The 261322-nt window shown below is 40.8% G+C and overlaps 1 protein-coding gene and 1 long non-coding RNA gene across 4 annotated transcripts; one reads left to right on the top strand and one right to left on the bottom strand.

Annotated features, from left to right (window-relative positions):
- Positions 1 to 94122: 94122 nt before the first annotated feature.
- On the top strand, positions 94123 to 257639 carry MBP (myelin basic protein). 3 transcript variants are annotated; one of them, XM_074944736.1, is made up of 9 exons: positions 94123 to 94362; positions 131553 to 131628; positions 170838 to 170934; positions 223427 to 223857; positions 247924 to 248028; positions 249368 to 249403; positions 250080 to 250112; positions 253381 to 253506; positions 255693 to 257639. In XM_074944736.1, exons 2-9 carry the CDS (start codon positions 131578 to 131580, stop codon positions 255747 to 255749), a joined length of 936 nt encoding a protein of 311 aa, XP_074800837.1. In that variant the 5' UTR covers positions 94123 to 94362; positions 131553 to 131577; the 3' UTR covers positions 255750 to 257639. The 3 variants fall into 3 exon arrangements, with proteins under 3 accessions (XP_074800837.1, XP_074800838.1, XP_074800839.1); XM_074944737.1 differs by lacking the exon at positions 250080 to 250112 and having other exon boundaries at positions 94206 to 94362; XM_074944738.1 differs by lacking the exons at positions 94123 to 94362; positions 131553 to 131628; positions 170838 to 170934 and adding an exon at positions 223313 to 223346.
- LOC141982542 (uncharacterized) lies at positions 225667 to 248590 on the bottom strand. Its single transcript, XR_012638115.1, has 3 exons — positions 248529 to 248590; positions 228775 to 228889; positions 225667 to 225954 (listed from the first exon to the last, which is right to left on the bottom strand). It is a non-coding gene; the product is annotated as an uncharacterized LOC141982542 (long non-coding RNA).
- Positions 257640 to 261322: the final 3683 nt, after the last annotated feature.

Here is a 261322-nt window from a genome sequence, read left to right as displayed (position 1 = left end):
GGGTACTTGTTTGATTTTTTGTATATAATTTATCATCATATTGACATGTTTTTAAATGACCATCAAAACACAGTAGAATACATTTGTGCATCTGTAACAGACTCCAGAGCAGACATTTTGAAAAGTGTCCATTATATATCAATTACTTTGGAAATATTAGAAATTGTGGGATCCAAAATTAATGTTATAGGGCCCAATATAGATTTTCTTAACATTGTTGATGTATATATTTATCGGTCTGAATCCCTTCATATGCTGTGATGCAAGAAGTATTTTTGATTAGCACTAACATTTTGCACTTAAATCATATCTTGCAGCCTGTTACCATTCTCTAAAATATTATTAATTAAATACTGGATCTATTGAAGTCAATAGCAACATTCCTGTTGATTTCACCCTATATTTCTGAAATGTAATTCATTTGTGCTGTTCTTTCCTTTTTGGCTCGTTACTCTTAATAGGTGTTATATTTTGAGTAATATAGCCTGGATTATAGATACAGACCAAATAATACAATATTGTTTAACAGATGGAAATAACCAGGAAGAATAAATCCAGGAACAAAATCGGTTTTATGTGACGACAACCTGGACATTTCATTTGTGGTATTGGATAGAAGTGTTGGCACTAATACAGTTTCCTAGGTGATGTATAGCCAGATTTGCAACTCAGACACTGCTTTTCATGTGCACATGCATAGTATTTGTCAGCCTGCAAAACAGTACCCAAAATGTCTACCAGATAATATAATTATGTTGTAATTTTGCTATCTTGATTAGTAGTGCATTAGTAGACTAGAAGTGCATACTCTTTCCATTTAAAAACCCAATGCTGCCAAAATACTCACTTACAGGATTAGGTTCTTAAATCAGGAAGGAAAAGCAGATATTACCAACTTGTAATTTTCAGATGGTTAGAACCATTTTGTTCCCCCAAATTTGATAAAGCTCATGATCCTTGTGAAGGATTACACACCATGTTTGGCATTTTAGTTCACAATTTTGTATTATAGTTGCCCAAGTGCAATAAATAAACTGAACAATTTCAAACAATGGAAAACATTTTTTCACATGCACAGTAAGCTGTTTAGTTTACTTCCTTCAAAGACTCCAGAAAGATTCACTTTTGTGCACAGAAAAAGCATGGCAAAATTTAGCCCCTAAATAAAGATTCCAAGAATTCCATACAAATAATTATGTTATTTAATATATTTTATTAATGATCTGGAAAAGCAGGGGAACAATGAGGTGGCAAAATTCAGGCTCTGATTAAAAAAAAACACTTAAAGCACATACTAAAGTTCATCCCTTAAGGACTTGAGGATATCTCTTAAGCACATACGTAGGAACTTTCTTGAATAGGGATGCTTTTCTGAATCAGGATTTTAAAGAAAATTCCAAATGTTTCAGATGAGCCAAAACTAGCTGTCTGTGAAGAAATTCAGAGAGAACAAAGCTAGGTGCATGTACAAGATCATGACAGTGAAATTCAGTCAGCAGAATTTGTGGCCACGCTCCACAGCGTATTCTGTTCTGTGAAATGAAATAAATGTGCACCCCACAACAGAATGATCAGGAAGAAATCTGAGATGAAAACTTCAATGAGATTTTCTTCCCTTCCATACACTCACTCAGGTTTTCTCATAAGAGGCTCTGATGGGTGCACCATTACTCTTTTATACAAGGCCTGTAATAAAACACTTCAGATACTTTAGTCAAAATCTAGCTTATGAAAGAGGCTGAATTCAATTATGGTTTAAAGTTAATTACCCAACAAATTAATTTTTAAATACCCATCTGTTACTTTCTAGAGGTGATTTAGTATTATATAATAAAAGTATAATATTGTATAATCTAAAATACTTTTCCCCATTGCAATACATTTATAATTAGCAATAATTCTTCTACTTAGAACAAGGCAACCATAACTATACATATGTATGTGTTTATACACACCTCAGATACTTTTTTCCTTCTATAGGATTTTTATCCAAGCATCTCAGAGTTTTTTTAGAGACAAATTTATTAAACATGGCAATAAACATGAGGTAGGTAAGTATAGTTTTTACCATTATATTGAATGAAGAATAAAATGGGTAAAGGGTGGATGGAAGAGTCCCTCAAAGATGGCATTTCAGCAAAACCTGCCCCTTATGTATAACTTCATTACTATAGAAAGGATGAAACCAGATTTAGGGCTCAGTCCTGTAAAGTGAACTCTTGCGCCAGTCCAGCAACAACTTAAGAACATGTTTAACTGTAAGCATGTGAGTAGTCCAATTGGTTTCCCATACCATTGAGGGATGAACCCTTTGTTCATTATGCTTGTATTAGTAAATGACAGTTTTTATTATTACAAAAGCATTCCCTAGGTTGTTGAATTTTGTGTACGGAGGTTGAAAATAGATTGACTTTCAAGATTAACCTTGTTTCTTTTAATTCTGTGATACAAGATAGTAGATAACAATTAAAGAATCTATGGTTAATTGTTTTTACTTCGTTAACTTCCTGAAGTAGAAACCCCTATTTATCATTCAGAAGCTAAATCAAAAATGTATAATCCACTTTTAACTCACATGCTGGAAGATTATTAGCATGGGAAAATCCACATATTTGGAGATGTGAACGACCCTACCGCTGGTATTCTTAGGAAGACTATAACACTGTGGTCATAGATGTCAGTGCAATAAAGTTTCATTTTAACTCCATGATTGAGAGATATTGCTAATAAACTGTCTGAGTTTATTGCTAGTTTTACTAACATTTAGAAAAGAAATAAACATCCATCCCTATTCCCTTGAGAGAGACTACCATTTTGCTGCAGATTAAATGCCTAACTCTTTAGTCTGATTTCTAAATATCAACTGTGGAATAGAAGCTGAACGTAGCTTGAATGCAGAGGACTGACTTTATTGTTAAACATGTTCAGTATGGTAGTGCATAAGGACCTGGCAAGAATGGAGCCTTATTGTGTTAGCCACTGTACAGACAGAGTCATAGACAGTCCCTGCCCCAAGGAGCTTACAGTCTAAATAGACAAGACAGACGTGAGATGGGGGGAGGGGTAGAACACACAACCAGAGTGAACAATGGATGGTAGCAAATAGCATGATAGTGCCACAGTTTGTGGGGGAGCGAAGGGGAGTAACTTAAGAGGGGATAAGCTAAATAGAAAGGGAAGGGACGAGGTGATGAGAGGGACAGGACAGGGGAGAAGAGGGTAATACCAGTACAGGTCAGAGAAAGTCCAGTCAAAACTGTAGAAAGTTCTCTGAATGTCCAGAGGTCTCTGCTTTGGCTTCCTCTTCCCCTACCAGCTGGAATCTCTGTCTGGCTCCTCTCTGCATTTTTCCCCTCAAGGCACATAGCAGGAGAGAGATGAGGTACCACATGCATCCAACGAAGTGGGTATTCACCCACAAAAGCTTATGCTCCAATAAGTCTGTTAGTCTATAAGGTGCCACAAGACTCTTTGCCGCTTTTACAGATCCAGACTAACATGGCTACCCTTCTGGTACTTGACACCTGGGTCCTACTGTCCCCAAAGCATGTGCGTGGTCTCTCCTGCATAAGTCTGGGTGCTGGAGGGAGGTGTCCTTGCCTGGGCCTTATTTTGCCCCCTCCCCTGCTTTCTCTGCTTGTGCTTGTACCAGCTGAAGTCATTGGCTTGCTCCTCTCTGCAGGGTTGTTGCTTTTTTTAAGTTATGGTTTACAGTGCTGTAGTTTCTCTTGTTCCAGGCACTCTGGGCTAAGTACCTCCCAGTGAAGTATATGAAAATAATCTGTGTTGTATTTCAAAAGAATATTTTAATATGCAAAATTGAATGTTCATTACCTGAACATTTACACAGATGTCATATAGCACACAGCATTTATTCATGACAAAATTTGTGTGAATAAATTACCTTTTCTAGTAATATATTCTAATGTTTGGTAGTTGTTTAAAAATATTAGTTTTTTTTAATATTTGACACTATTAAACTACAGTATGCTTTTCAGAGTTGAACCTAACAGAGTTTTTCCTGGGTGAAGAAACCTAACTGTGTTTCATTCCCCATCCCAACTTCACTCCCCCCAAAAACGAGAGAGAGAAAAAAGAAAGCAAAAAAATTCCTTAAATTGGCTGAATTAAGAGGGTTTTTTTTAATGAATGCTAGCAATACATCAAGGGCATAATATAGTACACTCTACAGAAACCAGGACAGCGCAACTTAAACCCTCGGAGGTGTGCAAGCTGCAGAGGCCACGGACACTGAATGATCCAGCTATAGAGCCAGAGGACTAATCCACCTCCTAGACTCCTAATAAAAAGAAAAGGAGTACTTGTGGCACCTTAGAGACTAACCAGTTTATTTGAGCATAATAAAAGCTACATGCCAGGGAGTGAGGAGGAGGCAGAGAGAAAGGAAAGCTCATGTGAAGTGAGCTCCCTATCTTCTATCCCCTTTTTATGCTTCTAAGGGAGAACAGAAACATGAGCAAGAAATAGTACATGAGGAAATTTGGAAAAATCCCAGCTACTATATTTGGGAGTAAAATAATCTGGAATATGGATATTCAGTGGAAAGGAAAAACCTGGAAAACAGAAATGTACCAGACGACCAAACGACACCAGATAGCAAACTAGACATAAATTGGAATGGTGATATGGTAGCAAAAACCACCACTACCACCTTCAACAACAACAAAAGCCATTTTGGCCTCCACGTGATGAGACATCACAACCCAAAGTGTGGGATAATTATCTCTTTTCATATGGCTTCTGTTATGATTGCTCCTGGAATACTGACCTCAGTCTACCCTAACGCCCCCTGTTGACTAAGATAAAATAAATAAAAAACATGTAGTGAACAAAAAAAAATCAACCAAAAAAAAAAAAGCAGAGGTTAGTTTTTACCATGAAAATGAAGAAAGCCCAAAACTCCATGAAGTCTGATAGAGATTCTGCTATTACTATTAATTTTACATGGCAGACACTTGGATACTACAGTGGTTGGGCAGCAGTATAAAACCCTAAGATGGATAGGTAGGGCCTACCAAATTCACAGCCATGAAAAACATGTCACGGACTGTGAAATCTGATCTCCCCCTGTGAAATCTGGTCTTTTGTGTACTTTTACCCTATACTATACAGATTTCACAGGAGAGACCAGCGTTTCTCAAATTGGGCATCCTGACCCAAAAGGGAGCTGCAGGGGGGTCGCAAGGTTATTTTAGGGTTATTTTAGGTTATTTTATCCCTTACAGACCATTTGCAATTTACTGTAAAATTTTAATTTGTTGTAAAGGTAGCTGAGACTTTTTTCCTCTGGGACAGTCACTGGATATCTCCAAAGTTTCAATCTAATGCCATGAAATAGATAGATTTGTTGGTGGTATTTCTGATCTCTGCCTGCAACTCAGAAAAACATAGGTCCCCAGAAAAACAAAAGGGTCAATTCAGAATTCCAGGTGTCTCATTTGCATAGTGTGATACAGCATGGCCAGAGGGCAGCAGGAAAGTGGGTTTTTTTGTTGTTTTTTTTTTGAAGCAGAAAAGAATTTTATTTTCATAACACTTACAAAGAATCAGCAAAAAGGATAAAGCAAAACTATGCAACAAAACAAAAGCAAACGCAAGGTATAACACAGCAGCCTTCAGGAGGGAGAAGTGTTCAGGCTAGCCTGGGCCCAGAGCGGGGGGGCTTCCTCGACACTCGTGGTCTTCCACCCTCCTGAGTTACCTGGTGGACTAGAGCAGGGGGGCTTCCTTGACACTCATGGTCTTCCACCCCCTCGAGTTACCTAGTACCATGCCCAGTGTCACCGATTATTCTTCTCCTGAGAGTGCCCGACAAGATGGGCACGGCTGCGAGGTGGGCGGTTTGGGGGTGGGGGGGGATGTATACCACGTGTGATAGGACCCCTCCTAGGTGACAGTAATGATGGTATCCACAGCGGCAACGGTTGGGGCTGGGGTCTCTCGCTCTTCCCCCCAATCAAAGGGTCAGACGGAGGGAACCGGACGGGGTCACCAAGCAGAGAACCTCGGACAGCGCCCACCGCTCCTCGAAGGCGTCAAGGGAGTCGGTGGACGCCGCCCAGAGGAACTCCGCCCGGATACGTGAACGTACTGATGATCGGAAAAGCAGGAAAGTGTTAGAAGGGAGCCTTATTCCCTGTAGAGGGAAGAAAGTTTGCTATAGACTAATTAAAGCACCTGAAGCCAATTAAAGCACTTGAAGCCAATTAGAGCACCTGAAGCGAGTCACCTGATAAAAAACCCCTGCTTCAATCAGACAAGAAGAGGAGTTGAAACAGAGTGGATTGGTGTTGGAGCAGAGAGCAGTTTGGAGGAGTTGAAGCAGAGTGGATTGGTGTTGGAGTAGAGAGCGGTTTGGAGGAGTTGAAGCAGAGAGCAGTTTGGAGGAGTTGAAGCAGAGTGGATTGGTGTTGGAGCAGAGAGCAGTTTGGAGGAGTTGAAGCAGAGTGGATTGGTGTTGGAGCAGAGAGCAGTTTGGAGGAGTTGAAGCAGAGTGGATTGGTGTTGGAGCAGAGAGCAGTTTGGAGGAGTTGAAGCAGAGTGGATTGGTGTTGGAGCAGAGAGCAGTTTGGAGGAGTTGAAGCAGAGTGGATTGGTGTTGGAGTAGAGAGCAGTTTGGAGAGTTGAAGCAGAGTGGATTGGTGTTGGAGCAGAGAGCAGTTTGGAGGAGTTGAAGCAGAGTGGATTGGTGTTGGAGCAGAGAGCAGTTTGGAGGAGTTGAAGCAGAGTGGATTGGTGTTGGAGCAGAGAGCAGTTTGGTGGAGTTGAAGCAGAGTGGATTGGTGTTGGAGCAGAGAGCAGTTTGGTGGAGTTGAAGCAGAGTGGATTGGTGTTGGAGCAGAGAGCAGTTTGGAGGGAAGCAGAGGAGAGTTTGGAGAAGTGCTGCGGTGAGCTAAGAAGACCAAGACCCTAGGTAAAGGGACACTTGGTTTGTGCAGAGGGAGGGCAGGAAGCCCCACAAGCTGAAGGGCAGGAGAGGCAAGTAGCCCAGGGGAAGGAACCGCTAGTTCAAGCAGTTTACCGCTATCCCTAGGGCCCCTGGGCTGGGACCCAGAGTAGAGGGTGGGCCTGGGTCCCTCCCTCTCTACTCCCCTCCTCTAGGACACCAGTGGGGCAGTTAATACCCCAGTTCAGGGGCAAGAAACGGTGGCCTGAACCCCACCCTCACCCCCAAGAAGAGAAAGCGTGAGACCCATCATAGTAGTGCCGGCAATTTGCCACAATAGTGAGGAAGGAGATTTGGCCACAGCTAGTCAGACTTGCTAGTGCTAGCACACACAGGTGTAAAACCACAGCTCCGGTGGCAGCAAGGAACCTTGAGCTGGTGGCAAGATTCATCCATAAGAAGGTTGGAGGTTCCTATCAGACACTATCAAGAAGCTCTGGAAGTGGGAGCAGCTGTAGGATGGTGCTGAATCCGTACAGTCACCAGCTGTCCTAGTCATGACTTCATCTCAGCCAGCACTGACCAATATTTACATTGCATTGCACCTTTACCCCAGCACAAGAGAAGCTGTGACTGCTTTGTGTAACAACAACCTCCTATGGAAGATACTTTACCCTAGGGCAAACTAGTGTGGACTCAAAAGAGAATCTAGCTCACTTTAAAAAGTAATCACACATCACCAAAGACTATTTCTGATGTTGCAATCAGTTACAAATGTGGAAAGAAAACAGATTCTTATTTTATTAATAGAAAAACTGAACAGTTATTAAATAAAGCTAATACAGTTTCTGGTATTATGCAAGGATTGTGGAATGTTCTTGAAAGCTCCAGTTTGACAGGAATCTTGATTACAGACGATGTATTTCATTTAAAAAATGAAAATCTTAAAAAAAAAAAAACCCTCAAAAAACCCACATTGCTTCCAAATATTTCACAAGAAAAGCAAACATTTTGGTTTACCATAAAATAATGACCATTGCCAGAACATATAAACAATGTGTGCTTAACCTGTTTTGCAAGAAAGAAGTTCTGGCATTTATAGGGAAACTAAAGAATCCACTTATGGACATTGGTCTTCTAACATTTCCTTAAAGAAAGTTTCTGCCTAATAGCTGACAGTTTAGAATTCAGAGCATTTTTTTTCCAGTTTTGTTTGTGATTGAATGAGAAAGGTGAGAAACTCACATTTCAGAAATGTGATGATGCTCAGCATTTTCTTTTACCCAATATTCAAGCAGTAGTGAAGCTCTGTGATGGTGGGAAGAGGCTCTCTATAGCCCATAAGAACAGTAACATTCAGGGGGAAATGTACATTTAATACAGATATAGATTATTCCAATGGTTGAGGAACAGCCTATTTCAATAGTTATGATTACTCTTGTATTCAGACATTCAGCTACCACAGTGATGGGTTCTGGAATTAGAGCAATAGATAGTTGGTTACTGTATTTTCTTCAGGGTTGCTGAGGTATTGACTTTTCTATTTAACTAATATTTTGATTTTTATTGTGAGACAATACAAAAATTATGTTTTCCCATCGTTGACTTCCTTGTTGGTTGCTTCGCTTGTCTTCTTTCTCTTTCCCTAAGATTTCTGAAACTGAAGAACTATTAACTGTGGTATGTAACCTTAAATCAGCCTCTGTACCAGATGCCTAGAGGATAGCTAATATAACAATGATCTTTTAAAAAAGCTCCAGCGGTGATCCTGGCAATTATAGACTGGTAATCCTAACTTCAGTACTAGGCAGATTGGTTGGAACTATGATAAAAAACAGAATTATTAGACACATAGATTAACACAATATGTTGGGGAAGAGTCAACACAACCTCTGTAAAGGAAAATCATGCTTCACCAATCTATTAGAATTCTATGAGGGAGTCAACAAATGTGGAGAAGGTGAACCAGGTGATATAACTTTCAGGACTTTCAGAAAGCCTTTCAAAAAGTCCAATACCAAAGGCTCTTAAGCAAAGTAAGAAGTAATGGGATAAGAGAGAAGGTCCTCTTGAGGACCAGAAACTGGTTAAAAGATAGGAAACAAAGGGTAGGAAAAAATGGTCAGTTTTCACAATGGAGCAAAGTAAATAGCAGGGTCCTCTAGGGATCTGTAGTGCAACAATAATGGGACTGTACTATTCAACATATTCGTAAATGATCTGGAAAAGAGGTGAACTGTGAGGTGGCAAAATTTGCAGATGATACAAAATTATGCAAGATAGTTAACTCTCAAACTGACTGAGAAGAGTTACAAAGGGATCTCACTAAACTGGGTGTCTGGGAGACAAAATGGCAGATGAAATTCAATGTTGATAAATACAAAGTAATGCACATTGGAAAATATAATCCCAAGAATACATACAAAATGATGGGGTCTAATTTGGCTGTTACCACTCAAGAAGGAGACCTTGGAATCATTGTGGATAGTTCTTGTGCAGCAGCAGTCAAAAAAGTTAACAGAATGTTAGGAACCTTTAGGAAAGGGATAGATAATAAGACAGAAAATATCATAATGCCTCTATATTAATCTATGGTACGCCCACACCTTCAATACTGCTTGCAGTTCTGGTTACTCCATCTCAAGAAAGATATATTAGAACGGGAAAAGGTACATAGAAGGGCAACACAAATCTTCGATATGAGGAGAGATTAAAAAGACAGTTTAGAAAAGATTAAGGGGGGTTATGATGCATAACGTTAGCGCCCTCTTAGCCAAGATGGTGTCTGCTCTGCAGGCAGCTCTGGCCAAGAGAAGGTGTGCACAGGAAAGCAACAGGGAATGATCCTTCTACCCCAGGGACACCTGCTCCAAACCCCCAGAGTGAACACACACACCGGAAGAGAACAATGAATATAGAAAAGGGAAATATTTATTTACAGAGGGATGAGAGGAGAAATACAACAGGGGGAAATATAAGGGGAGTGATAAAACAGGGTTACATTCGACATGAGGGCCCACGGGCCCAGTGGTACCACAGTCTGAAAGGGCAGACACCAAGCAATGTGTCTGCACACAGAGTTCGGGAGTCCTGGGCAACGTTCCAGTCCAGTGGTGAGTCTTGGGTGCTCCTGGTCATCTTCGGCACCAGTACACTTCCCTCAACAAACCCCTCCGGTGCCCTTTTCTGTCATTCTCTGCAAACACACACAAAGTGACAACCTCCCCACTTAATTAGCTAAAAGCATCCCTCCTTATTCCCAATGCAAAGTCACAAGCCCCAGTACTCACAGCTCCATACAGCTCGGGGCAGCCATGATACTGGGTCCGGATCTAATTTGTCCTTCTCGGGTGATTCCTCCCTGCTGCAGTGCTTCTCCTGGCTCCTGTCCTGGGTGGTCCCCGATTGGCCATTCTGTCCCTCCCTGACTTCACGCAGGTTCTTGGCTGCTTCACTCTATACTGCAGCCCTTCTGTCTGTAGCTCCAGACACACACTCTGTCCCTCTACTCTCTCTCTCTCTCTCCCCCTCCCCGCAACAGCACTTCCTCCTTCTGGAACAATCAGCACTTCCCCCCAGCCAGGAAAAAGATGTAAAGGGATGCTCTCTAAACCCGAAGGGGGTTATAAAATCTATAAAATTTATAAAATCATGAAGGGTGTGGAGAAAGTGAATAAGGAAGTGTTATTTATCCCTTCACATAACACAAGAACCAGGGATCACCCAGTGAAAGCAATGGGCAGCAGGTTTAAAACTAAAATAAAGAAGTACCTTTTCACACAATGCACAGTCAACCTGTAGAAATCATTGCCATGGGATGTTGTGAAGGCCAAAAGTATATCTGGGTTCAAAAAAGAATTAGGTAAGTTCACAGGGGATAGGTCCATTGAATGGCTATTAGCCAAGATGGTCAAGGACACAATCCCATGCACCGGATGTCCCTAAATCTTTGACTGCCAGAAGCTGGGACTGAACAAGAGGGAATGGATCACTCAATATTTGCCCTGTTCTTTTCATTCTCTCTGAAGCATCTAGCACTGGCCACTGTCTGAAGATAGGTCATTGGGCTAGATGGACTATTGGTCTGACCCACTATGGCCATTCTTATATTCTTTCTTCAACTTTTCTGAATATTTTTTGAAGCAAGTCTTTTAAAATTTGTAAGCCTTTAAGGATCAACCTGCAAGGTGTTGAGCATTTCTGAGAGGTGCTAAGCACCCTCAATTTCAGCTGATTTCAATGGAAGACAGGGTGTTCAGCACCTCTTAGGATTCCTCAGGACATCACAGGATCAGGCCCTTATGGAACAGAGTATGTATAACTTAGGTGTTGTGTTTCTATTTGTCTAAAAATATTCAATTCTTTGAGACTTATAGGAAGCAGAACTTGTAAATCCGCATGGCTCTGTTTGACCTAGTTGAAACTATGCCAATTTACACCAGCTAAGGAGCTGGATCATAACTTTTTGTGGGTTATGGAATTTTTTGAATATATGTTTACATTTCCCTTTAGGGATCTGATAGAATTATAGTGTCTTGAATTTAAGCAACTTCGTTTTGTCACAGCAACTGGTGTTCAATATTTCAGTGTTTCTGAAGGCATAATTAAAATAATAAAAAGAACAGGGAAAAAAAGAGGCTGAGGAAATCTAGTAGTAAAAATAACTCCCACAGACTTAATTTTATTTTATTTATGAGAATATGCTCGGTGTATATTTGTTTCTAGTTAAAGATTTTCTTGCTGAGAAAAAAACATGTGAATAGTGCATGAGGGATTTATCTCCTTTTCTTGTTGAAAATCACATTAATGCACCGTAAACCAATTTTCCAATGAACGGCTTAATTCCTCTTCTGAAATATGCACCGTTAATATCCTTACCACAGTCATAAAGTATTAAGCATTGACTGAGGACATAGATGCAACATTTTTTAAACTTCTAATGCAGATGTTAATAGACTGTGTTAACTGTGTACAATTTGTTGTTTATTGATTTCACCTTTGTTCCATGTTCTTCAGCTGCAAAAAGACAAAGGACAAAATTCTTATCTCAGTTACTGTATCTGGAGTAGTTCCAGTGATATCTTGAGTGGAACTTATCCATATTTATGCTGATGGAACTAAGACCAGAATTTGGACCAAGGGTTTCAGTGCCACAGGATTACACTACATTTTTTCTTATTATTTTATAACATTATCTTATCTTATTTTACAATAAGACTTCCCTAGTAGGAGAGGTTTTTTTCAATACAATAGGAATAGAGTATCGCATCCAAAGGGGTGTAATATTAAATAGTAATGATGAATACGAATGGTCTTATTACCAACCTTGTCTTGAGAATAAATCTACCCTATGCTATTATGGCATTACCATTCCTAGCAAAAACTTCAGGAAGAACTTTAATGCTTTATATATGACTAATTATGATACAGAATACAATTGGTTTAACTTAATGTTTGCATTAATTTGGCCTCGACATATAACAGGTGCTAATCCAATGTAAAAGACCAAGGATCTAGATTCTCAGCTGGTGTAAATTGACTTAGTTCCATTGCCTTCATGGTAGCGAATGCCAAATTGTCGTAAGTGGAGGCTTTCCTGTAGAATGTTTCTATATACAAACAGTACACTACACTGCCTGTTCTCTTCAATGGGAAAGTAAAAATTAGAGCTGGTTGGAACATTTTCAGTTAAATGAAATGTCATTGAAATATGCTGTTTTGTCTAAGCCAAAATATTTCTTGAAGACGTATTAGTTTCAACTAAGTTTTCATCAAGAAGATAGGTTTTTTTGTTTTTTTGAGAGCGAGAGAGAGAGCGTGAGTGCCTTTCAATTTGGGAAGTGGGGGGTGGATGGAGGCTGATGGTTAGGGCACTGGCCTAGGATATGGGAGACCCAGGGGACCTGAATCTGTGTCTCCCACACCTTAAGTGAGAGCCCCGACTACCACTGCCCCCTTGCCCACGCACAACACCTCCTCTAAGTTGAACAGCTCAGGTTTTGATCTGAAAACAGACATTTTGACACAATTCTGTTTTTGTTAAAATGTTGGAGAGGTTTTGTTTTCCTTACAAAGCAGAACAAAATCCAATTTCAAAACTTGGAAAGTTGCTGCAAACAAAATTGTCATCCTCTGCTCAGCTCCAGTAATAATGTGGATGGATGTTTAGAAAGTATGTAACACAGAAAAATGTAACATACAAAAATTACAATAAGCTCAACAGGGAACTCATTTCAGAAAATTTCAGGAGAGGAGCATAATTGTTTCAGCATCCCTGCCTCTGTTTCCGCCTCGTCACTGAGGCCATGGCTGCTCGTGCGAGGTTAACCAGCCAGCCAGATCCCAGATGGGGTCAGGGAGGTGGCAGGCCAGCCACATCCTGCGGAGGGAAGTGGGTAGGCTGGGGGTGGCTGGGATCAGGGCTTGGCTCACTCCACGCTCAGCTCCAGGCTAGGATGCCACTGCTGCTTCCTGTCAGGCTGGTGGGGTGAGGGGGTTGGCATTGATAATGCGGAGAGTAGGAGCTCCAACCCTGGCCCACCCCACAAGAGCCCCCACATATCCGGGGCAGACACTACAGTTTCAGCTAGCATGGAGCTATGAAAGATTGGGGTAAATGCCACCCCTGGAGCTCAGGAAGTCTGTAAGCCTGCTCTGCTTAATGATCCGCTCAGAGAACTCTCAAACCTGATTTGTTTTTTACTTGAAATATAAATTTGTACTCTCTTCTCGAAGCCCACACATGCACTTTTGACTACATTTATGTATCAGGAGTAGAAATTGCACATCTGCAAAATTTCTATTTTGACCTTATCTTCTCAAATGATTATACATTGTGGTGCTTGGCATTTGCCTGCAAGGGCTGCTGCAGTTAGATATTCCATCGGTCCATTATAATTGTGTTCAAAATTTGGCAATGAGAATTTTCTCCCTCTTAATACTTGGACAAGCATGTGGCTCCAAAAGCTAGAAAGGTTATCACTTTTTATCAATAATACAGGCATTTTGAGGATACAACCAAATTGTATGCTATAGCGTACTTTGATCATTTAAATAAACACCCCTTAACTATTCCCTTGAAGCAACCCCATACTCCAAGACTGGTTAGGACCTGAAGGTTGTTCCCTTAAAATCTGTGCATGCATTTTAATCCGGAGGTCAGGATTTCAGCAACGAATGATCAGTACAATTGAAACATAATGAGATTTTCCAAAAACGACCTGGGGATTCTCTGAATGCTGAAAAAAGAAAGAAAGCTGTGCAGCCACCTTCTCAGTCTGCGTCACGCAGTGTGTGCATGGAGCTTTTTCATGAGTACGATCCGCGGCACGCGTAAGCATGAGTAGCTGCAGTTGTGTTTTGTGTTCCCTGCATTCATGGGTTGAAAAAAGAACTTCAGAGGAATCTTCATTTATAAACCCTCCAGGCTAAGTAAACAATTTTGAAGGCCAACATGAAACTGCGAGTGCCCTCACACAGTGATGGACAGCAAGGACAAAACAGCTATTTAATTGTTTGCTATGCCCAAATTGTGCTCCTACAGCAGAAGGGTAGCTTTGTTCTTTTCTAACTGAAATTTTGCAGATTATTTGTTTATAATGAGAAATAGGTCCTTCCAATACAGTGCTTCCACTGTGAAAAAATGTTAAAGTGGCAAATTAAGTAGTACAGTTTTTAACCACTTTTGTTAAGAACCTTATTATACTTTCAGAATTATCATACAGAAATGTGAACAGAAATTGGAATCTGTGTTTTCAGTTAGAGCTAAACTAGCTGTCTCCTGAAAACTAATTTAAGAAAGTTGTCATTTTGCAATGCAAGCCTCTGAAGAGTGACAGTTTTAGGCATAGCATAGGGTTAAGATTTAAGGTGGCACATCAACATAAATTTGGCCTCAATGGCAAATGACTACCTATCTGTCTAGATATTTATACTCTGCAGTGTTGCGTAGCCATTTACACAGCATATATCTGGTCAATTTAGAGAGCAGGAGTGTCAAGCATATGGCCTGTGGGCTGGATATGACTTGCATTATGCATTTAAGTGGCCTGCATGAAATTTCAGATCATGCAGAATTTAAATTTTCATTTAATTAAAAGTAAGTTTCTAGCCATTATGGCTGCCAAGGTACGCTTCTACAGCACGAACCAAGCGTAAACTAATGTCATGAAGTCTGTCTTACTCTGCAAACAGCCTGAAACAATGACTGAGGTGTGAACTCCCCAGTCCCCTACTAATCTCATTAGAGTGTCAGCTCAAAAGCCCACTGTTGACACTGAAGTGTCAACATTAACTATTCCATTGCCGATCATTTTAGCCAGTGGAAGAGGAAAGGGAGTGGGAGTCAAATGCGCAAGGGTGGGAACTGGGAGTTACTGCAGTGAAGGAAATGCAAAGGGAAGAACAGAGAAGAGGGAGAGAAACAGAGAAAGGCACATGAAGAAGGAAGAGAAACAATGGGTAGAAGTAATGGAGAAGGATATGTATTGAGTGACATTGATCTGACAATAAGTTACTGATTAAATATAAGTTTAGTTGCAGGGAGGCCACAATCACACCTCAACCTCTGTGCATTGACATCAGTGGAAGATCCACTGTGGATTGAGGGCACTATGAAGTCCTGAATTTATATCCCGGCCATCGGACCATAATATAATTTAGAAACCACCCATCTTCAGAATGAGTTTGACACCTTTGGTACAGACACTGTATAAAAATACCGATTTATCCTTGCAACAGTCTGTCTGTGTCAAGAGCTTGCAAAGGAGAACCTACTAGTAGTAGTCATTTTTCTTCTCAATAAAGCTCTCGGTACAGTCAGATATTTTTATCAGGCTTAGCTTCCTTAAACAAATAGTAACTGGTGAAGCCTTTTCTAAGTAATAGATCCACACTGAGCCATCAGCTTCAAATAATTTTAGGACTCCAACATGAAACACCCTCATGCTAGCTTGCAAATTCACCTGGTACCAGGAGAGGATCCACACCCACCTTATAGATAGAGACTGCCAGTCAGCAATGAAGGAGAATTACAGTCCATTCAAATCCTACCAAATTAATCCCTGTTATCAAATATAAAGTTACAGGAAACAAACACCACCACCCACGGTAGCATTGTTTCCCAAATGACCTCATTCTCTGGTGACTTTAGCTACCTCTCTCTGGGGAAGAAGTGAAGAAGAAGTGAAGAAGAGGTAATTCTGCAGAGCTTTATGATCCCTGTGTGTGGGTTTTTCTCTAGGAGGTTATTCTCCAGACCAGTAGAAATTAGAGCAAGTGGGATTAGGGAGAAAACACACACACACACACACACAGAGCCAATTCTCCATATGATAAAATGATCAATAGTTCTACTTAGAGTGAACACATTTCCTTATTTATTCCACACCAGCTCACTGTGGGATGAATGCACTACAGTCTTAGAACAGTTATCACAATACCTTATCTTGGATTTTGAGTCACTCTTTATTTTTTCTCCTGTTCATCGGAATGTGAAAAATTACAAGATTTACAAGTGAGAGAGAAGAAATAAAACAGTAAGCCGTAGCTTTTATACTTAATTAAGTTAAGATTCTTAATTAAATCAGCAACATATTTAAACCTTGTGTTCCTTGTTTTAAATTGGATGAAGAACAGATGCAGAAACAGAGAATTCAACAATGACTAGGAAAGAAATACCCTTGTTGCAGAGCGCCACCACAAGGCCTGTGTACCACTTAAGTTGCTCAGCTCATGTATACCTTCAAAATACTTTTCACTACACTACACAACTAATTTAGCCAAGCACATATGTTCTTATTAGTTCAGCCAAAAAAAAAACGCATGCAAAATGCATTTTGTATGTACAACATGTGATTTTCAAATGGTCATAACTTAATCAAATCACTTGAAAGTGCCTCTTGTGAATGAGAGATGAGGTGGTGAGGTAATACATTATCTTTTATTGGACCAACTTCTGTTGGTGAAAGAGACAAGCTTTTGAGCTACACAGAGCTCTTCTTTAGGTCTAGGGAAAGTCTGTTTCTATGTGATATATCACCAGTCTACCTCCAACCATTGTGACTGTAAAATTGTTGGGATAAGCATTGTACATTTTTGTTATAGTAGGAAAATTATGTTTTCCTCATTGACCACATACTCAAAAATCATTTTTTTCATAGATTCATAGCGTTTAAGGCCAGAAGGCACCATTACATCTAGTCTGACCTTCTGTGTACCACAAGCCATTACATTTCACCCAGTTAATCCCATTCTTGTGTTTGACTAAAGCCTAAATGTCTTTAGTGTATATGTATACCTCAAACCTTCCTCAAAATTTACCAATAATGACAAATGTTAATGCATAAGATAAATTTTTTAGAATTATATTGGAAACCATTATGCAGACTTAACTACACTAGTCTCTGACAAAATACATATACATATATCTCACCATTTCTATCCACTTAGTGGGAGTTTTGCCTGGGTAGGAATTGATATTCTGGCCCTTAAATATTTCTTCATTGGAATTATTGACCTAGATGACCTATATAAGGCATTAGCACATATTATACGACCTTAACATGCTGTATCATCTAGCTTTCACTCTCCACTCTCATTTTTCAGTTTTAAATCAGGAAACATATTATGATGAAAGTAAAATAAAGAAAACCAGACTACACTAGGCTGAGGTCTTAATTTCATCCTTTATTTTCATCTGATGCATCATTTCCTAATTATTTTAACCGTAAAGTAACCCCAGCAAAATTTCAATCCCTGGCACTCAAGATCTAATACCTTGTCCATACAATGACCATCCTTAAGCAAAAAGGAATGTTTTTGTTCAGTTAACCACCAGAGGGAGCGTCAATAGTCCTGTGAATCAAAAGAAAAATGGTGAAAGTGACAAAGAAAAAAATATCAAAAAAGCTTTGGGCCTTATTCTGCCAACTCTTTCCTATATCAGTAGTCTTTACTCGCACAGATATTCCCACTGATTTCAGTAGTGAGATTTGTATACCTGAAGACTATTCATATGAGTAAGGGTTTTCCAGATCAGAGTCTAAAGTAGGGCTTCTGAGTTTAAACAATTTTTATTCATTACTTCAAAGAAAGGGCTTGATTTTTATACATTTATGTATATATGTATATAAAAGTTAGGAATTAATTATTGTCATTATTATTTTCTGTATCAAAGATATTCCTTAAAAGAAGTTAAGTAGATTTGCTAATTTGTAGATATGGAAAAATAAGCAGCAGTAAAATCTTTATTACATATTTAATTTCCCCTCCCAACCTGCACCCTCCTCCAACTTTAAAACTGTGAATGAGGTAGTAAATCAGGCCCTTGTTTTGAAGTAATTAAAAGACATTTTTTTAACTCAGTAGCCCTACATATATATATATAACCAGAGTAAAGTTAAATATTTATCTAAGGCATTTGGAAATTTTTTGGATGATCAATCTATTAAATAAAGACAGATAACAACAAATTTATTAAATGACAGTCTGTGTTACTCTGAAAATGGGAGTGAGTCTATATTTCTTGGAAAATATAAAATAGCTCACCTTTATGATCAAAAGACATCAAATCTGAAAACTCAAAAAGTACTTTTGTCTTTTTTTATCAATGAAAAACTCCATAAGGGTAACTGGAGATATTAAAGGAGCATAGTGTCAGGAAGTGTATATAATAACTTTAAACTTACTGACATGATAAAATGTTATATGATAAATGAGCATGCGATTATGTCTTTCAGGTATATCGCTGTGTTGGGTGAGGTGTGGAGCCGCACGAACCCAGGGGGAGCTCACAGAAGGATTCTGCCCATATGAACTCCTTAGGATGCAAGAAGAACTCACCTGCTAGTACACCCCCTATAGGAAGTGAAGCTTGTTCACCTGCATGCATAGCTCACTCTCCTAGTCATTGCGTAGTGGGTGTAAGGTCATGGCCACACCTCTTCCCCATTGGTGGGAACAGACTCTGGAGTTGGAGACTTTTATTGTGTCTTTGCTGCACAGGGACACAAATGGTTGGTGCTTCTTAAACTTCCTCCTCCTTCTCTCCCTTGTGCATCAATGGAACAGCAGGGAACAGTCTGACCCTAAATATCTTATCCCTGCTTTAAATGCAAAGCTCAGTTCAACATTAACTGTAGAGGCACAATTGGTGCCTCCATAATTAACTAAGGGCAAATATTTTCTAAACCTTTTAATAAAACTTTAATCTCCCACTTACCTTTACCACTGTGAGCCTCAGGGCTCTCAAAATCAAACAATCCACCTAATAGTGTCTTCCTTGGGATATTAATGATGCTACTCCCAGAATCTAGATCTTTCTTCCATTCTCTGGTAACCAAGCCATCAAAAAGCAGCTTCTTCCTCTACAAGGTTGAAACAGAACTAAAAGCTACGGATCAAGTGGATAGTGAATTAATAAAACAATTTTCCAAGGCTATTTTGTTTGTCTAGTATACTGTGTTAATACAAATGTGTTCCCTGTCTAAGGTTTTCATCGTTAAGCTCCTTAAATCGAACTGCCAGAGCTTTCAATAGTCCTCTTCTTGAAATTAAGAAAATGACTCTTTTTTTTACAAAAGCCCTTTTGACAGGACTTTCAGGAAATATCACTAATAGAGATGTGTTGGCAAATGGAGATTCACTGCAGTGACTCACAGAAGGAGAATTATTATTCCATGTGGCCCTCGTGGTAATTTGCATTTGAGAGCCCTGATCTAGACCGTCACTGGCAGATGTCTGTCTAACCTGTTCTTAAAAATCTCCAGTAATGGGGATTCCACAGCTTCCCTTGAAAGCCTATGCCAGAACTTTTAACTACCCTTATTTGTCAAGGTCATTTTGAATTTTAATCCTGTTAGAAAGTGTTTCCTAATATCTAATCTAAATCTCCCTTTCTGCAGATTAAGCCCATTTCTTGTCTGACCTTCAGTGCATATAGTGAACAATTGATCACTGTCCTCATTATAACAGCCCTTAACATGTCTGAAGACTGTTAAGAGGTCCCCCCTTGGTCTTCTTTTCTCAAGACTAACCATGCCCAGTTTTTTAACCTTTTCTCATAGCCCAGCTTTTTTAAAACTTATCATTTTTGTTGCTCTCCTCTGGTCTCTCTTTAATTTGTCCACATCTTTCCACAGTGTGGCACTCAGAACTGGACACAGTACTCCAGCTGAGGCCTGACCAGTGCTGAGTAGAGCAGGACAACTACCTCCAGTGTCATACATAGGGCACACCTATTACTACATCTAAGGATGATTTGCCTTTTTTTCAACTGCATCACAATAATAAATAATGATAGCACATCCTCAGCATGCTTCTCCCCACCCCTTTCACTGAAGGCTATGGGGTAGGAATGAGCATTGTCAACTCTGTATCAGCTGGGAGACTCTTCTATGCCAGGAGTAACCTGTCAGGACCTATGATTGAATTTGGCTCCACTTTGTACCACTCAATGGCATAAAAGAGCAGGGCAGGGCAAAGAATGTGCCCAACACCTTAACACTGCCCTCTGGTGTGGTGTTATAGCTTTTACTTATGTAATCACTTAGACTTTTTCAAAACATGTATATGGAGTATATGCATAGTTAAGATAATTGCTAACTGTGTAATTAAAACTGTATCAAAAGTTTTATGTGCAAAAGTTGTGCCTGTAATCTTTATGTTCACATTTCTTGAGTCTTTAGTCTACTTATATTTTCAACCTTAATGTAATACTAGCATAATTGTTTTATTGATTATAACTATATCAGAAAGGGGAATATCTGAGACAACTTGCTTTTAAAGGGAGGTTCTAGGCATTTGATTATGATCCTTCTAGTTAACAGGACATCAAACCAATACTAATAATGTTATCACGGTAATTTTAGATAAGCAGCAGAAAATCTACCACAAGAATGTTTTAAGATTTATGAGTTGATGCTTTGGCATGCTGATAGCATTTCAAAAGCTGAGTAATGCACAATAATACACAACCTTTAATGAGGTTGCATAATATGAGGAATGTGCTTGCAGTTTATCAGAGATGATTGAACTTGGTCCTTCTCATGGATATGAATTGTTTTTTATGCAGTACCATTCTTCTCAATTCCCACAGTTTGAATGAATGTTTACATCTAACCCTCTCGAGACCCACAGTAAATCTTCTATATCGACATTATTTTATGTCATATCTCCTTTGTTGTCTTTGGCAATTACTCTTTGAATGATACTGAAAGCAAAGAAAGTATAAATAAAACCCAGGAAATTCCAAGGAAGCAACAGAGCATTTGTTTGCCCAAACCCTAATTTTTTGCATTATGTGACAATCTCTGTTTCTGCAATTGTTTTATTATACAAAAAGATCCATTTCTAAAGACCTAAAAATGTAGGGGCAAAAAGAGAGATACTAACTTCCTTTGAAGAAATTTCCTGCCACAACCTGCCACTTTCTGTAAGAATGAGGTAAAGAAAACAGTAAGACACTCCTGTTTGTTGTGCTTCCTCCTGATGACTAGACACTATGGAAATGGGTGCTAGAAAGACACACTTACTTCACATCCTAGTCCTATCCTATATTACACAAGCATATATAGGACATGACTTGTAAAGGAAAGGGGATGACCGATTCCTGATCTTAGACTAAATGTATTGTCAAGTAGGAAAAAGGGCAAACCTTAAGAGAATCTGCATTAAAGGTGGAGAAGATAATATATTATTTACTTATTTTATTATATCCCCTGTTTTTTTGATCCCAGAATAGAGTCCCATGGCCCAGGTTACACAGTGGATTGGTCTGCTACTCTTTTAATCTTTGCAGGCTTGTTTTTAAATCAATTCTAGACTTTGTTACTAACGTACATTATTTTGATGGGCTGACCCTAGTGTTAGTATTTGACATAAGTCCACATCTCAAAACCACATTGTAGGAGAAGAAGGATGTCCTACTGGCTAGGGCCATAGCCTAGCCCTCAAGAAGGCTGGGTTCAAGTCCTTGCTCTGGTATGGGTTTCCTATATGATGATAAGGAAGGCACTTATCTCTATGTGCAATAACACCACTTTCCTAACTCCCTGGTAAGGCTAAATACAGTAAACTTTGTGAGGTGCTCAGAAACTATGAGAGCAATATAAGTAAATAAAATTAGGCACTTTCTCTTTCTAGACAAGTCTCAGACTGCAATAACAGATGTGTTGCAAATTGGTTCTCTGCTCATGTTTATGAGCTCTTATTTCACACACACACACACAAAAGCAGTTTCTCTCATCCATATTTACAAAGTAGAAGTGAATAATAAAAAGATGTCTGGACACCATATTTCAATTGCAGAGAGCTCTGTGTAAGCTTGGAAGCTTGTCTCTCTCACCAACAGATGTTGGTACAATAAAAGACATTACCTCATCCAGCTTTTTCAGCATTTTGACCTTCTCAATTTCCTCTGTTTCAGTCATTCCAGAACCTATTCTGGGAATTTTTTTAATTCTAATTGAGTAAGAAAGATTCTCTCCCCTCCAGCCACACACACACCCTTTAACACTACAGTACAGAGGAAGTTGTTCATAAGATTTACAAAACAAAGGTATCTGTGATCATACAGGTTGGAATCCCTTCAGATTTTTTTGAGGACTATGAATGAATGGCCAAATAGGCATAAAAAAGTTCTAAACTCTGTTGTACAGTTCGACCCTGATCCTGCAAACACTTATGCACCTGCTTAACTTTATGACCATGAGTAACCCCATTGATTTCAACAGTACAATTCAGAGTAGTACAGTGAGGCATGTGCATATGTGTTTGCAGGATCAGGGCTTTGGAAACCATTTCATTAGCGCACTCCCCCATCACAGCCACTAGCAAGTCCTCAGTCTGAATAGTTTTTAGTTCTCATCTTATTTTCCTTTGAAATTCTTTAAACTTTTCTGTACAAGTATCTCTCCATTGTTAAATAAGTTTCCTTTCAAGCAGTACACTTTTATCACTAACATGCCAAATCTCTGGCCCAGGTGTGGGGGTGGAGGTTAGGAGGACAGGAGGGGGGAATTAGTCCTTGACCACAGAGAAAGATTTGTAAAGGAAAAGCTCTTGTGTAGCTTGGAAGAGAAAAGGCCACTATTAGCCCTCTCATATGTCAAATCTTGGCTGACCTGTGACATCAGCTCTTAAAGATGAGAGCATTAGCTGTCATTAGTGTACGTTTCAGCCTACTGACACTACCTCCTACCTGAAATAAAAAATATACAACATGGAAGTACAATATTTAAAGAAGAAGCAAGAGAGACCAAGGAACAACTTACTTTGACTGTGCCCCTTGAGTGCCTTTCAGAAAAAAGAAAATTCTAGGGTTGACTTAGGAATACATTCTGGTGAACATTTATGCCCATGCAAGTCTCTCTGTGGGATCAGTTGTTCAGTAAAATCCTGAAATATCAATATGAACTAGCAATGGAACAAACTTCTCCATATTCAGACTAAACTCAAGGACCATAAGTATTGCAGAACACACTGCTGAAACAGTGGGCCAAATTCACTGCCAATGAAAGTGGGTAAAACCCCACACAAGTTAGTGCAGCAACACCCATTTACATCAGCAGCGAAACTGGCCCTATGTCTAAGAGTGATGTGAAAGATTTTGCATGTAAAAGAAATGTGTTCACTTGGACTTTTTGCCCATGTTGCAAAAAGGCAATGGGCTCAATTTTGCACCATTAAAGTCACTAGTAGTTTTCCCATCAGTTTGAATAGGAGAAAAATCATTACCTTTTGACGTGAATGCTTATGGTTTTCACACCTGGTGAAAATTAAACTTGAGTCCAAGTAGATAAGTTCCAATTGCCCTGACATATTTTTGCTGGCTGATTTTGTACCCATGGGATTTGCAATCTTCATACTCAAACTCAGGACAGGATGATAAAGGGAGAGATGGTGTCTTGGGAAACAGTATCTTGGAAAAACATCTATGAACTGTTTTAGAGCAGTTTTCCTGTTAAGTGACAAAGATCTGCAGTTGTTTATATGTTTCGGTTTTGGACACAGAAATTTAAAAAATGTGTCTTTGGGATTTTGTTGTTCTAATTGCTAAATTAATCAGAGGAAAGCAAATCTACCTGCCTTCTGAACAAAATATTTCTCATTCCAGTAACTCACCTGCTCCCCCACTCTGGTGATGTGCCACTTATTTCTCCTGCTAGTTCAAAGCTTAAAGTGGCTGAGCTGTAAGAAGAACACAAGTCACCCATTAAGGGCAAGGGTTCTGAACAATATTAATTTTAGGGACTGGATCAACAATTAGATTTAGAGAGTCAAAGCCAGTCCTGTTGCACATGCTAGTTCATTAGGGACCCACTCCTGCAAGACACAGCACCTTCTGTGAGGTGTCGCACACCCTCATTTCCCATTAAGATAATGTACCTAATTAGGGCCATAGACAGAGACTGTACTTTGAAAGACAGGAGTAATGTGCACAATTAGAATTAGAAGAATTTGCCACAGTTGGCAGAAGGAATTTTAAGTATCAAGTCACATAAGTGATAAGGCAACAATGACTTGATTATGATTATGGCCATCAGGCCTTTTTATTATAGCATGAAGCCTTTTTTAGTGCAGTATGAGGTCAAGAAGGCCTATATGAGTTGTGGTTAATGTAAAATTTTAAGCTAGTTATTTCAAATATGTTCAGATAATGGGCCAAATTCTGCTCTCGGTTAGACCAGTGTTATTCTGCTTATTTCAGTGCCAAACCGGGCCCTAAAACTTATGTTTGTAACATTTGTTCTCATCATAAACTCTACAAAACACTACAGCGGAATTAAGGGGAAACTACAACTGTGGCTACCAAATCTGTTTTAGACACTTCATGAATAAGGCCAGATAAAATTACTGCTAACAGGCTGACAAATACCCAGCTGATTAATGAATATCAGAGCTTAGGAATCTCCTGATTTTATGCATATATATCTCAGTGGGTCCTTGAATTATTGGATAACGCAAAATTAAATGATACTGAACCGTCAGGTTCAGGTCAGAGTATACAAATACACAGTGAATAAAGTGACATTGGTTAATTCATTACTTTTATTCAATCTGTTCTCCTTCATAGTCATTTCAAAGGCTTCCTCTACATCTATTCCTGATGCTTTACTTATTATTTTCCTTCCATGAAAGTCATCGTAGTGTGCCAAATTCAGCTCTGGTGAAACTGAACTCAAATCTATTGAACTCAATGGGTTTATACCCACCAAAACCAGGGCTCAATTTAGTCATATAACTTTAGGCTAAATGTTATATCCAAAAATCCATGCACATACAAAATTATTACTACCAAATAAATATAAACTGTTCAAACTTTTCCATAGTAAATTGGCTGCTAGTAAACTGGTCATTGTGTTTATTTAAAAGGTTACTATTTCTTTGAGTGATAGTCTGTTAGGTGGGCAAATAGTGGGCTAAGCACAGAAAAGAACCAGGATGAAGTCTGCAGTGTAAGGGATAAAACTTCCTTTAACAAAGGCATATAATGGATCTTAAATACCTTGGGATAATGCACTGCACTCTAAAGGTATGGGACCAAATTCAGCCTGGCTTTGAGCGCACTTGAATTGGGGTCCGGCCTCAATTCTGCTAAACTCTTAAGCATCTGATTAACTCCATCCCTGTTAAGCACACCACCTAAGCACATGCTTAACTTTAACGGGTCTCAAGCACATGCTTAAGTATTTTGCTGAATTACAGACTAAATGTGGTTCCTTAGGATGACACTGACGCATTTTACCTTAGCTGTCAAGTAGAGTTTAATGACAACAGCTTCTGGTTCTGTGTCTCTACATAACCGGTACAATTTTGGACAAATCCAGTACAAAGTTAGTGACTTAATCAGGAAAAGTTTAAAACTGAACACAGTATTTATTACTCTGAGTAACCCCATTGACACCAATGGGGCTACTTGGGGTAATAAGCTATGCTCATTGGTGGATCTGCCCTTAAATTTTCTTCACTGAGAAGGACCAAAAATATCCCAGAAATCTGAAGGTAAAGGAGCACTTCCACAAGTGCTCTGTAACTTGCATCACATCCAGGTTGATGACCCTATTATGTGATGCCTATAGAAAATTCAGGCAATTGTTATGGTCCATTGTATCCTTTTTACAGCAAAGGCAGATTCACAACACTAATCTTCAAAGATTTAAAATGACAGTTTAGAAGAGAATTCATGAGAAAAACAGATTTGAGCAATGCTTTTCTAGAGTGCCCCTATTAATCATCACAGCCAAAATTCACTTAGGCTCCAAGGCTAAAGAAGTTTATTTCAGTGGGAAATGATGCTTAGCTTTTCTCTATCGCTGAGAACATTTACTGCATTATTAAAAGTCAGTAGTCTTTTATATTTTATTTCATTATGTAAAGTATAAAGAGATAACAATGATTCCAGACACTTTGCAATACAAATCCACAATGGTTAACAATAAAATCAATCCATGTCTGAAAATTAATAATGGGCTGCTGTGACTTGAGTAAAGTAGGGTCAGTGGAAAAAAGAACCCAAGAAGTTATATATTCTTCCCTCATCCCTTTGCCCCAACATATAAATCATGTTTACAGATAACAATCTTAACTGATGGTGAACTCAATTAAATTAAGCTATATTAGTCTTGCCAGCTGTACACTCCAGACAGGCATAATCTAGCTGATTTAGATATGGAAAGTAGTAACCTCAGTGTAGTTAAGCTGCCATTGTAATGGACAATTTTAGCCTTTCACCTTTTGGACTGATCCATTTCTGTACACACTTACAATATCTGAACCTCAAATGACAGATGGATACAATGACTCTCTGCCTCAACCTTGAATCTTCTGATCTTCTAAATTTCATTACTGAGAGAGAAAGGTGGGGAGCGGGGTAGTGGGGGGGGAAGGGTTGTGTGTGTTCTGGTCAGGAAATTGAAGTGTCTGGATAGTAATTGTTTAGAATATATTAGGTAAAATGACAGAAGAATACACTCCTTTGAAATGATAATAAGTGTTGTAGCCAGTAGAGAACACAAATTAATATTAAAGCAATCTTTTTTAAAAAAATCAAAGGAATCAGCAGCAAAAGAGTTGTGCACTGCATAACTATGTGTCTGAACAACCATAACCAGAAAGCATTCACTGAGTGAGAACTTCAAGTGATTCCTTGTTTTATACTGCAAGTACTCACCAGCCTCTAAATAACAATGTCATAACACCCTGAATGGAATGTGTTTAAAAGTGATCAGAAACAGACTCTTCATAGCAATATCACTCATTCAGTATTCTAGTTGCCATAAGAGTAGCAAAAGGCTACCAACTAAATCTGATCATTGTTTTCTCCTTGAATTGACTGGTTACAAAACGCTTATAAGTTATGGAGATCATTTGTGTAAGGATTCCTTGTTTAAAAACAAAGCAAACTCTGCATCTTTTTTACTTTAGTTTTAAAAATTGGGGACTATTTTGAACAACAATTTGACCAAAACACAGAGTACAGTTTGGTGATTCCCAGGATCTATTTATGTCATTCTGTCTTCTGCAAAATTATTTTGCAATCTTCATCCAACTCTAAAGTTACTCAAACATTCTTCATTGTTGTTCAGTTCTGTTCTTATCCAACAGAATGACATAATCACTAACAACATATTCCATTCTTCAATTCTTATTTTTGTAAGTAGTTACAAGTCACAGTAGTTCCACTGATGCTAATGGATAGAGCTGGTAAGAAAACAAAATATTTTTTGCAAACATTTCAAAGGAAATTTCCATTTTTCAAAAATTTCATTTGTTATATTAATAGGAATAAGATTTAGTCACATGAGAAAGGGTTTCAGGATCTGTTCCTCTGTTTAATTTCCTTCATGTAAATCAGCCAGTAAGAACATCGTGGCAGGATGAAGCTTCCAAGTATTTCTCATTATTTGGTTTTCATACAATACAGTGAAATAATCTCTGAAAGACAGAGGGAAAGGAACTTCTGTGAAGTCATATGGCCAAATTCTGCCCTAACTTATATACCTTGTGTAACACAGTTAATGTTTTAATGAGGTTGTACATTACTGAAGAATTTCCCATCATGTCAGCAAGGGGGAATAAATCAAAGTGAAGATTATTTAGGGGTTTTCTACACGGTGAGGTAATGCACTCTGCAGGGGTGTGTTATCTAAAGTGCACTAACATTTTGTCCATTAATTGGTCTGTGTAGGCCCTGCTGGATCACCTTAATGTAGTGCTGTTTGCAACAGTGCTACCATAAAGCATAGTAGGGAACGTTTAATGTGCAGCAGCAGGGTCTACACAGACCATTTAATGTGTAACATGCTAGTGCACTTTAAAAATTGCAAGACCTTCATTCCCCCACCATGTAGACAAGCCCTTTGTGAAGTCACAATGCCATCTGAGAGATATTATTTAACTCTGTTCTTAGCAGTAAAAATAAATTTTCTACAGTGAGGAAATCAATTCAACTGATCAAGAAAAATCCGACAGTTGCAGAATCCCAGAAACCACATAAACCCTAATAGCATATTCCAGTAGCGCCCACTGTATTGAAAATAATCAACTTCAGTGAAAAGCAGAAAAGAAGCTACAAGGCTATGAGACTAGAAAAATGTGCTCATCCTATGTTAAAAACAAATTTTACACAATATTTTTTATTTAGGAACTATACGAGGTCAATTTTATTATAAGGATATATTGGAAATACTGATTATAAACATCATGGCATTTGTGTGAGGTATAATTTTTGCAAAAGCAATAAAAATTAAAATGTTTTTCTTTAGGTCTCAGTGTCAGAAGCACAACTGACTCCCAGCCTGGTTGCTAGGCAACCCAGCAAGCTCAGCTAGGCCCTATGAGCCTTCTCCAAACCCTCATGCCTCCTACTGGGGAAGGGAGCCTGCAGCCTGCTACTTGAGCCTTGCAGAGGCTACACAGCCTGCAGCTGCATTTGCCCTGCTCCTGCTTCCAGTCTTTACTCCAGCCCAGCTCCCAGTCCTGACTCAGGTTCCAACCTTTGACTTGATTGATTGATGTCCTAATCCTGACCCCAGTTCTGGCCTGTCACTTGGCTCCTTGACAACAAATCCAGCTTCACTCTCAGCCTGGTGCTTGGCTCCTGGATCTGCGCTCATCACTATCCCAAACTTCCACTGCAAACACCAGATGCCGTCCTGCTCCAGCCACTAGGTCGGATGCCCAAGTTCCAGCAGGTTATAATAGATTCTAAAGCCGTAAGGGACCAGTGTGATCGTATAATCAGACCTGTATAATCGTGTATAACACAGGCCATATGACTTCCCAAAAATAATTTCCTTGGAAATAGAGCATATCTTTTAAAGTTCAAGCAATACTGTGGAATGGAGGCGGAATTAGAAGAGAGATTTTCTTAATAATCAAGATGGAAAAAGTAGTCTTGAGTGCAGTTGTTCTTTAAGGAATGTGCCCTCTGAGACTTCCACAAGACTGAGCCAAGGGTGAGAGTCTAGTGTAATTTACCCCTATCATTCACCTTTCAGAGCTTCAGAAGGTTCTGAAAAAAGGATAGGAATATCATTTTCTATGGCTTGTTTTACAGTTGAAAACAGCAGAATGAAAATCAATCAAAACGGAAATTCATGTGTCGTGTTTTGTTCAAGCAGAAAATTGTTAAATATCCACATATTACCAGATATCTACCTGTATATTATACATTGCCTGTATTTACTCCTAAATAGCTTTGCAAGCGCATGAGGCCAGAGATTTGATTTCTGCTCAGAGCTCAACCATTAAAATAACAATTTGCAGAAACCATGCCCCCTCCCCCTCTTTTTGCAACGGTGCTATCTGCTGGAATCAAAATTCTGCTTTCAGTTACATCAGCACAATACCTATTAAAGTCAATGAGCGTTGAACCTATATAACTGAGAGCAGAATTTGAACAAAGATATTATTTAAATGATTTTTTTTCTTCCCTGCATAATTTTCTCTGATTGGGAAGGATCTTTAGTTCACCCTCAAATTGTCTTCAGTTTCTGGCCTGAAAGTGGAGTAGGTCCTCCACGGTTGTGGAGGTAAAATATCAATTTCAGCCTGCGCCTATCTTGATAATTATTTTGTCCACTCTAGCTTGTTTATCATAATTACACAGCATTAAAATGCTTATCCTGATCTCTTCTATTGCTTACTGTTACTTCTTTCCGCTCCTCTCTTCAGATAGTCTATATCTTAAAGTTAATATTCACTTTGACTGTTCAAAGAACTTCTTATTTAATTCAAGGCTCTTACAGACTCTTAAATTAGCAGTCTTAGTGTGTTATGTTAACTTTTTAAAAGCTGTGGTACTACACACTGCTATTTTTCTCTGGGTGGCTATGTAAGCAGGTACTATTCTCACTCCACTTCTAACATAGTTTACACAAAATGGATCTGGCTCAAGCTTTCCCCTTTTAAGGGTTGGCTTTACCTTTAACTTAAATAACAACAAAACAAACATAACCCTCAGCCGATGCTTGGTTGCTCTCTTAGGGTTTTCCCTGCAGTACCCAACTGTCTCTGCCCCTTCTTCCTGCCAGGTCAGAGCTAATAGGTCCTGCCAGGTCTGGCTGCATAGGTGATTCAGCAAAAATAACTCCATCTCTTTGCAGAGTTCAGAGCTTCATTTTAGAAGCCTATCAACACTGAAGAATCACAGAAGAGATTGGAAAAACAAGCTGGTCTGTGCTGCCTTGAGGTTAGACCATCATCTGGTTTATTACAAAACTGTTACATTTAAAGCCCAGTCCTACAAACACATACTGCTGTCTACCCATTGTGAATAGAACTGACTTTCCATAGTCCTTACTACTCACAGTTGGAAGAAAGCATAATGCCTGGTAGTGAGTGAATGCAGGATCAGGTGCTTAGAATGGAAACTTCTTGGATTAGGCATCATGTTGTCCTCTATAATTTACAGCTCCATGCTCAGGGTTGACATTTAACAAGTTATTACTAGGGCTGTTGATTAATCGCAGTTAACTCACATGATTAACTCAAAAAATAATTGCAATTAAACAAATTAATCATGATTAATTGCACTGTTAAATAATAGAATACCGATTGAAATTTATTAAATGTTTTTGGATGTTTTTCTACATTTTCAAGTATACTGATTTCTATTACAACGCAGCATACAAAGTGTACAGTGCCCACTTTATATTATTTTTATTACAAATATTTGCACTGTAAAAATGACAAACAAAAGAAATAGTATTTTTCAATTCACGTCAGACAAGTACTGTAGCGCAATCTCTTTATCGTGAAAGTGTAATTTACAAATGTAGATTTTTTTGTTACATTGCACTCAAAAACAAAACAATGTAAAACTTTAGCGCCTACAAGTCCACTCAGTCCTACTTCTTGTTTGGCCAAGACAGACAAGTTTGTTTACATTTACGGGAGATACTGCTGCCTGCTTCTTATTTACAATGTCACCTGAAAGTGAGAACAGATGTTCACATGGCACTTTTGTAGGTGGCATTGCAAGGTATTTACATGCCAGATATTGCAAACATTCATATGCCCCTTCATGCTTCAGCCACCATTCCAGAGGACATGTTTCCATGCTGATGATGCTCGTTAAAAAAATAATGCATTAATTAAATTTATGACTGACCTCCTTGAGGGAGAATTGTATTTCTCCTGTTCTGTTTTACCCTCGTTCTGCCATATATTTCATGTTATAGTAGTCTTGGATGATGACCCAGCACATGTTTGTTTTAAGAACACTTTCACTGCAGATTTGACAAAACACAAGGAAAGTACCAATGTGAGATTTTTAAAAATAGTTGCAGCACTCGACCCAAGGTTTAAGAATATGAAGAGCTGTCCAAAATCTTTCTGCTGGTGGTATCAGATTCAGATGATGAAAATGAACGTGCATTGGTCCACTCTGCTTTGGATCGTTATTGAGCAGAACCCATCATCAGCATGGACGCATGTCCTCCGGAGTGGTGGTTGAAGCATGAAGGGACATATGAATCTTTAGCACAGCTGGCACGTAAATATCTTGCAACACCGGCTACACCAGTGCCGTGGGAATGCCTGTTCTCACTTTCAGGTGACATTGTAAACAAGAAGTGGGCAGCATTATCTCCTGCAAATTGTAACCAAACTTGTTTGTCTGAGCAATTGGCTGAAGTGGGACTGAGTGGACTTGTAGGCGCTAAAGTTTTACATTGTTTTATTTTTAATGCAGGTTTTTTTTTACATAATTCTATATTTGTAAGTTCAACTTTCATGATGAAGAGTTTGCATTACAGTACTTGTATTAGGTGAATTGAAAAATACTATTTATTTTGTTTTTTTACAGTGCAAATATTTGTAATAAAAATAAATATAAAGTGAGCACTGTACACTTTGTATTCTTTGTTGTAATTGAAATCAATATATTTGAAAATGTAGAAAACAACCAAAAATATTTAAATAAATGGTATTCTATTATTGTTTCAGTGCAATTAATTGAGATTATTTTTTTTATCGTGATTACTTTCTTTAATTGCTTAACAGCCCTAGTTATTACTAATAATAATATACTAAAATATGTTAAATGTAGATAATTGATTTTACTATACATCCCTAATTGGCTGGGAGCCTAGGGCCTCATCCAAAGCCCACTGAAATCAATGGGAATCCATCTAATTACTTCACTGGGCTCTGAATCATAGTTACCTGAGAAACAGTCTATCTCCCTGTGCAATATTGCTGCAATTGAGGTCCACAGAGGGCTCAAGCTGGATGCCCTCATTTTAAAATGAAGAGAGCTACTGGCAATGTGTTCTCCATGAATTCTCAGCTTTGGAATTATTTGCCTTACTTTTCATCCACTGGATTTGATAGCCTTCTTAGCCCATTGTAACTTCATTTTTTTCCCCTGGGAATTTGGGACTGGGCATGCTGCAGTCAGAGTGGTTTTATTGTGCCTGCTACAGAAGGGTTTTTATTACTATGTCTGCTAGTGTGTATTGATTTCTTAAAGTGAGATGACCAGGCTGTTTATATCATATTTTGAACAATCATCTCTGTTTCTTTGTTTATCACTGCCAGGACTCAAATGCATTGGGCATATCCCCTCACCTTTTAAGTTCCTTTTGAAAACCATGCTGTCTCACTTCTGCCATGCTGCCTAAAATGAATTTTGTTGATTAGTATTGAAAATTTCTCTTGTTCCCTTTCCCTGACCACTGTCTACTTGTCTGTTTGTCCTTCCTTAACTGTGAACTCCTATGAATAGGAACCATCTCTTCTGGAATCTCTGAATCTCTGAAAAGAGCTTGACATGTTGTAGATGTAGATGACCACAACTAAATAATAACACTGTGAACATTAAACTGCGTTAGGTTGGGTGTTTATTGATTTATATATTGGAATTATCCGTAATTAATACATTTGATTCTTTATACTCTCAGTTTAGGCATGTGATTGAGGCATGAAGTATTCCATTCTGGGTCAGGGCAAGAAGGGGTTAATGGTCTGCTCAAGGGACAGTTCTTCCACTTCTTATTTACACTTACGTAGTTCTTTTGTGGGTAGTCCCATTCAGTTCAATGGGTGCTACTTCATGTTAGCAACAGTTGCACACCTGAGGATTATGGAATCAGTACTGGAGTTCAGTTTATTATTTTTGTGTATTTTTGAAATAGAAAAGGATTCCAGAGGATGTGTTTTGCCAGGGTAATGTCATCTATAGATTGATGCTATCAGCTTTATTCACAACACAGGGGGAAACGATTGTTTGACAATGACAAAAGACCCACATCAGAAATGACCCATATGTTTAAATTTTGATCAAAAGATAATAGCAATGGAGAATAAATGACAACTTAAAAAGAATTTGTTTCTTTTGAGACCCAAATTTTCAATAAACCTCTAAACACTTACCAGGGCACATGCTTCAGAGTAACAGCCGTGTTAGTCTGTATTCGCAAAAAGAAAAGGAGTACTTGTGGCACCTTAGAGACTAACCAATTTATTTGAGCATAAGCTTTCGTGAGCTACAGCTCACTTCATCGGATGCATACTGTGGAAAATACAGAAGATGTTTTTATCATGAAAAAATGGGTGTTTATCACTACAAAAGGTTTTCTCTCCCGCCACCCCACTCTTTAGATAAGCTATTACCAACAGGAGAGCGGGTTTGTTTGGGGGGGTGGGGGGGGAGAAAACGTGGATTTGTGCTGGAAATGGCCCACCTTGATTATCATACACATTTGTAGGGAGAGTGATCACTTTACATAAGCTATTACCAGCAGGAGAGTGGGGTGGGGGGAGAGAAAACCTTTTGTAGTGATAAACACCCATTTTTTCATGATTTGTGTGTATAAAAACATCTTCTGTATTTTCCACAGTATGCATCCGATGAAGTGAGCTGTAGCTCACGGATGCTTATGCTCAAATAAATTGGTTAGTCTCTAAGGTGCCACAAGTCCTCCAGGCAGCATGCATCTACTGGGCATTTTCTGCATTCTAATCCTCACACTGTCAGTACAAAACCCAACTTGTGCATGTCCCACAAGCATTACAGTTACATTTTCTTTCAGGGGCAAATTGATAATTTGGCCTTTAGAATTTCACAAAATAAACTTCATGTCTCATGGTACATAGAAATCAACAAAACAATCAGATATGAAGGGCTCCTTAGAGCTTTCACTTTTCTCCCTAACTTGATACTTATGACATTTCTAGGCCTGGCAAGAAGTCCCATAGGGTGACTTCACAATATTTCCCTATGCAGATACCCACATCAGTGTAAAATTTGCCCGGGTCAGTGACTGGACCAGTTTGTGGAATTTGAATGTTTTAACTTCTTTGGCAGCTTTGTTAGTCATCTATCTATACTCTCTGGTGTTTTAAGCTGCACGGTCCTGGTTTTGTCTGGTATTATTGTGGATGCATGGAGGATGCCATTTTGCAGACTGTGCTGCTCTGCCCATGCTGGTGTGGGTACTTGGTGCTCTGCAACATGGTGTCCTCAGTGCAGTGTGAGGTCACACCAATGGGGGTGTGGTCACACAGGCAAGGGTGGGCTCATGCCATTCTGGAAGCCCTGTATTTTGGGGGTGCCTCGGCGGCCTAACTACTTTAAGGAAACATGACAAAACCACTCTAAGAAATGTAAGTTTCTTCACTCAGAAAAGTTATCATCTTGACTGAGTATCCTTGTATACATTCAACACATGCACCGTAATTTTTCATGGAGTTTTGCACTTATAACTCAACTGAGAAGATACCGTATATCTTAAAAGACCTGAGCAGAAGCATAACTATTGAATTTCTTCTTTACTTAGTGCCACTGAGATTAAAATGAAATGAAGAATGGAAAGCTTCCTTGACATGAAATGAAAATCTCTGTGGAAGTTGAAGTTAGTAAGTGTGACTATATTTTACAAAGCCATCCTGGAGAAACCTCTGTAATCCACTCTGAATTAAACCAGTATTAGATAAATCCCTATCCTGTGCCTGTGATGGGCTTCGCCCGCCACTTTCTGGATCCCAATAAGACCAGCCCCAAAAGGGTTAACTGTGCTTTGCAGGCTAAGGAAGCCCCGCCTCTCCGACTCTGCTGGGCATGCTCAGCCTGGAGGCAGAGCATAAAAGGAAGCAGCCCAACTCACTCTGGGCAGGCTGCTGAAGGGGGAGGATAGAGACTGCAGGCTCTCTCCAGGCTCCTACCACAGAGCCACGGCACACAGAGTTCCAGATGGTGGACTCCAGGCTGCCTGATGAGCCTGGAGAAGAGACCACACCAGCAGGAGCTATGCCACCTGAGGACCCCAGAGACCAGGGAGAAAGTGTAGGAGCAGCCCAGGGACTGTATACTCTTCTCTGGTGAGTGAACCGGGGAAATAGCGTGTTTCAGGAAGATCCCTGCTGACTTGGTGGTGAGCACGACCACAAGAGCTCTGGACTGGGACTCAGAGGAGCAGGGTGGGCCCAAATCTCCCTACCCAGGGTGCCACACCCCTCTAATTAGCACCCCAATTCTGCAATGGGCCAATAGCCTGCACAGTCCCACAGAGGTGGGCTACTCTATTGACTCTGGCCTCTGGCTGGTGCTGCCCTAAGAGGAAGGGCCACTTATTGACTCTAACCATTACGCCATGCTGCCCTAAGAGGAAGGGCTGCTTTATTGACTCTGGCCATTAGGCCGTACTACCACATTTGATAGTCAGGGTCATGAACGAGGGACTTAACAGGCTGCTATACAGTTTTTTTTTCTCCTTCTCCTCACCGTACATGATCTGGCACCCGTGACGGGGTGTACCTATCCCGTGACAAAGCCCCACACTGCAATATCCCATAGCTCAGTAGTTAGAGCATTTTCCTAAGTGGTGGGAGACCCCTGTTCAACCCCTAACTCTTTTTGGGTATCGAGGCCTCGGGGCCTGCTCTGATACCAAGCAACAAGTCCCACAGAAAACCAGTAAGATGCAATTTAACCAAATATACAGAAACTCTTGTTTCTGAGACAACAGTGGCTTGTTTTGTCTTTGATGTTCTCTGTGGTGTCTTAAATTTTCATAGAAAATGTGAATTAAATAACCTTTATAATGTCCAAGTAGCACTCTTGCAGTACTACATTGAGTTGAGAAATGTCAAGTACATGAGGTATGCAGAGACAAAAGCAGTGGCAACATTGTCTCTCTAAATTTTCAAGAAAGGAAATTGCTACTGTAGATGAATTATCTTTGTTGATAAGAGCAAAGGCCAAACAGTGACAAGAGCAAAGAATTTATGAAGCTCACAGGTTACAAGTTTTCTGTTTATGATTGTAGTAATCTGTTCTCGCGTATTGTCCTTTATTCAGTCTTATTTGTATCTTTGCAGACCTTTAGCATTTTGATTTCTTGTTACAAAGTTTTCAATCTTTGAGATGTTAATTTAAAAAAATCCCCAGTCTCAACACAGTAGTCAGTGGAATAATGGGAGTTAATTCAAAATTTTTAATATAGTTAGAAAATTTAATACTTTCACGCCAGCAGAAACAAAGAAATTCCTATCAGCATTTCAAATGAAAAATTACAATAAGGGATATTTCGCTCTGCATCTTCAGTTTTCAGACTTATAAGGCAAGTAGTGGGGTGGGGGGTTAACACAAGTTAAGAGAGAGTCCTTTAAATGAAATACAATCATGACTTGTTGTGTACTCAGATGGAAACCATTCTTCAAAGCACAATGATCATTTAATGCCTCTCTCCTCCTGATAAAAATTAGTAGCCCTTTTGGTGTTGGTCTTGTGACCATATGTAATTGTGTGAATGTTACTTCTTTCCCTCTCCTTAGGAAACAAAGTAATCTGGAAGTCCTGACTTTAAATGAGTTCTGTACCTGCCTTATTAGAAAGGAAGCATGGTCTACTGAACTGAGCACAGGATGGTGAGCCAGTAACTCCTATGTTTTGTTCTGGGGACTTTGGCACGTCACTTGAACTCTCTGTGCCAAATCCTGCTCTGATTATTCCTAGAAGTAGTTGCAATGAAATCATGGGGATTGTTTACATGAGTAAGGAAAATAAGACTTAACCTCTGTCTCATTTCCCCCACTGTGAAATGAGGATAATAATTTTTAACAGAGGTGGTATTAGGTTTAATTATTTAGTAACACTTAGCATTCATAGCACTGTATTGTTGGTTGTTCTGTGAATATTCTGCTTTTGCAGAATTAGTGTGCTTCAACTTGTGGGCTCCACATTAGGCAACGCATGGTTGAATTCTGAGGGAAGTTACAGCACTGTAGATATAGAGCTTTGGACAGGCTACGAGGCTCAGGATTGGGCCCATAGTAATTATCCTGCTTATTTTTTGAGCATGTGGTAAGTGCTATCATCTTTGAGACCACATTGCTTCCTTTACTTGCTCGTTTCATCCATCCTTCCCTATGCAGCATTTCTGTTTGTCTCTTTGCAGGATGGTGCAAAGCTGTTCAAAGGTTTGCCTTTGCAATTTAACTCGTTTCCAAGCAAACACACCAAGCTTTTCCACAGCGTTTCACAAAGCATTGTTTAAAAGAAGTCAAGTGAATTCAAATGTTCTTGAAGCACAAAGGCTACAATATATTTTCAGAGTATGTTATCACACAGAAGAATGATATGTTCTCTCATTAATATAACCATATTGTTTCTGGTAAGAGATACAATACTAACCACTTCCTTTGGTTAAAGGTTCTGTAGAATTGAACATGAATGAAACCAACAGGATTCTATAGAAGTTACTCCTAAGTATAGAACTCAAAGATATAGAATTCTTTAAATCTTTTAAAACAACCTACAGCATTCAAAGGCAGAGTTATTAGGGTCTGAGCTAGCTCAACTAAAGTCAAAGAGGGTCGGAGCAAGACATAAGTTTCTCTTAAATTATACAGGATGGCTTAAAAATTCTGTAGACAGGATCACATTGCATGTGTCTTCTGTACATCAGTATACCAAGCTTAACATGCTTGAACCAAATACATTAACTTTCTTTGTGGATGGTCTTAATCCTAAAGAATGGACAAATGTAATGGTAAAAAAATTGACAGCTGTCATGGGGCAAGGCTCCTCTCCTGCTTTCTTCCTCACAGAAACAGCACAGACTCCAGTGGTTGTGCCTCCACTGTATTCTTTTATTTTAAGTTCCTGCTACCATGTCCACAACAATCCCCATTCAACAGTCTAGTTACAGTGCCAACAGCACTTTTTGGCCCTCTCCCCGGGACCTGAGTGGCTCTCCCTTGAGCCCACCATGTTACTGAGCTCAACTAGCCCTAGTCCCGTTTCTTCTCATCCATCACGCGTGCGCTTGCTTGCTTGCTTGCTTGCTCTATCTCTCTCTCGCTCTCATATGATCCTGGCACATCCTTCCTGCCTCTTTATCAGCCTTGGGCTGATGGGGTAATTGGGTCCTTGGACCATCCAGCAGGCCAGCTTGATTGTCTAATTGTCCCCATCAGCTTTCTCAAGGGGAACTAGTTAACATCAGAGTGATCACACTGCAGGCTCACCTGTTTGCACCCTGCATTCTGTCACAACAGCACAAAACTTAATAGTATGTGCAGTATAGAGGAAGTGTGTAGGGTATATAAGCCAATTTACCTAAAATCTATAAGCACTAGATAGCATATCACAAGACTTACAAGTGCTAGTGAAATAGTGCTGTCTATTTCTCAAAACCATCAGATATTTGTATTGGGCTGAATTTGAGATTGACTGTGATGAGTTGCATTGGTAAATGAACAGCATTTAAGTATGAAGCTAGCTGAGGGACTGGGTATATAGAATCAGGGAACAGAAAACTTTCAGCCTCTATGCTAGTGGTTCTCACATTTTTCATATTATCAGCCATTTCTTAAGATATTGATTATCTTCCTGAAACACACCACAACACACCAATTCTATCAGGCACCAACGTGGGAGCTACTAGAGTGATTGGTTATATGGGGAAAATGTCAACCCTGTATTAAGGCAAGATAAAAAAAACTTTTTTTAATTTCTCTCGTTAAATGGCCTCAAACATTTACCAGACATAAAAACAGCTCATCCACATTTAATGGGGTGGTGATGGTTTCTTTCCCCTTTTTGCTATTTGATTTCCCCCTTCAACAAAAGCTTTCTTGTCATTGTTGAGTGGGTGAGTAGAACATTTGCAAGGCTTTTTTTTCTGCAACACCCATTTTGTACCTCTATTTGTTCTCCCAAGGTGTATAACATTATATTTATTAGAAGTGAATCTCCTGTTTCTTGATGGCCCTCTGCTCTAAACTCTCCAGGTCTCTTTACAGTTTGAATCTGTTCTTTGTAATTCCTTAAGTGTTGGTGTCATTACCAGGCTTAATTTACAACAAAACAAGTCATGATGGGACCATAAAGGTGAGTTACTTTAAGGTGTTTGTTTGGTTAAACAGGTTTTTGAAAGTGGAAAGCCTAAGAATCTTAGACTGAGCTGTAAGTAGGAATCAGTAGCACTGTGATAGAACACCATCAATCATGAAAGCTATGTATGTGAGCCACAGCTCGAAAACAAAGGGGTATGGTTATCCTTATGTCAGTGTGTGGACTGGTGCAAAGACTGAGAGGAGGCAGTTTATGCTTCCTGAATTTTGTGGCTGAGGGAGCTAGTTCATCCCCTAGTACTGGCCCCTTGCTGCTTGTGCTCCTTGCTGCTGTGGCCCATGCCAGAGCCTTGCTGCAACAAGGGTCTTGGAGTCATGGGGAATTTCCAGGGTGAAGGGCTGCCCCAGTCTCCCAGAATGCCACCAGCACTGTGGGCTGCTGTGGAGGCAGTGTAGAGGGCCCCCATGCTGGTGATATTCATCTAGAAAGCCTTAACCTGCCCTACAGCATTCCCTGTGCTGTAGGGCAACTATGTATCTGACCTCATTACTCTACATCATATTGGTTTATAATCTCCACTTTATGCTATTAGTGATCAAAAGTCATTTCCATCTGATGCCCGCATGGCATCCTGCCTGAAAGAGATTTGTGGTCACAGCAAAGTTCCTCATTGTTAAGTGTCACAAAACCCACCAAGGATTTAACAAGAATGTCTCCCTCTAGCTCTGAGTTAAGTCAAATAAACAAAGCTTAACCTGTCATCATCCCGCTAGTACCTGTTCTTTGAACAGACAGAGGATTCCAGATTCCAGTGTGGTCAGCCCCAAATCTTTAGTCAGCACTGAATTCACTTTTCATTTTTTTAAGAGGCTACAAGTAATATGAATATTTTCAAGGCTTGGATTTTCTCCACAGCACAAAGCTGAATATATGAATAGTAAATTGTTTTTTATTCTCAGGGCTCAAACTGAGTCACTATAGCACTTATACCATTCTGGCACATCTTCATAGATTAAGGCCAAAAAGGAGCCATCATACTAACTTATCTTGACCTTGTTTAACACAGACCATAGAACTCTACTCTATTTTCTGCACTGAGCCTAGTATCTTGTGGTTGAACTAGTGGTTGAACTAGAGTATCTCTTAGGAAAACAAGAAGTCTCAATTTAATGACTCCAAGTGATGGAGACTCTACCACATCCCTAGGTGAATTGTTCCCACTACCTTATTGTTAAAAACATGCACCTCATTTCCAATTTGAATTTTTCTAGCTTCAGCTTCCTGATGTTAAACTTTGTTATGCCTTTTGTCTGCTACATTAAATAGTCCTCTAGAATTTAATTTGTGAGAACAGAACACACCAGCTGCAGCTATACCAACTCTGAGAGACTTTCTACAGCTAAAATCTTCTGCTCAGCATTTGGCCCATGTAGCCACATTAGAGCCGTCTGGAAAATGGAATTTTCTTTCCAAGAAAAATGTCAATTTAAAAAAACTGTCCCAATTTGGGAAAAGTCAAAAACTTGACCTTTTTTGAGGGAAGGAAAAATTAATTTTCTAATTTTGGGAGAACTGAAATGGAAATTGTTTGGCTGCCTGGTGGACAGTCTGGGGAGCTCAGGGAGTCAGTGAGCTGGACAGCCTGGGAGCTGGCTTATCAGGGAGCCCAAGGAACCTGGGAGCTGACCAGGCAGACTCCTGGCAAACTTGGGGAGATGCCCAGCTAGGGAGCCGGCTGTCTGGCTGCCTAGGAAGCCCCAGCAGCCTGCCAAGCAAGGAGCTGGGCAGCATGAGGAACCTGGGAACCCACCAGGAAATGATCTGGGGAGCCCAGACAACTTGAAAGCCTACCAGGCAGGCAGCTGGGGATCTCAGCTTCTCCTGAAGCCTGCCATGCAGGAGCCTGGGAGCTGGGCAGTCCCAAAAGCCTGGCAGCCCACCACATGGCTAGCTGGTGAGTGGGCTGGCAGAAAACCAAACAGAGGCAGGCTGGTTGAAAGTATTGGTGGAATTGACACATTCCTATTGGAAAATGTTAGACCCGCAAGCCACAAGGCTGCTCTGTGGCACATACTCTAACTCAAAGGCTGTGGTAGGCTCTGTGGCCCCTAACATAGTTCCCTGAATGCATGGAAAACAAGAGGATCAGTACAATGATAGGTTTCAGAGTAACAGCCGTGTTAGTCTGTATTCGCAAAAAGAAAAGGAGTACTTGTGGCACCTTAGAGACTAACCAATTTATTTGAGCATAAGCTTTCGTGAGCTACAGCTCACTTCATCGTATGCATCCGATGAAGTGAGCTGTAGCTCACGAAAGCTTATGCTCAAATTGGTTAGTCTCTAAGGTGCCACAAGTACAATGATAGATTCCTTGTCCCTGCTCCTATGTGACATCCTTATGTTCTGCCCATCCCTTGTGCAATAGAACTACATTGTTTCTGCTGTCTGAGGAACCTATGTATCTATCTAGATGGGGGCTGGATTTTAGTCTAAATCCATAGGAGATGTCCTTATCTCACACTGTTCCAGCGACACAAGACCTAGGGGTGCCCATAGGACTTAAAAAGGAATAGGTATGTTGGAAGTCTATAAAGAATCTGCAGTGTAAAGTCCATTTCCCACAATGGCCAGCAGGATTGTATGGCCATAAAGAATCCACCTGGAGAGAATGGAGGTCTAGGAGTCAAAGGAGGGAGAGTAATGTTGGTTGCAAGAGGGTAATACTGGAATGTTTTTTTTAGCCAAATGAAACACTGAATATTCTCATTTTCTTAAAATTAAATTATCATACTAAATGACTTTGACTAATGATCTGTGTGGTCTGAAAGAACTGTAAGCACAGCTTGGAGCCTGCTGTATGCTGTTTTTCAATATAAATGTTCTAAAATATAACCTTCCACTCTGCAGAATGTCACCAGGAACATCTGCACATCTTCAATTCCCTCTAATCTGATTACATTTATGACAGCTCTAAATGGTCTGCCCTTAAACTCAGTGTTTTATAGTGACAAAGTTTCTTTCTTGACAAATACAATTCCTGAACAAGGAAGGAGATCTGGTTTCACATTTGATCATTCCTCTGCTGGAGAAATACTCTAGCAGAATGACAGCAGTAACTTTGTCATCAGAGCATTATTCTGTGGAGCAGCATGTTAAGAGCCAATTTAAGAACAAATAAAAGCAATTCAATATTCTTTAAAATAAGAGGATGGGGAGGCTTCTGACTCTCCCAAATTTTACATGATTCTTGGGGTAGTATATGTTTTGCTGAAAGCCCCAGCTCTTGGAGTCATGTGATTATGTGAGACTCTCAGCCTTTTTTTAGTAAGTTCCTAGCCCTTGTGGTTGCAGAGAGAAGTCTGAAAACAAGAACACTAAAGGCTCAAAATCCAGAAGGGCAAATAAAAATGCCTATATTTTATTTGTAAAAAATCTCATGAGTTTTATAACAGGGTAGTCTCTCATCCTTGAAGGGTAATGAGGACTTAAGCTAGCCAACTCCTGTTCTGGGTCATAATTCTTCAATGGCCCAGGAGTTCTGGAGCAGATGAGGGCCTAGGGAATGGCAGAGGTAGATGCTGGGGAGAGGGGAAGTGGTCCCAGCATAATAGAGAAAGCTGGGTTATTGTTTCTTTAAGAGCCTGGGACCAGGAGTTTTGTAGGGTAAGGTGGGGCAAGATTTCCCTTTCTCTCAGACAGCCAGGACGTGGTCAGGGAAAGAGGGCTGTATGTAATCTGCCTCTTCCCTCTTCTCATAAGGCAGGACATGGGCTGGGAGAGGTCAATAGGTCCCCCACCTAAGGGAGAAAGGACTGAGATGGTGAGACCCAGCCTCCAATTTGTGGCAGAAGGTTGGAAGACTCCCAGCAGAGATGTCTGGGAGGAAAGGACTTTTGTTATGAGAGTTGTTTTGCCTTCTGTTTGTGTGAAAGACTTTGCTGTCAGTCCAGGTGGAACTGAATGAGGGTAATTTTAAAGGGCCTTGCTGGGAGAAGTTGGCCAGAAGCAGAGCACGGCCCCACAAAGGAAGGCTGTAGGATCCCTTGCCCAGAAGGAAGAGGTTTGGAGGACCAAAAGAAACTGTTTGTAAAGACTCATAAATGAGACACACCCAACACCACAAAGGAAATGCTGTTTTAAGTACTCTGGACTGTGACAAGTTATTGGGAGACTCAGGAGGGAACTAAGGGAGGGGCACCTGCAGGACCACCCATGGCCACTGAGGGCATGATCTGGAGGTGGCCTGTAACAATTTTCAAGACAATCTCATGATTTCAGGGGATGGGGGCTGACTCCTGATTTTTGAACACTTAGGGTTGGCAATACTGTAATGATAAAAATAACAATAGTAATAAAGAAGCTACTGATGCCATGGGATAGCATATGAGCCTCTTACTTCTGAAAAGCTAGCTTCAGAATCTGACCTTCTACAAGTGATGGGTGAGTTTGATGGCATGTAAGTCCCCACACAGTTTGACACACCAATCACTCTCTCTAGCGAGACCCAAGACCTGGAACTGTAATGGTATCACACAGGGGTCAGATGGTGAGCTACAATAAGTGGAGGTTTTCTCCACCCTCTGCTGACGGGTGAAATATAGATTGTCCAGCTCTCCATGAGAAATAATTAAGGTTTTTATACCATGCCCATCGTGGTGGTATCTGATTGTCCCTTTTTCTTTCACGCTTTAACCAGAACTGATATGTTGTCATTGTACTTATGTTCATCTCATGGTATTAAGACTTGAGCATTTCATACCTCTCAAAGCTCTTGTTTCAGGCTGGGTGTAGAATCAAGCAGAAGTCACTGCATTGGTTTCCATTTGATTTGCATTTTGAAGGTTTTCCTTTCAATCTCAAGGAGCTGTAATTTTATTTATTTGAGATGCAGCCACCAGGAACAACTGACAGCTTACCACACGGCCCCTTTCAGCCTCTGGTGTGGCAATGCATATCCATTTTGTGGTACATTGGCAAAGACAAATGGTAGTTTGTAGAGTGCCTAGTTCAAGCAAATGATATTAGTCCATTACTTTCATGTCTGAATTAATTCACCATTTAGAATAAAGGATTTAAAGTTTAGAAAATTAATTTTTCCTCTGTAGCAGACATCTCCAATTACTGCTTCAGTCTTGTAATGTTACTTCAGGACCCAATCTTTCTCAGATTAGAGTAAACTTCAATATTGTTATTGAAGCAGGTTCTCAGCTGGGCCCCAGAAGCACTTGACATAGCGGCAGCGGCAGGGCAAGGAATCATGTGCATCTCATCCTGGCCTCCCAGTGTTGGAGCCAGTTCTGTGCTGGATGTGCCCTGCCATAGTTTAGAATAGTGGTTTACAAAATGGAAGAAAAACTGTCCTATGACCCACTATACCTCACAATCCTTTGGGAGAGCAAAGGACTGTGTGATTTGGGTCATAAGACAATTTTTTGGCCCTGGTAGAGGTTTAAAATTTGAAAGTGAGAGACAGATGGTGGTCTTGGAATGGGAGTAGGACTGGTTGACAACAGGCACCAGGAGCCATTCTGGCAGCCAGGTAACAGAGGGCCTCAGTCTTTTCTCCCAATCATACTCAATGAGCCAGGGTCTCCACACCACCCAAGAATGCCTCTGTATTGAGGAAATCCTTTACCATCCAGGTTGGATGGGCTTAACACTTTTTCTAGCACAAATCTTGAGAGAGAAATACAGAATTTATGGTGAATTCACAAATTAATTTAGAATGGAAAATGGAGTAACTTAAATGGCATAGACTATTGTAATGAATTAGTGTTTTGTGTGCTCCCTTTGTGGGTAGACTCAGGAATTTGCTTAACTGTAGAAAACTGTAATGGAGACTCCTTTATCTGCCATGTGCTTCTGGAGCAGAAGGAATTTGGTTGATCAGAGCACACAAGTAAATGAGGACAGAGGGAAAGATGGATTTAAGTGTTAGGGTTTGATTTAGATTACTGATGAGATGTCATAACACAGGTTCAATCAGTTCATTAATCAACGCTTATTAGTGATGGGGGAGCTACAGGACTCCAGGCATAACACCCTGTACCAGCACCCAAAACCCCTCCTAGGTGGAGTCCTGTGACCACACAGGAGGGGAACAGAGAGCCCAAAGCTGTTCCTGAAGGCCAGCATGTATCCAGCCCTCAAACCCTGTGCAGGAGATGCCACCATTTGTCCCGTGTGGACTGTTTTCTGCAGCCATTACCCTCTTACATGGGGAGGGTGTCCTCTCTTTTCCAGGGGATGGGGAGATCGAGGCCAAGGAAATGGGATCATATGCAATAAAGTTTTAATGTTCTTCGGGAAGTCTGATCCATTCTGTTTTTCATTCACAGTTCCTTTTTAAAAAAAAATTCAGAGTTTTGCTACCTTTACTCTTTTCACTAAATGTTATTTTTGTTTACTAATGTGTGGACCCTTTTGTTTGGGCTGGATGAAAGGGTAATTTTTTTTTGTTCAGCTTTGGGTCCCACCAGTGGGTGCTTCAACTCACATAATTTGGAGCTTATGCTCAAATTTGTTAGTCTCTAAGGTGCCACAAGTACTCCTTTTCTTTTTGCAAATACAGACTAACACAGCTGCTACTCTGAAACATAACTTGGGTTGTAGTTGTCTGATGATAAATTCCAGTGTGGGGTGGTTGGTGACAACTAGAAGTGTGCAGTCAGAGGGGGTTTTATTCTGTATTGAAGCAGGTTGTCTTGGGGCATTTGGGTGGCTTGTTCCATGATGTGTTGAGGGTTATAGATGGTGAGACCTCTGGGAATGATGACTTGTTTGCTTCCTGGGCAAATGCAAGAATGTTACTTCCTATTTCTTCATGTTGTGGAGTTTCCATTTCAGGTGGCTAAATTTGATATCTTCCATTGTTGCATTGTTGTATGTATACACTGCATAGGGTAAGCCAGAGACTTTAAAAAGTGAAATGTGCATGGAAATAACATAACTTTATTAACTGGGGAAGAAAAAGAAAAGAGAGGATAAAGTTCCCCATGGGTGTTTGACAACACCGAGAACAACAGTAAAGTAACCGTGCCACCACATTCTGAACAACACTAAAATGGCCCTTTCTCAAACCTGGCACCCACCCCAAAACCCATGACCATTTTGAATCCTGGGGCTACTCACAGTTAACTGCTGGAAAGTGCCCTTGTCTCTGCACACAATCAGTGTCCAGAAATGAGTTGTAAAAGTCCCTTCCAATGGCTCCATCAACTGTTCTCAAGGTCCTTCAAACACTGAATAATTGACCGCAAACTGCAGTCTGACTACCAGTTGTGCACCTTAAGGTAAAATGAAAGAACAATAAATGCCATTTAACTGGGCAGATACCTTCTGATTTGTGAGTGTTATGCAGAGGGTATTATATCTGAGGAGGTGCCCAGTCTCAATTACCCATAATGGAATTATTACCAAAATGACTATCTCAAGACCATTGGCAGGAGGGGAACTAAACTGTGTACTGAAACACAAATGAGTGGGAACGTTCCCTAGTGTATTTTTATAGCAGCTGCATAGGGTGTAGCACTTTACTTGGGACCAGGCTGATGTCACCCTCTGCCTGCTGTTCCAAGACGTAAGCACAAGTTGAATCCTGGCTTTCCCTGGGCTTCTGTGGTTTAGCACCAATATGAATGTTCACTGGATCAGGTTCTCTGTAAAGGCTTTGAGAGCCATGCTGTCCTAATCTTTCCTACAGTACTTGCCTTTAGACTCACAAATGTTATAAAGGCCACAGCATGCCACAATAATGCAGATGGCACTGGCCACACTGGCATCCAACCGGGTGCATGGGTGTCACCAATGAGCCTTCAGCTGTCCAAAGACATACTCCACTATCATCCTCCAGCTCCCTAGTTAGAAGCTGAATTCCTGATTTGCTGGGTTGTGGATGTCAGAGTAGGGTTTCATTAGCCAGGTAGGAACAGGTATGTGGGGTCCCCCAGAATAACCATGGGCACAGATAAATAAAACATGTCATAGAAAAACATGTCATTTCTAGGGAATAGTCTATTCCTCTCCCGTCAAGTACAGTCCTAGTCACTTCAGCACCCTGACATTGTGAACCTTTTCTGTGTCTCCGACATTCGTGTTCATGAGCCTTCCTTTGTGATCCACTAAGCCTGGAAGAACGAGTGAGTAGTAACCTTTTCAAGGGATGTACTCCTTTTGGTGGGCAAAGCATGGGGCTGTGACTGTCATCAATGGTTCCCATGCAGTAACCCCATTCTCTGGAATCCTTCTATCATGCCTGGAATGTAGGCAATGGCAACCACCCAAGGATAAATGAAAGTAGTGATAGCGTCAGAAACCTGCACCACCATGTGTCCAACAGTGGACTTCCCCACCCCAAAGCGGTTTGCAACTGACCATTAGCTGTCTAGTTTTGTCAGCTTCCAGAGGGGAGTAACCACCCACTTCTGCACTGGTATTGGTCTATTGCAGTGGCTCTTAATCTTTCCAGACTACTGTACCCTTTTCAAGGGTCTGATTTGTCTTGCATACCCCCAAGTTTCATCTCACTTAAAAACTACTTGCTTACAAAATGAGATATGAAAAGACAAAAGTGTCACAGCACATAATACTGGAAAATTGCTTACTTTCTCATTTTTACCATATAGATCTAAAATAAATCAATTGGAATATAAATAATGTACTCGGTGTATAGTAAATAGAGCTCTATAAACAAGTCATTGTTCGTATGAAATTTTAGTTTATACTGACTTTGCTAGTGCTTTTTAGGTAGCCTGTTGTAAAATTAGGCAAATATCTAGATGAGTTGGTGTACCCCTGGAAGACCTCTCCGTACCCCCAGGTTGAGAAACACTGGTCTATGGAACCAGGTGTTTTGCCCTGCAGTTCTGCAGACACTGGTCATCATACCAAGCTTCCAGAATGATGTGATCCCACTACACTGTGCTGATTCTCCTGGTTCAGAAGTAGTGGTTCACCTGGGGACATACAGTCACAAAACTGGCAGTCTCCTCATCTGAGTCATGGGGTGACAGTGGATCAGTCACTGTCCCCATCACCTATCTTGAGCTTCTGAGAAAGATCCGAGTCCATTTAGCCAAGATTCTCACCAGTCGCATACTGCATAACACAAGGAGGAGCAGAAACACACAAGTCAGTTGATCCATGTCTTTTGTCAAGTTGGGCAGCAGAGAGGGGTGAGCAGGAACTTCCATTGGCAAATATGTGGAGGCAGCATACAGTACCAATACCACACTGCAAGGAAGTTCCTAGAGTATCTCCTGTGATGCACAGAACCCTGAGATACAGCCCCTGGAATATAAACACCAAATATGCATACTAAAAGTGGTAGTGTGGATGTGGATATGCAGCTTATACCAGTGTCCAGCACAGCACATGTGGACATCAGCACTGGTATGGGGTACATGTATGGGTACGTACCCAAGTATATGTGCCAGGGTAAATGTAGCCATAGCCTTTTCAGTTCTGCTACTAAACTAAATGTGCTGGGTAGTCCTAGTCCTCCAGGTTCCAAAGAGGACCTTTGTGATCAGGAAATTCTCTGTCCCGGTTGCATTACAAGGGGAAGTGATATTGAACAAGGCAGTGACATACAAAGGTTCTAGGGAAACCTTAGGTCAAGGGAAATTCTTCCCTCAGGTAAAGAGAGGATGAAAGGGGACAGCAGCTTCTTACTTAAGTCTGAGTCACTGTTTGTATGCTGGCAGCTTGGAGCATTGCTTCCATATTTATTGGGGAGATAATGGGGTTTGATTATGAGAGAGGCACACAGGAAATCAAGCCTCTACAAACTGTTGTGTTTCTTTATCTGATTAACCAACCCAATGGGTATGGGGTGGCCTTTGCTGTCTGGCCTAAAAAAAAGCTATTGACTTTTTATTGTAATCTAAACAGTAAATGTGAAAGCCTCTTTAACAAGAAGAGTTTACTCTTCTCTTAGGAAAACACTCTAGTGTAACAGGAGGTGACTAAAAGCAGGTTCTGTCCACAGGTGACAGATACTGCATGGGTTATTCTTTACAATAGGTGTTCTAATGTGATGAGTGACTATATTACACTGTTAAGAAATATCATTGAATTGACCTGTGTGTCTTGTATGACTGCTCTTTGGATTTTGATGCAATTAAAATTTAGTCTCTGAATTAAAAGGCCCTCAAGCAATTAAATCCTTTGTAATTAGAGAAACTGGTCAAAGTCTGGATATGCTGCCCATCGAGGCAGACTGCCACAGCACAGTCAGACCAGGATGGCCTCATTATGTACAGTGAATTTTATCAGCTTTTGGTTGTATTTTCTGCTATATATAATCTGAAGAATACTATATGTATCTTTTCTGGAAAGCTGATTCTCATGTAAATCACATGCAAATTCAAAAGTAATATGTACCCAACACCACAGGAGTCTTGATTCACTTGCTTAAAGCTAAGCATGTGCTTTGGTCTCATCGACTTCAGTGGCACTTATGCCCACACTTAAAGTTACAATTATTTATCTACCCAAGCAGCATGAGCAGATTGGCTACATAAAAACGGCATCTTCTTATCCACCATTCTCAGAAGCAGAACTGCACTTCACACACTAGAGAGCCTAGGAGTCTGTCTAGACTAGGGAATTTTGCACTGATATAATTGCACCAATGCAAATCCCTACAGTAGACACTTGGCACCAGTGCAAAATGGATCTCGCACAGATGCAGCTTACCCAATAACACAGTTTACATTGGTGTAACTGAGAGGAGTATCTGGCTCTGTTTGCAGAAAGAGCGGGCGGCAAGTAAACAAGTTAAGTAACCATTCTCAGAACTCTGAAAACACCAGACCACTGATGACATAATCAATACAGTATTACTAATGCAAAATCGAAAACGTTTTTAAAAGTTAGCTTACATTGTCACAACCTATGCCACCATGGACTTCTCAGATGTAACACTGCACACCATGGCTACTCAGAAGTTCATGGCTGCAGCAGCAGGCATTAAAAACACACTCCTGTTCCAAAAGCACAAGCCTCAGCACCTTAAACTAAAAGATAATTTCCTTTAACTGTTAGCAATATGGAGTCTATGCCACATAGAGGAGCAGTTCTAATTCCATCCAGTATAGGGCAGTGGACACACAAATAACAACATAATTACAATACCACAGTGCAGTTGAAAAAACTGGCAATGTTTGCCACATTTAAAAGGATAAAATTGGCAGTAATTATGGATGACTCGGTTAGTGCCATCTATAGTTACGGTTATCCAACACTTCCCATTACAACCTTAATTCTGTCATTTCCCAACTTGAGTCCTTGGCTTTGAAACCTTAACATTCTTTTAATAGTTTTGTAATAAGTATATTTTTTATGAAACTCTGAAGTGTTTTTAAAGTGAGGGATTTGATCAGACGTTAGGAGCAGCCAGTTTGAAACATGAGGGCCATATTCTCTCATTAGTTAACAATACACAATCATTGTTATAAACAAAAACTCCGAATATTCTAAATGCGGCATTATTTTTTTTAGACAGCTACTTGTCTCCTACAAAAGGTACGCTGTGCTACTCAGATTATCCCACACATAGATGAAATAGGATTCTGAGTGAGTTGCCCTCAGTTCTACTTTGAAAACAATCTTTCAATGGTTGTTTTTACTTCAAACTGACTTTTTTGTGTTATAATGTAGTTTTTAAATTAGTTTAACCCTGAGATTTGTACTGCTGCATATAAATGGTAAACAAAGTACTCCAATGAATGGTAAGACTTCATGTCTTTTTGGATGCAAGGTAAACAAGATTTCAATCAAAGTAAAAATTATTACAGTATGCATAATACAGTTCAACCAGAGATAGGCTCAAGGTAGGAGGCTGAAATCAACATCTAAACTCTCCAAATATGTTCTGGTTCCCACTCATCTGATTGCATTACTGGGTGACTGGTGCTTGCCTTGGGTGTATTGTGAGGAATTAGACCAGAATTTGCAATTCTTCGGCCACCCAAGAATTGCAAAACAGTACCAGCCCTTCCATTGCTTATTGCTCTTCTTCATCACCAATTTTAACTTTTTCATGGAAGGGGTTTGGTGAGAAGAGGTTGAGACAGATTAATGCAACATAACTTTCCTCTAATAGTTTTTCTCCTTTTATCAACATCTATTTTCATAATGGAAAGCAGCACTTTTTATATATTTACTTTGAATATATTTTTTTTCTAATCTTCTTTCTCCTTTCCTCCTCTCTCTTTCATAATGATCCTTTGGACTATCTTCTTCTGACTACCCCCAAGAGCTCACCTACCCTTTCATCAGCACTTTATGGTTCAAGTACTTCTAACTCACTTTTTTTATTATAACACATAAATTTGGAAGTGTGAATCTGTGGAGAGTCATTTGCAAGATAGTGAAGTTGAATGTTATAGTTCAGATTCCTTTGCCACTTAGATGTGACAGCAATAACTACAGTATGTTTCACATGAATCAAAATTTAAAAGCTTGGTAGTGACAACAGGTCACGAAAGGCATCTCCTAACAGCTGTGTCAGTTTTTTCCCTCATGTTTACTCAGCGTACTTATTCAGCCAGTTACCAAGAGTTCAGCATAAACAAAATGAGGAATAGAAGTTAAGAGGGAGATTATTATTGTTCTATACAGTCCTGAAGGTGTAGCCCTGCCACAAAGCCACTGCTATGGGCTATTATGACCAAATGGAATTCACTTTTAAGGATATTACCTGTGACATGTTCTATCTCCATAGGCTTGATTAGTGAAGGCTATAACCAGCTCTTGGAGAAAAGACTGACATGACTTCTGATCCTTTTATGCCACAGAGTCCTCTTCTTTGTTATGGGTCTGTTGTTTTCTTGCACTGGGGGACCAACTCCTACAATGGATAATGAATGTAATGCCTGAAACCTCTGGCAATTAAGCCATATTAAACATTATCTCTGTGTGAGGGTGGCAAGAATCTGAGGCCTCATGAGGTGTTCAAAACAAAAATCCAAGTTATTATATCTCAGAATAAGGCAATCAGGATTGCTAGATCTGGTTGCAGGCAATTTTCTATTTGCAGTATGTTACTCACAAGTTCTTCATTTATTCAGAACTTGTGCAACCCAGAAGACTGTTTATAAATTAGGAAATTGAATGTAATTCTACATTGTTAAAAAATCATGATAATAGTTCATGTTCCTCAGAAATACCAGTGGCCTTTTCACCGCTGTGTTTGATGCTGGTATAGCTCCAGTTACATCAGTGTAAAACTGAAGTAATCATGGATCAGACCAATTAAAACCTGATCTGTTTGAAATATTCCTTTTAATGTGACAGCAGGGGTTCTAACGTGCTTAAAAAAATCTATAATAACCACTTAGTTTCTGTTTAGAATCAAATAATTCTCATTCTTTTGTATCTATAAGAAACTCTTGCCAAAATCCATTTAAATCCATAGATGAAAAAATGATTTCATTTCTAATCATAATCATTAAAGGCGACACTGAATTTTAGAACCATCTGATAGACAGAACACCCACCACAACTCGTAAGAGGTTATAATGCTGGTGGCTTAGCCAGCCAGCCTGTAAAATATAAATTAAACAGCAATTATTTTCTAAAAATCAGAACGTGTTTTATATTGTGGCTGGTTTGTTTTTTTTTTTAGTAATCCACTAAACACTTTCAAAACACAGCAATTTAAAAATAAAGCATGCACAAACCATGAATAAAGCTGATTAAAAGGTAGTCAGTTTGTAAACCTTAAGGCTTATAAAGCAACATTAGGAGTTTTACTTTACCTTTCTCTCTGCTTTGTATATTGGCCATTGAATTTGGTTTTTACTACTAATAACCTTCAAAATCACAAACATGTACCCAGCGGTGTAACAGATAAATGTTATACAACTTAATTGGTTACTAAAATCCAAGCTCTGAAATGTAGACATCAAAATACAGTATGCCAGGTGCTTATTTCCTTTGCTGGGATAAAGAGGAGGACAAATATTACATATCTGGATCTACATTAGTTACACAAGGAGGGTGTATCTAATTAAAAAGAGATGACAGAATGTGATGAACAAATTCAAATGGAAAGTATGTCTAATGTACAGTTTTGTAATAATTAAAGGTCTCAATATCTGCTTACTGAAGCAGGGACAAATATATTCACTCTAAGACCACTAGAGTCTGACTGGAAAATGACTAGTTAACAGTTCTGAGAGCTCTACATTTCTTTGGGGCCAGCAATGGCAGATGGGTCTGGCTGGTAGGCACAGTCAGTGGATAAGAAATAGTTTTTAAATAACTACAGGAATCCAAGCCAAGTGGTAACAGCAAGCCAGGGGCCTCTTATGAACACAGAATCTCACAAAAAGAGATACTAAGCTGAAGTTCAAGTGTGATTGAATCCCGTACAAAGCAAAGTCCAAGCCCTGCCTCAGCCACTCCTTCTCTTGAGAATTCTCTGAACCAACTGGATGAGGGTTGCAAGATGTCTGTCAGCAGGTAATCAAAAAAATGACCACAGTATATATGTCTTTTGGTTCTCAAAAGAAGTGTGGGGAGCTGAAATTGACTACCAGCTGTGGTCTGACCTGCATTCTCCTCAAAGGAGTTAAAATATTACTAATCTGAGCAGTGAATCCTTCTCTCATTAGGCCTGACAAATCTTCCACGGACTGGAAAAGTAGATCAAATTGAAAAGCAGATATCTGTGTGTGTATGTATGTATGTATGTATACATACATACATACATGGACAACAAGAATATTGAGTTAGGATATTACTAACTATGTTTGGAAGATTTCATGCTGTGATATTAACCAGGGTACAATCTGGACTGATAACTGTGTACCCACAATTCTCCAGTCTGGGGTTCCTTTTACACTGCTTCGCTGTGACAGCAGCCAGTCCTGGTCTGCTCACACACAGCCTCCAGCAGGTAAATTACTCCCAGCTATGCTGTGAGAGTGCTTTGACCAGCCACTCTTGAATTACTCTGCAGAGCAACACCAGCAAATTCCAAATCCCAGGCTTTCCCCCCAGAAAAATGTGTTTTGTACTGCCCAGCCCTCTCCTGGACAATACAAGCACATATAAAATGTGTCAGTTTATTAATAGAAAATGATATGCACAAATCACTTTATCTCACATGGAGTTGCCCAAACACTTCAATCCAACCACACTGGTTTAGATAAAACAATAAAACAAGTTTATTAACTATAGAAAGATAGATTTTAAGTGATTACAAGTAATGAGGCATAAAAGTCAGAATTGGTTACAAAGAAATAAAAGATAAAACACAACTAATACCTAACTTAACAAGCTAAGTGAATTCAAAGCAGAAATCTCTCTCACTACATCCATCAGCAGTCTTACTAGCTGAATTCCTTTCAGACAGGATCCCTCCCTCAGTTCAAAGCTGTTTCTTTGTTCCTCAGGTGATATAGCAGCTGTGGGTAGAGAGAAAGGGAGGAATGACCTGGGATATCTGTTCCCCATTTTTATACTTTTTTCTCTTCTTTGAGAACCATCTCCAGCTGTGGTTCAGGATACAAAGTCTCAGGGGGATGGGAACCTCCAGCTGTTTCTTTACCAAAATGTAAATTTCTCACTCACTCCCTTTTTTCATACCAAAGAATGGCCACTTAACCAGGTGATGGTCTATTTGATTTCTTTGACACCTGGCTGAGGTGTCAGTTTGCCTTTCATCTCAGAAGAACTGGTTAATGGCTGCTTCCCCAGATTTGGAATATGTCTTAGTAACATCATACAATAGAATATTATGCACATCTTATACACAATATAATATGTTGCCACACATTTTACCAGGACAATAACAATAACAAATCATGAGTTTTCAATGATACTTTACAGGGCATAATTTGTACAAAATTTATTATAGTCTTGAACATAGAGATACAGACCCTCACACATGCTTCAGCATATAAACCAACTTCTAACTATCAAGCATTAGAATTAAACTTTCATAAAGGGCAGGTTATCCCACATTTGTCTACCGTGGGGTTTCTTGCATGTTCCACGGAAGCATTTGGAGCTGGGCCACTGTTGGGGACAGGATACTGGACTAAATGGACCTTAGGTGGATTCAGTATGGCAATTCCTAAATCAAGACACAGTTTATACCGTGGAATCCTTCTCAGACTTTCCTTTCCTTTCCTGTCAGGGGAACAGCACTGGCTGAAGTGCTAGGATGAGCAAGAGGGCTGCAGGGAGCTCCTTAATAAGCTCTGACTCTCTCAGTTCCCTCAATACTGTTGTGGTCTTCCCCTTTGTTCTGTACACTCACCCAACCCCCTCTTTCACTAGCTTATTCCAGGAGGAAAGGAAGGAGCAACTGGCTGCAAAATTGAATGTTTCCTCTTTCAGTGAACACTACTAGTGGAAGGGGGGGTGACCCTCCTTAGATGAACTTTGACTCTATGATGAGTCTCACAGGAGTAAGTCATAACAAGAAATCATGGAATTAATATGATGTGTTAAGTACCATTCCTCTTTCACTTTCTTTTTTTGTTCCATCATTTCTTACCTTTGTACTGTCCAGTTAGATCATAAGTTCTGTGAGGCAGGGACCTTATCCTCATATTGATCTCTATATAAAACCAAATGCATGCTAAACATATTAAATACATTAGACTAGGTTGCACCACAATGACAACATTTTTATCAACTTTATTCATGGTTTGTGTGTGCTTTATTTTAAACTGCTGTGTTTAGAAAATCTTCAAGTAACAGGTTACTTTAAAAAAAAAACCCAAAACCCACAATATAAAACAATTTCTGATTGGGTTTTTTTTTTTTTTTTTGGAAAATAATTGCTGTTTAATTTATTTTTTACAGGCTGGCTGGGTAAACCACCAGCATAACCTCTCACCAGCTGTGCTGCGGGTTCTGTCTTTCAGATGGTGCTACAATTCAGTCTTGCCTTTAATGATTATGATTAAAAATGAAATCATTTTTCATCCTTGGATTTAAATGGATATTGGCAAAAGTTTCTTATGGCACAACCGTAAAATTCTGTGATGATCATATTTGAACGACTGCAGCTGCTGGTATGTATTTAGGTAAGCACATAACTAAAGCGAGCCATGAGTGTATTTGGAGCCAAAGACTGAAACATCCGTGTGGAAATTAATTGTCCTCTCCTGAGTAATATTCTCTTTCCAGTGCGATAGAGCAGAGCTACGTGGCCTCAAGGGCAACAATGAATGACCATCATCTTAGAGTCAATTAGTCTGTGCCACTGGAAAATATTTGGGGTTTTAGAACATTTTACACTCCAGCATGTGAATATCTGCCATTTTGTCAAAGGAAGTGGATGAAAACTTGTGCTTTGTGTGTGGTGCTGGTTCTGGAGTCTGTACGTGAGGTCATGAGTTGTCAAAATGTCTATTGCTTAGAGTCCTCTTACTACCTGCCAACTTTCACATTTTGTTTTTTTTTTTTCCCTTTCCTGGGGGGAGGGGGGTGTTATGCTGCTCCTGGAATCACATCCTGTAACAGCGGGGGAAGCTGAATACTAAATAAAACTTGGGGACCAGGTGCAATTAAGAAATGAGCAATGGAACAAAACTTCCAAATCTAAAATTGTGTGGGGAAGTTTCAGATTTGAAGCACCAAGTTTTGTTTGTTTCCAGTTTGGATCCAAAACCACAGGGAGTAGGTGCCCACTTACTCTCCAGTTCAGTAGGAAGGGGGAAGAAGTTCTCATTCTTCCTCTGACAGCATACTTACAGCCTCCGTCCTATGTCCAAGGATGAGGATTTGCCCCAACTTCTCTTCCAGCGAAAGGACGTCACTCTGAGTAGGAACAAGCCCCATAACACCTAACTAAAAAGATCTTCAATGACATAAAACGATTGGCCTAACACGTCCACCAACAGCAGCACCACTATTCACTTATAGGAGAAAGTCAATGGCCACAGAGATGCTTTTGTGCAGGTGGGTGCTCTGTAGCTTTTAAGGTTGGAAACATGGAATAGCAGGAGGGACAAGGTTTCATCTCCCAACCCTGCAGAAAACACTTTGGATCCAAACTTCCCCAAAGTCAGAGGATTTAAAGCTGAAGTTTTGTTTCAGGCCATCTCTAGTTACATTCTTATTGAAATAAGATGTGGATTTTACTCATAGCTGTGCTACTGACTTGCTGTGTGAAGATGGGCAAGACATTTCACCTCTCTGTGCCAGTTTTCTCCTCCCATTCTTTAAGAACATAAGAACGGCCATACTGGGTCAGACCAAAGGTCCATCCAGCCCAGTATCCTGTCTTCTGATGGTGGCCAGTGCCAGGTGCCCCAGAGGGAATGAACCGAACAGGTCATCATCAAGTGATCCATCCCCTGTTGCCCATTCCCCTTTGTCTTATCTACTGTTTCGGGCAGGGCTGTCTATTACTATTTGTTTGTACAGTGCCTAACACAGTGGATGAGCTGATCTTGGCTCTGGCTGTAAGCATTACTGTAAAACAAATACAATAATAAATGTAGGCACAGATAGTAATTTTACAATGATTTTTTCCATAATGTTTGCAGGACAATGAGGTGACAAGGAAAAAAAAGGCTTATGTTCTTGTTTCTGAACAGCAAGCCTAACGATATTAAACCAACATTTTAAAGAAAGCAGAGTAGATGAAAGGAAGGCTAGGAGGATAGAAGTGTACTTTCAGACTGTGGATTTATGTGATACAGAACAATAATGAAGGGTTAATGTCAGCCACATGCAGAGATTTCCCCATGTCAGTTTTGATTGAAATTGTAAGGTTTTTCCTTTTTACAAATCTCAAACTGCACTGCAGATTTTTGTTGTTATGCTTTCCAGGAAGCAGAAATCTCCTGGGGGCCGGGAAGGGGAATATGCCAAGAGCAACACAATTTAATGCCTTAGGTTTAGTCCTGCTGCATTGTGGGAAGATGCTCCATGAATCAGTATACCTGCAACAACTATTCACTGCCCTCTGCCATAGCTAGCATTTCAAAATCACTAGGTGTTGCTGAGCCTCTTAAGAAGATTTCTTTTAAAAACTCTTCTTTCCGCTATTAAAGCAATGGAAGCCAATAATGATGTTAACAGCGTCTGGGCCATGAAACATAGCATTTGAAAAACCTGCAGAGAATGAGTATTTTCCAGGAGAGACATGAAACTGAAATTGGCTATGTAAAGGTAGCTTCAGTAAGGTGAGTAATAATAATAAAAAATCCCTTTCTATCAAGTTAAATAGAAATGCTGGAGACTCAAGCTCCATGTAAAAAAAGTCTAGCTTCTTGCTATTTGAGAGAGTTGAAAGAGCAAAGACAATTGAAGGGAACTTTTGGGATAACTCTGCAACTACTGGAAAGTGGCCTTGACCTTTTTTTATTAAGTGTGCAGATACCATGTTCTCTCTCAAGTGAAATGGTTGAAATAACACCTGAAATTGATTCCTGAGGTAGGAAAATAGTGTATGCTAAGTAGAGCTGAATGAATAATTGAAAGCAAATAACTTACATGATGACTTTAACCTCATTTTCTTTTCAAGTAGTGTCCATGCACAGATCACTGCCTCAAATCTTTGTTTAAATTTAATAAACAATTTTTAACACAATTCATTCATTTTAAACAGTTTGCTATAATCAGTTTGATTCAAAATTCAGGCTGTTGCTTATTGGTGATTCGTCAGATAAGGCAATGATATTGTTTCTGTTGCCTGATTGGTTTAGCATAAAACATACTGCTCTGATTCTGCAAAGCATGTATGTGCATGTTCAACTTTAACCATGTTGTTAAATTACACTTTAGTCCCTGGCATTTAAGCACATGTTTAAGTGCTTGGCTGAATGAAGACAGGCTTAAGAACTTGCTGAAGTGCTTTGGTGGATTGGGGCCACAACTAGAAGGAAGTCATAAAGAAGCCAATAAGCTTTCGAATCCCTCAAGGAAAGACAGCTGTTTAGGGACTGTCATGGTTAGAAATTTTTAGAAAATTTTATTTTTAGAAAATTTCAAGCCTTGCCTGAGGCATCATTCCGAGAAGAATTAAGCGACTCTTGGATCTATTGGCTGGTCATGCTGTTTAATTTTCTCTTGTCTCTTGTCACAGTCAGACAACATAGATTCAAATGCATGAGCATTTCCAGTAGCGAATTGTGAGGTTGGATCTTTTGCCAGCATGATGAATTGTGCTTTGCGCCAGAGCTCTGACAAGGCGTCCGGAATCTTGTCCCTTTGCTGCATCAAGCAGTGTCTGCTTGTCTATAAAATACACCAACACTAGTGAGAGTGATTGTTGATGAGTATTTTAAATTACCCATCTGAGAACTAGAGCATACAAACTTAAACTATGCTTTACACAAATAGAAAATCACAACCATTGATGTGCTTATGGAAAGTGTATACAAAATGGAGGGAAGAATGGCTGAAACTATTTTTTAAATTTGGGTGAACACTCAGAAAATATTTGCAGTATCTGCCCAGCTCTACTGCTGGCTGTGGTATTTGCTTGTTCCTGGGATAGAGATCAAATTTTAGTTATTTTGTGGGGCAGTGGAGATGCAGAACAAACAATGTAGTTTAACGATAGGTTGATATTTCCACTCCTCACTTGGCTCATGCATCAGAGAAAGCAATGTCTGGATGGTAGACTTCTGACACAGTCTAATTGCTAGGGGATGCATCATCAAAAATTACAGATGGTCAAGTTTTTTTGTCAAATGTTTTTGTCTGAGGAAAACACCATTTTGACAAAAATGAAAAATTACTATTTAGGTGAAATTTTTACTAAAAATTTCAAAACATGCTAGTTATGATACAGAAAACACTTTTGCTGCTTTCTCTTCCCTCCCATCTCTGTTCTGGTTTCAACCCCAGCCATATCCCCGCCCCCTGGCCCTGCACCTGGCCCCATTCCCTGGTCCCGTCCCCAGCCTTGGTATGGCTCCCCACCCAGCCCTGCATCAGTCCCCAGCATTGGCCGCTGACTGCGGCCCCCGCTCCCAGCCCCACCCCTAGCTGTGACCCTAGCCTCGGCCTCCTTACCCCTGTCCCCATCCCCTCCCTCCCCCAGAACCTGAGTGCAGACAGGGGTAAAGGGGGGCATGACCCTCAAAAGTTTGGGGACTGCTGTCATAGGGACTGAAATACTCCTCTTAGAGATCAGGGACTAAAGGCTTAACCTTGGAAGGTACAAAGTGTCTTCCGCTCCCATTGTATAACTTCAACAGGAAGTGTTTTTCCAGAAACATTTTTCTTCACCCAGCATTGACAGTTTGTAGTGACGTGCACAAGACCTGCAAAGAATGACTTAAACTGTTTTATTCCAAATGATGGAAAACAAACTAATGACTAATAGCTGTGAAAATAAAACACTCTGAATTTTGTCAAAAGAGAGTAGATGCTTTAGCATCCTTGTAAATTAGATTGTATTGGAGATACCAAGTTGTGACAGAATAGCAATAGGTAGTCATCTGTTTAAAAATGATGCATCATTTTCAAACAAGATTTGCATGAACTAGTATAATCCCACAGCATGAGAAACTAATGTATACAAAAATAAAGACTTACTCTGATATTAAAATAAAGGCATTACCATTGCACCTTGGATCCCCAGTCATGGTGCAGGACCCCATTCTGCTGGGTGCTGTACAAACAGAACAAACAGTTCCTGTCCCAAAGAGTTTACAATCCAAGTAAAGCAAGACAGATAGGTAGATGGGGAAGTACAAGGAAAAAAATGAGACAATATTGGTCTGGATGAGAGACAGTAGTGTCAGTGGCCTAACTGGTGGCTGGGACACTTGCAAGCAACTTGACAAGAGTTTTCAAGGAGGATAATAAGGGAGTTGTTTATGGGGAGAGTTGAAGGTGCACATCGTCCCAAAGGGTCAAGGCCACAGGTTAGTATTTGTGGGCATCATGATAAGTGTTTGCTTTTTAATGATCATCACTATTTTGTTTTCAAATTGAGCATTTCATATAAGCTGTTTGGGGATATTTGATTTAAAATCTTCCCTTCCCTTCTTTTTGCCCACCTTAACTTTTGCTTGCTTTAATCTTTTATGTAATTTTGTTCAACACAGGAAACTCATGTACATACATTTATGTACAAGAGATTTTGATTGTAAGGGGTATAATATACGTTCCTTAAGTGGGGGGCGGGGGGAATAAAATAGGGGAGGGGTGTCAGTTGTCAGCCTGTATTTCCAGTGATATAAAATGTAACCTAGTTTGATTTGAGTTAGGGGAGCAGGTTATTGCTGTCAGAAAAATTATTATTGTTCCCCAATAGGTCTTTCTACAATAAGTTCTAATATTCTGCATTCTACAAAATGTCCTCTTCTTTGTCCTCACCATTGTCTCATGCTGTGGGATCCTGACAATTCATGCACAATTTTTGCATAATCTACATTTTTAATAAGAACATGACAACTGCCTGCTCTTCTGGCACAGGCTGGTGCCTGCAGTGCAAACTAATTCACGATAGCATAGGAACAAAAATTCTTTCTGAACAAAGTTCACATTGTTTTGTTTTACACCTATTTGGTTGTTTTTTCCCACCACGTGGAATAAAATATCTTTCTTTGCTCATCCTTTAAAAAATATTCCTTGTGCATTTAATTGCAAACTGCCTATATTGTATGAAGAAAAATTGTCCAGAATAATGTTTCTTCATTTTTTTTTATGGTTTATAAACTCTGACTTTAAGGTCAGAAGGGACTATCATGATTATCTAGTCTGACCTCCACAGAACTTCACCCACCCACTCCAATAATAGTCCGATAACCTCTGGCTGAGTTACTGAAGTCCTCAAATCATGATTTAAAGACTCCAAGTTACAGAGAATCAACCACTTACACTAGTTTAAACCTGCAAGTGACCCGTAAAACATGCTGCAGAGGAAGGTAAAAAATACCCAAGGTCTCTGCCAGTCTGACCCAGGGGTAAAATTCCTTCCCAACTTCATATATGGTGATCAGTTAGACCCTGAGCAGGTGGGCAAGACCCAGCAGCCAGACACCTGGGAAAGAATTCTCTGTAGTAACTCAGAGTCCTCCCCATCTGGTGTGCCATCACCAGCTATTGGAGATATTTGCTGCTAGCAGTCTCAGATCAGCTACATGCTATTGTAGGTAGTCCCATCATACCGTCCCCTCCATAAACTTATCAAGCTCAGTCTTGAAGCCAGTTAGGTCCTCCCATGCTGACAGAGCACAGACGAATGCATGGAGCAGACAATGTCAGAGTGCAGGAAAGCACAAAATGACCAGGAGGAGAGGTGATGGGCTGAAGAGAGGACTGAAGCTGAAAGGTGGCGGCAGGGTGATGAGAGGAGGCAGGATTCAGTGCTGAGGCTGCTGGAGGATCAAACTAATATGCTCCAGCATATGGCTGAGCTGCAGGAAAGGCAGCTGGATCATAGACCGCTGCTACAGCCCCTGTGTAACCAACCACCCTCCTCCCCAAGTTCCATAGCCTCCTCACCCAGGCACCCAAGAACGCGGTGCGGGGGGCTCTGGCCACCCAGTCACTCCACCCCAGAGGATTTCCCAAGCAACAGAAGGCTGGCATTCAATAACTTTTAAACTTTTAAAGTGCTGTGTGGCCTTGTCCTTCCCTCCTCCACCACCCCTCCTGGTGCTTCTCTCCTCCACCACCCCTCCTGGGCTACCTGGGTAGTTATCCCCCTATCTGTGTGATAAATTAATAAAGAATGCATGAATGTGAAGCAACAATGACTTCATTGCATCTGCAAGCGGTGATCGAAGGGAGGAGGGGAGGGTGGTTAGCTTATAGGGAAGTAGAGTGAACCAAGGGGTGGGGGGTTTCATCAAGGAGAAACAAACAGAACTTTCCTACTGTAGCCTGTCCAGTCATGAAACTGGTTTTCAAAGCTTCTCTGATGCGCACTGCGCCCTCCTGTGCTCTTCTAATCGCCCTGGTGTCTGGCTGTGTGTAACCAGCAGCCAGGCAATTTGCCTCAACCTCCCACCCTGCCATAAACATCTCCCCCTTACTCTCACAGATATTGTGGAGCACACAGCAAGCAGCAATAACAGTGGGAATGTTGGTTGCGCTGAGGTCTAACCTAGTCAGCAAACAGCACCAGCGAGCTTTTAAACACCCAAAGGCACATTCCACCACCATTCTGCACTTGCTCAGCCTGTAGTTGAACTGCTTCTTACTACTGTCCAGGCTGCCTGTGTATGGTTTCATGAGCCATGGGAGCAAGGAGTAGGTTGGGTCCCCAAGGATAACTATTGGCATTTCAACATCCCCAATGGTAATTTTCTGGTCTGGGAAGTAAGTCCCTTCTGGCAACTGCTTGAACAGCCCTGAGTTCCTAAAGATACGAGCATCATGCACCTTTCCCAGCCATCCCACATTACGTTAATGTTGGTGAAACGTCCCTTGTGATCCACCAGTGCTTGCAGCACTATTGAAAAGTACCCCTTGCGGTTTATGTACTCGCCAGCTTGGTGCTCCGGTGCCAAGATAGGGATATGGGTTCCGTCTATGGCCCCACCACAGTTAGGGAATCCCACTGCAGCAAAGCCATCCACTATGACCTGCACATTTCCCAGGGTCACTACCCTTGATATCAGCAGATCTTTGCTTGCATTGGCTACTTGCATCACAGCAGCCCCCACAGTAGATTTGCCCACTCCAAATTGATTCCCGACTGACCGGTAGCTGTCTGGCATTGCAAGCTTCCACAGGGCTATTGCCACTCACTTCTCAACTGTGAGGGCTGCTCTCATCTTGGTATTCTTGCACCTCAGGGCAGGGGAAAGCGAGTCACAAAGTTCCATGAAAGTGCCCTTATGCATGCGAAAGTTTTGCAGCCACTGGGAATCGTCCCAAACCTGCAACACTATGCGGTCCCACCAGTCTGTGCTTGTTTCCCGAGCCCAGAATCGGCATTCCACCGCATGAACCTGCCCCATTAGCACCATGATGCCCACATTGCCAGGGCCCATGCTTTGAGAGACGTCTGTGTCCATGTCCTCATCACTCTAGTCACCGTGCTGACATTGCCTACTCTCCCGGTTTCACTTTGCCAGGTTCTGGTGCTGCATATACTGCTGGATAATGCGTGTGGTGTTTAATGTGCTCCTAATTGCCAAAGTGATCTGAGCGGGCTCCATGCTTGCTGTGGTATGGCATCTGCACAGAAAAAAGGCGCGTAACGATTGTCTGCCGTTGCTCTGACAGAGGGAGGGGCAACTGACGACATGGCTAATAGGGTTGGCTTATAGAGAATTAAAATCAACAAAGGGGGTGGCTTTGCGAGAAACAGAATGTCCCCTTCAAGGATAGAACTCAAAACTTCAAGGATAGAACTCAAAACTGGGTTTAGCAGGCCGTTGATTTCACGGAGGGAGGGAGGAGAAAATGAATACAAAACAAATCTGGTCTATTTCTTGTTTTGATCCACTCCATCTATCTTTTACATCTTTGACTGGCAGCAGACGGTGCAGTAGGACTGCAAGCCATCCACATCTCCTGCCTGCTCGGCAGAAGATGGTGCAATAGGACTGCTAGCTAAAATCGACCTTACTAGGTCAAATTTGGGGTAGTGCAGACGCAATTCAACGGTATTGGCCTCTGGGAGCTCTCCCAGAGTGCTCCAATGTGACCGCTCTGGACAGCACTTTGAACTCTGATGCACTAGCCAGGTACACAGGAAAAGCCCCGGGAAGTTTTGAATTTCATTTCCTGTTTGGTCAGCGTGGCGCGCTTAGCAGCACAGGTGACCATGCAGTCCCCCTAGAATCGCAAACGAGCTCCAGCATGGACCAAAAGGGAGACACTGGATCTGATTGCTGTATGGGGAGAAGAATCTGTACAGGCCAAACTCCGATCAAAAGGAAGAAATGCTAATATATATATATGCCAAAATCACACAGGGCATGGTGGAGAGAGGCTACAACAGGAACACACAGCAGTGCCGCTTGAAAATTAAGGAGCTCAAGCAAGCCTACTAAAAGACAAAGGAAACAAATGGTCGCTCCAGGTCAGAGCCCCACACATGCCGCTTCTATGATCAGCTGCATGGCATTCTAGGGGGGACCCTACCACTACCCCACTCTGTCTGTGGACACCTGCAAGAGGGGAGTCTCACGCAACAGGGAGGAGGATTTTGTGGATGAGGAAGAGGAGGAGAATGCGCAGCAGGCAAGCCGTGAATCCATTCTCCCCGGCAGCCAGGACCTTTTCATCACCCTGCAGCCAATAACCTCCCAAGGCGGGATCCCCAACCCTGAAACCAGAGAAGGCACCTCTGGTGAGTGCACATTTGTAACAACAGTACAGGGTTTAAAAGCAATAGTGTGTAATGTTTGATTTGCCCTGAAGAATTGGGATGCCTTTGCGGCCAGTACAGCTACTGGAAAAGTCTGTTAACGTGTCTGGGAATGGAGCAGGAATCCTCCAGGGACATCTCCATGAAGCTCTCCTGGAGGTACACTGAAAGCCTTTGCAGAAGGTTTATAGGGAGGGCTGGCTTATTTCGTCCTCCATGGTAGGACACTTTTACCATGCCAAGCCAGTAGCAAGTAGTCTGGAATCATTGCAGCACAAAGCATGGCAGCGAATGGTCCTGGGTTTTGGTCGCATTCAAGCAACATTCGGTCTTTATCTTTCTGTATTAGCCTCAGGAGAGTGATATCATTCATGGTCACCTGGTTGAAATAGGGGAATTTTTGTAAGGGAACAGTAAAAGGACCCCATTCATGCTGGGTTGTTTGCACTTGGCTAAAAGGGATCATACCGGAGAATAGCCACGCCACAGGGGGAGGGGTGAAGGGATGATCTCAGAGAATAGCCATGCAGTGGGGTGGGGAGAGGTGTGTGCTGCACATCCACCCGAAAACTGCAGCCCCTCCTTTTAAATGTGAAACCCAACCGTCATTGCTTGCTATGGGAAAGGATGGCACTGAAGTTTGAAACCATTGCCACATGTTATGAAGTTGGAAGAAGCCAACCCTGCATACCAAAAGGCTTACCATGGCTTACCAAAAGGCTTACCAAAACTGAATTCTGTTGCCCAGCCATGTGTGATGTGTCACCATACCGGCAGGTGCTCAATATAAAAGGCAAAATGCGACCTTATACCTAAAGTACATGTGCTGTCTGCTGTGAATTGCTTGATTCACTGTGAGTCTCCCTTTTGTTCTCAGAAATGTATCATCTTAAATTTTACTCTCCATTTTTATCTCCCCCCAGGTGCAAATGTTTCTATGCTCCCCCTATCATCTCCGTCCCTGAGGTTATCGCAGATTAAAAGGTGAAAAAAATGCACTCGCAATGACATGTTTTCCGAGCTCATGCAGGGCTCCCACACTGATAGGGCAAAGCTTAATGCATGAGGCATTCAGTGGCAGAGGCCAGGAAAGCATTAAGTGAGCATGAAGAGCAGAGGCAGGAGGCGATGCTGAGGCTAATGGGGGAGCAAACAAACATGATGAAGCATCTGTTGGAGCTGCAGGAAAGCCAACAGAAACACAGACCCCTGCTCCACCCATTGTATAACCGCCTGCCCTCCTCCCCAGGTTTCATATCCTCCTCACCCAGAGGCCCAAGAACGCGGCAGGGAGGCTCCGGGCACCCAGCCACTCCACTCCAGAGGATGGCCCAAGCAACAGAAGGCTATTATTCAAACAGTTTTGATTTATAGTGTGGCTACAATAAGCAGTGTGGCCTTGTCCTTCCCTCCTCCCGCACCTCACCCCACTCAGGCTACCTTGTCAGTTATCTCACTTTTTATTTAATTAATAAAGAAAGAATGCATGGTTTCAAAACAATAGTTACTTTATTTCCTTTGCCAGCTGTGATCGAAGGGGGGAGGGTGGTTTGCTTACAGGGAATTAAAATCAAAAAGCTGAGAAGGTGAGCTGAGAAGGCTCCATGCTTGCCATGGTATGGCATCTGCATGGGTAACCCAGGAAAAAAGGCACAAAATGATTGTCTGCCGTTGCTTTCACGAAGGGAGGGAGGGAGGGGCGACTGACAACATGTACCCAAAACCACCCTCGACAATGTTTTTGCCCCATTAGGCATTGGGAGCTTAACCCAGAATTCCAATGGGCAGCGGAGGCTGCGGGAACTGTGGGATATCTACCCACAGTGCACCACTCCGTAAGTTGATGCTAGCCACAGTATTGAGGACACACTCCGCCGACTTAATGTGCTTAGTGGGGACATACACAATCGACTGTATAAAATAGATTTCTAAAAATCGACGTTTATAAAATTGACCTAATTTTGTAGTGTAGACATACCCTTAGAGACTAACAAATTTATTTGGGCATAAGCTTTCATGGGCTTCAACACACTTCATCAGATGCATTTTCCAACCAGTTGTACATGCACCTTACAGTAGGTTTGTCTAGGCTATATTTGTGTGGTATGTTTATGAGAAGATCATGTGAAACAGTATCAAAAGCCTTACTAAAGTTGAGATATATCACATCTACTGATTCCCCGCTATCCACAAGGCTTATTACCCTGTCAAAGAAGGATATTAGTTTGGTTTGACACAATTTGTTCTTGACAAATCCATATTGACTGTTACTTATCACCTTATTTTCTTCTAGGTGCTTACAAATTGATTGATTGTTTGCTCCATTATCATTCCACAAATGCAGATAGAAAAGTAACATCTGGAAAAATAAACTTTCACACACAATAAGGGGACTCTCAAATACGATAAGGAAGGTTATATTACTTCTGAATTTGGAACTGGTGTGACCACTACTGGAATACTATGTCCAATACTGGTGTCCACACTTCAGTAACAATATTGATAAACCGGAGAGCATTCAGTTAAAACAGAATGATTAAAGTTTTGGAAAACAACCTGGATGGGGTCAGGGATCAACTGTAGGCCAGGGTCAGGGGGAGAAACAGATCAGATGGAGAGGTGGGGACAGGACTGGGACTGGATGGGTAAGGATACTGGGATGGACAGTATGGAGCACTGAGACTTCTCCTTGCTGGGTAAAGAGAATGGGAGTGGGATATGAAGTCTGAGGAGCGGAAACTGGGACTTGGTAGGTGAGGAAAATGGAACTGGGGCAAGGATCTGGGCATGGGGAAGAGATAGGAGTGGGACAAGGACAGGTTAGGGGAGGGCAGAAGGGGGTCATGCTTGAGGTGAATAGGCAGAAGAATGTGTGCCTCCTAAAGCACACTCCCCTCCAGAATCCAGCAGGTACTCATGGTTCCTGAGTCTCACCATTCATCCGCTGTCAGCAAATACCTGTGAAATCCTCTGGCAAAGTGCCACATACCCATTTAGTGCTGGTCCCTATAGAGGAGGACAACCTACTATTGCTATCAGTTATTCTGTTAGCTTCATGAGGAAATTCTGTCTTCTGAGCGGGGTTTGAATAGTGAACAGTAAAAAATGCTTGAGGCCATTTATTGGACAAAGAAGATAATTCAAAATATTGAACAGCCACTCATTAAATGAGCACCATCCATTCTGTGCACTGACTGAGGCAGGGGCCCTGTGAAAAAAATATCACATGATGATGTAGTTAAAGATTTAAAGACTGATGTAATTAAATATGACAAAGCAACTTTAATTCTGTAACTTTTGAATGCTTTACCTGGTGATTTTAATAATATTATTTTAATGTAGGTTATTTTCTGTGTGTAATATATACCTTAACGTACCACAGGGAAAACAGATATTTCTCAAAAGTCGAGTACTTTCTTATCTTAAGACAGTAACAGGAGACAAAAACTCTTCCCCACTATCACCAGCTTCAATAAAGAACCATTACTCCTGCACTTTTCCTGTAATGTGCATGTTCGTGTAGAGGCACAGTAGAGTATCCAGGGGAATTTTTGGGGTGTGGGGGTGGAAGGAGATATAGTTAGGTCCTGAGCCAATATGCAGATATACTGCCATCAGTAATTGCAAGATGTTCCTTGGGTAAAACTCGCTGCTGGCAACATGCCACCATCCCTACTGCATTAGCTCCCTTTAGGGGTGTAAGAACCTAAATGCGAAGGTAGGTTTGAGTCTTTACTGTGTAGTGACCTCCTCTGTTGTGGATTGTATTTGCACCTTCACCCAGACATGGTGCCCACTGGGGCTGTCCTTGGCATTTTTGCAATCGACCCCTAAAATGAGCAGAGGGATGTAACTTTTGCTGGGGGGTGAGGGGGATGGGCTGAATGAAGGTGAAATGAGCTGGGGAAGGGATCTGCGGTTGTATGTGTGCTGGCAAGTGGGAGGGAAGGTGTGAGGGGGGAGGGAATTTGTGAAATTAGCAAGGAGGATGGTGATTTTTGAAGGTGAGGGTATCTGGGTCCCAAAACTTGCGGGGGAGACCTCAGAATTGGGCGTTCTGTGGCCAGAAAGCAAAACTACTTCAGTCGTGCCTTTCTGATACATGGAGGTTGGATAAATGCTGTCATGTCATATCTCATGAATACCTGAACTTTGAAATGGCAAAGTTGGCTTATTCAGACCTATATTTGATCTAGGGTAAGATTTTCAGTAGTGCCTACGGGAGTTAGGAGCCCAGCTTTCATAGATTTTCAATGGGAGTGGGGCAACTAGCTTGATTTAACCATTTGAGTATTGGGCCTACATAGGAACATCTGGATAGTCCATTGGACCTCATAGGGTCTGGCAGAGCCCCAGACCCTGGGAATATGTTAAGAGAAGTGAAGAAAGCAATTACTTTAGTGGGGAGGGGATTATAATAGATTTCTAGTGAACTCTGTTATGTTTTGTTATAATTATTTTTACTTTCATTTTTACACTTAGTCTTTTATTTATGTTAAATTTCCCACAGTTAGCTTCCCAGATACAAAACTTGAAGCACTTACCACATGGTAGTGCCACTCACCTCTTTGCCTCTCTGAAATTGGGATTGACTCCAGCGTGAAGTGTGTGTTGCTGGTACAATGCCACACACACACTAATTGCTGCCAAGTAACAGTCTCCTTTTATTTGGCTACTGTACAAATTATAGCTAGTCTGAGTCAGTGCACAGCAGTTGCTAAGCAGTGGTCACCTGCAGGGCGGGATTAACATATAGACAAACTAGGCACATGCCCAGTGCCCAAATGCATGTGGATGACCCCAAAATCATAGGCCAGAATCCTTCTCCTCTGCCATCACCCTGCTGCGGGGGTCCTGATACCCCACAGCAGGACCCTTTGCCCCAGCACCATAATCCCAACCTTGTACAGAGAGGAGGCCTCTGGGTTAGGGGGGGAAGAGGTTGGCCTCTGAGAGTGAGCCCACCCTCCAGAGCTGAGCCTGGCTCCCTGTTCCAGGTGTTGCAACCTGGAGCAGTGGGTCACAACGCCACTCAGGTTTGACAGAGGAGTAACCAGGCCAAACCTGTGTGGTTCTGTGACCTCACATAGCAGGTTGCAATTAGGGTTGCCAGCTTCCTACTTGCACAAAACCGAACATCCCTTCCCTGTCCCCTACCCCGCCCCTCCTCCGAGGCCCTGCCCCGTGCCTTCTCCGAGGCCCCGCCCCCTGCTCACTCCATCCCCCCCACACCCCGGTCACTCGCTCTCCCCACCATCACTCACTCGCTCAGGGTGATGCAGGCTCAGGTGTTCGGGTGTGGGAGGGTGTGAGGAATCCGGCTGGGGGTGCAGGCTCCGGGGTGGGGCCAGAAATGAGGAGTTCAGGCTACAGGCGGGGACTCCGGGCTGAGGCAGTGGGTTGGAATGTTAGAGGCGGTTAGGGCTCCGGCTGGGGGTTCGGGCTGTGGGGTGGGACCAGGGAGGAGGGGATTGGAGTGCAGGGGGCACTGGGCTGGGGGGGTGGAGACGAGGGGTTTGGACTATGAAAGGGGGCTCTGGGCTGAGGCAGTGAGTTGGGGTGTGGGAGGGGGTACAGGCTCTGGGCTGGGGGTGCAGGTTCTGGGGTGGGGCCAGAAATGAGGGGTTCAGGGTCTGGGCTGGAGTTTGAGGGGGTGAGGGCTCCGGCTGGGGGGTGCCTGGAAGCAAGAGCAACGCATGGAGCCCCTCCCCCCCGCCCTCCTCCAGGCCGCAGGGACATGGTTCCGGTCGCTTCACGGAGCGGCGTGGGGCTCGCAGTGCCATGGGGTAGGCAGAAGGGCGGGGGGCGCACGGGAGCTTGGTGGGCCGCATGAAAGAACCCCGCGGGCCGCGTGTTTGAGACCCCTGATCTAGACCATCCCTGACAAGTGACTGTCTAACCCGGTAATCCGCTGGTGGGCTGCGAGACTGTTTACATGGACCGTCTGCAGGCATGGCTGCCCACAGCTCCCAGTGGCCTCAGTTCGCTGTTCCTGGCCAATAGGAGCTGTGGGAAGCGGCGGCCAGCACGTCTCTGGCTTACTCTGACGTGCCACATGCGGCCCTCGGGCTGCAGGTTGCCCACCACTGGTCTAACCTGTTCTTAAAAACCTCCAATGATGGAGATTCCACAACCTCCCTAGGCAATTTATCCCAGTGCTTAACCACCCTGACAGGAAGTTTTTCCGAATGTCCAACCTAAACCGTCCTCCTGCATTTTAAGACCATTGCTTCCTGTCCTGTCCTCAGAGGTTAAGGAGAATCATTTTTCTCTCTCTTCCTTGTAACATTTATTCTAAAAGCTGGTTTTTTTAAATCCCTCCAGTGTACAAGCACTAGGTCAGAAAATGAGGTGAAGTAATATAACCTACCTGTAAAGCTTGAGCCCAGCCGCAAAATCTGATTTTTATTGTTGTTGGGAAAAAAATCTCATTTCAATTAGAAAATCTAAAAACATTTCTAACAAGTTGATATGGCAGCAGGGGTACTAAGGCATCCTGGGGTATATTTATTTTCATTGCCTCTGTTTTTCCCTTATTGTGACAGCTTTCAGTGGCAATAAAGCAGGGCCTTGTGGATTTCTGTCCACACAGTCACTGTATCTTTTGTTCCCTTAGCAACTGGAGAAAACGTAATATAATCCTGCCTCAGATAAAAAGAATATACTTCACTTAGTTTAAAACTGGAGTGAACACAGATGAAATTCTCCCATAAAAATAAATTACACAGCATCTTTTGCTTTCTGTTTTCTAGCTACATTAGTTTCAAACAGTGTTCAATTGTGAGGTATGTGACCAAGAATAATATGTGGGGAAAGTTTGAGTCCTGGTAGAATTTCATTCTATGCATCTAAAATTGTGCTCCATCCAAGAAAATAACAGTATTTTATAGTGTCCCTAGTTCTAATATCATTTCAAGATCTTTCATGTCTTGCACTGTAAAGCTCCATTTTGGTGGCCTTGATAAAGTTGCTCTGACCAGAAATTTGACATGCATGGTCTTGGTCTAAAAGTACACTTTAAAAAAGGATTGACAAGCGAAATATCTAGCCTTTTTTTAAGTTGCAGGTGTGTAAAACTAATCCATTTTGTTCTTTTATAGTGGTCACCAGCTAATGACTGCTGTAGTTATTGTTGCTAGAAGAGTTTCTGTTCGGTCAGGTTTTCAGTTGTCCATAATTTCTGAAAATGTATTGGTTTAGTTTTAAGGTGAATTTTTTTTTTTAATTTGGACAAAACACTTCTGCTTTATTTGAGTATGAGGAAAGTGAAACATATACTTTTTCCATTATAAGATATTACCATAAGAAAGTCCACCTCTTTGCTCTTTCTTCAAAGACCTTTATCTCTTTCACATACATAGTCTTCTACCCACCACTGGGGATCCTGGAGTTTGTCTGGCTCGGACTGCACTGGGTCTCTGTGGGTGTCCTGAGCATTCCCTTTGGGGGAAGGCAGATTGGGTCTGGGCTGCATCTGCAGCCAGGACCACACTTTTCATCTTCAGGCTGTGCAAAGACTTTGTTAAAGTGCAGGCAGTCTGGCATGGAGCATGCTGGCACACTCCTTCCTTTGCCGCCTCTGAGGTCTCCAATGTGACTGGCAGCACTTTTATCTCCACACAAGATGTCTCACCTGAGGCCTCTCTGAGCTGCAGGTCGTTTACCAGGACCTCCTCAGGAGCTGACAGCTAGTCTCAGTGACTCAATGACCTCTGTAGCAGCTCCTGAGGGAGAGAACCTCCTTGTAGAACCTAAATGCGAAGTTTGAGGTGATGGAGTCCCCCTTGGTGCACCAAAGGTTGGTCCCGGCACCACAGACTCTGAGACCTCCTGGAATATGATCAGCGGGACTGAGTAGACCCTACATTGTTTGGCCAGTACATGGGGTTGTCCACTATACATGTCTTCCATTGTGTGAAGGCACTGTGGCGGTTCAATGACAAGATGGAACACAGCTTTTTGCAAGCAAGCGAGCTGGTCTGCTGACGGGCTGCTGCCTGTCAGCTTTTCACCTTCCCTTTTATTATATCTCTCCCCCCTGCGCATTACATACTTCCACCACAAAAAGACACAACAAAGAAATATATGACTTTGATTAATATTCTTATTTACCAGCCTCTATCTACTACAATCCTAGTTCTCAGGCCTTGAGCACAGGCCAAGGAAGCTTCCCACGGTTACTGTCCTTTAATTGACTTCCCATGGTTCATGTCTGGTCCTTGTCCTTGGATAGAGCAATGTGTGCATTGCTCCTACACAACAGTCAGGGTGTGCCCTGACTGTTTCCAGGTGGATGAACTAAACATGAACCCTTCAAGGCACTCTTTGTTCCTGCTGTGATGCTGGCAGACAAGATCATGCAGGGTATTTTCAGGCCAATTCACTTGTGTATTAGTATAGATCAAAGTGATTGCTGAAGGTAGAAGAGTGTATTTGGTGTTTTGACTTCATAAAACTAATGGGACATTACATGCATTGTTTTCTCTTATCTATATCTTGTTATGATGCAGCAGCAAACATTTACCTTGCGTATACGCCTGTAACTAAATAACCCATCAAAGAAGCCTTGCGGAATGCTAATGAAAGACCTTTTCTGTTAAAGTGCTAATTTCAATGCAAATGTCCATTGTCTGTGATCACCAGAGGTCAGAGCTCAAAGTGCATTTCTCACTCACCATCATCAAAGGAAAAGCTCACTGGGTAGAGACTGTTTGGACTCTGACAGGGAAGTGTGCCATATGCAAAGCAGAAATCCCCAGAGACAATGTGAAAAGACTTTTGGGAAACTGGCAGTTTATTACATCACTATCACCATTTGGAGTTACAAACTGTGATTCACCTGTGTGTATATTTTACCTTTTCTAACCTCTCAGCAACTCTCATTTCCTTTTCTTTACTCCAAACCTTTAGTTTGTTTACTGTAGAATTGGCTGTCACCATTGCTTTGGTTTAAGATCCAGAGTACCTATTGATCTGGGGTAAGTGACTGGAGTCTTGGGACTGGGAGCAACCTGATGTGATGTGATTTTTCATTCAAGTAACCTTTCATCACAAAGTTCAGTTTGTCTGAGTGGCAAGATAGACTGGTGAGTCTAAGGAGCCTGTCTGTGCCTTCATGGTAAGTTTAGTATAGTGACACAGGAGTTCACATTTGTTACTGGTTTGGTGAAATCTAATTACAGAACACACTAGGAGTTTGGGGTGTCTACCCTGTTTTTTGACAGTCCCCTGAGGTAGGTATTCACAGTTGTGAGCCACTCCAGACAGCATGACACCTGGTTCTCTCATTTTCCTCAATCAGGCCCTGCAGGAGGATGCGCCCTGCCCACCCTTTACCCCGGCCCTCCAGAACTCGCCCTAGCCACACCACCAAGCCTCCCTGGCCACCCCAAACATGTCACCTGAGCCAGCTGCACAAAATCCAGTTGGGCCCACCTCTGAACTGCGCCCATAGAACATCTGAATGTGCTCATGTGTCACACCATCTACTTCTTCACCCTCATGTTCTTCCCTGACACCAAGTGGCAGGACCTGTTAACACCTGAGGAAGGCAATGAATCCTGGTGGCCCAGTCTGTACTCCACTCTGGTTCCACAGCCCACCTGGGATATTAGTTGGTGGCTCCTCCATGGAGCTGTGAACACGGGCATGTACCTGGCATAATTCATGAACACCCACAAGATCTGTCCCTTTTGTTGTGAGAAGAACACCCAGATGCACATCATACTTTCTGGCTGCATTTCTCTCAGGACCTCCTTGTTTATGCATACCCCCTCCATGACCTACAGAGGTGTGGGACTTCCTTGTCAACCTCCTCCTGGCACTGGCCAAGATGGTCATCCATCAGTCCACAAGGAGAACACTGGAAAGGCTATTAACTGTGACTGTGAAGCCTATTTCTGCTTCCTTGTTCAGTCACATCTCCAGGCAGATCTCCTCTGGGCAGCGTCCAATGACTCTCTAGACACCCTGAAGGAGCAATGGGTGGTGTCTGTGATTCTCTGTTTGGTGTTCCCTTCCGCTTCCTTGGTTTTCAACCTTTGACCTCATTCCCAATGCTGTTTTTTTTCCTTTGTTCCCTGTGCCTGACTCAGTGATTCCTCCCCTTAGTTGAGGGTAAGGGCCTTTAGGTTTGGACTGGCCTGTCTGTTTCCAGTACTTCAGATGGCTGCAGAAGATTGTGTGCACTATCGGGAAATCCTACCCTACTATTTATATAAACAACATGTTTTGGCTTGACCTCCCTCGCTCTACTGACCCTTTGGGACTGGTCCTGCTTTGATCAAGGTTTATGAGAGCTCTGTCATTAGGCCACACCTAATGAGAAATGCTGGGCCTGAGACAGGTATATTGTTAGGGTGACCAAGTGTCCAGTTTTGGACGGGAACACCCGGTCAAAAAGGGATCCTGGAGACTCCGCTCAACACCGCTGACTGGGCTGTTGACTGTCCAGTTGGCAGCGCCACTGTGCCGCACAGCAAGGCTGGCAGGCTTCCTGCTAGCTGCTGCACTGTGTGGCTCCCGGGTTGTGAAGCAAACGGCATGTCCAGCTCCTAACCTTAGGGGCAGCCCAGGGGGGTCTGCATGCTGCCCCGCCCGCAGGCGCAGCTCCTATTGGCTGGGTCAGGGCAGGGGAGGAACTAGTGTGAGCGTGACTCACAAGCGCTCAGCAGGCGGCTGTTGAGGGGTCGCATGGTGCGCGTCTCTTCCACTGCTGCCCGGCCCTCTTCTCCTTGCATGGCTGGGCTCAAGCTGCAGTGCGTGCCCTGCGGCAAACCGCGGTCTGTCTGTCACCCCATTGCCGGCACCCAGGAGTTCGAGGTATGTGTATCCCTGTCTCTGAGTGCTGGCAATGGGGCTGCACCCTCATCCCCCTCAATGCATACCTCCCCGTCCCACACCCCTGCACCCCCATTCCCCCAGTCATTGCACCCCTCCCCGTCCCAAGCCCCACTCCCCCATCCCCCTCACTGTATCCGTCCCCCATCCCATCCTGTCTTGTCCTCCACACTTACCCATCCCAGCCCTGTACCCCTTAAAGCGCTCTCCCACCCATCCTCTCCATCTCCCAGAGCTGCTACCCCCATGTCCCTCACCCCCCCCAACAGCCCTGCCATTCACCTCCATACAACTGCTGCACTCCCATTATATCCCTATATGCCCCTGTGCCCCCCACATCCTCATGCACCTGTAGTCTTCTGCCTCCCCCCTGCATCCCCATCCACCCCACATACCCCCCACACACCTGCCTCTCTCCTTCACTGCCCCCTTTCACCCCACCCTGCTCTCTTCCTTGGCCTCTTTCCCTCCCCATCCTCTCCCCTTCATCTTTTCCCCTCCATCCCACCTGCCTCTCTTCCCAGCTGGGTGATTTAGGCAGCCCCTGGAAAAGTGTATGAAAAAGTGTCTCTCTGTAGGCACGTGTGTGCATGCATGCATTGTATGTGTGTAAGAGACTGTGTGTCTTTGTGTAGGGAGGTGTGTGTAGTGCCACATGTGTGTATACCTGTGTGAATAAAATTTGCAGCCTAACTCTTTGCCTTTTATTCCTTTTGCTGGCTTGTGCACAAAAAAATTGATGACATAAAATATGTGTGTATTCATTCCATAACAAGTTTTTAAAAGAGAAGGGAACTCTAAAAGAAATGTATTATTTCTTAAAAAGTGAATATTTTTGACTTGTAATTGCAGCAGAGCCAATGTGTTATACATTTCTCCCCACCTTTGTCTAGCTACATTATAAACTCTTTGTTGCAGACTCTCTCTTTTTATATGTATGTCCAGCATCTACCACCCTGGAGCCCTGATCTTATTTGGGGTCTCTAGGCACTAAACAACAATTGTAATATTAAATAATGTGGAAGTATATGTGTTAGTGCATGCTAGATGTGTACACACGAATACACGTGTGTATCTGCATGTAGGTGTGGGAGTCAGTTTCTACAGATTTATTTATATAGGTATCTGAACAGGTGCACATTTCTGTGGTTGTGCTCTATGGATTTGTATTTGGGCTTCAGGAGTTGGCCTTTAATGGACCCATTGTAGCTGTTATAATGTATAATTCCACACATAAAATTACAATAACTTTAGTGAACAAAAAACATGGAGCAGGTTACAAAAAATATGAAGAGGGGAGGGAAAGAATCATGAAAACCTTTGTGAAATTTCATTTTTTTAAAAATTACCTTTTTTGACTGTTTTGCTACCAGCTCTAGCGCCCTGTAACAAATAAAACCTGAACTTAGCATAATACATCTGTCGAAACAATAAATATGCCTGTTTGGACCTTGCAGTGAAAATGAACACATGAGAGAGGGTGGGGGACAGCAAGTGACAGAGGGAGTGGGGATGGAGTGAGCGGGGGTGGGGCCTTAGGAAGGGGCAGGGCAATGGGTGGGGCACAGGTGTTTAGTTTTCTGGAATTCGAAAGTTAGCAACCCTATATATTGTAGTGAAATTTACTTACCTGTATAAAGTCTGAGTATTTGGACTCTACATAGATGGAAGTTGGGACAATGAAGTTCTCACCCACCCCTCCATCCCAGGACCTGAGGTGTCATGCAGTAGCCCTCTTCCTCCTCCCTTGATCCCGCCCTAATCTATAGCTGCTATTTTTGTCTTGAATAGTGGCTACAGCCCCTTTGCACTGACTGCATGACGTTCTGATGCCATTGTATCCATTCCAACACAGATCTGTGGCTCAAACCCAGATTACCCGGGCCAAACTCCAAACTCAGCTTCTGTGCCAGCTCTAAATAGCCTAGTATAGAGAGCAGTTTCACAATATGGAGAGTATATACAAGCATTCCTGTGTGGCTATTCACTTGGCCAGCCCCACTAATATACCCTATGGAGTGTTAAGTGGGATGGAGGGCCTCGCATCTGCTCTCTGCACCTGTGTGGATTTCTCCCATAGAGATTCCATGACTTGTAGAAATGAACTCTCAGAGATGTAGTAACATATTGCAAATGGATCTATAGGTAGGCAGAAGTTCCTCTGGCAGAGGGTTGAGTAAGGACTGTTATCTAATATTTATATTGTAGTATACTGCTAGAATTGTACAAACATATGATAAATGATAGTCCCTGCCCCAAAGGGTTTACAATCTAAAGTCAAGAAGTAACAGGTGCATAACAGAAACAAGTGGGGGGAGGATGGAGGTAATTAGCTCCTGGATGTTTTGGCTCCTGGCCCAATACTTCCTCTTAATTTTTGTGTCCCTCCTACTCTCTCCAACTCTATCTGCCTTACCAATCATACACTCACTTTAAATGAATTATTCATTTGTAGAAAAAGTAAACAGAAGTCTATAGGCATTTCAAGCTCCCTTTCATAATCGTTCACTTGCAAGTGATCCTAGAAATCCATCTGCCATGAAAAAATGTGGAATTTGCGTTTTTACAGAGAATCTGACAGGGCTCCCACTATCAGACTTCATTTTAATTGCAGAAAAACATGGATTTGTATGGGTTTTTTTCATCAGAGAATTTTGGTTTTTTATGATGGAAAATTAGGATTCTTGCTTATCAAGCATACTTTCTCCATGGATGAAGTGCTAGTGAAAAGCAAAAGCAAAAATACAGTAATGGGCTCAGTGCAATTTAAACACATCAGACATTTTTTGACATTTCCCATTTAATTAGTGTTTGTATTAGAAACAGCAAGGGAGCACTGATAACTGATTGGAAAGTCACTGGGATTCTTTTAAACAGGAGTTTGGCAGGCAGTTCCCAGTGATCTGTTAGAATATCTTGTTAGCTGATCAGTTTTACAAAAAATCTCTATCTGGATTGTCAGAGGCAACAATTATTAAAGGCAAAGAAATACAAAATAGAGAATCAGGATGTGAAAATCAACCACATTCTTCTTGAGGGGCCTGCACAACTAAAGCCTCTTGCTGTAGGTGCTTTTGATCTTTTCCAACAAACAGGATGCTGTCGATGTCACAGAAATTAAAGGTCTTAGCTTGAAAGACGACTACGATTTTAAGATAAAAACACTGATGTAAATACATTTCACACCGAAATTCTTGTTTGGTCACAATTAAGTCTTTTCTATTGCACTAGATACTAGGGCTGAGATCTTTATATATCAGTATTTTATGCCCAGCAATGGGTCAGTGGTGATATTAGACATTCTTTGTCCGATTGCCATTTCTTTTGTTTCATCTGTCACAGCTTTCGTCCAATAGGGACTCATTAACATATGCTGTTTACTGGAAATAAGATTTTCTTTCAGATCCCTAACTGCTGAGTCATTTTAACTTTGATCACAAAGTCATAGTTCTTTACATGTACATTTATTCCTTAAATACATATATATTGCAAGTTCTAGCAAGATTTTCTGCAGACAGGGCTAGCTGCTTCTCTGATGTCTTTCTGATCTGAGGCTTACGTTGGTATAACTCAGAGGTGGGCAAACTACGGACCGTGGGCCACATCTGGCCCATGGGACCCTCCTGCCCGGCCCCTGAGATTCTGGCCCTGGAGGTGAGCCCCCAGCCCCTCCCTTGCTGTTCCCCCTCCCCCGCAGCCTCAGCTCACTGTGCTGCGCCATGGTGTGGCTGGCTCCAGCCGGGCGGCATGGCTGCCAGTCCTGGTGCTCTGGGCGGTACGGCTGTAGAGCCACCAGCCACTGGTGCTCCAGGCAGTGCAGTAAGTGGGCAGGGAGCAGGGGGCGTTGGATAGAGGGCAGGGGAGTTTGGGGTGGTGGTCAGGGGGTAGGGGTGTGGATAGGGAATGGGGTGGTCAAAGGGCGGGGAACAGGGGGGTTTAATGGGGGCAGGAGTCCCCGGGGGGCAGTCAGGAAGGAGAGGGGGGTTGGATGGGGTGGCAGGGAGCAGTCAAGGGCAGGGGTTCAGGGGGTGGTCAGGGAGAAGGGGTGGTTAGATGGGGCAGGGGTCCCGGGGGAGCAGTCAGGAAGAGAGAGGGTGGGGTGGTGGGGGGCAGGCAGGAGTCCTGGGAGGGCCATCAAGGGACAGGGAACAGGGCGGTTTGGATGGAGCAGGAGTCCTGGGGGGGCCGTCAGGGGGTGAGAAGCAGTGGGGGTCGGATGGGGGCAGAGGCCGGGCCACGCCTGGCTTTTTGGGGAGGCATAGCCTCCCCTAACCGGCCTTCAATACAATTTCGGAAACCCGATATGGCCCTCACGCCAAAAAGTTTGCCCACCCCTGGTATAACTTATGTCATTCAGGGGCATGAATAAGGGTGCCTGGCCCCTTTCAGGAGATTCTGGGCCCAATTTACCACCAAGGGCTTCTGTAAGGTGAAGGAGCACATCTCTACTGCCTAGGTGACTGAGTGGCAGCTAATTGACTAACCAGCACCTGGGCCTGATGAAATGCTACAAGAGGTCAGTTGAATGAAGGTACTGTCTGCATATCTCTCCAATTCTAGGGGAGAAAGGACTGAGTTGGGAAAAGGGACATGTTAGGCTAAGTTGGCTGAAGTCCTTATCTGGCCTAAGTTATAGCCCAGCTCCAAGTGATGAGTTGTGGGCTCCTGATCCAAAGAGAGAGAGTGAGTGATCATTTACAACCCAGCCTCAGGAGGTGATCTATCATACTCCTGCATCTGAGGATAAGCCTAAGTGAACCCTTATACAGACCCCCAAAAGGGCTGGGACTTGATGGGCTAAAGAAGAGACTTCTTGTATCCTGTAATAAGAGTTAATAACTCAGACCTCCACAAAAAGGGAGTATCTGAAGTACTACAGTCCAAATAAAGAGGGGAGGATTGAAAGCAGTATACCTAGAAGGCCACATGAGGGTATGCTCCAGGGTGGTGGCTTACCACAAGTCTATCTTACCTAAAGCCCCACCATCCTGTGATGGTGGCCTAGCTTCTCCAGCAGATACTCTTAGTAGGGTCTCAGTATCTTTTTCTGGTTCCCCTGAACAACTACCCTGTCTTGATAGTTCCTTTTTAAACCCAGCAGTAACTGACTCTTGTTCTTCTCTGTTCCTGGGCTTTGATCCTTTGTGTGAAAACCAGTCCTGTAGGCTCAGTAAAAGATTAAGCCAGTGACTTTGACATTGTCCATTAACAATGCTCAAGTGTTTGCTGAGGAGCAGCTTATCTTATGCTATTCTTTTCCTTCCTGCCTGTTTTTCCAGACAGACCCTTGTTCGGTTAAACCAATATATTCCTACAGAGAACACTGATAATCAGGCCAACGTAGTATTCACAAAAATATTAGAGAGCATCTCCAAACCCATGACAGGTCTCTATATAATAATTCTGTGTAAAGAGTTTCCTTCAGTATTTTTGGTCTGTGCCATCATTTTGTCATTTAATCATCTTTTACTATATCAACATAAATACCTGTTGGTCCAACCTGCTTTCAAGATTAATTGCATCTGTATATTCCACTCTGTTTAATGAAGATAGGAAACCTTGCCAGCTGTGTGAATTTGCATTTAAGGTATCTAAGAGATCTGTAAGTACCAGTTTGTCAGTTCAGGCTTTTATAATGCTGTGTATGGAGCCATCCTCTATTTAGTGAACTTGACCAAAGACATCTGTCTGGTCTCCTTTTCTCTCACAGCAATGGAGGCTGGTAGTGGCCCAAAGATTCTTTCTTTCTTTCTAGCTTCTATACACTCACTGAAGCACCAGTAGTTATTGGCTTCCAGTAACAAGCTCTAAAGAGTGCTGTAATAGCAAGTCTTTTGGAGGCAATGGTCACTGTGTGAAATTCAATGCTAGGCCCACCATGCCACTTAAGCCTCACATAGGTGCTGGTAGGAATAAATGTGTGCTGATGTGTCTATAGACTTCCTACAAGCTACAAAAATGGTCTCCAAATGGGTACATCATAAGTGCAGATTAGAGGGGACTTCAGCTGTTATTGCAGTACATTGATGTGCCTCTCTGTACAGCAGCGCTGACCTGTTTACATGGGTGAGCTTCACCTCTCCCAATTCTTCCCACTTATCACCCCCCCCCCCCATATAAAGCTTGATCACTTGGGCTACATGTGGGTGCAATAGACTACACCCTCTGTGAACAATGGGGCAAAATAGCTTTTGTGGTGGTTGGTATCCGGACAGTAGAGCCTTAGGCCTTGTCTACACTACCACTTATGCCAGCAAAACGTATCTTGCTCAGGGGGAGTGTTTTGTTTTTTGGGTTTTTTTTTTTCACATCCCTGAGCAACAAGTTTTGCTGGCATAAGTGGTAGTGTGCACAGCACTATGTCAATGGGAGAGCCTTCTCCTGTTGGTGTAGAGCAGCTACATGAGTGATCATGCAGCTGCATTGGTACAGCTGTGCCACTGTAAGCTCTCTAGTGTAGACATAGCCTTGATTTCCACTGCTTTGCCCTGGTATAATCATTAACTGCAAAGTGAATGCAAAGGTGTAAAACATTGTCATCTGAAGGGGCATCTGTTTTGTTACAGGTGTAAATGAGATGCAACAGAGCACTGGGGCTCAGGAGAGCTGGGTTCTATTCCTGACTCAGCCATTGGCCTGCTGAGTGACCTAGGGCAAGTCCCTTCTCTTCTCTGTGCCCCCATTTCCACATCTGTAAAATGTGGATGATAATAGTGACCTCCTTTGTGAAGTGCTTTGAGATCTTCTGATGAAAAGCACAATAGAAGAGCTAGGAGTATTATCCTGCAGTCCATGGGCAGAAAAACTTCCTACTGAAATCAGTAGTAATTTTGCCTGCTTAAGAATATCCAGATTGGGCCCAGGTATGCCCCTATGATCACTTCAAGGGGACTGAGCGCTCTCCTGTCTAGTTTCTATCTATCAAATGTCAAAGATGTTAGCGTATGAAGTCAGCCCTATTGTGTTACAGGGAATGGATTTCTTCAGTCAGTGAACTCACCTAGAATAATTCCGTAGCACAATTGCTAGCTATGACTCTTACAAGTATATCCCAGACTGCAAATGACTAGGACCTTTCTAGTGACAGTGCTGTGTGACACAAACACTGCAGTAAAGGACAACTTAGATTTCAGACAGGAGCCAAATCTAGAGAAGACTAAATGACCAGGAGACTAATGCCTAGTTATCAAGTTTCCAAACAAAGAAGGCACTTAAGGAAGTAAATGCTAGGTACTAATGTTCTGTGATTTTTCTATCAAAGGCAAAGATAAAACAGAGTTAAGTTGTATGGTGTGGGCTGACACCCCACTCTTAAATCCCACCACTGAAACAGGAAGCACTGGAGTGTGTTAAATCTTTACTTAGGTACCTAAACAAGTGATCTGCTCTTCAAAGGTGTAGAGTACCTACAGCTGTCCAGGAGCTGTGGCTGCTCAGCATCGCTGAAAATCTACTATATTAAGGCACAAATTTCAAATCAAGCAAAACACTAATTAAAGTGATCCTCTTGCAACTGGCAGTTTTGCCTGAATAAGGATTTCAGGACTGGGCCTTTAATCTCTCTATGATATTGGAATCTATTAGGTAGCACCGCAATGATCACAAAAATAGGCATAATTTTTATGAAATACTTCCACAACCCTTCAAACTTTGAACAGACTAGGCCCTTTGCTAACCAGCTCACCACAGGGCCTGATGTTGATCTCTCTCACCAGTGTAAAACAGAGGTGTTACCATGGCAGTCCATGCAGTTGCATGCATCAGTGTAAAACTGATGTGAGATCACAATCGGGCCTGTACAGTTTTCCTTGTATGTAGAGCCTGATATTCTTGGTCTGACATGGATAGTCATTCAGAGTTGCTTACTATGGGGCTGCACATCAAGATGTTTTTCAGCTCTTTAAACTGAAAAGTTATTCCTTGGTCTAAAATCAGTTATATGCTGATGAGTTTTAATTTATTCTTTGAGTTTGTATGACATGTAATTGGTCATGATGAGGCTTTGATAGCTGAAATATTCTGTTTCAAAATGAGCCTCCTCTATAGTGTCCTACAGAAGGACTGGGTCAACTATTTCTTGCTGTTAGTAGTTAATCATCCATTCTAGTATATATACCTGTATATGCAACTTCCACTCTCCTTCCATTCCCCACTCCACTTTCTCAGATTTGCACAAAGAAACACTTTGTACTTTAACTGTCTAGTAGAGACTACTGAAGCTTATTAAGGATACCAATTTTTAATTTATCACAGTCTGTTTAATATTTTCAATAATTCAGATCCAGACACTTACTATGGTCCATGAAACTGAGGGTACAAATGCTATTTTTAATAACCTATAAATATCAATATGCTGTTTTGCATGAGATAGGAAGGAAACAGGAGGAAATTATCTTGTCTTGTAGACCAGATACACAGAACATGGATGGCTGGCTGAACATGTATGCTGCCTTTTCAGACTGTGACCTTGGAAGGACGGACAGCATTAGCAGGACTATACAGGACACGGTTACAACATATTGATTCAGTCCTGCAAACACTTAGAGGTGAGTAACTTTAGAATGGGAGTAGCAGTGATGCCTATAGGGCCACTTCCATGACTGCATAAGTGATTTCAGGATCATAGAAATGTAGAGCTGCAAGAGACATCAAGAAGTCATTAAGTCTAACCCCCTGTGTTATGGAGGACCAAGCAAACCTAGACCATCTTTGACAGGTGTTTGTTCAGCCTGTTCTTAAAAGCCTTGGATGATGGGGATTTCACAACCTCCCTTGGAAGCCTATTCCAGAGCTTAACTACCCTTATAGTTAGAAAGTTTTCTCTAATATGTAACCTAAATTTCCCTTGCTGCAGATTAAGCCCCTTACTACTTGTCTTACTCTTAGTGGACATAGAGAACAATTGATCACAGTCCTCTTTATAGCAGCCCTTAACATATTTGAAGACGTATCATGTCCCCCCTCAGTTGTCTTTTTCTCTAAACATGCCCAGTTTTTTAAAATCTTTCTCCATAGGTCAGGTTTTCTAAATCTTATCATTTTTGTTGCTCTCCTCTAGACTCTCTCCAATGTGTCCACATTTTTCCTAAAGTGTGGTGCCCAGATTTGGTTATAGTGGCACTGGTGAGGCCTCAGGTAGACTAAGTAGAATGGGACAATTACCTCCTGTGTCTTACATATGACAATCCTGTTAATACATCCCAGAATATTAGCCTTTTTTGCAGGTGCATCATATTGTTCACTCTCGTTCAATTTGTGATCCTCAATAATCCCCACATCCTTTTCAGTGGTACTACCACCTGGCCAGTTATTCCCCATTTTGTACTTATGCATTTGATTTTTTTTCCTTCAGAAGTGAAGTACTTTGTACTTCATTGGATTTCACCTTGTTGACTTCTGACCAATTCTCCAGTTTGTCAAGGCCTTTGGAGAACAAAATTAGAATTCAAAAAGTGCTTGCAACCCCTCCCAGCTTGGTGTCATCTGCACATTTTATAAGCATATTCTCTACTCAATTATCCAAGTCATTAATGAAAATATTGAATAGTACCAGACTCAGGACTGGCCCCTACAGATCTCACAAAATACACTCAGTTTCACAGATAACTACAGAGTAGGGTTTTTCAACCAGCTGTGCACCCACCTACTAACTTTATCTAGACCATGTTTCCCTAATTTGCTTATGAGACTGTCATGTGGGACTGTCAAAAGCCTTACTAAAATCAAAACACATCACACTGACTGCCCCCCCCGCCTCCAATCCACTAGGTCAGTAACCCTGTCAAAGAAGGAAATTAGGTTGGTTTGGCATGATTTGTTTGTGACAAAATCATAATGGCTCTTCCTTATAACCTTCTTATCCTCCAGGTGCTTACAAACTGATTTAATATTTTTTCCTCTATCTGTCCAGGTATAGAAGTTAGGCTAACTGGTCTATAACTCCTTGGGTCCTCTTTGTTTCCCTTGTTAGATAGGTATCATGTGTGCCCATCTTTTGGGACCCCCCCTGTTCTCCAGGGGTTCTAAAGATAACTGCTAACAGTTCCAAGATTGCTTCAGCTAGTTCCATAAGTACCCTAGGATATATTCAAGTCAGCAGGTTCTGGTTCAACCTATCTAAACCGTCTTTAACATGTTCTTTCCCTATTTTGGCTTGCATTCCTGGCCCTTTGTTAATGTTAATGGTGTTGAGTATCTGGAGGCCATTAACCTTTTCAGTGAAGACTAAGCAAAATAGGTATTCAACACCTCAGCTTTCTTGATATGTTAGCCGTCCTTCCCTGCTAAATGGAGAACCTACACCTTCCTTCATCTTTTTCTTCCTCTTAACATATTTAAAGAATTTTTTCGTATAGCCTTTTATGTCCCTTTCTAGGTCTAACTCATTTTGTACTTTAGACTTTGATTTTGTTCCTGCATGCTTGTGCTATTCTTTTTTGGTTTTTGTTGTACTCCTTAGAAATATCTCCAGGTTTCTGCTTTCTGTAGCAGCCTATCTCCACCTTGCAGAGCAGCCAGTTATCCTTCCTCATCTGTTGGTGTCGTAGTCACTTGTAGTTGGCTAGCATCCTTCATCACAGATGTCTGCATGTGCATCCTTTTGATGAAGTCATTGTGCTCCTGGATCCTATGCAAATGAACCATCTCCTCCTGCTGCTCTTACTTGTTTCCTGAGTGACTCCACCAACAGACCTCACACCTCATGGTTCCTTTTGCCTGGCTTTTGTTGGTGGGGAAATGCAGGCCGTGTTCCCACCAAGACCAAGCCTGGGTGGAAGCCTCCCAGGGTCAGGATGCCAGTCTGGCAGGGGACACCATAGCTGCAGACAGATGATGGACTGTGACTGGTGGTGGTGACATGCTATTTTTCTCGCATGCCAGGCTCTCCCTTGTAGAGCACCTGCAAGTTAAGGAGACACCCACCCCTATCCCCCTCAGCTGGCAACTCCCTTACTCTCTCCGCTACCTTTCTTACCAGCACTGGAAGCCTGCATGTTTTTTATAGCCTGGGCCCCACACAGTTAGAATGGGTGGCTCAATGTCCCTTATTCAGCCACCTCTAACCACTGGCCTATCCAATCACAAGCAGCATTGCTCTCATTTCAAAAGAACCCCTACTAGAAAGCAGTCGCTAACATACCTAACTGCAGGGCAACCTAGCCCAGACAGTCAGCAACCAAGTCTAGATTCCAACCAACACCGCATCCAACCCAGATTCCTACCAAGTGTCATGGCAAGTTTTCTGCATAGCACAGCAAGTGCTCCTCTTTTGCCCCACGAAGTTAATCCATAGCATTATGTGCCTTATCAACCAGCTAGTATTGGGTCCTAAACTTTTTATTTTTTGTATCATCCATACAAAAACTGCACAATGCTGTGAAAGGAAAGTGGAGAGATGTCTAGGCCACAAACTGAGGGGGAGGTTCAGCATAATAATAGCTGTTGGTATTGCTGCACATAATGCAGTTTTGAAACTCTGAATACAAGGAGAATTTTCAACAAAATAAGTATTTCTCCCCCCTACCCCTTCCAAGAAAGTTTGTTTATAGCACTTTTGACTTCCCTCAACGTCTCTAACTCACTTTACATGCATTTCTTCTTTAGGCCCCAATAATGCAAACATGCATGTAATTTTACCTATGCGAGTAATCTCATTGAGTTCAGTGGGACTAATCCTGCACAAAGCTGTGTGCAAGCATGAATATTTGCAGGATTGGGTCTTCAGTTTCTTTATTGTGGATTCTTTATGAACATTATTTCTGTTTTGGATGGGATGGTGGTAGCATTGGGTCTGATTCTGCTTATGGATTTATTTGCATAAGTGACCTATGCAATTTAATTTAGTTAAGAAGCCTAGATATATCTGGAGCTCAGCTGTCCCAATTCTGGGGTTAACTGCACCAGTGCCCCTTTAGGTCTCAGGTCTCCAGCTGTCACCTCTCTATGGGTGGAGGCCTGTGTCCTTCTCCTTTCAGACTGGGATGTCAGGCTTGCAGTCTCTGTGCAATTTCCTATGTTTATCCCAGCAGGTCTGACCTTAGTCCAGCCAGTGATGAGCTGCCAAAATCTTAACAATCAGTTCCCTCCTCATCCCACGAGGGGTCGTGGCCCGCCCCGGCCCCCTGGGACTCCTGCCCCATCTAACCCCCCCACGTTCCTTGATGCCCCCCCGGGACCCCTGCCCCCTGACTGCCCCCAGAACCGGGCAGGAGGGTCTCGTAGGCCACCGTAGTGGGTGCCCACTGCATCCCACCCCTCAGAGCCAGAGGGACCTGCCGGGGGGGCGAGGTGGGTAGTCCCAGCGGTGCTTACCTGGGGCAGCTCCCCCAACTGATCACATCAAAAGTGGCACCTTAGGCACCGACTCCCTGGGTGCTCCGGAGCTGGAGCACCCACAGGGAAAACTTGGTGGGCAGAGCACCCACCGGCAGCTCCATGCCCAACCCTAGCTTGCCTCTGCCTCCTCCCCTGAACGCGCCACCCCGCTTCTCCACCCCCCTGGCTTCCCGCGAATCAGCTGATCTCGTGGGAAGCCTGGGAGGGCTGAGAAGCAGGCGGTGGCTTCGTGCTCAGGCCCAGGAAGGCGGAGGTGAGCTGGGGCGGGGAGCGGTTCCCCTGCACGCCCCCCGAGTTACCTGCTGTGGCACGGGCATCCCTCCTCGTGCCCCCCCCCCAGTTCCCCTCCGCTCTGCCTCCGCCTCCCTGGGCCTGAGCGCGAAGCTGCTGCCTGCTTCTCAGCCCTCCCAGGCTTCCCATGCGAACAGCTGATTTGTGCAAAACCTGGGGGAGGGGGGTGGAGAAGCAGAGGGGGGCAGTGCGTTCAGGGGAGGGAGCGGAGGTGAGGTGAGGTGAGGTGAGGTGACCTGGGGCCGGGCAGAGAGCTGCTGGTGGGTGCTCTGCACCCACCAAATTTTCCCCGTGAGTGCTCCGACCCCGGAGCACCCACAGAGTCGGCGCCTAAGGTGCCACTTTTGGCCGGTTGTTAAATTTAGAAGCCCTTTTAGAACCGGTTGTGCAAGGGACAACCGGTTCTAAAAGGGCTTCTAAATTTAACAACCAGTTCCAGTGAACCGGTGTGAACCAGCTCACCACTGAGTCCAGCACATGTGGTTCTCAGTCTCTCAACAGAAAATGAAGGTGTCTACTGTGACCAGCCATTTTTCACAAAGCACAGTATGCTTGTTTTAGGACAAAAACACTGTTTCCTCTCTAATGCAAGACAATCTATATGCATTCTAAGCTTACCAGGTGTCTCCCTTCTTCCACATGGAGATCCTGCAGGTTCCAGTCTTTCAAACCCTTCCAGCTAGGTTTTGCTCTCTTGGGTACAATCTCAGCTCAGTATGTTTGTGGTTTTTTTGTTTTTGTTTTTTGTTTAAGCAGAGTCAGGATGAGCTCAACCCTGACATCTGGTGGTGAGGTGTGGCAAGTTGTGGGAAAGAACTTCAGGGGCCAATCTCATTTGCATAGGCACACCCACCCCCCGCCTAGAATGAGGCCATAGCTGCCCAAATGGTCACTTTGGCTGCTGTGGGATCCCCAGTGTCTCTGTTATTGGGGCAGGAAGAATAAATTGTTATTATCCTGATTATGGGAATCAAGGACAGTGGAACTGTAGTAGGCCTTTTGTTATGATGGAGGGACTTGCCATCAACTAAGTAGCACTCGCTAGGCAAGGGACATGGGTTCCAAAACTCTGTGAATGGAGAGAGGCTGGAGACAGGTATTAATACTTGGTGGTATGGGCCCCCTTACATGCTAATTGTACTGCCTCCTCTCTCCACTGTGGAATATCAGAGCTAATTTTGATTCCATTAGGAGTCTACTTACAGGCTGATAAGCTGAATTCACTTTGGGCTAATGGTGCACCAGCACTGAGGCTCCCCTACTACAAGCTGAAATCACAAAAGAGCTAAACTTACTAAGAGCTGAAATCACTGAGTGTTGTGTTAAATAGTGGGGGAGCCTGAAGATATATGGTGCAGTAGTTTACGGGACGGCGAGCAGAGCGGCTGGTGGAGCAGAGCAGTTTGCGGGACAGTGAGCAGAGTGGCTGGTGAAGCAGAGCAGTTTGTTGAATGCCTAGAGCAGCTCATGGGGTGGCTGGCAGAGCGGAGCCCCATGGAGAGGTGGGGCCATCAGCTTTAGACCACATAATGTGCCCCTTAACCCCCCCCCCCCCATCTCCACCCAGGTTGGGAGGTAAAACTCTGCAGATAAACTTTCGAACTTTGGGGCTGCCCTGACCAGGGACAAAGACTTTGGGGTCGTTGGACTTTTGGGACTTTGGGTGATTTTGGGTTGCTGGACTCAAGAACCAAAGGAAAAGGGCATGCCCCAATTTGCTTGGGGTGGGTTTTTTGCTCATGGGTTGTGTTCTGAATCCTGTTGGTGGTGTTTCCCCAACATAATGCCACATTGTTTCTTCCTGTTATTAAAAGGCTTTTTGTTACACTCAGACTAAGTGCTTGCGAGAGGGGATGTATTGCCCCTTGGGGGCGCCCAGTGGGGGTGGCATATATTTGTCCCAGGTCACTGGGTGGGGGCTTGAGCTGGTTTTGCATTGTGTTATTGAATGGAACCCCTAGATACTGAACCCGGCCCTTGTTGCTGCCAACTCTGACAGGCAGAAGGGTTACATTTGTTTTATCAAAATGAGGGACCTGAGCTAGTTCAGGTTGACCCTCTATATCAAAAGTCCTTTATTTGTCTGCAAGACCTCTTAAACCTGGTCTGAACCAAAATATGCAACATCCCCCAAGAGGTAGTACTTCTCTGGAGTTGTTTGTTTGTCCTGGGTTTTGCAGTAAGTCCCATCTCCCCCCCTTGATTTTTAGTTCCTAGAGCAAGTTTGGTAATCATCCCCTATCAATACCTAGCTCACAAATATACTATTTATAGATATAGAAGTTGGAATATTCCTGGGGCCTGCAGCATCTGGCACACTTCAGTATAAGTCTTTCTATGCTTCTATAAGAAGTTTGTGCTTCCAAGGAGTGTCATCAGTCCCATTTTTAAAGTTGCTAAACTTTAATTGTGAAAAGGGTACTACTCATATGCTCAATGGTAAACACACACAAGTCTTTGCAAGCTTATAGTTAAACTTTCCTTTTATAAATGTGCTCCTAAGTACAAGATTTAAATTGGGAGAGCAATCATTTTTGGGAGACTTTATAAGGTGTTTAAGTCAAACTAGTATTCAATGGTCCCCAAATATAAAATTACCAGAAGTTTGTACAGGCTAATGTTTGAGACACTGCTACCTCCTCTTCTTCCTTCCCCAGTTTTGTGATCTAGGACTCTTTTTTTTTTTTTAAATATTATTATTATTTCATGGTGGTGTAGTAGTAGCTTGTTTTACTGGCTTAATTTTTAGCATGCTATAGTGTTGCAATTTTGATATTAAAGGGCTGTACTGTGAACCCCTACTCAATAGAAAAAAGTAATTACACTGGCTTCACTGGGACTAATTGTGCAAATAACTGCTCATCAATGAGAGTGATGGCTTCACAAACTGATCCCAAACCATCAAAGGCTTCCTTACCTTAAAACGGCTTCTGCTTGTTTTTATTTATCAGATACATTACCTAAACATTTGTATTTGCTGTTGTAAATAAAGTGGGTAATGATCAATACCACTAAAAATTATGGAATTAGTAGGAGGGCTGCGTATCCTACCTCTCCATCTGTTAAGGCCTAAACATATGACATAAGGTAGGACAAAGACCCAAATAGAGGGATAGTAGAAAAATAATAGCCTAAAGGAGCTTAGGTGTTTAAGTGTGACTGTGATTTCCTGTTTCTGCAATTACGAATAAACAATTTGCAATAATAAAATTGCTCAACTACACTTTGGTTACTTGATCTCTTGAGTATATTTCATCATAAACCAATGTCAGTCATGTTCATTAAGATGGTAGAGCGGGAAGAGGTTCTGTATATACCAGTCTCTAAAGAGTAGTCCTATGTAACATTCACCTCATGCAGAAGGTATGCTGCCCTATTTACATTTTCAGGTGGTATTATTCATGATTGTATAAGTTACATATTTCTTTACACATCACTAAAATCCAAGCCCTTAGTTTGTTCCAGTTCCCTAACTTGTTTTGTTTCTTCCTTATCTTTGTTTTGGATACTAGCATTCCAGGTACTGACCTGTGAGGCTACTTTCCCAGCTTGTACTAAGATATAGATTTGTTCTATCTGCTTGTGCTAAAGGCTTACTTCAGCAAAGGCAAGGTTCAGTGGGATATGTAGCATAAATTAACAGGATCATGGTGTAGGCCAGTCTAGGGTACATCACTGTTATATACACACATGGAATATGTGCATTAACCACAAATATTATATTATGTTAATGTTGTGCAGGTAATACATATTTATATGCCAGCGGCATATTAGGCAACAGGCCTCCTAACTCAGGCTTGGCTTAAAACTTTTTTTTTTCAATACATTTTGGGTTTTGATTTGCTTTCTGGTTTTTTGACACTCTAGGCTCAATGTTTTTAAACTCTTCTCTACAATGGGAAGGGCTAGACATTTGCTGAGCCTCTCATATAATAACAGGATTCTTTGTTCTGGAGCTTTAAGAAACACCCTATGTAGTATGAGTCTTGAAATAAAACCATGACTGTTACCAACACTGGATCCTGAAAACAAAGCAGTAGTTCCATTATGCTCACTGTGACTCCGTGTGTAGTTAGTGGGATATATGGCTGCAGAGCCTTGATCCTAATAGGAAAGATTCCCTTTGTCAGGACTGTAAATACATTCACTGTGCCCCTTGAAGATTTCCAGAGCACTATGCAGGGTGTGTGCTTTATTTATTACAGAGCTGAGATCTATTCCAATCCTAGTCTTGTTGCAAACCTGTGTGTGAGAGTTTCCTTTAAATATGAAGTATATCATTTCCCCTTCCTTCCACACTATGCACTACCTATGACAGGTATCAGAGGTTTCTTCTGCCTCTCTTGCCCAGCCCCTGACGAGCTTATCGGACTGAACTGGCCGTTGCTTTCCTTTCCCATAATGCTCGTTGATGTTCAACTCCTCGAAACGCTGAGCCAGGAGCTTCATCTTTCTTCTCTGTGTCCTTCTAGTTCTTCTTCCTGGTTTGGAGCGGCGCAGCAGCCCAGCCCCGCCCCGCCCCGACATGACGCCCGCGCGGCCCGCCTGAGCCCAGGTGCAGCACATTGCCCCGGCTCTCTGCCTGCGGCGGCGGCTGACGGGGGCAGGCAGGCGCCCGGGCTCGCTACCACCTTGGGAAGAACCTGGGCGACGGCAGCCGCGCCGGCAATTGTATCTCAAAGCCGCAAAGCCGCAGCTCCTCGCTGAGCGACGGAAGCGCCCAGGGCTAGCTGCGGGGAGAGAGGCGCAGAGTTCCGCTTCGGGGGGAGCTTTCTCCCCTCCCCGGCGGCGGGTGCAGCCTGTAGCCGGTGCCCCCCCCGCTCCCCGCCCGGGTGGGTTGCTGCGAAGGGGGGGGTCCCCCCATCCCCGTGTCGCTCTCCACGCCGCTGGTGGATGCCGCAGACCCCGGAGCCCGAGAGGACGCGCTGGGTGCGTTGTTACTGTTTTTCGTGGCTGTGCCTCTGCTCAGCCCCGCGGGGGGCGGCGGGGGCCCCATGCCCGGCGGCGACGGCGGCGGCACACGTGCCTCTTGTTCACCGCGGTGGGCTCTTCGTTAGCGGTGTGCTTGGGGCTGGGGGAGGACGTGGTGGCTCTGTCAGTGTGTGGAGGGGGGTGATATTTGCCTCCCTGCCCTCCCCTTTATTAGGTGTTCCCCCCCACCCCGGGTCAGAGAGAGCCGCCGGCCCCCGGGATTCCTGCGCGCTGGCACAGCCGGCCCCAGCACCGGGCTAGGCAGGTGCAGGTGCCCGGCCTCACCCCATTGCCCAGCGGCTGCTAAGGGGTAAAGCACCGTGCTGGGCTTCCCAGCCGTTTGGCCCGCTCCTGCGCTGGTAGCAAAGGTGTTTCCGGGAGAGAGAGAGGCCCGCCAGCCAGCCGCGTTGCCGTATCGGGCTGGGGGTGTCCCGGGGCCGGGAGCGGAGCGCCCCAGCCGCAGCCCGGGGCCGGAGCAGGGGTCCGCGCAGAGGAGAGGGCAGGTCCCGACCTGCGGCGCGGCCCGGGCTCACGCGGGGTGTGAGTGTGAGTGTGTGAGGAGCGGCTAGCGGCCCCCAGACATGGAGCGATCGTGCTGAACTTGGCTTTTGCTGTCAAACCGAAGCCCCGGCCCCACCTCGGGGCAGGCCCCGCCATACAAGCCCGGGAGGCTGAGGGATCACGCCCGTGGGTTTCCGGTTTCAGCTCAGGGCTGTGTCCGGGCGGAGTAAAATCGAAACAAAACAAATCCCTCGCCTAGCGCAACCAGCTGCAGCCCAGCCGCAAGCGCCAGCTAATGAGGCGGCGGGGCCGCCCGCCTGCCACTGCTGCCTCGCTCACCTGGCCGCCTCCGGCCACCCAGAGGCTCGCCGTGCGCTTGAACTTTACTTGATACTTTCCTTACAGAGCTGCTGGGCTGCGTAGCAGGAACGTGCTTGTCCCGCCCTCGGTGATAGCTGCTGAAGGGCAGTGTATCGCCCAGTATAAGTGCATTTGTGGTTCCTTCTGTCAGCACTAGCAGGAAACTCACTCCCTTTTGGGGTCTTTGCTTTCTCTTTTGTTGTCATCAGTGTTTTCTGTTTGTGTGTTGCACTGGGATCTCTGGTAGGGTAAGCCTCTATAGTAACTCTAGTTTATTGCATTGTTATCAAATTTCTCCACTCTAGGATTTATTTGATTTTTGTTAAGTGGCTCATGCATTTGTAGCTGTGGACTTGGCAATTTTTAAGTATTTTTGTGTTAACCTGTTCGTTCTGTAGCAGCCGTAGGTATGTTGATCTTACGTTTCCTGCATATGTGTGCTAGTTATTCGTAAGTCAATGTGGAAATGATAAATGTGTATATTGTTTTAAATCAAGTGCAGAGGGGGGCGGATAGTGTGTTGGGAGCATCCAATCCAATCTTTCAGCTGATCAGATACTACATTTGAGGGTTTGATTTTTTCCTCATATATGGGGAAAGTTACCAAAAGAGAGGGCACAATAAAATCACCAAAATCAGAAACACCAAAGACCTGATTCTGCATCAGTGGAGGTTTCCCTCTCACTTTAATGGGAGCAGGATTGAGCCTCAAGTGATTAGAATATACTAAAATGTATTAATTTTATATGGATTTTTACAATATTAGTTTAACACTTCAACGCTGCTGAGATTAATAAACACAATCTTGGATCCAAGATGCGTGGAACGCTGCTAGGTCACTGTGGTACATAAAGTGGTGTAACTGTTGGAGAGCCCAGCACAAGGACTTGAAATTCATGAGTGGGAGGAAGAGGTTGAACTGCTCAGTCATACAAAATGTATAATAATGGACCAGTAAAACACATCTCCCTTACCTTATTACATTATTGATTTGTGTTGGCAGATGAGCTGAAAATAAAAACTCTGAAGAAGACATAAAAATATCTCCCAAGTAGTTAATAATTGGTAAGGAAGATGTTGGCCACAGCTGTCAGGAGTCATGGATTATATATTTTTCATACATATTTTAAACTAATGACTAATGTTTTTTTTTAAATACTAGTGAGCACTGAGAAATTAGATGGGTAACTGGGTAGGTGGATGGATGGGTAGGTAGAGAGTTGTACAGATTTTACTGAGAGCTAAGAGAATACAGTATAATACTGCACATGTGACAATTAAAGGATCACAAATGAATAAAGAACCATTGAAATTAGTGCCTTAAGTGGATTTACATTAAGCTTTGATTGTATTAGACCATGAGGTCAAGCAGTTCAAGGAAACTGATATGTCATGAGAAAAAGACAAAGAATAGCTCAGTCTTTTATTGTTTTGTCATGACAAGCAACTCGGCGAAGGTGGGAGAAACTCCATAAATAAAATGTAATGTTATTTTCTTAGCCTCACTTGGCCTATAGCAAGTACAATGTAAAGGGCAAAAGGGGAAGTACTTAAATTCATAGTTTGCCCTGAAAATCAAAGAATAATTGAGGCCTAAAATAGTTGAATCACTATAGATTATAACAGTAACTAGTCAGAGTTTGACTTAGCATTGTTGCCTTGGCTGTTTCCCAAAATCTACCATGTTCTACTTAATGACTAGACATTCCAATATACTCTTGTTTAAATCATTAATATGCAAACTGAGCTGAGCTGAGTCTTGGATGCCAATGAGAATTCTCAGAACAAACTTGTTCTCTCTTTGGACTTTCATTCCTAAATGGTGACTCCTAAACCCAGCTCCATGTGCCTATTGAATGAGATGCAATGCTTTGGTTCACAGTCACCTAATCTCTTATATCCTCTTCCAAAAATACAGGTACCATAATTACAATAAGTACCTGTCACCACTCCCTCCATACTGAATTTATATAATACTTTTCATCCATAGATTTTTAAAGTGCTTTACAAACGTGGACAAGTATAATTTCTGTTTTCACTGATGGGGGTAACAGATCTTAAATGATTTGTCCAAGGTTCCACAATTACTCAGTGGCAGAGTCAGGACAAAATTTCAGATCTCCTGACTCTTAACTCTGTGATCAGTGCAGTAGGCCGCAACTACAGCTGTCACCAAAATATAGATATGAATAAACTACAAATGCAGACAATCACAGTGTTGCATATATTAAAATCTTTGCCAAATATTTTAGACTTGCAAACTTAGTGACACTGGTACTGATCAGATTAAATTTGAAAAAAAAATTATCTGAGTGAGAGAGAGAGAAGAGAGAGATTAGTGCTGCAGATAACCGAAACCTAGATAGCTTAGGATAGGGTTCTCTGAGATCACTGTAGATTGGATCCACACTGTGGCCTGGCTCGCTTTTCAGTTACAGCTTACTGGTTGTTTTTCTTAATACTATCGTGTGTTGTCACTTGTGGAAAGGTTGACTGGCATTGTGATTTTATTTCTTTTGCTAGTTATGAATGTGGTTGAGTAACTTTTTAAGTTTCATGTCTTGTTCAGTGTGTACATGTAATGGCTTTTATTTAGAGATGGGATGGTTATACTATTCTTACTCACTTTGCACACAAATTCCAAGTGAATCCTAAAACTAGTGAATAATGTCAGGCTGAATGATTACACTAAGATCTACATGCAGCGGGGACCATTGGCATGCTGCATTGCTGCTGCTTGTATGTGGGAACGAGAAATCTGTATCTCCTCTTCCCATGAGCTAAAAGAGAGTGTATATGCCAGGGAAGAGCAGACAAGCTGGGGATAGGGCCAGGTAAATGAGCCCTATCTATCCACTGTCCCAGCAGAGATTTTCCTAGAAGGCTATTATAACTCTAATTGAATTCCCTAGAGAAATCCCAAATCTTCTGTGTCCTGTCTCCTGTTCTACGAGGGAGGTAGAAGAGAAATTGTGACAACGTCAGCAAGTGACCTCACAGCTCCTCCCTTGTGCCATGCCAGACTCCTCTGTGCTAATTCTCATGAGTTCTGCACACTGGAGGACATCAATACTGCTGAGGACCTAGAATATATCAGAAGGTAAATGGAGCTACAGTGATGGGATCAGGCAGGGAAGCTAATGGGTCTCCCCAGGGGAACTCATATTACTTTTCTCTTCCTCCAGTCTCTGTGGAGAAATGTGGAAACTTGGAAGAGTGAGGAACTCGGGTCTCATTGCCGCAGATACTCATTATTTCCTTGTGTGGTAGTTGTATTCAGTACTCAATCTAAAACATTCATTTGGCAATTGTTGAACAGGAATTTAAAATAAAAAAGTTTGCTCCCCCAACCTCACTCTGTCTCCCACCAAGACTCTTTTGCCCTCAGTTTAAAAAAAGTTTGAAAACGTTGAGAATTCACATGGGTTTACCCTTGAAAGGGTTTGTCTATCCAGTCCACAGAAGCGAGCCTCCCAGCTCAGGTTGATGGCTTTGGGCTGGTGGGGTTCATGTGAATGCTCTAAAGATAGCTGTGTAGACAGAGCTTTGAAGTTATGGCTTGGGCTCTGAAGTCTATGGAGGGGGATGAACAAGTGCCTTTGTGCATGAATAAATAGATTTTAAAAAATTAAAGGTCTAAGCCTTCCAAAAAAAGTAAATCATATGCTACTCAATTTTCTGTTAATGTTTTACCTTTTAAAGAGCTCCAGAAATATATGTATGTTCATATATTAGCACATACGCGTTTCATACATCCAAACAAATACAGCTACATTTATTTCAGATAAATGTACATTGGCATAAGCAAAATCTAGCTGAAATTTATTATTTGTTTTTCTGTAGTGCCAGAAATGTGAAGTGTAAACAAAGAGTAACAAATTTTTTTCAAAGCCTCTTTCCATAAGCATTTATCGTCTAAGACCCAATTGCATAAGTGAACAGTCCCATTGAACTCAATGGGACTAGTCTCATGTATAAGAGTTTGCAGGCTCAGTAGCTAAGGACCTAGTCCTGTCAGCTTTACTCATGTGAATAATCTTTTCTCATACAGATTGTTTTGCTGAAGTCAGTGAGGCTGTTTGGGGGAGTAGGTTCTGGATGACCAGATCCTTAATTAAACAAAGGACATTAATGGATGAAAAACAATAGGGTAGGGAAAAGATTGCCATTAAAGATATAATTTTATTATGTACATGGTTTGATGTTGTCATATATTAAAATATTGGTTTGTCAGGTTTCTGAATGTAGTGGAGTACTGTGTTTTAGGGCTTGAAGGAGCCATATTAGGAATGAAAGCAGGAGTGGGGTCATCGTTGAAAAACTAAACAAAGAAGTGAGTTTTGAGAGTTTAGAACCTGATTGCATTATGCACAGGATCTGAGAGGGCATTATTTATTATTTTTTTAGCCCCAAACGGTGCTAGGTGGTACACAGTACAGGCAAAATGACACAGTCCCTGCCCTGAAAAGTTCACAGTCTAAGGCTATGTCTACACTACGCACCTTTTAGCGACACTGCTGTGCCGCTACAGCCAGGCTGATAAAAGGCACACAGCGTAGCTCTCCCGCTTAAAAAAAACTTCCACCCCCAATGAGCAGCGGTAGCTTTGTCGGAAAGAGAGCTCTCCTGCTGTCAAAGGGCTGTTCACACTGGCACTTTTAGTCAGCAAAACTTTTGTAGTTCGGGGGTATGTGTGTTTTTCCCCACACCCCTAAATGACACAAGTTTTGCCAATGAAAGTCCAGTGTAGACAAAGCCTAACATTAGACCTTAAGTAAGGGTAGGATGGAGAAGCAGAGAGGAACTCACAGCGGGTGCTTAAGTGCTCAATTAGGGTAGAGGTAAGCATGTGCTTAAATGCTTTGTTGATTTGGAGCCTTAGATACTGGAAAGATGGGCTTGGTAGAAAAGCCTAGATAGATGATATGAAATCTCAGTGATATATTTGCAATAATACATCCGTATTGTATTAATGCTCACCCTGTGGGGAGCACTAGCTGCCACAAACAGTTTAAAATGCAAGACAATTCAGTGGTCGATTTAAAAAAAAAAAAAAAAAAAAAAAAAAAAAAAAGCCAAACTGTTTTTTTTTTTTTTTTTGAGAACCTGATCAAATTCCTGCTGAGTCAGTGGTACTCTTTCCATAGACATCAATGGGAATTGGATTGTAGTTGTTTGTATTATGGGCACACATAGGGCCCCAGTCATGGAGCAGAGCCCCATTGTGCTAAACAATGTTCAGACTTTTAACAAAGACTGTCTCTGCCCCGAGGCACTTGCAATCTAAGTGTAAGATGAGAGACAACAGGTGGATGCCACAAACAGATTGGGAAAGCACAAGGAAACAGTGAGACAATACTGATCGACATGATAAGCACATCAGCTGCTAAACCCTTCAAGTTTTTTTTTGTAGGCATCACAGCAGATGGGTGTTTTTAAGGAAGGATTTGAACAAGGAAAATGAGGTGGCTTTGCAGATGGTTACAGAGGGCAACTCGTATGTATGAGGGGCAGCATGAGAGCAAGAGCAAAGGTGCTTGTTTGGAAATTAACAGATGGGTGGTGAAGGCCAGTGTCATAGATAAAGCAGAGTTGTGAGTGGACATCTTGATAGTGTACAAAAGGTGGTAGGTGGAGCAGAGAGAGGTTGTAAAGAGCTTTATAAATTAAGACATAGTTTGCCTGATGTAATAGAGAAGAGTGAGTCAAAGAGAGGAGTGATGTGATTGAAGCAACAAATCTGAAAAATGACACACACAGCAATGTTTTGAAGAGATTCAGGTGGCATAATACGAGATTGTCGAGACCAGAGAAAGGGAAGTTGCACTAGTAGACACACACAAGATGATGATGAACCTGGATGAGAGCTTCAGTTGTGTAGACACAGAGGAAAGGCCATAATCTTAGAGGAGTTATTCAGGAAAATGCAGGAAGATTAACACACAGCCTGAAGGTGAGGATTGAGTTGAAGATGACACCCCGATTATGGCCTAATTGACAGGGAGGATAGTGGGCATATTTTTTTTTTTTGAGTGTCATGAGCATGGAAGCATGTCCTCTGGAATGGTGGCCAAAGCATGAAGGGGCATATGAATGTTTAGCATATCTGGCACATAAATACCTTGCAGTTCCGGCTACACAAGTCCCATGCAAACACCTGTTCTTACTTTCTGGTGACATTGTAAATAAGAAGTGGGCAACATTATCTCCCATAAATGTAAATGAACTTGTTTGTCTTAGCGATCGGCTGAATGAGAAGCAGGACTGAGTGGACTTGTAGGCTCTAAAGTTTTGCATTGTTTTGTTTTTGAGTGCAGTTATGTAGTTTTTTTTTTTTTTTACATTTGTAAGATTGCACTACATTACTTGTATGAGGTGAATTGAAAAATACTGTTATCATTTTACAGTGAAAATATTTGTAATAAAAATAATAGTGAGCAGTGTACACTTCGTATTCTGTGTTGTAATTGAAATCAATATATTTGAAAATGTAGAAAAACATCCAAAAATATTTAATACATTTCAGTTGGTATTCTATTGTTTAACAATGTGATTAAAACTGCGATTAATAGCTATTAATTTTTTAATCATAATTTTTGAGTTAATTGCATGAGTTAATTGTGATTGATCGACAGCCCTAATATATACATTTAACTACTTATGAACATTTGTTTGTAGGGTTTTTTTTTTTTAACATTTCTCTCATGTTAGAGAGTTGGAATTTTGTGTATAGGCTATTTCTAGTCAATACTGTGATATTTTTCACAACACTGCACAGTAATGTTTAAACATTTTAAACATCTGGAAGTTCTCATGGCTTTACAGATTAAAAAAAAAATTAATGGGTGTTGATACAGTGTAATTTAACTATGATCCACCAAGGTTAAAATGCTGTGAAAGAAAAGTATCTGGTTGCACTTTTTTTGTTGATTTTCTTTTTCTAATTAAATATTAATTTTATTGATCATATTATGTTGTAGACATTTTTATAAAGTCAAACTGATATCTTGGGCCGAAACCAAGATGTCTATTTTTACCAATAAAGACTAGATAATACTATATCTGAATGATGTATCTTTCGGTCAGTGAAAAATTTATAATTATCTAAATGGTACCCGCTTATCTAAGTGTCATTTAATATTACAGGCCGCAGCTGGGTGGCATAGTGGCTAAATGTTTAATCTCTATAGACATGGGTTTTGAAAGTGGGTTAGGTCACAAATGAGTATTGTACAAATTAAACCTAGTCCCTAATAGGCTTTTGCCAGTATCGCAAATAGGGATGTAAATAGCGTTTTTAAAAAGTATCAATTAAATGTTTAATCATGAATGAGTTCACAACTTAGGCATGGGAATTTAGGATGTGTGTGTGTGTGTGTATGGGGGGGGGTGCTGCAGCACCCCCCGCACCTGTAGTTCCTTTGCCTATGACGTCAGTTCCATAGCAATGGTCCTGACTCCTAACAGTGTGGAACCTAGTTCCACATACACTATGAAATGGTATTGCTGTGGTGTTTTTAATGTGTACATTAGGCATTTATACATTAACTGAATACATTACTGGTAAGACTGATGCTTATCGGTTAACCAGTTAACATTTTACATCCCTAATCACAAAGCCACCTGAGAATTTGGTGTGATATGAATTTTCTGTTCAAAACAGTTTAGAATTCTACAGGAACGTTGTAGGTCAGGATTGGAGTGCATTAGCAACACGCTATGAAAAAACTTCTCAGCAAGTTCCTTTGTGTTTTTAGTGCTAGGCAATGGTAGTGTATGGCTTTCACTTTCGTGAGCACTAAATTAAGGATGCGGTAAATCCACTTTTTTTTTTAAGCTTTGTTAAATGTAAACTATCAGATGTTGTGATCAGACATCAACTAAGACGTGCATTTTCTTTGCCTCTGGCAAATCTGTTTTGCTGTATTAGTGTTGCATACAGAAGTTCCTCTGATCTTACCTTCTGACATGAAGAGCGATAACAATCTCAAACAAAACCCTAATGGAAGTCCTTGTGTTGAACTTCTGCCTGATTAGTTGGTTTTGAATGCTGTGTTCAGCTGGACCGAGGCTGAATATATAGCGTTATCAGGTTCTCACCTGACTTTACCCTGGCTGCTTTTTGTTTTGTTTTTAACAACACCTGAACAATTCCAAATAACTTCACTATTAGTAGATTTGTGTTCATAACAAACTGGGAATTCATCCATATGCTTTTAGAATAAGACAGTGAAAGCTAATTGGGTAGATGGAAATGTGGCAGTTCTCTTAGCTCTGTTGAACAAGGAATTACACTCTTGTCAAGAAAAAAAAATTTTCAAACCTCTCCTAACCATGTTAAGAGCTGATCTTATTAATAAATTACTTAATACACCCTGTTAGCCCACTCAGCAGGTTTCAGTCAGCCTCGTGTCTGTTTGCTATGCAGCTTACTTCCAGTTGTGAGATCCTCATTGATTGAGGCATGTGACAGGTAGATTTATACAAGCTTTACCCGATAGGCCAGAATGCAGTGTAGTACTCATTTGTATTAAAAGACTCGGGTACTGTACAGGTACAAAGGAAAACATTCTTGGCCATGAAGAAATTACAAAATAGGATTAATTAAGCCAAAAGTTGTAGTATTCTGCTAAACCCCAAACTGTTGCGTTTTTTTTTTTTTTTAAAATGATTGGTTTAAAAATCCTGGGCCAGATCTTCACTTGCTATCAACTGGTGTAGCTCCATCTGTAGCCTCATGTTAATGGCAGTAATCATGAAATCCCAGCTCTACTCTCTGGTATAGTTGTACATCTTGGACACAGCCCAACAGAGTAACTTTTCAAATGAAGTTGAAATAATTCTATTGGTGAAGTTTTCCATATAACCTTCACATCGCCATTGATTACTCTGTCTTCAGAAATAACGTTAGGGCAGTAGAAAGGGAGAAAACAAGAGAGGTAGTAAGTTTGAAAAGGTAAATGAAATCAGGGTTTCTTTCTCTCTCTGTCAGATACAATATGGAGCCATTTTTTTCTAAGTTACTAACCCATAATACTCTCAGTTCTATTTCCTTTGAGTACAATGTTTTATCCTTGTTTTACACTTTGAGAAAGTAGAGTTTTCTTTAAAACTACTTGAATTGTATTTTTTTTTTCTCTTTTACATTTTTGAAAGTGTCAGTGTTTTTCAGTCTTTGGTGTCCTAAATCAGTGTGTTTGATATCCTGCCCCTGCAGGTAGGTGGACTCAAGGATGTAAGCAGTTTTTTTGCCTCTAACTATTCTGATCCTAAAATGTGGGAGGGAGGACAAAATAAAAAAAATTGCAGTGAACGCTTTAAAGAATAATGTAATAATTGGTGTATATATTAAAGGGCTCAGCATATTAAGATGTATTTGTTTAGTACATTTGCTAAATTGAGTTCAGAATTTTGGGTCACAAGTGAAAATGAGTTTGGACTCAGTCTAATCCCTGTTTAAAATGTATTACAAGTTGGCACAGTCACACAGTTTGGCATGGTTAGCAATATTCGATTGGTAATGGGCGGGGGAGGGAGCAGGAGCAGGGCTAGTGGAAAAGGGTGTATTATAGGTCAGCATTAAGATGCAATTGTAGCGCTGTTCTGGACAAAACTTGTGTATCACCTATGTGCACTGTATCCGGTCTTAACCTGTGTTCTTGATCCTTCATTTTCACTGTTCGGTAGAAAAAGAGTACATTAATTAACAACAGCCGAAGATTCTTACAAGTTCCCCATGATTGGTTACATGTTTTCACTTGTTTCATTCTGATCTTTCTTGTGAGTACATGCAGGAGAGCATGAAAAGTTAAACTAATTTTTTTTCTGACTTCAGATTTTTCCTTTAGATTTAGGATTTGTAAAGTACAAACACAATCTAGAATTGTCTCCAAAAAAAAAAATTCATTTCCTTGATATGTAGAAGAAATGAAACAAAGCCTATTCACAGGCTGTGAGCATTTTGCCAGTTATTTAAAATTACAAAATCAAACACAGTAAAATTCACCTCTTCTACTAAGAAGCAGCATATAAGTGCTAACACCCCATTCACCACCCTCTACCACTTTTCAAAAGCCAACTGAAACAAATGGGCTCTGTAGCATGTCCTGAAAGTCAGCAAATAAGGCTATTTCAGACTGGGGTGGGCAGTGCATTTCAGAGCCCTAAAGTCCTTACAGAGAACACCCTGCCAGCTACTACTCCTCTGTTATATCAAAGTGATTCTAACATGAGCGCAGCCACCTGTGGCATTGTATCATGGTGTCAGTGGCCATCTCTCAGGTAGGCTGGTCCAAGGCCATTTAGTGCGTCTGTCAAGGCTAATTCCCCACTCTGGCACTTCGAGTGGAGAAGGTTGGGGCCCACAAGGATTCTAAAAATTAATATTTGCCACTTCAGGCTTGTATTATTTCCAAGGTTACAACTTTTCTCTGACCTGGGATTGGTAGATGCTGTTACCACTCAAGTGCAGAACCCCTTTGAGAGCCCAGGAAGGCGCACTTGGGAATTCCTTCCTGTGGGGTACCCTCAAGCCCTTCCCCATCCCCTAGGGAAGAGCTGAGAGGCAGGGAAAAAAAAAAGGAAATCAGCTACCAGCTAATTAAATATGTGCACAAACCTCTTAAGACACAAAAGTTCTGTTCTTAAAGGTAAATTTTTATTAAGAAAAAAAGAAAGAAATACATCTAGGAACTCAGGCTATTGCTAGATTTTTTTTAAAAGAGCAACTACAAGGAGTAAGCACCAAGAATAGCTTCTGGAGGTCCATCTTAAAGTTTACAAGCAACAACAAAACAAAAGCACCTGGGGTTAGCACAGAGGAATCCACAAGCCATAAAGAAATAAAAGGGATAAACCTAATCACATCTTCCTAGACATTTCCTGATCTACTTACATATGTGGGGTTTTAAATGAGTAGTTTCTAGGTATGATACCAATGATTTTTTCATACCTGGCTCAAGCTTCTTACAGTATAGCTGCTAATCTGTCCGCCTCTCCCCGGGAGAACAACAGACAGACAGACAAAAGGGGAGTCTTTTTTTCAATTTAAAAAAGTTCTAGCCTTCCCATTGGCTCTCTTGGCCAGGTGCCCACTCACTTCCTTTTACCTATGCATATCAGTGAGACTTTTTAACCCTTTAGAGGTAGAGCAATTAGAGAATAGCTACTAAGAGGGATTTTATAGCTACTGGCTGGCTGGATGTCCATAAAAGGGAGCTTCCCCCTTCTTCCCCCACCCCCCGCCCTTCCTTTATCACAGCTTCATTGGTCAAAGCAAACACCATACAAAAATCTGTCTAGAAGTTCACAGTTAACCAGTGCAAAACCCCGAGGGCAGGTGTCATGTGCTTTCTGTGGGGTGTCCTGTAAATCAAGTGGGAAGCTGCCTCCTGCACCAGTTTCGGCTTCTCAGTTGATTTAAGATGTTGTCCCATGTAGACCACGTTGCAGTAATCTAATGTGACAATCTACTCTTGATTGACAAAGGCACAGGTAGCAAGTAGCAAGATCCTCATCCAAAACAAAAGACTGGCCCCGCCTAGCCAGGCACGGTTTGTAAAATGCCTTTCTTACCACTTCTGGCTTGTGACCTTTCAAGTGCAGCTATTAGTCTAGACTGACAGCCAAGTTGCTAACTCCAGTTAGCAATGCGAATTGAGTACCCTCAGTTATAGGGCAGATATTATTTTTGCCAGCTCTTCTGGTTTTCTCCCAATCTACCAGCAACACCACCATCTTGTCTGGATTGAGCAGTTGGGTCACATCAGTGCCTCAATTTCAGCCACATGCTGGGTTAGTCTTTTAACTCTGCCTGCTGGATCAGTTGAGATGTTTGGTTTCAGAGTAGCAGCCGTGTTAGTCTGTATTCGCAAAAAGAAAAGGAGTACTTGTGGCACCTTAGAGACTAACCAATTTATTTGAGCATAAGCTTTCGTGCGCTACAGCTTACTTCATCGGATGCATAAAGTGGAAAATACAGTGAGGAGATTTATATATACACAGACCATGGAAAAAATGGGTGTTTATCATACACATTGTAAGGAGAGTGATCACTTAAGATGAAGAGTACTTGTGGCACCTTAGAGACTAACAAATTTATTTGAGCATAAGCTTTCGTGAGCTACAGCTCGCTTCATCGGATGAGCTATTACCAGCAGGAGAGTGGGGTGGGGGGAGAGAAAACCTTTGATAATCAAGGTGGGCCATTTCCAGGAGTTAACAAGAACCTCTGGGGGGGGGGGGGGGGGGGAAATAGTTTTACTTTGTATAATGACTCAACCACTCCGTCTCTATTCAAGCCTAAGTTAATTGTATCCAATTTGCAAATTAATTCCAATTCAGCAGTCTCTCCTTGGAGTCTGTTTTTGAAGTTTTTTTTTGTTGAAGATGAGATGGAGGCACAAATTATCTGGCCTGTGTTATGCAGGACCTAAGAACAGATTAATTAATGGTCCCTTCTGATCTTAAAATCTACATATCTATTAGTAAACCTTAGTGTCATCAACATTCTGATAGCACTGCAGCCAAAGGTCCAGATTTTTAAAGAGACAAAGTGGGTGAGGTAACATCTTTTATTGGGCCATGCTCTATTGGTGAGAGAGATAAGCTTTTGAGCTTACTCTCTTACCAGTAGATGTTGGTCCAATAAAGGATATTACCTCACTGACCTTCTTTAATATTTTGGGACCAGCTACAACAAACCTGCATACAGATTTTTAAAGGTATCTACGCATTGCTGTGCTCAGTGTTGTAATGTCCAACTGATTTAGGTGCCTTCCTCATTTTCAGAAGGAATTTATGCACTTAGGAATTTAAGATTTAGGCTCATCAGTCCTAAAAATCCCTTTTTAAAATGAGACTTGATCTTCTAAATCAGATGTTGCTATGATGGCTGCAGCAATGCCTAAGTATCATTAAAAATCTGGGTCAAAGTCATCTTGCTGACCCCCACAATGGCCCAATTTACAAGAAGAGCATTAAGGAATAGGACTGGAACTCTGCAGTATCTTATCTTTGAGTGCCTTTGGAGTTGATGAACAATTACCCAATACAACTCAAGACATGAAATATTAGGGAGTTGTGGTTTTGTCTGAAACTAAGCCATGCACTTGACCCAGACAATATGCTATAGGCTATACAAATCTCTGATAATAATACGGAGCTCCTTAATCTCCATGACCAGAACCTCAAAAGTGTTTTGGTACCTAGCTCCCATTGATGTCAATGGGACTTAGACACCTAAATATGTAAGAATGGCCCTATTGGGTCAGACCAAAGGTCTGTCTAGCCCAGTATCCTGTGTTCTGACAGTGGCCAGTGCCAGGTGCCCCAGAGGGAATGAACAGAACAGGTAATCATCAAGTGATCCATCCCCTGTCGCTCATTCCCAGCTTCTGGCAAACAGAGGCTAGGGACACCATTCCTGCCCATCCTGGCTAATAGCCATTGATGGACCTATCCTCCATGAATTTATCTAGTTCTTTTTTGAACCCTGTTATGGTCTTGGCCTTCACAACGCCCTCTGGCAAGGAGTTCCACAGGTTGACTGTGTGTTGTGTGAAGAAATACTTCCTTTTATTTGTTTTAAACCTGCTGCCTATTAATTTCCAGCACCTTTGAGTATTGGAGCCTACATTCTGGTTTTCTAGCACTGCCAGCCTCTGACGCCTTGAAAAATTAATGACTAGCAGTGGGAATCAAATTCTGTAGAGTATAGAGCTCCACCATCAGGACACTGAGCTGCCCTATTTTAATTTGAGAGACACAGCAATATCTTTTATTGGACCAATTTCTGTTGATGAGAGAGACAAACTATTTTAATTTGGTCTTTCAAGCAATTTGTCATTGAAAAATATTATAATTAGGGATTTGATGACTGGAACTCTGATCAGCTCCTCAGGTAATTTAGTTCAACAGGAGAATCTGTACGTACAAGAATGGACATGAAGCAATAATTATGAAAAGGCCTAGTTTTGATTATACTTGCCTGGAGCGATTCATGTGTCAGCAGCACCAGTGTTGCCTTTCCCGATGTGGGCAGCTTCCCAGGGTTTCTTTTAGGAAAGCAGAAGGAGAATGAAATATTGACATTTTGTTCATGGCATTTTTTTAGTTTTAGTTTCAGAACTGACATTTAAAAGAAAACGTAACTTTATTTACCAGATACTTTGGCTCTTGTTGGGGAATTAGGGTTTTACTCTTCAATATGCTTCCTCTCCAAGGTTTGACCGAAGTGATGATTGCTACTGTGTCATTTTCTGGGGGCTTCTTGTTAAATACAATTTGTGGTTGCTGCAAATAGAACCTTTCCTAACACTGACTTCTTGAAACCTTTTATCTGCACTATTGCTTTGCCCTGACTTGTTTGTGGAAAGTAGAGATATGTACTAAAGTTTTTGCATAGCTGTCATCAGTACAATCTGACTCAGCACTATTCACCTGGTGGGTATGGAATAATCCCCCCCCCCCGCCCGCTTTTTCTTTTTGAAAGATAACCTTGTCCAATGGAACAGGGCCTGTAATAAAGAAAACAAAGGTAACCCTCCCAAAATAACCTACCTTTAAATTTTTAAGTCAGTGTCAGAAGCTATTGAACTATTGCCATTGAAAAGCTAGTCTTAATTTTGGCTTGCAAAACAGTAATGCTGACTTGTGAACTGTGGGTTGCAGTCTTTTTTTCTGGTTGATGAGAATCAGATGATCCTATATTAAAATCATATTACCGTTTGTGTGCTGTTTCTCTCGTTCCTGAATGATAGGCTCTCTTTATTAACCAAGTCACTGCAGGTGGAATTTTAGTCCTCGGGGGAGACTTGAACTAGTAGCCACAAAAGCAGAGTTGCAGTTGTGTGTACTGGAGAAATGTGTAAGTTTTATGTATGGTACAAGTTTTGGAGAGGTGCTGAAATGCTATTCCTCCCTGTTTGTAATCATGATTTGCTTTGCAAGGTCTTTTGTTTTTCATCTTTTTGTTCTGTATAGTGTGGTGGTCCTCTGCGGGGCTTCAGTAAAAAGGGCAAGACACCCTTAATAAAGATAACATATAGCAGCAACAGAGATGTATGCCTGTTGATGGCATATAGTAGTGTCTGGTACATTTGATGCAGACCACAATGCTCAGGATTTTTTATATATTTTAAAATGTTCCATAATAGGAGAGAGGATGCTATCAATTACAAAGAGCATAATGATAATCTGTAGCCTTTCCCCTCTTATGGTGTGGCTCCTGATTTTCTATTTGTATGATTTCTATGCCACTGAGATGACTTTTGGGTTCAGAAGTGTAGCCAACCCCAGGCATTAAAAATAATGAGTTAATCCCCAGAAAATCATAATACTAGCTTAAACATCTTCTTTTTTTTTTCCAAAAATGTTTTGGGTTCTTTTTATTTGCCTTCTGATTTTGAGCCTTTAGGATCACGCTTTAAAACTTTTCTCTGCAACCATGAGAACTAGAAACTTACTTTTTTAACAGTGAAAACTGAGATTGTCATGTAATTGTGTCACCCAGGAGCTGGGACTTCGAGGAAAAACACCAAATATCATGAGATTATTGAGAGTTGGCAAAGCTGAACACATTCTGTTGTCTGAAAGAACAACCTCCTGCAAGATGCTGAGCACAGCTTGCCTGGTACTAAGCATGATCAATCCACAGTGATTACACTGAGAGCTGAGCATGTCTAAAACCTCACAAGAGGCACTCTGCACCTTTCAGGGTCGTACCTAGTGGTGAGCTGGAGTCGGTTCCCACTGGTTCCCTGGAATCGGGACAGCCAGTTCTAAAAGGGCTTCTAAATTTAACAACCAGCCAAAAGTGGTGCCTTAGGCACCACCTCCGTGGGTGCTCTGGGACTGGAGCACCCACGGGGAAAATTTGGTGGGTGCAGAGCACCCACCAGCAGCTCCCCGGCCCCACCTCGCCTCCGCCCCGAACGTTCCGCCCCGAACGTCCCGCCCCACTCTTCTTCTCTGCATTTCCCCCCCCCACTTCCCAAAAATCAGCTGTTCGGAACGTCCCACCCCGCTCTTCTTCTCTGCGGGCGGGGAGCTGCTGGTAGGGGCTTTGCACCCACCAAATGTTCCCCATGGGGGCTCCTGAGGGAGCAGGGTGGGGGGGGGGCTGGATCCTGGGGCTGCCTGAGGGAGATGCCCAGGGGGGCAAGTCTGACCCCGGGGGGGACCCACGGAGTTGGTGCCTAAGGTGCCACTTTTGATGTGATCGGTGGGGGGAGCAGCTGCTACACTACCCCGCCCCTAGGAGCCAGAGGGACCTGCCAGATGCTTCCTGGGAGCCGCCCCAGGTAAGCGCTGCCGGGACTCCCCACCTTGCCTCCCGGCAGGTCCCCCTGGCTCTTAGGTGCGGGGCGCGGTGGGCACCCACTACGGTGGCCCACGAGACCCTTCTGCCTGGTTCTGGGGTCAGTCAGGGGGCCGGGGAGGAGGGTGGATGGGGCAGGGGTCCCGTTGGGGGGGGCATCAAGGAACACGGGGGAGTTGGGGGGGGGGCAGGAGTCCTGGGGGGGCGGGCCACGACCCCCTCGTGGGGTGAGGAGGCAACCGGTGGTTAAGATTTTGGCAGCTCATCACTGGTCGTACTTTAAATGTCTGCCTCCTCTTGCTCTTTGATAAAGTTATCCTTATTCAAGGTCTCAGTTTATGTATTTTGTGAAAGTGATTCCACCACACAATCATAGTCGAACTTTTGTCTATGCATGATTATAAACTACATTGTAGATGCTCATTTTATGCCATGCGTTATAATTTAGGCTATGAAAACCCCCAAGTATCCAAGTCATGGTGGATGACATTTAATGAACATTAAAGTGCCATCTGTAAAGTTAGGCTGTGAATATTTCATGAATTTTTTCTCATGGTAACCTCCCATGAGAAATGACAGGACTGTTACTAATGTGCACTCTAAAAGGGGTTCAGTTTGTATCTTAGAAATGTAATTGCAACAGACTGGTCAGAGATGAGGTGGAAAGATAACTGCCAGTAAACAACTGTTGCACAATATGTTCAGAATTATATGCTGAGCCAGTGTATGAATTAAACGATGGGCTCATATATTATTTTTATTTTCAAAGAATACGCTTTTTGGCATTATCTTGTAGTATGTCCCAAATCTTAGTGCATGTGTTTCTCTGATTACGTTATGTACTGAAGTCTTCACCCACCAAAATAGATATCGGATAAAAATATTCAAAATAAGGACTGCACTTTTGGTGGTGTCAAGGGGGTGCAGGGAGGGGCAAGGTGTTAACATATAAAAATTCTGTGATGGATTTAAGGGCACTTTATAAATGTTCATCTCCTCTATTTTGCTGTTTTGTTTTGCCACAGATTATTTCTGAAGTATAAAATTGCATGCCAAGTCTAAATAACTTCTTGTAGAAATATTTTCTTTTTTCCAGTTAAGTAAATAAATTCAACCCTTAGAATATAAGATTAGAATGCTGATATAACAAAATTGCCAGAATATTAAATTGTGTGTGTGTGTGTGTGTGTGTTTATATAAAGAATTCAGAGTCAGCTGCTTCCTTACTTACATTTGAAAGGAATACCAGAGCTTGGGAAAGAAAGCAGTTATATAATTTTATAATCACGTGGATTGCAATAATATTCGTGGCATATGTGACAGAGGGGCTGACCCTGCAGCGCCTTCCTCATGCAAAATAATCCCATTGACTTCAGTGTGACTACATACATGAGTAAATACTGCTCACATGAGTAAAATTATGCACAGATCAGCCCATAAATATAGTATGGACATAACGAGACCAAATTCATTCTGGTATCTCAGTGAGTTTTAATGGTGTGGGTTTCTTTTGTGTATATACAAGAAGGATTTCAAGCATCCGTGTTTACAGTCAAATGACTGTTCTAAGTAGATTTAAAAAAGAAAAGTGAACAGCATCTGCCTTGGTAGTGAGGTGTCAAACTTACTTATGATACTAAAGATCTTATGATAGCTTTTTGCAGTTGCAGAGGTGTTAACTCCAATGGTCTGGCTAAATTCCAGCTAGATAATTACATTCTGCCTACTTAAAAAGTCCGCTTGTAGCATCAGTTGAGTAACGCGATAGTCATTTCCTCTTCCAAAGTTTCTTTCCATCCCAAAGATGGCTGCATTTTGTCTGTAAGTACTGGGATCCTCTTGCTTGAAAGGGATTGAATAAATTTAAATATTTACCCTTACTGAAAGTGGCACAAATGACAGAGGGCCCCTTATTAAAAGAGCAAACAGATAAATACTACAGTATTTTGCAATAGTGGTCCAGAGTGCTGTATCTGACATTAGTAATACCAGTGTTTTGGCTTCTTCCTGTGGAATAATGTAGTATCAAGGGTCATTAACACTCACATTTCTGGAGAAGAAAGTCTAACAAGCTGCCATCAGATAAAACCAAGGGATAAATTCAAAACATAAAATTCTTCCACATCCATGTCCTTTCCTTTTGCCACCTGTGTTGACAGAACAAAGGCCATCTGTAAGAATGAAATAAATATGGTTGTCACTGGCATAATGATGATTCACAGCAAAGAGTCCAAAATAGGCGAGTGACTAGCAAGACTCACAGAAATAGTACCAGTTCGTAGGAAGTACAGAAGATTAAAATGATCAGCAGAGAGACTGAGGCAGGAAATTGCTAAGTCCAGACGGAGAAAAATGCTGAGGAGTGTTTGTTGCCAGCTGGCACATACAGTGTGATCCTTAAGAGCTCTGGCTTAATGTTAGTCATAACACACTTTTTTGCTTGAAAAATCAAATAGAAGCATATTTAGAAAACTGTTTTGTTTCAGTTACAGCTATGTAGCATACTAGTGTATGTGTCTTACATGTAGATACACATCAAAATTCCAGCAAATGTTCTGTTTCACCATTTTTGATGGCAAAGAGATGGGAGTGGGGATTTGTATTTACAAGGTTCAGCAGTATGCTGGGTCTCACTCTTGTAGCCCTATTCTCTGAACACATGTTCGTTTGTATTCTGGATCATAATAATGAATCCTCCTCTTCAGCTTGATTTATGATTTCAAAATTGTTTATAGGCAGAGACATATAGAAGCTCTCTTCTGCTTAGAATAAAATATCATCTAAAGTTCAGAAACCATGAAAAATGAACATCTGGTTGGCAAAAAAATAGCATGTTTTGAGTTTTTTGTCTTTGGTTGTTGTTAACCCTGTGTATCACTGTTCTATCTATACGACACAGTTATGTCAACATTAGGCAGCTTATACTGAATTATGTCAGTGTCTACGCTGCAACTTTCCTCCCACTGATGTAAGTGCCCTACTGCACTGACGACATAACTCCTCCTCCATGAGAGGTGTAAGCTTATGTCGGTGTAGTTAGGGTGACGTAGTGTCCGTATAGACACTGCGTTCCTTACATCAGGTGTTGGCTGTCTTGTCAATTCCACAGCAGGCTCTCCCCTGGAGAGCTGGGTGGCTGCCCTGCCCCACCCCACCTCACCCCAACTGCCAGGTGGGGTGAGACGCCTCCCCTGCATGCTCCCCAGGTGGAGCCGGGCAGCCTTGTTAATTTCACGGAGCAGTGAAATTGATAGAAGCCAGGGAAACAGGACCCTACTTTCTGGGGTTGAGAAGCCCTGGGGGGATCCAGTGGGGAATGGGGAGGTGAGAAACCCTGGTCGGCTTCTGGTAGCAGAGGGGGGCAGGCCACCGGGAGGCTGTGGAGGAGCCAAGCTCCTGGCAGGGAGCTGCCAGCAGAACTAAGAGACAGCACTCCCATGCTGCGCCTCTTAGGTCGGGGGACGCGCACCACCAGCCCCAGGAAGGTAGTGTGAACATGCACCCAGGAGTGCTAGAACAGGCAGGGCCTAGGGGCCATGGCCACATCACTTTTAAAAGTGGGAGGATATACTGGCCATAAAGGCGAGTGATGGGGGGTGGGGGAGGGGAGTGGGGCGGAAAGGAGTCAGTGGGGGATTAGGCCTCGGGAGTGTGTGTGTGGGGGGGAAGGAGCAGCATGGGAGGGAGCGCGGTTTGGGCGCCGGTGGCCTTCCCGCTTTTAGGGAGCTTCCACTGCTCCTATATGCACCGCTGCAGTAATTACTTATGTAGGTCGACATACCTTTCTCTTGTAGACATACCCTGAGAAAAAAGGATCATAAAATGAGTCATTCTGTCAGCATTAGAGAAGTGTGAAAAATCTACAGTGAAATCTGAAACTGCAAAACTCACATGGTGGTTGTGTGACAATGGTAAAGAATCAGATATTGTTTCTTCTAATGCTGACCCAGAAATTGTATTAGAATAAAGAAAATAGGAAAACCTAAAGCAAATCTTTCTCCTCTACTTCACTTTAGATCTTTTGTTCTACAACTCCTACTCTCTGGTTTCCTGCTACTGATTTAAAAAAAAACCAAAAAATCGTGCATATATTCACACTTGTTTGTTGTTTAGTTACAAACTGAGGACAAGTTGTCAAAAGATTTGAGAGACAGAACTTTGAGGAAATCTGGACTGATTCGTGGGTTAGCATTTAAACTCTTCAGAAATCACTGTTTCATGTGTTTTTGATGCAAAAAACAAGTGAAACTTAATGGTTTTGTCTGAATTACAAAGTGGATTTAAGAGGTATGAACTCGTGTCAACCCAAGCCAATTAAAATGTTTATAGAAAATTATAAAAAGAGAAATTGCTGTGGTTAGTTCTACTCAGTTCGTTTTATTAAAAAAGTAAAATGCTTTTAATTAATACTCTTCAATGTCCTTATTTGGCAAGAAGAGACCTATAATATTTTCTGTGCTGTAATGTGTGTACTATAATAATATTTGGGGAAAGCTTTGGGAGATTTTAGCACACCAGCCCAAATGTAACAGATTATATGAATAATTACTTGGTAGGGGCTTTACTGATAGATTTTTTTTTTTTTTTTTTTAAGGGTGAATGGAAGGTGCTGAATAGTGGTATTAAATGTACTGGATAGTCTCCAAAAAGAAAAGAATTAATATCTTAACATTATCAAGGCAAGCCCTCCCATGCAAAAGTAATGTATGGTTTAAAAATATCAAATGCAAAATATTAAGGGCAAAATTGTGTACAGCCAGGTAGTGCACAAGGGGAAGCAGAGGATGCAATGAGCCTTTGCCCACCACTGCAAAGGGGGCTATCCACAGTGTGTCTGGGGAGCAGAGCCCTTGCTACAACATGCTTCCCAAACTAACCAAACCCACTGAGAATTGTAATATTCCTATTTCCATTAATACAAAATATATTTTAAAACCATTTGAAAATATCTTGAAAATACTAGTACAACTTCAGAGCATGCAAATTGATCAACCTCATTATAGTTAAAAACTGAGCCGTTTTATGGAAGGTTCTGCACACTAATTGACTTCCCTGTGTGCCCCCACTTTCCCCCATGGACAATTGGAATAATAATGCATAGTTCATACAAGTGTTTACGCTAGTTATCAGTTGTTTCTGACTGTAGTATCCTGTATCGATACTTCAAAAAAAGATTGTGCTGAATTATTGGTCCAGGAATTGGTATAAACACGCACTGCTGCTTGAAAAGTTCAGAGCTTTATATTCTTTTTGATTACAAATATTTGCACACGAAAAAAAGATAATATTTTTCAGTTCACCTCATACAAGTACTGTCGTGCAATCTCTATTGTGAAAGTGCAATTTACAAATGTAGAATTATTTCTTTTTACATTTCTGCATTCAAAAACAAAACAATGTAAAACTTTAGAGCCTACTAGTCAAAACATGAAGTGGCATATGGATGTTTAGCATATCTAGCATGTAAAATACCTTGCAACGCAAGGTACAACAGTGCCATGTGATCGCCTGTTTTCACTTTCAGGTGACGTAAATAAGAAGTGGGTAGTATTATCTCTCGTAAATCTAAACAAATGTTTTTGTCTGAGCGATTGGCTGAACAAGAAATAGGACTGAGTGAATTTGTATGAGGTGAATTGAAAATTGCTATTTTGTTTTTTTTTACAATGCAAATATTTGAAATAAAAAATATAAAGTGAGCACTATACACTGTTGTTGTGTTGTAATTGAAATCAATATATTTTAAAATGTAGAAAAACATCCACAATATTTATAATGTTAAATTGGTATTCTATTTAAGTGTGCAATTAAAACTGTGGTGAGTTACAACTATTTTTTTTTAATTTAGTTAATTTGTTTGGCATTAATCACATGCATTAGCTGCAAATAATTGACAACCCTGGTACATACTGCTGTACTATTCTGTCTATGCAAAGTTAAGTTTCTGGGGCAGGTGACTCATTGTGCTGTCACCTCTGCCTTTGGAGCACCTTTGCAGATTGCCAGGCAGGAACCAGCAGAAGCCTCCTTTGAAGCACATTCGTGTACAACTTTGGGTATGCCTTGTGTTACCGATTACTGCAAAGATAGGTTTCCTCTGTTTGTATAATGAAATATTAATTGAGAAGGCTGCCATGTTCGTTGAGGAGCCTTATGGCACCCTCCTGGCCTAAGAAAGGGGAAATGAGAATGTACAGTTCTTCATCTGGAGAGAACTCATCATTTTTTCTCTGACGAGAGAGGAAACGTGAGGAAGATTTGAGAGTCTTACGGATATTTTGGGTTTGTTTTGTGTTTTTGTTTCTCTTCATCCTATAACAACAGGTGTTCTTTTGAGCTCTCAATATGTTAATCTCAAGCACTGTAAATCTCTGAGTAAAAAATAATGGACTAATGTGTGTGAAATGTTAGTAAATATCTTGCTGCCATTTCTATTTTTTCCCATTTTCTCTGATGCTCTTCACATTGTTTATGACTATCCACATTTCCCACAAATGGAACCGCATGTGGCTCGAATAGATATATTGGGTCCTGACAGAAGTATAGGACTTTGTAATAAGCCATTTTAAAATCTGGATTTTGCTGTCATTTATTGATGTTTTAACATCTGTCCTATGCGATCACATAGGTATATCCTTATAGCACTGGAAAATATCGGCCTGACCATTACTATAGCTTTTACAGTGTATCGGACTTATATATTAAGAAAATGTACCTTCATGTTTTGGACTCAGGTCTATCCCATTTCAAAAACAGTACATTAAACTAAAGGATATTAAAAAAACTGAGGATTGGACCTAAATCTTGGTGTGATGTGAAGGGGTGGAGTAAGGAGCATTTTCCCCAACCCTGTAGCAAGGGCCTTGCACAAACCCAGTTCTTCCCACCGCTTCCTGTGTGCTTTTGTATTTGGCACTACAAAAATACTAGGGTCCCTCGGGGGTGGGGGGGGGTGGGGAAAGGGGGTGGTGGTGGAGGAGAGGCATATTGTCATTGTGTTCTGCATGCTTCAAAGGGGGGGGTGGGTAGCAGGGCCCTCTCATAGCTACATTCTGTTAGTGCTGCTCTGAAGATATCATCCTGTCCTGGAGCAAATACAGGTGTGCAGCTCCTCTTCACTGTCCAATCGCAGTACAGCCAGCAGTTTAAAGCCACAATCTTGCCTTGTATGTTCAAATATTTTTTTAAAATAATCCAGGATCGTAATACTACTATCTACATAATTGTATTATTTAATGTAATATCGTAATTTTTTTTAAAAAAGACTAATTTACACAATAAAACATAGCAAAGTAAATGAACCATATGGGTATTAGCAAATGAGGGAACAAGAGAGTGCTTGATGCTGCCTTCATACTCAGGCAAAATTCCCATTTTGTATCAAGCCCAGAGAATGCAGAGGTTAGACATTGTTCTCCCCTATGTGGTGGTGAAGGGCAGGAGGAGCATAAGGACACAAGTACATGTTTGAAGACCCCAAAACCCATGGCAGTAGCAAAAGCTGTGCCTTCATGGCATTCTCCTTAGGCTACCAAGGAGCTAGTGGAAAACCCTTTTCTTCTCATGCCTCTCTAGTTCTGAGGTGGGGGTACAGTGGTGGGAAGGGAGAAAGCCACTTTACATAGCATGATCCTATGAATTACTGAGACCCCCAATGGAACTTCACACATAGCGCAGGTTCAAGGAACAGTAACTAATATTACTTCCCTCTGCACTGTCGATCCACACAGTATAGCGAGTGCACGTGAGGATGTTACTACGCAACTTGGAAGATAATACCTGTTTACGTCTCTACAAAACCTACGATGTGATGGAGTTTCTTGGCATATGTCCATCCTTTTATGGATCCCTTCACCCCTCTTGAGTGAAATAAACCAAGGAAACTCTGAAAGTAATACCTGGAATATCATGGATATTTCTTCTGCTGGGAAGGAAGCATATGGTTCAATACGCTCCAGCAATGTTTGTCTTTGAAGAAAAGTGCTTACAATGTGGATAATATACTTTGCTATTTATTAAACAAACAATACGCTTCAGCATAGAAAGATCTTTTGGCCTTAAAGATATCTTTTTCAAGTACTGTATTAAAAGTTTATAAGGGAAGCAACATTTACATAAGATGGTCTGTGTTGCTCTTTTTAATGTGATACCACAGAGATTATACTTGACCATAAATATGTTTACATCAATGTTGCTGAATGGTGTTGGGTGATCTTGTATTTGGTTCCCTGCAGGGAAACAACAAAACTTCTCCTGAAGAATTATTTTTAAAAACCTTGATAAATTCCTAACATACCATACGAAAAAATATATAAATAATTATGACATGGAAAAGAGGAAAAATGTAAAGAAGAAACACCAAGGTTGTTTTAATATCTATGAAGCCTATAATCCACAGTTTGTGGAGGGGAAGGGAAGGGTTGAAAGAAGAAAAAAACGAATAAGGAGGTATGAAATTCCTGCGACGGCTGCTGTCCAACAATTTCATTATAATTTCACAGACTGTTATCTGTAATTATGAGAGAGACTAGGTAGATGAGGTAATATCTTTTATTGGACCAACTTCTGTAATTCTGTTTAGACTGTCAACTATACAACATGGTGGTGTCACTGAAAATGACATACATCTCTACCCCGATATAACGCTATCCTCAGGAGCCAAAAAATCTTATCGCGTTATTGGTAAAACTGCGTTCTGTCGAACTTGCTTTGATCCACTGGAGCATGCAGGCCCCCCACCCACCCCGGAGTGCCTCTTTACCACATTTTATCCGAATTCGTGTTATATTAGGTCGCATTATATTGGGGTAGAGGTGTACTTAAAAGGGAATAATTACATGATCCTCTCCATGTGAGGCACATGGGGAAAAAAATTAAAAAATAAGTTAGCTGATGCCTTAAAAACTGAGATCCTGTCTGCTTTGTGTATACCATCATACTTCTTGGTTGACCTAGTGGTTGCCCCAGTGTTCTTTGCCAAAATCTCCCCTTTCCCACTATTTGAAATGTGGTTTCTTTCCACAAGTGTTTTGAATGGAGTGATGTCATCCAAAAGATACCAAAATCAATCAGAGTAAGACGCTATATACTTGTAAATTATTTATATATTTGTATCAAAACCCGAGTCTGAATTTCTTATCTTTTCAGGTAAATTGTATTAAATACTTGGTCTAGCTCTTGGGAGGAAAACATTTTAGGCCCAGCCTTATCAGAGCTGAAGGACATATGTTATTTATTAATGAACATTTATATTACAGTAGTGTCTAAAATGTAACCAAATCAGGGCCTTTATTGTGCAAGTCAGTGTACAAACATAGTGTAATACTTGTCAGTTCTGAATTACCCTGAGCTTAGTTGCCACCAAAATGGGAAAATCCTGGCCTTAATTATTCATATTTCTGGCATCTAGTGCATTACATCTAGAATTACACATTTTTTTCCCTTTAAAGAATGCTGCTTTTTATTTTAACTTTTTCAGTCAAATATTATTTTGATGAAATGATGGATAATGAGAATTTCCAGTTCATTGAATAAGAACATCCCCCCCACCCCCCCACGTGCTGCCTGAAATAATCCAACAGCTAATTCAAGAGGGTAGAGATGTTAGGGAGGAACTTGCCTTATGGGCAAATTATTCGATTACTGTCCATTATGAGGTTTCCTTGCACCTTCCTCTGAAGTGTATGGCACTGGCCACTGACCAAAATCGCTGAACTAAATGGATCACTGGTCTGCTCCAGTTTGACAACTTTTCTATTTTACTTGAGGAAGTGATGGTGAGGCAATGTACCCCCCGCCCATACCTTAATTTTTCTGTGGTGACTGTTCACCAGAGTGATGAAAAGTAATAAAATGTGATCCTGCAACTCTTCACCCTGATTCATCCATATCAGACCATGATGAATTTGGAGTCCTATACAGAGTAATATTTACAATATGATTCTTGAAAACACTTATGCATTTACATAACTTTACTCCATGTCAGTAATTCCACTGAGTCACATACGCAAGCATGTAGGAACCTGCAGATTTGAGCCTTAAGTTTACGCACTTGACTAGGCTACTATTCAGGGATAATATTAAAATACCAGTTAGAAGCATCTGTGCCTTGAGAATTGCAGTTAATATATTTTAAAACTTAGATGACCCTTAATGTGCAGTTAAGATGGAAATATATATATAGGTGCTTGTTGCTTCTTTGAGATTCATTAGTGGTCACTGCAAAATAGCGTCTGGAGCGGAGTTTACTCTTTATACTTAGAATATATACAAAATGAACTTTATTAGATCTGATATTATTTACAGACCTCTGAATCTATAATTCAAGCCTTAGGATTTTCTGCAATGATGATTGTTCAGACTCTACTTCAGTATGTGTGTGAAAAGATTTCCTCACAATTTGTAGTTAGAATATCATCATCTCAAAAATGTGTCACTGTTGTATTTCATTAATATATTCTAACTTAGATCAAAACCAAGGAAAGCTTTTGCTTTCTAAGATGCCATCATCTGGCTCTTTCAATAATGTTGTAGCTAAATAATTTTAAAGTGACACTTGTTTTGGATTGCTGATAAATGTGTTCTTCCCTACCCTAAATACACACTTAATTTCAAAAGGCTTAAAATGGGCTCTTTAACAAAAGAAAACTTTCCAGTTATTTAAAAAAAGAATAATCTTTAACCATATTCCACTTGTAGAGGATAGCGAGGTCCCTCCCTCACTCTTGTTTTATTTTCATGTTTCTATTGCTTGGGTGGTGATATGCTTGGGCGTGAAATGAGCTTCCCATCAATTTTTTGTTTGTTTGATTAGACAGCAGAGAAGTGAGAGTTGCCGAGGTTTTATTTTTATGGCATTGTTAGAATATGACTCTGTGGGGAGGCTATGGAGTGGCATGTGTGATTTCCTATACAAATTAGGGTGTTGGTCACCTCTATCAGCTGCTAGAAGAGCCTCCCCACTCCCTTGCCATACCATCATTGTTTCTAAAGCTGGGCAGCCACTGTATTGTAAGGGTGATGTCTTGGAGTTGAGGCAGTGGAGATGCAGACCTGGGAGAAGGTTGCGAAAGAGTTCCCTGTAGCCTCATTATCTTCTGCACTAAGATTTTATGTGGCTGTACAGAAGAACTGTTACTAAGGCCAAAAGTCTTCAGCTAACATGCCAGATGGTCCAAATTAATTCTTTCTGACTAATGCAAACTACTTTAATCTGATTAGAAGCTCCTTTTAGGAGTTTCAAATGTTCTGTATGGATAGGATGCATTTTGTTTCAGAATGGTGCCTCTGCAGGGTTCCAGTGGATTGTTTTCCTCTGTTTGGGTTCACACCGGTTCCAGATTGGGATTGGTGTGGCCATGTTGGTTTCCTGATATTTACTACCTGCAGTTCTAAACTTTGGGGCCTAAAGCATTGAGTGTAGTGTCATTATTGGCAGGCATCAGCAGTTTTTGCTTCAGAAGGGGAAGGTGTCAGGTATCACTCTTAAATAAATAGGCAGAGATCTGTTGCCACTTCAAGATGCCATTCCTTGACACTGAAGGGATTGCTAATTATAGTGCACCTTGAAGAAAGTGTTTTATATCATCACCAGCCTACTCCCATGAGTATCCCCAATTTGTGCCTTAAATTTTAAACTCCTTGGGGGGAGATGGAGAAAGACATAGGCTCTGTTTTGCACAGCACAAACCATACTCGGAGTGCGCAGTAAATATGATTTCAGATGTTCCAGTGTATTATTTATTACCTGTGGTAAGAGTTTTGCTAAGAAGTTGTCACATGAGTTTATCACCATTCATTATTTATTACTCAACAGAAAACAAATGTGCTTCAAATTAATGCACTATGCACTTGCAAGGAGCTGTCATCTTTTGTTACTTTGTCATTCTGATTGGTATGTAATTATGTAACATAACCAGTAAGGGTAAATTCACAGGGCTAAACTAACACTCTCACTATCATTTTAAAAAAAACAATCTTTCAGATTTTGAAATGGCTATTTGAGACCTCTATGGTATAAAGACCTTACCTACATGCTTAACTTTATGCCGTGTCACTAGTCCCATTTAAATCAGCAGTGCTACTTATGGTGTGTAAAGGTAAGCACGTGCTTCAGTCTTCCCAGAATTGGGGTTTGACATGCTCATATTTCTACTAAATGTTTTAAAAGTAAGGATGAGAATAAGGATAAGAAACATTCTTTTTATTTTACTCAACACATTTTATTTATATAGCTACTGAAAACATGACCTGATTTTGCACTCCTTACTCAATTAAATGGGTCTTCTGCCTTAATGAGGACTGAAGAATTGGATCTTTATATATGTTCCTATTCACTTCAGTTTATTTTGGTGAATGTTCATATGCTTATGCAAATTCACGTACACTAATATATATTTATATATATATATATATATATATATATATATAATTAATCAGCACTGTACATTTTTCATTTTTAATTGTCCTTCATGTTAGATTTTGGAGATACATTTTTTCAGAAGACTATAGTTTTTTGCTTGTCATAGTTTGGAGGAGGCCCATGATTATAGCATGTTTTTGCTAATCAGCTGTGTTGCTTTTGTTTCTTGGGCTGAAAAGTCTGTCTTTAGTAATGTTCTCTTTAAAAATCATAGTCCCTTAGCTATGTGCAAAAAATTTATTGCAGGTAGGTATATCTAGATATCTGATTTAGAATTTAGTATTAAACATTTGCATTCATTTATGTATGAATAAGATGAGGTGAAATCTGGTCATTTTATAGTACAGTACATCAGTTCCTAGGCTGGAGGAAATAAACATAAGACAAGATTGTATTATTTTGGCCATATGCTTGTCTCCCTGAGACATTAAAAAGAGAATGAAAAACCTAAGTGCAGATTTATGGCTTTACTCAAAGATCACTAATTTTAACTTTAGTCATGTTCCTGCAGAACCCAAATACACAACCGTATTTAAATCCACTCTCAAACCATACTCATGAATTTCTGTATAGAGCTTTGCTCTTCTACTATGCAAGATTTTTTTCCTTTTCCATTTCCTTTGTATTTAATCAGTGTACATTAAACAGCTAGAATAATTTGCTGAAGAAATGATCCACATTGGAATCATGAGCTCATTGCTTAGTAGTCGATTTCAGATGATTCCATGTGCTTATCAAATTGTATTTTCTCTTAATTTGATTAGCTGCACAAGCTAACAGTCTACGGCCATCTAGATCATTTCATCCTGCATATGGTTTCTTTCATTGTCTGGCATTAGCATGCTGGTCATGTTGCATATTTGGTTCAGTTAGCTCCCCATCAGTCTATACATTGCTGTTCATAAAATACACAGCTGTTCATTTTTGTTTGTTTTTTTTTTCTATTGCAGTAGAGCAGTGGTTCTCAAACTTTTATACTGGTGACCCCTTTCGCACAGCAAGCCTCTGAGTGCAACCCCCCCCCCCTTATAAATTAAAAACACTTTTAAATATATTTAACCCCATTATAAATGCTGGAGGCAAAGCGGGGTTTGGTGTGGAGGCTGATAGCTTGCGACCCCCCATGTAATAACCTCATGACCCCCTGAGGGGTCCCGACCCCCAGTTTGAGAACCCCTGCAGTAGAGCCCATGGACCCATATTTGTGCTAGGAAAACAGACAGTCCTACTCCAAGAGCTTACTTTTCCCCACTGTTGTTTCCCTTATTTACTTAGACTGTAAGGGGAAGCAACATGCAAACAGAGTGATCAGAGTGATAGATTGCAAATATCACATTAGCTCCACATTCTTCCTTTGTTCAATGGTGGTGGTGGTTGTTTCTATCTATGACTGCTGAAATAAGGCTTATGATAGCTTTATTTGAATAATTGACCTATATTGAATTGTTCCCTTAAAAGGATTTTACTATTCTGTATGTAACAGAGAAACGCAGGAAGTGGATATTAATTTCTTCGAGTTATGCCTGGCTTACTGTCATAACTGTAGTAATCACCACATACCAGATTATTTCTTTACTTGTTCCTCTCTTTCTCATCAGAGAGCTATATGTGTAAGGTCTGACTTCTAAGGTATATGATCCCATGCCTCCTCCAAATGTTTTTAGAATAATGCATTTAAATACAGCTTTAAGTTTAGATGTTTTTTTCCCATTCCTCCTTTTTGTCTTCCATATTTCATTTATCTTACTCCTATTTTCATTTTCTTTTTGTTTTTCTAGTTTACTCCCATCTCTCCACATACTTCCTTCTTATGTCCTTGTTCCCATTTCTCTCTGCTTCTACTACCTCTCCAGTCTATTCCCATTCTGGTGATTCCTCCTGTTTCTTTTTCTGTACCCTAATATTGTGATCCTCCCCATACCCCTATCTTGATTTTCCTTCTTAACCTCCTGTTCCCACGCCTGTCCTTCTCTTGCTCATGTTCCAAAGGAGACTTTCTCAGAGCTTAGCACCAAACCATTAGTTGTAGAGCAGAGGCCTGTTGGAATCTGGTCTAGAATCCTTTTTGATTTTTTTTTTTTAATGCCATCAGTATTGTTTCCATTGATGATCTCCTAGCAGTGAAGTCCGGAATTTTGATTCTTTTAGAACTGTCTACAGCCTCTGCTATGCTGTTGGCCACCTGTGAACTCTAACTAGTGTGGACATGATTGCTCTTGATGGTTTTGTTTTTGTCCTGTGTGAGAGATCCCAGAAGTGGTTGTAAGTGGGTAATCATTTAATCAGATACAATAACGTGTAGTATGATTTTTAGAATGAATGGAATTCAGTGAACGTAATAATGTGTACTGTAAAACCTCACCAATTTGCACTTTGCTAATCTGCAAAAACAATAATTAAAAAAAATAAATTAGTCATGGTTAACATCTCCTGTGAAGATGTAAGACCAGATTGTTCTTGAGAGTGTATAGGGAAGGTAACACAACACTCCCACGATTTTACACACATTAAAAGGGCCAGAGACAATCCATGTAATCTCTGTGCTTGGGGGAGCACATGGACTGCTGCTCCTTGGGACAAAAATCAACCAAATTAGCTGTGGCTAATCTTTCCTTTGTATTGGCCACAACAAGGAATAGTCCACAGTCCCTCCTCAAATACTCAACTGTAGTAGTGAAGTTCTCTGTCGTAGTCGCCCTCCCCTCCCTCCCCCCCCAGCTTAAAGTTGTGCCTAATGGCACCATTTAGCCCAGAATTAGTTGAAAGCTGTGGTGAGGTCTCGGATTACTAAAACTTCATAGTGTATGAGTTAATATACTGTCGTATTTGTCACAAGGAACGAAAACTAAACTGTTAAGAAAGTGCCATTGGGGAGTGGAGAGTACATATTTTTTGTAATTTATGTATCTTTCCTGAGTGTTTTTTACTTTCAGTGCATCACATTATCTTCAGTTACACATGTCACCAGTGACTCCAGGTGTTTTAAATGTCACAAAAGCGTACATTTCTAACAGAAAAACATGCAAGCATAACCACATTAGCCAACAGCAAGCTAAGGTTTAAGCATTGCGGCTTAGCCTATGTAAGCACTATTTAAGTTGAAACATAGCAAGAGGAACCAGAGAATGAGACATAAAGGTTGACTTTCCATTCTTTCACGGCTTGTCATTGAAGGAGGCATTCTGTATAACGTTGTATCGTATCCCCAGACACATCCAATAGCAAATTAAGGACACTGTCACTATTGAACCCTAAAATGTTAATTGCATTTTATATAATTTGAAAATGTTAGTCCCCAGGAGTTCCTTTGATATTAATTTCTGCTGTTTTGTATTGACTTTTGGGGGATTTTTTTTGGCAGCATGTGTAAGTGTATATGTGTACAATAAACTATATAGTAAAAATTGTTAGCCATAATCGTGATTTTATATGCTATTATTAGTTTGTCACAAACTTCCTATTAAATGCATTTTTCTTTGTTTATGCGCATTTTTTCAAGGAGAAGAAAAGCTTTCTGAAATTAATGAGATTTGGTGAAATAAGCCAAGTGATCATGATCTTGTAATATAAAAATGCTTTGAGGATTTACTAAATAGGTCAGCTGATTTTGACTTGGGTCGTATGTCAAATCAATGACTGAAAAATCCAAGTGGGGTTTTCAGGGTTTGATCCAGGGTTTAATTCTATGCTCAACAGCGTGACTTTGCTCTAGTAGCTTCCCAGGTATCAATGTATAAAACATTCAATTTGTGAATACCTGGAGGATGAAGGGGTGATCATTAGCAGCCAGCATGGATTTACATTCCAAACCAGTTTTATTTCCTCCTCTGACAGGGTAACTGGTTTGGTGGATAGGGGAATGTGGTGGACATAAAACACTTGGACTTAGGCAGGGCTTTTGACACCATCCTACATGACATTCTGATAAGTCAGTTGCGGAGAAACGCCTTCTCGATGGAACTACTAGTAAGTGGATTTGATTAAATAACAACGAACAGAGAGTAACTATTCATGGAATGATGTTGGATTGGATGGAGGTCTCAAGTGGAGTTCCACAGGGATCTGTTCTGGGTCCGGTGTTGTTTAACATCTTTATTAATAACCTGGTTGTGGGAATAGAAAGCATAACTGATCAAATTTGCAGATGACCCCAACCTATGGGGGTTGCCAACACTTTGTAGGATAGCTAAAATTCAGAGGGATTTTGATAGGTTGGAGAACTGGGCTTTAGACAACAAAATGAAATTCAACAAAGACAAATGGAAGGTGCTACACTTAAGGAAGAAAAACCAAATGCACAATTACAGAATGGGGGATAACTGGCTTTGCAGCAGCACAGCTAAGAAGGACATGAGTCAGCAGTTTGATCCTGTTGCAAAAGAAGCAAATGCAATTTTGGGTTGAACTAACAGACATACATAGTATGCAAGTCATGGGAGGTGATAGTACTGCTGTACTTGGCTCTGGTTAGGCCTCAGCTAGAGTACTGTATCCAATTTTGGTCACCAATCTATAGAAAGGATGAAGAGAAACTGGAAAGGATCCAGAGGCGAGCAACAAAGATGATGAAAGGGACGGAATGCAAGCCATATGAGCAAAAGCTGAAGGAACTAGATATTCTTAGTTCGGAAAAGAGGTGATTGAGGGGGGATATGATAGTGGCCTTCAAATACTTGAAAGGCTGCCATAAAAAAGATGGAGAAAAGTTGCCACAGAGGGCAGGACAAGAGGCAGTTGGTTCAAATGACAGCGTAGCAGATTAAGATTAAATCTCAGGAGAAACTTCCTAACTGTAAGAACAGTAGGACAAGGGAGCCAACTGCTTCGGGAGATTTTTGAAAGCTACTTCACTGGAGGTTTTCAAAAGGAGGCTTCAGAGCAATTGGTCTCGGATGGTTTTTAGACAACACATCCTGCATCTTGGCAGGGGGTTAGACTACATGACCCTTATGGTCCCTTCTAACCTTATAGTTATATGAATATTCTTTCTACTATAAGCAATGAGGCTACACCTCTTTCTCTTCTCAGCTATGCTTGCATAGCTCTCACTCTGACAACCAATAGGAGTTGTTAACATGCAACTGTCTTCATCCCCTATACTGCGAGAAAAATAATGATGCCTTGATTGTTTCTAAAATTCCATAGAGAATTTGTATTAAGGGTTTGATTGGTCATTGGAAAATGTTTGTGTTCTATGGGTACGGTTTTCAGCAGTTTCCAGCTAAGTGAATGCATAGGCAATTTTGTTTCATCCCTACTGTAAATCATATGGAATTAATTACACAGAAGTTGTATTGGTTGATCACAGGATGACTATGAGCCACCAGTATGATGTGGCTGTGAAAAAGGCTAATGTATTCCTAGGATGCATCAGGTGAGGTATTTCCAGTAGAGACAGGGAAGTGTTAATATTCCAGATGAAGTCTCGCCAATGCCTTGTATAATGGTACAATGTACAATTCTGGTCTCCCATGTTTAAGAAAGATGAATTCAAATGAACAGGTGCAGAGGAGGGCTACTAGAATGATCTGAGGAATGGAAAACCTATTTTTATGAGAGGAGACTCAAAGAGCTTGGCTTATTTAAATTAGCCTGACCAAAAGAAGGCTGAGGAGAGATATGTTTGCTCTCTTTAAATACATTAAAGGGATAAATACCAGGGAGGGAGAAGAGTTATTTAAGTTAAGCACCAGTGCTGGCACAAGAACAAATGGATATAAACTCGCTATCGACAAGTTGAGGCTTGAAATTAGACGAAGGTTTCTAACCATCAGAGGAGTGAAATTCTGAAAAAGCCTTCCAAGGGGAGCAGTGGGGACAAAAAACCTATCTGGCTTCAAGACTGAGTTGGATAAGTTTATGGAGGGGATGGTATAATGGGACTGCCTACAGTGGCATGTGGCCCATCAGCAACTGCCAGTAGCAAAAATCCCAGTGGCTAATGATGGGATGCTAGGCTCCGAGTTACTACTGAGAATTCTTTCCTAGGTGTCTGGCTGGTGGGTCTTGCCCACATGCTGAGGGTCTAACTGATCACTATAGCTGAGGTTGGGAAAGAATTTTCCCCTGGGTCAGATTTGCAGAGACCCTGGGGGTTTTTCACCTTCCCTCTGCAGTATCTGGCACGGGTCACTTGCAGGTTAAAACTAGTGTAAATGGTGGATTCTCTGTAACTTTAAGTTTTTAATCATGATTTGAGGACTTCAGTAACTCAGCCAGAGGTTAGGGGTCTATTTCAGGAGAGTGGGTGAGGTTCTGTGGCCTACAATATGCAGGACTAGATGATCATGATGGTCCCATCTGACCTTGAAGTCTGAGTTACTGATTTTCATAAAAACATTCTTCTGTGGTTGGTTGTGGCCTCTGAACGTTTTGGAGAAACAGTTAATTTTCCCTTAGGCTTTTTGGGCATTGGCCTGTGATCCACAAATATTGTTATGAGAAAGAAAGATAAGCTTTCAGGTTCAAATGCACACAATGAATAAACAAAGAAAATAATGAGTTAGAAGCTGAAAGTTAAATTAAAATTAAAGAGATGAGTCATCGAGTATTCAGTAAGCTACAGTTAGTATCCCCAATATTCACAAGTGCAACAGTGGGAGCTGCTGTGTGCTGAACACTTTTGAAAATCTGGCACTTCATTTAGGAGCCTAAATGAGAGCTGGAGCTCTTGACAATCTGGTCCTTAAACTTTAGCTGGGAAGATTTACTGAGGGTTCATTTTGGGGACTGTACCAGCCATCTCAAGTATGCCCAACAGATCAACACAAGGGAAGGAGCTTGGGTTCTGTTCGGCGGAAAGAGTCAGGTCTATGATGTCCAAAAGGACCTGAGAATCTTCAGATCTTTGCAAAGGTTCAGATGCTTTCAGAAATGAAAGGCTTGAAAGCAGCTACCCTTTTTTGCATCTTTATCCTCTCCAGCGATTCTTCTTTTCCACTAAAAATGGAAATCCTGAGCAAAAATAATTCCAATGAGTAGTTCAGCATTGAGAGACTCAAGACATTCAAAACATTTAACCCCATTCCAAATCACTCAGTAATCTCAGAGATAAGGCTACTCAGCTCAGGTCTTGTCTTTATTAGGAGTGTTCTTAACCTCATGTTAGCTAACACATGGCAATTAACAAGACTTAAAATCCTACTGAAGCAAGGCAGTTGTAGTTTTAACATGTTAGCAGGTCAAGATAAATCCTGAAGATCTCACTTCCTTATACATCAACCTGCTATCACATGTGAAAACTATAACTGCCTTATCTTGACTAGGATTTAACCACGGTAGTGACCCTGTGTTAGCTATGAAAACACCTTCCCCCGCCACCCCCGCCCCTAGTGTGTGGCCACACCATTGAAAGATAATGGAAGTTTGGTATCTAACTCATGTAGGCGGCTTTGAAAATCCCGGCCTGGAACTGTAGAAATACTGTGTCTCTAATAACTATAGCACAAGAAAGGCCATTTGGTAGGTGTGAGAAGAAAGGTTCCAAAATTTCTTTTGAAATCCATGTTTAGTTTTTCAAAAATGGTTTTTCTTCTATTTTTATTTTAGTTTCTGAAGAGCTGAGTGGCTTGCCATGGGGAACCATGTAGGAAAACGAGATCAGAGCGCTGAGAAGGCTATTAAGGTAAGAGGAAAAAAATACTACAAGAGGAAGACTATAATATCAAGAAAAGTGTATGTGATGAAATGCCAATACAATTGCTAAGCTTATTGTTACTACTATTATTTTATTATAAATCATATATATATATATATTTCTTAAAAGTGGAAAAAAGCCCCCATGCAATATTGTGAAAAATGAGGTTCTGGTTTGGTGAATTTCATGATAGATGTGATATCTTAGCATTCTGCAGGCTTGGGATGCACATTGGATCTGAAGCCAGCTAGTCATGGTGGGGAATGGACACTATGAGACTTGAAAGACTAGAAATGCAGCCCATATTTAAGTAGCAACGTGCTGAGTAAAATGTTACTTGTTAACCTAGCATTTTGGCAAAGTCACTAGATTTAACTAACTTACCTTTAATGCAGGAACTATATAAAAGACTGATAGTAAATAAGAGTATATTAGAAATGAAAGATTGTAATGAAAGCTGAGATTCTCACCTAATCACATCTCTAGGACTTCAAGAAAAACACCTAATACTGTGACCCAATAAAATCGGGAGTGTTGGCCACACAAAAATTAAGAAGCTCTGCAGTTTGTTGATACTGGTTATTTTCCAGAAAGGGGTAGTCAAAAGCTTTTTGCTTTCTCATGGTGCTTTTTTTTTTTTTGTTCTAAATTTGACTAAGATAAAAGGGAATGCACAGAAATGATTTTTATCTAGGAGAAAAATTAGTGTTGTTTCCTTCTTGTTAGTAGCTATTACTCATTTTTACACCAGAAAGGCTCCAGTGCACAAACTTTCTCCAGAAAATGACCATATCTATTGAACAGGTGAGCTGTACAGCTTCATCTGGAGGAATACTGGTATTTCACATTGTTATAGCACAAATGACCAATATGCCCCCAGAAATAAGAGTGGAAGTAGTAAAGAGGTGGTCAGACCTTCAATGTGTCCTTTTAGAAGGCAGGGCTAAGTGGTTAGAAAATAAGTAAACATGCTGGAAGGAAGAGGGAGAAAATAGCAGAAAAATAGTACCATCAAGAGGGGATTGTGCTGCTTTCTTTACATGTAGCCATAGTTGATGTGTTTATGCCGTGCCTAGCACAATGGGACTGTAGCCCTTAGGTTCAACTCTAATACAAATAGTAACAAGGTGTTCGACCCCGGTGTAGTTCATGCATCAGGTTAATATGGATTACTGTTTATTTTACCCTTTAAGAAATTATGTTGTCTTAATTTAGCTAGGTGAAGTCCACTCATGTAGGCACATTGCACATTGAGTTTTTTTAAAAAAAAGCAGATATGGAGAGTGCTGATAAGGAAAGGAGACATAAGGTGAATGAAGTGAGCTGTAGCTCACACAAGCTTATGCTCAAATAAATTGGTTAGTCTCTAAGGTGCCACTAGTACTCCTTTTCTTTTTGCGAATACAGACTAACACGGCTGCTACTCTGAAACTAGAATGTTGTATTTCTTATAACTCTTTAGTTTATGGACCACCTTTCCTTCCTGAGTATTTGCAGTTACAATCAGAGTGTTGAAATTTACTTGCAAAAAACCCCTTTTGTTTAGGCGGAGTTAAAGTTGTTGCTGTTCAGCAGTGAGCTCTCCCTGCCGTACCCAGATACCCTTTTGGTATGTGGGATTTCAAAACCCATATTCAAATCTTAAAAAACTAGAAATGTTCAGTTAAGATATCTCCATGCATCTCTGAAAACAGTGTCTGCATTACATGAAAAGACACGTCAGAGATTTACAAAAAAAACAGGAAATGCATGGTTAAGGTACTGCTATGCACGCAGTGCAGCCAGATTGTTGTAACTGTGCTCTGCAGCAATAGGAACTGAAAACATCACAGTACTATACCCCTCATTAGCAAAAAAAAAAAAAAAAAAAAATCTGTTTTTTTTTCTTTGCGTACCACAGTTCTAAATCTAATCTTGCTTTCCTACAGTCCCACAGTGTGAAGTGCAGAGCAATCGCTATTGGTTGACAGAGATAAACCTAGAGTTACTGAGCTGTTTCTCCTGCCTTGCAGCTGCACAATCGCAATTTTAAAAAAAATCTAAAAATGCATTAATGGTTTTCCAAAAATTAATTTCTTGCAGCTTTAGGCTAATTATATCCCATGCCCAAAAGAATGATACAACAAGAAACTGTATCTCACTATCTGAACCCCTTCAGCAAATGAATTCAGATTTGCATCACACACTCTACTCTAGGTTCTGAACTGACATTTTGATTTTTTTCAAGATGATTTCACAGTGTATATCAATTTATTTTTTTAAGGGAGGGTTTAAAGAGAAACCATGTTTAAACCTTAACTCTGGGGTGGCTACTTGCATTCTTGTAATACATTTATTGACTGCAGTCACTAAGATTTTTGAGCAGGTATCTAACTTTTGTTTACTTTCAATGAATCTGGATATTTTCTAATGACTGAAACTAGGAGGATAGAGCCATAAGATGATGATTGCATCAAGCTACTATGGTCAGACCAGAAGACTTTCACTTAGGCAGATTCCCAGGAGACAATTTCCCATACTTTGATCTTAACTTCAAAATGTTGCAGTTAATTTTGTCTTATAAGTGCACCATGCTAAAAGGTGCAATCCATAAATAATAAGAGGAACTGTATGAGTAGGCTTGGCAAAATTCCATATTTTTTAAAATAATTTCGGTGGATAACATCAATGTTTATTTTTAAGCATTTTTTTTATTAGACTTTTGTCTTTACTTTCCCTGCAAGTGTGAACATTTAGAATGGGGGTCAGACATTCTCAATAGACATTTAAGTTCTTGAATCTCAAGCTTTATAAATTGTTAAAACACACACTGTCAACATCATATGTCAAAATATACTAAGTAAATATTCTTAAATCAACAAATCATAGCTGTTTTTACTATTCATTCACTAGTCTATTTATAACAAGCCTAATTTAAAAGTCTAAATCACTGCATTTTCTCAAGCAGCTTTTTTCTTACTTTTCATGTCTGTAAATTTTGATTTTTATCAATGGAAATATTTTTCGTCAGTTTAAGCGTACAGTGAAATCAACATTTACCAATAAAAATCTAATCCTTCCAAGCCTATATATGACTTCCCAGCTGCATATGAAAACATCCGGTATAAGTGGGATAAAACTTTATAATTAAACAATAGGTATATTTACTCTAATCAGTAACTTATTCTGCCTCATCTCTCTTGTTCTCTTATCTGACACCTGCACTTGTACAGTTTTTGTAAGATGACTGTAAATCATTCAATCTCTAATTCTTTTTACTTCAGTGGGAGCTGCTGGGTGCTTGCTGCTTTTCAATATCCTGTCATTTATTTTTGCAACAAAATAAAGATTTAGGTACCCAGTTTTGAAAAACCTTGGCCTATCTCTGTGTAAATATATTCATCATTGGGGAGTCTTAAAGAATCAGAGAATGGGTTTTCCTTCACTGGCCTGAATTTTACCTAAAACTCTGAAAAATAACAAGGTGCTGATGAAGTGGAGACTGCTCTGGATTATTGACTTTTTACCAGTCTTAATTCTGAGATGTTATTATAGTTCACCTTAAATTGATGCCATTAATACAGCTGAAAACCACAACAAACTCCTGCTCAATAACTGCTAAGTAACCACCCTTAATGCAACATTGGCTGAACTTCCCACTGATGACTCCTTTTGGCTTCCCCAGAGACTAAGCACATCATCTCCTCAAAGTGAATGGCCTTTGTTAGCAAATTAAGCAAAGTTCTATCTTAATGTTAGTTCCCTCATGACTGATAGCTGAACAACAAATGGAGGTATCGCATCACCTGGCCGTTCTCATATTCTTGATAGACTGGCTGAATAAATACGTGGTAAAGTACAGCAGCCTTGAAATATTGACAAAATAAATCAGGTGATGCTTCAAGCCTCTAGCTTTGCCTAAGAGTTTGGGGGAAATTTGTTTGTTCCAGTACATTAATTTTTCACAGGCAGAAATTTAAAACAGATGTAACAGTTTAAAAAAAAAAAAAAAAGTACTCAGCCAACAGTCTGATGTTTTACCAGACCTCTAAGTCATGGTTTTAAAATGAAATTTTATAAAATGTCAGTTTGTACCAGAGAGCAAGACATCATCCTATGTTCTTTTGAGAACTGTTTGCAGTGATTTATGAAATACTGCAGCTTATCGGAAAAATCATTAATGGCTAGATTATACTTAAATATTTTAACCCTGTGCAAGGGTTATATAGCAGCACTGCTCTAGGAGCACCACAGGGAAAGTGTTCCCCGAAAGTGTCCCCAGGGGTAGTAATTTGCTACTGTCCCATACCTGTGGCAGATTTCTTCCTCTGTCCCATGGCTCAACCATGTTGGCTGGTGCATCGTTCCTTCTGTTCCCTTCTGCCCACTTTCCACCAATTAAGAGAAGCACTTAGGCACAGCCCCTGTTTATCAACCCCCCACACACTTGCAGCACAGATGTGGAGAGGCTGTGCAGGGATGTGAGAGTGGGATTTACACCCTGTGAAGGGTCGGCCATGATGTGTTCCTTGTAACTTCTTAAATTGCATGCTAACTATCTAAACCAGTGGTCTCCAAAATGGGGTGCATGCGAGATGATCCCAGGGGGGTGCGCGGCACCAGGAGCGCCGCCGGACAGTGCGCCGACATTTTTTTATTCGGCGGCAGCTCTGCACGTCCACGGCTGGTGTTCCCTGCCGGTGGCGCATCTGCAGCAGGTCCTCCGCTCTTTACCTTGGGGGTGCGTGAGCCAAAAAGTTTGGAGACCACTGATCTAAGAGTACAGTGAAATTATGAAACAAATGATGTTGTCCGTGACTGCCTTATCTGTGTATCTCTGCTCAAAGACTGTGTTCCACAACATTTGCTCACTAAATTAGATAGCTTGATTAGATGGTAAACATTTCCAAGAAATGCTAAAAGTTATCTATTTTCACAGTGTAAAGGAGGAATAAACTCAGGTTTAAACTTCTTTAACTGAGTTAAGTATCGATCTTCCCACTACTGAAGCACTACTCATTTCCCATTGCCTCCTTTTTTCCTACCCTTTTTATCTTACCAGTGTTTAGGAGCTTTATGCCATGTACTTTATTTGAGCGCATTCCTGCTTCCTATTGAAGTCCATGGAGGGCTCTGCAGTTGAGAGGGAGAGATGGAACCTTTGGAAATGACTGGATCAATGTTATAGCTGTACAAGCCATTTCATAGGCATTGCAGATGTACAAATGAAAGAATTAACACACTATAATTTTTTACCTCATTTCTTGCTCCCCAGAGTTGCCTAAGACCCAGATCAGCTGTGTGGTTTTACCAGGTGTTTCCGCCTGGTGTGCAGTACAGTGTGCCAACCAGCAGAAAAACAGAAGCAGCATTTTAATTTTGAGTTGTATTTCTAACTGTTAAATACAGTAACATTTTTGTGGTAGTGGTAAAAATCAATAAAAAAGGATGTATTTATTTTTTATTTATTTAGTGCAAGATATATTTGAAGAGATTAAATACGTTTTGGAAATCTTTTTATATATATATATTTTTAAAGGTAAAGCAGTCCATATAAAGAACATATTTGGCTTCCTGATTTGGGTACTGGTACAGAGCAATGGTCCTACTCCCATGCATAAAACAAGCAGGGTGCAGATTTGACTCTTCAACTCAGAATACAAATAGAAAGTTTGTGACTGAGAAAGTTTATAACAATATTTGTCCCTTCCCCGTTCAGCATGGCTGTGGTTTTTTCCTGTGGTTTTGCTGTCCTCTTCTGTGCAGCAATGGGGTGTATTCTCAAATTACAAAAAAGATAGCGATTTAAAATGTCCCTCATTTAAATGAATATTTTTCTTTGAAAGCATGAGATAACAGAAAAATAAGTCAGGAGGAGGAGAGAATGGATTAAAAAATGTAAAAGAGGAAGGTAGAGGAAGTTGTCTGTTTTGAGATTTAATGGGTATTTTTCACCAATGTATCTCACAGGATGCACAGCTTAGAAGTTTTTCTGAAAAGAAGAGTCAGTTGGGAGTGGAGGAAAAATGCTTTTCTTGGGGTGGAAGCAAAGTCCCAGGCTTATCGAGTGAGTTGGGGAGAAGGGATGGATGGATGTCTACACTGTGTCTGGGAGTAAGGTTCCCAGCTCAGACTTGCGGGAGCCAAAAATAGCTGTGAAAAATGGAGCTCAGGCTCTGAAGCCTAGTTCCTGCCCGAGAAGCAGTGTCAAAGCACTGTTTCATTGCTATTATTAGTGCGCTAGCTTAATTATTTATTAATTAATTATTAATTAATTATTACACAAGTCTTTGCACCTGAGCTCGGAGGCTAGCTCCCAGATACACTGTGATCTGGGAGCTTAGGTTTAGTGTGGCTAGGGTAGCGAATTGGGACTCAGGAAACCTGAGATTCTCTTCTGGTTCTACCATTGAACTGGTATGTGACTTTGAGCAAGTCCTTTCACTTCTCTGTGCCTCTGTTTCCCTTCCCACTTTTTATCTATCCTATCTAATTAGATTGTAAGTTCATCAGGGCACGAACTGTCCCATTATGTATTCATGGTGGAGTGCCTAGAGCAGTCTTGACTGCGGACACCAGGAACTACTGTCATATTAACACGGTGATACCATATTAGTGTAGAAGTGACTATGCTAGGTACCAGCATGAAGCGTCTGAAAACGTCCATTGTGCAGTAGTTGTTTCCAGAGCCTGAGCAGACTCAGCACTGAGCTGGGTGCTTGTGCAGTTAATTCAGTGATGTGCCTACTCTCTTGATAAATCTGACTCCAAGGCCTTGGTTCGGCAAGGTACTTAAGCACATGCCTAACTTAGTGTGCAAGTAGCCCTTCTGAAGTCAATAGGACTATTCATGTGTTTCAGTACCTTGCTGAACTGAGGCCTGAGTGCTTATTAAACTTTACAACCACTGGACTGGATAGGGATTATCATTATTATATATTTATTTGTCAAGTATCCATAAATATGCTAAGTGGCTCACATATATAAGTGAAAGATATGGTCCCTTCCCCAAAGAACATACAGTCTTAGGCCTCAAGCCTCCAATGAGCTCTGTGCATGTGGACCCCATTGAAGTCAATTTGGTTCCACACAGAACAACTTTCAGAATAGTTAGGGGGCAAGAAACCTGATATGAGAGAAGAGTAGATATTGGTAGAAAGTCAGGATTTAAGTGTCTACTGTTCATTATTACTATTATGAATAGATTTGGCTGATACTGCACATTTTAGAATGTATTGACAATTTTTCATCAATTTTGAATTTCAGTGAAAAAATGGGTAAAATTTTTAAATGAATTTTGTGGTGAAGACTTCATACTGCTTTTCATCCAGCTCTGATTGTTAATAACTCAGTGTCACGGAGTCCCCGGGCGATGCACTGGAACTGCTCCCTACGAAGCCAGTCAGGACTCTGGTGAAGTCTCCTCTCTGTGAGCAGCGGGTCTTCAGGGCAAAAAGCTCACACAGCTTCCACCTTCCTGGGTCTGACCTTGGAGTCAGATGAATGCCTTTTCAAACAAGGGTATAATGACATTATCACTTGAATGAGCAAGGATATGGAAGAACTGGGGATTTACACAGAGCCACATTTTCTGGTAACTTCACACCGGAAAATAATAAAAGCAAATAATGAATGAAATGTACAGTTTTTATATTTGTGAGCCTTGACAAGGCAGGAAGTGGTGTATGCGTGGCAAAAAACAGATCTGGGGGTGAGAAGCAAGGATCTGTGTCCCTCCCCATATTACTTCATTGTACCTGGAACACTCAAGTGCAGGGATTCCCAGACTTGGTTTGTGGCTTGTTCAGGGTAAGCCCCTGGCGGGCCACGAGACGCTTTGTTTACCTCAGCGTCCGCAGGTACAGCCGCTCGCAGCTCCCAGTGGCCGCGGTTCGCTATTCCTGCGCTGCTTCCCGCAGCTCCCATTGGCTGGGAATGGCGAACCACAGCCACTGGGAGCTGCGAGTGGCCGTACCTGCGGACACTCAGGTAAACAAAGTGTCTCACGGCCCACCAGGGGCTTACCCTGAACAAGCCGTGAACCAAGTTTGAGAACCCCTTCTCTAGTGGTTCTCAGATCAGTATGCTAGATCACATGTTGGAATGTATCACAATACCTTATGTCAGGGGTGGCCAACCTGAGCCTGAGAAGGAGCCAGAATTTACCAATGTACATTGCCAAAGAGCCACATTAATATGTCAGCAGCCCTTCCCACACCTACCGATCAGCTGTTTTGTAGCATGCAGGAGGATCTGGGAGCGGGGAGGAGCGAGGGCACGGCAGGCTCAGGAGAGGGGGTGGAATGGGAGCAGGGCCTGTGGCAGTGCCAGGGATTGAGCAGTGAGCACCCTCCGGCACATTGGAAAGTTGACGCCTGAAGCTCCAGCCCTGGAGTCGGTGCCTATACAAGGAGCCGCATATTAACTTCTGAAGAGCCGCATGTGGCTCCAGAGCCACAGGTTGGCCACCCCTGCCTTATGTGAAACAGAGTGACCTAAGTCAATAATGAGCAGGAATTTTCCCATATATAGTTGTTAATTTTAGAATGTAGTTTTTAAAATTGTAAAACTAGGGCTTCATTACTCCCTTCTTAAACTAGTACCTAATTATTTATGTAACTAGTACAAATGTTACAAATTCTCAGTGTGAATCCCAAGTAAGCAGGCTTTGCACAGGGGTTATTTAGGGCCAGAGTGAGAGAGAATATTCACCTCATCCGATAACATGGAGAACATGGTGCATAACTGTTCTATGACCAGTGCCATCCTGAACTGGGTGGAAGGTTGGCTGGTGTCTCTGTCTCCAGAACCCTTCTCTTTGTTACTGTAGATGAAGCCCATGCTGACCTGGGTGTAGATCCCTTCTGTACAGGGGCTCTGCAGTTTGCCCTGACCCTCCTCCCCTACAGTGGAACTTACTATTTCTTCAGCCTTTCATACTGGGGTGGGAAGAGGAGGATTTGGGCCATATTATATCTGTCTCCTCTACACTAAACCTGCTTGAATTTCTGAGATATTACCATCAGGAGAGCTGAGCCAGCTAAACTGATGTTTAGCCAGATTCTGCATTATGCACCATATAACTTCTGGGCTTACAGTATGGCCATAGCTAGGGAAAAAAATGTTTTCACTTGCAAATTCAGCAAATATGGCATGAAAATTAGTGCAAGGGAATAAATACAGAGATGCCTGCATGCACTGTCACTTTACCAGTAACTTTTTCCTAACCACATTCACAGTTTAAAGACTGATATTTAATGTTGGACAAAGAAGGGTTTCTTTATGTAATTAGAAAAGGAGTACTTGTGGCACCTTAGAGACTAACAAATTTGAGCATTCCACGGCGTATTCTTTGTGTACTCAGTAGATTGATCTTATCTGCTACTGCAGATCTGAAAACATGTTTGTTTCAGTTCTAAAAACCATGTCTCCATTTATGAGCTTGTCTTTTCCACTTTGAGCTGTTTAATAACAAGTAAAATATCACAAAACATTTTTCAACAGCATGTCTGGGTTTTCCCTTCCCTCTGCTGTAACATGATGGAAACAAATTTAATTGGTATTAATTGAAAAAGCTTTTGCAGAAGGAGATTGACAGAGTGTTTTAAAGCACAGTATTATAGGTTATCTTCAGTACATCTCAGTGTAGGCCAGTGGAGAGGATTGGGAGTCAGAAGTCTCGAGATTTACTCTCAGTTCTGCCACTGACTCAGTATGTGACATTTAGGCAAGTCATTTAAGTCAAAAAGTGGCCACTGCTTTTGAGTGCCTCAATTTTTGGGTGCCCATTTGAAACCTCTTGAATCATAATTTCAGAAGCAATCAGCAAGCCTCCCAGTGGGAGCTCCTGGTGCTCAGAATGCCTGAAAAGCAAACTCAGGGTGTGTCAGGCTGGGTGCCCAAAAACTGAGAGATCTGGAATCAGCAGTCAGTCTGAAAAATTTGGGCTTTAGCTTCTGTGTGCCTCCCTGTTCCCTATCTGTGTAAATAAGGTTAATATTTACCCACCTTTTTGAGATATGTATCTAATCTATTGTGCCTACAGATTCTAAGGCAGGGTGGGCAAACTTTTTGGACTGAGGCCACATCTGGGAATAGAAATTGTAGGGTGGGCCATGAATGCTCACACAATTGGGGTTGGGATTCGGGGGGCGGGGAGGTGAGGCTCTGGTTGGGGGTGCAGGCTCTGAGGTGGGGCCAGAATGAGGAGTTCTGGGTGTGGGAGGAGGCTCTGGGATGGGGTGGGGGAGTGGGGTGCGGCAGGAGAGGGCTCTGGGTGGGGATGAAGAGTTTGGGGTGCAGGAGGGTGTTCTGGGCTTGTCGAGGGGTTTGGAGGGCGATCAGTGCTGGGGTAGGGGTTTTGGGCGTGTGGAGGCGAGGGCTCCATCTGGGGGCGCGGGCTCTGGAGTGGGGCTGGGGATGAGAGATTTGGGGGGGCGGGAGGGTGGGGCTGGGGAGAGGTTCAGGGGTGCACGCTTCAGGCGGCCGTTACCTCAAGTGGCTCCCAGAAGCTGCAGCATGTCCCTTCTCTGGCTCTGCACGCTGCCCTGTCCACAGGCACCGCCCCTGGTGCTCCCATTGGCTGCAGTTCCTGGCCAATGGGAGCTGCAGGGGCAGTGCTTGGGGTGGGTGCGAGTGTAGCCCTCTGGCTGCCTCTATGTGTAGGAGCCAGAGGGGGGCCACGCTGCTTCTGGGAGCCGCATAAAGCGGCCCCTGACCCTGATCCCCAGCTGGAGTGCCAGAGTGGGGCCATGCCGCTGCTTCTGGGAGCTGTGTAGAGGTGCCCCCGACCTTGCTCCCCACCTGGAGTGCTGGACTGGGGCAAGCCCCAGACCCCACTCCCCAGCGGGAGCTCGAGGGCCAGATTAAAACGGCTGGCAGGCTGGATCCAGCCCTCAGACTGTAGTTTGCCCACCCCTGTTCTAAGGCCAGAAGGACCACTGTGATCACTTTTACTCTAACCTCCTGCATAACACAGGCTAGAGAACTTTCATAAAATAAAACCTAAGGGTATGTCTGCGCTGTAGCAACAAGGTGTGATTCCCAATGCGGATAGACAGACTTGTGCTAGCTCTGCTCCAGCTAGTGAGCTAAATCTAGCAGTGTGGGTGTTGCCATGAGGGCAGTGGCTTGGGCTAACTGCCTGAGTCCAAGCCTGTCCGAATTCAGGCGGCTAGCTTGACTTGCTGTCACTGCCGCAACATCCACACTTAGTTTTAGAGTGCTAGTTCAAGGAGAGCTAGCGCAAAACTGTCTTGTACTGAGAATCACACGTCCCAGCTGCAGAGTAGACGTACCTGTAGTGTCTACGGACCACTGTGTTTACCAGTTACTATGTTTCTTAAATTGTTTATAACGGTGAAATAAATTTATTCAAGGAGCATTGCATCTTAAGAGTTGCCTTACTGATTCAATAATCACTTATGTGAAGTAATTTGAGAATAAATATAGAGCCCCCCTGCAACTCCTGTCACTTTAACAGTAACTTTTTCTGACCATAATTATGGTCCTGTATCTTGGACTTTTTTTCTGCAGGACTACTATAACTAGTACTGTAGAAACATTTTCTGCAGAAATAAAAACAGATGATTTAAATGACAAAATGTACTCCTATGAGCCTGATTACTGAAGTTTATTAACTTAAAGTTACCAATGTAAACTTAACTAACTTTAATGGAGTTATCCACAGTTTACTCCACCAGGAAATCAGAATCCAGTTGTGTGCGTGTGATCTAAAAACCACTGTGAGCTAGTAGGGATTTTACAAGAGCTGCTGGTACAAAACCATTCTCTTCATATTAGAGAAGTGAAATACGAATGACACAAACTGCTTAATAAAATTCAAAGGACATTTACTTTTAACCTTGGAACTGATGTCTAGGGCTTGATTTTCCTCCCATTTACATCAGCGAGGATTTTGCTATTTACTTCTAGGGGAACAAGATAGGACCTTTAGCTGTCCTTATTTAAATAGGCCTGATTCTGTAGCCTTGCTCAGTTAATTGGGATTATTCACACTACTACCCAATGTGAGTAAGGGTTGCAAAATTGGGCTCAGTGTTGAGCAGGTCCTAAAATCTACAAATCACTCATGGTGATAATCTTTTATATGAGCAGATATCCTGATTTACCAGAAATGTCACAGATTAAAGGGACTGTCCCAGCTAGTTATAATGAAAGTTGTGATCTCTTGCTTTTGTCATAATTGACCTACTAGATGTCTGTCACCCTCTCCCACTTCTTCTCTCCCACTCTTCCTTCCTTTCCCTGTCTGCTAGCTCTTCTCACGATAACCCGTATCAACTTGTGACTGTACACCCATTTCCTGATTAAAAACCAGCTGCCTGTGGGCTGAGCCCAAATGCCTCATCTTCCTCTTTGTGGTAGTCTTCCTGTGGCATTTAGAATGCAACATCACATTTTGGCTTATGGGGTATCTTGGATGGTGCCTCATAAGTCAGAACAATGTGGAGTCAACTTGTTGATGGGTAGTTTGTATAGCTGAGCTTGTTGTCATGGCTAAGAGAGAGGCTGGAACCACTGCAGGGGAAATGAGAGGGAAAGTTGCATCTCTAAGGAAGGTATTTCTCTTTGATGTGTACCCACTTCAGTGACAATGTACTACCCAAACCAACCTCCTCCCACCTTTCACAGGGGCATGAACTTTAAGCAGGCTATCCCCAGTTGCCAAAACTTTCTATATATCCCATCCTGTTGCAAGCCCAAGCTATTAAAATACTCCTTTATTAATAGTGTGGGATATGAAGATCTAGAGAATCTTGGGATCTCCCCAGACAATCCAACAACATTTAGGTTTCATGTCATCACAACAGTTTGATGTTTCTCTTGCCTCATATCTCACAGATACCTGTGTGGTGCACCCTCTTGCACTCTGTAAATTCTTATTTCTCCTGGGCCTTTCATATCCGTATCCACTCGTTTACTGAATTTATGGTCTGTTGGTTCAGGTTTAGGAACTTTCACTTATGTATATCACAATCTTGGTGAGTTAGCCCCAATCTAATCAGCCAAGTCAGAGGCATGTGCTCTAACACAGACTGGCAGTATGTAGCTAGCTGATCAAGAGAAATAAAAAAAAAAAAAGTTGATCCATTATCCAACCAATAGTAGCTATTAACTGACTGCATGCAAAGAGTCATGGAACTCTTGAAGGTGCCAGCTGCTACTATCTTACTCCTTTGGCTCCAGATTATTGACTTTGTTGTTTCCTACTGAGCTGTAGCAGCTGGCTCATCAGCGGTTCAGATGTGCCCCAGAATGTTCTTCTTCATGTGCTTCAAAGGAAGTTTCAAATAAAAACAGTTGATTAGCTACGTGCTTTGCAAAACGATCCCTAGATACCTCTGAAACAGACTTACCTGTGCATTGCTAACTGATCTTCCCTGTTGTTGAAATTCACAGCAGAAGTGTAGCCAAGCCTTAGTATTGCAAAAGGAAAATACATGCACTATAAATACAGCTTCAGATAGTATTACAAATTAACTTTCCAAAACAAAACCATAGAAAGCTAAAGTTTTATAATAAATGGAAACAGTGTGTTTCCATTTATTATAAAAGCGGAAGTTAAATGTCTGATTTGCATGGTGGATATTAACCAGCTTTTGATGATAAACGCTTGTAAGATCTGAATTTTGGGTGAAACTCACCCCTCTGTAGAGGACCAGCACAAGGCCTATCTTCCCGTAAGCTGAATTTTGAAAGTTTAAATGTTACGAATGCCTTTATGCTGGCCCTCTGCACAGGAATGCGTTTCACATTTAAGAGCAGGGCTCTTGTGCTGTCACTGAGAAGGTTAACACTTTTTTATATTTGTGTGTTCTTTGACCACTGGTCAAAGACCAATAGTCTTTCGCAGTTTTATTTTTGTTTTTCCACCTGTAATAGACATAGGAATTGTTGTGATTCATGGCTCTACGTTTTTCATTTCAGTTCAGAAACATGCACTGCTTTAGGTGCTTGAAGTAGAAGCTACTGCTAGACAATCTTTTAATCCATTAAGGTCTTCAGGAGATCATCTCTATAGCTATACACCTTAGGAGGTGTGCAGAAGGGAAACCCCATTCCTGAAGGCCCCAAGGAAAATGAAAACTTCCAATAGGTGTCTAGCCTGCTGAGCACATAAGCTCCAGAGCCCTGGTCTTGTAGAACTTGAAGCTCTGCTGGGATGATATCCTGCCCTCCCCACTTCCCCCCAGCTGCCCCTTTATTTCTCTTCTGGCCCCCTTCACAGTTATCCTGAGAGATGGGTCTACAATTTCAGGCTACGCTGACATTTTTACGGATCCGCTACTGTGCTGAAAGCACTGCTAAAAGGGGAATCCTGGGGAACTGCTGGCTGGGGGATGCCTTGGCCAACCTATTGTAGCCATGCAGCCTGGGAGCCCAATGGGGAGGGGGTGTTGAAGGACAGAGTACCCCAAAGTTAATGCACAGGCACATTTTCTCTGCAGATCCCCTGCCCTCCCCCAGGATCCATGGTTTTTATGACTGGAAGTAGCCTTGCCCCCTGGCGAGTCTTACCATCTATCCTGGTGTTCGACTGGACACTTAGGCCAAATGCTTCCTTACAGTTACTCTACTTACACTAGGAATGAATTTGGCCTAATGGTGTTCTGTCAGAAAACGCTGATTCTTAATTAAGTACATAACTAATTAGCACTGTGTCTTCAATGTCCTTTATTTATTTTTATGAGAGCTGGTAGTTGAGAGGGAAGCAACTGTGGGATTCTTGGCTGGCATCTGAGAGAGTGGAGGAAGCATGTTTACATCTAATTAAATAGATGTACTGTGATAAGGAAGGGCTTGGCGCTCCATGGTAGATGAGATGCAGAGTACAGAATGGATTTTTTTATATTAACTATGCACCCCTAACACAGCAAATCTAATGTGTTTTAGGAGGGTTGATGTTATTTGACGAGCAATATGTCATGGGGAAATGCAACCTAGATGGAGCTACTATAATGTGGGTGCAAAACTGGTTGGAAAACCATTCCCAGAGAGTAATCATCAGTGGTTCACTGTCATACTGGAAGGGCATAATGAGTGGGGTCCCGCAGGGATCAGTTCTGGGTCTGGTTCTGTTCGATATCTTCATTAATGATTTAGATAATGGCATAGAGAGTACACTTATAAATTTTGCGGACGATACCAAGCTGGGAGGGGTTGCAAGTGCTTTGGAGGATAGGATTACAATTCAAAATGATCTGGACAAACTGGAGAAATGGTTTGAAGTAAATAGGATGAAATTCAAGGACAGAAGCAAGTACTCCGTTTAGGAAGGAACAATCAGTTGCACACATACAAAATGGGAAATGACTGCCTAGGAAGGAGTACTTCGAAAAGAGATCCTAGGGATCCATCGTGGACCATAAGTTAAATATGAGTCAACAGTGTAACACTGTTGCAAAAAAAAGCGAACATCATTCGGGACTCGGGGGCGATTTAAAGGGCCCAGGGCTCCAGCTGTCACTACCGCAGCAGAGCCCCGGGCCCTTGAAATCACTGAGGAGCCCTGGTGGCTGCCGACTGCCACTGCTACCCCGGGGCTTGGGCAGCAGGGTTCAGGCGGGGATTTAAAGGCCCAGGGCGGTAGCGGGGGCTGGAGCTCTGGGGCCCTTTAAATCCCCGCCAGAGCCCCGCTGCCACTACCCCAGGGCTTTAAATTGCCGTCTGGGAAAGCCGGTCCCGGTACGGCGCACTGGCTCTTACCGGTACGCTGTACCAGGGCATACCAGCTTACTTGCTCAGTTTTGCTGCTTAGATACCAGGTAGGATCCTGTTGCTTGGGGAAAAGCCGCAACCATAAGGTTTTGCAGTTCTCTTGATCAGAGGCTAATGCAGCTAATTTAAAACCTTTGAAATGGCTCACAGTTGACTTTTTTTCACTTGAAAGGAAGAACCTACCTAGGCAATCTAGGTGCAATGAGAGCAGGCTTAGTGACCTGACCTAGGTAATTTTGAATCATTACAGCATTACTAGTAAGACGGTACAATTGCAGCCTAAGAGTTTTTGGTCTATTAAATCAGTGGTTCTCAACCAGGAGTACATGTACCCCTGAGGATACGTGGAGGTCTTCCAGGGGGTACATCAACTCATTTAGATGTTTGGCTAGATTTACAACAGGCTACATGAAAAGCACTAGCAAAGTCAGTACAAACTAAAATTTCAAACAGACAATGGCTCGTTTATACTGCTCTATATACTATCCACTGAAATGTAAGTACAATATTTATATTCCAATTGATTTATTTTATAATTATACGGTAAAAATGACAAAGTAAGCAATTTTTCAGTAATAGTGTGTTGTGACACTTCCGTATTTTTATGTCTGATTTTGTAAGCAAGTAGTTTTTAAGTGAGATGAAGCTTGGGGTACGCAAGACAAATCAGACTTCTGAAAAGGGTACAATAGTCTGGAAAGGCTGATAGCCACTGTATTAAATATTACAGCTTTGGCAATTGTAACTGAATCCTCTGCGTGTATCAGCAATTCCACAACTGACATGTTCTTTATGCAATTTTTATTAAAATTTGGACCATGGATGAATTTTAAATAAATCTAACTAAATATAAATAAATGTAGTGCCAAATTCAACCTGAGGTTTGTTCTGCTGGAGGGCCCCATTGGCAGAAATCCACCAGGGGAAGAGGTTGTGGTGGAACAGAGCAACTACAAGTTCCCTTGTTTCACTGCTTGGGGGCAGCACTGGAATGGAAATTGTTGTGTGCCTTTGTTCAGTGCATCCCTGCAGTAGTTCCTGCTCCTGGAAGGAGTTAAAGCCACCCACTTTCTTTTGATGGGATCTCCGAGGCAGGATAACAGTCAAAACACCTCCTGTCCTCTTTCTCTCTCATAGTAAATTCTCTGACTGGGGGAACATTTAACCTCAGTTGTGCAAATATAATGCCTACCTCCCTGCATCAGGTTTTCTGATTCTGGCCCATCTACAGTATTTGGCATAAATATTAGCACCATAATGTGTTTGCAAAATTCTGCTTATGCACAAGGGTTACTAAGCTACAGTTGCTGTGGGAAACAGAATTTTGAACTCTGATGTCTCTGCATGTAAAATTGCAACTCAGACATTGCATTAACATAGGTTTTTCACATTTAATTAGTGTAATCAGTATACTGTGAGTTGTGCATAAGCAAAACCAGAGCCTTATGCAAAAAAAAGCAACAGGTCATGAGGGCTAATCAAACCCCAAGAACCTGAAAGACTTCTCCTGCAGCAGCTGGAGCAGCAGCAGCAGTACTGTGGACAGGAGACAAAATCCAGCCTTTCCACATTTCCTGATCTACTTGAGAGATGCGCGCGCGCTCTCTCTCTCTCTCTCTCTCTCTCTCTCTCTCTCTCTGTGCGCGCGCCAAACTGCATGAGCTGCAGTCTTATTGGTATAGATGAGAATGGGCTGTTGCTGGCTGGTCATTTGCTGTGAGGGTATCCACAACTTTGGAATCCATTCCCTAGATACAGAGCTAATTCCCCACTCCCCGCCACCCCAACCCCACCCTAAAAATACTTGGAGGAGAGAAGGGAATTTGTTGGAATGGAGGGTGGCATGAGTTTTTAGGTGGTTTAGTGTGTTGGTGGATTATATTTAATTGTACTTCTGCACTTCAGGTATATTTGGGGATTAATTTTGTTGAATTTTTAAATTATATCAGAGATGCCTAGAGTTTATGGGTAGATGCTCTTTATTTAGTGTGTGTACCTAAATCTATATAACAACACATAGCTGCTATTATAATACTGTGAATAATTTTTGTTTTTGTTTTTTAATTCTTGTGGAACTAAGTAACGTTCTTAACAACTGAGAAGTAATATAGCTGTGACTTGATAATGAATGGTGCTTACTGGGACTTAATGACCAATATTTGTCATTGTCATGTCAATCAATGTCCTTTGTCATATCAGCGTGTAATATAATCTAGCAGCTTTGCAAAATTCTCTTCACCAATGGCAATTGATCTTCCCCTTTAGTCATTTCACTATCTGCATCATAAAGGCGGGTGTGTTGATTTTTATGCCTGGGATAGTAAATGGACCTGGCACTTTTGCCCCGCCATTGTTCTAAGGCATTGTCTAGTTGTTTCTCTTGCCTGGATGTGAGATGGTATTGTCGTGGTTCAGGTCTAACTGCACTTCTGAGCCCTTCTGTGTTGTCTCTCTCTAAGAGTATCCCTTCCAGGTTTGAGACCTCGACCCTTTACTGGGATCCATGGAGTGGAATCCTGTGATTCTCCCACTCTTAGACTGAGTGCTGGGCTACAGTACTCCATGTACCAACTGTGATTGCTCAGCTGTTTTCCCCTTAGGGAGTTGGCACCTGTGGTGAATACAGTGACTCAAAACAGCCTTTTCTAAATAGTGTTGTTTAATCTCAATAGTAGGAAGAAAGCATAAGGAGAGAAAAGGGTTCTTAACACAACACAGAGTCTACATGCATATCTGTCTTAGCAAGAATCTCCCCATTGGTGCTCTTATAGGTTTATCTTACCAGATGCCCCTACTTCTGGGGACTGGGGTTCATTCTCCTTTCTGTCAGTTTTTGTCTCCCCCCTTGTGTTTCAGACTTGTCCATTTATCAGCCCCAAAGTTCTTTCTTCCAGTTCCCCACATGGAAGCCCCCTGTGTATACTTGAGGATCACCCCCCCACCCCTGGGGTTATCAGCCAGACAGGTGACCTTAGCGTGGTCTGAGGTAAACTCTGAAGGAGGTGATGCCTACAATGTCCCTTTAAATATGGTAAATAGGGCTATCTGAAACTCCTGTCCCCTTTCCTGTAGAAATTCCTGCTGGAATTAAGCCCTGGTAGTCATATAATGAACAGCAAAATAACAAACAGAAGGACATATAATATTCATAAAATGTTACAGGTAGCTCCCATGTCTTTCACAGGTAATGTCTTCATTCAGTTAAACTGGCAGAAGCTCCTGCGGGTGCCTATCTGATTAGAGGAAGATCATGTCCAATTATGAAGTTTAACATTGTGATTTGTGTAACCTGTTAAAAGGATGTAGTGACTCTTATAGATATTGGATTCTATTTACGTTTTTTTTGTCTCTTTGCAGAAGAATATATTACATTCCGGCTAACACTTTATTCTGCAACTGTAGGCTGCCTGTACGTGTATGCCTGCTTGATCCAGATTGCCTTGCATGCTCGGTTTTGCAGCTATGGCTGGTCTGTCATTTAACTGTCAAGGCACTTCAGTTAAATGACTTCCTTCTCCTGCAACAACTAAAAGGGGCACAGTTCTGTTGTTGGACAGCCTCCCAGGTGCACTAACTAGCCACTGAATCCCATGCTATTTAGTAGAACTCGAGTAAAGATGCAGAAATTTTGTCACATCTTGCTAGTAATCCAAAGAAATATGAGCTGCTGTGCTCACTTAAGGACCAGATCCTCCCTGTTGTTCTGCAGGTGGTGCTTGGGGGGATGCGGGGGGCAGAGGGGAATTGTTCCAGGCTCTGGAGCCTCTCTGTGGCCACTACTGGCCTGAGGCTGCAGAATGCCCTTCTGCTCCCTATCTCTTAATCTGTGGGAGGTGTTTGGGATTGGAGCAGGAGAAGTTGCCAGTGGTTCCACCAACGTCACCCCAGATACCCTCCCACCCTGACGACCCTTGTGCTGTTTCTCAAAGCCTCGTTATGTTGATATGTGGGGGGAGTCTCTAAGGGTATGTATACATAGCAAAAGCTGCGAATGAGCTAGTCTACCTGAGCTAACGTGAATCCACCTTGTATGTGAAGGCAGCTGGCTTCAGCATGGGTAGTGCAAACCCAGTGAGGACACTGGGTATGTAATCCATTTGCTAGCCCACCCTGAAGACTGAATTGTTCTCACTTCATTGCTATTGTTACCCAGGTTAGGCGGCTTCAAGCTAGCTTGGGTAGGCTAGCCTGTGAACAGTTTTTGTTGTGTAGACCTACTTTACGACTCCTAAGTACCCCGCTGTTCAGCTTCACAAATCCTGTCCAACTCCAGCACATACAATTCATTGGCCTCTCTGCATTTGTGGTGGCTGGGGAAGGACTTGTGCCCAACACATTCATCATGCTTTATTTGCCAACCAAGTTACAGTACAAAAGCCTCTAGTTAATAGTTAAAGAGCACTTTATTTTTCATGGCAAGAGATGACAATTTTTTAATTGGTACACCTTTAAAATATACCTACAGATTTGGGTCACAAACATTGTTATACACAGCACCACTAGGCCTAAAATAGGTCACAAATATCGACCTGTGGAGCAAATCAGCGTGAAGTACATGTGTGAATAGAGTTATAGAAGTGCCTAAGAGTGGGCTTGTAATCTTGGAATTAGCTGAGGCTTCTTTATTTTAGGTCACAGGGTCTCAGCCAATGATAAGCTGATCAGGTGTAATAAAAATTACCTTTTGGTCAGCTACTGTAAGAGGGCAATGGGAAGAAACTAGTATAAATCCTATCAGTTTTGTCTCAATCATATTTTGTTTGTCAGTCTGAGAAGTAATAAATATCTGTATTGTATAGGATATTTTCTTAAAGAGGTAGACATTAGGGTGTTCATGTTTTAGAAAATATACAGCAGCATATTTCTCTATCTCGCATGCACACGAGCACACGCATGCACAGAGTGAGGCGCAATCATATGTAAGGAATGGACTTTTTCCTGGGCCTTTTTCCATCTCTAATTTTTAGGATTCTGTGATCATCTCCACTGAGGTAGGACCAAGTACCCCTAGATCATCCCCGGTAGGTATATGTCTAACTTGTTCGTTAAAACCTCCAGTGACATGGATTCCACAACCTCCCTTGGCAATCTGTTCTAGTACTTAACTTACTTAACCATAAGGATAGTTTTCTTCATATCCAACCTAAATTTCCCTTGCTGCAGATTAGGCCAAATACTACTTGTCCTTCCTTCAGTGGACATGGGGAACATCATCCTCTTTATAACAGCCCTTAATGTATTTTGAAGACTGGTATCAGTCATTAATGTAAATAGTGAATTGTACCAGACCCAGAACTGAACCCTGTAGGACCCCGTTAGTTACACCTTCCCAGTTTGACAGCAAACCTTTGATAACTATTTCTTTGCATATGATTTTTCAACCAATAGTACATCTACTTGACATTAATTTCATTTAGACCACATTTCCCTGGTTTGTTTAAGAAAATGTTGTGTGGGACTGTGTCAAAAGCTTTTCTAAAATCAAGATATATCATGTCTACTGCTCTCCCCACCCCTGTCCCCATCCATTAGGTGAGTAACCGTGTCAAAGGAGGAAATTAGGTTGGTTTGGCATGATATTTTTCTTGACAAATTCATGTTAGCTGTTACTCATTAGCTTATCCTCTAGTTGTTTATGATAGTTTCGTAATTTATTCCAGTATCTTTCCAGGTATTAAAGTTCGGCTAACTGGTCTACAGTTCCCTGGTACCTCTGTTCCCCTTTTAAAAGAGAGGTACTATTTTTTTCCCTTCTCCAGTCATCTGGGACCTCACCCATACTTTGTGAGTTCTCAAAGATAATGGCTAGTCATTCAGAGATCGCTTCAGCCAGCTCCTTAAATACCGTAGGATGGATTTCGTCAGGCTTCTGCTGACATCTAACTTACTTCTTACATAAGTTGCATCTAACTTATCTAAACAGTCTTTAACCTGTTCTTTCCCTATTCTGCTTTGTGTTCCTTCCTCCTTCTTGTTTATGTTAATTATATTAAGCATCTGGTCACAATTAATACTTTTAGTGAAGACTGACGCAAAATAGGCATTAAACACCTCAGCTTTCTTGGTGTCATCCATCATTGCTCTCCTTCACTGCAAAGTAGTAAATGCCTGTTTCTGTTTGCTCCTGGTATTACTGCTGCTTCTGCCTGTACGTGTGCCTGGATGTTCCATTGCCATCAATCCTATGAATTCTGTATATTACTAAAACAGAGGCCAAATACTGTACATTTTTTACAGTAAATCAAAATTTCCGTATTTTCCAGGTCTTTCTTTTGTTTTGACTCTAAATATCTGGGCAGTATTTCCAGGGTCGGATTAAGGCAGGGACTTTAGGGGCTGCAGCCCAGAGCCCCAGCTCAAGGGGAGCCCCACAAAAAGTAAACACAGGCAGCGATCTCTGGGCCACTAAAAGGGGCACTCAGGCTGCCTGCCTGCATACTGTGGCCCCCCACCGCTCCCAGAAGTGGCTGGCTACTGGCATGACTCTGCGGCCCCTGGCGGGGGGGGCGGGAGGCAGTGGAGGCGGCTCCGTGTGCTGTTCCTACCCCCAGCACCATCCCCGCAGCTCCCATTGGCCGGGAACCGGTCAATGGGAGCTACAGGGGCAGCACTTGCGGGCGCGGGCAGCGCATGGAGACCCGCTGCCCACTCTCCCCAGGGGCCGCAGAGACGTGCTAGCAGCCAGTCGCTTCCAGGAGAGGAATGGGGCTATGGCAGGGAGCCTAACCCCTGCTGCACCGCCGGCTGGGAGCTGCCTGTGGTAAGCGCCTCCTGGCCGGAGACTGCGCCTCGCACTCTCTCCCGCACCCGTCAACACCCTGCCCCAGATCAGAATCCCCCTCCTGCACCCCAATCCCCTGCCCCAGCCCCTTCCTGCACCAAACTCCCTCCAAGGAAGTATACAGGGGCCCCACAAAATCTAATAGCCCCAGGCCCACAGGAGAGTTAATCTGGCGCTGAGTTTTTCATATCCTCCGGAGCCACAGTATATTATAAGAGTGCTTCCTTGCTTCCTCAAAAATTTGCCCTTGAGACATTCAGAAGGGGTGAGAGCAGTTTTTGTATTATGAAGCATATATGTGTTGCTATTTGAAGATATGAAAGAAAAATGCTTTCTTGTCATGGTCTTGTTTTGTAATGTAGATGAAACCTATTAATGTAGTAGAAAAACCTTCCCTATTTCCAGATGAGTAATAGTGTCTATTTGCAGATGAATCAGCTGTCACCTGGGAGTGGGAGGCACTCCCAGGTATGATGATTGAGTGAATCACTTCCCGGACACGCAATCCTTGCCTTAACTCAAGTTCATAGTAATATATAAGAGAGAGAATGAATTGTTTTGCTTTATTTTTTCTACTTTACAGATATAAAAAACTTGTTCATTGTTGCTAAAGAACTAAATTTTATGTAGTATGTTGCTAGTTTGGAACACGTTTTCATGATTTTTTTTTACTTGAATTTAGGTAAATATTAACATGTTTTCATTTGTAAACGTTGCCATTCATATTATACTCTGAGTCCATATTGTATTATTTAATGTACATACCAGAAGAGGGCAGCCTTATCCATAGGAGGCCTGCTTTAAGTATTTCACACTGAAAACCAAGTAATGGTTTGGAGATAGAAACTTCCAGCTCTGACACTGATGGACTGTGTGGCCTGGGCAAATCCCTCCGTCTGTGTCTCTTTCTCCATCTATGAACAGTGAAGAGTATTATTTTCTTATCCGTCTAAAGGGGTCTATCTGAGGATTAATTGATGTTTGCACAGTGCAGTCCGTCAAAGGGTCAGCTAAACATTGATGGTGCAGTCGGCTAAAAATAAATCATTAGAAAATCTGTCTTTCTCCGGGGACCTGCCCAGAGTGAGCATTTATACAGCACTTGTAATTTCATCCTTGGTAATTTTTACCTCTGAGACGTCCCTATTCCCTTCTGAGAGATGTGAGAGTTTTACTGTTTGTACAAAAGTACTAACATATTCCATTTAATATTGCCACTTTTGTTAACCTTTCTGTTGTGTGTTGCAATGATTATCCGGAGATTTAGCCTAATCTGTTTACATTCATACAGATGTCTGTAATCCTATGCGCTGTTGCGTTTGGTAACTGTAGTTGATTGCTCTGCCCTACGCTTTAACAGCCATGTTATCATTTTATCAGTCTTGTTTCTCCACTGAGTTCAAAAACAAAACCAGAAAAATAAAACAGACTTTGCTTTTGCATGAGTCACAGATGTGATGACCTTTACACAGTCTCTGACAGTTTTGTTCCCTATGTATTAACCATGCTGCCCATGCTAAAGCCAGTTCTTCTGTGTAGGTAGGTAGTAAGGTTATTGTGGAAGTCCGTTTCCATCATCTGGAGTCTAGAGTTCTGATTTTTCACTTCTGGGAGCACCACAAAATGTCCTTTTCTCAGCCCCTGCTCCTTCCATTAAACCCATATGTTCAGTCCTGCTTTCCTGTGAGGAGTCCTGTTGAAACCAATGGGGTTCATTGCAGATGCAGACATTTGTCTGGATATATCCAGTTACAGGACTGGACCTGACTGACTGCTTGCTACAGACTTTCAGAGCTGGCTATACTGCACATCTGGAGGAGAATTGGGTATCTAACATCTCAATATTATAAAACAGTATAATTGCTCAGTTAAGCACGGTGATCTTGCTGATACAGAGGCACCATATGGGGGAATGGTTACCTCAGTAAGGGCTTACTCTTCACCTGACACTGGCTTCTGAAGCCATCTGTATAAAAGAACCTTATAAAACCAAAAAGGGAAGTAGGGTTGGCCCTCTCTATCCATCTTGCTTGTTTGCTTTTAATTGGCTCATTTTTCTTATCGTGAAGTGTTTGGTGGGGAGGGTTCTTTTGCATTGTTTGTGTCTTTATATTAGGAGGGGATGTATTGTATTATATTGATCCCCAAGTATCAAAATTAATCCAGACAGTTCCCAGAATAATGCATGGCAGCTGGAAAAATTCAGTAACACATCTGCTCTTTAAATGTCCATTTTTAATATATTTTATGGCCTACTGAGGTTTTTCTCTTTGTAGGGTGGGTTTGTTGGTTGGGATTTTATTTTTGTGTTAATTTAGGTCTACAAGATTAAAGTGATTATTTCAGTTTACAAGGCCCATTGTAATCTCTTCACTCAATATTCATCTGATCTGCTGTTTGTGTAGTAGTGTGTATATGTTTCAGTGCGAGCGCTCTTGGGCTCTACAATACTTTTCTTGCTATGCTGTTTGTGTAGGGTAAGGAGAGCAGGAATTGGCTAGGTCATGTAAGGGCCTGACCAAATCCAGGCCGTGTGCTTGTCCATATTACATTTTGTTATGACAGTTTTGTTTGCCTTTGGTGCCTGAATCCTTAGACTTCTAATGAATTCACTGGATTAAGTCCAAAGACTGTACGCTCTCTGAGTCAGGGAGTCTATTTGTATTGTTTAAAAAGTGCTTGTAAATAGGTAGGGTTTACAAACAAAGAATAGTTATGTTAAGGAACCCCAACATTAAAAGAATATTAATGACGAAAAGTCAAGCACTTAAAAGTTAGGAAATGGCAGAAATACGGTTGCCAGTGCGACATCAGTTCAGCCCCCTCATATGTATGCTCTATGATAATTTTTAACTACATGGTCCCATGCTATTTTTTCCACATGTCCCGTGCTTCATTCAGTGACTAACTTGTCAAGTCAATATTTCTGTCACATTCAGTGCATGACCCCAGACACATTTAATACACGCTATTCAAATTCTGCTCTGAGTACATAATTACTGATTCCTTCATGGGTATTTCTAATGGTCCTTTGGGCATATTATGTGAGTGCTTCGTAAGCATTAATTAAGTTATCTTCACTACACCCCTCCGAGATACAGGATGGTAGTATGCAGGTGGAGAATTGAGGCATGGTGATTAGAGCAAAAATTGTCTTGAGCCCTCTAGACTGATTTTTTTCAGCATACTTTTGGCATTTTATATGTTTGAAGTACAGCTCCAGTTGATTTCAGTTGCATTTGTGAGTGCTCAGCACTTCTGCAAATTTAGCCCCAAGTATCTCATATTGGGCATCCAAAAAATGAGGAACACAGTAGAAAAATGTGAAAAGTTTTGTTTAAATTCCTTGCCCAACATTACACAGGAAATCTGTAGCACAGGCAGGGATAGAATCCAGTTCTCCAGGACAGGAGACCATCTTTCTCTTCCTATAATTCCCTACTTCTTTCATTGCACACCTTCTAACTTTTGCAACAAATGGAGCAGAGGTCCCACAGACTAAAGCCTCATTCCTTACACAGTCCTGATCCATTTGAGCTCTGTCCATCCAGCGCACTGAACGCTCCAGAGGTCCTAGGGAGGGGAAAAAAAGTATATGATCATAATGCATATGCACCAGGAGATAGCATTATGGTTGCACAGATAAACTTAATTCTTGCATTTGCTAACTTCAAGTGCTTGACTTTGCAACCTTAATCATGTTCTTCTAATTAATTGTGTGTGTGTGTGTGTGTGTGTGTGTGTGTGTGTGTGCGCGTGCGCAATTTCCTAATTAAAAAAACAAAATCAAACAACCCCAAATGAAGAAAACAGAAATTCCATCATGGGGAACCATATTAATCCACAGATAGGGACATCAGCAGGACGTAGACCTTTAGATGTACAGCATGGATCTCTATCGCTTGAGGTAATGTAGGAATAGTATTAGTAATAGGTTGTTATCCTGAATGTGAAAGAGGCTGGAAAAGGGGATGGGACATTTTGTCAGTGTGTTGCAGAGAGATTTGCTGACAGCAGAGGCATGGTGAGATGGAGGAATCCTGGGTTCAATTCTAGGTTATGTAAGGGAGTGTGCTATAGTGGTTACAGGCCCATTTACCTGTCTCTGTACTCTTCTGCTCATAACCATTCCACCCTGGCTCCTGTTCCTGTTCCTGTCCCCTTCTTCTCTTATCCACTCCTTTCCTACCTCTCTTCCCCATCAGCTCCTATCCAGCTCCTCATTCTGGCTCCTGCCTCCCTCCCTTCTGCTTCTATTCCAACTCCCTCATCTTTCCCCCTATCCATTCCTCACGCCTCTCTGGATTCCAGTGTGACTGCTGCCTCCTCCTGCAGTGGGGCCATTGACCACAAAAGACAGAATTTCCCTGCTCTCGGTTCCTGTGATGCCACAATGGCTCATAGCAGCTGGGAGCAGAAATTTACCAGGCAAGTCCTGTTCAGCCCCCGCATCCCTGGGCTAGAGCATGCTCAGCCCTGATTGAATCTTCAGAGAATTTAGCTGCCAAACTCTGACTTAAAGTCCCTACTGAGTGTGTGCAAACTGTTTGTTTTTTTTCATAGGATTAAAACTTAGACAAATTGGGGCATGGTTTTTCACAGGCGCAAGGCAAAGGGCACATCCCTCACACCAGGGTGGGGACTCTACCAAATTTCAAGACCCCACCTCCAAGTATGGAGGCACTAGAGCTTCTCAGTGAAATGGTGGTAAGAATTTGTGAACATGGGCAAAATGATGTATTTTTTCTTTAATCTTGTTCTCGGAAACAGCTGAACTGCTTTTAGCTGAAGCTTTTTTATATTTTTTTTAAATCACTTGGCATGGAAAACTTCAGCCAATATGGCTAAAGTTTGCAAAGTTCTAACCACTTTGAACAGGGTCTTATAATGGGGCGTGTCAAGCAATTTTTACTACATATGCAGCAACCCCTCGCTCCCTTGTGCCACAGAGCTGCTATATTATCCCTCACCTTTCCCATGAAAAGATGGGCAATAATGTGCAGAGCCCTGGCTTTTCCCAAACCAAATGCATCAGCTAGTACAGCCACATGGGAGAAGAATGCTTCAGGAGTATAGGTCTGCCCCTGTGGTAGTAGTGGTATGCAGAACAGCTCTCTCCCACTTTCTCAGAGCTCATGGCAAAACCACAGCTGAGCCCATAGAGTGTAAGCTTTATAGACCCTGTCTATACTCGGCACTGTGTAAACTAAATAATTTTCCAAGGCTCTGTGAAGCCATGGCTTATACGTAACTGGTTAATTTTAAATCTTAAGAATATATATTTTTTTTCCTTTCCAAAAGTCTGATCAGAAGCTCATTGTTGTTAATAGAATGACTCCCACTCATCTGAGGAGCCTTAGATGATGTCCTAAAACTTTTAGTACCAAACTGCAGTTAAAGTACATTCTGGGTGTTTTCCCATATTCTAATAACTTGTTTTATTTAAACATTAGTGATAACAAACTGTGTTGCTCATATGTTTTGGTCCAGAGTCCTGACATTTGCCTAAAAAATGTTATGGACTGCTCCTGCTGTGGGGGAAAGTCTGAGAGACCTGGCACCTTTTCTGATCACATGACTATTGGTGACACTAACGTACTGTTACCTAAGGACTGTGGTCCTGCAACTGTGCGGGAGACAGCCTCTGAGACCAGGCTGCCATGAGTTTGAGATCAAAATCTGGCTCTTATAGTTTAAACCTCCCTTTGCTCAGATTTCCTGACTACTGTGGTAGAATATCAACTGAAGTTGTTTCAGAACACAATGTTGAGGATTTGCTAGACAAAATATCTCTTTTTTTAAAATTGCTTTTTGTGTAATCTCCAGTTGAATGTGGTGGTGGGATTTAAAATGTGAAAGGTGGACTGGTCTCTTAGAAATTGATAAGATGCTGCTGTTAAAATAAAAGATTCAGCAACCTGCTGTCAGTGTAAGTTAGTATATGTAGCTGTTGCTGCTGCCTAATCTTATGATTAAAGCTTTTGGGACCAGGGTTACTATCATACTTTGAATCCTTTTTTGTGTGCATAGGTAGTAATGCCAGAGGACAGTGGCTGAATTTGTGTTTGTTTACCCACTGTGTGGAGTCCTTTTGAAGCAGAGAGAGACCTTTTAGGCTGCAAAAGAATCAAAAATATGTTTTCCAAGACCAATTGTTTGCAGTTCTCTTTTCTCTTCCTTCCGTACCCCTTTGAATTACAGAACAAAAAAGCATGCCTTTTTATTTTACAGTTGTATTATTCCCTTGGAATATACTCAGAACTACATTTGAGTATCTAAGGTTCATATTATCTGATGCAACTCCATTGATTTGGAGAGAGAAGAGAAGCAGAGCTACTGGCCTTCAATGGAATTTAAAAAAATTGTGTGTGTATTATTTGTTTTGGGTCCTCCTGCTATATGTGTCTCCTTTAGAAAGAATTGATCACGCTAATAATGTTAAAAATCACTTTTTGACCAATCCTATTTTGGTCATATAAAAAGCAAGGAAATCAATAGCTGGTACTTATCAAACCTGCTGAATTTATAAATAAATGGCAAGAGTTTCAAAAGTGACTTGTGATTATGGGTGCTTCTATTTTGGGGTGCCCCAAGTTGTGACATTAGAAAACTATCTGATTTTCACAAATACTGTGCACCCAATGTCTGAAAATCAGGCCTCTTCTTAGGGTGTCTTGAGTGCCTAAACACTGAGATGTCACCCAAAATCACTAGTCACTTTTGAAAATCTTAAACCTTCGCTTTTGATTGTGGAGTGTGCAGTTTTCAGTATTTTCCTCACTTGCCTATTTAAGGAAAAACAATTCAACTCATTTATCTAAAACTGTATCCATATTAATATGAAATATGTGAGCCAAATTCTCAGTTGGTGTAAATCAGTATATAAATACTAGGGGGAAAACCTCTCTATTATAGCCAATGGAGATATTTCAGGCACTGTCCATTGTTGGAAAATGTGGAACAGAATATCATTCTTACCAATTGACATATTCCAACATAGGATATGAAAGGAAAGTAACTGTGCATTATTGTCAGCTTTTATTAATTAAAGGTAAAATGTTTGCAAAATCCTATATTTACATATTTATTTACAGTATGATTTGGATGAATTTTGATAGCGTAGAGTTCATTCCTTACTTAGGCAAAATTTTTCAGTGAAATCATGTGGATTTTTGCCTAAGTGAGGGAATCCATAGTTGAGCATTTTTCCTATGACATTACTGTAACTTGTTAGAACACTGTGGGAGGGGTTGGATCAAATAGAAATATCAAGTTAAAATAAAACATGCATCAGATGTTTGTATTTGCTACACGCCTAATGTTCTTCATGGCTCTCTCTGGCATAGATATTTATTGTCTCAGGGCTTGTATAGGTTAGGAGTCAAACTTTTGTGGATAATTACATTTTATATAATATACATTTTATATATATAGTCCTATCGGTGCGAGAAAACCTTTCTTGCCACATATTTATATTTTTGGGATCTCTGAAAGAATTTTCAAGGTGTTTTGTTCCGTGACTGTGAAAATTGATTGAACCAGTAAAAGCAAAGTGATGACCCATGGCATCCTGTTAGCTCACCTATTTATGTTTCAGTGTCACAGCACGTGAGATATTTTAGTCTACATTGTCCTCACACTGTGTGTGCTGCAGTTCTTAGGCACAAAAGAGAAATGGGAGCAGCTGTAAGTAGCTGTAATTTCGTAGCTATTATTGATTTGTCTTTTTGTTCTTCAACTTTTTGTTCTTGGGATTTTATATTTCAATTTCCGATGTCTTTTTACAAAGCCAGATCCCATTAGTCATTTTTGGACAATTTAGGCCTGAATTTTTAATGTATGGCAAACGTTAGCTCAAATAACAATTCACTTTGCTATTTTCCCCTCTTTTAATAATCCTAATGTTGAAGCTTTATCTGTTTAACTATTGCCACACACACACACACACACACACACACACACACACACACACACACACACACACACACACACACACACACACACACACACACACACTTTTAGCCTGTTCTTTTTGGATAAGGCTATTGAGAAGTTTGTGGAGTGACAATCTGGATAAATTAGGGTCCTCAGATTTCCTTGACTGCTCTCAATCCTACTTGATATTATATTTTGATTGCACTGGTCTCAGTGGTTGATGATCTCCTAGTGAAGAATAAGTGTCAGAGTCTGAATGGACATATTAGATTTAATCAGCAGCCTGCAATATACCATTGATTTGACTCTGATCCTGGCTGGAGGAAAGAGAATTGCTCTTGGTATTTGTTATTACCGTCCTTTGTAAATGCACTTTGGAATTTGTTGGAATTCATTGCAAATATTTAATAATTTTTGACAATAGCCATTTTCAAAATAAAAAGTTGCTTATAAAAATAAAGAATGTTCATTTACATTTAATGCATGGTGGGGTGTGAACATGGTGGGGGGCAAGGCAAGGATTCTTTTGTTGTGTGGGGGAACAAGGAGTTTAAAAAAAAATTGCTGGTGTGTGAAACTAGGAAAATATTTAACCTAAATTAAGCCTGGCTTTTATTTTGTGTACAGGTTCATTGAAGCTAGTTCTGCTGGAATAGATGCTTCTTTCTTTACAACTGTTTCATAATAGGGGATCATCTGAATAGTTTTCAAAGAGAGAACTCTTTCTTACAATTGAATCTAAATAAAGTATATTCAAGGGTTTTGGTCACTACCATCTATCATGACCTGGGGCACTGGCTTGTGTGTTAGGGTCTTTGTAAAATTCTGGAATGAAATTTGGACTTGTTCAGATAGGGCATAACAAATATCAATTCTGTCTCAGCAATCTATGCGATTTTGCTCTTTTGTCACAGTGGAATGGAGCATGGGCACCAAGACTTTGTGTGATTGTGCATAAGTGAAGATTAAGATCCTGATTCAGGAACCCTAAGCATGTGCTTAAGTCCATCTCTGTTCAGAAAAGCACTTTAACCACATCTCAAATTTAATTCATGGAACTTAAGTATGTGCTTAAAGTTAAGCAAATATTTAAGCACCCTTCCTGAAGAGGAATGCTTTTGTGAATCAGGGCCTAAATGTTTTACCTTCTTTAAATCTCATCCTAAATGGGGGAGAGGGCTATAGGTCTTATAGTGCAATCATACAAAATAAGCATATTTTGCCCCCAAAATTGCATTTTGAATCCAACCTGAAGGTCACGGTTCACTTCAGTAGAGTTACAGTAGAGATGACTTACATAATGTGCCTTTATTTTAAAAATCTACTACAAACATTTTGTGGCTGTGGATGAAGGAATCCCTCTAGGCACAGCTCAGGCAATGTGAGGGAATATGTTTTCGCAGTTCTATTCATTAGAGCAGAAGGAGATGGTCGGGGGCATGTTAGGACACCAGAGTGGGTAATTAAAACAGCTGGCTAAACTAGATTTTAAATTCCTTCTCTGTAATGGAAAAATGCTTTTAGAGCATCTGGTCCACACTGGACCATTCTGTTTCTATACAAAGCTGCAAATTTCAGTTATGCCAGTAATCAAGTTCTTTACTAAATATTCTTAAATATTTTTTTTAAATATTATGTAAAATTTTATTTCCATGTTTGTGGAAGAAGTCCTGTCATGCAGGTGTACTTAATGGTTTCTGCTCTGCCTTGTGCTAGACGTGCGTTCTTGTCCGTGTCCCCGTCTAGGGCCTTATAGAGCTGATGTCTGTCGATATCAACTGTTCATAGAACAGGTTCAGCACAAATAACAATGCAATCTCTCTTAGATTTTCCCCAACCTGGAAACCTGAGGGTCCCTTGTCACATTCTGGAGTGTAGCTGAGACCAGTGAGAGGTTGTCACCACTTGTATTATAACCCTGAATGCTGCAAAATGCTTCTGCTACTTGTGGCTCCCTGCCTGGGACATACACACAACTAGCAGCCACCATGTACTCTGTGTTCGGTATGCTGTACAGCTCTGATTCAGCCAGTTTGAATCCAACAACCTGCCATCGGTTATCATACTTATCACATTTTTTGTCTTTACCAGACATGGTTCATATTAGAAGGTGACCCCAACAGCCCCACTACTGAACTGCCCCAGACATGTGTAGTCTTGTTGGGGCCGCCAACTCTGACTTTTTCCACTGAATGCATCTGATGAAGTGAGCTGTAGCTCACAAAAGCTTATGCTCAAATAAATTGGTTAGTCTCTAAGGTGCCACAAGTACTCCTTTTCTTTTTGCGAATACAGACTAACACGGTTGCTACTCTAAACTCTGACTGAAGCTATTCCAGGAGATTTTTTCCCCCCCAATATGACATAATGTGATTTTCTTAAAATATCCTATTAAAATCTCCCGGATTGCTTTCAATAGTCACCAGGAGATCAATGCCAATTCCGGGAGACTCCCGGCCAATCCTGGAGGGCTGGCAACCATAAGTCTGTTAGCCGATGGCCAGGGATGTTTGGTGAGGTGCCAGCTATGCCCGTTTATACCATCCGTGACTTTAACCGCTAGGACGCACTGTCCCTTCGCGGCGGGCAGCCCGGGCTAGGCTGACGGATGCCCCAAGGTCCTAACCACCCGTGACTTTAACTGCTAGAGCTCAGAGCTCCTTCGCAGCGGGCAGTCAACACTGACTGACAGGTGCCCCAATGGCAGCACTAAGAGCCTCTCCACACCCGTGACTTTAACTGCTAGAGCTCAGAGCTCCTTCGCAGCGGGCAGTCAGGATTGACTGACAGGTGCCCCAAGAGTTTGCCCCGTGGAGGCGGCACAACTCAACGCTAGGCTCTTAGTACTCTCACCTAATGGCCAGGCTTTATAGCCAAAACGGCTGAGGTTCTTTAATTGTGTTGGCTGCTTCACAGTAAACCAGAGAAACAAGTCAGGCTTATGCATAAATGGTTACCAAAATTTATTAAACTAGATTCTAATCATGTGGTTACAAAATTGCTAGTGCCTACTTATTTAAGTGTAGAGATGTTACACACACAAACAAGTTACAAAACTGAAGCTACAATCCCAAAGAAAGAAAACCAAGTATAGAGCTCTATTTCAAAATATGTGTACACTAAAGATAGGAGATCAGGTGTGGGTGCTTCTTACCCTCCTTGCATCTCTTGATTCCAGCGGTGCCAAGCCAGGATCGGTCACTCAATTCCGCGGAAAGACGAATAAGGGACAAGGCTCAGGGACCCTCTTAGCTGCAGAAGCCTTGGGAGGCTGTCACTTATCTGACCAGCAGATAGATAGTGAAAAGCACTCAAAAATCATGGTGCTGTAGGTCCCCTACTTATACCTCTGTACTACTTTATTCTCTTTCTCCTTTCTATGCTAAATTGGGGCTGGTCTGTCGGGGTGACGCCAGCTCTCACAAGAGTAGTTCACACTTGCAAGGGAGAAACAATAAGTTTCGACTACTGGACATTTCTTTTATCAGGGTAAATATTTTCCCACCTAGGATGTTGGTGTGTGTGCATCATGCTGTTTTAGTAGGGGCTAAGAGCCATGTCTGTCACAGCGCCTCTGCCTGCTGTGAGCCCAATTGTTGTATATGTTCCCAGAGGCACATTGTAGCAGCACACCTGTGCTTCTCTCAGCTTCAAAGGCTGTGCTGGAATTCATGTTAAGTGCCCTGTGGTTTTTGGCTCCCGTGTGTTTCCAGCAATGCTGGTCTGAGGGGGGGGGGGCTGGCTGTCTGGCTACATAGTCTTGTCCTTCTCCTGAAGCATTCAGAGAGATAATAAGATCTGTTTGCTCCTTGAAGGAGACAAAACCCACCAGCTTGCCACATTAACTGGGATTGACATTCACTTTAGTACAAACAGAGCACTGTTGGTTTAGATTAATCGTAAAACAAGTTTATTAACAGAAGATAACATTTTAAGTGAGTTAGAGTATAAGAGATAACGTTAGAAATAGTTACAAGCAAATAAAAGTGAAAACACATCTAAGTCTAGAACTAAAGCTTGCTAAATTAAATTTAAGGTTTTGTATGTAAATTGAAGTAAACAAACATTCCTTTGTTTTAGAATAGACCTGTTTAACAACTTTTGCTGAGCCAAGACTCTCTGATTTTCAACAAGTAACATCATACAGTGGGAATTCATAACCTTTACATATGATGTTCCTGCATATATTTACCATGGTAGTATTGACTTGTGAGTTATTAGTTTTCAAGTGATACCTCATATGACATTCCAGGGTGCAGTCCACCCCATTGAGGGCTGTGTCACCCCTGCCCTGCGATCTTGGGTGCCTCATGATGCTTTGCTGTTGTAGCATCCAACTTGGGCTACTCACAAGCAGCCTGCCAGCATGCAGATCACATCCTGAGTGACTGTGTTTAACTACAGCCCTGGTCCAACAGCTCTGACCCCAGTGGCCTGTTCAGCATACACCAGTCACACTCTGGCTTCCAGTAATGTTGGTTCTTCGAGTGCTTGCTCATCTCGATTCGAAGTAGGTGTGTGCGAGCCACGTGTACATTTATTGGAAGGTTTTTCCCTTAGCGATATCAGTCTGTTCGGCTATGGAGCCCCCTGGAGTCGCGGCTTTATAGCGGTGTATATAGGCCCCTGCCGACCCGCTACCTCTTCAGTTCCTTCTTACCACCTGGGAGGGTTGTTGGAGCTGCTCTCTTTTCTTTTTACGGCAAGCGATCCCCTACTTTTTCAGGTACTTTTTCTCTTTGTACCTGTAAATAGTTTACTTGAAATACTAACACTAAGTTGTTTGTAGAGTTAGATAAGTTTCTGTTGGGGTTTCACCCACTGCGTTCTCCCCTCCCAGGGACTGGGGCATGCCTCAGTCTCACGGTTCAAACCATGCGGGTCCTGCCAGAAGCCTATGCCCAGGGCAGCAGCATATTAACGCCTAGGCCGACAAATTTGCCCCCATTCACCGCCCCCTCCCTGCCCCTATTGGTCCCCTTCCCCAAATCCCTGCCCTGGCCCCGCCTCCTCTTCTGAGCGTGCCACGTTCCCCCCTCTTTCCCCCCTCCTTTGCGAAGCTGTTTCGCGCACAAGCACTGGCAGGAAACGGGGAGAAGCAGGACCCGGCGGCGCGCTCAGGGGAGGAGGCGGAGGTGGAGTTGGAGTGGAGGTGAGTTGGGGCAGGGGTGGGGGGCGGCAATTATTTCAGGGCCTAGGGGCGGCAAAATCTTTAATCTGCCACTGGCCCAGGGGCAACCCGCACGACTCTTTCTTAAAGTGGTGGGCCTCCCCAGCTGGCACAGCTTGTGTCGGACCCCAAGCCCGGCACTTTGATTCAGAGTGCACTGGCCTCTATGAGAGAGACCGTGGCGCCGAAAAAGGACTCTGGGTGCAGAAATCCTCTGCACTGCCACTCTCCAGCACTGAAGACCTCCACTACGGCTAACCGGCAGCGCTCGCACTTTCCAGTGCCACGCAAGAACCAGAAGAGAGCTGAGAGGGGGTGTTCTCCCACAATTAGAGCAGGAGAGTGAAAACAGGTGAGAAGAGAGAGAGAACCACCTGGGATGTTTATGCCCATCAATTTTATAGTTCACTCACCCTTTGAAATGCATTTTCCTGCGAGTGACCCCAAGAGAAAGTTCTTTCAAGCTGAGAGCAAGAAGGGAGGAGGCTTCAGGCTGTTTTTCACCTATGTATGCTGCAGTGCAGATTTTCTTTGTTCTTTCTTTCTCCTCTTGCTGTCTGAGGATTCTGTTTACAGCTTAGGTGCACACACATCCCATTAAGACATGCTTGACTAGTTCTTCCTACATGGGGCTGCATGGGTTCAAACATGTGCCACCAGCATCATTCAGAGAGAATTCATAACTTTACGTATAATGTTGCTGCATGCATTCCACCACAATGATATTAACTGGTACATTATTAGTTTTCAAATGATATCTCCCAAAGCATATTTTGTGCAAGATTATTACAGTAGAACGTAAGGTGAGAGTACAGGATGCTTTGAATCACACCCATGCATAGTCAGTCCTTGACATATCTGAGACTGTCAAGAGATGCAAATTGGAATATGGGAATCAGTCTACTAGGAATTTAGATACATTCCATCAGCTTGTTTCATATTAGCCACTGAGAAGCCGTCAGATTATACTTCATTACTACTGACCTGTGCCAAAGCTGGTGTCCTCAAAGTGAAGTATCCTGTGTCTAATTAATTACTAATCCTGTGAATCATCCAGTTCTTTATATTAAATAGCATTCTCAGTGATCAGCTATTTGAGTAGTTTAATACTGTCTACTCTTAAAAATTAGGGTAAAAGCCTTTTGATGTTTCTTTCTCTCGTCTCTTTTTAGCTCTTAATAAACCCTTTCCAGAAATACTTAATACTGCATTAGTCATTTTGGGCCCTTTTCCAAATATTTGATTATGCATGCCAGACTTCCTATCTGCATGCATCTGTTTTGAGTACCTGACTGGTATATACAATGCCAGTACACAATGCTATAAGCTGGATGTTTGTGATTGTCATTATTATTACTTAGCAGTCAGTGAGGCACATAGTAATGAGGTTGGCATGGGAAATGAATGCACAGCATGCTCCCATTACAGAACTGTCAGTTTTAAAAGCTGTTAAACTAATCTTAAGGTGAAAACTTTAAGTTCACACATAAAATGAACAAGTTTTGCTAAATTTCCTAAATACATATAGAATTTCTTCTTGCTGTTTTGAGATCTCTTGTTAAACCTGATAAAACTGGTTATCAATGAAAAATGAGCTGTATTTGGCCAGTCTCACTTCTTATTAACAGTTTGTATTTCAGTAGCATCCAGAGGCCTCCATGTTGATGAGGGCCCCATTGTATTTGCTTCTGTAGAAGCACGGAAGAAAACCTGGGGAAATTCTGGTATTATTCTAGTTAATGTGAGTTTTGCCGTTGACTGATTTCACTGGGGTCAGGATTTCTCACATGATTTAAGCCCTAAAGAGTTTACAGTCTAAATGGACAAGAAAAACAAATAGGGTATGTCTACACTGCATACTAACCCAGGCTCCCCTTCTCTCCATATATAAATCAGGCAGACTCAGGTCAGCAGGCACTCAGGGTCTGGATCCTGTGTCCCTGCTAACTGGGTGGATCAGAGCCTGTGTCCCACTGTGACTTGTGTCCAAGCCCTGTCATTTTGTGGTGCTTCTGCAACTCAAGTTGCAGACCCAAGTCAGAAGGTCTGTGTAGTGAGGTGTGGATACATTAGCACGTCTGTGAGACCTGGGCCCTGCGTTTGTTAGCCCAGTTTACAATGTAGTGTGGACACTCAAGCATTGGCTTGGAAACACTGAGGGTATGGACATCCATGGCTGGCCCGTACCAGCTGACTTGTGCTATGGGGCTCAGGCTAAGAGCCTGTTTAATGGTGGTGTAGACATTCGGACTCGGGCTCTAGCATGAGCTCTGGGACCCTCCCACCTCACAAGGTCCTAGAGCCCGGGCCCCAGCTGGAGCCCGAACGTATGCACAACAGTTAAACAGCCTGAGCCCTGAGAGCCTGAGTCAGTTGGATCGGGGCAGCCGCAGGTTTTTTAACTGCGGTGTAGACATACCCTTCATCCACAAGCTTGGGCTCTGCGGACCCAGGTTTATGGTGCTGTGTAGATATACACCTAGTAATGGACAAAATCTATGCAGAATGTCAAAGGTCCATATATTCCTAGTTACTGTGTGTGGTGGTTTCTCCCCAAACCATCCCCTTATCCCTCATGTTCTCCCCTCTGTCCAGGTGTCTCAGTGCCTGGCTCAGCAGCCTTCTTCCATTCGGACCACACCCAGAAATGGACTCGGGCTCTGTATATGTGAAGGGGGTGTAGCGGGGAAGAAGCAGCCAATAAGTAGGTGCCTATTGAGTGACTGACTGCAAGGGTCTGGTAGTGTTACCAGAAGTCTCCTTGTGTGCTTGCAAGCATGGGCTCTTTGTGGAGCACAGGGAGTGTGCATTTTCCCCAAATCCAGCCCCCTTGTGTGGTGCAGAACTGTACTGGTTCCATCATTGAAGACTCACTGTCACAGTGGTGGGGATGAAAGGCATGTGACGTCACATATTACAATTGTATAAATACTATTATCAATATTGCTGTTTATTTGTATTACAATGTTACGTAGAGGCGCTAAACAGACTGAGGTCCTATGGTGCTAGGTCCTGCCCGGACTTAAAGGAAGATAGAGTACCTGTCTCAAAGAGCGTGTAATTTTAGTTTGACAGTATACAACATTGAATTACAGACATAGCAAAGGGGGGGTGAAGACAAGTAATGCAAGCATGTTGCTGACAGTAACCATAACTAAGTAAAATGGCTTCCAATGAAGGGAGTGGGAGAAAAAAAATTCTTTATAAAATAATCCCTAGTGAAAATGCAGAGCAGATGCATCCATTTGGGTTTACCACCACATAATGAGAAAGTGACAGAAAGAAGGGGAGCTTCCAGTGAGCTATTAGATTGCCCCAAACTCATGAAAATAGTAAAATTCTGTTTTTTCTGTGGTTTATTTTCTATACATCTGTATATATGCATGCATGTGCATGAAATTATAAAAGCACTGTTTCATCATTTACATAAGAACATATCCATTTCATAAAAAAACATATTTAAGAGAAATATTTGTTTCAGAGGGTTTTGGGTTTTCTGTTTTGGTTGTTTTTTTCTGATGAATAATGTCAATAATATTCCTTGCAGTTGCTACCTCAAATGGTATATCTAAAGAAGTATTTGTGTTACAGGAGACAAAAGTGGAGGAAGTGGAGGAAACTGAAAATAAAGGAAGCCCCGAAGCAGCCAGACTACCCAAACAATCCTCAGAAGATAATGAAGTGTTTGGTATGTATCCGAAGAACTGGAAAATAAAACTTGCACTGTAGTATAGTTTACATAGTAATAGTGCACTACTGTTGGTTTAAAGAAATCACTCATTTTCTCATAGCTTTTGCTGAGATAGTATTAGAGCATGCTTACAGATCTTTCTTATAATAAATATTTTCTACTGCTTTAAGACTCTGATTTGGGAAAGAAACAATGGTTTTGTGACAGTGTGACAGATCCTTAAAGCCAGTGATGATGATAGCGTGGAGAATGATGTCAAAGGTTTTTGGCCAATGGATCTGTGGGCAGCACTGCTTTCTAGAGCAGGAACTTTAGGAATCTGGGAAAATTAAGGCAGCCTTACTACTCCAGTTTTAAGAATTTTGGACAGTTCTTGAATTCATTATTCCCAGGGTGCAAAAGGAGTAGAAACTGAGTAATTAACTGTTTCTTTTACTAAATGTGGAAACGATGCATTTGATAATTTAAACCTGCAGTGGATAAAATTAATTTTCAGAGTCAATTCTTTAGTTCACTGTAAAGTCCTCTGAAGACCGGCACATCTGTTTTCAGGGTGTATTACTGCTATTGATGCTCCCAGCTTTCCTCTTCTATGCCATCTATGGTTTCGGGACTTCCCTAGAGAGTTTCATATAGGGGGAAAAAAATGCAAGGAGGGGTTAATATATGAAAATAAATTCTGTCTCAGTGTATGTTTGGTTCTCTCTATACTTGTTTATTGACGGAACAGATGCAAAATTAATCCTGTGTTCCTATCATCTTAGTTTAAGAATCCCATATAGCCCTTGTAATGCTTGTGCAGTCCTATGGTGTGCATGTCTGTCTTATGTTTAAGTTAATTTTGTTACACACTATCAAGCCATTCTGTTGGGGGCTGGAACTTAGTGCTGATGAGTCAGTCATTGCTGGCTTACTAGGGATATGAGAGTAGTGCTGAGTGTATTCTAGTGGATCCAAGTGCTCTTGGAGAGAACTCCTTGGAATAGGTCAGTACATGAGATGCCTGGAAAATGTAGCTAATAAAATTAGCCACACCTGTAGCCGGGGGAAGAGATTTCTGAGCAAAGCCTCGAGTGTATTCAACATAAATCAGTGAGCTAAAAAGAGCTTGCCACACCCTTTAGTTTAAATAAACTTTTTTGTATTTATTCAGGTGTCAGCTGTTTGTTTTTTGTTCCCCCCTTTTCCCCACCCCAAGAATTAAAGTCAGCTTATTTTTTAAAGGTCAGATCAAAATTTACAAACACAGTTGTTTGCATCCTGTATTCTGGTTTTCCAAGAGCCAAAAGGGCTGCTTCTCTCATTAAGGAAGGGAAAATGAAGAAATAATTTAGAACATCCAGTGTACTTGTACTCATGCATGTTAATTCACATCACTCATTATGGGACATGTAGGAATAAGGGGCAAATACCCATAATAGACATCCTGTTGTACGATACAAAAGTCTGCAAGAGTAACTATCTTTATACCCAAAGTTGCTGTGAGGGTGTGCTAATATGTTACAACATATAACATAAATTACTGTTACATTTAATGGTGCCATATAAATTAGATATCTATGAAATATATATAAATCTTTGATTCACAATTTGTAAGCTATTATTCTTCTGTTAAACCCAAACTCTGATGGCACCCAAAATTACCAGTTTCTTTTGAAATATATATGCACATGGCCAAGATTTTTCCAAAAGAATCAGGTAATTTTGCGTACCACAACTTCTGTATGCCAAACTTTGATGTACCTTGAAGGATCCTGATTTTCAGAATTTGCTGAGCACCTGCCCTCTGGAATTGGGCCTTTTGAAGATTTCTGCAGATAGACACCTGAAAACTTGAAGCACCCAAAAACTACTAGTCACTTCTGAAAATATTAGCCATATACCTTGAGTAGAACTTCTGCTTAAAAAAATGCATTCAGTTGTATCTTTTTCTTTCTGTTCTGTTTAGATCTATATTATTGGTTGTTTGCCTTTATTTTATTGTTCGTATAAAGGCATACGTTTGAGTGACCTGCAACTCCCATTTAAATTATCCTCCCAATGGCCCCTCATTTTCTACGTGTTTCTCTTGCACTTGTGGACCTGTTATAAACAACTATAGAGAGTAAAATAGAGTCTTTGGAGACTTAGTCTTGTACAATGTTAGAAGAGTTTGTGGTGCTTACAGCTTGATTGAATTCATCTGCTCTTGGGGAAGAAGTGTGAATTAAGGGAAGCAGCGTGGTGTATAGGGGACTTAACTGGGAGCCAAGAAACCTGGGTACTCTTCTAGCTCTGCCACTGACCTTTTGTGTGGCTTTAGATAAGTCACTCGACTCTCTGCCTTCATTTCTGCTCCCACCGTTGATCTGCCTCATCTTCAAGATGGAACAGGAACGCCTCCCATTATACATTGGGGCCATAATCCAGTTGGGCTGTTCACACTGGCCAGATGAAGAAGGCAAACAATGCTGCAGCCTTTCAAAGTCTTGTTTCCCAGAAGCTTGGAATAAATTTTGGCAGACAGATTTCCTTCCTTGGAATTATATAGAAGCTTGATTCCTCTCTGCACCTTCCGAATGCAGACCAATTTCTAAAATGCATAATACGGTCCTTAGAAAATAATAGTAAAAAAGACAACATCCTAGGGTGTGTTTTCCCTGTGTCTGTCATTCTGTGTTTTTAAATATTTAGATTACAAACTCTTAACATTTCTTTTACTCCCACAACTTTAAATCTAAGCTTTATTTCTTGTCTATATGCCCTACTAATCATAGAAATGTAGGGCTGCAAGGGACCTAGAGAGGTTTTCTGGTTCAGCTCCCTGTGTGGAGGCAGGACCAAGTATATCTAGACCATCACAGTATATCACAGTCCTCTCTGTAGCAGCCCTTAACATATTTGAAGACTCTTATCAGGTCCCCCTCAGTCTTCTTTTCTTAGGATTAAACATGACTAGTTTTTGTAACCTTTTCTCATGAGTCAGGTCTTCTAAATTTTTGTTGCGTATTGGTGGCGCACTCTGAACGAAGGACTGAATTTTAGTTTTAATACGCAGTCTTGCATCTGAGTGTTTGCTTGGAGGGACCACATGGCAGCAGGAGCCCCACAGGAACTTTGACAGAATTCTTCCTCCGAGGGAGTTTGAACACCTTTGCCACCTTTTTGAAAGGGTGCAACATGTAACTCCCAGCCAGCTCTCTTCCCCCATGGCCTCAGCCTCATCCCACCATTCCTATCACCTATAGCAGTGGTCCCCAAACTGTGGGGTGTGGCCCCCTATAAGGGCATGGAGGAACGTTTTGGGAGGGTGCAGTGGGGCCCCGGCCAGCCCCCACTGGGGTCAGGGAGGGAGTGCCACCCAACCCCACTCTGTCCCCAGCTCTGCTCCAACCAGAGCCCCACTCTCCAGCTGCAGCCCCAGCCTCGGCTCCTGGCTTGGCTGTTGGCCCTGACCATGGCCCGGCTGCGGCTCTGCTCCCAGCTCTGGCCTTGGCCCTAGCTCCAGCCCTGGCCATGTCCCCTCTCCTGGCCCTGGTTCCTGACTGTGGGGAGGTGGGGCAGGGTGCAGACAGGAGGAAGGGGTGGTACAATGTGAAAAGTTTGGGGACCACTGACCTGTAAAGAAGCTAGAACAATCGCTGGCCCTAGCAAGAAACTGTAGCACTGATCCCTTATGGTTGACCCCTCCACAGGAATGAATGGGTGTGGGGCCCCTTTCACCTCCTCCCGTTTGTACACAGATGTAGAGCCTGCCACGTTCTGACTTCAGACAGGTCGTTCCAAAATCATAGGCTGGCATTCATAAATCAGCCACAAGGGAGCAGTAATTGCCTTTCCTCTGGAGAGTCCAAGTACACAATCTAATATCATTTAAAGCATTGGATTAGTGACTTGGGGTTTCTGTGTTCTAGGTTCCCCTTCTCTAAAACAATACATATATTTTGTTACACTAGACTAGACAGCATTATGTTTATCCTGGAAAGTAGAGAATGTTCTATACCCTTTATAGCATTTGACGTACAGGATTGTTATGACAGAAATGCAGTAATTTAAGTGAAGAGTTAAGAGAAACCTTTTGTGGTAGTTCAAGCATTTTTAATTTTCCATAAATATTTGATTCTCTAGAAGGTTCAGTTAGCTTGAATTTGGCTGGCCAAATACTACGTGATCTAAAGTCTTTTTGTTTCATTGATCCTTGTCAGTTGGGCTTTAGACATGGGCGGGACAGGAGACTACACTGAACTCCTTGGTTGATAATCCACTGCTGGGAATGGATAAGGTTCAGTTCTGTTCTATCTGTTGGGCATTCATATCAAAACGGTTCTATCAGCAGTCATTTGCAGAGCCCAGTGGTGCTTTACATTCCTTCCAGTCAGAAATTACTCTGAGAGTGGTTATTCTTTATTCAGGTTTCAGAGTAACAGCCGTGTTAGTCTGTATTCGCAAAAAGAATAGGAGTACTTGTGGCACCTTAGAGACTAACCAATTTATTTGAGCATAAGCTTTCGTGAGCTACAGTGAAGTGAAGTGAGCTGTAGCTCACGAAAGCTTATGCTCAAATAAATTGGTTAGTCTCTAAGGTGCCACAAGTACTCCTATTCTTTATTCACTTATCTTATGGTAGTGCTGAAATGCCTCCATCAGCATTGAGGCCCTGTCGTGCTGAGCACTGATCTCCATAAATAGAGATAGATGTGGTCCGTGTTGCAGAGGGCTTACCTTACAGGTAGGGTGACTGCTGCAGTACTCCAACATCTATTGTGGATGTTGCAGGTATATATATTGGGGCCCCAGAGCTGCAGCAGGCTTTTGTTGAACAGTGAGTCAACCACAATAGGGAAACTTTCAAAAATGTCCATAATTTAATGAACATATGTGTCTCAGGCAAGTTATGGAGTCTACCTGAAATGTTGACTTAAATACTCTTTTATGGTGATCTGCAGAGTTTCATCTTCTCATGCAACTACTTAACATGTTGTATAAAGCCAGACTGACAGCTATTTGGAGGTGTACTACCCTGAGTACACCTATTCTGTTGCACTCTCTATCTCTTTTTATATTCAACCTAGATAATGTGGTCTCTTTGTACTTGAGCCAGCCAATAGGAAAGCTATCTTGAAATGAAAGTTCAGTACACATAAGATGTGGGGTAATGGCAAACATATGGAAAAACTGACCAGGAAGTGACTGCTTGTTTAAGTTCTAATGACTGAGTAGCTTCAGGGTCTTATTCAGTCCATAATCTTTAGAATTCCTGGGTGAAAACAGTGGCCCAAAATGCCTTTAATCATTTGCTGGCCAGGTTGCTGTGGACTTTGCTCTCCAATATGACTCTCTGTCACCTCTAGGCTAGACTGAAATGCATTGTACTGGTGGGTTTTCCCTTGGCCTCAGCTTGCAAAGAATTAGAATTGAGCGAAAACCAGAATTTCTATCTTGGGGAAAATTCTGATATTTTGACATTTGTTTTCAGTGTAGGATGAAAAGTCAAAATTTTGACATTTTTGTCAAACAAAAAGTTTAAGAAAAAAATCATTTTGGAAATGTCAAAACAAAACATTATTATGTTCCTGAATCAAAACATTTCACTTGGGTTTGTTGCAAAAAATCAATGTTTTTTTTTCCTAGTCAGTTCAGAATTAAACTGTATCTGCCTAAAGTGCCATGGTGTCTCATTGGAGTTTTAGTTCAGGAGGTGCATTCCCCTAATCTTTCCTAAGGGCCAGGCTCCCTGGCTGGACTGTATCTCCCAGGGTCCACTGTGATCATGTGACTCCCCTGTTGCCATATGGCTCTGTCAGAAATATTTCAGGGTCAAGCCTAACTGCAACAAAACATTTCATTTTGATCCTCGTGGAAAACTGAAAAATTATGGCTCAATTTGAAATTTCACCAGGGAAAATTTGAATTTTATGGAAGCTACATGTGCCATTAAAAAAAAAAAATCATTTTGACAGAAAATTCCCAGTCAACTCTACAAAAAAACATGGTTGCCCACCTATAAAGTGGGGCAGCCTGATAATGTAAGCATGTAACACCCATTCTCCCTGGCGTGTGCTACCTTTCTGTTTATTTCTGAGTACAGTTTAAGGTATTTATATGTAAAACCCTACATGTCTTGAGAACCTGCTCTCTGTACAATGCTTCTCCTTCGACCATGAGGCAATTACATTTGGCTGGAATGTTCTTATTGCCTATAAAATCATGACTGATGTGGAGAAAGTAAATAAGGAAGTGTTATTTACTCCTTCTCATGACACAAGAACTAGGGTCACCAAATGAAATTAATAGACAGCTGGTTTAAAACAAACAAAAGGAAGTATTTTTTTCACATAATGCACTGTCAACCTGTGGAACTCCTTGCCAGAGGATGTTGTGAAGGCCAAGACTATAACAGGGTTAAAAAAAGAACTAGATAAATTCATGGAGGATAGGTCCATCAATGGCTATTAGCTATGATGGCAGGGATGGTGTCCCTAGCCTCTGTTTGCCAGAAGCTGGGAATGGGCGACAAGAAATGGATCACTTGATGATTACCTGTTCTGTTCATTCCTTCTGGGGCACCTGACACTGGCCACTGTTGGAAGACAGGATACTGAGCTAGAGGGACCTTTGGTCTGACCCAGTGTGGCCATTCTTATGTGCCCATCTCTGAAACACAGTCCTGCTTGAGCTTCACCAAAGCCCAAGTTGAGCAGCTTTCTGGGTACAATACATAAAAATATAAGAATGGTCATATTGGGTCAGACCAACAGTCCATCTAGCCCAGTATCCTGTGTTCCATCAGTGGCCACTGTCGAATGCTTCAGAGGGAATGAACAGAACAGGGTAATTATCGAGAGATCCATCCTCTGTCATCCAGTCCCGGTTTCTGGCAGTCAGAGACCTAGGGACACCCAGAGCATGGGGTTGCATCCCTGACCATCTTGGCTAATAGCCATTGATAGACATATCCTCTATGAACTTATTTTAATTTTTTTCTGAATCCAGTTATAATTGGGCCTTCACAACTTTCTCGCAAGGTTACAGGTGTGAAGAAGTACTTCCTTATGTTTGTTTTAAACCTGCTATTAGTTTAATCAGGTGACCCCTAGTTCTTGTGTTATGTGAAAGGGTAAATAGCACTTCCCTATTCACTTCCTCCATTCCATTCATAATTTTATAGACCTCTATCACATCTCCCCTTAGTTCTCTCTTTTGTAAGGTGCACAATCCACATATCTTTAATCTCTTCTCATATGGAAGCTACTCCATACCCCTAATCATTTTTGTTGCCGTTCTCTGTACTTTTTCCAATTCTAATTTATCTTTTTTGAGATGAGGTGACCAGAACTGCATTCAGTATTCAAGGCGTACCATGGATTTATATATTGGCATTATGATATTTTCTATCCCTTTCCTAATGGTTCCTAACTTTGTTAGCTTTTTTGACTGCTGCTCCATATTGAGCAAATGTTTTCAGAGAACTATCCCAGATAATTCTATGATCTCTTTCTTGAGTGGTAACTGCTAATTTAGACCTGATCATTTTGTCTGTATAGTTGGGATTACATTTTACAATGTGCACTACTTTGCATTTATTAACACTGAATTTCCTCTGCCATTTTGTTGCCCAGATACATAAGATATCTGTTTAGTTCTGCAGGAGTTTAATAGTTATGTATACATTACACTTTGCCCACAGCAGTAGATTATAAGTATCTCTTACACATTAGCAAACTGGTTGACATAGTATACCCACAATTCGGAAATATAATGCATGCACAAAATATGGGTATCCAAGATTCTCATGTTCACACTTTAGCTCTTACAAGAAAACCCCAAAACAAGGAGACCAAGGGAATCCAGCAGTATACATTGACCTACCTGAACAATCCTTTTATCTGTGGACTGTGTTATTGTCATGTACTCGACAAAAGCTGTGAGGTCTTTGCAGTTCACATGGACCTTTCTGGGAAGCTTGTCTTATCTATTGTAAACTTAATCAGCCCTGGAAAACAAGCTGTGACTCTAATGTCAAGTGATGGCAAGCTAACACAAAAATCTTCTGGTGAGACAACATATAGTTCTAAGCTAGATGTTACCATCATGACATTCTTCTATTTTGCTACATTATAAGGTGAGTGTTTACTGATGCTTATATTCAAGTTGTCCATACATTTCCACCCTAAAGGGAGTGGGTTTTTTTGGTTGTGACTTTCACAAAGTTTTACCTTTGTGACTGAAATTTGGCATACTTGTTCCCTATCAGAGAGCAGGGTTTTTTCCCCTGAAAGTTTAACTGAAAACAGTGGGGTCACTGTCAATCACAGAGAGAGTGGGAGGATGGGGACAGGGTGGAGAAACCAGAAGACTTTCTGCCAGCAAAAGAAAAAAAAAAGCGTTGATTTTTTTTTCATAGCTCTTGCACCACAGCGAGAAGAGATGGAAAACTGAAATTTTGCACAAAAAGATTCTCCTCATCATGACTGTATCTGTCAGCGCTTTAGTTGAAATGAGGTTAGAGTTTAAAAGATAATTCACGCATGGGCATTAGTTTTAATTTGCAATAAAAATAACATCCTGCCAGCATTCCATTGGCACTGCACATGCAGGCATGGGTAAACTGAGTGGAAATTTTCATGGAATAGACTTTTTTCCCCCGGTACTCCATTTAGATTTCTGCATTCATACACAAGGAAATTGATCAGAATTAGCTAGCCTCTAATTCTGCCTACTCAGAAAATGCATTTGTGCAAGCAAACAGCATTTGCATTTGACTTGCCAATTCCACGTAGACAGTCTGGTTTTGATGAGTGCAAATGGTTTTGTATCAATACTACCAATGCATACATATAGTCTGTTTTGGAAAACGTGGTCTTATCTGACTCAATCTACATAGTATTTGTGTAATTTCTCAGGAAATTTCTGCTTTTGAAAAATATATTGCATCCTTAAAATAGGAAAGACTTAATTTTGCTTAGTAGAAACGTACATACAAGGGGATACTGATATCCAGGGATTAAGCTTTTGTTTACTTCTTATAAAGGAGACCTGCATAGGATATGATTGATTAGTAACTGTGTCTTTCATGAATTCAGATAAAACTCCAAGGACAAAGCCACCACCTTTCATCTGGTGTTCCTGGGAAGTGCTTACAGGAATGGTAGCTCCACCTGTCTTTGAAATAGGGCACCTTGCACCTCACTCCATTGCTCTATATTTGGTGCTGTTGGATTGGGTTCATGGTATAAGGCACTTCTGTGATCCTTTTGATTTCAGAGGTTTTATGGGAAACATGGGTAGACACAGGAAACTACTCAATTCTCCTCTTTCTCCAAGAGTTTTCTTTGGCATGAAAGATTTTGTGCTAACACGATATAAACAGCATTACCCTATTTACCAATGGACCAGAAGGGCTTAGAGAACTGTACCTGAAGAGAGACATCCAGCAGTCAGGAAAGACACACAACCAGTTAAGATACTCATATGATTTTTTTTTTTCATAAATATTTCTGTGTTCTGGTTTGACTCAATTGCTTGTTCAGTTATGGCTCGTTTGATGGCTGTCTAATCTCCTGGAGAGTGCCCTATGCACAGATATGAACTAGTCGACTTAATAGGCCAGATTTTTAAAAGAGGACTCTAATTTTGTATCTGCAGTCAGTTGTGGGCACAAATAATTGTGAGAATAAATGATACAGTAATTTCTAGATATCTAACTACCTGATAAGTGAATTCAGTCAGTTAGTGGCCTAAACACTATCGTTTAAGTCCATAAGATTACATTCAACCTCACAGTTGATTTTGGGCACAAAACTAGAGGCCGAGCTGAGGGCATTTAACAGTTTGACCCAATATGATTTTTCCTTCTCCATCTCTTACGTTTGCGTGTGCATTTAGCTATGATTAATTGAATATCCTTGGCAGTTCTTGCTAAACGCAATAGCATGTAGGGCTGTCAAGCAATTAAAAATTAATCGTGTGATTAATTGCACTGTTAATAATAGAATACCATTTATTTAAATATTTTCTGATGTTTTCTACATTTTAAAATTTATTGATTTCAGTTACAACAGAGTACAGTACTCTCTGTATTTTTTATTACAAATATTTGTACTGTAAAAAATAAAAGAAATAGTATTTTTCAATTCACCTCATACAAGTACTGTATATACAAGCAATTTCTTTATCATGAAAGTTGAACTTACAGATGTAGAGTTATGTACAAAAAAATAACTGCATTCTAAAATAAAACAATGTAAAACTTTAGAGCCTACAAGTCCACTCAGTCCTACTACTTCTTCAGCTAGTCACTCAGATATACAAGTTTGTTTACATTTGCAGGAGATAATACTGTCTGCTTCTTGTTTACAATGTCACCTGAAAGTGAGAACAGGCATTCACATGGCACTGTGGCAGCTGGCATTGCAAGATATGTATGTGTCAGATGCGCCAAAGATCCATATGTCCCTTCATTTTCAACCACCATTCCAGAGGACATGCGTCCATGCTGATGATGGGTTCTGCTTGATAACGATCGAGAGCAGCAGACCAGCACTTTCATCATCTAAGTCAGATGCCACCAGCAGAAGGTTGATTTTCTTTTTTGGTGGTTCGGGTTCTGTAATTTCTGTATCGGAGTGTTGCTCTTTTAAGACTTCTGAAAGCATGTTTCACACCTCGTCCCTCTCAGATTTTGGATGGCACTTCAGATTCTTAAACCTTGGGTAGCTATGTTTAGAAATCTCACATTGGTGCTTTTTTTGTCAAATCTGCAGTGAAAATGTTCTTAAAACGACCAACATGTCCTGGATCATCATCCAAGACTGTTAGAACATGAAATATATGGCAGCATGCGGGTAAAACAGAGTTGCAGACATACTACTTTTCCCCAAGGAGTTCAGTCAAAATGTAATTAACACATTTTTTTAATGAGCATCCTCAGCATGGAAGCGTGTCCTCTAGAATGGTGGCCGAAGCATGAAGGGGCATACGAATGTTTAGCATATCTGGCACGTAAATATGCAGTGCCGGCTACAAGGGTGCCATGCAAACACCTGTTCTCCTTTCAGGTAACATTGTAAACAAGAAGCGGGCAGCATTATCTTCTGAAAATGTAAACAAAACTTGATGGTTTTAGGGATTGGCTGAGCAAGAAGTAGGACTGTTTTGTTTTTGAGTGCAGTTACATAACCAAAAAAAAATCTGCACTTGTAAGCTGCACTTTCATGATAGAGATTGCATTATGGTACTTGTATGAGGTGAATTGAAAAATACTATTTCTTTTATCATTTTGACAGTGTAAATATTTGTAATAAAAATATTATAAAGTGAGCATTGTATACTTTGTATTCTGTGTTGTAATTGAAATCAATATATTTCAAAATGTAGAAAAAATCCCAAAATATTAAATATATTTCAATTGGTATTCTGTTGTTTAATACTGCGATTAAAACTGTGAGGAACTGCAATTAATTTTTTAAATTATAATTAATTTTTTTGAGTTAATCACATGAGTTAACTGCAATTAATCTACAGCCCTAATAGCATGGGCTGGGACCTGAGTCAAAGATTCCTGTATTTTTATCAGTGCTGAGCTGGTGGGCCATGCCCATTGTGGTTTAATGTGCACAATAGCAATACACTAAATTACTTATTGATTATTTTAATGCTTGCTACATAACTTACAATGTCCTCAGTATGTTTCCACATGCTTATTTTGTGTGTGTGTGTGAGGGAGAGAGCGAGCGAGCATGCACCAGGTTGTCCATAGACATCTAAAATCCTGAGGAAACATAGTGGTCTAGCTGCATCTATAGGAGCCTTGCTGAAGTTGCAAAGCAGGATGATTAAGGATGGACCATTGCAACACGCTGTTGAGTGCTGCATACAGCTGCTCTGAGAAGGAGGATAGTGCAGGCTCAGGAGACACTTGATGCTGATCATGGCATATTAAGTAGACCAGTGATTTTCAGCCTTTTTGCATTTGCGGACCCCTAAACAATTTCAAATGGAGGCTCTGAACTCTCTGGAAATCTTAGACATAGTCTGCGGACCTTCTGATGTCTGCAGACCACCGGTTGAAAAACACTGCTCTGTGGTCACAACAACCTTTCGCGGACCCCTTAGACATAGCCTGTGGACCTCCAGGAGTCCGCAGACCACAGATTGAAAACCACTGAAATAGATAGGTCTAAAGCTAGACACTACATAACTAGCACTCTCTGCCCTCTTGAGGTGGAGTGTTCTAGCAGGGCAAACCTCCTTGTGTTTTCTTGAGTGCCAGGAAGACGTCCTTTTCTGTTAGCTCAAGGGGAACAGGCTTCTTATATTCTCTTCCATCGCTCCTCATCACCAGTGCAGGATAGGGCATAATTTTGCGTGTATGTGAATTAAAAGTGCTGCGGGGGGGTGAAAAAAACCCTACACAAATGAAAATTAGAGGCAACTTTACCATTGTCTCCCATCTAGTTTTCCTGTGACCTTGAGTCACTACTCATTCAGAGGAGTAGTGAAATAAACAGAAGAGTCAATTTATGCCAAGCTCATCTCTATTTTGTCAACTGAAGCAGCTTTTGTCATTAAACTTGACTTTAATTATGTTGTGGACTCATTTTCTATTACAAAGTCTAGAAGAAAACAGGAATGAGTTATAATATGGATTATTAACAGTAATTATTATTTAGCTGTATGACAGTAGCATCTAGAACCCCAATTGAGATTAATAGTTTTTAAAGTTAGGAGGGACTATTAAAATCTAGTATGACCTTCTGCATAACACAGGCCAGAGAACGTCACCAGTAATTCCTTCATCAAACCCACAACTTTTGATTGAGGTAGATCATATCTTTCACAAAGATGTAGTCTTGATTTAAAGACTGCAAGTGTTGGAGAAGCCACCACATCTATAGGTAAGTTTTCCAATGGTCAACATCCCTGACTAAGATATTTGTGCCTTATTTCCAGTTTGAATTTGTCTAGCTTCAACCTCTGTCCATTGGATCATGTTATGCCTCTGTCTGCGGCATTGAAGAATTTCAACTATCTCAAACTCCCCACATAAGTGCTCTCACTCACCTCTTAACTTTTCCTCTGAGGACTTGGACTGAGCTTCTTAAATCTCTCACTGTAAGGTGGGTCCCCATGATGGCTCCGTTATACTGGCCACTGTATACATACACAAATAGAATACCTGTCCCAAAGAGTTCATAATCTAAATAGACAAAACAGACAAATGAAGCAAGGGAAAACAGAGGCACAATAAGGTGAAATGCCCTGCACTGGGTGACAGGTCAATGACAGAGCCAGAAATAGAACCCACAGTCCTCTTTACCTCTGGTCCTGTGAGGTATCCACAGGCTGAAACTGCCTCACTTGAATCAACTTCAGAATCACGGTTTGTTAATGGTATGGGATATAGACGTTTATATTTCTTTATATAATTTATAAATAAATTATAATATTTATAATTTATGTAATTTTTGTTATGCATGTTTTTGATCATTAAGCAACATAGACACTTTTTTTACATTTCAATTGGAAAGATAGACAGGGTGAGATAAGATTTAAAACAAAAGTAAAATCAGGTTGGCAGTATCCCTTTAAGGAAAGGTCCACAGTGTGAAAAAGTTTGGTTGAAAACAAACAGTGGGCTCCATAGGGAGCAAACATGAAAATGCTGGCCACATGTAAGCAGAGAGTGAAAGAGGCATGTGAGAGTTGTCTCAATGCCCCCTGTCTGCTGGCAGCAGCCCTTTCTTGTGAACATCATTCTGGCCTTCTCTGCATGGTTTGGGAAGAACAGGTAGCAGAGCCAGGGAATGGCAATCCATGGGTTACTGTCTCAGTCAGACTGGGTAGGACTATGAAGAAAGACTGGGAGATCAATGGCAGCCTGGAAGCAGAAGTCTAGAAGGAGCTTTGAGGGTCCGCCACTCTGAATGGGTGCACCAAAACTTGCAGGGTTGGGAGAGATTCTTTTGGGGGTGTGCGCACACCTCATGCTCTGTGCAATCACAAGACTCCAACCCTGCCTCTTAAGCACTGCAGCTGACCCCTGGCCTAAGGGGATATAATGTCTTTAGGTTTTCACATGTTTCACACTTACAAATTTTAGTAGTATTTTAAAGTGGCTTTACCTATGGAACAGGATGAGTTGACCCCTGCTTTAGTTCCTTAAGGTAAGACTGATAGCTTGGCAGAATTTGTACTCAATTCTAGAGGCATGACAGTGTCCCTTTAAGTACGACAAGGAGGTATACAGTAGAAATCCATGTCTGAAGGTTTTATTTTAACAACGAAAATAGAAGTGAAAAGAACTAGTATTTTCTGCTACACACACTGGTACTTGTGTAGAAACATCCTGGTAGTGACAAGACTGCGGTCCCTTACAAGCCTTGCAAGTGTCACAGCAGAGCCCTGATAATGCCCTCCTTTATTTCACTGTTCAGAGCAGGCTCACTCTGTAGTGCTTTCCCTATGCTTTCCTTTTCCATTGCCGGGGAAAGACCTGGATTTCTCAAGGTCTTTTAGCACCCCTTGTTAATATGGGGCTATACTTTCTTTCTGATATAAAGGCCCTCTATCACAAAAGGATTTGTAAGTTAGTCCCCAGCTGGTTCAGTCACTGTGTTGCTAGCAAACGGTGAAGTTCCACTGTGATTTTCCTCCTTGCTTTTGAAGCATCTTAAAATAATAATAATAAATTACATAACCAGCACATACATAACTAACAGAATTGCAGAGCAGAACTGTAAACAATGGAAATGGACCTTCCTTAGTACCACCATGTTTGACTTAAACAGGATAAAAGTTTTCATCCTAACACACACATCATGTATGTGGCAGCCATTGCCAAAAAAAAAAAAAGAAAGAAAAAAGTATCTTTGCTTTAACTGAGTTTAATGGAAATAGGCAAAAGGTAAAAAGGTTCCATGATAGATACAATGTCCCTAATTTCTGTTTAGAAGAAGGTTTTACGATTGAATTTCCTTGTTGATTTTTTTAAACTTACTCTTACTTACTCTTCGTTGAAGGAATAGTTTAATATGGCTAAGGAAAGCAACAGATTTGTATTACATATACTGGACCAGATCCTGATGTGGTGTAAATCAACATAGCTATGCTGCTTAAACAATATTTGATACCTAGAAAACTTTTCCTTACTTTATTTTTCCATTTAATGGGATTTCATGGATGTAAATCAGGGTAGAGGTAGACCCAGCTGGCCTGGTTCATCATTGCATTGCTCCCATGATATTAGTGTATCTCTGGAGTAATGAAGTGATTTGTCAGGCTCAAGTATTTAACGAGGAAGAATTCAATCTTAGATCTATTGTATATCTGGCTCTCGGGTCTTCTACACCATTAAGGATGGAGTCCTTCATTACAGGATAGTTCCAAAGAGAGAAGGGATATTCCATTTCCCAGCTTGCAAATGTTTTGCAAAAGAGAGCCAAATGAATAACTGTAAATTCTCTAATCCAAATATATCCATCTATTTTGCAGAACTCAGTTCTTGAACTCTTAAGAGTCTAAAAGCCAAATGCAGCCCTGATGTGAATGGATGGACTTTACTGAAATCAGCCATAAAAATATCAGGGTTTAATTTGGTTCCAGAGATTATGTATTTTTGCTTTTTCATTTGGAGTTCATCCATTTAAGAGGACAAAACCTTTATAATGTTTCAGCGTAGAAATTAACAAGATAACATCAAACCACCATAGCAGTTTTCAATATTTGAAACAGGTAGATCTATCACTTTTTTTTTTTTCAAACTGTGTTTTGATCTCTCATCTCTTCAAACTGTCTTGCAAATAATCCTGTCATTTATGAAGTTACTGCATACACTGTGCCGTCACTGCTTTGTTCAGCCCTCCAGGTTTTGCAGCTAGACTCTTGAGCACAAAGACATCTTCAGAGGAGCTACATGTTGCTTAAAGAGAGCTTCTTTTATGGCTGGAGTTTTGAATGTAGGCATCTTTCAGGCATACCACATGCAGATTCAACAAATTATCCCAAAAAATGAGTGGATTTTCAGTTCCACCTGAAAGGAGAGCTTTTGGTGTATGCATGCACTCATCCTTTCTCATCCTGCTTGAGAAATTATTAGAGTATGAGAAATCAGAAAAAAAATGGGGATATGATGGTACTGTGCTGATTTGTACTAATTAAATGATTACTAATTTAAATTTTAGTTTAATGTGTTCTATTAAAACTGATATTTTTAAGTGTGTTAATGTTCCTAATGTGCAATGTGCACAGCAATAAGGAGAGTGGGGTGGGAGGAAGTTTTGTTTCATGGTCTCTGTGTGTATATAATGTCTTCTGCAGTTTACACGATATGCTATGCATCCGATGAAGTGAGCTGTAGCTCACGAAAGCTCATGCTCAAATAAACTGGTTAGTCTCTAAGGTGCCACAAGTACTCCTTTTCTTTTTTCTTTTTACGAATACAGACTAACACGGCTGTTACTCTGAAAAGAAATACAGTAAGTCTTAATGTAAAAATTTACGTTATTAGCCTTCCCCTACACTAAAAGAAAAATGACATAAGATTTAATGTAAAACGCAAGTTTTCAACCATAAATATGGAGATTGTTAATGCTTAAATTATATTTTTGGGTGAGGTTTTATTTTTGTAGTGACCACTGTGACCAGAAGTAATTCATATATGCTACTCTCTAGTAGCAACATGAAAGCAGGATGCTCCATTAAGGGGTGTGAACCGGCAACTGCAGGCTCTCCTCTGGTGCTGCCTCTCGGGTTATAAGCATGCCATCCCTGTTCAGGAGGTTGTCATACAGCACTGTGGGCTTTGTGTTTTGCCCGATTCCCAGCATCCGGTTGAATTCCTCATGGTAGGGGAAGGTAGCCTGGCAGTTCCCCGATGTATGATTCCCATCCTTCATTTTGCAATAGTTGGTCTTGATGCACTTGACTCTCTCCCAGCATTGATTGCTGGGGTGGTGGATCCCCAACACCGCCAGCCTCTTTGATATGTTTTCATAAACATTCTTGTTTCTTGTGTTCTTGCCAGAACAATGGCTCCTCTCACTCCATGTTCGCCAAAATCTTGGTATGTTCTTCTGGCCAGCTAGCAGGGCACTGGGTAGGGGGCCTCTTCTCAGTTTTTGAAAAAGCTAAACTTAACTGTGCTTACAGTGGCTCTATCTGTGTGGAAATGCAGAGTTAAACACTAAGCATCTGTATTTGAACCAGGATGTTGCTTCTGGTTCCTGGGAGTTGAGTGGAAAGTTTGGGGAGAGAAGGACCCAGGGGGTTGTGGGATAGCACTGACAGACTCTCCGAACAGGAGCCTGGCAACACAGGCCTTCTGCTATATCCTAACTGCAAAGTGAGTGGGCTTGGACATGTGTTCATTGGGATGCATGCTTAGACCCATATCCCTGAGTGAGCCACCAGGCCCGTGTTCTGAAACATGTCAGAAGGCTTTGTGTGTGGACTCTGTGCATGTGCGTGCGGGGTGTGTGTGTGTGAAGGGTGCTGGACTTAAACCTGAGTCAGTTCCTGGGTTTGTTATGCAGTGTAGACGTATCCTAAATCTTCTCTAAATCTTCCAGGGGTGTCACATGGCTAAAGGATCCCTTACTTCTGGAGCTTAGACTAGTGGTTTTCAGCCTTTTTTTTTTTTTTTTTCCATTTGCACACCCCTAACAAATTTCAAATAGAGGTGTGGACCCCTTTGGAAATCTTAGATATAGTGTACAGACACCCCCCCCCCCCCGCCCAAGGGTTCATGGACCAAAGGCTGAATACCACTGTTCTAATGACACCCTTCTGTGGACCCCTTAGACATAGTCTGTGGACCCCCAGGGGTCTGTGGACTACAAGTTGAAAACCACTGGCTTAAACATTTTCTTTGTTAGCCAGTTTTAAATCTTCCTATCTCAGGCCAACTCTTCTCTTTGAAAAATTGTTGCACAGCTGTGATGATCATTGAGCAGTTGGTTGGTTTGATTGCGAGACTAGATGTACCTCAAAATTTTTACAAAAAACCCCATTCATTTCTTGAACAAAGTTTTTGTAAATGTCCGGAGTGCTTGTATAAAATAGAGGCAAAGTGTTGTCCATGCAGAGAGAGAGAGAGAGAGAATAAAAACGGGTTGTCTTGCAAGATCCCAAAGACACTTCACTTTATTTCTCTCTAATAAATGCCATTACATGATTTGAGGTGACTGTTTCTAGTATGGTTAAAGTTTTTTGTTATACATTGTATACATTTTTTCTTTATTATAATTTAGGATGGTTGTTTAATCCCAGTAACTATGATTTATTAACCTGGGATGGGAGAACTTCTGTGGCTACATCTTTACTGCACAATAGAGATGTTTTTATTGCTGGATAACTAACATGCATTAGCTATCTCACTGCAAAATCCTAGTGGAGACAAGGCATTATAGTTTTTACAACAAGGCGGTTAGCTAAGGCCAATGCTATACCCCCACCTGGGATTGACATCTCGTATTTAATACCATGATTAAAACTCCAGGGTCCTGTCTGTGCTAGTATTTTACAGCAGCATAGTTAACGCATGGTAGTTACCCTGGAGTAAAAACACACCTTTTTGGCAGTGAAGACAAAGCTTAATATACCGTGCTTAACTCTAGGGCAGAAGAAACGGAAGTGTCTTGCATATTTCATAAGCTTCTCCTGTAGCTGATTTACAAGTCTTGCTGAGAGGCTCCAAAGTAAGTCCTACCAGTCCTTTGTTGCAAGGATGGCAGCAGTGATATAGAGCTCGTCTCCACTACCTGTCTGGCCTGTTGGGGGTTATAGGCCACAGCTTGAGTTATCACAGTTGTCAGCTGCAACCACTCTGTGCTGCTAATACAGTTGTTCTGTGCAGTTTGAGTGGTGTTTTGCAGTTTGGCCACTTTCTCACCTTAGAGGAGATAACTCTGTAGTGAAGACGCAGATTGTGCATGATCAAGGGCTTGAAGGTTTTGAAGTATGATGCTGGAAGGAGTGACAATGCAAATATCAGAGTCACTTTCAGGTTTATACTGTAGACTGTCAGTGCCAACCTCTCTCAGAAGTTGTGCATGATACCATGCTTTGCCAATATCCTATTACTTAAGAGTCAGGCTAAGGAGTTTCACCGAACAATGCAAGAATCTGACCTCAGTGTGATTGGTATACCTGAAAACAAATAGACTGGGGAATAAGAGTACTACATGCTTTTTTGGAAGATTGAACACAGCTGAACAACCTCTGAACTCCATCAGGTGTCTTCCAGCAAGCGCGTTTGGGTTACCTCTTACTCTATCCAAAGTGATTTTATATGTAGGACTTAATCTGTAATCCAATGTAGATATAAAAAGATAAATTCTTCATAATTGGGCTTCTGTGGCTGTATAGATTGCATCTTAAGGGCTCAATGATCTTTCTAGCTTTACTAAGGCAAAATTCAACGAGAAGGTTCTGGCCCAAGTTCTGTAGGAAACACTTTAATATTCTAAGGCCTTAGAGGAAGCCTTTATTCTTTGAGCCTTTATTATGCTTTCTAGAGAACCTGAGAATGACTGTCTCCTGTAAAACCTGATGAGGAGTGGGAACGTTTTTTACTGCAGTTGGGCTGAAATGGGACAGAACTAATCTCCTGCAGCATTTTTAAAAATTGGATGTTATTTTGTGTGGGTCCACAGCTGGTCAGCTTTTTCTTAACAGTGAGCTACACGGCCCTGGAAGGGGGCATGGTTAGCAAGGCTGAAGAGATGCCCACTGACATTGGTGGCTTTGGAGAACATCTTGGCACTTAGGGGTATTTAAGCACATGGCTAATTTTAATTGAAGTATCTTACTCAGTCAGAGCCTTGAGGTTGGATAAATGGCAGTTCCACCACCTTCCTTCCCTGTGATCAGCTCCTTTCTCAGGTATGCCGAACAAGGCTAGAGCAAGAAGGTAGAACCTGCCCTTCCCTAAATCAGCAACAGTGAATCTGACCCCTTATTTTAAATTAAGGCTTCATAAGCTCCTAGTAGTTTGTATGTAAAGGCCCAATTAAACTGGCAGATTGTAACCATTGCATGTCAGGGGTCACCTGTGCTCTTTACTCAGATAGTTAGCAGCCCAGCTTTGATGTTATCTCATGTTGTTATGAGTTAGGCCTGGCTAAACCTATATAGCTTTTTATACCAGTTTAACCCTTTCAGGTATAGTTAAAGAGGTGCAATTTTTGTGTGTAGACAAGGCTTTAATTTCAGTATTAGGACTTGTCTACATGGGGAAATCGGCAGAGCGATAGTGGCATAATTATACCTCTGTAGACATGCTTGTCTAATTCCCTGTTTGAACACTCTGTTTTGTGATAATGAATGGATGAATGAATAATGAAAGTCACTTTTATTCCAAAATAGTGTCCAGATAGGGAGATATAGCAGTATGGCTATAGTGGTAAAATTATTCAGCTATAGTTCTGCCAGTCAATTTTCCTGTAGGCAAGACAGTAAGTTATATTTTTGGCCTGATAACTGCCACTTTCTTTTCATTCAGTTGTGATCTTTCTTCACTGTGAGTAGTAGATGTACTATTATATTTGAACTGGCTTTCTAGTTTTTTAGTTAACGTTTTTCTCCACCCACTTTGTGCTGCTTAACATGTCGTAAGTAAGATGCCCTCTTAGCATGAAAATACATGACTGTTTTACTTAGGGTTGCCAGGCATCCGATTTTTGACTGGAATGCCTGGTCGAAAAGGGACCTTGGTGGCTCCGGTCAGCACAGCTGACTGGGTCGCTAAAAGTCTGGTTGGTTGCAGAGGCCGGCTCTGCATGGCTCATGGAAATGGCCGGCATGCCCCTCTGGCTCTTAGGTGCAGGTGCGGCTGGTGGGACTCTGTGCACTACCCCTGCCCGCAAGTGTAGGCACCACCGCAAGTGCTGGAAACCACGGCCAATGGGAGCTGCAGGGATGGCGCCTGCAGGCGGGGGTGACGTGCAGAGCCCCCTGGCTGCCCCTGCGCTTTAGGAATCAGAGGGGGACATGTCGCTGCTTCTGGGAGCTGCCTGAGGTAAGCGCTGACCAGAGTCCACACCCCGAACTCCCTCCTGTACCCCAACCCCCTGCCCCAGACCTGAGCCCTCTCCCACACCCAAACTCCCTCCCATAGCCCACATCCCAAATCCCCTCCCTTGCCCCAACCCCCTGCCCCAGTTCGGAACCTCCTCCTGCACCCAAACTCTCTCCCAGAGCCTGCACCCCGTACCCATTCCCACATCCCTACTCTAGCCATGAGCACCCTCCTGCACCCCAAACCTCTCATCCCCAGCCCCACCCCAGAGCATGGAGGCCCCTCCCGCACGCTGAGCCCCTCATTTCTGGCCCCACCCCAGAGCCTGCACCCCCTGCCTCAGCCTGGTGAAAATGAGCAAGTGGGGGGAGAGCGAGTGATGGACAGAGGGGGGATAGTGAGTTGGAGCGGGGCCTCAGAGAAGGGGCGGGGAAAGGTTGTTCGGTTTTCTGCAATCAGTAAGTTGGCAACCCTATTTATACTTCATTTCCTCAAACCTATTGGGAATAGAGCCACTTTAGCAATAACCCACTCTATTATTTTTAAGTATTGCTTCTGAAATATATGGGTCTGAATATGAATTTGTTTAGCATCTTATTACTGTGAAGACAGGGAGACTGTGAAATAATAAAAAGAGGTAATACTTGCGTATTTGCTTTTGGGGGGATTGAGACTTCAAAAGTCAGGGGTACTGATATTGCTTAACATTTTTGTCCAGTTCAAAAGCACATCTTAGTCTCTTTAGAGGGTGTGTGTAGAGTGTGTGTGTGTGTGTGTGGTTTTTAATCTCTCTAACGGTTGTTAAATGCTTTGGGCCAAATTCTGCCCTCAAATTCACATGCAGTGCTCTTTTTGCTTTTGAGTGCAGTTATGTTTAAAAAAAAAAATCATCTACATTTGGAAGTTGCACTTTCACAATAAAGAGATTACACTACAGTCCTTGCAGGAGGTGAATTGAAAAATACTATTTATTTTTTCTTTTTTACAGTGCAAATATTTATAATCAAAATAATATAAAGTGAGCTCTGTATACTTTTCTGTGTTGTAATTGAAATCAGTATATTTGAAAATATAGAAAAAAATCCAAAAATATTTATAATAAATTTAAATTAGTATTGTATTATTTAACAGTGTAATTAAAACTGTGATAAATTGCAGTTATTTTTTAAATGTAGTTAATTTGTTTTGCATTAATCGCTTGAATTAACTGTGATTAATTGGCAGCCCTAAAAAGTTCCACAGTAGTTCTTTTGATGATAACATTTTATAGACGGCCTCAAATGACAGCCCCATAATGAAATAAGGATCTCCTTGAAAAAATAAATAAATAATGAAAATCCAGACCAGAACAAAACAATGCTGAGAGTCAGATCCTGCAAAGCTTATATTCACAAGTCAGCCGTACCTATGTGAGTAATCATTAAGATTACTCTGGTGAATAGCAGTTGCTCTTGCAAGTTAGGGTTGCAGAGTCAGGCCCAAAATCTGTGAAACCAAATTAATAGAAACAAATAATCTCTCTAAAATAGGGAAGTAAACTGTCCATAATTTCCATTCCAAGTTTCTTATTTCCTAGAACGTGCAATGTTGCATCTCTGCATGAAACTGAATCACTCTGCTACTGAGGGAACTTTCCGCCGGAATTAGAATGTGACTTCTTGTTTTTGGACTGGGTTAGTGGAATGTAATTTTGTGATCTGTAATGTGATAGTTGAGTTGTCAGAAGTAATTAGATGAAAGGATATCAATAGTCACTGGAAAAAAAAAACACTTCTCCTGTAGAACTGTCACAGAAATAGTTTAACATTGAACCTTATTGCAAAGTACAATTGATTTTGGTCACTAAAGTGTATGGAGCCAAGTCTTTGTAACTGACTAGGTAGTAATTTACATTATGTGACTTGGATTAAGCTACAGCAAAAATAACTCATAATAATGTAAATTAAGGTACTTTGATTTTAATGGTCATCTTTAGGACCATGGATATAGCTGTACATAATGATTTCGCTCAAAGTTTCAAGAAATTGGTATTGACTTGCCATCTGCCTTCCCCATATGTAACAGAACTTTTGGCTAATATGTCATGGCTAACTGGAGAACTTTTAGTAAATTTTTAAAGCTGTTTATTCATGAGTAAACTGGCTCAGTTGTAGAAATTCCTCTCCTTTTGAATCTGCACATACAATAATACTTAGCTTTTAATATAGTACAGTACACTCTTACAATCATATCTCTGTGTGTGGTATATATCACTATTAGATAGTATTCATCTGCTCTTATGTGGTAAAATTCTCTGTCTGTCTGTCTGGGTGATATAACCATTTACATAGAATCTAATCTGTCCACATCACATGAAGTTGAAGGGGAAACTAATTCAGTGAAGCCTCTTTTACTATTTGGAAAGCCTTCTTGGTATTTATGCAAGATAGTTTCTTCAATATTGCTCCAGTAAATGGATTCCTGGTTATATTATGCTCTTTTAAGGAACCAAGTGAAAAGCATTTAAGAGAACAAAGAACTAAAGCAATGTTGGTAGTGGGATATTATAGCTGCTCAATGAAACTAGCCCTGGTGGATCCCAGTAACCCCACAGACACTTGGCTAAAGTGGAGGGATATTTTACTAGGGCTGGCAGAAAAAGGAAAGGTTGCACATACCCTGTATGGTGGTTTAAATGGTTGCACTTCTTGGAGTTATAATCCCTATATGGATTCCAACCAACGGTGCACATGCATGTCATGTGTCAGAGCTGGAACAGCTTTGTAGAAGTAGTATCTATTGACGTGCATTGTGTGTTGTCTGCGTGATCTTATCCGAGGCTATAAGAGGCTGTGTAGGTTAACACCGCTCCAGTTCCCTCTTACCACATCATGCTCGCTGGCAACCAGTGTCTTATTCCAACAAGACTCCTGGCCCTAAAGAGATCCAGACCACTCTTGAGGACGTCGCCTTTGATAACCAGAAACTTTTTAGTGACTAGTTGGATGAATCCTCACGTTCCCTCAAGGATTCTTGTGCTACTCCATGGTTGCTCGGCATTTGCATATGTGGGATTCTCTGTCAAGTAATTTTTACTGTAACCAGGAAGTTGAAAGCATTCTGTGGCATGTGGTTTGCATCACAGTGAAAGGGGGGGGGGGGGAGGTAACCCATGTGACTTGTATTTGCAATATTCTAGCCAGCCTGTAACAAAACGTAAGTTAGCTGTGGCATAAGAAAAATAAATGTTAAGTTACATGGAACAGCCACAAATCAGGCTCTCCTATTTCTTTCTCTTCAATGATGCAAAGGCCACATTTCCTTTAAAGATAACTCATATTTGTCAATTGACTTGGGAATTATCAGATAATTTGACAATTTCTGAACTTGATGGCATGGTGCCAACTTTGCACCAGCAGAGAATTTGGCTGATATTTTTACTCCTATTTCAGGTACACCAAAAATATTTTCACTGTTTTACACTTTATCCATTAGATCAGAGTCATAGAAAATCTCTCTTTAGAAATTAGGTGGATGTAATTTTCTTCTGGTCCAAATATCAAAAGTGTCTCCTAGCTTCTCATCTTTGCCTGATGTGCCTCTGTTACATAATGTAATGAAATGAACCATCCAGAAAAGCAAATATTGAAAAAAGGTTTGTTTTAGTACTTGCGTCCCATTGTGCTTGGTTCTTTGTGATGCCATCTGAAAAGCAGGTGTCCAGATAAGCATGTATTTATCTACACTCTGAACTGCTTATATGTTTTTAAACAAAGAAATATGCTGTTTGTTTTCAGTCTGTGCTCACTTGCTCTCTGACATACACACATCATGAGACTGACACCACAATACGATTGCCTTCTGAATTAGATTCCATACCTTCCTAGCTCCTCCGGCTTCTGCATTGATTGATATTTTGTTGTAGCTCAGTGGTGAAGTTTTATCACTTCAGCTTATTTGGGGTCACTCTTTATCATGGGCATGATCCAGAGTCCATTGAAATAAATGGAAGGACTTCACTGACTTCAGTAGGCTTTGCCTCAGGCTTTTGCGTAATGAGTAGTTTTTTTTATTAGCTCACATCACAAAGTTAGTGTGCTTTTTGCCAGCTTCTTCACCAGTGTTCCCCAAAAGAGTTAGCGTTTCCACAGGTGCTGTAATGATTAGAGAAATATATATTGTTAGAATTAAGACTAAATGTCAAGTGTAAAGATTAATTGCCTGGTTTCTGTATCTTGCTATGTTTGGTGCCTGCGGTAAAAGGTTTTCCACTGTTGTGATGTCTCTTAGATTGTAGGTTAAAATGCCTCCTCTTAATTTAACACAATTTCTGTACCCACAGTAATTTAATTAGCAAGACCTTGATAACAGTTTGACATCCAGACACTTTGCATGAAAAACACAATAATTCCAGATGCATGCTGATATTCCACTAAAAGAAACTGGTTACAATTGCCTGATGGATTTGATAATGAAACAGGCATAGTTCAAGAAACAGAAGACAAGGATGAGGAGCTTCACTATCGGGGTGGATTTGATTTAAATCACTAGTCAGGAAGTCTCGATTTAATCATGCATTTCTACATAAAAGTGCATTCTTGTTGGTTGTTATAACTTTAATACATATTCTTCACAACTCAGAGACAGATGTAGGTTTCATTTTTAGAAGGTACACACTATACATTTTTAAAGTGATGTATTTTGAAAACTTTTCAGATTAGTTTTACAGCTATATCAGAAGAATTGATTGTTTGGTTATTTCATTTACCAAAGGTAATCGAAGCAGATATTTAAGAAGTCACTGGAAAGTGAACTATCTCCAATTCAACAGGTTAATCATTAATATTTGCAGGATTTTCTTGCCATGCTATATTAGGAGGAGAACATCACCAGACAGACATTTAAATTTTTTTTTAACTAAAAGAACGACGTTATGTATTCTGGATTTTTTTCTTCAACAGCAAACATAAAATATTTTAACAAAACAAGCATATGAATTTTTGAATTTAATTAAACATTCAAGTTTTTTAAAATCAGGTTTGTTTTTGTTAAAATTGTTTTTAACTAAAATAGTTAAATGAAATTTAAAAAAAACCCAAAATTAAATCGACTGGGTCAGCCAGGTCAACATGAGAAACTTAAAACATTGGCATCTGCAGCTAACTCAATTGTCTTCACCTCCATTTTCCTGTTTGTTCATAATCTGGAAAAGAAAAACAAGCTTTCCTGCTTTTTCAGGTCTCAAACGATTTCTCAATTTGGAATGAATTAGTCCAAAGGAAGAAAATATTCTTTCTACACCAGCAGAAGAAGCTACTGCTGTTAAAAGTGAGGTTATCACTTCAACAGTCTCTGAATCCAAGTACTTAAGTGACGTCCACCAGTTCACTGGTGTGACTTTCTTTAAAACATCATCAGCAAACATATATTTCTTGAATGGTTCACCCTTAGCTGTGGAGTTTTATAGTTGGCATTATGGAGGGATGATTGCTGAATGTCCATGTCATAGCCAACTCCTCCTCTTCAGCAGTTAAGATTTGACCCTGGTACCGAGTATTGAGAATATTTGCAAGAAAATGAGCTGGAGATAGTGCTTGTCCAGTTTGTTTTTTTAATGCTTGTAATTTAAATCTGTCATTGCATAGTTCTCTCTTAATATTTCACTCAGTTTCCTTCCAAATTTTGACAGCGTCAGCAATAAAACAGCTATTTTCCTGCATTTTGTTCAAGGCTACAGAAATAGGCTTCAGGGTACTCGGCATGTGTTCAGCATGTCTCGTAAGCCAAAGATCACTCCATAAGTGATGTGTTTTCTTTTCCTAGGGGGTCACACCATTGTCTTTGACTTGATTCTGAGGGAAATACTCTCTAAAATGTCAAAGTGGGCTATCCCTTAACTACTTAGACATTTTTGTCTGGGGCTTCTCTGCTGCTAGGAGATAAACCTTGGGTTTCATCCACCTTCCATTGAAGGGCCTCCTGTTTTATTTATGCAATTAGGAGACTTCATTAGGTATTGTGGGTAACTCCATGTAAATAGGGTTTGTAGATAGAAGAAACAAATTAAAGCTACTTATGTCTGTTCTGCTAAACCGATTTGAAAGTCAATTATTTGTCTTGCATTCAAAGATTCCATTCAGGAGCAGGCTTCCTTTATGCTGGATATCTTGCTCTCTTACACTCACATACAATCTTACCCTAAAGCAGTGATACTCAGACTGCAGCTCGTGTCTCCTACAGCTCTTTGCTGCACATATTAAAACACTGTGATATAGTGATTAACCAATTAAGGCATAAACTTACTCAAGTTATTAACTTATTTGCTGTGAGAATAATAACTAGCTATTTCTTGTCATACTGTTTAAATATCAATAGCTCTATAGTAAATGAAACAATGAATTCACACTACTGTGGCTCTTTTGGGTAACGTTAATTGAAGTCACGGGAAATGAGGATATTCATTATGTCTTGGGATCAGGCCTTTATTGCTGTTGGCTACTTTCTCAGGGGATATAAAGAGTTAGAATCACAAGTGCCCCAATGTTTGTATTTTGACAGCTGCAACCAGCCGTAGATGCGGAAATTCCATTGGTAATTTTTTAAAAATAAGTTTCGATTCATTTCCCTTTTTGTTCATCGTTACATGTTTTTCTTACTCTTCAGACTTTCAGACTGCCTGGCTGAACAGAGTATAAACACTTTGACTGACAGACACCTCTCCTTCCCTCCTCTCTCCAACTGTCAGCCAGTCAGATTACAGTAGGCATGTATGAATCTAGTAGTAGTAATGATTCATTAGAAAAAATAGTGGTGGAGCAGATGCCTAGCATAGTCGCTCTTCTGAGCAAACAACCTAATCTTATACTATACAAGAAATGTATTATAAGTGTTAGAGTCCAACATTACTACTGTCAGTACTTTTGAATTAAAATACCATAGCTGAGTCATCTATCCATCCTTTCCTTTGATTCAAAACTGGTGAATATATCATTTGGATTGACGCTCCAGAATGGCTCTGTCATTGTTCCTGTCCTTTCAGTTTTAACTTGTCACTGTTTCTTTAATGTCACTTTCTTTTTGTCTCTGACCAAGAACAATTGCACCTTTCAATTCTTCTAAGCAACCCTGTGCAGTCATCCAACTAAGAACCCAAATATGCACACACTGGTGGACATATTTGTTAAAATGAGTAGTTACTTTTTAGATTTTTTTAAATAAAAATGGAAGCTTGGGTTACTATGTAATCTCAGGAGTTGAGACTTTTGAGACTCTTAAAAAAATCACAAGATCACTGTGACTCTGTCTTTAGACATATCAGAAAGCATCATAGTCGGTATTAGGTTTAATTGGATCAACCATTACTGTGCATGTGATTTAATTTAGGGAAGGAACCTAATAACTATTTAGGATTAAAATCTATGGTCCCTAGCTCCAGGGTAGTCCACCAGACTGAGTGCCCTGGGCTCCATTCTCTTCTGCAGAGAATTTCAAACTGTTGATTTTCATTCTGAATCAGAATGAAGCCAAATGTCAAAATATTGAAATCATCCACAAAACGTTAATGCTTTTCTCTACCTAGCTCTAATTAATAGATAAATGTTCCAATAAGTTATAGCTGTTGGTATTTTGTAAATCATTATGGACTTAAACTAAAACACAGATACATTTCTGTATTTGTCCAATCGGTTGTGTTTATAAATTTGTCAGTTTCTTTTTTTTAGGGTGCTGTCTGTTAAATAAATGAGTACAGAATATCTATTAAAAACACTTCAATCATCTTTAAGGTTAAAATAACCCAGAAAGTGCTGGAGGGCTTTTAAGATAATTGTACTTAATAGACTTGGAATGACAATTAGGTCATCGTTGATATATTTTTTTTATTTAGGCTGTTAAATTAAATGCAAGTTACTAATCTTTCCCCACATTTGTCTGCTTCAAAACTGATTTCATGAGATGAGACTGAGCTAAAATGTGAACCACCTCATTAGAAACATCTCTTCATCTGCTACCCTATATTGAAATATAATTTTATTTATTTTAACAAGAAATGGATGTCCCAAGTTCTGATCACCCAGAGGGCTTGTCTATCCTGGCACTTTACAGTGCTGCAACTTTCTCGCTCAGGGGTGTGAAAAAACACTCCCCTGAGCGCAGCAAGTTTCAGCGCTGTAAAGTGCCAGTGTAGACAGTGCACCAGCGCTGGGAGCCGCGCCCCTCGTGGAGGTGCTGTTTTTAGAGCGGTGGGAGAGCTCTCTCCCAGTGCTGCGGCGCGACCACACAAGGCACGTTAAAGCGCTGCTACAGAAAAATAATATGAGAAAATATTTCACTATTTTCCAGAAATTTCCACCCCAGAAAACGTTAGCACCCCAGACACGCTCAATCCCTTCCTAAAGCTGGAAATAATAGATGAGCTTCGTAGCGTGCCCTGGAAGGCAAAACAATCGAGTCATTTAAGACTGAGGTGAGGAGTGAGTTCCAAAGTTAATAGGCCCTCATGGAGAATGCCCTGCCAGCACCTCCCCCTACTATAATTGAGGGAATTTCAGGCCAAGCACCTCTACAATTATGGCACTCTCTCAAGTAGGCGGTTCCTGAACCATTGATGGCTTCATAGGTAACACAATACCATCTTCTGTTTCATTGGGTTTTCTATACAATGGATGGATAGATAAAGATATTGGGTTTGACCTATAAATCCCTAAAGGGCTTAGGAACAGCCTACCCGAGACCACCTGTATTCTCAGCTAATTTTCTTCATGTTCATAAGGCAGATTTAAACATCTTTTGGCTGGGGTCACTTTGAACAGGTCTTGTTTAAACACAGTTGAGGAACTAGGTCACAAGCTAGAAGATGTTTCTTAAACTGTGCTTTGGCCTTGTCCAAACTGGCCTATCAAGTAAGTAACCTGAACTAGTTTTAAACTAGTTCCGCTAACATGGTTTTAGCCCCAGTCGCTGCATCTACACCAGAAACCAGTTGTCCCCTTTTTTTGCAACAGTGCAGCTGAACTGGTATTGGCGGTGGTGTAAGCACTGGCATAGACAGGGTTCAAGCATATTCAGCACTGTATCATGCTTTCATGACACTGTGCTGAAAATGCCCGAGCCCTGTCTTCACTCTTGCATACATCATTGCTGGCGCTGGTGTAGCTGCAATGCGGCTGGAGATGGGCATTCTGTTTTTTAGTGTAGACAAGTGTGGATGGATGAGGGTTTTCTGGTCATCAAGACAAATGCGACTGTAACTTAACAAAATGTCTACCATGTGAAAATATGCTAATCTGATTTGATCAATAATGAACGATAATGCTGAAGTCTTTTAAAGACTAATGTGGTACCTTTGCATTAGTTTGTATCTTATGACTTAAGGCTAAGTTTTTGTAACAGATATTTTTAGTAAAAGTCCTGGACAGATCACAGGAATTAAACTTTCCCTCTCCTGGTATTGACACCTCCTCATCAATTATTGGGAGTGGACTACATCCACCCTAATTGAATTGGCCCTGTCAACACTGGTCCTCCACTTGTAAGGTAACTCCCTTCTCTTCATGTGTCAGTATAATAATGCCTGCATCTGTAATTTTCACTCAGTGCATCTGAAGAAGTGGGTTTTTCACCCACGAAAGCTTATCCCCAAATAAATCTGTTGGTCTTTAAGGTGCCACCGGACTCCTTGTTTTTGAGGAATTAAACAAAAATGCACGGTAACCTGTGACCTGTCCCTACTGTCACTAAAAATATTCCTGACAAAAGGGGTAGTTGGTTCAGCACCAACTGCTGCTGGGGCTCCTGGGTCCCTCTGCCCCTGGGGATGGGCTATTGTGGGGTCCTCTCGCCCCAGGCAGCTGGTAGCTGCAGGGTCCCCCAGCTGCTGGCTGAGGCTGGGCAGCTGCACGGGGTCTCCGCCCTCCCCCTTCCCCCCTCCAGTTGGAGGCTGGGAGCTCCAACCCCAGGGCAGAGAATGTCATGGAAGTCACAGATTCCGTGACCTCCATAACATAATCGTAGCCTTATTTGTGACTGCTCTTGAATGGTGATTTATTGTAGCATTAGCTGAGAAATTATATGGAATTCAAGAAAAACTTAACAAAATTTGTAAATGCTCACATATCTCTCTCTCTCATATCTCTCACACCTTTCATTTAAAAATTTCCCAAGAACTTTACAGAAGTCAGTGGGGTTGCATGGATTTAAATAAGGCACAGTATGCCACTGTGTGTATAGGAATGACGAGACATATCACTAAAAAGGCAGCCACCATTCATTAATGAAAACATATACAATTATATTTTTAAGGGGAAAATTGAATGTTTACTTTCAGAGTTAATGTACTTAAATCTTATAAAAATGTACATCTGCAAAACGCTTTACACACATTTACTAATTAACCACAATTTCCCTGTGATATAGTAAAGTATGAGTTTTATCATTCCTATTTTGCCACTGGGAAAAACTGAGGTCAAGAGTTTCTTTTCAGTTTTCAGAAAGGCCTGTTTGCAATTGCTTGTACAAAAATGCATTTGCATCCGTGTGCCTAATTTGTGTGTTCATTTACTGCAGCATGCATACAAATGAAGTTATCCATCTAAGTAGTCACCAGTTATAGAGCTCGAAAGTGTGTCACTTTCACCAACCAAAGTTGGTCCATTAAAAGATATTACCTCACATACCTTGTTTCTCTCTTATCCTGGGACCAACACGGCTAGAACAGCACTGCGAACACATGATTGCGTGGCCATGTAAATTAGGCACTTGTTTTGCATGCACAGTAGCTCACTTGAAGTTCTGAAAATCTGTTTCTGTGCAACTTGCCCAAAACCAAAATCCATGTAAGAGCCTCCATAAATTACTTCAGAGATTCTAGTTCCCATCCTGGGCAATAACGGGACTATAAGTAGCTAGGAGGAACTTACCGAACTAAGAATGGGGAAAATATCTTGAAATTTTTAAATTTTTGTAATAAAACATTTCATTGTACTCTCGACAGTTAATTCTTCAAACCCACGTTAATTTTCTTGAGGTGTATGTGTTTGTTACACTGAAGATGACTTTATACATATCTGAAAAGCAAGATAAATTATAAAGGTTGGGTTTTTTAAATAGCAGTAACTCCCACTAACTGGTACAAGGCTTGGTACTGTGCAAGCAGTTTCTCACTCTTAGAATGCGGTTACTGAAAAGCAGATATTGTGTGAAGTACCATCGATCACTGCCTCTGTTTTATACAGTTTGTCACCATTGTTCTTCGTATAGCATTGAGTCACATTTAGAACTATAATACAGATTGCAAGTGTTGGGGGCAGGGAAAGGAATGTTAAAAATAACCCCCTTTGTTTTTGAAATAATTGAATATCAATATATCTGTGTTTACATAGAAAATATGACTGACTGACATAGCTCTCATACAGTAGGCTAGAATAGGCTTACTTATATATAATATAAAGGTGCACAATACTTTTTGCAGTGATAGGGAGTGGCACTGCATTTCAAAAGGTTTGCAATACCTGAAGTTAGATTTGAAAGCTTTTAGACAGAAGTCTGAATGCTATGCTTGCCTGTTGATTAGCTAATAAAGTGAATGTGAATCTAGGCTGTACACAAAGTTTTGCTTTTCAACAGGTTTTGGATCCCATATGCATCCCCCTAGTTTATTCTTAGTGAATACCAGATGACAAGTAAATAATTTCTAGTGTGTTGAGTTAAAAGCCTTGCAGGTTGCATTTAACTAAACAGTCTGTTAAACAAAGGTCCAAGAAAATACACCAGGGTCTCACTTCTTGACTTGTTTCTGTAGTTTTTTAGTTGATTTTGATGATTTTTTTGGCTTCTGAGTCAGGCTGGTATTCTTGCAATACTATTGACCACTTGGGGCTAATTGTATTTATCATCTGGAGGCCTTTTGTCTTATTGTTCTTTCTCAATTTAAACACCCTTGTGGTATGTTCTGGGTTCAGATTTCTCCATTTATGTTAGATTCAAATTATTTGTCAATATGTGACATGAATTTAATCAAATTATTTTCCTATAGGCTTGCTTTATAGTTTTGGGGTTTTTTGTTTTTTTTGCCTCTCACCAATGTTATTTTCCTTCCATTTGACAGATTTTCTGCTTGCTTTGACTGCTTAATTTACCATCACTGCTTTCTGGTATAAATATACTGTACATAGTCTTATTTCTCTTGTACTAAGTCCACCAGGTTAAAAAACAGTTACTGTGTATACATGCTGTATTTGGGCTCTAAACAATACTTACTATGATGTTGTACATTTGGATGGTGGGTGAGGAGAAGTCATACCTAGCCTGAGAGCCTGAAAAATCTGTTCCTTTTAAAAATGAAGTATTCTTAACCTTGACAAGTTAGAGCATCTAAAATGTCTTGGTGGTGATGGTGGATAGGTTTAATTTTGGGAAAGAGTAGTTCTGCGTTCATATATTATAAATGACTAAAGTGATGTTTCCTTCCCTGCCACCCTCCCCCCACCAAGAAAAGTTGCATGCAGATTGACACAAGCTGTCATCTTGCATGGAGAATCCAGTCCTGCTCCCCCTAAGTCAATGAAATAATTCTATTCTAAATTCTAATAATTCTAAATCTCAGTGAAGCAGGATTGGCCCCTGAACACTTACAGCAACATGTTAAATCTCCAACCAAATGATTCATGTTCAGCAAATGCAAACTTGGAGACTCATACAATTTTTTGTCACATAAAACTTGTAAAATAAAATGATCAGACAGTAAAATAAATATTAAAATAAATAAATAAAAAGCTAAGGCAGCAGTATAAGATCCCTGAGTAATTACTAGAGCAAGATCAGGCCCATGACAGTCTGTAGCTTCTGTAATCAGCCAAGTGGGACCGGACATATTGACAGCAAGTGAAAAAAACTTGGACACCATCCATCCAAAAAAATGAAATCCAAGCGCAATCAAAAGAAAGTGAAGGGAAAAGGAAGAGTTAGCAGTAGAATAAAGCACTCTCTGGCTAAGTGAAGAGTTAACATGCAGACTTATTAAGCAAGCAGAGATGACAGTTAGAAAAATGTCCTTTGAAAAGCACACCAGCATTAATTCACAGATTTTAAGGCCAGAGGGAACCATTATCATCATCTAGTCTGACCTTTTCTCTAACACAGGCCATAGAACTTGCCCATACTAATTAATGACACTCAAATGTTACAATGAGCAAGAGGTCGGGGATCAGGGGCAGAAGATTGTGCTCAAGCAAAATATATGCACCGAGGTCATAGTGATTTCTTCTAACTTCCAATGTATTGTTGTTCTTACCTTGTGTCCTTGCCCTGAAGAGCTTATAGTCTAAAAATTAGCTCACCAGTGGCTGTCACAGGTGCTTGTTACTTACGCAGTTACTTTAAACATTGTGGTCACTGTCCACCAGAGTTGTGTCTCCAGGATTAGAAATCAGGAAACCTGACCAACTGTGCATCCACTCACCTCCCATGCCACCCCTATTTTCAGATATAAATGGTTAGTTATGCACTGTGGCTGAAATTGACCCCTGCGGAGAGGACCTGTACAAGGCCTACGCACCACTTTTGTTTCACTTAGGCCCTCAAAATAGGGCTCCAGTGAGGCTCAAGCAGCACAAAGGGCTTGTGTGGGCCTAGTTCACTGGAGTGAATTTTACTCTGTGCGAAGAGTGGCAGTACATAGCAGAACCCACCTTAACAATATGCACGGCGGTTTTGCCACTGTGACGGGCACAGAAAGCGTCTATCGACCTCTGTGTACCTTGCTGAAGAAGGGTTGTCCTAAGTGATTGAGATGGTGTAGCTCTATTTTCAGTGGTGGAGGGTGGGGGGGAAGAGGTAATTTAAATCATGTATAGTGTTAGTAAAGCTTTTGTAGGTTCCTTGGAAAAGGACAAGATATAAGGTATATTCTGTGGGGGGGGGGGGGGGGGGGGGAGGACAGACGGTCGGACAAAGAGTTCTTAAAAAAAAAACAAAAAAACCCATCTAGTTGAACAGGAATATATGACCTCTGTGACACCAGCTGCCAGGGGGATCTTTAGAGCTGATAATGGGAATGTAATTAGAAGATGGGCTGTGGCTATTTATAGACATGTTATGGACTGATACTATAGAATTAGAAGGCATTGTGTGAAATGTTCATGTAACATCTCTAAAGGAGGCCAGTACTACAGGAATAGATCAGAAATCCAGCTTTTTACTTTGCCTAAATGTAGACTTACACAATAGCCTAGTGACACTTCTGAAGAGTGCACAATTTAAACAAAGAATATGTTCAGAAAGTACACTGTGTGCCCAGTAGGCAGTTGGTAAGACTGGACAAACAATACACAGTTTGTATCCACATTTACATTTAAACAAGGGAACATACAAGGTTTCCATGACAATTTAACCCTTAGAATGTTACTGAACTTAATTTCCAGGTGGGTAATGCTTAAAAATTAGGTATGTGGGAGGGGGAGATTGGGGTCTCCTCAGAGGAAATGGGGATGAATGTACTGGTTCTACAGTCAGGAGGGATTTCGGGGCTGGGCTGTTGCACGCATAGGGATAATCTGGAATGTTGTCTTGAAGAGGCTTGTGAGAAGATTCTTCCATATGGTGGGGATCAAGGTTTTTGTGGGAGTAGTTAAACTGAAAGGAAGTGAGATTGGGATAAGAGTTTATTGGGATAGTTTGGAGAGTACATTGGGACCAGGATTTTAAATGGGAAGAGGTGGCAGGAAGGATTGGTAGATGGTGGGGAGGTCAGAACAGAGACTGGCTGCTTGTGATGGGAGAGTAGCAGAAGGGATTGAGAGACTGGAACATTGCATATTGTACTTGTCTTCAGGTTGGGGAGACTTAAATCCAAACATTTAATATTATGCACGTAGGATTTTGTGGTTAGTGATAGACATATTTTTAGAATCTGCTGTACCCTATGTAAGTGCTTTGATTCCCTGTTCTGTGGGAAGAAATTGATTTCAGGAATACAGGCAAGTTTATTAGTATTGAATTTTGAATGTTTGAATTAATGTTTCTTTCTCTTGCCTTTTAGTCATCAAAACGAATAGTCCTCTCTCTCTGTCTCTGATATTGCTCTTTTCAAACATTTCATTCCCAGCTCTCTTCTATTATTTAAATTCTTTCTGTAGAACATTCTATTTGTCCTAGGACACTGCCAATTTTGATCAGCTCATAGCTGGTTTAGCCATTTTGTATTCATTGCTCCTCTTGTTGTAACTCCCTGTTTGTTTTCAGGTATTGTCCCTTCTGATTTTTAGGACTGCACTGAGGCCACTGTAAAGAGATTTGACTCCAGCCTAAAATAAATTAGGGAGATAGGCTTTATATCTAACATACCTTTTTCTTAGGCATCCAGACATTTTAAATCAAATTTAGTATCAGTTGTTGAGACATCTGAAAAATGTTGCCTCAAATATTAAATCTTTCTATAGAGGAAATCTCAGTTGTTTTTTTCTCCTACTATATTCAATATTTTCAGAAATCTTTTAAATAAACATTGTTATGGGGGAGGGAAGGGAGAAGAGAAAAGAAGGAGGGTAGATTTAAAATCTCCCCTATATTACCTTCAGAATTGTTAGGTTACAAGGAGTCTTCTAGATTTTAAAAATCTTGGGAATTTTTAAACCATCAGTGCTGAGAACTTTAACAAAACATATATACTTTAACAAAATATGTATAATTTACATGTATAACATGTAAATTATACATATTACATGTAAAACATGTATTACATGTAAAACATGTATAATTTAACAAAACCCCCTGCTTCGAGCAGGGGGTTGGACTAGATGACCTTCTGGGGTCCCTTCCAACCCTGATATTCTATGATTCTATGAGAATACCCACTGTTAGTGGTAGGACTTGGAATATTTTTGTTCCCTCTGCTCATTCTTCAAAAGCAATTAACAAAGTCTATTCCCAGAGCTATGCTGACAGACTTGATTATGCAGCTACCAAACAAAGAAATCTTGACAAGCCAGGTAGGGCACTATGGCAAAAAACAAAACAAAAAAACCCCTATGTCCCTCTCCCTTCACAATAGTCAATAGAATGCAAAATGGGCCATATACTGCGGTCTTTTGCTCTTTGTGGGTCTGTGTGGAGGGGCATTTTAAAACATGCTGGAATGGATAATAGAAACCACCCAGTGGCCTGATGGAGAGGAATCTACACCGCTTGCCCCAAACTCATTTCTTCAGGTTGGTCACAAGTGACAGCATTTGCCACAATATGTGTAGAATTTAGCTGTAGACACAATAGCCAGGTAACTTCAACTCAATTCAAAATACAGAACAATCCCCTCCCCTACTTTATTAAAAAAAAAGTATAAAATCAATAAGGAATAAGTGTTTTCAAACTTCTAAGAGCAAAAACTAAAAATTTAAATACTATTAAAAGTTACTTGACTCTCTTTTCAGAAGGCTGATCTATGGAATACGGTTTGCCTGTTCGTTTTGTAGTTTTCCACAGCTCTACCAATGGTCTGTCCTCTGTAAGCAGAGGGAGGCATCTCAGGTCTCAGTAATGGATGTAGTATATATTTCTTGCATATATCAAATATACAAAGAGTCATAGCAACATAAATCTTTTATGAAGGAAGAAAATGTCAGGATTCCAAGAGGAAATAGCCCATTTGCTGTAGGAAAGCAATAACCAGTGAAGGGGGCTTAACCTAGTTTTATAAAACCTGGAGTTATTCTGACTGTGTTTTTATGGACTGAATGCAATTAGGGATTAAGAGATCCCCATTTTCAGTTCTGCTTCCTTCTTTCCTTCCCCCATCTATCCAAAGTGAAAATTTTAGTCTGAAGTGCAGTTAATCTAAGAAACATTGCTGATCTGGGATTATATCAGGAAACTGTCTGATGGCTGGGGAATCAGCTAAATACGCTAAACTGTGCTCTTGAACAAATGTACAGTCTATAGTTTTGTTGCTGTGCACAGTCACTATTAACAAAATGTTTAAGTTGTTCATTATTAGAACTGTAGAGTGTACTGTACTCTTCTGGAATGAAGGACTCTTAATCCAGAGAAACCCACAGCGTTGAAGAATCTTTATGACCAAAAGGGTATAGTACTTATTTAAATGAAAGTTTTTAAACACTGGTAATACCAAAAAACCACTGACACCCCAATGTATATCTGAAATGTGCATGAAAAATCCAAGCATGTCCATTTCCACTTACCCTGAATATAACATACAGCTACCTAGTATTGTATGCCACCCTCTCTCCTGCACTTGGGCAGTGTGCAAATGTACATTATTCTGAACTAGTGTATTTTTCCTTATGTCCACTTTTATGCAGAAAGCATCTTAGAGTTTGAACTTTAATGTGACATCACAAAAAGGATGACAAATGTGAGTTTCAGTCCTTTAAATGTTTCAGAGTTGTAGCAGTGTTAGTCTGTATCAGCAAAAATAACGAGGAGTCCTTGCAGCACCTTAGAGACTAACAAATTTATTTGGGCATAAGCTTTCGTGCTTTAGAACCCACTTCATCAGATGCATGGAGTAAAAATATAGGAGCAGGTATAAGTACATGAAAGGATGTGGGGTTGCTTTACCAAGTGTGAGGCCAGTCTAACGAGATAAATCAATTAACAGCAGGATACCAAGGGAGGAAAAATAACTTTTAAAGTGGTAAGAGAGTGGCCCATTACAGACAGTCGATGAGAAGGTGTGAGTAACAGTAAGGAGAAATTAGTACTGGGGAAATTAAGTTTAGGTTTTGTAATGACCTAACCACTCCCAGTCTCTATTCAGGCCTAATCTGATGGTATCCAGTTTGCAAATTAAGCCCTCTACACCAACATTCCACACAAAGATGGACTACAAGCCATCAGGAATAGCATCCCCGATACCATCACAGCAGCCTGATGGCTGAACTTTGTGACTTTGTCCTCACCCACAACTACTTCAAATCTGAAGATAATTTATACCTTCAAGTCAGCGGGACTGCTATGGGTACCTGCATGGCCCCTCAGTATGCCAACATTTTTATGGCTGACTTAGAACAACGCTTCCTCAGCTCTTGTCACCTTACACCACTGCGCTACGTTGATGACATCTTCATCATCTGGACCCATGGGAAGGAGGCCCTTGAAGAATTCCACCAAGATTTCAATGATTTCCACCCTACCATCAACCTCAGCCTGGACCAGTCCACACAAGAGGTCCACTTCCTAGACACTACAGTGCCAATAAGCAATGGTCACATAAACACCAGCCTATACCGGAAAAGTACTGACCACTATACGTACCTACAGCCAGTCTTCCCTGGGGCTATAGCGAGAATGTTGCCCATCATGCGTGGAATGACCTTCCAGAACCAGTTACTGTAGTCCTCTCTCTTGCCTCATTCAAATCCCTTCTGAGAACTCACTTATGCTGTGAAGTCTAAGGTGTTTAAAAAAAAAAAAAGCCACGTCCTCCCATCTTACTGCCAGAATAACTTCAGATATTTTTCTTAACATTATGCATTAAACTTACATAAAGATGGCTTATTTAGAAAAAAGAATGTGGCTATGTGGGAAATACTTCCAAAAAGTAATACACAGATTATTTTTGAATAGTTCAATCGTTCCTTAGTTACTTTCTTGTGCTTGTCCATCTTAAAAGCTATTGCTTGAATATCCTGTAACTTGTTTTGATGCCGGCAAGGTTTGCAATCTGGCTGTTCTATTACAAGGTCAATAATGCAGTGAGACAGAGAGAGAGAGAGAACATGTAAGCATTTGTGTATTTAATACAAGTCAATCAAACTATTTCTGTAAGAGATTCTGTTTATTCCAATAAGCAACTCAATCTTGCAATATAAAATAAGAGTGTGATCATTAAACACTGTAAATGATGCCCCTTGCTCACTCTTATGTGTGAAATATTTTGGATAAATAAAAAATATATGTTCTGTTAACACAAAGCAACAATTCTGTTTGAAGCTGGTGGGTGGATAAAATTCACTTGTTTAAGTTTTTAAAAAAATCTCTGCGGGTTGTATGGAGAGCTGCCACATGCCTCTCATAGATTCCAAATATATGCCATGGCAAATCCCACTAGCTTCAACCACAGGCTTGTTCGTTTTCTGTGCTCTCCTTTGTAACTCTAAGCAAACAGTATCAATGCCAGAAGTATTTAGAAAATAAGGAGGATATGCTACAGACCAGGCCTACACTTCAGAATTCCACTGCGATATCAGCCACCCTGTGGGCATCATTTTAGAGCTCATTGTAAGTTAATAGCGGACATAGTGAACTGACCATGTGAAACAATGCAGAGTGCTTAAGGTTTCCTGCGAGCTAGTTATTCGGAATTTAATCTAAGATGATGACTTGGTTTTAATTACAGAATTAAATTTTAAAAAAATCTTTACTTTTCCCCCAGGGACTATGTTTTAACTTTTTGAACGCCTATTTTACTTAAAATAGTAAGTGAAAGCTAGAATGTGTTTCCCCAATACAGCCAAGAGGCAAATGGAAAGTTCCAAGACTCTTTTCTGGCTATTGTGGTCTGTGCCTGAGTATTTAGAATTGCATGCTTTGTTTACACGTAGATGGTCAGTGCAGTTATGTAAAGGCATTTTTCATTTTACTTGATGGAACATTTTCCCATAGGACTCTCTAATTGTAATAGAGTTTGTAGTATCTAATGTGCTGTCCTGCGTTGGATTTGCAGAAGCATACATAAGTCTTTACTGTAGAGCATATTTAATTGTTTTGGAAAACAGTTCTCAAGTAACCTCCGCACAGGGGTCATATACACTTTTTTTTTCTTATTTATGCTGTTTCCTGCTCTTCAACTGAGGAGTGGTGGTGTGTGCGTCTGTGCATGTGCACATTCTACTTCTATAGTAACTGTAAAGTAATTTTTCACTAACTCTGCAGTATGCCAATCTCTGCTCTCTAGAAGAGTGTCCTTAGGAGCTGTAGTGGAGGTATATGTATAGTCGCTCCACAATTATTTCAAATATCCATAGGAATACAAATCTCTCTGCTTTGCTTGGCTACTGCCCTCTGAACTTCCCCTGTTTGGAGGTTTGAGGGCAGCAGCCAAACAGCATAGGACAAGAGGATATTAACTACATTTCACAAACAGTAATTTGAAGGTACTACCTGTAAATTGCAAGGTCTTTGGAGTTTATTGCAGGATATGGTTATTCTGACAGAGATTTAAAGGGCTCTTACATTTTCATGTAATTAACCATTCTGAATGAAAACCATAGTGGCTGATGTTGTTTGGTGAAATTTCTTCTATTTGATAGGATTTGTCAAGTAAAAGGGGGGAAAAGGCTATTGGTGCTGATAAACCAAATCAAGAATTCTGATTCATTTTAATTCCATCGCTATTATTTAAACTGTGGTAGTTTCCAAATGATCCATTCAGGAAGAGAATGCGCAACACTATACTAGGTTCTGTGTAGTATGACGTGGTCCCTGCCCCAGGGAATGTACAATGTGTCTGTATGAAAGTTTCATGGAAACTGATCTTCCTGTACAATCTGCTTAAGGTACAGCCCTCAAATATGAAATCTTATCAGTATGTATGGTCATGTTATGTTCAGTTTGCTGATTTACCAATATCAGAAAGAGACAAGGAAAGAATAAAACTGTAAAGTCTTTTTCTTTAAAAAGATATCCGTTTCCCTGTTCCTGCTCAGCTGCATATCGCCAAGAACCCTACTTTCTATTTTTAGTCAATTTAATTTTTTATTTCATAAATCTTAGCTGGCTTTTACCGTTTAAAATGGAAAACAAATGAAGCCTTGCTAATTAATATACTAAATGGTGTGTCATAGCAATAATTCTCTCAGCATCACCCTGTATAGTTAGCAACTTATTTTTATAAGAGTGTTAAAGTTCTATGAGAAATTCATCTAATCACTGCCATCCTCAGACCACTAACTGGAATGAGTTTACTCTGATGACAGTACCTTATTGCACCTACGTACAGTTATGTGCTGAAATATTTTGAATGGCACATTTTATTTTTAGCTGAGAATCATTGTAGGCAAAAAAATAAATAAATTCACATTTACAATGATATCACATGCTGACTGCCAACAGCTTTTTTAGACTTGAGCTAAATACTTTGTCACTTGACACCCTCCAAATAATCCAACATGGTTATTGTTTTTAAATAGATGAATACAAGTTAAAGTAGAGGTTGATATGTAGCCATTACCCCAACTTGCTTGTAGCATGGGATCCTTCAGAAGAAAGATATGACCTAGAAGGATAGATATCAAGTGGCATTAGTTTGAATACTCAAATATACTGTAGATGTGGAATAAAATTTTATTTTTTTCCTTTGCTATGAGTACTTCGATGTCATCTTGAATCCAAAAGCGAACAATTTAAACTCTCAAAGCATCAAAAAAGGGTGACCGTTTATTACGCAGAAGATATACTAGTATGACTGCTTTTCAGCCTAGTGCTGGAGCAAAAGCTCCGGTGACTTCAGAAATGTTCATACTGAACAGAATGCTCAAGGACCCATGCATGTTGGTGCTATTTGTGCAAATAATCCATAGAATTAAACAAGTCAGATGCCCTCAGGTGGCTGGCCACTTTTAAATAATGAAAATCTTCTTTATTGCCCAAAAGATTTTGGAGGAGGGAAGGAAAAAGAAAAATAGGAGGGGCTTTACACAGAAAAATCTTCCACAGAATCTAGTATTCTTTACAAAGCAAGCAAGGTAAATAGCACACTTGCTGTATGTCATTAGTCAATCAGTCCAACTATTACTGTCTTGTCCTACCTATCAGACAAACCTTATATTTCCAGCAGTGATGCACCCTGAATCCTAGGATAGGGGGGTCTAAACCTACTCCCAGCATGACCCCTGTGTCAGGGACTCTTGGGGGGGGCAATTCACAGACCCAAGTTAGGTGCCCATGCTCTCTGTACAATGCAAGGGGAGAATTAGGCCTTTTAAAAAGGGATTCTTGAAGCCAGCACACTTAAGTTAGCCAGTAAGAAATGCCAAGAATAAGGGTCTGGCCTAAGCCACAACCCTCAAAGGGAGTTAGGTGCCAAACTCTGGACGATAGGGAGGCACCTTGCTCCACTGTGGATTCACAGCCATGAAACTTCTCTCTGGAATGGCAGAGCAGGGTTTTTTGATCTAGATGTTTCACTTCGGTGCCTCAGTCCCCCATGTGAATCCCACCTACTAGTCACCACTAGAGATTTATTGTACTGATACGAAAGAAACAGCTTGCCGCTATCTGTCCACCAGGCCAATAATAGCTGTTCTGTAGGTGAGCATGTCAGGCTTTATTTTATGAAATCCAAAGAAAACTGTTAAAAGGAAACCCTACTGCAGAAATGATTTGTGTGGTCAAGGAACATTTTTCCACCATAGAAAAGGTGCAGTTGCAAAATTTTCACCAGGACTTTTTCTTCGGTTTTGAGAATTTCATCCATTTTCTCACGTTTTTCAGAAAGTGAGATTTAGCCAAGGAAAAGGGCAGGCATGGTCCATTTAGAGCAGTGCTTCTAAGCCTGCGGGCTGCTTGTGGCCCAATGAGCATGCAGCTGTGGCCCATGTGACATCCTCAGGGCCATACAGGTCGTGTATATATTGTGTAGACGCAGCCTACATAAGACACACAGAGCTGCGTACGTGGCCCACAACAGTAAATAGGTTGAGAACCACTGGTTTAGAGGAATAGTACTTTTTCATATGTCAAAAAGAAGAAAGTTTCAAGTGCTGCAATCACTTCCTGAAATCAATGGGCTCTTCACTGATTGTCTCCCAGGGAAGCAGATTGCTAATCATGTTAAGAGAGAACCTTTCAACATCCCTGCATGATAGCTTTTACTGAAGTTCAGCTATGGTTTATTTGCTTGTACTTAAATTGGCAGAGTTTAATAAAGAATAGCTATCTAATCTATCATTAGTTTTTATGGAAGTGAGACTTTTAAGTCCTCAGTCATTGTTTCATTTAAGATTTGGGTGTGGGCTTTCTACCTGTACATATCATACAAGTGGACACATTGTGCAGTATATTACACACCTACTCTGATATGAAGACAAGATATGTCCATACACAAATGCTTTGAAAGTTCTGTATGACTCGGTGTCTTTTCTGATCCTCTAAAGTTCATATTCTTTTTTTCCTTTTTGTCTTAAGACAGTTCTAAGTTAGAAAGGCCCCAAATGGATTGGTACAGCTCTGACAGATTCCTCTCTTCTCAAATTCCATCATTATGCTCCCCAGAGCTAGATATGGCAAACCTAACAATTCAAAGCAAAGGTTCATTAAAAGCACCCATGAACTTCATTTACTTTCCACCTTAAACAATTTTTTATTCCTGGACTCAGTCCTTTAGCATTCCTAATTTGAAAAATCCACCTTGTTTCTTATCTTTTACCCCCCCCCCCCGCCCCCAACAGCTCCTTCCTTTTCAATGTGGGGGTGAATGGGAAAAGAGAGTGCTCCTCTGTAATCTCTTCTAGGAGATGAGCAAAATCCAGAAGGTCCCACTGGACACTGCTGCCTCTAGAGTAAGCTATGAACTTGTTAGGGACTGAGATGCCACAGAGAGCACTTCTACGTTTACTGGCATTTTACATTGTTTTTTGGGACTTCTCAACTCCAGAGTGAGATAATTACCCAGTCCAGAGGTAGTGTTGGCACCTAGTAAAGGCAGGTCTCACTGTTGCAAAACTCTGAGAAGGCAGCCTGCTTGCCTGTACGCTCCCTCCCCCCCAAACAGATTTTCTGAAGATCTGAAAGAAGTAGGCCTACTTGGCCTGTGCCCAGACTTTTTGAAAGGGGAAAGAGGCCACCTGATTGCCCCTCCATAGGGAATCCTACATGGCATGAAATTCAGCCCAACTTTGCCAAATGGTTGATGCTTTTTTGGAGACCTGGGCTGAGTTTTGTGCTGGCAGGAAAAAATAAAGGCAAGATGAATTGCACCTGATTTTGGGTTTCACATAGCTGTAATCATTATTTGCCATTGATAGACATTAGATTAATGTAACTGGATGTCATGCTCAGCAGCTTGTATTCCTGATAAAGTGCTATTCTTCTCTAAAAAATGACCACACAAAAGGTAAAATCTATGAGGTGGGGGTGTCTGTCAAGACTACTTCATGGGCTTTTTTCCCCCCTGCTTTTCATTGGTTAGCCCCGCAGAGCCAAAACAGTGTGAGCTGGATTGTTCGTGGTGAAATGTGGAGGGGGGGGGCTTGTGTAGCAAGTAATTTATTGCTGGGCCAAAGTCTCTTCTGTTACAACTCTGCAGCCCTTCAGTGTCAGAGAGTAGAACTGGGCATGGAGAATCTTTACCGGTGGATGGTGCATGAGCCAGAAAGCAACCAGCCTGACTTTTAGATCTTAAAAGTTGTCAGGGCCTAGCAGTTAGAGAAACCATCTTTTTACTTGTCAGTAGATCAAATTAGATCTAGCATTATTTACACATTCTAAATATGGAAAACCAGGATGCCATTTTACAGTCGGAGTAGAACTATATAAGCTATAATAAGGAAAGTGAAAAACTAAAAATGGCACTGTCAGGCTCTCTTTCACATGAAATTTCAGGTGAAAGTTTGCAGCAGTAAGGCTAGGCAAATCAAACTCCGTATCAGCTCTAAAAATGAAGCTGCTCTTTATCAACAGTAAAAAAAAAATCCTTTCCATCAGAACTTAGCCATTCTTTGTTTTTTAATGCAGGAAGCAGAGCAGAATCAGCTCATTTTTCCATAGCTGTAGTCAGCACATTGCTAACAGAAGTAAAAGCGTGTCTGTTGGTAGACCAAGTAGTTATGACCTCAAGACAGTTATGTTGAATAAGAGGGCGCTATTTTTATATCGTATACTGCCGTAACTGGACTTTAAGGAGAAACAGGCCAAACGATTCACTGGATCTGTTCTTCACTCTGTTTCACCAGATTTATGTCAGAACACTTCCACTCTAGTCAAGAGTGTTTCACAAGTCTGGTTTCATCGAGTGGGGAATCAGGCCCTTTCTTTGCCATTCTTTTATTCTGTATAGGTTCTTATATCACCCTCATAACCTTCCACTAATACATTAAGTCACTAGTATTTGTCTTACATAGTTTGTTCTTTCTCATCCTCTCCCCTGGAGGAGAATTGTGTATGCAGTGTAGTGTTTGAGTAGGGCTTTTATTATTATTTTTTGTTTAAATATACATGGTGGTGTGTGTGAGTGCACGCGTGAGCGAGAGAGGAGTGTACCTAGAGGTGAAGTTTCTAATGGTCCTTAGATCCTGTGAGAGTTTGTTTGGCAATCTGAGACTGGCACCTGGGAACTCTGTCTCCTGCTCAGACAAGCTTTACTTTTATTCTTAGGCATGGCAGAACTGAGTGTTTGTTTTTAGTTTTTTTTAATAATATTGATGTTTATTTTCAAGCACTTTTTCAATTTTTATTGATTTAAAGTCATGAAAACTTTGGGAGGGGGGAGATAATTTAATGAAAGACACTGAAATTCAAAAAGTTAATGTTTATAAAGCTTTAACACAAATTGTCAATATCCTATGTCAAAATATACAAAGTACATATCTTTAAATCAAACTGAAATTTAAAATGAGAAAAATGCTGCTTGAGAATGCAGTCATTATCAATGGAAGTATATGTGTGTGTGTGTGTGTGTGTGTGTACAGTGAAATCAATGGTTACTGACAAAAATCTAATCCTTTCAAGCCTATTTACTGGAGAAAGAGCAGAGCTGTTGACCAGGATCTTCATTCCAAAGTTTTAAGCAATCTTTTATATGTTCTGGGCCCAGGGCAACTTGAAGATAAGGACTGAAACCTTTAACTTGCTTTGTCATTGTACAGGAAGCCAGCATAGACAGCAGAGGGTATGGCTGCTGCTATGGCAAAATTATATTTCTAAAACTAAACATCAGTTTGTCCTTGAAGTATGTTGTGTGTTTAAAATTCTAGAAGAAAGCAGATTTTGAGTTACCCAAGTGTAAAACAAAAAGCACGTGAACATTTTATTTTGTAGGCTGGGGTAGTTCAAAACTGGCTAATTAGAATTTTAATCCCAAAATTTCACCTCGAGGTAAGGATGTTTTTCCAAAAGCAATAAGCACCTGACGAAAATGGGTTTATAATGAAAGTGCCCTCTTGACCAAGACTATAGCATTGGCATAATACGAATTCATCTGGGTCTTATGATGATTTGGCTACTGTGGAGACATATTGGCATTGTGCACCAGCATCCATTTGGCCAGCACGTGGGGGAAAATAACGTTTATGTAATGGCTAAACACGTTAACTGAGCATTATGCTTAGAGAACTTTTACCAACTGTTCTCTGTGTAATTATACTGCATGCAATCCATCTCAAAGAGGAGTGCTTTTAAAAATGATTTTCAACATTTTGACAAGCGTCAGACAAAACCAGTAATTACATGTAAATGCTTGTTGGCCAGTTGTCCTCAGACTGTAACTGTAGAGTCAGGCTTGAGACTTATATTTTTGCTTTGCAAAGGCGGGGTAAGGATGAATCAAGTTTTACAGCTGGAATGTAATGATGAAAATCTAATTCTTCTCCTCCCTGAAAATCTTATTGAGGCATTTGGATAAAAGAACTATTTCAAAAAGGGTCAGTTAATGCTCCTGTGATCCGTAGTGCACAGTAGAGGCTGGATTGTCCATTGTCCTTCGTTGGCAGGAGGCACAAGGGACCATGCACAATCACTGCTTTTTTTTGAGTACAGGGACTACTCCCAGCTAGCACCTTGCTCCGTTCAGAACACTCAGAAGAGGAGCATGACGGATGTGGGACTTTGCCTGCTCTAAAGTAGGTTGTGGTGCACCCTTTCTGGGATGTAGCAGTGGGAGTGCTCCGGCTAGGGTAGGTTGTTCTGTGCCATCTCCAAGAAGAGGGCTCTAGCAAAAAGCCACAAGAGATCCCTTGTTACGCTGAGGGATGACCTATGACTGTCCACAGATAAGAGAAATCTAATCCACCATCATCTTGCTGGACCTGTCTGTGAAATTTGATAAGACAGGACTATTTGGTGAGCAGTGTTATCTCCGAGAAGCTGTAGTGCTGAACAGAAATGGCCTGGACCAGCTGTGGCCCTTGCATATGACAGCCCTCAAGGCTGGGTGTGAAAGCAACTGTTCCCCCTCATCTACATAATAATCTCACAAGCCTCAGTCATCTTCCCCCTTATTATTCAGTACTTCCGTATGAAGGGCTGGTGAGCCTAGCGGTATGCAGTGGGTGCCAGCTCTGTGTTTAATAAACAGCACACTTTTAGGGCTTAGCCAAAGTCAACAGCAGTCTAAGAACTTGAGGTGATGCTGGCAGAGAGAAATGCTTTGAAGAACTTGCCTTGACATTCACGCTACTGATATACCTGGCCAGAGAGCTAAAAGAATGCAGAAATTTTTTCAGTTTCAATGCTTTTCATTAGAATTCTGAATCTTTGGAAGAATTTGACGGCTCTATAAGCTGGTCAAATAAGATTTTTGAGAAATGTGTTGCAATTTTGAAAAGCCAAAGGTGTTTGATGTTCTCCACTCAGCACTGTTTGCAAGATCAGGCCTTCTGATGCCAGTAGTATATAGAAATTGCAGTATTTCTTCCCTGTTTCTCAAGTCTTTTCGGAAATCGTCATGAGAAGAGAACAAATGTGAAATTTATAATGATGCATCCATCAGCCTGAGCAGCATAATTAAACTGACCTAACCCCGCAGTATAGACAGTGCTAGGCTGCTGGAAGAATACTTCCATCGACTGACTGCTTCTTGGGGTTCTCCAAGCAGTGTAGGTAGTGTCTCCATTGAAGCGCTGCAGTGGCAGTTGTAGCATTTCAGGGCAGACAAGCCCTTAGATCACAAGCTTAGCCATACAATAGGTAAACATTTGGGTTCTGACAATCATTCTCTTCCTTAGGAATTAAATGGAGATGTCAGATCAAATGCCTGTTTTGAGAGTGTAATTAATGTTTCATGATCAGTTCCCATGATTAAGGCTAAGATTTTGTCATGGATATTTTTAGTGACAACATTATAAATGCTGGATGAAAAGCGGGGTTTGGGGTGGAGGCTGACAGCTTGCGACCCCCTGAGGTGTTTGGAAGATGTAAAAATACAGCATTCTGCTAATTTATACAAGTCAGGATTGCTCCGGGAATTGCTGCCTCTTTTAAAAAAAACTGTTCAGATTTCTCCATTTCTGTACGCGCTGGAATTCCTATGGCTCTCTCCCTCTTATTTTGGGAGTTGACACAACTGGTTCACAACCTTCCAGGAGTGTTCAGCATGCATTTCCTGCCGTTGCTGGCCAGCTCCACTGGCCCTTGCTGAGAAGTGCAGGACCATAGTCCCACCTCCTTCCTACTGCTTTTGGGGTGGTTGCCCACCAGGGCACTGCATGGAGGATGCAGGGGGAGAGGGGGCTCCTTACGCCCATCTCCCTTCCACAGCCAGGCCCGATATTTTCTTTAGAGTAAAGTAGGTATTGTAATATTCTTGGGATAAAGTCTGTGGAGTACTCCATGCCATGGTTATAGCCAAAATTACCATATCTTGCAAAAGGATTCTCTCTTTTTTTTTTGTTGCAAAGATTAGGTTCCTTTTTTCCTACACAATAGATCTTAAGTTACTGTAGCAAGGAAAATCTTCTCTTTCACTACTGTAAGTGGCACATTCCATTTCCCTCACCTGAAGGGGAAAAAAGGAAAATCAGTGTTATAGTCAGTTGAATTCATGATGGAATATTTTTCTTTATAAAGTTAAAGTTAAAAATTTTAATGATCTAATAAATCAATACTGAAATGCAGTTTGGCAGACATTTTATTAGTAATTCATTAGATCATACCTTGTATTAAGTAGTTCTGTGTCATTAATATACATATACGTCATATACACACACTTTGGAAAAGGAATTCATGCCTGCTGGTGATTTAATATCGTTCAAATATAGACTGTTTTTTCCGTTGTACATTTTCGCTGAACATTAAATGGGGTTTTAACACAGTAAAAATGTAAAGGAAAAATTAAATGCATGCTTTCATTGCTAAACTAAAAGCATACAGAAAAGATTTACACTTTATAGCTCACTGCTTATGTGTTGAGAGAAGCTACTTTTATGGCACAAATGCCCTTCTTTGTTTCTTACAAATAACTGTATTCAGTGACACAAAGCACAACTGTTATAGAAGTATTAGTATGCAGAAGCTCTGCTGTTTTGTTAATGCATTTAATTAAATACAATAGCACTATTGTTTTTCTCCTTAATTCAATTTGTATGATGGTATAGAATTTAAACCAACGTTAAATCATTAAAATTAGTTATTGTTTGTTGCTCCCAAAACCACTGCATCCTGCTTCACTCCATCAGGAAAGCTATGGTGACAAACTAACAAAATCTGGTAAAGGTTTGATCCTTCAGGGCACCAATGTGTAAGTACCTTGGGAATGTTCAGCATAAAAAGAAATACACCGCAGAAAGCAAAAGAACATAGCTGCAATATTTTTAATAAACAGCTTTCTTTTTTCAGTTCAGAAAGCCTTAATTGATGATTGCATCCCTGAAGACAATTCTTAAAAAAGATTAAATGGAGGGAAGAACTGAACTTCCTTTCTAGCTAGTTGACACATTTTCAATTGAGGTCATAGCCAAAATTGCATGCCTTACACAAACACACATTAGCCTTCTCCAGGAAGTTAAACTGTAGCTGATTTACTAATTCGTACTTGTCAGGTTATAATTGGTTGTAGGTCTGTATTTGCAGATTAATTCTGTCATCCAGCTAAAATTCATTTGCTTGGAGTAATTTTACTGTCCAGTGTTTGCAATATGATCAGTTGTGGCCTTGTTCTGAATCTGTCCCTATTAAAACTACTTTAATAAACTTTTTTTTAATAAAAGAAAGATAACCAAAAATACTCTTCTTTTCAGCAGTTCAGTGCTATGTAAATACTAAAGGGCTGGCTCGAATCAGCAAAAGACAAGCACTGAGAAAGCACACATCATGGCATAGTCAGATCCAGATCGCTTCTCAGTGCAGCAACTATCAAATCAAATTGTGGAATTTCATGAGGTAATCAACAGAAATCACAAACACCATATGCCCAGTTATTCCTGATCCTACTGAAGTCAGTGGAAGTTTTGTCAATGACTTGGGTCTATTTCGTCATCCTGATCCCAGATGAATAATCACTTCTAATAATAAGGTTTCTTTGCAATCAATCAGGAGACTCATTTACTTCATGCATTTAAAAAAAAAAAAAGCCCCCTGTGGCTGACTGCTGAAGAACTCTCCCAAGTTACTAATTTACTACTACTCTTCATTGGAAATTTGCTTGATTTTGCAGTACATAGTCTACACCAACTCACAATTTGTCAACAGAAGTGGGAGCTACTCTCTGTAAGGGTTGCAGAATTGGGCTGAGAATCCCAGCATGGGTAGACAGACTTGAGCTAGTGCACTAAAAATAGCAGTGTAGACATTATGGCACTGCTGGAGCTTGGAGCCGGGAAGTTCAGCCAGGGTGAGCTGCCATCAGGGCTGCAACTTTGAGCCTACCCATGCTGGAAATCATATCTCCCAGCTGCAGTGTAGACATTCCCTCTGACTTCCAAATAGCTTACTGAAGCACATTAGAATGTAACCCAACTTAGAAAAGTTGGCATGAGTGTAATGTTTGTCATTTTACTAAACAGCAACAGGCTGGGCCTTTCACTGAGGGTGTGTGTGAGGAAAAAGGAGGGTAAGATGTTTCTTACAAGCAGACCTGTAAGTATAACTATCATAAGAGATAAGACTGTGTGGATGACAATACGGTTATCTAAAGTGAAGACCTGTTTGAAGAGGGGATTGGGGAATGCAAATTTGTGGTTTTTACATTTGGAAGAAACTGGGGAACAAATAAGGCAAAGAGATTTTTAAAAAATAGTAATGTAGCTCAGATTCAATGGGGATTTATACGTTAAAGAATTGTAATAGACTCCTACCAGTGGGAGTTCCATCTTGTACAACATAGAGCTCAGAAGTTAGAAAAGTTGTAACGTCACGCAAAGAGGGGTTGAAGTGGAAATACAATCCAAACCTTTTTATGGTCACGTACAGTAGTCTTTAGAAATAGTGAGAAGAGTGGTCAATATAAAAAATTCTCACCTCTTACATCAGGTACTGAGATGGCCATTGGAGACATTGATAATAAAACAGAGAGATCACCTACAACATAAACACTGAAATGATTTGATAGGCTATAATTGCAATAATTTACAACAAACTTCAGCTATTTTTATTAACCCATTTCCAAACATATTGACCACCATTCTAATTTTAAAACCTCAAAGAAGTTATGTCATCCCAGTGCAAGTTAAATGTGAGAACACAGTTCAGTTGCAAGACAGATTAATTCTCTGAAAGGCATTTGGAGAGAGAGAGAACATATTCTATGGATTTTGCATGAAAAAACTAACTCAAGGCAAGTGAAAGAAAGCAGCATTGTTCCAGTGCTCTGTTTTTCATAGGCCTGTATTCATATCTCATTCTTGTTGTTTATAGGAGAGGCAGATGTGAACCAGAACAATGGGACCTCCACTAAGAGCACAGCGGTGACAGACTCCAAGGGCACAGCAGACTCAAAGAATGCCTGGAAGGAGGCCAACCCAGCTGACACAGTTGGTCGCCCCCACTTGATCCGCCTCTTTTCCCGAGATGCCCCAGGAAGGGAGGACAACACCTTCAAAGATCGGCCCTCAGAGTCAGACGAGCTACAGACCATTCAAGAGGACAGTGCTGCAACTTCAGAGAACTCGGATTTGATGGCTTCACAGAAACGCTCCTCTTTCCGGCACGGATCAAAAATGGCAACTGCAAGCACCATAGACCATGCTAGACATGGATCTCCAAGGCACAGAGACTCGGGTCTACTTGACTCGCTGGGCAGATTCTTTGGAGGAGAAAAACAAGTTCCCAGGAGGGGCTCGGGCAAGGTGAGCTCTGAGGAATAGAACAGCTACAGCAACATAAAATACAAATTAAAAAAGAAAGGGTAGGAGAAGAAAGAGGTGAACTAGGTAACCACCATAGAGCAAGAGTTGATTTAGTGAACAGGAAGGTATTGCCGGTGTCAGATATGTTTGGCTTCAGTAAGAAATACAAAAGCATAGCACTAGAAAATGTTATGAGCTTGCGACAGAGCACGTTTATCAGTTTTTGGCAGAACCACTCTTCCAGTGTCTGGAAATCAAGAGTATTTATAAATCAGGGTGTGGCTCTGGAGACATTCCTGAGAGACTTGTGAACATTTTATAAGTGGTGTAGTATCGGTATATTGAACAATTTAGGGCGAAGCTTCAGGCTGCTTTTGCTTTTTCTGTCGGGACCATTTTGTGTCAAATGTTTCTCAAAACTAACAGGCACAGAGGCATGAGACAATCTTATGACAATTCTGCACTAGTATGGGGGATGGACTTGAAAATGGGTCTCTTTCCTTCTCTAATTTGTATGAGGCATTCTTTTGTTGGAGTCTGCCTCACCAGCCTGTATTATAAAATCAGTACAGCTTTGTAAGACATGTGAATGTGGTTGCTGTTGGGATAACTCGCCAGAAATTCTTCTGAAATGTGAACTTACTATGGTCAAGCTATTTGATCCTGATTGCATAGGAGGGAGGACTAAATCACAATTGTACCTTCAAACATCTGTGGATTAAATACCAGAATTTCTGTGACCTCTGAGTGTTAACAATTATTAAATTTAGCATAAGAAAACATCTCCAATGTGATTAAATAAAAAAAAAACCCCACTCACGCAGGAAACAGAGGTGCTGAGAGATGTAGAAAGTAGTGTACTAATCCTGGAATGGGCAGGAATAATACTGTTTTATAAGGGTGCTGATATTTCCTTAAAGCTTTGGTTCCTTGACCTGTTGTTTCTGAGCTTAATCTTACTGATCTGTTACATTCACACAGCAACAGACTTTGTCTTCATTTGTTTTTTTTTTTTTTTTTTCTCCAGTAATCCTGAGTGGGTACTTTGCTTTAAGAAAATATCACACTGGTGGGTAGCTGAAGAAATGAAGTTCATCCCTATGTGCCATGTAGTACAAAATACTCACTTTTGGGGGCAGTTTCTTATAATCCTCTTCCCTCAATGAAAATTTTTGATGCTCCCAACTGTTTACTTGCACACACATTAAATTAGCTAATAAACTAAACAGCTGTAATCCCATTTTGTTGTGCAGAACACCTGAGAATTTCAGACCATAATCAAACCATACACTCAAAAAAATTACTGTGATTTGATATGAGACATACTTGCAAGTTCCTACTGTACATGTGAAGTATAGCTTGTATTAATTTTCATTAGCAATATGGCCTAGTGTGACAGACACTGGACTGGGAGTCAGGTTCTATTCTTGGATCTACTATTGACTTTGTGGGTGATATTAGGTGAGTGATTTAACATCTCTGTTCCTCCATCTGTAAATGGGGAATTATAATGTTTGCCCACCTATGAAAAGCTCTACAAGGGCAAAACATTACAATGTTGTTTGTGCAACAGCTAATGATATGCAGTGAGCAGCCACTGTCTTGATGAGGGGAAAATTCTTTTCTTAGAATCCCTTGGCTTTTCTTGCTATCATTGCAATAGGCATAAGTCACTCCTGATATTGATGGTGATTTGAAATGTATTCTTGAATGTGGTTGGCTAGCTTCAACTCTTGCTATTAATGTGTAATTACAGCATTGAGTTATCTAAAAACCAGTATATAAATGCTCTTTGTAGATCAATGTAAAATAGTATTAGAATCTGCACGCAGAAAAAATAAAGAGGCAGGTATTTTTTGTGTAGCAATAAAAATGAAATCAATTTTCAGTGGTGGTGGTAGTGATCTAAATTGGGTGTAAATTGTGGATTCCTGTATTTACCAATCATTGTGAATCAATTTACCTTGAAGGGTCAGTTTGTAGTCATGTACTAACAAAAGGGAAGGTACTTCCATTGTCATCTTGGTTGATCTTCAGCGCTCTGTCAAATTAAGGGCAGAAATGACTGGAGTAGAAAATCTCAACAGCAAACAGTGCCTGCAGAGCAAAACAAAGCTTTCTGTGTGAGTCTAAACAATTTTTAAGCCAGGAATAAAACTGATTTTTTTAAACAACCGCTTTTAATGTTTTAAAGGGCAACCTTACAGAGTTAAGCTGTAAGCACAAAGGAACAGGTATCTTGGCCAAAGTCAGTGATGATTTTTGAACTAGCAACCCTGACTTCTAGTGCCAAAGCATCTCATTGTTGTTCCCAGAAACAATAATGCCGATGAATAAAAACATATCTTAGGAATCCACTCCAGGAATCCAACAAGTTCCCCGGCCTTTTGTTTCAATTAATGTTTCATGAAGCTTAAAATTAGTGTCATACAGTCATCCTGAATAGTTTGGGTGTCAGGAAAGGTTTGTGCTCCATATATTTGTGTATAGATAAGAGCAAATCTAGATATCTGATATTCTCATTTGTACTTAAAGCAAAATAAATTAACTACTGAATTATATAGAATGGTAGAAAAGAAATGAGTGACCCAAAAAGAACTCAGGCAGTTTTCCAGCTTTGCTGCACACACAGTTCAATAGATGGCTTTGGTGCATAAGATATTGCAGAGAATGCTTCCTGGAGTGAATTACAAAGGGAAATACAATGTATTATGGGGGCTGTTGATGTTGTTTGAATCAGTTTTGTAACAAGTGTGCAGCTTTGAGTTTAAGAGCTATTCTGCTGCTGCCTTTCTTGTGGTGTCTCCCCAACTACTTCCATCCCATGCACCACTAGGAGCATATATCTAAACTGCCCACACCAGTAAATACTGGAATGTAGAGAAAACACTTGTTCTTTGTGCAGACTGAGGGCTGACATTCAGGCATAACAGATTATAAATTCCTCATGAAAGCATATTCTTCTTACATCCATGGGTGAAAAGTACATTAGTTAATAATGTTCTCTATTGTTTAAAAAAAAAGGTGGGGTGGGAACAAAAAAAAAATCTTGTTTTGTGGCCTCCAGGGAGCGAGTTCTCCCTTACCCTGGAATTTTGGAGCTGTGTTAGGGAAGGTGGGAGTTCTGGGGGCGTAAAATAAAAATAGACCCTCTAGAATATAAAGAGAGATTGTCTCCTTTCAATGGCAACAGCTGCGTTTGCCATTTTTTCTTCCTTCTACCAAGATTTTTGATAACTGAACCATATCAATCACACACACAACATGAGTTTTGTATTGAAGTAAAAATAGTCCTAATGAAGTCATTGTTATGTAATCATATAGAGCTTGAGTCTGCCAGGGTTTATGGTAGAATCATTATCACTACTGGGGGAGTGAGGCTAAGTAAGGATGACAGAATCAAGCCCCTACACAATTATGGTACAAACGTACTCAAGATTTTTCCCAATGCAAGACAAAGTTTCTTTGCGGTGTTAGTAGTGTTTCCTTTTTCATCTCTATAGAATTTAACAGGGTAAATTTCAAGTTTTAAAACTCATTAAAAATTTTTGAAACGGTCAGGATGATCAGATCTGTCCAACCCCCATTTAAAATTTGTGCTTACAAATAGTGTTTTTTCAAAAAACTACATTTGTAAATTACATCATCAGAATTTTTATTTCTTGATTTAATTGCAAAGTTACTTTTGTTTTCTACCAAATCTTGGACTGTGATACAGTAACTTTTATACCCCAAACTTTAACATTATGTGCTAGCATAGTAAACTTAAACTAGGTTTGTATGGAATGGTGGAATCTATGAAAAACACGTTAAATAATAACTCAAGGGCCAGACTTGATTGAAATGCCAAAGTCTGTATTAGTAAAGCCATTTGTATCTCCTGTTTGCATTACTGCTCAGTAAGTACACATTTTTACATTCACACTTTCTCAGGTGCTATCTGCATAGGGCCCTCCTCCTACATTTCTTACACAGCCAAAGGAAGTTAGGGGGGTGTAAAGAATACAGCGTCAGGACATAGGATTTCCTTTCCGAATGTGTGAAGCAGCATGAAGAGTATTTATTACACTGAGCTCATGGATAAATTGGGTAAAATGGTGGTTTTAATACTGCAAACAGAATGTTTGTTCACCAAGGAATGCCCAGCAGAACTCTTCAAATAATAAATGTACGTAGATTTGCTAGAATCACAGCTATTTCATTGGGTTTTTATATCCTTTTTATCTCAATGTGTAAACCCCACCCCACCGTCTCATCTGTCAAGATTCTAACACAATACACCCAGTGCCCTGAGGGTCTGGAAAAATATCAGCTGAGTCTATTCTTGTTCTAATTTAAAGTTTTGTTATCACAATGAGCAACAGTCTTTCAAAGTATAGGAAATTCTCAGCTTGTAATTATTTACTGTGACCTTTCTTCTTTTAATTCTTAGGAAAAATCCTCTTGTTGTGTTATCCACTGTTTTTGTACACTTACCTAATGTAAAAAAAAGTATTTGATGTATTCAATGATACTAGCTTTATGGTGGTTGTAATATAATTTGATTTTGTTTTCATCTTTTGCTTTATGTATGCTTCAACATTTATATTCATTTATTAAAATCACAGAGATCTGGTGTACTAATTCCTTAGTTTGTTTTTAACTATCTTATTGTATTAACAGTGCAGCTAGTGCCTTTTTATTTTTACTCATTCTACCCTGTGATACATGTGAAATGGTTGCCAACATCAGGGGACAGAAAGAGAGAGATTCACCAACTTAACAGTTGAAAACTCATTGATGAGAGAGGCTGAATGTTAGATTTAACTGAGCTCAAAATAAAAATCAGAGTGTTGACAAGAATGAATTAGGAATGTGTAAGTTTTTGGTGAATATCATTGGACTATTGATATTCAAGAAGTCATACTCCCGATTTACCTCAGTGAGAGCAGGATTGGGTCCTTATTCGGTAAAGATTGCCATCTCAGCACACTGGAGTGGTTGGTGAGGGAGTTGGAGACACTCTTGATGGAACATTCCATTATTCTCTCTCCTTGGAAAATATTAAAATACAGTGAATATATACTCAGCAAAGGAACACAAAGAATGATCTACAGTGAATAAATGCATGATGTGTGGGCTGCCACTTCTAGTTAGGGTTTCATCTCGTGTAATTTTGGTGCCAGCACATTTCAGATTTGCTCTGTAGTTGTCTGGTCTGTATTTTTATATTGTAAGTCAGAGGAAATTCTCATTATCATGTATTAAATTACACAAAACAAATACATATTGATGGCAACTACTGCAAATTACCAGGCAAGGAAAAAGATATGTGGCGCTGTACAAAAATGCAGCACAAGCCAACAAGTAAGGAGAGCGGGTGGGAGCATTCTGGTCCTATGACAACTGCATTTTGTTTGTGCATATGAACCAACTGACTGGTTTCTAAATGACAATTTCTAATAATACAAGACTAAGAGGAGGAGGGGGTTGAAAATCTAGAATTGTTTGAACAGATAATGAAAACATGAAGTGACAGGCTGCAAGAGTCCATTTGGCTATACACGCCTTTTACATTTGATCTGAACCTGTGCTTCCTGCTCTGTGAATTGTTTCCTCTTTCTCTGAAGCTCAGCAATGTATTCCCTAAGCTATTCTTTGACTGACACAGTTCTGCCTGAACAACCATTATACTCTTCAAAATATTTTAAGATCTGGCTCCCTTTGGCTTGAGCCCGTTGCCAGTATAAGGACCTTTTTTCTTCTTCATCACATCCCTCCAGAAGATGACATCCTCAGATGAATCTATTCTAAAAAAGAATAAACTGTTCCATCAGATACTAACAGACGTAAACACTTTTACTTGGTCACTCTTGTTGTCAGATCAGTGTGACAGGGTACTCAGTAGAGGGCCTCTGGAACTCATTCTGATGTTTTGCCAGATGCTGGGCCTGTCCAACTTCAGGAAGCAAAGCAAGACTTACCTGTTTGACCAGGCCCTGTCACCCAGCAGACCATGAGGATATCTCGATTTTATTTTGCTATGATATACCCAGCGTTTGAGGCATTTATATTTAAATAAATACACAGAACTTTCTCTGGAGCAACAGTAACCTTCCTATAAGGTGAACAAACTATATATACAAAGGGTGAATATCACCCTGTGCAGAGGGCTTGGGGACAGAATAATCCAACTCAAGATCAAATGGTAAAATTTACATAATACAAAAGCCTTCTCTACAAAGGGGTGAATTTCACCCACTATACACTGGAGGGCATCATCCACTACGCTCTTTGCTCCTTAATGCAGCCATAAATTTGCCCTACTGTTGTTGTGTAAACTAGATTAGATTGCCTTAAATTGTATTTTCTACTCACTTGTGCAGCTGACCCTGTATCTGACTATAACAGTTCTTCATTATTTGCTATATCCCCAATTTTTATAATCAATGATTCTTCTCTCAAATGCCACAGCACCTTCCATCCCAGGATCTCAAAGTGCTTTACAGATAATGACCTTACCCACAGCACTCTCGTGAGGTAGATATTATTAACCCATGGAGAAAACACAGAGGTTAAATGACTTGGCCAAGGTCACTCCACAAGCTTGCAATAGTAAGGAATCCATTCCAGGTTTCCTGCCCTTTAGTACCATGATTGTAGGTATCATTAGCAAAGTTTTCTGGCTTTCATTTGACATTTTCATCCAAGTTTTTTATATGCACTGTTTTATAAAACTATGAAATTCCAGGCCTTAATCAGCCTCTGATCATACCCACTCTCCAGCTAGAAGTATTGCTTTTCAGAATTACTAATTTCATATTTGAGCTATTGAGTTCAATTTTCTATCCAATAATCTTTTTTCCTTTAACTCTTTTACCAGGACCTCCATACTGTTGCAAGTTTTTTTCCATCTAAGCAATTTGACAATGACCTTGAAATACACTGTTACATTCTGCAGAGAGAGAGAGAATGCTTGATCCCTAACTGTTTAACAAACACCTTCTCTCTAGTTCCCCTCTTTCATTTACAGCTGGCAAAATACCTTTAGGCAGCTAAAAGCATAAGCAAGTTCTCACCAATATTTTTCACGCCCCTAAAACCACATTGCTAGTAGAAAACAAGCGTGGGTGAAACCAACAGTGCCTAGCACAATGGGACTCCAATCTCGGTTGGGGTCCCTAGATGCTACTTTAATATAAATAAGAATACTCCTCATATCAGCTTCTTGCAGGATATACACAACTCTAAGCAGACTTTCACTATGAGATTCTCTAGCCCCTCATCCATGACTCATTTTCACTTATAAGATTAGTTGAAAATGAGTCCTGGGAAGTTGTAGCTGACAAGTTTCTATATTACAATAAAATCTCTTGCTCAGGATTTAAGCCCAATTCACGTTCTTTATTTAAACTGGTGACAGCAGAGATGTTATTAAGAGAGCATCCTTAAATCTATTTGGCAAAACAAATGAGTTACTCATTAAACTAACAGTTGCAGGGTATTGGGGATGGCTCAGGGGGTTAGTAACAGAGCATTTCACTTCTAAATTGTTAGGTCATACCCACCCTAGGGACCTTTTACTGCAAGGTTCTCAGCTCCCTCAACATCAGTGGGAGCAGAGGGTGCTCAGTCATTCATAGAAGATTAAGACCAATTTAAATAACAGCAAATAATTGTTGCTATCTATTTGGTAGCCCATATAAAATGAACTGGACAATTCAGTCCCTCATGGGCATGTATCTTCATCACAAATTGAGTCCTTTTCCAGCAGATTATTTTTTAAAGGAAAACATAACACCAGTAAAATGGTTTTACAGCATTTCCTCTGAAAAGGACCCTGTCATGCAAATTTGGCCTGAAGTAAAAAAGTTATTTCAAAAAACTTACAGCCAATTAAAAAGAACAAAAACACTCCTGGAAATCTTTCAATTCCAAAGTAACATTTTCCTTCAGTGTTCAAAGCTCATGCTAATGATACTGTGCTAATGCATGAGAGCTATAACATGAAATTTCCAGGAAACTGACTATAATCTACAGTTCACAGATTCCAAGGCCAGAAGGGACCGTTGTAATCATCTAGTCTGACCTCCTCTAAAACACAAGCCATAGAACTTCCCCCAAATAATCCCCAGAGCAGATCTTTCAGAAAAACATCCAGTCTTCATTTAAAAATTGTCAGTGATAGAGACTCCACCACAACTCTTGGTACATTGCTTCAGTGATTAATTACCCTCATTGTTAAAATGCACACCTGTTTGAATCTGTCCAGCTTCAACTTCGAGCCATTGGATTGTATTATAAATTTCTCTGCTAGATCAAAGAGCCCATTATCAAATATTTGTACTCCATTTGGAACCTACACACTGTAATCAATCAACACTTAACCTCTTTGTTATGCTAAATAGATTGAGCTCCTGGAGTCTATCACTACAAGGCATGTTCTCTAATCCTTTAATCATTCTCCTGGCTCTTCTCTCAACCCTCTCCAATTTATCAATGTCCTTCTTGAATTGTGGACACCAACGGTGGACACTACTCCAGCAGCAGTCACACCAGTGCCAAATACAGAGGTAACCCAACCTCTCTACTTCTATTCAAGATTCCCCTGTTTATGCATCCAAGGACTGCATTAGCCCTTTTGGCCACAGTATTGCACAGGGAGCATACGTTCAGCTGATTATACACCACAGCCCCCAGTGTTTTTTCATTATTACTGCTTCCCAGGATACAGTTCCTCCATCCTGTAAGTATGGCCTGCATTCTGCATTCATAGATGTATACATTTAACAGTATTAAAACACATATTGTTTGTTTCCACCCAGCTCAAATGAAAATAACTAGTTCATTTTCATCCTCCACTTGGAGAAACTCAAAGTAAACAATGGCATAAATTGTGAAAAGTAAATTTAGATTTTTAAAATGATTTCAGTTTTCCTCATCTAAAGTCCAGATGTGTTATTTGTAACAAAGGTTAAAGATTGTTTTAAAATTAATTTAAGGCTGATCTTCAGAATATTATTGCCACTAATACATTTTAAATATTTACTGATAATTAGGGGTTTGATACTACATTTACTTGCCATTATTTATTTATTATGTTTTTATAGGAGCAATCCTGTTACGGTAAGATTTTTAAATGGCAGTTAACTCCCATTAAAAGTTTTTGTGTGTTTGAAAATATACTTTGTTGAATTGCATGAGTAGGCATTGCAGGATTTAGCATAATGTTTGTGCCAAGGGAAGTCAGACAAGTATTTTGTGGGATACGTTTTAGTACCACCACTTATATGCCTGCTACTGATTATGATCAAACCACCACAAAAGGATGACAAGTGCTAGTAAGCGTAGTATTGGTTTCTCGGGGAAGGGTTGAAGAAGATAGTGAAATGGATGTGATATGTACACTAACAGATTATGGTTTAGAAATCAGCATAAATGGAGAGCTGTTGTATGCAAATATTAAATTAAGCACCCATTTTACCTGAAAATCCTACTGTCTGTCATGGCAGAGGTATAAATAATAAATTAGAAACTTCCTCACTTTGCCCAAAAACCCAATGCGATTGAATGGGGATGAAACCTTGATTCATAGTACTTTGTTGAAAAGTGGGCTTTGCTGTTTCTCGAAGACAGTCCCTGAAGCATGTTACTGTGGGCAGTGTCAATACATAAGTTACATGATGGAGGTAAATTTTTAGCACAGGGAGTACACATAATGGTAAAACTGCTGTTAATTATTAAAGTGCTTGTCTGTCAATTTCCCTCTGCAACAAACTCAAGGTTATTTCTTTGTCTGACTTACAGCCCAATTATACAAGATTGAGAGGCCAATATTCATGAAATTTAAATGAAACCGTGGCAGAATGCAACTTTGCTGTCTGACACAAAAAGGATATTTTACTGCTCAAATCTGCACGTGTAATTTTATTCATGAGAGTAGTTCCACCTAAGATGATGAATACAGTTATTGCTATGGACAAACCAACATCATTGGTGGATTATGAGTTACATATCAAACTCATTGCTAATAAATCCAAGGGGAAAAAAAGACATTTTAACAAATCCTCAAAGTATGGGAGGCAAAGGTTTAAAAACAAAACACCAAACCAGGTACATATTTTGTACTGGCAATTTTACCTGCAGTAAGAGACATCAAAATCTGAACTATGGGGTAGTTGTAATGTAGCAAGTCAAAACACTGTGGCTTTGGCCCATCTTAATGAATAAAATGAACAGCCTTGGAATTCCAAAAATCACCAGCAACGAACGACCCAGGTAATGCTCTCTCTGACTCTCTTTTCAGATGATGGCAGAGAGATATCAACTACACACAAAATTTCTGAATTTGGGTGCCAAAAGCTAGACCCATATTTAGGCACCCAAAGACAAAATCTGATTTCAGAAGTGCTGCGCACCCACAACTCTCATTTAAGTTGGTTTGAGATGCAGGTATTCAGAACCTTTAAAAATCAGGCTACTCTTGAACCAGAAGGTAACCAGATTTGAAATTTTTTGGCCTATATATTATACACAGTATCTGCAGTAAGTGAAATGAAAATTTGTTCTTGGCTAATTAACAAAGTTTCCCCAAGAAATTCCTAGAAACTTCTTTTGAAAATTAGTGATACTATATTTACCAATTTCACAATGAATTCACAAATTGATATATTGAAATCTAGGTATAGGCAGTTCTCCCTCAACAACAGGCAAATACACACACTGTGGCATGAAACTAGTCAAACAAAAGTGACCTTTGCTTTTTACCTCTGTCTGGAATACAGAGCAGGGTTCATTCACTAGGATCAGCTGATTGAGTCCCAAACACCAAGCTTCCTGCGAATACTGGGGAATTGAATCTTTGGGTATGCCTACTGTACAAGCACTATAGTGGCACTGCTGAAGTGTAAACGCTTGCTACAGCGATGGAAGGGGTTTTTCCATCACTGTAGTAAATCCACCCCCTCAAGAAGCACAGCTAGGTTGACAGAAGAATTGTTCAGTCAACCTAGCAGTGTCTACACCATGTCTTAGTTTGGATTAACTACGTCTCTCAGGGGTGTTCATTTTTCACACCATTGAGTAGTGTAGCCTAGGTCGGCCTAAGTTTTTAGATGTAAACCAGGCCTCGGTTTCTGAATGCACCGTTTGGACAGAAGGCTGGCTCTTTGTTGTTGACTATAATGTAAAGTATTCAACGAGTATAAAACTCATATACTTCTCTTATGTCAGCAAACTATTTTAAAATGTACCTGCAAGCAAATGGCCAAATCCCTCTGAGTTCACAAACCAATTCATTAATTCAAAGGGTCTCAATTCAAGACTAGACTTTGTGAACATGATCATTGAATGTAACATACGGAAACTAATCTTGCCTTATTAATGATTACCTCAGGAGTTGCAAGTGCTGCACAATATTAAAACTGATATAGAAGTTTAACGTTTATAATAGGTGTGAGGCATAGAAAACCCTATGAAATTGTCTGATAAGGTGCTGCAAACTTTAATTGGCAATCTGTGTGTCACAGCTCCATCTAGTGATAAAGACTAATATCACACTGTACAGAGTGGAAACTTCCGGTATCATAAGGAAGCAACAAAAGGTAAATATGGCCTCTTTTTAAAATATAGTTGATGTGCCACGTGCCCTTCATATTTATTAGGTTTTCGTATTGGTGCCCATCATTTCAGTTAGTGCCTAGCATCTACTTCAAAAGTAAGCCAGGGTATGGCAGTCTTCAGCATGTATTGATATAAAACTCATTGACTGGATGAACTAATTTAAAGACTTACTTTAACAAAATTGTATAACAGCAAGAATTAAGTAAATAACTCAGCAGGGTTATTTCTTTTTTTAAAGACCCTCAAACAACATACTATGGCCTTTCAGTGAATGGATTTTCATAGGTTGGTTGTAGGTTGTGTTGTTTGTTATTTGTGATTCTAAGAAATGTTTTTCCAATTTTACTTTCTTTTTCATTGATTTTGAGTCTTAGAGCCTTCAGAGTAATAAAAAGCACAAAGTTCAGCTGAAAAAGGGAGCAAATACAGTAGTTTACAAATGCATCCTAAATTAAAAGGAAATAAGGTAATTATCTGTTGCATCAAATTTAGAATAATATGTTTACAGAGGTTAATACATGAAGCAAGCACTGCATCTGGAGAACCGGTAAACACAAGTTGTTGAACTCCGTCACAGGACGGTCAGCAGGAACAACAGCCCAGTTCCTGGTTTTAGGTCCCATGACTAGCTCATCCCTCTTAAAAAGGACCATATCAAAAAACTAACGGTTGTAATGAAATTGTTGGCACTACAAACAGCAGAATCTATGTCCATAATACTTAATTCGCTGTATACTTTGCATGATATCCTTTTCAATAACCAGATTACTGGCATACACTGTATACCAGTAACTGATTATAGACCTAAATGGTAATTTACACCTAGTTTTTAAGTCATTAACATAAAGAAAATGAGAAATCTTATTCATGACAATTTCCACAGTTCACTTTCTAATTCTACTTTATTTACTCTGCAAAGAACGAGGATCTCAGGCCTCTAGCCAGTGACATCACATATACCACTGCAGAATGTCTAGTTAAGTCTAATTAATGAAGGCTTTGAGATTTTTTTTTTTAAACTAGATAACTGCAGGATAAAATCATAGCAAAATGGTTAAAATATAATTTAGCTCAAGATGTGGGAAGGGAGCTGGGAATGATTTAAAACAGTGGTGCTGCAGGATTCATTTTGGGACATGAAACATGCTTGAGCACTCATTTTTATTCCTTGGAAATATGAATGAGTGAAGCTTTGCCATTTAAATTCCTACCTGCTGTCTCTTGTTCATAAGGATTGAATACGAAATATAGAGTGGTTACTTACATTGTGGTAGCTGTGGTTCTTTGAGATATCTGCACATGTGGATCCCAGTCATGGTGTGTGGTGGCCCCAGTGCAATAGCTTGGAACATTTTCATTAGTAGTGTCCAGTAGGGGTCATGCTTGTTCTCAAGTCAAGTCCTCATGATCTGCCTCCTAAGGGCACAAAAAGTAGTGACTGCAACTGCCACTCAGTTCTTTCACCACCCAGAATCCATCGTGTAAGATTCCGAATTGCAAGAAGGAAAGTAGGCCATGGGAGCAACATGTCCAGACTTCTCAAAGAACCACAGTTACTATGAGGTATGTAACCACTCTTTCTTCTTTAAGTACTGGACAAGTGCAGCCCAGTCATGATGATTAGTTAGTAGTCACCCTAAACTGAGGTGGGTGCGAAGAGTTAATTGAAAAGAGATTGCAAAACCTCCCTTCAAAAATGGGCAACCAGTTGATAAGCATTCATTAACAAATAATGCTTTGTAAATGTATGAGCTCAAGTTCTGGTAGCTGCTCTGCAAATCTCCAGTATTGGCTTTCAACTTAGACATGCAACCGATGTTGCTTGTGAATGAATAAGAATGTTTTAAAGGACTTATTAATATTATATACAGTCCTAATACAATCAGATGCCCATTTTGAAAGCTTTTGAGATGAAATAGCCATCCCTTTAGATTTATTTCCATAAGCAATAAAATGTCTTGAAGTCTTACAAAAAGATTTTGTTTTATCCAGATAGTATAACAATGATCTTTTGACATTCAAGATACACATGTAATTTAACTTCAGCTGAGATGAATAAGGTTGTGGAAAGAAGACTGGTAAATTAATAAATTGTTTTGAAAGTCCAATACAGGTGAGTCGCATCATACGCACATTTAACTTACGCAAATTCAACTATAAGCGCTCGGCAAAAAAACCCAACAACAACAAGATACCTGTAAACAGTGTGGGCGATTGTGCCCACCATTCCACTCAATGAGCATATGCTCCTGAGTGAGCGTGAGACGTGAATCTGCTGTTCCCTCAGTCGGTCTCAGTTCCCGCATGCGAGCATCTCACCGCGTGTGATTCTAGTGTTTAAAGATATGTATTTTTCGTACAACATGGCCCCTAAACGCAAGCCAACTGCTTCATCTGGTGCTCAACTGAAGAAACAGCGATCTGTTCCAATGCTGGAGGAAAAACTGGCTGTGTTGGACTTACTGAGAGACGGTATGTCAGTCTCCAACGTGGTGGATAAATATGGCCGCAACGAATCTAGCATCCGTGCCGTCAAGATTAGAGAGAGAGAAATTCGTTAAGCCGTGGCATCAAGTGCTCTAATAACTGCTAAAGTGACGAGTCAGGTGCGTTATAAGATTTTAGTGAAGACTGAAAAGGCATTAAACTTTTCATGGCTGGAAGACATGAACCGTAAACGTGTGCCTATCGATAGCAACACGTTGCGAGAAAAGGCTCTTAGCCTCTACGCACTGTTCAAACCTCCTGCCAAAGAGGGACAGCCTTCTGATGAGAAGGAATTCAAAGCCAGCCAAGGTTGGCTTAACAGTTTTAGGAACCGCTTCAACCTCAAAAACGTGCAGACTACTGGTGAAGCTGCATCTGCCAATGAAGAGGCAGCAAAAGCCTACCCCAAACAATTAAAGAAAATCATAGAAGAAAAGGGCTATCTTCCGGAACAAGTTTTTAATGCTGATGAAACTGGGCTCTTCTGGAAAAAAAATGCCCAACTGCACTTACATTTCAAAATCAGAAAGACAACCCCGGCTTCAAAGCAGCTAAAGACTGTGTGACTGTGTTGTTTTGTGGCAATGTGGCTGGGCATTTAATAAAGTTGGGCTTGCTCTACAGGACTGCAAATCCCCATGCCCTGAAAGGCAAGAACAAAAATCTCCTGCCTGTGTTCTGGCAATCAAATAAAAAGGCTTGGGTGATGGCAGCATTATATCTGGATTGGTTCCACAAGTGTTTCATTCCGGAGGTCAAGCGGTACCTCGAAGAGAAAGGACTTGACTTTAAAGTGTTGCTGATCGTAGACAATGCTCCTGGCCACCCTGTGGCACTCCCGTTTGTGCACAACGAGGTTGAAGTAATCTTTCCTCCCCCAAATACCACCTCCAACCTCTCGACCAAGGCGTGATTCGCGTACAAAAGGCTTGCGTTCTCACGGATACATAGTGCTATGGATGCTGATCCCAATCTCAATGTGATGGAGTGTTGGAAGTCCTTCAACACTGTTAATTGCATCACTTATATTAAACAGGCAATGGATGCAATCAAGCCTGAAACAGTCAATGCATGTTGGTGAAACCTATTGAAAGAACATGTGAATGATTTTAAAGGTTTCCTGACCATTGACAAAGAAGTGAAATGCATTATTCAGGTGGACAGGCAAGTGGGTGGTGATGGCTTCGTTGACATCCTTGAGGAAGAAATTGAAGAATTAATTGAGAGCCACAGAGAAACACTGACTAATGAAGAGTTAGAGGAACTGATAAAATTGTCTACAGAAGACGAAGATGACAACGACAAACAAGAAGAGCCAACAAGTTGGAATCTTCCTAAATTTGCTGAAGTGTTCCAAGCAGCGAAACACTTGAATGATTTAATTTCTGAATATGATCCGTCTATGGAATGAAGCCTCAAAATCACACGTAGTATTACAGACGATTTGAGACCGTATCAAGAAATGTTTGAGCAGCTCAAGAGACAACAGTGACAGTTGTCAATCACCATGTTTTTCAAGGAAAAACAAACAACCAGCAGCAGATGAACCTACGCAATCAACTTCTTGAGCTGAACCAGAGCCAACCACTTCATCTACAACTCTCTCTCTGTCTCCTGGATCGACATCAAGCCGTCGTCTCCTGACAACCCCCTGTAATTACCCCCTGTAGCTAAAAATACAGTACTGTAAAATTATATTTTGCGTAATGTACTCAGTATATACTGTACATTACTGTATACATTATACATTTAAACCTATTACTGTACAGGGTTGTATACACAAAACCATGTACAGTATACTGTACTTTATGGGCGATTTAAGGGATTTTCAAGGGTAATTTTGACTATACGTGATTTTCACCTTACGTGCTGACTTTAGAACCTAACCCCCACGTAAAATGCGACTCCACTGAAATACTTTTGGAATGAAGGACAGATGATGTCTCAGTCACCCTTTCTATATGAAAAGCCTTGTAAGGAGCGTTTATAATTAATACTTGTAGTTCACTTATTCTACTTGCTGAGGTAATAGCCACCAAAACTGCCAGTTTCATTGCCAAAATTCTGAATTAGGAAGTTTGCTAGAGATTCAAAAGGAAGTTCCAGTATAGAAGAAAGCACTAGCTTTAAATCCCATGTTGGAGCAATCTTTCTTACAGGAGTAAGAACTCGAACTAAGCCCCTCAGAAATCTGCACCCCCTTCCACTGGTGGATGAAATACTGAAATCACTGCCAAATCACTTTAAATGTAATAAGTAATCCAAGATTATTGGAATACAACACACCAAGAAGGTATGTGATCCTTGGATATGGCCCAGAATAAAAGACATACCACTAGCAGAATGTGTTATTTCCTGTTCTGAAGTTAGATAATGTTCTTCAGCAGTGCAGAATATCCAACGAGGACATCCAGAAACCACCCAAACAATGAGATGTAGTGACACTGGATTTGAGTGTAGGAGTAGGCTGTGATTTTGCGATATCATGTCATTCTGAATCAGCAGCATGGTAAACTGTTGATTGGACACTATTAGAAGATCAGAGAACAAGAACTGATAAGGCCAATTAGGAGCTATTAGTATAGCCCAATCTTTTTCTTACCTTATCTTCCTGATCACCCTTGGAATTAAAGGAAAAGTAGGGAAGGCATACATCAAATGGTGTGACCAGCAAATCGTGAAAGTGTCTGCTATGAATCCCAGACTCTTTCCTGCTCAATAACAAAACAGACACTCTTTGTTCTGATTCAAAGCAAACAAGTCTATTTGGGGAAACCCTCACTTTTGGAAGATTTGGTCCACTAATTAATCAATCTTTTAAGTCCCATTCATGGGACAAGGTCACCTTTCTGCTTAGTGACTATGCTACACCATTGCTCTTCCCTGGAAGATGAAGAGTTGTCAGACTCATACAAAGCTGGATACACCATTCCCATATAGAACATAGAAGGTCTGCCTTACACCTCTCTGCCTATTCAGACAGTATGAATAGGCACTTGGTTAAAACATCCTCCGAGCTGATGAAATCCCAAACGGCGGTAGTTGGAATTCATAATTATTTGCTAAAGCCACAAACTGAAGATAGGTTTCAGAGTAACAGCCATGTTAGTCTGTATTCGCAAAAAGAAAAGGAGTACTTGTGGCACCTTAGAGACTAACCAATTTATTTGAGCATGAGCTTTCGTGAGCTACAGCTCACTTCATCGGATGCATACTGTGGAAATTGCAGAAGACATTATATACACAGACACCATGAAACAATACCTCCTCCCACCCCACTCTCCTGCTGGTAATAGCTTATCTAAAGTGATCATCAAGTTGGGCCATTTCCAGCTACTTGTGTGCAGAATGTGTCTGACACATGAAAATATGCTTTGTGCAAGTTGAGGGTCATGAACCAATCCATGGGATCTAGAGTGGGAATAACTGAAGCAAGAGTTACCATACAAGACTTGGCATGCCAAATGTATTTGTTTTGGATTCCCAAAATCTAAGATCGGATGCCAACCTCCTTTATTTTTTTTATATGAGAAAAACGGAAGCCCTTTTCCAAATATTCTTCAGGTACCAATTCTATCAACCTGTCCTAGGTTGATTAGGTCATCTAATTCTAGATGTACGCTTGTGAGAAGAGGGATCAGGTATGGGTGGGAGGCAGAGACAAACTGAATGACATAACCATCTCTGAGAAGTTGAAGGGCCCATTGATCTGTGATGATTCCAATCCAAGTCTCCTGGGAAAAGAAAAAGCAGAATCAAAAAGGAGGAAGGAATAGGTATTGCTCCTTGTAGATTAGTCCAAGCTCCTCAACCATCACATCGAATCTGATGTCTCTGTGTCTGTCCTGGTTGTGAGGTTACCAAAGAGGACGATGGAATTCATCATCTTTTTGATATCTTAATCTCTTCTTGGATTAGTCAGAAGATCTCTGCTGGTAAAAGTATGAGGAAGTTTAGTATATTTTGAGGAGGAGGAACATGGACAACACTGTTTCTTCCTAAATGCAGGTGCATATAAACTTAGAGATCTAAAAGTGGATCTTAAGTCTTTTAATGAACTCAAGGTCTCATCTGTTTTAGTTTCATCTAAACAAGCTCAATCCATCAAACAGCAAATCTTCCGTGGTTGTCTGTACCTCCCTATATCAATCTGGTGCAGAAAACCATGATGCATATCTCCTAACAATAGCTTTAGCTGTTTAACAGACACCAGTATCAGTTGCACCCAGATCAGTTTGAAGAGCTATTTTAGAAATCAACTAGCCTCCATAAATTGATCTGAACTCCTCTCTAATTTCTGTAGGTAACTTGTCCTTAAAGTCAGATGTTTGTTCTATTGTAGATAATCATATATTTAGAAAGCATAGCTTGATAATTAGTTATTCTAACTTGCAGACAGGCTGATGAATAAATTTTCCTCCCAAAAGTGTCTATTCTGTTTGGTTCTCTCTCTTTGGGAGCTGACTTTCCCAATTGTTTCGACTCTTCATTTGCAGGAGTAACAACCAACGAAGATGGAGATGGACAAGTATAAAAATACTCAAAACCTTTGGATAGTACTTGATATCTACAATTAGCATGTTTTGAAGTAGCTGAAATCAAGGAGGGAGTAATCAAAAGCTCTTTTTCTATTCTAAAATTCCTCACTGATAGGAAGAGCAACTCTATTTTGAGATGCGGGTTGTAAAGTATCAAAAGTTTGCCTTTTCCTGTACCATTTCTTATAGGACTTCCAGTGTTTCCTCTTATGCACTTCAATAATTCCTGAAACATTTTAAATGTATCAATTGTCAGAGGCATAGTGGATGAAATAGTCTCCTCAAGTGAAGAAAAAGAAGAAGAATGTGGACATCCAGCTTAATCTTCCTGGTGAACCGGTAACTCTCCATCACTAGAATGATGCTGTTCCTCTGTTTCCATAATCTGAACAGGAAATGAGGTGACAACTGAAAAATTGAATTAGGTGACTTACACATATATGCCATTTACTGTGGGGGAACTTCCCCTGGATGCTGCAGATATTGCTGCCACAGAGACCAATATGGCCAAGGTTGTTGACCATGTGGTTAAGATACATTCATCCCATTTGGGGGATACCAACGAGAGTAATTAGAATTTAAACCCTTACATTCATAAAAAAGCTCCTTTGTGTTATCTTTTCTGTTTTTATTTTCTTTTTGCTGGCTTCTTAGATGGAGGGCTCCCACTGGAATCTGATGAGAATCCTTCTTTTGATAGGACAACAGGATTTTAAAATTTGAGTATGACTTCTACTCACAGCCCTACTTTAAAGAGAAATCTTTATCACGGGTATTCTTGATCTTTCATGGAGAGGAGATTTAGATGGTGCAGAACTAGAAGACTTTAACAGTGGTAAACCAGGTGCTGGAGTTATTCTGATATCCAAGGGAGATGTAAACAAATATTTCGGTGCTGTGGAATCCCCTTCAAAAGACATCTGAGTTGAGGAAGCCTGTCTCATTTAGCTGCTTTGAGGGCTCTGAAATGCTGAAACTGCCTGTGCTGAGTGAGAGAGGTGGGTGAGGTCATATCTTTTATTGGACCAACTTCTGTTGGTGAGAGAGACAAGCTTTCGAACCACACAGAGCTCTTCTCATCTTTCTGACAACAGAAGTTGGTCTAATAAAAGATATTACCTTACCTACCTTGTCTCTCTAATATCCTGGACCGACATGGCTACAATTATACTGCAACATGCCGAGTGACATGCTCTTATCAAAACTAGTCCTGCTAAAGACAGTGCCAGGGCAGACTGTAATTGATGCACTGGTGCTAAGATGGATGGTTTCGGTAAGTCCTGAGCCACGGTTTTAGGACTTTCATCTCTATGTGCTCTCTTCTGCGAGTACCGAACAGGACACTGAGAGCTCTAGGACTGATTTCCTCTGTGCTGACTTCATCAATTCCTTTTAGGATGACTTTCTCCTGCCAGACACCAGAGATAGAGAAGAGTCATAACCAATTTAGTGTTTCACTTTTCGGACAGCAGGGATTTCTGACTGCTCCAAAATAATTTGCAAAGCCTCTCTAGGTCTTTCTGTTGCTCTTGAGCCTGGTGTCACATCTCTGGTGACTAGATCATAGACAGATTGTGTTGGTAGACAGCAACTTCCTCAGCATTGTCTTGGCTCAGGATCTGACAGTGCCCTCATGTACTTTTCCATGAGAAAGAGCTTTCACCTGGACTGTCATGCTTTCTGTGTGAGCATCTTAGAAGATTTACAGATCACACGCTTAGTGACAACATGGTCTTCACCCATGCAATAAAGACACTTACCATGAGTGACCGTTAGGGGAATGGCACTCCCTCCCCGCATGTAGAGGGGCATAATTTAAAGCCTGGGGAATCTCAGTTCTGACATACCTCAACTAAAATCCTAATACACTAATTCAAAACAGAAATAAAGTTAAAATGTAACTCTCTTCCTTTAAAAAAAAAACAGAGGTAACATTAAGATTAAGTCTGCACTATGAATTAGGAGTGTGATGTCCCTTGCTTGTGTACACATACTTGTGCTAGCTCTTGTCAAGATAGCACAAGTATAAATAGCAGAGTTGCTGAAGCAGCACAAGTAATGGCCGATGAGGCATGGCTTAGCTGTGCTGAATATGTTCCCACCTGTTTCAGATGAGTTAATACTTGGAACAGCTAAGCCAAGCCTCGGCTGCCACTACTTGTGCTACCACGGTTATGCTGCATGTGTACATAGGCAGGTGAATCACACACTTATCTTGTAGTGTAAAGGCAGCCTAACACTACTGAACACTAAGGCTACAATAAATAAAAAGTAACTATCCAAATTAACTAAATAAAATGGGGATACTATTGTTGTTCTGGCTGTTCTGCCTAGGTCCATCCAAAGAAACTGAGCGGTGGTCCGCGTCACTACACTCTTTGTACTCTCGGGAGGGGGAGAGTGAGGTTGTAAGGACATGCATCTGACGAAGTGGGTATTCACCCACGAAAGCTTATGCTCCAATACATCTGTTAGTCTATAAGGTTCCACAGGACTCTTTGCCGTTGTAAGGAGTGTGACCCCTATTGGACACTACAAGTGAAAGTGTTCTGAACTACTGCGCTGGGGCATCCACACACCATGAATAGGATCCACGTTTCCAGTTCGGAAAAAAATAATCCCTGTTTGACTGTGATCCTTTCTTTATTAGCTACAGATTTTTAAATAAATAACTTCCTCCCCACCCTCCAATTTCCAATGCCCTTCATGTATTCTGTTTTCATACTTCCTCTCTTTGCATGTGTGTTGAGAGTCTGGAGGTAGCATTTCAAACTGCTCTCAAGCCCATCTTCATCAGGCTGAAAAAGTATCACTTTAAAGTTCTCCACAGTGTACACCATGAAAAGTTTGCAATAGACTAGCATCCACTTTGATTTCAGTAACACAGCAGTAGAGGCGGCTACAACATGACCTGCAACACTAGCCAGGGAAAAATGAGAGAAAAAGGAGGTTCGTGGAAGCTGTGTCCCAAAAACAAAGAAAAGTTTAATTTGGAAAAAGAAAAGGAGTACTTGTGGCACCTTAGAGACTAACCAATTTATTTGAGCATAAGCTTTCGTGAGCTACAGCTCACTTCATCGGATGCGATGAGTGAGCTGTAGCTCACGAAAGCTTATGCTCAAATAAATTGTTAGTCTCTAAGGTGCCACAAGTACTCCTTTTCTTTTTGCGAATACAGACTAACACGGCTGCTACTCTGAAACCTTTAATTTGGAACATTCACAGAAAACAGCAATCACCCCAACTACCACCTATATTTGTATGCTGCTATCCTGTTGGTTTAAAAAAAAAAAGTCATGTGAGTTAAAACTGGACATTCTAGCAACATCGTCATAGCCTTAAACTAGGCCGTTTTTCATTCACTGCCAGCCGTTTTTTTCTGTCACCCGGTAATATGAATCCATAGCTCTGGCTATCATCTAAAAAGTGGAAAAGTAAAGCTAATTGTGGGAGGAAGTGCAGGATGATTGCATAATCTCATAGAAATTGCATAGTCCCAATAAAATCCATTAAAGTCCTACTTTTTAAGTGGTATAATAATATACACCATTGGCACAGGGAGAGCAAACCTAATAAATATTGAGCTGAACTTTCCTGCAATAACTAATTTGAAACTCATTTTTCCGAAGGATTATATTACATGCATATCATATATATGATATATACACATCATCATAGCAAGAGGAACAATGCTTTTTATTTTCATAGAGATTTTTTTTTTTTAAACTCCCAACCCTGATAGATTGGTGATCTTTGGCAAACAATAACTACAGGCCAAGACTTTTAAAGATGGTTTGGCAACTAAAGATGCAGAGGTGCCTCATGGGATTTTCAAAAGTGCCCATTTGACCCCATTAGGAATTAGACAGCTAGATGTTTTTGAAAATCCCACTAGGTGCCTATCTGCATATTTTGGTGCCGAAATATCTTTAAAAGTCTGGTCCAGAGTGGTTAAGTTATTCGTCAAAGATCATACAATCAGTCAGCAGTAGGGCTAGAAATAAAACTCAGGAGGCCTGGGTCCATGGTCCAGTGCTCTGACAAGTAGATTACATTGTCTCATTAGGTAGGTTATATGGAAAGGTTGTGTGTTTTGCTGTCAGTGACAAATAAAATCAGAGTTAATTTGTTTGTCTGTCTCTTCATATTATTTTAGACTCTACTTTTTTTCACTGCACAGATATGCTTGATCTTAAGTAGCAAGCAATGTACCATCCTTTATCAATCTGAATGTCTTTAATGTCACTAGATATTCAGGGAAGTAGTCATACTTGGTGGGACCTTTATGACACCTTCTCTTCAGGGTTTTCTCTATTCCCTGGTGAAATAGTTTGGTTCTGTTGGAGTTTTTGGTGTGGTCTTTGACTATTATGTTTTTCAAGAAGGAAAGCTTATACCTTCTACTGTTCATGAATTTAACATGGATCAGTCACATCTAACTATTCTTATTTCCATCTTTGTGATACTAACGCAAGATGTAGCACCAATTTCACATAATAGAGTAGACACCATTTTCACCGTGGCATAAAACATTTATCACAGGTAACTGTGTTGTGCTAAAAGAAAAGGAGAACTTGTGGCACCTTAGAGACTAACAAATTTATTTGAGCATAAGCTTTCGTGAGCTACAGCTCACTTCATCGGATGCTGTAGCTCATGAAAGTTTATGCTCAAATAAATTTGTTTGTCTCTAAGGTGCCACAAGTCCTCCTTTTCTTTTTGCGGATACAGACTAACATGGCTGCTACTCTGAAACCTGTGTTGTGCTAGTCAGTCTCCATGAATTTAATAGCCTTGCTCTTGTTCTGCCTCTGCTTTTTTGGATTTTTCTCCTCATCACTTGAAGCACTGTTGAGGTGACATGGTGCCATCAGTTGCACTTAACTCTCCTCAGCCTCAAATAGAGCTGCTCTTTCATTGACGGAATGTTTGAAATTTGTGCTGCACATTAGAAATGAAAAGAGGTGCTACTCAGCTCATTACTGCTGTGGCACAGAGACTGACTCCAAGACCTAAGAGGCCTTTTTCCACCTAAGTTTGCACATCTAATTTACTGATTCCATGATTCCACTTACAAGGAAAGCAAATATTTAACTTCTGTTACCGGAATACCTCGGCCTAACACAGGCGATATTGGACTTCAATAATGTTAAAGGGGTGTGTGTGTGTATTTATGTGTACATGCACACAGATATGGACACAAGATGCATATGTATTACTTAATTCTGCTGTTCTATAGAGAGTGCATGGCCTTGTATGCACTAAAGACATTGGATCATAAACTCTGTCGATTTCTTGTGTGTTTTACTGTGAGTTTTTCCCCTCTTTTCTTTTAGTTTTATTCTGTGAGCATGCCTTTTGGTGCATTTTCTCTTCAAATGGTCATCATTTATCTTGGTCTCCTCAGAGCACTTACTAATATATCCACCCTACATTTCAGGACATACATGCAGCCAGAGCTAGCCATGTAGGTTCCATGCCCCAGAGGTCTCAGCATGGGCGGCCTGGTGATGACAACCCAGTAGTCCATTTCTTCAAGAACATCGTAAGTTTCCCCTTCCCTTCATGGTTCTCTGGCAGAGTTAAATGTAATTTGAGATTTAATGGCAGCTAAACAGTACCTGTAGGTTATCCATTTTGTTGCAATTGAGACTGTCGATAAAATGTTCTGTCTGTGCTTTTGAGGGAATAATTATATTTTGACATCAGAATTATTTTACTTTGCTATTACAACTTCTAGTTTTGTGTAGGAAAAATTTTTGGATGGAAATGGGTGAGTCTTCCATTAACGTACTGAAATTCCAACATTAATCACTGATGCTATTAAACAGCTTTACCATTTGCAAATTTTTTATTTGCCTTTCTTGAAATAAGGCACATTCAAATTTTTGTTTTGTTTAAAAAAGGTAAGTGGTGCTCAAGGCATAGTGCATTTAAAATAGCACTTACTAGATTTAATAAATTAATTCTATTCTAAGAGAGAAGCTAGACTCCGGCATTTCTTTTGAAGGCATAAACAAAAAAATCCCAGATTTGATTCCCTACCTGAGTGATGTTATTTGAGGAGAAGGATTTTCTTCAGCTTTGAACCTGGATATCTTCATACTAATATGAAAAAAAAACAAACACAAAATCAGAGAAACAACTATAGAGTTATATCTCCCTCAAACATTCTACAAAATGGTATCCCTGAGTACTGTGCAAAGATATCATCAAAAACTTTGCTGCCTGAGCCTAATAATCCTTGAAAGCACTTCAGAATGCTTCCCACTCGAGAGAAGTCGCCTCAAATGTATCGCAGCTGTGAAATGATCACTGGCACCACAGATAATCCCTTTTCCCTTCTTCATCCTCTTTGAAGCAGACCTCTCCATCTGCTGAGGCCCAAATGTGCAACGAAAACCCAAAAGACAGACATGAGAAAGACAGAAGTGCAAGAAACCTTAAACAGCATAGGCTAATGGATTTGGATTAATTAATACTATTTCTATTAATATCAGCTTCACCAGATCAACATTCCTGATGTTAATATCTTCAGTCATGAAAGGAAGGTACCGCTGTGTTGCAGAATGGAGACAAATACCTAAAATGAGGAATATATATTGCGTGCACTTAAAAAGTTCATTCCAATCCTAAACATCTTATTGGCTCTAGTATACTTTTAATTTTTTTGAGATGGGGAATACCCCTAAAACTGGAATTAACTTTAAAAATATGTCCACTGTATATGCTATTGAGAAAGCTGAAAGGTATTCTTAAAACAATGTGAAGGGAGATGAAATCAGACATTATCCAAATTATAGGATGAAGAGCAAACCCTTGATGGTTGTACTGGATCTATTGCTGCTTGTGTTTTATAATTTTTTTTTTCTATTGCTCTGTAGGTGTCACCTAGGACACCACCCCCAGTGCAGGCAAAGGTAAGTGTCTTCCCCAAGATCCCATCTAATTATTGTGGTTAAATATGTACCTGTTCAGGTGGCCATATTAGTTTACTCAAAAGGTATCATCACCAGTGTTTAGAACAGGGGAGTAGGAGTCAGGAGACTTGGGCTCTATTCTCGATTTTAACACTGACTTGCTGCATGACCACAGATTAGCCATCTGTAAAATGGCAATAATACTGCTTGTCCACTGATCTAAAGCATGTTGAGATTCTTTCATGAAAGCTGATAATTAAATGTAAAATATTATTCATAATATTTTAAAACATATTCTTCAGCCAAACCCTGAGAATGTCTATAAGTAGCTGGTGAGATTACAAGAAGATCCATGTGGTTAATTGTAAGTAAATTGAGTTGTTAAACCAAAGCTGGTCAAATAATTTTTGCAAATAATTCTAATTGTGAATTGTCTGTTTTCTATTCAAATAATCATTTAAGAATTTTTTATTATTATTTAATTAACTTTATAGATCAAATAATATAAATTGTGAATGTTGGTATTTTTAATGTAATAGAATGACTGTTCACAAATTTATGCGTCTATTATTTGACCAGCTCTGTTTGCTGTTTCTCTTTTTTCTCTCACGTATCTTGAGCACCCTTTTCTTCATGGTGATCATCATATCACTGTTTCTGTTTCTTACATATGCAGGGGAGAGGATTATCCCTCGCCAGATTTAGCTGGGTAGGTGATGAATGTGCTTTCATTCACAGCCATTTTGGTCTATCAAGGCCAAAGTATATCTTTCACCATTGCCTTTCAAGCCTCTGCAGCAACTTGACATTCATGTTTCGGTCTTCATTTTGGTGTTTGTTTTGCTTTATTCCTTTTGATCCACTTTCCCCCTCCTACACAGCAGTTTGTTTATGGTCGTAATTTTGTTGCTTGCTCTTATCCAGAAGCTTGTCAACCTTACAGTGATATAATCTCTTTTGCTTTAGCACAAATGGAGCACGTCTGCTGCATGGCAAAACTACCTCTTTTCCTTTAAGGCTCCTGGAAGACTTAACTGCTTTCTCTTTTCTTTTTGCGGGGAGCGGAAGAATTGGGGATAGGGTTGAAAGAGCCAGGGAACTTTTTACATAAGCCTGATTTTTCTATATGCTAATATTGTCTCTAGTGTGTACATTTTTGTCATATGTTTTTGCAGTCCCTTTTAAAAAGAAGAGATCAATACTACTGCTTATTATATAGGCTCTTTCTACAGTTATGTTTTAAAACACGGACAGTATCGAGTAGCAGACAAGCACAGTTATCTCACAGCTAACTAAATCCTATTTTCTACTTCACTTCAGCTTTCATTACACACATGGGCAGATTACCACAAGTATCTTAAATGGTATATTAAAGCTTCTAAAATGCTAATGGTTTCTATCAGTGTAGTTATTTACTAGAACACAAAAGTTATTTTCTCAAAGTCAGAGGTTTGGTGTTCTTTGTGCTCATGAGATGGGAGAAATCATTAACCAATGGGATGGCAGAAGACTAATGTGTGTGAATTCTTAAAATCACACTGTCAAGAATTTTCTCTAAGGTTTTTCTTAATTATTTTTTTTGAAATTCTCCATCAGGCCTAAATCCTGGAGCTAATATTCAAATAACTCTCCCCTTGAAGTCAGTAATATATGGGAATTTTGAAGGACTGTAAGTTTTGGTTTCAGAAAGCCCAATCCTCAGTTCCCACCTACAATGTAAGAAGGTGAATGGGAGTGAAAGGCATTCAGCACTTCGCAGCATAAGGTTCAATATTTGTAACAGCCTATTAAAAGACTGAAAAAAGCCTCAGTTCTTGTGCTAATTACTTTGCTCTCCATTTGACAAACAATATATATAGGTTTTTTTTAATTGCTTCTGTTCTTGTAGTAGGAACAAAATCTTGAGCATCAGGTGAAAGGGTGCTCAGTCCTTTCACAAGAAGGTCCAATCTAACTCAAGTAAGTGTTGGTGATGTTCTTCACCACACAGAATTCGGCCCACTGCGATAGGGCTGGTGGGTCAGCAGAAACGTTAATAGCTTTGGCAACACAGCCATGGACTTCCCAGCTGTTGGGTATGGCATTCTCTCTCTTATAAACATTAAATCTAGATTTGGCAGTGGCTCTGTTTGCATGACTCCCATTGAAGCCAATGCGAGTTCTCAATGGCTGTATCATCAGGTCCACACACTGAAGCAATTGGGAGCTGAGAGTGTTAAATGATTGCAGAATTGAATCCAGTGCAGGCCCAGTCTATTGAGATAGAGTGACATTTTGCCATTTACTTCAATACAGGCATGATCAAGCCCAATGACTTCTGGGAAACTTCTGCTACAGAATATGGGATTTAATACAAGTTAAGAGATTTAGAAAGGAAGGCTATTTCCTGCCAGGTTTATAACAATTTAAAACTAGGTCATCTTGGCAGTATCTCCTATACACAAATAAGTTCAGATAGTCAATTTTACTTTCTTTGTTAACATGATCGATAGCTGTAATATTGTATCTGAATAGATCTGTGAATTTATTCATTTTACTTTACTGTTTGTTTAACAACAAAAGGATATCTCAATGAATCAAATACAAATTTGGCTCTTAGAGCACAGAGAAAAATCAAGGAAGCAGGATTCCACATAAACTTCACTCCTGCTTTGTGAATGAATTAGGGATGCAAAATTGCAACACACTCTCACTGTCCTTTGATTGTCTCTTGCCTTTTAACTATCTTTTATACAGATACTTCCTTTGCTCCAGAACAGTTTTTCTCAAATTATGAGCCTGGCCCCCTTGGGGAGGCTTCAACCTCTTTCAGAAGATGTACACTGAAAATGAGGGAAGAGAGTGTTCTTTTTTCCATTTCTTATAGGAATTATTACTTAGGACTCAGCAAAAGCAGGACCTGTTTGTTGAAGGGCAATTGGGTAGTTCAGGAGACAGGATAACAAATTAGGACCTTTTTACTGCTGTGCTACTCGTTTGATTCCAGGTTGACTCTGAAAATCTTTACCATTTGGCAGCTGTGCGATTACCTTTGTAAACTGATTTGATGGTCTCAGTCCAGTTCTTAATCGATAAGTTTCCTCATCACATTTGGCAGCAGCACACTATTGGTAGTCTCCATAAACAGGCCAGTGAGTGATTAGGCATGGACACTGAATTACACTGTAGCTTGCACCTGGAGGGATCTAGAACCTAGGACTTTCAATCTGGTAACTTTAATAAGCATTAAATTAATTAAAAAAAATTAAAAAATCCAAGTTTACAGTTCTGTTTTTGCTGAGCCTGAAGTGGAAATTACTCAGCAAAAAAGTGAAGTTAGTATGCTGACCCTGTCCATGTTTGAAATAGACCACCAAAATCACAACTTGTAAACAACGTTTTCAACAAGAGGTTGGTGGGAGGTGTCTTTCCCTAGTTGTGTAAGGGGACAATGTTTGAGAAACCCTGTTCTAGTACTTCTCCTCCTCCTCGGGCAGTTACTTTATAATGAAAGAAAATGACTTTCACAAGCAACTTTTTTTCACCAGTGATCTTAGTACTTAAGTGTAAGTGTTTGAAAAGCTCTTGAAAATGTCATGTATACTTTTAGGAGAAATTCAGGTGCATATAAAATCTCCATGTTGATCAAGAGATTTTTATTCTTCCAACCCTTTTGTACTATTCAGTATAATTTTCTAAAGGGGATAAAACATTTTTAAGTCAAAAGGTTTCTTTTTCAAGACTCACAGTTGCAGTTACTATTCTTCCTTTTTCATTTTCCATTCACATTATGCATTTGACAGTACAACTATCCTGTTCTGATTATTGATTTCTCTGTTACAGACCAAAGTTTGGGACTCAGATTTTCACATTTAGAATTTTTTTCCTCCCACACTTTCAGCTACTTGACTAATTTGAAAGCATTGCATTCCAGCAGTCGCAAATGAAGGTAACTGGTCTGAACAACACACCTGAGATATCTGTGATCTCTCTTCTAGGGAGGTGAAGGACACAAGCCAGGGTATGGAGGAAGTGGCAAATTCTCCGAGCATAAATCTGCTTATAAGGGACATAAGGGATCATACCATGATGGCCAGGGCACTCTTTCCAAAATCTTTAAACTGGTAAAGTACAAGTAAACTTACAATAAGTGAAAAATTGAGCCTATGAAAAAGCATAAATGCCTCTCTGGATCTATTTAATATCAGTCACATTCAAATATTCTTGAGTAAAACTTGTCTTGAGTTACAAATAAAACTGAGCAGATACTATATCTGTATGAAACCAAGTTGTGCTTGACACTGTTTTATATACCAAATTCACAACTGAAGTACAATAGAAATCTACTGATTTCTGATTTGATTGATCATGCCAATCAAGAGTAAGGGGACCAAATCCTGCTCTCAAATGTGGGAGTACTTTCTTAAATTATCAATGAAGTTATTTTGGATTTACAGCAGACTATCTAAGAGCAGAATTTGGCCCAATATTTTCTTGTCTGTAACAATAGTAAAAACATATTTGTAATGTGCCCCAAGATTAATGGTCTCTGGATCCCTAACAAATATTTAGAATAAAAAAAAAAAAGGCCGTGTATGGCCAAATAGTTTCCAAAGAAGGGCAGGGGAAAAAAAAAAAGACGAATGAAAATCTAACCCAATTATTACATCCATATCCAAACAAAAAATAATATGAAGTCTTCATTTTTCTTCCCCTAAAGCCAGATACAGTGATTTCCCACTACTAGTGTTGTGTTCTCAGTAAATAATGCAATCAGCAGTGATGCTCCTTTCAATGAGGAGGTGTCAATTACAGGAGAGTATGCCATCATGTGCCAGCAATGCCCCTCTGGCATGTACATTGGTCAAACCAGACAGTCCCTACGTAAAAGAATAAATGGACACAAATCGGACATCAGGAATGGTAACATACAAAAGCCAGTAGGAGAATACTTCAGTCTTCCTGGACATTCTATAACAGGTTTAAAAGTAGCTATACTTGAACAAAAAATCTTCAGAAACAGACTTCAAAGAGAAACAGCAGAACTAAAATTCATTTGCAAATTTAACACCATTAATTTGGGCTTGAATAGGGACTGGGAGTGGCTGGCTCATTATAAAAACAACTTTGCCTCTCCTGGAATTGACACCTCCTCATCTATTACTGGGAGTGGACTTACATCCACCCTGATCGAATTGGCCCTCTCAATACTGGTTCTCCACTTGTGAGGTAACTCCCGTCCCTTCATGTGTCATTATATAATGCCTCCATCTGTATTTTTCACTCCATGCTTCTGAAGAAGTGGTGTTTTACCCCCGAAAGCTTATGCCCAAATAAATCTGTTAGTCTTTAAGGTGCCACCAGACTCCTTGTTGTTTTTGTGGATACAGACTAACATGGCTACCCCCTGATACTTTCAAGATGGAAAGTAGAAGAATGAATCATTTCCATCTCTAGCATATCCTCCAAGAACAGACACAGCAGAAACTCACCAGCAGTCACAATTGAAATAAGCCTATTTAAGCCAACTAAGAGATAAATATGTATGTCTGCTTTAGTGCAAGACAGTACATAGATGTGTGGCACTACGAAGAGAAGTTATAATCCCTCAGTGGTGCATGATAGTTTTTGACTTGGAAGGAGATTTAAGAAAAGGAATGAGGTTCTATACATGTCCAGAGAAAGCCAAAAGAAGCATTCACAGTTGGAGTCTGATTTCATATTGGCCCCAATCTGTCCCTCCCTCCACACTTGTGTCATCACTTGCATAAGAACTGATAGATACAGTTAAGTTTTTGTTATTCCCTTTCCTGTTAATTTTTTGTTGTATATACTCAATCATAAGCCGGTTCGTTTATAAACAGCAGTCTCAAATTTCCTGGATTCATAATAACTTAATTAAGACTCCACTCACTGGAAATAAATTATTACACAAGTGCGAGTGATGGAGGTGTTTAATTAGAATAAACTCATCCTACTTGAAAATTCAGTTATCAAAAGTAATCATCCCTTTGAAGCAAAACTGAAATTTCAAGCATTCAATTAATTTAGTGATATAATACACAGGCTTATCCAAAGATTGTCACTAGAAACAATGGACTCTGGATTGTACTACCAGTTTGTAATACTGGAACCTAGCTTTTTGGAATTAGTGTGTGTGTGTGTATATATATATATATATATATATATATATATATATATATATATATATATATATATATATATACACACACACACACACACACACACTTACACACCCACACCGTGCCATACCTTTCTAATCAAATTGATTTTATTCCTCTTTTCACAGGGAGGATCTGGTTCTCGACCTGGATCGCGGTCTGGTTCTCCAGTTGCTAGACGCTGAAGTTCTAAGATGCCATTCAAGGATCACACACTCTGCTTCATAAGATAACTGCCTAAAATTTTAATAATAATTGCAAGAAGTACATAGATAGAAACAATCTGTTACTTAATGTCATTTGAGTTGTGCGTGCAGTAGGATTATATAAACTTCTATTGGCAATCCCTGACCAACAGTTGAATGAATGAAACACACAAAGTAGCTTTTATTTGCTATCTTCATTATTTTAAGTAAAATAACAAGATCCCCCACTTTATTCATTCTTCTTCAGGATGCCCCAACTGCATGTTAGATTTTATTTATTTTTTCTCCAAGCCCCACAAGTCTTCTGATTTTTTTTTTTCATTGAACACCACAATTGGAAATGCAGAGCAACTGTCTTGGTTTTTGAGCACTGCCATTAAAGGATTTCTTAAATACTGCTGTAAAAAACATGTGCAGAAGTTGTAAGGACTGTTTATCCGAACACTTTTTTGTTTGGGTTTATTTTTGTTTAATGTCACTTCTCTCAGAATATTTTACTTTTCATAACAGGATTAGGCAGTCATGGAAAGGTTTAATAAACTTCGGGAGTTCAAGGTATGTGAAATGTGGAAGAGGGCAGCTGTTACAGTATCAATGAGACGAAAAGCAATAGTAATAAGGAAATTCCTTATTTCTACAAATTGCTCATCACACCCAAGCCATTAGAATTAAGTGTGGCCGAGAGAGAAAGCAAGAGGATTTCAAACTTGGGTTAGACTAATGTCTCACAACAAAAAACAAGGAATATTCCCAAAGAAGAAACATCTAAGATTGCACATGACCACTGCATGTCACTGTTGCTCCATGCAGACACTGCTACAACAGCATTTCTTTAGCAGTTAAAGAATAAAACAAAAATAGTCTAATTTGTGAAAGAAATAAAGCCCTTCAGCATTGAGATTTCAGATAGTCCTGCACATCTCAAGTTAGAATTACTAATAGTTTTCTTGTTACTGCAGCAGTGTTAAACTTGGAAAGCTTGTCTTCTGACTAAAAAGATGCCTTTAATGGCAGTGCACCAAAGCAAACTAGTAGTAAACTGTAAACTACTGTGAACATTTAACTGTTGCATTGTAGTTGCCTTATAGAAATTAAATCTAATTCATTAGTTAGCATTTAACATTAATTGTTCACAAATCTACTAAAATGTACACATGTGGCAATGGTATTTCCAACCATATGTAGGAAAAAAGCTCTTCTGAATTGCACTATTTTATAACAAACTTTAATATTTTTTGAGATTACCCTCCTTTACTGATTCAGTGTTTTTTATTTTAGCGTGTATGTTGTAGACTCTATATTTAATGCTAAGTTGTCACTCAGTTTCAGCTACACTACGGACTGTCAGGAGTAGCCAATGTTAATGCCAACTGACATATACTGTATGTTGTTAATTCTGTTTTGTCTCTAAATCTACTGTAGATTTAAAGCACTGTCCATTAATATGCAGCAGTGAAAGATGAGAGGGAAGGAAAACATAGAAACGAAAGACAACGGAAAAACAGCAAAATTGTTAAACACATACCTATTACATCTTCCTTAAGCTATATTGTTGTCTGGCTATACTGGAAGGACAGGAGACAGTGAATATGGTTTAACCAGGCTGCAATTTTATTAGGTGTCTGGGACTACCCGTCAGATAAAAGTGTACGGTGCAGGTAACACCATGATCATTTCAACATTTTCCTGGGGACTTCTGCCAGCCTCCCATCCCTTTTTTTCCATCCTGGTCCCCAGCCAGTCCATTGTTGGGACCTTACCATCATCCCACTCTCAAATAATGAGGGTTAAGGTGGGGTATAAAGAAAGGAGGGGGTGGCTCCCTGGTCCCAGTCATAGGCGCTCCAACCCCACCCCACCCCCAGCCCATTCCACTCCTTTAACAAACACCTCCTTTAAGTTGTTTACCAAGCCATTTATCTGATCACTGTATCCCTTCCCTGTGGAGTACCTGACCTGGACATCCGCCCCATACTTACATAATGAGTTGCGACATCATAGCCTAACTCCCTTCCCTACTCACCATAACAAATCCGCCCCCTGCCACCCTCGGGAAAATGCTATGGGGAAGGTAAAAATCTCCCACTCCAGTTTGGCTAATCTGGTGGTGAGAGAAAAATTCCTTCCTGGCCTCCCAAGAAAGGAGTGGCTAGTGCAGTGCTCACTGTGATCCCGATCAAACCTGCTTTTTTGCCACTTCCAAGATTGCGAGGCTGGGTGCTACTCCATCTGGTCCAGAGAAAGGTCTTCTCCTGTTGGGCTTGCCCTTTATCAACTCTGCAGCCCTTCCGGTTCCTGAAGGATGAACACTGACCCATTCTGCTTTTGCAGCGGTATCTGTGCCTCTCTCCCCCTCCATACTCTTGAAGTGATATACTCCTTCCCCTAGCAAGCTGGACAACACCCTTCGCCCCCCACCAGCTGTGGTGCAGTCATTGGCTATGTGTATTTTTCTATATGTAGCTTCACTCAGATGTATACTCCACAACATAATAGTAAATTTAATTTAAATGTGTACTGTTCACAAAAGCGTAGGAATACAGCTTTTAAAAACATTCATTATTGAAATAAAATAATCAACTTGTAATGACATTTGGACCAGTTTGGTTTTCTAAGCTTTATAAAATACTGTATGCATATGTGTGTTTTTCTGTAAAATAACACTTTTGGTAACAGGTAAAAAATACAATAAAAAATTAAATTTAAAAACGTACGATCTCTGCATGAATTATGTGAAAAAGATGTTGATTATTAAAGACAGCCTTCAAATATATTTAATGAAAAAGTGATTTCTGAAGGTAAAAACTTTTTTCCAAAATGTTGCTACATGTTGTTTAAACAAGACCTCCCCCCAAAAAACCTTTTTCAAAGGCTGGTATACTTCTAGCTTTGCCTTCTCTGAAAATGGGACCATCAAGATATTTTTCATACATTTAAAAATGACAGTTTACCTCACTGTTATATATAATGGTTCTTTGTAAGGTTGAGACTGAAATCCAGTTCCTCTACTCTACGCATCACAAGAGACTGGGCATCTACACTACTTCCAAGCAAGGGGGTTTTAGTGGGATGGAAGAGACCAGGATCTGAAAGAAGGCATGTGTCCACCCTTCATTCCACGCATGGAGGGAGAAGGTATAAGCCAAAAGAAATACTACAGCTCTGAGGCTACACTGGTGGCCATCAAGCAGCTCTACTGCAGCATCATGATCTGGAAAAATAAGGGAGGATTCCTACCCCTCCACTTCTTTGGGAAACCTCTCTGGCAACTAAAATACACAACCTGGCTCTTCAGGCTACAGCTGGGAACTGCTTTCCCCTTCCTTCTGAAAATCCTGCTCTCAGATTCCAGGAAAATGCAGACAAAAATATGGCTTGTGAGACAGTCCATTACATCACTTACAAGAAGCCTGAATCTCCAGATCAAACACCCCTGAACTGTGGTGATCTGTCCTTTTGTCAGTCTTCCCTCCCAGTGTTGGCCTCATAATCTCCAGCTCTTGTCTTAAGTACATGCCACCTGCTTCCTCTCATCTCATTTCCCCATTCATCCTCATCTATTTCAGTTTCCTTGTTAAACCCTCTGACTTCACTGCTTTTCACTTTCTCTCCCAGACTCTCTCAGATCTGGATCAGTCCATAAATCACCACTACAGTCAGCCTCTTGACCTAGTCTTTACTTGCAACTGCTCTCTGAATTATCCCTGTCAATGAATTATTAGAGAGGGTATTACTTCATATTCTTTAATATTTCTCACTTTCATGTATAATCCTTCTAAAATTGAATTCTACTTCAGTGGGTTTTATGGAGATGGCAAATCATACTGCCATAGGTCCAGGCCATCAAGTAGTTCATGTCTGAGCTGGGATTAGAAAACATGTTCTCAAATACAATGGAGCATCTGATACTAGTAAGCTGCCCTTTTTGTGGGCAGAGATCACATAGGCTGCTCAGCAGAGGAATCACCTTAGCTACATGGAGCTGGCTGGAAGACTGTGGTAGCCTTGGGCCTCTAATGACAGTGTTGGAAATGCTGTCCATGAAGCTACAAACTGATCATGGGTCTTTCCTAAAAATCAAGGGGAAACATGGTCATGATTTTCCCAGTCTCCAAAAAATAATCACAGGGAGCTATAGGCAGTGACATATCATAAACAATCTGATCATTAGGAAAAACCAGGGACAGGCTTTAAGCCCTTGTGATCAGTTGACATTTCCCAGGCTTTTTTTTTTATAAGGAATTGGGTGAGAAATGTACTTTAAAAAATATGAAAGTGCTGAGATTGTTCTCTAATTTCTAGGTCCTTCACATCTGGGGGGATAATAGAAGATGCTGCAATCATGGGCTCTGCAGGTCCCACAGGCCAGTTCTGCTATAGAGAATTCTCCCATAGCCATGTCCAATTTATACCGTCCAAAGCTCACTATGGGCAACAGTTTTTTAATGACAGAAGTATTCTATATTTTAGTTGACTGGAGCACTGCATTTTATGTATTAGAAAAGATGGTAGAGACTGTGCTGTGAGTCATAGAATATCACTAGATATCATTGATGACAAATTATGAGATTCAGGTTAATAGTGAATTAAACATTTCCTGACATAATAAAGGTTATGCAAAAATTGTTACCTGATGATTTCCAATGCATTTAGGCTGTGTGTCTCTTCCTGCAAATACCAGAAGCAGTTCAGACTTGTCCACAAGACACTAGGGTTTAGGCACGTTATTTTTTCTGCCCTCATGCTAGCGTATTTCCAAAGCTGTATGAAAACACTGAATTCTCATTATTAGCTAAATATAAGCTTCTTTACTATAAAGTATGACCATTATTATTAAAGTTCTGTTTATAAAGAGTTGATAGTTAATAGGTGCTTTGATATATATTTAATCAATTGTTATGGATTATTTTAGAGTTCAAGAGGTTACTTATAACTATCTAATATCTTATACAGGTGTGTTTATAACACGTATAATGCATCTGATGTCTGTAGCATGCTTATAACATGTATCAATCATTTACTATCCTTTATAAACAATTTATTAAATTAAACCTTAAGTACAGCCCAATTCTATCTTTCTTAACTGTGTTAACTATACATACAGACTCTTAAAAGGCCATTATACTGATCATTAGAGAATACGTCTCAGGTAGGGCAGACTGGGAAGAGGTCCCAGAAAGGAATTCACTAGACAATAAATTTTTCCTTCTGCATCCCGACTTCTTCCTCAGTCTGAGGGCTGGTCTACACTACTGCTTACGTCACTGTAACTTATGATGCTCAGGGGTATGAAAAAGACACACACCATAAGGTACATTCACTTAAGTGGTGTCCACACTGCGCTATGTCAGCAGCGGATGCTCTCCCACTGACACACCTTCTGCCCCCTGCGAAGGTGGAGTAATTTTGCCAATGGGAGAGTGCTCTCTTGTCAGCATAGCACGTCTTCACTAGACACGCTGCAGCTGTGCGGATGTATCATACTCGTGTAGACTTACCCTGAGACAATTATAATGAGCAATAAGGAAAAAATAGTAGGAAAGTAGGGATAA

The sequence above is a fragment of the Natator depressus genome, chromosome 2, assembly GCF_965152275.1.
Source record: "Natator depressus isolate rNatDep1 chromosome 2, rNatDep2.hap1, whole genome shotgun sequence".
Lineage (NCBI taxonomy): Eukaryota > Metazoa > Chordata > Testudines > Cheloniidae > Natator > Natator depressus.
Note: the sequence above shows the minus strand (reverse complement) of the source record. Positions and strands in the feature narration are given on the sequence as shown.

Bases quoted from the DNA above. Each gene is read 5' to 3' on its own strand.
- MBP (XM_074944736.1), top strand. From the start codon at position 131,578: ATGGGGAACCATGTAGGAAAACGAGATCAGAGCGCTGAGAAGGCTATT. The intron at 223,858-247,923 runs GTGAGCTCTGAG...CCTACATTTCAG, and splicing joins CCAGGAGGGGCTCGGGCAAG to GACATACATGCAGCCAGAGC. The intron at 249,404-250,079 runs GTAAGTGTCTTC...TTACATATGCAG, and splicing joins CACCCCCAGTGCAGGCAAAG to GGGAGAGGATTATCCCTCGC.